This window comes from Rhamphochromis longiceps, linkage group LG7 (genome assembly GCF_057381845.1).
Source record: "Rhamphochromis longiceps isolate RC_006_pf linkage group LG7, R_longiceps_female_GT1.1, whole genome shotgun sequence".
Lineage (NCBI taxonomy): Eukaryota > Metazoa > Chordata > Actinopteri > Cichliformes > Cichlidae > Rhamphochromis > Rhamphochromis longiceps.
Genome location: NC_140563.1, coordinates 54,370,911 through 54,636,921, shown reverse-complemented (window position 1 = coordinate 54,636,921; position 266,011 = coordinate 54,370,911). Strand labels below are relative to the sequence as shown.

The 266,011-nt window shown below is 39.7% G+C and overlaps 11 protein-coding genes across 20 annotated transcripts; 5 read left to right on the top strand and 6 right to left on the bottom strand.

The window, feature by feature from the left end:
- Positions 1-4,423: 4,423 nt before the first annotated feature.
- Positions 4,424-6,550, bottom strand: gas1b (growth arrest-specific 1b). The gene has a single exon (XM_085414355.1). It carries the CDS (start codon positions 6,111-6,113, stop codon positions 5,334-5,336), a length of 780 nt encoding a protein of 259 aa, XP_085270481.1. The 5' UTR covers positions 6,114-6,550; the 3' UTR covers positions 4,424-5,333.
- Positions 6,551-20,726: 14,176 nt separating this feature from the next.
- fbp1b (fructose-1,6-bisphosphatase 1b) lies at positions 20,727-23,591 on the bottom strand. 2 transcript variants are annotated; one of them, XM_085414352.1, is made up of 8 exons: positions 23,358-23,591; positions 22,813-22,975; positions 22,622-22,714; positions 21,824-21,964; positions 21,602-21,739; positions 21,350-21,469; positions 21,053-21,242; positions 20,727-20,959 (listed from the first exon to the last, which is right to left on the bottom strand). In XM_085414352.1, exons 1-7 carry the CDS (start codon positions 23,525-23,527, stop codon positions 21,054-21,056), a joined length of 1,014 nt encoding a protein of 337 aa, XP_085270478.1. In that variant the 5' UTR covers positions 23,528-23,591; the 3' UTR covers positions 20,727-20,959; position 21,053. The 2 variants fall into 2 exon arrangements, with proteins under 2 accessions (XP_085270478.1, XP_085270479.1); XM_085414353.1 differs by having other exon boundaries at positions 20,729-20,962; positions 23,358-23,589.
- A 7,842-nt stretch (positions 23,592-31,433) lies between these two features.
- LOC146666364 (KN motif and ankyrin repeat domain-containing protein 1-like) lies at positions 31,434-41,824 on the top strand. Its single transcript, XM_085414350.1, has 11 exons — positions 31,434-31,541; positions 31,781-34,335; positions 34,623-34,775; positions 35,297-35,405; positions 35,498-35,647; positions 35,771-35,858; positions 36,451-36,670; positions 37,635-37,777; positions 38,755-38,955; positions 39,222-39,320; positions 39,419-41,824. Exons 2-11 carry the CDS (start codon positions 32,061-32,063, stop codon positions 39,479-39,481), a joined length of 3,501 nt encoding a protein of 1,166 aa, XP_085270476.1. The 5' UTR covers positions 31,434-31,541; positions 31,781-32,060; the 3' UTR covers positions 39,482-41,824.
- Positions 41,825-45,455: 3,631 nt separating this feature from the next.
- On the top strand, positions 45,456-52,200 carry LOC146666363 (SWI/SNF-related matrix-associated actin-dependent regulator of chromatin subfamily A member 2). The gene is made up of 6 exons (XM_085411348.1): positions 45,456-45,698; positions 47,368-47,597; positions 49,898-50,003; positions 51,568-51,669; positions 51,804-51,948; positions 52,067-52,200. The coding sequence occupies exons 1-6, from the start codon at positions 45,603-45,605 to the stop codon at positions 52,198-52,200; spliced, it is 813 nt and encodes a 270-aa protein (XP_085267474.1). The 5' UTR covers positions 45,456-45,602.
- Positions 52,201-59,399: 7,199 nt separating this feature from the next.
- LOC146666362 (neuropeptide FF receptor 2-like) lies at positions 59,400-61,162 on the bottom strand. Its single transcript, XM_085414348.1, has 3 exons — positions 60,832-61,162; positions 60,400-60,499; positions 59,400-60,294 (listed from the first exon to the last, which is right to left on the bottom strand). Exons 1-3 carry the CDS (start codon positions 61,160-61,162, stop codon positions 59,400-59,402), a joined length of 1,326 nt encoding a protein of 441 aa, XP_085270474.1.
- A 5,312-nt stretch (positions 61,163-66,474) lies between these two features.
- LOC146666361 (electrogenic sodium bicarbonate cotransporter 1-like) lies at positions 66,475-100,091 on the bottom strand. 2 transcript variants are annotated; one of them, XM_085414347.1, is made up of 26 exons: positions 99,771-100,091; positions 94,554-94,627; positions 93,516-93,683; positions 86,078-86,210; positions 84,190-84,350; positions 83,920-84,099; positions 83,588-83,683; positions 82,918-82,994; positions 81,933-82,090; positions 81,747-81,834; positions 80,720-80,874; positions 79,693-79,809; positions 79,401-79,575; positions 77,797-77,930; positions 76,630-76,892; positions 75,880-75,932; positions 75,535-75,720; positions 74,970-75,083; positions 74,367-74,528; positions 73,526-73,704; positions 72,559-72,631; positions 71,765-71,833; positions 69,575-69,748; positions 69,330-69,494; positions 68,740-68,813; positions 66,475-68,621 (listed from the first exon to the last, which is right to left on the bottom strand). In XM_085414347.1, the coding sequence occupies exons 1-26, from the start codon at positions 99,788-99,790 to the stop codon at positions 68,516-68,518; spliced, it is 3,354 nt and encodes a 1,117-aa protein (XP_085270473.1). In that variant the 5' UTR covers positions 99,791-100,091; the 3' UTR covers positions 66,475-68,515. The 2 variants fall into 2 exon arrangements, with proteins under 2 accessions (XP_085270473.1, XP_085270472.1); XM_085414346.1 differs by lacking the exon at positions 83,588-83,683 and adding an exon at positions 69,107-69,203.
- A 171-nt stretch (positions 100,092-100,262) lies between these two features.
- On the bottom strand, positions 100,263-105,460 carry dck (deoxycytidine kinase). The gene is made up of 7 exons (XM_085414349.1): positions 105,246-105,460; positions 104,838-104,953; positions 102,610-102,803; positions 102,217-102,364; positions 101,946-102,061; positions 101,513-101,612; positions 100,263-100,916 (listed from the first exon to the last, which is right to left on the bottom strand). The coding sequence occupies exons 1-7, from the start codon at positions 105,334-105,336 to the stop codon at positions 100,890-100,892; spliced, it is 792 nt and encodes a 263-aa protein (XP_085270475.1). The 5' UTR covers positions 105,337-105,460; the 3' UTR covers positions 100,263-100,889.
- A 3,555-nt stretch (positions 105,461-109,015) lies between these two features.
- Positions 109,016-116,056, bottom strand: LOC146666359 (MOB kinase activator 1B). The gene is made up of 6 exons (XM_085414345.1): positions 115,750-116,056; positions 114,548-114,714; positions 111,288-111,381; positions 110,393-110,526; positions 109,265-109,428; positions 109,016-109,159 (listed from the first exon to the last, which is right to left on the bottom strand). Exons 1-6 carry the CDS (start codon positions 115,761-115,763, stop codon positions 109,082-109,084), a joined length of 651 nt encoding a protein of 216 aa, XP_085270471.1. The 5' UTR covers positions 115,764-116,056; the 3' UTR covers positions 109,016-109,081.
- A 619-nt stretch (positions 116,057-116,675) lies between these two features.
- Positions 116,676-140,030, top strand: tnpo1 (transportin 1). 2 transcript variants are annotated; one of them, XM_085414344.1, is made up of 25 exons: positions 116,677-116,926; positions 117,039-117,150; positions 118,340-118,415; positions 118,967-119,116; positions 120,159-120,265; positions 125,506-125,639; positions 126,267-126,348; positions 127,120-127,242; positions 129,027-129,145; positions 129,526-129,586; positions 129,808-129,976; positions 130,301-130,453; positions 130,564-130,789; positions 130,982-131,153; positions 131,337-131,423; positions 131,513-131,620; positions 131,963-132,121; positions 132,223-132,310; positions 132,395-132,493; positions 132,576-132,671; positions 134,561-134,636; positions 136,223-136,322; positions 136,415-136,489; positions 136,723-136,861; positions 136,940-140,030. In XM_085414344.1, exons 2-24 carry the CDS (start codon positions 117,046-117,048, stop codon positions 136,828-136,830), a joined length of 2,673 nt encoding a protein of 890 aa, XP_085270470.1. In that variant the 5' UTR covers positions 116,677-116,926; positions 117,039-117,045; the 3' UTR covers positions 136,831-136,861; positions 136,940-140,030. The 2 variants fall into 2 exon arrangements, 1 of the variants encoding a protein (XP_085270470.1); XR_014912766.1 differs by lacking the exons at positions 134,561-134,636; positions 136,723-136,861; positions 136,940-140,030 and having other exon boundaries at positions 116,676-116,926.
- A 953-nt stretch (positions 140,031-140,983) lies between these two features.
- fcho2 (FCH and mu domain containing endocytic adaptor 2) lies at positions 140,984-191,835 on the top strand. Of its 7 annotated transcripts, XM_085414343.1 has the most exons (31): positions 140,984-141,200; positions 152,239-152,330; positions 155,113-155,187; positions 158,636-158,777; positions 160,281-160,433; positions 160,669-160,773; positions 162,066-162,164; positions 167,268-167,364; positions 170,513-170,557; positions 170,680-170,746; positions 170,846-170,870; positions 171,105-171,155; positions 171,800-171,859; positions 172,015-172,188; positions 174,423-174,447; positions 175,073-175,117; positions 175,810-175,849; positions 176,556-176,641; positions 177,876-177,965; positions 181,909-182,418; positions 182,847-182,962; positions 183,055-183,178; positions 183,355-183,438; positions 183,671-183,730; positions 184,246-184,357; positions 186,820-186,975; positions 187,695-187,827; positions 188,171-188,370; positions 188,961-189,025; positions 189,149-189,313; positions 189,392-191,835. In XM_085414343.1, exons 1-31 carry the CDS (start codon positions 141,168-141,170, stop codon positions 189,412-189,414), a joined length of 3,252 nt encoding a protein of 1,083 aa, XP_085270469.1. In that variant the 5' UTR covers positions 140,984-141,167; the 3' UTR covers positions 189,415-191,835. The 7 variants fall into 7 exon arrangements, with proteins under 7 accessions (XP_085270469.1, XP_085270462.1, XP_085270464.1 ...); XM_085414336.1 differs by lacking the exons at positions 177,876-177,965; positions 181,909-182,418 and having other exon boundaries at positions 140,996-141,200; positions 183,295-183,438; XM_085414338.1 differs by lacking the exons at positions 177,876-177,965; positions 181,909-182,418 and having other exon boundaries at positions 140,997-141,200.
- Positions 191,836-198,506: 6,671 nt separating this feature from the next.
- LOC146666356 (uncharacterized) lies at positions 198,507-202,688 on the top strand. Its single transcript, XM_085411347.1, has 2 exons — positions 198,507-199,020; positions 201,839-202,688. Exons 1-2 carry the CDS (start codon positions 198,545-198,547, stop codon positions 201,951-201,953), a joined length of 591 nt encoding a protein of 196 aa, XP_085267473.1. The 5' UTR covers positions 198,507-198,544; the 3' UTR covers positions 201,954-202,688.
- Positions 202,689-266,011: the final 63,323 nt, after the last annotated feature.

Sequence of the window (266,011 nt, the reverse complement as noted above, 5' to 3'; positions counted from 1 at the left end):
CTGGCACTGGAGTGGGAGGTTTTTCCAATATTGTGCTGCAGAAGGCCTCATCTTTGACATACTGTGGCGAAGTATTTTGTATGTATTACATTTTCCAATATCAGATTTCTGGGAGTATCACTTGCTGTCATTGCTTAAAGAGTAAGTCCAAAAGATTGTGTGTTTGTGTGAGCGTGCATATGTGTACATTTCTGTGTGAGTAAATGGGTGTGTGTCTACTTGAAGGTTGTGTGTGGGGGAATGAATGCATACTTGAGAAATAACCATGGGGGGTGGTGGCCCCTGGCCTTTAGGATGTCAGCATAATGGAGTAAAACTTTGGGACCGTATTGAGCTCCAGGGAAACTCCATTCACTGCAGTCAGCAACCCAGCCTCAAGCCATTATCTTAGTGGAAAACGTTTTGTTCTTAACTCCGTCCTTAGCAGCACCATTTGCAGAAAATAATGAACTCCTCTTCATCAATAGACTGCCCAGTTCTCTCTTTCTTTTTTCTTTTCTTTTTAAGAAATATTAAACACATACTACATGCTGAATCACACGGGACCGTGTGAAAATTTGCACTCTAAGAACTCGTTTGGATAACTTAATAGTTTAAATTCTACAATGTTGTAGTCATTTTTTTGTAGAGGGACAATATTTATGCATATTTAAACTGCATACTGCATATTTTTATATACATCTGTATTTGATGTGCTATGAAGGAACTGTGATAAATACTAAATAATAATATGCTTTTCCTTTATCAAATAGTGTATGATAGTGGTCCTCAACCTTTTTTGCGCCACAAACCGGTTTATGTCTGACAATATTTTCACGGACCAGCCTTTAAGGTGTTGCGGATAAATACAGCAACCGGTCCGGTCCGTGCCCCGGGGGTTGGGGACCGCTGGTCTGTGAAGTATCTGGTTATGCACAATGGGGGAAAATAAGATTTGGCGTCACTTAAATAAAATACACTTCACTGTGATATAGTTATAACATGCAAGTTATTCTACTTGATAAAGATTCAACTTAAATCAGAAAGTTCTTCACTTTGCTTGTTTCTCCAAAGCTGCAGAACAAATGCTCAGTTTCCATTTCTGTGGCATTGTTTTTGAATCTCGCAAACATTTGCTTTCTGTGAGGAACAGGTAACAAAAAGCCCGAAGAATAGTGTGAAACTACCCCGCCTCACACTCTTAAATGACTAACACAGTTGGAGTCGCCCCCACCCCTCTTCCCTGGGTCACTAAATGCATTGAAATTTTAGAGGGCTGCTACGGCAGATTACTTCACACAGCTGTCCCAGCACCGTGGAAATGAAGTTATACCCCTTGTCAGCGATGTTTTGTGTTCCCTCTCTAACTCCTTGAGAACTTGCTCTTCAGCAGGACTGCAGGAGGGAACCGGGGGGAGGGAACCAAAAGATAATTCCTCTCCAGCTATCCACGAGAACCTGATCTGATTGGTTGAATAAATATTCCCTCTTTGCATCATAATTCAGAGAGGCTAGAAAACCCCTGACATTCAACGCCCTCTCCCAGTCCAATCCCTTCCCCCATTAACCCTGAATCATAAATCAACCCCCTCCTCCACCTTCCCAACCTCTCTAAAGCTCCGGGTACTCCCTTCCTCAGGCTCATCTCATAACCTCTTCTTGTTGTGGGTCACTGGGGTTTATTCACTTTACATTGCTGTTGCAGTAAGTTTGTTTACTTTTGATCACAGCTAAAGGGTTGCCCATATCTAAAGAAGCATTTAGAAACTTTAATGCTTGTAGCTTTTTGGGAATGAAATCAAACAATCATCCTCCCACAAAATATAAATCAATAAATTCAAGTCATTTCATTTGAGTTTTATTGTCACTTTTTGTGCAATTCACAAAAAATGAAACTATCCTTTTGCTACAATAGATTCTCCCAAATCTTTTGCTGCTATGTGATCTATAGTTTAGGGTTATGCTACATTAATACTCAAACTGAACATGTTGATATTTTGCAGGTGCAAGCTTTGATCTTACAGAGCTACAACAAATAGTTCTAGTTATTATTATCCTTTTTCAGATTAATCATTTACATGTGTTTAATGAGACTGAAGGGATGTCTAATGTCTAACCAAGTAAGATGCCTCACTCACTGTTTGAGAGTCTGCATGGGTTTCAAAATAAAAGGGAGAACAGTGGTAGTTTCTGCTGCTTTTGCTTACCTTTTCCTTTTTGTTTACCTCTGTTTATTCCAGCTTTGGCTTTCTTAAACATAACAACTTGTTGCCCTTGAAACTTCTTTTTCTTTCTTTACTTTCTTACTTTCTTTGTTTCGTCCCTTTTAACTTCATTTCTGTGGGTTCACCTCAGGCAAACTAGAGCATAATTGAATTAAAGCAGTTCTCCAAGACTGCGAGTATCCAAATAAGCTCAGCAGAAAAAAGTCAGGCTGGCGACTGAGCTGCTTTAGAAGTCCAGTGGCACTGTCACAGGAAATGACTTATTTTATTGCCACTGAGCTAAGAAACAGGTTGGGACATCAAAATAAACCACGGGATTGGGCCAAATACGTTGAATTCAAATAACATATTTCATAGTTTAGATGTTCTTTTTTTATTTTTAGCCAATAACATTTGAAGCATAAAAATAACAAAATGATAAGAAGTTGCATATGAACGACCGTGGACTGCCTGAATATTGTCTGCAAAGTAAACAATAAAAGTAATAAAAATGTGCCTGTCTGCTTTGACACGGCATATTCTAGAGGTCGAATGATTTGAGGTGGGCCAGAGGGGAGGATGGCCGAGCAACAGTTTGAGTTATGATGAGGCAATTTTAATGAGGTTGTGCTCCGTGCACGAAAAAAGCCCCTGTTGACTCTTTTCTGTTTCAGCACAGGGAATGAAACACTACTTTCCCATTTTTCTTTGGTACCAAAAGTTAATTGAAAACATTTCAGGGCAATGTATTGACGGGGCCCCCGTATGACTCTCATCCCTTCATTATCCCAAACAATAATAAAAAGGCATTACAATTATTAATGGTTGGATTGGAGGCCTGCTCTCTTAAAGTGCCAGTACCAGCCTTTTTCTTTTCATAACAAAGACCCAGAAAGGCCCCTTCTGCATAACTTTTTTTTTAACAGTTACGACCTTTCTAGGATTTATTATTTGGGTTATTCTGTTTACAGCTGTCAATTAACAGCTGATGTTTTCCACAGTGTAGTCAGTGTACAAAACTGAAGGAATTTATCCTCCTAGCCTCTGATAGAAGTTGGAGACAATGACTATATACTTCTATATACTTATTTATAAGTAAACCAAAACAGATGAAGAACTGTTAACAGAGCGTCAGCAGGAATTAGACTGAGCCATTAAGCTAAACTCTCTCACATAACTCCTCTCTCTTCTTCTGAGGTAGCTGCCTCTTCATGCCCCCCCCCCCCCCCCACTCCCAAACACTAGGACAGAGTGAATGAAGTGCAACTCGTATTGTGCCAGAGCACCATTGTGTGTGTGTGTGTGTTGGGGGGGTGGGGTGGGGGGGGGGGGGGGGTTGTCTCTGCATAATAGAGGTGCCACTTGACTTTTCCTTCAACAATGGGCCCATCTCTTTTTATTTAAAAGCAAAATGGCTGCCATTATTGGTTTCAAAACACCAGAAGGATGGGACACTGGCTGTTTCGGTATACTGAGCTGACTGACTCATTGCATGAGTCACAGGCATGTAGACAGACAGCATGTGTCACTGCTATCACTGATTAAACATAGTTGTCACAAACAATTCAATGACTCTGGGCAACATCTTTGCAACACAGTACAGGATATGGATTTTTACAGGTTATTATGATACCACTGACCTTTTAATCTGGGTTAAGTTAGCTCTAGATTTTGCTGAGTGGTACTGACACTTAATATTGCAACTCAGGTATGGTTTAAATAGCAAAAAAATACCAGTGGTGTAAATGCAGACCAACGAATGAATGAAATGATTACTTGCGACATTGAAGAATGAAAACCATAAATTGTGTTATTTTATGTTATAAAATAAAACAGAATACTGTGAATAAACCACTTCAGCATTCTCCTCTGATGAATACACACAACGCCAAAACTATGCTTATATGCAAACAGAACTACTCCCAACATAGATGTTTACATCAGCGCTGTAACTTGCACTATTATATCAACCGATTCGCACTATAACCAGGGTTTGCCTCTTATCTGTATTTAATTTTATTCAATTTAATAACGGTACGGTACTCTGTTTGTGGTAACCATTGTCCTTGATGTAAATATGTAAAAATTGTGTATGTTTCTGATCTGTGTCTTGTGTACTGTTTGTTTGTACATGTGTCTTTCTTGCTGCTGTTACACCCAAATTTCCTCTTGTGGGACAATTTAAGGATTATTCTATTCTATATACTAGAGAAATACACACGGAAGTCCAAGGACAAAAATAGTTTTAAAAATGCTATTTATTTAATGTGCATATACATTCAAAGGTCTGTGTTCATAATGGGCACTTAATATCTTCATTCACCCAAACACAGACATGTTGTCTTATAATCAGTGTGCCTTTGTTAAGACTTTGGACAAACACACGGGGTGAAAATAAACAAACCGACTGAATACTTCTCCACAAATCCCAAGGAGGAGGGTTTTGGCCTTCTGCAGTCTGTTTGAGTTTGGAATTAACACTTTATACCTTAAGCAAACACCATGTTTTCAAGGTCATGAGATTCTTTACACAGATTCATTATCCGCCTTGGGATTTAAACACATTTTAGTGGTTTTAATCAACTTTTGGGGTTACTTTTTTAAGTGAAAGTGTTGTAGAGCTTTCACAGTCTTGCTTGTGAATAAAAACGACCTTGAGGCATTTTTGCTTTCTTTTTTTTGTTTTGGATTTTAATGAAGCACATTTCCTTCCTCTGTGGTGATAATGCAGTACAGGACTTTCTTTTAGATACAGTGCAAAATCTCATGTTCTCTCTCTCTATATATAACACCCAAACAAATATTTAGACAAAATTATTATTATTATTTTTACAATATACTATACAATTTATGTATACCAACATACAAAAATAGCTTCCTTTAAAAGTATAAGATGTTTTTTTAAATGTGTAATTGAAATATAACTACTATCTGATCCACAACAGTGACTGACAAACGTCATAAGCCCTGTTGTTAAATACATTGTTGTAGACATGAAGTAGAAGGTTTTGGTTGAGTTATAAAATAGAATGTTCTGATTAGAAGAACACACATTTTTAGTTTGGTCTCTGTTTCTGGTGTCCAGTCCCACGGGTTAGGCTCCTGTCTGGTCTAACTGTCCCCGATAGTAGGCACCTTTTCCCACTCTTTTCAGATAATTTTGGCTAAAACCAGAATGGTAGTCAGAGTATTGAACACAGCAGTCTGAAAATGTGCCGTGTCACTTGAGTTTTCCACATATGGCTCATCCTCCAGATCCATATAATCATTCTCAGTGTCCTCCTCGGAGTCTGAGAAGCCGCTTCCCGCGTACCTGTCACTGGAGTCGGAGCAGAAAGTTTTCATGCTGACTTTGATGTACTCACATATGTTCCTTTCGGTGCCGTCGCACACACAGGTGTCCAGCTGCTGCGCTTTAGGTATGGAACGCATGTTGGCTATCACTTTGCGACACGCATCTGAGCACCTTTCTCCACCGAAAAGTTTGCGGCAGTGATATAAATAATCCCCCATGGCAGAGCTGCAGTGCGGGTCCATTTCACACTGCAGCCGGGCCTCGGTGCAGCCCATGGTGCTAGTCCGCGGCAGGCACGGCTCGATGGTCCGTTTGGTGTTTCTGCAGTTCGGGTCCTGGGCGCAGTCGCAGTCCTCCAGAGCCGGGCCGCTCCGGGTTAAATTGAGCTGAATCAAAGAGGACACGCAGTGACTGGGGCACTTTTTGCGTTCCCCGCTCAAAACAGACGCGCAGGCATAGATGTACTGATTGTAGGCGTATTGGCACTCTGGCTCTGCATGACACTTCAGGATGGCTTTCCAGCAGACCAGTCGGTGGCTGTGGTTGGGAGATCCGACACAGAGACCGAGGATTAGGATCAACACGCCGTATATAAAAACCGTTGTTCGCTCCATCAATGTGGCACGACTTCCCATTTCCTCCGAGAATGAATCTTAGAAAAGCGTTACTCCATCCTGTCGCATCAACAGTTCAGAGAGCTACTCCCTGATGATTTTAGATCACGTCACAAGTCGGTGACTTGAAGTTAGCGGTGCGCCACAAAGTAGGCACAACAAGCGCATCACGTTAAGATCCTAAAAGTTCCGAAATCCATAACAAAGTTCCACTTTCCCCCCTTCCGTCCGTGCGGTTCCTCTCTAGTGGCCTCACTTTTGCATCTGTCGTCCACAAAAAAAAAGTTTTGGTGAAGTTTACAAGGGAAAAAAAGAAAAGAAAAAAGAAAGACCCACAGCTTGTTTATTCCACATGCAACTGGGAACACTCGATCCTAAAGTCACTCTTTTCACTATTAATCCACATCCACTCCAGCTGCAACCGCTTTGAAATGCGGGTTGTGTAGTTGTGGGGTGACTAGGTTCCGCAGGGACCGCGTCCCATTGGTCCGATAAACTGTTTTGATTCGCTCGTCACACGCGGTCGTGACGCAGACCGCTGAAGACCGTAATTGATGTATGTGTAGAAATCTTTTACACGTTTGTCATCTCATTGTGATGAAATGAGTACTGTGCAATACTGCAAATTTTGGAATGATACAAAGTAAATACGTTCTGAGTTTTAAACTATAAAGGCAGCCTTCTTAGGGAAGATCAGCCTGTCGTGATTTAAATCTTCAACATTTTAATGATACTTTGTATAATAACAAATCAACACAACAAAAGCTAGTGCATATTTGGGGTACATTTTTTCATATCCCCCCCCCCCCCCCCCCCCCCCCCCCCCCCACACACACACACACACAATTTAAGACAATTCAGTGGGCTACTTACTGAACTTAGACAATAGAAGCAAAGTATCGATACTGTCGCGCTAGTATCTCCCTGATACCAGCGTTGGTTATCGATACTATTGATGTTTGGATCCACCTCTAGTGAAAACTCTTATAAAGGTAAATATTTGCCCATTTGTGTTTTAGGACACCACACGCTGCAGTCATTATGGAAATTATGTTCTTTCTGTACCAATGTCTTGCTTTGCAGCTTTAAATTACCCTAGATTAAAATTAGAATTTAAAACATGCATAATAGACAGTCATTCAAAACTGCTCATCCCTGCGATGAGACTTGGGTACAATGAAGCAGAATGTCTTTGGAAAACATCGGAGTTCTGCAGCCTCCCTGCAGGCAGAAACAACAGCTGCTAAAACACATGCAGCGCTCCTGTCTTACACTTTCCATCATAAAACTAGCATGGAGTCCATATGATACACCATACCCAAGAGTTCTGTACTAACACATTCACACGCATTAGTAATAACATTACAGCTCAGAGATTTTAGAGCTATGGTTTCCACATATGAAGCTGGGAAAGTACCAGATGCCTCCACAGCAAAAAAAAAAAAGTAAAAGAAAAAAAATTAGATATGGCTCTTTTTGTTTCAACAGTCCATCCTGTGCAAGTGTAAGCAAGTAGCTGTGCAAAATCCAGTTCTTTACCATTTGGTAAAGGGTATTTCCTATTTCCTAACAATAACACTTAGCAAGGAAAAAGAGGGATTAAAAACTGCAGGCACATGCAATGTAAACAAACATTAAGCGTGCAGGCTCCACAAATAAGAAGAGAATAGATCTGTTGGGGGCCAGGAGAACAAAGTGTAGGGAAAGAAGCCACGTCTGACCTCGTCACTTCACCAAACGATGACCACAAAGATCTGGCAGCTCTCGATTCTTGGACCCCCGATTCCAATTAGAGAGATTAGAAAGGAGTCAAGACAAGTGCAGAGTAGTTTCTTAGCCAAACAACCCAAACACCCTCCTTCAGCCTCATCCAGCTGGCATTCCAGAGCAACAGGCTGGCTACAGACTCAATTTAGAGCAACATCAAAGTGGAGGTTAGAGAAAGCTCAAATGGTGAACTGCTCAAGGATTCCCATTAACTACAAAGACACTGACATCATCCAGGACTGCTTAGGCAAAACACGGCCCTTAGCAGAAATCGAAATGCTGCAGACCAACAATACTCTATTTGTTTGTTTGTTTGTTCCTTATGTTCAAAGTTCGGTTAGAATTCTCAGAAATACAAAGCTGCTACAAATGGTTTTTTGAGCGTGAATTAAAGAAAAAAGCCTGGTCACACTTGTGTTTCACTTCTTTAAAAGGAGTTCATAATGCACAGCAGAACCCAACTCCCATCCGTGTTGGATTACAGCCAGTTAGGAACAACAGCCAGATTCAGTGGAGCCAGCCGCTCTTATGATGGACGAGGCAAATGCTCTCCCCCCAAACTGTACCTCCTAAATTACTCCAATAGATCACTTACATTTTCTGCTTTTATACCAAAACTTCTCACGTTGCTCTGATGGAAATACAAGGCCAGCGTCTTGCATGGTCTTGTCCTACTTTTCATTCTGTTCATTTTTATTTCAAACGAGTATCCCCAGATCATGGACATGCAGTAGTTCAGGGGGATTTGTAAGTAATAGTGTTTCCAGAACTGGAATGCGGTTCCCCAGAGTAGATTTGTAAATACACATGCAGAGACAGACATATTCCTCAGTTTGTCTCCACTGCTGTCAGAAGTCATTACACACAAGCTGAACTGCCAGAACAATTAACTGGACTTTGTATTCAAGTGCTTCCAAGTCCTGAGAGAGGCAGCAAAAGAAGTGGGGGGCAGAAAAGGAGTCAGTATTAAGAAGCTGCCAAATGTTTTGCTGTCGACATTTTTTCATCTTTGCTCTGCCTCTGGAAAGTTCTCAGATGTCTGTCTCAAATACGCTGGATTCAGAGGTTCTTACACAAAAGGCAGGAATTATACAGTTTTGTGAAAACAAGAAAACAGCTTAGTCTTGATGGTGGATAGTTTTACATGCATATGCAGTATAAGTGTCATCTCAAATTAGGGTGAAAACACAGCAAGTCATTTGGTTTTCCAGGTCTGCATCTGCAAGATTACACGAGAGGGATCACATCTCAGGGATCTCAGTAATTTTAGCTTTGCTAACAGAATGGCAGCAAGGTCGGCACACAATGAAAAACCCCCCAAAAAAACCAACGACTGTGGCATAGAATCAGAGATGTTATAAGAACTTTGGATCCAGTGCCATGAAAACGATCGTTCCCAGAGGATTAAAGGATTGAAAGTCTTGTTTTTAGGCTAATTTTGTTGAAGAATTCTGGGTTATGTTAAATTAATCTTAACTTTGATTACTTCCTGCCTTTTCTGTCACCCATAGAATGTAAACAGAATATATGGACACAGGTCACCATTATGTCACACACTAGTTTTGGGCTACTGCTTTGAAACTGGACTTGACTGTATGTGTCCAAGAGTCAAGCAAACACCTAACGCTGGTCCCAGAACCTCCCATTATTAACTTTGGTATGAACTGGGATTCATACTGAAAAAGAAGAAGGTTAGGAAAATAATCTACAGTCCTCTCCTTGGAGAAAGAGGTGAAAAAAACCCATTGGGTGTATCTCACTGTGAAGCCACGTACACTACACACCCATATAGCAGCAACTTGTCAATCACAGGGGAACCACACATGTAAGCATACTCTGCTTTATCATTTTTTAAGTTTAAATATGACCACAATGTACAAAACAAAAAATCCTGCTCTAATGAAGAAGACCTGAAAATAGTAACTAGAACCGTGATTTCACTAGGAATATGCTCAGAGAGGCAATAAATCAAGTTAAAAGCAGAGAAATTTGATCATTGACTTTTGTACATTTCAACTTCTTTTCACAAGGAGAGTTACCCCTGCTGGCCATAAGAGAGAACGGAGGTTTAATGGAGGTTTGATTTGACCTCACATTTCAGACCAGGAAGGGCCACCATGAACGTTAAATAAATGAATTTTTTAGAAACTTTTTGTTAATTATTATCAAAGACCTCTTAGTTAGTTAGTTAGTTAGTTGTTGATATTAAGGGAGTTTTTCCTTTCCAGTGCTTGCTCATGGGGGTTTGTCTAATTGCTGGGGTTTTCTCTTCATTATTTTAAGGTCTTTACTGTACAATATAAAGTGCCTTGTGACAACTGTTGATATGATTTTGCACTTTGTACATATATTTGAATTGAAACTAATTTAATTTTTGCTTATCAAAGCTCTCAGTCACATAGGCCTAGAAACTGGTCAGCAACCTCTTGTCAGTCTCCGGTTACTAGAAAAAAATGTCTACTCCCCAACCCTTTTTGCAAGCAGTTGCTGGAGGTTACTGGCTGTCACCGTGTGAAATCATTCACACAAAAGGTATTGCACCAAAAGGCTCCTTGTCATGATTTCTAGCTGACTGCCAAAGTCAACCTTCAAAATTCTCTACCCCTGAGTGAATGGGACTTTAGCAATAGATTTCACAGCAAATTTCCAACCAGTTGGGGAATACACAGAGACGGATGACTGCCTGAGGGACTGGGGGCCCAAGATGATTCTGTTGGTAAACTTGTACTAGATTTCATCCTAACATAATGAATTAGCATTAGAGAAACCCATTGCAATGCCTACTCTGTGTACTCACAGACCTGTCTGCATGGTTGTAGATAGTTTTATATATGTAGGCATGTTGATATATATGCTTGCAGAATATTCTTTCTCTTTTCATATTGTCCAGACTCTAGCACACCCCCTGTTCTTATCACACCACATAGTTTTTAGGATCATACCACATTTCTGTGATTTATTGCACCCCTGTGTGGGAAGCGGTGCACCACAGCAGGAAAAAAGATTTGACTGACTTTGAGCTCAAAGACGGGAACAAAACTATAAGTTCAAACACAGGTCATCCTGGTGTGTGATGTGAGGAATAACAGATTTGTTTTGCTGTTCTGGTTTCCCATCAGCAAGACTTTAAAAATTCCTTTGGCTTGCTTTATGGAACACACTAACACCACAGGGAGTAAGCCAACATTACAAAAGACTTGTGTTCTGTGTTCCTCTTGACAATTTTGGAAGAAATCAAATGGGGCCTCTTAAACTGATTGGAACAGAGAGTTAAGCTTCAGATAGAGCAGTAGACACTCGTTTTGCCATCACAAAGTGGCATCAATGACGGAAATGCACTCAAGAGTCGGTCAAGCGGCGGCTTTCGCCTCCCTCCGATGGTGCATCTAGAAGAAGACACCCTCACCACTCTCATCACCTGTACTGCACACTGGTATTGCCCATTCTTCTCTGTGGATCTGAGACCTGTTTCATTCTCAAGCATGACCTCAACAAGCTCGAGGTCTTCCGAATGTGCTGTTTGCATCAGATTCTCCGAGTGTCCCTCTGTGACCGTCTCAGCAACACCACGATACGTAGTCAATGTCACCAGCAGCCTTCAATGGAGGAGCTGATCCAGAAGCGACGACTCTCACAAATTAAAAAGAGGTCGTGAATTCTGCAGGGCTGTGAGAAGGATGCAGAACAGCCAGTTTTGATTCTGTACACGTAAGCCTTTCCATCTGGCATCTTGCCAGTGACAGGCACGTTTAAACTCAGTCTTTCAGGCATAGCTGCTGTTTCAGGAGACCGAAGACAAGATGTGGCCTATCCTAACATTTGCCTGCGTAATCACAATGATGTTCAGAATTAAAGACACTGTATGAGTAGCATGGGCCATTGTTCCCAGAAGATTCTGGCAGAGTATTTTTGGAAAGCTGGGGCTAGACATAGTAAATATATACTGGCTGGTTTCTGAGATCCTGCTGAGTGTCAGCAGTTTCTGTTGTACAACTCAATTTGACAAAGTTTTATATGGTGTAGACCAAGACATGCACAATAAGTGTTAGGACAGTGAGGCATTCCTCGTACAAAAACATCTACAAATGTACAATTACTTTTGTTACAATACATACTAACCCTACAAGGAGAAGAAATACAGGCTTCAGTTAATGAAGACGTTGTGGTCAGAGCTCAGATGAGGCTATCTTCAGTGACAGTAACCACATGCATGCCTTTAATCCAAACACACCACCCTTTTTAAGGCGCAGCACTGGTGGTGGTCTGGCTCAATTGTCCTCATCCATGACACCACAGAATAAATCAAGAGCATTTGAGGAGACTCTTTTTTCTGCTTCTGTATACAAATGCTGCAAAAGACCTCGGTACTCGATTTGAACCACCTCAAATAAAAATAAGAGACACCAACCTTTCTGCAGAATCATTTCAAGGACACGCAAGCAGGATAATGTTTTGTCCTGATGTACTGATCCATGCCAACTATTTTCCTGCCATTAAGTAGTCATTATGTATATACTCTATATCTCTTATGTGTTTTTGGTCATGCTGTGCTCATGAGCATTAATATTTCCTAGTGAAATAGTGGCCAAAACATTTTCTGGCAGCTTACACAAGAGAAAAGCAATAGTTACAAAAAAAGCTTTGGGTGGATTACCGGAGTGGGTATTTTATTGTACTACAGTCACTCGGATGTCAGACTGAAGCTTTTGGCTTTTAGATGTGGGAACATGAAATGGGGTCTCATGTGTAGTGACCATGGAAACTCCAAGAAAAAAAAGTATTTGATGAATGAAGTACTGGGTACAAATATGGATTCTTACTGGATGGGGAATTAAGTATTTGCAGTGACAGCTCCAGTCAGGGTGGTCTGGGAACACAGAGTTTGTTTAATTTAAACATGGGCTCTCTGGGTCTGTGTGCTGTCACTGTGCAGAGAAAAGCTTTGCCAGTCAGATGGCAGGTCTAATATCTAGCATCATGGAAGAAGTTTTAAAACGCTTTTATGTTTTCTTTCTTTGTGTTGCACAACCAGATGGAAATAATATTTCAAAAACTATTACAAAAGGTCAGTAGTGTGCTGTTTTAGCACGCTAAGATCTAAAGATAAACCCTACTTTATCGATTTCTACTAACGCACCTTGAATGGACTGATAACATCCAACGCAAGTGCTTTATCTTCATTTTTTTCTCATCTGTGGACCAAATTTGATTACAACCAGTCAGTCCTGTGCATTTCTAACTGGATAGAGTAGCTATCATTGCTTCATTCTGGTCATGCTACTCTGCAGGGACATAAACTGGAGAAGCTGCTGTTTTTGTGATTGTCGGCACAAGCAAAACTGATGTGGGATAGAGGGGGAAGGATGTTGATTTTATTGAGTAAGCTGTCAGCACCGCAGATGCACCACAGACAAACAACTATAGCACTCTTCATCAGAGTGTAAGATAAACAGAGCCTGTCTGGACATAGGCTGGATGTCAGTCAGGTAGTGAAGTGACTCCAAAAGCAGACGGCAGCTAGTGGCCCGCTGTGGTTAAGGAGGGGAAAAGGCAAAAACAAAATGTAACAGGAAAAAAAAATTGAAATCAGAAATGTCAGTGATACCTGATTTATTTGAAATTTTCTTTCATGCTGGCTAACATTGCTGTTTCAACCCTCTGTTAATGTGGTATTTTTTGTCTGATAGCTCTTTTTTGGGAAACAAATTTCTTTAAAACACAGTAATTCACACATTTTAAATACTTGTTCCAAACATACTCCAATCATTCAAACTGAATAAGACTGTTATCTTGTCTTATACATGAGCGAACACAAACAGTACGCACGCACACTCACACACACACACACACACACACACACACACACACACACACACACACACACACACACACACACACACACACACACACACACACACACAGTAGCCAGGGGAAAATGAACAGGCTGAGTTTTGCTTTTCCTGCAGAATCTAAATATTGACTCTGTAACCTATAATCATACACAGTCTGAACAAAATTGAAATAAACAAGAGTGCCTGAAATGTGTAAGTGTTAGGCGGTCTCATGGGCACCGAGGCCCTTGAATGCTGACACTGACAAACGCACATTAAAAAGGAAGTGGTTTAGATTTCAGAGAAAAGCAGACAGTATGGATTCCACCCAGCATACTAGGGCTACATAAATTATTCTGCATTCTGTATACAAAAGAGCTCCTTCAAAAGCACCGGGCCTTCAGCTTCTGATCAAACATCTGCTTTACAGTTTTTTACAGACGCTAGGACACATTTCTCAATACTTAGGTCACGTTTGCAAAACTCCTCACACAGTGAGCACAACAGAAGTCTATGTGGGCTAAACTGAGGATCAGTTATCATTGTTTTGGCACAAAATGCATTCAATGACTACATCGCTCAAATTTCATGAATTATCTTCTCACTCAGACACAACAACTGCCAAAAATCTTTGTACGGACAGGACATTTTGCATGTGCTTACATACTGTTTTCAAAACTGTTAAACTTATGGCCAAAACAATAACACAATGCAAAACTTGAAAAGACAGCAAAATTCAACAACAATATTTTATTGAAACATATTTTAAATCTAAAAATGCAGTTTAACCAGCCACAGCTTATTCTCATTGTAGATGAACATCTACACAGGTGTTACTCCTTCAATTTTTCAACTCCTTCAATTCTGGCATGCCAGAAGATTATTTCCTAGGTGTGTTGCCCTAGATGACATGAGATGTGATGTGGATGAGAACCTGTGGCCAAATGGAGAAGACCGAGTAGATTAGCATTACTATTGTATGTGTATCAGTGGATGGTGTGTATACAAATTCTTGTATTTTGGGATTACTTAGTGCAAAAAAATAAAAAAATACATAAACAAATATTAACGAATTCTGCATGATGTCTGATTCATTCCAGTAACATATATTGAAATTATAAACAGAGATGTGTCCTTGTTTTACACAAGAAAACACTGTGTAATGCTACATGTTGTTAGTGTTTTTTAGGTCATTGTTTTGTGGGTGACAAAGTGTGTTTGTCGGCTGTCAACCTTTGCTAGTGTTCTGGAAGAATGAGGTTATTTGAGACCTGAATGAAGTGTTTTGGTAGTTGTAGTGCATTTTGAATGTGAAATGAACTGCTTTGCCAAGCTGACGGTCAGTTAGGAGGATTGTGTGAAGAGTTTTGCAAAAGTGACCTAAGTATTGAGAAATGTGTCCTAGCGTCTGTAAAAAACTGTAAGTTGACAACGGTTAGCTTTTATGAGTCACATACAATTTTCTCACATCTTATTTATTTTTTAATTTAAGTAATAATAATTCCATTATGCTCTCAGGGGAGCTTTAGACTTCACAGTAAATTTCCAAGTGACATCAGCAGCCATCGATGCACGCAACCATGTTATTATTGTGTTGCGACAGTGTTCAATTCATTCGGATGTATTCCAGACATACTTATTTTTATTTTCCGTGATGGAAGCTACTGTAGGCTATAATTCAGCCTGTATATGCTGACTTTGTAGTCGCTGTTGTTCTACACACAGCAGTGACTGCTTTTCTAAATAAACTTGATTGATTGAATGAGGCATTTTCTGCTGGATCTTTTTGTTTTTCTCTGTGAGTCTTTATGGCTCATTAGTGCTGTGGCAAAGCTCAAAGATTTCTGGCACTGCTGAAGCCTGTCAGCATGTTGCTGCTGCCAAAGATCATCAGGAGCTAGCAAAGAACCACAAAGGCTCAAAGAAATGAAATGTGCTCAGCATTATGGATGAATAATAGAAGGGTCTGTACAGACTGCTGTTGCTCTCAAGTGCGCCTCTTCTAGCTGGAGCTAGAAGCTAGTTAGCTTAGCTTAGCATAAAGAGGGGAAACCTGTTCAAATGTGTCATATTCTTCCCCATTCATTGCTAAAGCTCACTTTTTAAAACAGAAGTTTTCATTTGAGATCAGTGCCAGTGGCCAGTTACTTTAGCTCAGCGTAAAAAGGGGAAACCGGGACAAACAGCTAACTTGGGTCTCAACATCGGTTGCCTCAAGGTGCTTTATGTTGTAAGGTATACCCTACAATAATGGACTAACTGAACACCATTTAACCTGGGGGTTAGGGATCCTGGAGATAGTTTGTGCCATTCTGTCTGTTTATTTTCAGGCTATTTTGGTTGTGCTGAATGAATCTGATATTTCCCAGAGGATATTGTTATTTTTTGTTATTTTTTGTGGCATATCTCTAAGCTACGCAAAAACTGCCACATTTTATCCTAAGGCCAAAAATATTTCAAAATACAATTTTTGATCCCACATTTATTTTGACATCAACTAATGCATTTCTTTATGTTAAGATTTTATTTTGGACTACTGGCCTTCAATTTCATTTTTTGGATTTTTCCACCAGGTGGCACTATTTTTTCCATTCAAACATTCCATTCCAAGTGTGTGTGTGTGTGTGTGTGTGTGTGTGTGTGTAACATCCACCTTTGAGTCTTTTCTCTTAAAAGGCCACAGTCTGTGTTATAAACTAATTCAATAATTTAAAAAACAACCTTTCAGAGCTTCAAAGATATCTCAGCAGCAAGAACCAAAACAAAATTGGACTTTGTTTTGGTAATGAGCAGTAGTGCACTCATGCACTCATTTTGGAGATGGCAAGACTACAGCACACAGGAGGCTCTGGAAATGATCGTGTGAAGATGAAGAAAGAGATCAGCTGGAATCCAACTCTGACTCATCTCTATATTTTGGTCATTAGCATATTTTGGTCTCCCACAAAGACTGCAGCGCTACGTCCCAGCAGCCAGAGGTTTGATTCTGGGACCTACACACGTAACCACCAGCTATGCACTGCTGCCGATGGATGAAATCCTGGCCAAGGCAAACCTGCATGGGAAACACTTAGAGGCTCATGTGGATACAGAGGAACTGCAGGCTTATGTAGGGATGCTCATTTTGGACTGTGTCTACAGGTCCAAAAACAAATCAATTCAAATCTGCAGGGTGCTGCTGCAAGCCCCTTTCTTCAGCCAATGTAAGGGCAGTGTGACTTTTGCACTGATGAAAAAGAGAAGACCTGGCAGCACCTTCTGGGACGCTTACTTGCAAAGACCACGGTGTGTCCATTTGCAGCCGCTGCTCCACCTCAGCTGGAGTCCACAAACTATAATTAATATTTAATATTTATATTTCAGGCTGAAGTAGTTTTAAAATGACTGTGTCATTTAAAGTGGAAAAATATTACTGTGTGATATTTTTACACCATTTCTGGGAAGTCGCCATTTTTTGTCCTTTGGCTAAAAAGGGTCAGGACTTTTAAGGATCATCTGAGGTTTAAACACCACAGCCTCCATGAGTATTGTTGCTAAACATACCCGTTCCTTTATGAACAAAGTGCACCCATCTTCTAATGACTTGAGTTCCAGTAAGAGTATACATGTAAGAAAGCTCAAATCATCTGCTTTCTTGAACACGACAGTGAATTCACTCTACTGAAATGGTCTTCAGAGTCTAATATGCTATGTTGGATCTCAATACAATAAATGTATGCCACAAAGAATGAAGACAGTTCTGAAGCTAAAAGGGACTCTAACCTGGTGCCAGCAATAATGAAGTCAGTGTATCCCAAATTAGTCCCAAATTAGTCCAGAAAACCTCATTAATAACTTTCTTCACAAGTAATCCTTTTTTAAAGTGAAAGTTCTTCTGATAACCTTTATCCTAAGATGGAACATTTCTATCGTCACTAGGGTTGCGAATTTTCAAAGATGGAATCTTTCCATGGGAATTAACGGGAATTTATGGGAATAAACGGGAATTAACGGGAATTTATGGGAATTTATGGGAATAAAGTGGGAATAAAGTGGGAATTTATGGGAATAAAGTGGGAATTTTCAAAATTGAAGGTTGGCTCTTCTTAGGGAACTTAAATATAGTTGAGCAAAGTATATTTTAGCATAATATTGACAAAAACAAACAAATGCAATTCAAATACACTTGAATATCCATGCCATTCCTTAATCACATGTACAGAGCACAAGCTTGCTGCATGGCTATTGAGACCACCTACTGGCACTGTGCATGCCTCCATCACATGTACACATGGACCACACTTTTGAGCCTGAAGGACAAAGAGTATTGAAGGCACACATTTGAGCCTGTGGACTTAACAAGTGAGGTAAGTTTTGATGATATTATGGGAAAATATATTCATTAAATGTTTAAATTGTGAATATCACATAAAATGTATTAATCTGGTAGATAGCAATCTGATAAGATGCTAAATAAAATGCTAGCATCTGTTAGATGCTAAATAAGCCATGACATGCATTGTCTACTCATCTACTGGATGAAGAGTTCAGTCGAGTTCAAGCAAAGGTGAAACAGACCATTGACCAAGCTGACTGTATTTCAGTCATCTCTGATGGATGGTCCAATATCAGGGGACAAGGAATTATTAACTACATAATCACCACTCCTCAGCCTGTGTTCTACAAGAGTGTAGACACAAAGGAAAACAGACACACAGGCCAATACATTGCAGATGAGCTAAAAGTGATCATCAATGACCTTGGACCAGATAAGGTTTTTGCACTGGTCACTGACAACGCAGCCAACAGGAAGGTTGCCTGGGCACATGTGGAGGAGACCTACCCTCATATAACTACTATTGGCTGTGCAGCCCATACACTAAATCTTCTCCTAAAAGACATAATGGCACTAAAACCAATGGACACTCTGAATAAGAGAGTGAAGCAAGTTCTGAAATATGTTAAAGGCAAACAAGTAACTTCCGCTACATTTCTGTCAAAGCAAAAGGAAAAGAACAAGAGTACTACACTGAAGCTTCCCAGCATAACGCGATGGGGTGGTGTTGTTATCATGTTTGACAGCCTTCTGGAGGGAAAGGAGTCTCTGCAAGAGATGGCCATATCCCAGTCTGTAGGCATCGACAGTGACATCAAGAAGGTCATCTTGGATGATGTGTTCTGGGAAAGAGTATCTAGCAGTCAGAAAATCCTCAAACCTATTGCAGCAGCAATGGCGAAGATAGAGGGGGATGGTGCCATCTTGTCAGATGTCCAGTGCCTTTTTGCAGAACTCAAAGAAGAAATCCAGACAATTCTGCCCACTTCCCTACTACTGAAAGCAGAGGAAACAGCTGTGGTCAAGTCATTGGAACAGCGGAGGGAGTTCTGCATGAAGCCAGTGCATGCAGCATACATGCTGGACCCCAAATATGACAAGGGCATACTTTCTGGGGAAGAGATCAACGGTGCCTATGCAGTCATTACAGCCATGTCTGACCACCTGGGTCTCGATAAAGGCAAAGTTCTAGGCAGTTTGGCAAAGTATCGAACAAAGCAAGGTCTTTGGAAAGGGGATGGAATATGGCAGTCATGCCAGCACATATCTGCAGCCACCTGGTGGAAGGGACTATGTGAATCTGAGGCCCTTGCACCTGTAGCCTCCATCCTCCTCCAAATCCCACCATCATCAGCCGCCTCCGAGCGCAACTGGTCACTGTTTGGCAACACCCACACAAAGGTTCGCAACAGGCTCACAAATGTGAGAGTGGAAAAGCTGGTCGGCATTCGGGCAAACCTACGGCTCTTTGAGCCTGACACAGAGCCATCCTCAACAAGGCTGGAAAGTGACACTGAAGAGGAAGACTCAGAGTTGGATGCTGAGGAAGTGAACATGTTGTTGGATGATGATGAGGTCCAGGAAGAGTCTATTGACTGAGCAAAAATGAGAAAAGACGATTGCTTGAAGGAAGATTTGCATGTTTAATGGGACGTTTTGGAGGATAAGTGGCATTTTTCTTTTAACCTTTAGAATGGGACTTTGTGGAGATTTTTGGACAGGGGGCATTTTTGAATGAGCGGGGTTAGGGGATGGTAATATTGAACTCAACATTTCTGTTTTTATTCATCCATGAAACAAGTTATTGAAACGTGTTCTATTCTACGGTACTTACAAATAAATCTGTTGAAATAACTGTTGAAAACATTTTGCATGGAGGTTTTCTTATGATTTCTGTTTATATTTATGCTTGGAAATAATATATTCCCAGTTAGTTCTCCTAAATTCCCATTAATTTCCATAATTCCCATTATTTCCATGGACAGTTTCCAATATGGAATATTTCCAAAATTCCCAAGCTTAACTTACCATGGAAATTTACCGGAAACTTTTCGGAAATTTACCGGAAATTTTCCGCCCCTTTGCAACCCTAATCGTCACAGGAGTGGTCTCTTCCGGGATGATTTATCTTAAATTTCTCTTCTGTATTTTTGCTTTGGTTTGTTTAAACATTTGATCAACTCCTCTCCTCGCTGATTTATAGGTATTTAGACAGCTGGGAAGTAATTGGATAATTTTCCTTGTCCTGGAAAGTCTGGACTTCATTTTTAAAGTTCCATTGAGTTAAGATGTAATGAAATGGGTTGATTGCTTAGCATTTTTAGCAGCGGTATCAAAGGAAACCATTGTTTTTATGTATAAATGACACAAGCTGCTCAAATTCAGGAAAGGTCAGAGCTCATAAAGAAGCAGACTGCTTGCATTCCTAGCATGGTTACTCAAACCTGGGCGGAGAGCGTGAAAAAGAGCAGGCTCTGCCCATGCTACCATCACTGAACACATTTTTAAGCAAAAATCTTGATGTACTGGACTTCTTTCTCATGTAAATATGTGTAAGTGTCCACTCCAGAATATTGGGCTTGTTCAGTAAACTGGGATTCAGCAGTTCTTTCTCTTTCAGATCTGAAATGTGACCTTTGTCCTTATAGGAAAAAATATTGTTTTTACACGAAGACATACCTAACAACCCATATGCACATACTGGACTTTGGAACCTCAGTAAGAAGAACGTGGAAAAACATTTTGTTTTTATTTAAAAAATGCAGGGTAACGCTCCACAAATAACACCCTTTAACAGGACAGAATCAGCACAGTATGAGTTCATAGATCCACTGAAGCCCCTGGTTTCGTCATCAGTGCAACAGAGCGACCGAGAAAAATGCAGTGAATGTGCTGACTGAGCCTCTGGATTGTGTTGTCATTGCCGATTTAGGCTGCTCACCACCACATTTGACCTGCTAAATTTGGGGAAATTGAAAAAAAAATGTAGTTATTGTCCTACATGTTACATCCTTTCATGAGTACACAAAGCAAAATCACACAAGTACCTCATTTGTTGTGCTTTTTGTAGATGGCAATGTATTCCTGCACATCATCAGGGGATCCCAGGACCACGGGTACTCTCTGGTGGATACTCGTGGGCTTGATGTCTAAAACGTTCATGGCTCCAGTAGTGGCCATGCCTCCTGCCTGCTCCATGATGAAGGCCATGGGGTTGCATTCATAAAGCAACCTCAGCTGAAAAGCAAAACAAAACAGTAGTGACATGATAAGAATATGAAGTATCAGAAAATCTTTCTCTTTTATTTTTTAAATCACCATTTCTAGACGCTCCACCTCCTCACCTTGCCCTTGGGGCTCTTGACATTAGCAGGATATAAAAAGATTCCTCCGTACACCAAAGTACGATGAACATCTGCCACCATTGATCCAATATATCGACTGCCATATGGGGCAGAGCCATCCTGAAAACAAGTAAATGTAGAATTTATGCTTAGATTAACTTCATATTACTCCTCAATGCAGCATTAGAGATTGACCTTTATGGTGGTCAATTCCACATTAGGATTCTCATTTATTTATTTTATTGGCTTTACCTCTGGGAATTTCTTCTTTTGTAGGTACTCGGTCACATCTGGATAAAAGTGCTGTGCATATCCTTCATTCAGACTGTAGATTTTTCCCTTTTTCTTTATCTTCACATCTTGGTCCACCAAGATGAACTCGCCAATTGCCTGGAAAACAGAGGGGGGGAAAGCAGTATACTGTCTTATATACGCACGGTCAGGTGACAGTTTTGACGACATCTATTAACTTACAGGGTCGAGCATGAAGCAGTTCACTCCCTGACCAGTGGACAAGACCATCATGGTGGCACTGCCGTACAGGGCATAACCAGCTGCTACAATGTTTCTTCCTGGCTGCAGAGCATCCTGCTCAGATGGCTCCCCATCTGTGGTCTATGTGGAAAGATATCAAAAACTTTAAAGTTATTATTGGAACCACAGGCTATCACATATTGTTAGGACAGGTAAGGACAAGGACACCTTACTGGCAGCGGTATAAACATATGCCCTCTTGTTATTTAGTTCTCAGTTAACCCTGGGACAGCAATGTGTGTTGATCTGGTACTGAATTGGCTGTTATGTTTATGGTATGTCAGCATACTGAGTACATTTAATTCTCTGACGACCAATTATTTCTCTGCAAAGATAAATAGTGCAATAACACTAAGTGCAATAATCTTTTCTGGCATCGTTGTATTTTTACTCAGTTGTATATAGCATTCGTATTCTATTTTTATCTTATTGTATATTTTTATTCTATTTTATTCTACTGTATATAGTATATTATTTTATTCTATTCTGTACAGCTGTGTACTGTATTTATTCTTATTGCATTCTAATTTTTGCGTCATAACTTTTGCACTGTCCACTTCCTGCTGTGACAAAACAAATTTCCCACGTGTGGGACTAATAAAGGTTATCTTATCTTATCTTAAATGTCATTCGAATTGTTGTTAGTTCACTCAGGGCTGATCGGGACACCGCTCTACAGTGTTGAACAACAACAAGCCGATGTGCTTGGAATCTGCATGCATTACCAGCATCACTGACCTTTTTGTAGATGGCGAATATTGTTCCTATGGAGACAAGACAGTCGATGTTGGAGGAGCCATCGAGCGGATCAAAGCAAACGATGTATTTTCCCTGTCAGGTGAGAAGAGGATTTTTTTTATTCTCAAAGTAAAAGAACACATAGACCTATTCAGACATTAATATACATCTATAGGTGTGAGTCCACATACGCTGTTGTCCGGTTCCACAATGATGGCCTTCTCATCTTCTTCTGAGACCAGCACACAGGAGGTGAAGGAAGACTTGATCATGTTGATGACTAGGTCATTGGAGAGGACATCCAGCTTCTTTACTTGGTCCCCTGTCACGTTGGTGCTCCCAGCAATGCCATATCTTCAAAGCACAAATACAAACTATTCACTCTGAAGCTATTTAAGAACTCAATAAAATAAATATGATAACAATATTCTATTACAATCTATTATCTGCTTGTCCTCTGCCCCAGGTGGATTTGTGCACACTTGTGCAAGGTTTACCTTTGGCCTGGGGTTAAGTTAAAACTGCTTTATTGGATTGCATGCTGCAGTGCATGTAGCTGCACTAAAGCCAAATATCAAAAGATAATTAAACTGTACAGTATATTCAATAAGAAAAATAAATAACCACTGGTTGCAGGGCTAAATGGTGAAAACTTCCTGAATATTCAGAAGCATCTGGGGGTTTTTTTTTTGCTACCTTTCAGAGTCTGAATAAAAAAAAAGAATGTAGTACTCACAGGTTAGCAATCCCAGCCTTTCTGACAGCAGTGGAAATGGCTTTGACAGCTGTGCAGATGGAGTTGAGCAGGTTTGTCAGTTCGCCTGTTCCTTGGGCCTTTCTGCCTTCCTCCAGAACAAACCTGGTGAGCGTCTGCACATTGGTATCAAAAGCTCCTTTGTCAGACATGTTGCTGTCAGGCGTGGGACTGAGACCTAATGCCCTGAGTGAAACAGGTAAGTGTTTCACCGAAGTTTAAAAAGGGTGGACTGTAGATAGGGGTAGGGACCGGGGTGTGCAACTCTTCTAACCAATCACTAGTGTCCTTTCTGATGCTGGTTGGATCACTTCTGTGACTGTGGGTTTGAAGAGCAAAGTTCAAAGATAGTGAACATTTTAGTTTTTTTTATCAGCATGCACAACTCAATATTTTAAAGTGGATTTCAGTCTCAGTGCAACTTGATTTTGTTTAACTGCATTCATTTCACTGAAGTACGTAACTGCACTCAGATCTTTTAATAGAAACAGCTAAGCTTTTCAGCACCAAGCTCATTTCATTTACAGATGCTCTTTTAAACCGACCATGTATTGTCTGTAGTTTTGCCCCTGTCAGTTTGTGAGATTTAATAAACTTCTGTTACTCAGAAACCTTCAGATCATTATAGAAAATCTGGTGAACACCTTACACCGGACCAACGAACTCAGCACTTTCAAGCATGTAAACATGTTTTCCCTGCGTGATCCTGAAGAGGTGCAAAGTTCAAATGATAGGACTCATTGTACGAGGCAATCTTACCTGACTTCTGTGTTAATTTTCGATGGGTTAATACAACTATGTACGAGAAAATAAACAGTCACATTTATTCACATGAACTGGTGGAGTGTGTCACTGTGTCTCTGCATGCAGATAATTAGGTTATGGTAGTCTCTGTCTGGGAAATCATCAAACTTTTTAAAAAAGTTAAAGGACTCCACACAATCAATGGTGCTGCTTGAGTTAAGCTTACACAAAACGAGTTAGAGAGCTGTTTCACAAACCAAAGTTAAACTTTGGACTTAAAAGATAGCAGGTAGGATAAAAACCTCCAGTGTAATGTAATGTGAGGTGGGTAGTAACATGCTGCAAGCATGCTTTCAAGTCAATAAAGTATTTTAAAAAAGCAAACACAAAAAAACAAGAGGTTTCAGAGAGACTTTTTAAGGCTAGCGTGTGAGAAAACTATGCAGCAGGCGCTAGACACCTTGTCCGTAAGCATCAGTCAGTTAATCCATTTGGGGGATATTTTTCGCATGGGAATACCTCAAAAACTCCGCAGGAACAACTTTGGACTCAAAGTGTATTAGAGTGCAGGATGTATTGCTGCACTATGTCCACATGATGTCGCAGTTCAGCTTGAAAATGTGGAATGTCTGGTAAAAGATATATTCCATAAGAGCTCTCTGGTGCTCCGAATCGATTAAACTTTCAGCACTATTAAAACAGCTCTACAAACAGCACCACCCTGCAGGATGTAAGAGTGACTTATTTTTAGCAGGTGCCATTATCCCAAGCATACAGTTAAATATATGGAAACTACATAAAAATGACTGTTTAACTTTATTTCCCGGTTATGTCACTGGAAAAAAAAAATAACTCAGGTAATTAGTTCGGTAATTACTACCCCTGAAACCAGATTCTGAGACCGAAATGATGTGGTGTTTATGCTGTGTAATCGAGTCAACAGAAGAAAGCGCCTCATCAATATTTTAATGACTGATTCCCGTGAGCATCTGCTGTGCGCGTCGACAGCTCTGCGCGCATGCGCGGTATGCATCTCACAGATGCAGAGGAAAAGTTCGTCTAATATCGAAAAATTATTGAGAAAGGAGAAAAGGGGGGGGGGGGGGGAGCGGTCTTGTTAGCGTCAAAAATACACGTTTAAAAAAAACACGTGCCAACTGATAAGGTAAGCTGTTAATAATACTCATAATATTTAACTTTGCATCACACGAGCATGTTGTATTTGTCCACCTCCTCTCCGAATGCACAGGTGATTTACTTCTTCTCATGTTAAGCAAACAGAGGCTAACTTTTTATAACACGACGGAATAAAACATTCAATTTGAAGTAAGGAAGGAGGAAGGGCTGCAGTTATCTGTCAATTTATAAAAAGTTCAAATATTAATATTAGTTATATTTTTATCATACAAAGTTTTACCCTTTATTAATAATCGCTTGGCACTTTTGTCAGTGAGAAATGTATGGTGGCCCTGAGAGGTCAAACGCACTGTAATTGAAGAAAACACCAGCAAATTAAAAAATGCTGCAAAAAGGCACAAAACCCAACGGAATTTCCATTAAAAAAAACAAAAAAAAAAACACAACAACAAACAAAAAACAGTGAAACAAAACAGACATGTTTTTGGGGAAACAGCTGTGGAAGTGACAGTAGGGGAGACCGGGGATAACTGTAACATTTTTGACATTTCTGTCTGTAAATTGAAGCTCTTTTAAGGTAGTGGATTCAAAATGTAATGCAAAGTATTTACATGTCTCTGCTATTAAATAATGCAGCTATTTTCTCTGCAGCACAATTACCCATTGCATGGTATGGTCTCAAACACAAAGAGTGAAATGTTACAATTAACCCCATAGTCTGGGTTAGTTGTAACACATCCTGGGGTAAAATGTAACACAATGAAATAAGGGTACTAACAAAACATTAACATGTAATCTTTGTTTATTCAACACATGAATGCACTTACATCCATTTATGTAGCTATGTGTGTGTGTGACAGAATGCAGAAATCTAGCTTTTGAACATATTCCAACCCCCCAAAAAAGACATATTATGGAATTTTCTGCAACTGAATATTTCATTAATTTTGGTTGGTCTTCCTTGAGTTTGGCCTCATTGGCTCAGTGGGCATTATAACTTACAACTCTTGCACCAATTTTGAACATAACAATGAAGCTGAAAAAATGTAGTTGTTCACCAGCATCGCAATTCCATTACTTTTTATCATGGCTTACCTTGGTGTGGTTTGCAAAGTGCTTCAGAAAGATGAGGGAATCTGTTTCTTGCACCCATCCTGATTTATTTCCACTACCAGTACTTCCTACTGGTCCATCTCTGACACAGAGGTCTGCATAATGTGGGAACACAAACAGTGGAGGAATTGTGTTGCCAATGGCATTAACCGCATATACAAATGCGACCAGTGAACCTCTCTCTGCTGATGTCGTTGCCCCAACTTGTTTAATATAAGTTAAAGTAATAGTGTGGTAAGTTGTAACATCTGCATTATTGTTACAACTAACCCAGACTGTTGCTGTTACAGCTGACCAAGACTCCTATAGCCATGAACTAGCTAGCATTACAGCCAACGGCTAAAACATTAGCACTAAAGACTTACACAGAATATATCCCCATAGACATACAAATAACATAATTTAAGTTTGATGAGTTTAACTGCAAAGCAGATAATGCTATCACAAATTGAAATAAAGTAGAAAAACTTACTTTTTGGCATACAAATTACTTTTTTTCATGTTAAATTGTCTGTATTTGACAAAATGTGCTGATTTTTCACGTGTGATAGCAGAACTGAATTGGGCATGCACAGGATGAGTCACATCATTTGAAACTTAGCCCTGATTGGAGAAATTGGAAGTGTTACAACTGACCCACGTTACAACTATCCCCGGTCTCCCCTACTATGTCACTCATGCAATTAAAGCACACTTTACTTTGCTCCTTCACATCACTGATAAACCGCTGCTTCTTTGAAGTGTGACGATGCAATCCTTCATGTTCTGTTTTCTGTATTTAGCGTGCGTTTGTAGTAGAGATGGACTGATCCATATTATGTATCGGTATCGGTCCTATACTACCTAAATTACTGGATCGGATATCGGAGAGAAAAAAAAATGTAATCCGATCCGAAGTATCACAAAATCAGAGAAGAATCCCAGAGAAGTAAAGCAAGTGTATAAGTTCATCCCTGAATGTTTGCATAGTATTTCCATGTTAAGCTTAACAACTGATATATGGAGCCACAGCTGGACTGGCCATTGGAGTTCCATATTGAGGCGAAAAGGAAGTGATTTGTCCCGTACTTCAGCTAGAATTAAAAAATAGACACAAAGCTGGAGTTATTCTGTCTTTGCTGCGCAGTTGCATCTACTTCGCTCATTCTCTCCCCCTTGCTCTCCTGTTATTACTTCAAACATGAAACTGATCAATGATCAGCTGATCGGCTTTTCTGCTGCAAGTCCCGTCTTTCTTGTTTGTTTATCGCCCACTTTGCGCTAGCAAGAGGAGACCAGTGGATAAACAACAGCAACACGTTTAAGCGTGATAAGCTGTTGTTAGAATTTATTTAATATTACTTTCTAGTATCAGCTGATGTTTGCTGGAGCCACAGCTGTAAAAGCTGCTGGTCATGATATCCGTATGGATATGTGGTGAGAGGGAAGCATGAAGATGAAACCAGGAGATGCTCTTATTAAATCATCAGAGCTGAACAGGTGATGGAGAAACAGGTTTACCTTCTAGGTGACATGAATGAGTTGAAGGAAAGTTATGAACTGTTTCTGAGAGACAAATAACACCAGGATTCTTTTCTAAGTAGCTGACGGCTGGTAACTGTGCAGGGGCGGGTCTAGCAAAGTTTTGTCGGGAGCCAGGTTGGGCATTAACAGGGAAAGGGGGGCACAAAGAAATATTTTTCTTTGTTATGTCATTTAAAAATTTTGAATAAATAATTATCTGAATCTTACAAAAAAAAGTGGTCATCTGATTACATGTATTCAATTCAATTCAATTTTATCTATAGTGTAAATGTATAGAATCCATTATTGTATATAGTAACTAATAAGTCTAATATACACCCTAGTAAGCTATAGTACTTTTTCCTTTGGGAAGGTACCATCTGTGCAGTCTGCAATTCTGCTGAAGAAAGATATTGAATCTATTTAATTACTGTAGAAAAATAATTGATTTCTGTGCATTTGTTTTACACTTGCATTAAATTAAAGTTGATTACATCGATTAAGGGGGTGGTTCCCTAATATTTTTGCTGGGAGTTGGCAACCCTATTTGTTAGGTAGGTAAGTACTCTTTAAAATACCAGAATAGGGAGGATGGTGTAGGTTTAAATTTATTAGATTGATCAGTGTTGCTGAACTATAAAATGTTTTGGGTGGAGTGTATTTTGTGCATAAAGGTATAACAGAATAGCTTCAGTCTCTTGTTTTTTAAAACTTGAGTATGAACTTATACAAAATGCAGCAAGATATTTATAAAAAAAACTGTTTTATTGATTACAAAATACGTTATATCGGATTCATACCGGTATCGGCAGATATCCAAATTTATGATATTGGAATCAGTATCGGACATTAAAAAGTGGTATCGTGCCATCTCTAGTTTGTAGGGCTTTTCCATTTTGCTGGTGGCTGCAGTCCCCTATCCAAACCTATCTGCTCCTGTGTGAAAAAGTAATTGGCCCTGTTGTTAAATCACGAGTTAACTGTGATTGATAACATTTTGTGGATAGCACTAGCCTCAACCGGTCCTGATTACTGTCGGACCTGTTGAATCAGGAAGTGACTTAATTAGAATCTGTCTGAAAAAATGAAATATGCTAAAGGATCTTAAAAATCAACACATCTCGCTACAATTTAAAGGAACAAGAATAGATGAGAAGCAGAGTCATTGATATCTATCAGTTGGGCAAGGGTTATAAAGCCATTTCTAATGCCTCGGGACTCCAGCAAACCACAATGAGAGCCATTATCCAAAATAGAGAAAAATTTCAACAGTGGTGAATCTTGGCAGGAGTGGCAGGGCTACCAAAATTACTCCAAAAGTGCAATGACAACTCAACCTGGAGGTCACAAAAGAACCGAAAACTGCACGCCTCACTTCCCTTACTTAAGGTAAGCGTTCATGAGTCAACAATAGGAAAGAGTCTGGGTAAAAAGGGTTTCCATGGAAGAGGTCCAAGGAGAAAACCACTGCTGACTAAAAGGAACACAAAGGTTCACATCACATTTCTCAAAATGTTTTTGCAAGACTTTTGAGAAAGTATTCGGTGGACTGACGAGACAAAAGCTGAACTTTTTGGAAGGGTTGTCTCCTGTTACATATTTTGTAAAAATAAGACAGCATTTCATGAAAAGAACATCATACCAGCAGTCAGACATGGTGGTGGTAGTGTGATGATCTGGGGCCATGAATTCTGCTCTCTACCACAAAATCCTGAAGGAGAATGTCCGCCCATCATCTATGTGTGCCATGATGCTGATGCACACTGAGGTTATGCAGCAGGACTAGTCAAAGTCTGGACTTAAATCCAATTAAGATGCTTTAATGGGATGTTCATGTTAAAAAAACCAAACAAAAAAAACCTCTAGTGTGACAGAATTTAAACAACTCTGCAAGGAAGATTAGGCCAAAATCCCTCCACATTCCTCCACAGTGATGTGAAAGAGTCATTGCCACTTATCACAAATGCTTGATTGCAGTTCCTGCTGCCAAGGGTGGCACAACCAGTTATTAAGTTTAGGGCAAGAACTTGTTCTCACTTGTTCACAATAAAAAATAAGAAAAACAAATAAATCCTGAAGGGAGCACCTCGAGTTGTAGAATGACGATCCGTTCATTCTACAACTCGAGGTGGATCTACCACGTGGCTTCTCAGTGGATAACACAAAAAGACTGAGAAGTCCAGCAACCTCAGATTAGCCACAGATGAGTCAAGTCAGATAAACCAGCTGTAGAGATAAAGCCCTGTGATGGAACAGGCTGTTACAGAGACCCACAAACACTTGAATCAGCAGATGATTAGTCAACCTTACCTCCAGCCAGAGAAAACTGTAATTTATTTCATAGTAATACCATTTTCATTGGTTCTGCAAAATAAACAGTATTTTTCAGATTGTTTATGTCTCAGTAGTATGCAAATAGCAACTTGTCTGTGTTTTTGATGTTTAGTTTGGATTGACTTTGTACACACCAATTTACTTACACATTTGCTGGGCTTCACATAGTTTTGACTCTTTTGGGGTATCAAGTTCTAAAAAATGTAGAAAAATGCAGGCAGCTTACAAAAAAGATATCAAGTTGTTAAATCCTCCTTTTCCAACTCCACTTGGCTTGCTCCTCACATAAGTCATTATTTTATGCATGTTAATTATAAATGCTATATCAGATTATATTATATTAGAGTAGATTGTTGTATTATATATATATATTAAATATAGATTTCAGTAATTCTTTAAACTGACTTTCTATGAAGGGAGAAGAAGAGAGGAAGCCTTCTCAAAACACCAGCATGCTGAGAACCGAAAGGTGCTTATCAATGAAAATGTGATAGGGGATAGCATTGCAATGACAGTGTGTTGAGGCTAAGCCCCATCCTCCTGTAGTTGTGCAGAAATAACCATGTCTCAGTATTGCATTTCCTTTATGCAAGCACTGTAATGTTAGCTGTTATCGACTGTCAGACCTGGGATGAGAGAGAGAAGGAGCTCATACGAATGAGACAGCAACACCAAGGTTCAAAGTTAATTTGATGTGTTTTTCTTTTATTTGCAGACTTATTCAAAGTTTAGGCTGAATGAAAAAGGAATTAAATCATTATTGAGATATTCTGAAACACGTTCAAGGTTTTTAAGTCCTGAGGAATATGTCAGGTAATGATAACTGATATAATTACCACTAACCTAAATGCTTTAGAGTCACAAAAATGTTTGTAATTTGTACATGCTTCTGGAAGTAATGCATGAAATGTACTTTTTGATAATAGGGGTTGTATGATGGAATTTATTGCAATTCCAGCTTAATGCATTTAACATTTACTATTTAAATATAGTTATAGGTTAGAATTGTGTTGTCCTAGGTATTTTCTTTGCTTTTATATTCAGTGGCTAAAATACTTGGAATATGTTTGTGGTTGAGAAGTCCTGCCAAGAGAATGGTTGGGCATTTACAGGGAGAGTTGCAGAGTAATTATAGAGTGGGCTCAGTCTATGTAGAGAGAGACATACCATTGGGAGAGAAGTAACTACTGAAAAAAGTGTCTGCAGGATTGGTAGACACTCCTCTCTCCCTCCTCCCCTTGTGGGACAGGCTCAGAGAGATTAGAGTCAGAAACATTTTGAAGTGAAGGAAGGCTTGAGACTCAGAGAAATGGTCACTGATCAACACATACTAAGGTAAGGAAAGAAAAGGGAAGAGTATATAGCCTAAAGCCTTCAAGATTTTACTGTGTATTCATGATGATTCATGATGATTAAATGTTATTTAAAACTTAAATTTACAACAACTTCTTATTTTCTGTAAGATTTATTTATTGTATTTTTTTTAAAAGATTTTCCACCTTTCTGCATAATGTTTGGTCTGGATTTTTGCTGTTTTATTTTTATTCTTTTGCTTCCCTGACTACTCTTTTCAGAGAGGAAGATTAAAGTACAGCTGTCCAACTATTTAACAGGCCAAAGCACTGGTTCCCTAACCACCTTGAAATTGATTACAGTTATCAGTCTGAAGTGGACTGCATCAAGCGTGTGGACAGTTTCTGAGACGCCGCCACCATTAAGCGACTAAGCCTAAAAAGGAGGCCCAGGGTGGCCGGCAGTAATGTGGACAAAACGCAGAGGGGCATTTCATCTAGTCAGTGGTATTCTGCAGAGTCCTTGTCATCATCTAGTGCTGATGATTCAAAACTACTGGGCATGTCCTCTGCAGCTCGAGGTAGACCACCTCTTCCTCCACCACATGGTTCCTTGTTGGATAATAATAATAAAAGAAATGAAAGTCTGGGAACCTCTCAGATACTAACTGAGCCAAAGCCTCAGCCAGCTGCACGATCTCTCTTCCAAAGTCAAAGCCCTGTGATGGAGAGGGCCTTTCTGGAGACCCACAAACCCTTGAATCAGGAGGTGACAAGACTTTCTCCACCCCAGCCCTATCCCCGTCGACGACTGGCCAGCTTCGGAGGTGTGAGCTCCCCTGGGTCACTCTCACCTTTCACTGGCCTAGGTGCATATAATCAGAACAATAATGGCAATAAGCCTACTGGCACTGGACCCGAGGTCCAACTCGGCTCATCCCTGGGCAGTAGAGGCAGCACAGGCTGTCTGAGAGTAAGTCCACAGAGCTCAGGTAGAACAACTCCAGTCCCCATGCACCTGCAACATGTCCGTGACCAAATGGTGGTTGCGCTACAAAGACTGAAAGAGTTAGAGGAGCAAGTGAAAATCATCCCAATCCTCCAGGTAAAGATCTCAGTCCTTCAGGAGGAAAAGAGGCAACTAAGCTGTCAGCTCAAGGACTTGATTGAGAGAGAGAACGTCAATGATGTAACCTGGAACAGCCCGTATACCATTGAAGGGTCTGAAATTGAGATCAACAGAAATACCAAAAAAGATCTTGAAGTTAAAAGTAGCTGCACAGATCTGAAGGAGGTTGGGCGATTGACCAAAGACATGCGAGAACTGGAAAGGTCCATCAAAGTGGGACAGTTGGGAACATTGCATGAAAAATGTAACCCTCTTCATGACAAAACATTTAAGTCAGTCGCTGTGGGAACTGACAACGATATGGATATCATCTTGTCTAAGCCACCAAAAGAAAACAAATATGCATACACTGAGCAGGTAGAGATGAGGTCCATTGCAACAGAAGTATCTGAAGTCAGTCTGGGAATTTACACAGAACAGGAGGCAGAGCGTGATGCCCAAGAATTAATAAACAGTGCCTTAAAGGAGAGAATTTGTCACTTAGAAATAGAGTTGAAAGAATCAGCTCTGGAGACGGAGTTGATTCGTCTGAAACTGGAACTTCAGGCTGCAGGAGCCAGGAACCGGGTTGACAAGGCCTGCTGTGCCAGACCGTCCACTGTAAGCATAGGCTCAGATGCAAGGCCACACACCAAAAGCCAGGGAGTGGGTAATCACACAGAGCTCAGAGATGCTTCCACAGGCGAGGAAAAGGAGGTAAAAACTGTAGGAGTATCCTGTGCACCTATGATGAGGAGTATTTGCACAGGACTGGATGTACCCATGAGCCTCTGGGAGGTCAGGGAGCGAGTGGAGACCAGCGACAAGGCTGTGGAAATGCACGTTTTTACAAACACACAAGGAGTTGGGACAGAGATAAGGGTATGTGATGCAGAAAGCAACACAGAGGCGCCACTGGCAAATCTGAGGTCCAAGAAAGAGTATTGTTCAGTGGCTTGTGGGGATTGTTCTGTCGATGTGACCATTTGCGAGGCAAAGGAAGCAGTTTCACAGTGTATGACTACAGATCGAGTCAGAGGAGTTGAGCTCGGAATCATGGTATCACCCCAAACAGCATCGCAGCGTACCAACACTGTATGTAGTTCAGTGTCTCGCTTTACCAACACCAAGCACGCCTTCAGCACTGACTCCAGCACGAATACGCTCCTCAGCACCCAAGACAAGCACACCAACACCACTCACACTTCAACTAGGACAGTATCTGTAGGCAATAGGGTCCGAGACGTCAGATGCACCACAGAGACCCGAACAATCGGTGTAGGAACTGCAAATGCAGTAGAAAGTATTTCAAAGCAAACACCAGAAGCGGTCACCAGGGTAACTCGAGACACTGGAGTTGGATTCACAGACATTAATGAGAATTTCCTAGTTGGACTGAAAACTCGAAATATGGCATCCGGACCGTCCCATCTACCTGACCCTGTCAAAACAAAGAGTGTTGGTGTAGGGGAAGGGCGGATAAGGGATTTTTCAGTTTCATCCAGGACACCTGGACAAAATTTCCAGAAACCTGCACAGTTACAGTGGGACCATGAGCTGAACCATTACATCGAGAAGTTGCAGAGGCTCCTCAGCATGGAGCATGGGGACCTGCTCACAGAGGACTGTCCTGATCATAACAGTGGCCAAGGAGATCCCAGCTCCTGCAATAGAAAACCTATGGCACAAGGAGGGACAGACATCCACATGTTCAGTTCTCAACCAGCAGGTAACACAGCAAACCAAAAACATTGATTCTTCATAAAACATTTGCAAAGCTGATACCAAATTTCCTGCTAATTTATTACTATACATTCTGAATAGGTTGAACAGTTTGCGCTTGTATTGCTTGCATTATTGCTGTCATTTGTATAGAATGACATAGCTCCAGATTTTTACACATTAAAAAAAACCCTTTATCTACACAAAGTAGGTGATGCAATTAACATTTTTTTTTTCAAATCTGCAATGTTATGTTTATACGTTTCTGTCTACTATTATCTTACTTTCATGCAGCAAACAAAGACTCTCAGTCGCAGTCTCAACTTTCACTTGTCTCCTCTAAGTGTGACAAAGCAAAAGCAGGACTGTGTCAACAGAGCAGTAATGATTCAGAGGTGAAAAGAATGATTAAAATGATAGAACAGCAGACGTCCTCTGGTTTACAAGGTAATATTTTTATTTATTTATGTTTAGTTATAAATCCAAATCCTTTTTTTCATGAGATATTTAGTAAATATCCAGTTAGTAGGAATTTTGTCTCAGTGAAGGAAGTTTAAAAATCTTTTAGTATAAAAATATTTTATTTTGAAGCCACTCCCAGCGCCCAGTTTAAACTTGAACTAGGTTCAGGGGAAGTGGCTGGCTTCAGCTGGGCAAGTTCCCTTTTTGAGGGATGCATTTGCGATGTGTGGAATGATATCTGGTTTTGGAAGACGTTGTGTGCCACATAGCACTTTGTGGCTTAAGATCTAAAATTGAACTGCTTTGTGGGAGGAGCTGGTGTAAAAGAATGCTTTCTCTTTTCCACCGAGGCTTTTAGATGTGAACGAATGCATAAAGAATCGTGTGTTTTCATATACTCTGAACGTGACCTAGCTAGCCTTGTAACTGTTTTGCTATACATGCATTTAATGCAACATACTGTGTGATTTGTGTTAAGAATAAAAGTGCTTTGTGCTCATTTCTAGACAGGTCAGATAATGCTGGTAAGCCAAGGAATGTAATAAAGAAACAGAATGGTAACCAGTGCTGTAGTAGCAACAGGCAGAGCATGAAGTTTCTGGGTGTGACTACAGGGTAGGTGTCTAATGTCTAAACAAATGTTTTATTTCTGAAATTATGGATGTGGTATGTTCATAGATATTAAGCTCTTGTTTTATTGTCCTTAGGCTGGACCCAGTGTCGAATTATGAGCATGATGATGTGGACAGAAAGATAAAAAGAACATTTAGGGAATCTCCTCAAGATGTTGCCCAATCACGAAAGGAAAAAGACAACAAGGGATCAAAAGGAGCTGCGAGAGTGTATACACAGCAGAGGTAATCTGGGAGAAAATAAAACTGCAACAATAAAAAGCTTCGCAACAGCAGTCTGCATTACTGTGGGAGTCCTTTCAAATCTGAACTGACATCTAGTAACCAATAGAATTTGGTTATTTTCAGACGTAGGATGAGCGAACGGATGTTTTTTGCTTGTCAAGCCTTAAAGACGCACCTGAGTGATGACACAGCTTTATCCAACAGGGAAATGGTATGTTTTGTTTTACTATATTCAGTATGAGAGCCACTGAAAGTCACCACGGGCCTTGTTTGTCTGTACGTGTTTTGATTAGCATGGGTGCGGAGAGATGCTGGGCCATGGTGGTTGAAAGTATATCGTTTCTAAAGAAGTATCCTTACCATTGGATATGAAAAGAATTCGTCAGTAGAAGAATTTTTAGCCATATCATTTGCTTCAACTTGAGAATGTTTTTCTTTCTAAGTGAAATAGACTACTCACTTTCACAGTAAAATGCAAAATAGGTAAGAAGAAGTGGAATTCAAGGGAAGTATATCAGCAAGGTAACTCTTGACAGCTTCCATTGTGAAAGCTGAAACACTAAAAAGAATAACAAGAACTCTCGACATGCCTTTTTATGTTTGAAATAATGACAGATTCCTCTTCTTTTATGATGTCTTTTATAGAATTGTTGCTTTATGCTGTTTGTCTGTCTTCTTTCATTCACATCCCTGTAATTATGGGAGGATTGTGTCTATTCAGTCCTGATTGCTCTACTAAACTAATGTTTAAAAAAAGAAGTGCTGTTTTTGCATATATAATGCATCCTTTTTTCCTCTTGCAGCAGGACTGTCTGCACACACTCCAGCAAGAGTGGTTCTCTGTGTCCAGCCACAAGTCAGCATCTCCTGAAACTGTAGAGGACTACTTATCTACGTTTCAGGCCATTTCACCTTCAGTATTGCAGTACATAGTTAATATGGCTGACGGCAATGGAAACACAGCTCTACACTACAGCGTTTCTCACTCGAACTTTGGCATTGTGAAGAAATTGCTTAATCCAGGTACATCACCACACCACCCCAAGTACATATTGTTTTTCTCTGTCCCTCTATGTCACGAGAATTAAGTTTATTTCTTTGCAGTCTGGACATGCTTAAAATAAGATTACAGACAAATTATGCTGCCAGGGCTTTTTTTAACTTCTACAAAATGCCGCAAGAGTTGTCCTTTTAATTTGAATCTCCCAGCAAATCAGAGAAACAAGCAAGCTCACAGTTTTTTAGGGTGGAAACGCCTTGTGTAATTCAGCTGTACTGCTCAGAAGCCCATGTATAATCTGGATTTGTCATATCATATGAACATTTTAGTATTCTTTCTAATAGCCACTAGGTGGCGAAAATACCAGCAGCAAGCGAATTCTGTGTGTGGTAAGATACAAAGTGCTCCTGTCAAAAACGGGAAAATATTGATAAAAAAGAAGACCCTGGTTTCTTAAACCAGCATGGGCAATAGAATACATTTTTGACTGCTGGGTAGCTGATAAACGAGATGGTGTTTTTTGGGGGGAAAATACGATTTTTTTTTAAATAAGAAATTATGTGCTGGAGATTGCCTTTTGAAAATCATAATGGCTCCTTTCAACCATTTTTCCAGCTGTGAATGAGTATGAAAGGGATCGAAAGGCAGAAACACTATTCTGGACAGTCACTTAATTATTTAGTTTGTCAGGACAGTTTGATATTTGCACTGGGTGCCCGACTGAACAGCTTCTGTGTATGTATATCACTCAGAATATATATCTCTAAGCGCCAGCCTTTTTCTGTGAATCTATATTGCATAACAGTTTTGTCATTTTTAGTCACTCACCACAAAAGCTTATCTGGAACAGGTCTTCCTTACAAAATAAAACTTGGCATTTGTATGATTAAAACAAGTGTGAATTGTTATCAGTACAAAATAATATACATTCTTCTTCCTCTTGCTTGTTTTTTCCACTGCCATCCATTTGACCGCCAATCACTACAGAGGTGTGCAACGTGAATCAGCAGAATTCAGCAGGTTACACGCCCATCATGCTGGCTGCACTTGCTGCTGTGGATAATCCAGACAACATGAAAGTAGTCGAGCAGCTCTTCACTAAAGGAGATGTCAACGCCAAGGCCAGCCAGGTCAGTATGTTCTCAGGTTGTGGGTGAGGAGTGGTTAGCTGGCTCTCACATTACACTATAGTTTAAGTTTTTTACAAACTAGTTTTACAATTTTTTAAAAATTGCTGCAGCTCTCATGGCTTTCAGTCAATGTGGGTATTGTCAAAATGATTTAATGCATCACTCAACCTACTCTCCTATGTGATGTCAGAAGATGAAACATAGGAGGAACTGTGTGCAACTATTTTATTTTAAAGCAACTTTCCTTATAAGATGATTGACTGATTTTAATCTTAATAATTTTTGGAGTTTATTTTATGTAGACAGATAAATGTAACTGCTTGCATAAATATAAATACAATGAAAACAGTCTTTCCTTTGTCTTTAGCTGCTTAAAAAAAATCCTGCAGATATCACAGCACTGCCAAACAAACGCCTGATTATGTGCGTCAGAATTCCTCACAAAGTTGAGATCTGCAACTTGTCACTTTTACTGGATATGCACCTCTGAGGAAATGCTACGTCCGAGGCTTGTTGGCTTAGCAACCGATGGCGCAGCTGCTGTGATATGCTGATACAGAGGAGCGGCCACACTCCTACGCGAAAAGATCAGTCCTAAGCCGACTTCCATTCACTGCATGAATCACAAGCTAGAATCTGCAATGCACGTTTAACCTTTTATGTTTGATTACATTTCCTGTGTCCAAAAGAAGAGAGAACAAACCACGAGACTGAGAACATTTTGCAAATAATTCAATTAAATGTAAACTTTCAAAAAGATGAAAATATTCATCCAGTGGCTACATTTGTGTTGTGTAGTTGAAATTCAGTGAATCAATATAAGAAAGAATAAATAACTGAACTAGCTTCACTGTCCCGCTCATTTTTTTTCCTTTCCCCAGTCGTCTACTGACTGTATCTTTATATTTGGAGATGTGTGACTCAGTATTACTTGCCCTGTTTCTTCCTGTGTTTGACTCCTGCCTTCTGCTGCCCAGGCCGGTCAGACGGCTCTGATGCTCGCTGTGAGCCATGGCAGGATGGACATGGTGCAGGCACTCCTGGCACAAGGGGCGGAGGTCAATCTCCAGGATGATGAGGGCTCCACAGCGCTGATGTGTGCAAGCGAGCATGGCCACGCTGACATTGTTAAACTACTGCTGGCACAGCCGGAGTGCGATGCCACCCTGACTGACAGTGTATGTGAGTCATTGCCTCTACTTTGCAGCTTCTGTGAGCCCGGTGGCCTCAAGCTGTGAAGCAGAAGCGCTCTTACTTTGTTTTAGATATTATATTACAAAAGCAGAGAGTAACCATTTGTTACAGAAGACACATTCAGTGTGTCAGGAGAAAACAAAAGGGATAGAAATGGTATGTAATTAAATATACTGAGGCTGTTTATTTTCTGTCTGTTATTGTGCGATAAACAACAGAAGCTCTTGTGGTGTATTTTGTGCGTAAACAGGATGAAAGCACAGCCATGTCCATCGCATTAGAGGCAGGACACAATGACATTGCAGTGCTTCTTTATGCTCATGCCAACTTCTTCAAAGGACACGCAGGGGTATGTGAGTCAATTTTTACATTAACACACAATATAAATGTGTTTCTGCATCTTTTTTTACATTGTATGCATTTTGGTGTTTGTGTGTTTCTTATCAGGCAACTGGTCGTCACAGTGGCAGGTCTCTTTCTTCTTCCAGTGATAGACACGTCTTTGAATGATGGGATCCCCCCAAACTCTGATTTGATGCTACATGAAACTTATTTTCAGATGATTCAATATCAAAGCCGACATTGTGTATAACTTTGTCAGTTTCAATCTTATCAAGAGAATTCAGTTGAATATTTATCTGTCATAATTCAGCAGTTGACAAAATGCTTTTCATTATCTAGTAGCACGGTATGCATACATGTGTATATGATAAGACTGGTAATTTCATATTTCATACAAAGAAATGTGTATTACAGTAAATTTAATATAGTGCATGTGTGTATATTTAAGGAGAGCATGCAAAATTATCCAAAGTCCCCAAGTTAAGATGCACTTCAGCTGGGATGCTGTGTTAAATGGAAATAAAAGTAGATTGCAATGATTTGCAAATCATTTCAACCCATTTTTTTTTATTGAAGGTGGAACATAGAACACATGTCAAACCTTTTATTCTTATTTTTAAATCAGGTTATTTTGAATTTGATGGCCAGAACATATCTAAAAACTTTGGCACAGGCCATGTTTAACACTGCGGGGCATCCCCTCTTCTTTTAGCAACACTCTGTAACGTCTCTTTGTAACATCTGGGAACTGAGGAGACCAGCTGCTAGACCCTCTGGTAGAGGAGAATTGCCTCATTCCTATCTGATAGGCGATTCTAACTGCTCAACAGTTGTGTGTTGTCTTTGTTGTACTTTTTGTTTCAGCATCCAAACTCTTCTATGAAGCCATGCTGCTGCAATAGATGCAGTAGCATGGTCTCAGCATATGAAGTATGCTAAGATTATATCAGCAGCAAAGACATTACATATTTTCCTCTAAAACCTGTACATACTTTTCAGCACTGATGGTGCCTTTTCAGAAGTGCCAGCTGCTGTTTCATAGATACTAATGTCAAAAAAACATCAGAGATTCAGGCTTTTGAGCTGCGTGCTGATAATAAACCAGACGATCCTTCTGATCTTTAGTCTGGAGGATGCAGCATTTATGTTTTCCAAAAAAATCTGACCACAGAACAGCTTTCTACTTTGCCTCAGTTCTCTTAAAATGAGCTTTGACCAGAGAAGACAGCTGCAATTCTGGATCATGTTCACATAGGGGTTCTTTTTTTGCATGATAGAGCTTTAACCTGCGTTTGTGGATGGGACGGTGAATTGTGTTCACACACAGTGATTTCTGGAAGTGTTCCTGAGCCCATTCAGTGATTTCCATAACAGTGATTTCCGAACAAATCCAAATAGTGGCTGTTTTCAATGCCCGAGGGCCTGAAAATCACAGGCATCCACTATTGGATTTTCAGACTTGTTCCTTTCTGCACAGAGATTTCTACAGATTGCAGGAATCCTTTTATATACTGTAGATGATGAGTAAGTCTTCACAGTGATAAATATCATTCTGAAATTGTTCCATAATTTGTATCTTCTAGATACTTCCCATCTTCACTTCTGAGAAACTCTGCGTCTTTAAGCTGCACTTTTTTACCCAATCGTGTTACTGACAAATTCTCAGTTAACCTTTTGTTCTTCCAGCGGTTTCTTTTTAGTATCTCTAAATTTCTGACCTCTTGTTGCCCATTCCCAACTTTTTTGAGTTATGTTGCTCCATTAAATTAAAATTTAAATAGTACATTTTATTTAAACATTTGATTTATTTTTTATGTACTATTGTGAAAAGTTATTGGTTTAAGAGATTTGCAAATCATAGCTTTTTTATTTATTTGTTTATTTTTTATACGGCATCCCAGCAGTTTTGGAATTGGGTTTTACTTGGTGCTAAGGTGAAATTTTGTACTATTTTTAAATCTCATATTATTTGTAAAGTCACAGGGCTCAAATGTGCTGGGGTAAAAGTAACAAAAATTACAAAGTGCAAAATCTTGACCCAGCCCTTTCGTACTTAAAGGATCTGTACCTCAGAAAATATCCATGATACCATAGTAAAGGTTTGCATGACTTCATTAAATATACTAAAGTTATTGACACCATACTGTGTACATTACTATAACTTACAGGAATATAGATGCATGGCAACATAGTTTACTATTTTAAATTCATAAGGATTATAGATTATGTTGAAATGCATGATTACTTGTTGTTTACTGTAAATGTCAAAATACCCTTTTTGTTCATGATTCCAACAAAAGTTCAATTCAACCCAAGTGGCCTTTTTATTTATATGTTTTGTAATCTTTAAAAACTGTTTATTTTTTGGCAAAGCTTTTACTTTATACTATGTAAACAGGGTAAGAAGATGCAGCATAAACTACTACATATCTGTAGCACATCTTTTTCTACCAATCATGGACAAAATGTACAAATAAATATCAGCAATGTAATAAATAAATACAGTCTGACAGATGACAAGATTAGTCCCATGTTTGTTTAATAGTAAGGAATTTTAAGGTAGCACGTTATTGTGTTATATGTGTTACACATTTGCTGGAGGAAAGGAAAAATGGAGCCTCTGATAATGTTTTTAGTCACACACAAAGGAAGGGTCACGTGAGCTCTGTCATTGTGTAAGAGATTTTTCAACCAGCTGGTGGATTCAAACCCAGTACCTTCTTTGCTGTGAGACAGCAGTGCTTACCACTGTTCCACCTGAAGTATCTCAACCAGGCTCGTGCCTGGCTGAAGCACGAACACTTCTTTCCTTTTTTGGTTTGGCAGGCACCAATTTTTCTTCATCCTGACACCCAGCTCTTTTACCCTGTTTCTTCCTGTGTTTGACTCCTGCCTTCTGCTGCCCAGGCCGGTCAGATGGCTCTGATGCTCGCTGTGAGCTCTCTTACACAGAAACTACCCACCATTCTCACCTCGTTTCTACCACCTCACCAGGCATTGCCCCCAGTGTTCATCCTGTCCCTTCTCTGTTGACTATGATGTCTATCAGTAAAGTACCATTGCCTTTTTTCCCCTATAAGCAAGATTATGTAGACCTTTTTCAAAAAATGACTATTAATGACTGAATTATTAGGTGAGTTTGTGACCTTAGACTGCAAAACCTGGCCTTGATAACTCATCAGAGTAGTCTTGCCTCTCTTGGCGTTTGTACTACTGGAAATTAAAAGCGAATTTCAGCTTTGAATGAGCTGTAAATCATTTATCAACCATTCAGAATAACCTGTGCCCTACAGTTCTCACCATTTTAATTAATATTCCCCACGAGCTTCATTGGTGTGAGAAGAGAGAGCGTGTGGTGATAATTCAATTCTACAGCAGTCCTGCAGCTCAGAGATTATCATTGTTTAATTTTACGCTACAGCACTGTTGGTGAGTGAACATGTGACAAGTTATAAAATAAAAGAAAGAACAGATTAAGGGGTATTTCGTTTTTTTTCAACCTTTTTTTTTAACCGTTTACGAAGTACGATGTTTTCATCAGTGAAACATGCGATCTCACAGTCAGTTTGTTGTATTTCCTCTTCCTTTTGTTTTCTTCATCTACTCATGTGATTTATATTTTGCCCATTTCCAGAGCTTTTTTTTTTAAAGCAGTGCTTGGGTGCACAAGACAGAAAGCTTCCATGAAAAGACAGATTATAAAATTATGTTGTTCGGCTTCCCGCTGCACTCGTTTCCCCAGTGTACCACTTTGTCTCCAATTCCTGAGAGCTTGTGTGACTGAGAGCACTCTGAATCATTTCCCAGCAACAGCAATAAAACACAATGATATACATGGTCCACCATCAAAATTTGCTGTTGCCATGGTAACAGTCAGCAGTTTTCAGCAAGTGATTCTTGGGAACATTAGTCTGGAAAGATATCTCTATTTCACCGAGGTTAGCTAATCCGTTCATTTAATTTCCCCGTTTGTTTAAGCGTCACCGCTACCATGTTATTTAGTAGAATAGATGCCGATGTAAGCAATCTTGAAAGCAAAACAAAACTGTTTTGTAAAACCCTAATGAATGTCATATGAAGCTGGCATGCAAGGACATTCAGCAGTCACAGTTTCATGCCAGTGAAGCCCTTTGTACACTGACACATGCCATCAAAAGATATGGATGTTCCTGTCAGAAGGGTACATGTGTCTTCAGTACAATATGTTGCATGTGACATGTATGGACTTCTACATCAGATGGTTCGTTATTTCATGGTGCAGACCATCCTTGTGTATATGTTTGGGTTACTGTGCAGCTCAATATGTCATAATAAGGCTCACATTTAAATCAGGTTACATATTGGGCGATAAAAATACTGTAAGAGTTAGTAATTATTAGTTTTGTGCCATATCATAAAACTGAGACTTGAAAGGTTTTGAAAAACAGTCGTTGCAACAATGTCTGTGAAACATTCTTGATGTTTTGGGCCATTTGTCAATTTGGGACCAAGATCCAACAAACCACAAACACTAAATTAACTAATAAATGCATTTGTTGGATTCGGAAAAGACAGTGCAGAAACTTTGATTTGCTGTGGACAAGTCAAATCGAATAAGTTAAATCAAATGTGGCACCACGTACTGGGTTTTATGCTGACCGCACATTCAGAGCCATTGGTCATGTGCTTCTCTTACTGGTTTATTGAAGTGGGTGGGAGTTGTTTGGCAAAGGTGATGTCACATATTTCCCTGAATCAGTTTGATATAAAACAGCTATAATCAATATTTTCGCGATAAACCAATCAAACTCAGATATATGTATATATATGTTGTGTGTGTGTGTGTGTGTGTGTGTGTGTGGGTCCTTCATTGTTGAATGATTGTGTCCATTGTGGTCTTCTGCTGCTGCTGTCCATTTACTTCTAGGATCAATGTGATGTGCCTTCAGAGATGCTCTTCTGCCATCTCTGCAGTGATTATTCGAGTTGGTATTGCTTTCCTGTCAGTTCAAATCAGTCTGGCCATTCTCCTCTGAACTCTGGCATCAACAAATCCCTTTCACCCAGAACTATTTCCCCCCTCTCTCTCTTTTTTTTTCTTTTTTTTTTTGGACCATTTGCTAATCCCTAGAGAATCAGCAGTTTCTGAAATACTCCTACCAGCCCATCAGACACCAACAACCATACCACATTATAAGACACTTAAATCACGCTTTCTCATTCTGATGCTCAGTTTGAACCTCAGCAGATCGCCTGGAGCCCAAATGCACTGAGTTGCTGTCATATGATTGGCTCACCATATATTCGTGTTAGGGCGCATAAGAGTAGGCGTACCTAATAAAGTGGACGAATATAGGAGTGTATGTATACTGTAGTAGGGTAGCATGGCATGACAAATAGTCTGTAACTCGTGCATTATGATTTTCTCTCACTGAATTCCATTCAGCTGAGATCCTCCACTTCACAAGTATTTCCACTGGACAAAACGATGTTGCTCTGACATCAGACATTTTTTTAAATTTTTTTTGCATGTGTTTTTCTGTGCTGTTACATGTGCTGTTATCCAGCAGCAGCCTTTTTGGTTTGTTTTTTTGTGCACATGTTAGGAAGAAAACTAATTGCTTTACAGAAACCACATGGCTTTGAATACTTGCCTAAAGTAGAAAAACTCCCTTTTTTTTTTTTTCTGCAATTGCTGCAGCTCAGCGGCTCGGACTTTGCAGAGAACTTTTTTTCTTCTTTCCTTGCTGTCTCGGCTGAGGAATTAAGTGTAATCTGAGTCAATATTTATGCATTAATCACCCTGCTGGAATTCCGAGGCGGCTGCACATTCAAACGTGCTCTCGAGTGAACTCATGAATGTCCGTGCTGCTTTCAGGCTTGGACTCCTGGTTCCAGCAGGAGTTTCTTGCTTGCCTTAGTTGATAACGAACAGTACGATCCCTCCAAAATACAGTGCAGATTTTTTTTTAAAGAAATAATAAAAATAAAAAAGGACCCGACAACTTTAACAGAGGGGTAGGAAGAGAGAAAGAGAGAGAGGGAGAGAGAGAGAGAGAGAGAGAGAGAGAGAGAGAGAGAGAGAGAGAGAGGAAAGAAAAAAATAATAACGTCTGGCAACAGTCGATATTAAAAACATGCAGAGGGAGACAAGCTCGGGGCCTTCCAGAGTCAGGAAAAAGACTTCGGAGAGCTGCAGACGGGAGATGGGTATGGCATTTGTATTTTCCCCCTGCCCAATGATTTGTATATGAAAACATAGCGCTTTTATTCTCCCCCCTTCTGGGCTCTGCTTCTGAGTGATCAGCTGATGAAGAGACTAGCAGCTCGCCGCTATGCTGGCTTGCTAATTCTCTCCCCCACAGCTGCAGCCGATCCCGATAACCAGCCTGCAGATTGCAGTCAGGTAAATATCCTCCTCCATGTCTTTTCTTCACAGGCTCAGGATTCAGCCAGGGTACATCGCATGGGAAGAGAGGAAGAGATGGATAAAATGTGTGTGTATGTGTGTGTGTGTGTGTGTGTGTGTGTGCGCGCGCACGCCAAGGAAAGAGAGAGAGTGTATGCGTGTGTGCGCAAGAGGCAGGGAGAGAGAGTGTGTAGGTGTGTGTTGTAACAGATGAGAGGGAATCTTTGCCAGATTAGTCAGGGAAGAGGCAAGCTTGTTAGGAGATAGCACAGGCATGGAGCATCACATGCACACTCTGACACCCTTCCACTCCACATGCACAGTCAATCAGGCAGCTCTCAGCTGTGTTATACATCTTTGAGGATTACCCTCTATCCCTCCAGTATTCCGCTGGAACGATTGCTTCCCCTTAGAGGGAGTAGCGGGGCTTTTCAAAGCCTACATTTGAGCCCCGAACAATGATGAGCAGGATTTCTATTGTTGTCTCTAGTGCTGTTGTCTCCTCTAAGTCAGCTTCTGCTATGTCTTTTTTATGGTTGGAAGTGCAGGCATGTATCTTCAGTCCTGTTTTTTTTTTTTGGTTTTTTTGAGGTGGGGGGAAGGGGGGGGGGGTTATTGTTATTGTTTTTCCATTTTTTCTAATTCTGCATGGCACCGTTCGCTGCTCCTCGGATCAGTGTGTGTTAAATATCTCAAGTTTGCGTCCTTGAGAGATCAGCAGGCGTGCTGTATTATATGATGTGAAGGCTGATGTGTGTACTGTATGATCCTGTATTATTGATGCATCAATATTCTGTTCAGATTGGACAGCATGCCCTCTCTACCCCCCCCTCCAGCTGCTGCTGCTGCTGCAAGAGCTGCTTGTGCTGCATGCACACTCACTCTTGTTTCTGGCCTCTAATTGCCTTTGTGGAAAACACAGTGGTCGCTGCATAATCGAAAAGGAGCGGATGAAACGGTTGAACATAACTCGGGATGCAGCACGCACCCTTGTCAAACACCACACACCTAAAATAATGATTCCGGCTCTCTTTTTTCTCTCTGTCTTGCATGCACAAGGCTGAGTGCAAAGCAGCAAAATATAGATTCATATTTATGGCACAATGGCATACTCTGTGCTTTGACAGAAAAGGGCTTCCTCGAATCCATTCCGACTCGTCGTGCATTAAAAAATAAGCATCCCCTCGATAATCATCTCACATCAAAGCCCACAGATCAAATAATCTGTCCTAAATTTGCAGAGACGGCACTGGGTTGCTTCAGTCCATATAAATTCAGATGCTATTGTAATAAATAAATGAGTCCTAATTCATTTGAATACAAAACCATGCTCTGTAATTCCAAATGCCTGAATTCCAGCTGCTAATTAGATGGAGACTTAGAGTGCTTTAATTTGGAGGTTTTAAATTTAGAATCTGCAGTTTGTCGTCTTAAGCGCTTCAGGTTTGCGTCTGGGAAAAACACGTACTATGCGTTTTCCCGAGAGCTTTGACATGAAAATCAAAGAGGCCAAGTTAGAATAAACAGAAAATAGAAGTTTTGAAATGAACTCTTTCCTCCCATTCTCTAGCAAATATTCTCTCTCCTCCTCAGTCTTTGTGTTGCTGAAGTAGGAACTAAACAAAAAGAAAATACATGTGCATTTACAAGATTTCCCCACCCACAGCTCGAGGCAAGAGAGAACGGTTTTCTAGAGGACATGGAGGAGGACATCAGTCTGAAGAAGCGTAAAGGTGATCATCAAGCAGTGAAAGACCTGAAGGCTGGGCAAGAAACTGGCGAGAAAGTCAAAAGGAAGCGAGGGCGCCCACCAGCTGAGAAACTCCCTCCAAATCCACCTGAACTCACCAGAACACTGAACACACTGGTGGATATGGTCATGAACTACAAAGATGGGTGAGGGATGTGAAAGACGTTTGGGCTGTGTCAAAAAAGTCACTATTTTTAGATCTCTTTTTAATTACAAAAATGAATATAATGTTTTATTTGATAATATTAACCTTTTGATGAGCATGATCTCATTCATACTGATTGATTTTAGTTTTTTTCCATGTAATCTATATTCATTATGCATAAATTTAAATATTTCAAGCTTTTTTGATTTTATTTTGACTATTATGGCTTGTACCGCATCAGTGTGGTACGACATGGAGGTGATCAGCTTGGGGCACTGCTGAGGTGCGACTGAAGCCCGGGTAGCTTTGACAGCAGGGCTTAGCCTGTATTAGGTGGTTCTCATCTTCGGTTTGACGAAACCTCATGTATTCTACGAGCAATTGGGAAATAGATTTGGGCCTGTGCTGCCAAGTCCTCCTGGAAAAGGAAAACCAGATCCCCTTCAAGCTTATGAGTAGATGGAAACATGAAGTGGTGTAAAAATCTCCTGGTAGACACCTGTGTTGACTTTAGCCTTGATAAAATACAGCAGACAGACTGCAAACTTTGCACTAGACACCTTGGATTCAGTGGCTTTTCACGCTTTCTCCAGACTCTAGGGCCTCAATTTCCAAATGAAATGCGGCATTTTCTTTTCATCTGAAAAGATGACCGTGGGCCACTGAGCAACAGTCCGGTTCTTTTTCTCCTTAGCCCAGGTAAGACGTTTGTGATGCTGTATCTGGTTCAGCAGTTGGCCGATGTCAAGAATGCAACAGTTGTAGCCCCTTTCCTGAAGAAAGTCTTTGCATAGTGGCTCTGACTCTCTTTGTGAAGCTCTCCCAAGTTCTTGTATAAACTTTTCCATTAATATACTTTAGTACAGCACTTTGTATATAGCAACCCCTTTTCACTAATCACCTTCTGTGGCTTACCTACCTTGTGGAGGGTGTTGATGATTGCCCTCTGACAACTGTGAAGTCAGCAATCCTTCCTGTGACTGTGGCATTATGTACTGAACTCAAATGAGACATACACACTATTTAAACTCTAAGAAAAAGATTCTGTTAATCTAAGGTACTGGACTTCCGATTTCCGTGAGCTATAAGCCATGATCATCAAAATGAGAACAAAAAAGGCTTGAAATATTTCACTTGTGACAAATAGAGAACACATGTAGATTCTAAAATTACATTTGTTGAGATGGTCTTATAGCAATTCCTACAAAACTGTACACCTGATTACAGCTTAAAGGGGACCTGTTATACCCTATTAGACAATTTTTTGTATAATGAAGTCAGCATATGTGTAAGTAATCCCAAAGGCTAAAGCTCAGGGTTCAGTATAAACACACTCAGAGTTTTCAGCTCTTTGTGTTTGTATGGTGTCAAAGCGAGGGGATATCCCTGATGCAGTCATTTCAGGCACTCAGCTCCGAACGTAGGCCCAGTGGCCCCCGCCCACCTGCTGTTCAAACCTTCTGTTTGCGAGGAACAGCCAGCCAGAACAAAGCTGGTTCAAAGGAAGCGGCCAAAATAGTTTAGTTCATACAGTGAATAAACTGTGGTACTGCACCAGGGTCTAGGATGAAGCTACTGTAGCTGAATTGAAGACTAGAAATACGGAATTAGAAATGACCGTAGTAGGTCCCCTTTAAAACTGATTGATTAAGGGATTCTTTTGATATTATCATTATTATTAAAAGTATTATATTTAAGTAAATTGGTCTATCCAGGGACAACAGCACTGTAGTGCAATGGTTAGTTCTGTTGCCTCAGCAAGAAGCTAGCCGGACCTTTCTGTATGATGCATGATCTTTGCATTGCAGAAAATGGATGGATGGATGGATGGATGGATGGATGGATGGATGGATGGATGGATGGACGGATTGTGCAGTGGGATATTTTAACAAGAGAGTTATAACAAGAGAGTTTTTTAGCCTAGCGACTCAGTGAGGAACCAGAACACTTATTTCTCTCACCCCCTGCTGCTGGATTGAAGCAGAAGTAAAAAATTTCAGCTTTAAACATTTTGCGAGTCTAACCTAATACCTCACAGGGATTTCAGGGAAACCTGCCTTAAAAATCCCAGTGCAGCTACTCACTTTGTCAAGTTTTGAATGCTGAACATTGAATCAATCAGCAGTTTATTTTGGGATTGTGCCTCCTTCATAATTTAGTCATGAAAAGACATTGTATGTAAGTGTGGACTGCAAGAAAACATTATCAGGAATAAGAAAACAAAATGTCTTACAGATATTGACAGAATAATTAAACATTTTTCCTATTGTCACGAGATTAAAAGAAACATTGTGTTTCTAGGTTGGGACGGCAGATCAGTAAAGGCTTTGTGCAGCTTCCCTCTAAGAAGGAGGTACCTGAGTACTACGAACTGATCCGAAAGCCTGTGGACTTCAGAAGGATCAGGGTTTGTGTCACTGAATACCCTCACAACTCCGACACAATACAGATTTCACAGTTACCTTTTCTACGAAGATAAAATTGAATGAAAAGGGGGTGAACCATAATACATCAATGGCAAGTGGGAGTCTATTCAGTATTCAAAACCTTCATTCAGTAAACAGTGATTAAGAGGACTTAACTAGAGCTTAGGTATACTATATAATACAAATATGTCAATGTATGTTAAATACACATGGGTTGAGCAGAAAGAGCCTTAATATTTTTATGCTTAACAGACTCCACAAAACTAGAACTTTTCTATTTATCGCCATTGTAAGAGCTAAACGCTAGCATGTTTCTATTAAGCTGATGGTTTAGCACGTAGGTTTACCATGTTCCCCCCATCATCCTTACAGTCAGACTGTAGAAAAGACAGCATGTGGTGTAAAATTGTTGTTGTTGTTTTTAATTAATGTAATACACACATAAAAACAACCAACAAAGGCCAACTACACACTAAAGTTAAAGTCAGTTGATTTTTGAGGATTAGAAAAAACAAATGTTGTACATATAAACAGGCTCATTTATACCCAATGTTGTTGCAATTACTTATTATCAACAGATTAGTGCCTCCAATAAGCTGACAATAAGTTGACTTAACAACAACAGCTGGTTATAAGCTAACCTTATGCCAGCTAATGTTAGGCTCGAATGTCCCAAAAATCAAACGTTGCCTCTGACAAACAGTTTGATTTCGTTCTCGCAGCGTAGGAGAATTTATTCACTAAGTGTCCAAGTCCACTTCAAAGAAACTCGTACTTACAATGGCTAACAGCAGCTAACAGAGGCTAACAACAGCAAAAATGGCAGCACTTAGCGACAGAAAAGTTCAGGATATTCTCAACAACTCACCTCAGTATCGCCGTCATTGGACAGAAGTTAGCTTAACTGAGTCATATTGGACTCCTTTTGTAAAGCTTTACACCCTCCTCCAAATTTAACAGACATGGACACATACTGACAGCTGAGGTCAGTGAGTGTAGGTGGCGACCAGACTTGTTTGTCCTACAACAGCCACCATAGCTAGATTTATGCACTTGGGAGAGGTAAGAAAACATAATTCAGTTGACTGCAATGTGCAATCTACTGACATCTAGTGGTGAGATTTTATACACTGCACTAACTCCAGAATATCACTTTGCCAGCCAAAATGTAGTTTCAGCACCAAACTTCCCATAAAGTCACAACCTGTTGTGACTACATTCTGGCTTTGCTGCAAAAAGATTAACAGTAGTCATGTGACATGTGACGGTGCTGGTAGCTATTTTGTTACCTTCTCTGTTTGAGGTCTTAATGCTAAGATGACTGACAAGTCTAATTTCTTATTTAGTGTACAGACTTGAAGTGAGTGAGTTTTTTCTCATTTAATTCTCAGCAAAAAACTGAATAAGTGTGTTTTAGAAAAGTTCAGGAGACAATCAAGTATCTTTGTATTTTTGTCCTTTTTTAAAAAATTAAATAATGAACCAAATCAGTTTATAGTTTTATTGTTGTTGTTATTTGTCTGTTTTTATTACTGTATTTCATAGGAACGTGTTCGCAATCACAAGTACAGAAGTGTGGGAGATCTGGAGAAGGACATTTTCCTTCTGTGTCACAATGCTCAGACTTATAATCTGGAGGGATCACAGGTGAAGGGATTTCAGGAGGAATTCTTTCATTCACAAGCAGCAAAATAGTTTTTCTCCACGGTTCCTGTTATAAAAACTCTGATCGCGCGTGTGTGTGTGTGTGTGTGTGTGTCTGTGTGTGTAAATCACTGCAGATCTATGAGGATTCTATTGTCATTAAGTCTGTTTTTGAGAGTGCGAGACAGAGAATCGTCACAGATGAAGAACAGAAAGAGACGGTTAGCGCCAGTCACAGCAATAATGGCGGTGGAGCTGAAGACCAGTTTGTTCCATCAGCAGGTGAGGGCTGTGTTTTAATAACTAGGGTGAATGGAGAAAAAGGAGTAACATTTTTGTTTGTCTGCAGTAGTGTTTTGTATTAGACTTATCATATATTTCTTTCCCTTTTTATAACCAGTGAAACCATTACCAGTTCAGATCAAGAAGGGGGCTAAGGAGCAGAGAAGCAGAAATACTATGGCCAAGAGGGTTCACAGTGATTTAGACAGCGATGAGGATCTAGAGGATAACACCACAAAAGATGAAGGTTGAACTAAAAGACCCTGCTCTTTTTGTATCCTTGTCCATGTCTATTCTCTGCCACATCCCTTTTCATTGGTTTCTTTATGTTGTTGTGTTTTTTTAATTAAAAGAAAGCTCTTTGAAAATAACCGTGAAAGGACTCCTCAGTGTGAAGCACTTATAAAACAGTGCTTGTTTTTTAGATGACTCACATCACTCAAACACATCTTGCTGCACAGTGCTGTTCTTCTCATTTAGCTGGTCTTTTATAAGAATTATGATTTACGTTTTATCTGCTTTAGTCCCCGTGATAGCTTCTGCAGATATAATGTAAAGCACCAGTTTCATTGACTGTTTTTAATCAATATATTTGATTGTATGAAATGCCTTCATATGTCTTTGGAGCATGATATGTATCTCTGTCCTGAAGCTGGCTCCTCCAGAGGAAAACCTGCTGATGATGATGTGTTCAGGGCCAGGGCATCGAAGCACACAGGAAGGTCCGTTTAATGAATCGGAGATGAGCAAATTAGATTTGTTTAAAGTCTCTGAATGTGATTTTTAGAGTGGATACAAGTAAAAAGACATGTGACAAATACTGGTAGTATGCCTTTTGTTTGTTTCTGATACTTGATGGAATAAGTTTGGATCTAACCAGGGGTACTTAAGTCAAACATTTGTATCCCTTGTGCTACAGTATATTCACATATTGTACAGTTTGTGTGAAAAATAACAAAATTTCTTTTCATTTACTCTCCTACTATTTGGGGAGGATGAAAGACATCATTGTTAAGACAATCCCTCAAAAATCTGTATCACTTAAACACTTGCAAAATAAATTTTACCAAAAAGTCCCACTGGTTGGTATCAATTATTTTTAACCCGGTGAGCAGAACGAGATGTTAAAATGTTTATGTATTTGAACTGTATATAAAGAATCTGCCAATAGATGGTGCAAGAGAACCGTTTGTCTGGATCTTTGTCTATACAGAGACAGAATTCATTGAAATATACATTGTACAATATCATGTAGCAATTTAAACAGTATAAGAAATAAATGCAAAGAAATGTGATATATGCTAAGTTTATATTTACATGTAGTGCAATTTAATGTTATTATTATAGCGCCAAAGGTGCTTTATATTATTAGGTAAAGAGCTTACAATAGCGTACAGTAATATAGAGAAAACCCTAAAAACCAAATTTTGCACTTTTTCATCAATAGTTTCTTTAAAATTGTGAGATGGACAGTGGATTTATGACTGGCATGCACAAATTGCACAAGCTCTTAGCTCTCTTGCCATATGTGCTCATGGAACCAGGTATAGCTGACGGTAAATTGTGATCAACAGCTCTAGCATATGCTTCAGTCATGTTCTCCAGTGTTACAGCAGTTACATATGGGCCCATCTGTGGCAGTGTCACAGCCTATCTGTGTCCACCCAGTCGCTCATCTTGAAGACGTTCAATTCGTGTTATTTAGAAAAGATAAACAGCAAACAAACATAAATAGCATAGAAGCCTTCACTGATTTATATGTTGAAATTTACCCTAGAAAGAATTTCAAGGCTTTAGACGCAAAGCTGGGAGCTCTCATGCAGAAAGTTAGACTGATGCAGGCTCATATCTGTTGAATAAACCAAAGAAAATTGAAGTTAAACAGCTACTCACTGCTCACTAAGCTCAATGATCAACTCCATATGTTTTCATGTAACCCATAAACAAACAGAAAACAAAAAGTAGTGCTTTTCTGTGTCATATTACATTCATCTGTTTCTTCATCTTCTGCCTGTAGTTTCATTAATACAAATAATTTTTTTTTCTAATTCTTTCATATTGATTTAGGCAGATTAAGGTTCTTTAAAGAGCAGGCTGCATCTCTTTAGCTTGTATGTTCTGCTTCCTTTGCCAACCACCACTTTATATTACCTATGCTGTTTTGCACTGTGAAGCAAAAAGGAAAGTTTTAAGTTTATATGAACCACTTTAATTCAATCATACGCCCTTAAAATGAACAAAACAGCCAACATGGAAGTACCAAAAGTTTAGTTCCACTAATTACCACTTCATGCTGTTTAGTAAAGTAAGTCAGTCCTCATTTCTATAGCTTATTTCTTTTACCCCCAGCCATTTGTCTGGTGTTAGTTGACAAGTTAGCGCTCCAACAAATCACTGAAGGCTTCACGTCAGCAGTCCCCAAACCAACGGGTTACATCACACAAATATATCTGCATATTTAGTGTGTAGTGTCCATCGAGCTCGTTCGGTAAAAGCTACAAAAAGTTAATGTTTGCTATGTGAAATCATTTGCTCTTCAACATTTAATAAATTGGAAGGTGTCAGAAGTACAAAGCTTTTTGCAGGTACTTACAGATTAACAACATCCTCAGAGCAGCTAAAAGGTGTAGGCTCTTACAATAAATAGCTCTGGGAACAAAATGGCACATAGGACTATATCTTTGTGATGAAAACCTCACAGAAAATTACACATAAACCTAATGGAAGTGTAAGGATAGAGATATTGCTGAAGGTAGCTGCGCTAATGGTTTTATCAAATTAGCGCAGCTCCAGAAGGTGACTTTAATCTGTTGAGAAGACAATCTGGTTTTTTTTTTTTTCCTTTACCCACAGGACACCGATTTAACAGATAGAGTGATCCACATTTATCATAGCTTTCACTAATCGCCTGTTGTATAAGGTAACTGCATTTAATATCATTGTGCTCACTGTAAAAAAATGTTCTGTCAACATCAGCGCCTTTAAAATGAAGTTGGATCATTTTGAAATTCTCGTCATTTGCGTGACACATTTTGTTTGGTTTTTTTTCTGCCTCATAAACTTTGAACGCTGTCAGAATGCTGACAGGTGGATTTTAAACATACCATATAAAAATATCTGCTGCCAACTTTCCCAGTATATAGAAAATGATTTCATTCATCTAACACCGCTGCTGTTTCAAGGAAAAATGTGATATTACTGCACACAGCAGCGTGAACAGTAACGATCTGAATGTAAACGTTAGTAGCACCTTTATTGTTTTTCCTTTGCTGATGGTGCAGTTCTCTGGTTCACAGAGTACAAATAGTAACTTTAAATTTGTGATCTCAGAAAGCTTAACTTGGTATTGTTTTAGCATTAACTTGTGCAAAAACATTTCAGCCATTAACAGCAATCCCACCCAGTGTAGCATATTGTTCTTAAATAACATAACAAATGAAAATGACAGACTGAAAATTTTTGAGACTCTAGACCAAATTGTTACTTGACCCCTTTTTAAGGAAAGCAGTGCAATCGGGAACTTTTTGTAGCTTTAGAAGAGACTTCCTCACTGCTGAGCTGATCCACTCACCTTAAGTAAACTGCTCCAGTTTTTTCTTTCATTCACTTTTGACGAGTGTTTGATCCTGCTGATAGTTTTCTTCTGTGTCAGTCTTGTTTTGAGTCATTACCGTTCTACAGGAGCAATGACCTTAGACAGGAATGAACTCTCCAACACTACCAGAATTTTTCATCCCTGAATGCCTTGATAATTTTCTAATATAATTGTGCTTTTCAGCAATTCAAGGCACACAATGCAACCCCAGTACACCATTAAATGTTTCCTTTTGCAGCTTTATTAAAATGATCTAAATTTAAAGTAGGTATGACTAAAACTAGACTAAAATGAAAATATAGTTTTTATTGAACTTAATAAGAGGACATTCTGCAAGAAGCATTGTGACTTGACAACATGCATTTTAGCAAACTTTAGTTATTCTTACCATTAAATAGAACATCTGAAGTACAGTATAATATTATAAGAATTGCACATCTCCTTCACAAACCTGAATGATAGTAATTATTATATAATGATTTAACTCGAAAGACCTTTTCCAAGGTCCACTTGTTATTGAACACTGCAATTTAGTATACCTGTGGTATTCATCAACCTGCTGGCTCTTCACCTGTGGTCTAAAAAGATGACTCACTGGCTTTTTATTAGACTTTTCAAGGTAAGACTTTATCTGTTAATCTAGTCATGTGTGCCTGGCTGTAAAGCAGGTATTTATTCGCATCTGTCATTTCAAATTCCACATATACAATATTTGTGGTATGAGAAACTTGTTAAAAAAAAGGTTAAGGTTAAGTTCACCTTAAGTCTGCCAGCTGGTGCATATGTGCAGTTGGTGGATTCTAATGTAAAGTATCTTTGGACAAATCCCGGTCACAAAAATTAGCAGGTAAACAATTGTAGGGACCCACGCAGTTACATTTGATCATATAACTGGTCTTTGATTTATTATAAATGTTACTAGGGACACATATCATATCACAACATCACTGCAAAACAAGCACCAAAACCTGCTCAGGAAACCACCCACTCTCTTAGCCTCTATAGAGTATTGAATTCATATGTAAAATGTGAATTTTGATATTAAATTGCAGCAACATTGCGTGTGCACAAAAGGAATTCAAGGAAACTCCAAACTGTAAACAGGGTCTATAAAATCAAGGCAAATCAGAGGACCAGTCAGGGTTCCAGACAATGTCACCTGCAGTGTTAAAGATTTTCCATTAATCCCTTACTCACAGTAGTTCTTATTGGCAGAAGAAGAAATACAATAGTTATTCAGCCACTTCCACATAATGCTCATTCAAGCCATTATACTCTTACTGTTTATTGACTGGTATGGAGTTCATTATTATTTACTGCCTAGCGGTTGGAATGAAATTCATGTAAGGTAAATGTGTAGGTGGCACCTTATGATTTTTGCCATTACCAAAATGAAAGCAGAGATGAACAGTCTTAGTCTGTCCTTTCCGTCTCTCACTTATTTTAAGATCCCTACCATAAACATTATCTATATGGAGAGAAAGCAGAAAGTAGCTAATTGTTGTGGCGATGTTATTTTCTTCTTCTTTATTGAATCATTTTTGAACCCTTTTTTAAATAAGACGCAACAGTGGATGATATAAATAATATATTGAGTTTAAACTTATGAAGCCATTAAAATATACTGAAAGATAAATATTTTATAACAAGGGGCAACATTGTAAACCAGCAAGCAACAAGCTGATCTAAATTATAGTGACATGAGTGTGCCTGTGCAGTATAACATATTTTACAAACTGGCAGGTATAATCCAAAATGAAAACAAAAATCAGTTTTATTTATATCGTATGTTTGAATGCATTTGTTTCTTTCTTTCTTTCTTTCTTTATAATGAAAACACTAAACACGTTTGGTTATATGTAAGTTCCACTTTCAGACTCTAACAATATGCAGAGCAATATTTCGCATTTCATTACATTCACTTTGAGGTTATAGAGGAACATAAGCTCAGCATTCATCAAAAAAAAGGATTAGACAGACAAGCCTGCCCATGATGAGTTATGTTTTACACACAGCATATCAATGATGTATTTTCCCAGTTTAACCACTGAAAGCAGTTTTATAACCATTACACCTACAAAACACCATTTATCCTTAAAGAACACATTTTTTACATTACGGATGTTATGCACACCAATCAGACAGTGTGCACAGTTACCAGCATACACAGAAGAGACCATAAATAACATGTGTCAAATATGTGCAAATCATTTTTTTAAATATTTGTATAAAGTGTATAGAGTTAGAATGTGAACAAAAACAGAATTGAAGATGCTGCACTTGTACTTCTTTATTAAACTGTAAAACTACAATTTTAAAACTACAATTTTCTGCTGAAATGGGAGCTCTTTGGGGAACTTCTTATGAAAGACGTCTTTGTTTTTTCAGCTAAAAATGCCATGTCTGCCCATGACCCAACATCTGAGAAATATTTGCACAGCACCTGAAGACAGTTTCTTATGCTAGTAGTGTACTGCCATCCAGATGTGATCAAACTATATCCATACCAAATGTTCATGAGGCAAAAAATCTGTGTTAACAATAGCACGAAACAATAGCACGGCCTGCTGTTACTCACTATTGACTGATTTCTTTGTGTGCCTCTGCTGTGAAGGCGCACCATTTGTTTTCCTTTTGTACTTCTGGCAAAGTAACTGTGGGAGCATTTTGCTACAGTGCCTGCTGTAACCATGGCAATTGTAAGGATAGCAGCATTAATTATGGAGACCAATTAAGATTTTTTTCAGTCTTTTTTTTCAATTCATGAATAATATGGGGGATCTATTACAATCTTAGATTCTCATTTCAAGCAAGGTTTGAAATAATGATTTCTGCATATGTATAAAGGAATCCCTGAGAACCAAAGGCTTGGGTCTCATATACCTCTAAACACTCAGCTGCAGTTACTTTCTTTTAAACTCTTGAATCTTTTTAATGTCACAAAGATGTTCTTTAATATAATTATAATAAGCCTCACTTATCCATTTTTCAACTCTTTTGTTTTCAAGTGGCAGCCACTTAGAAAAAAGCTGGTTTAAGGAGATAAAAAAGATTATTCTCTCGCCATTTAACTTCAGCCTATCTTTGTACATGAACAAAGAGGCCAAACCAAGGCCAAGTAAAGGATAAATAAGGATTAATACTCTCTATTCTAAGGATGATTCATGCTCTCCCACCCTCATCTATGGCCAATAACCAAAATAATGAGATTGAAGCAGATATTAGCTTTCAAGTCGCAGTTTTTAGCTTTCCCAGACAAAATGCTGAGCTCTCCTTTAGAGACATGTTGAGGACCTTGGTCATTTGGGAGGGACTCAGAGTAGAGCTGGTACTCCTCCACATTGGAAATAGTCAGCTGAGGTGGTCATGGCAGCTGACTAGGATGCCTCCTGGACAACTGTCCAACTGGGAGAAGCTCCCATGGTAGACCCAGAACCCAGTGGACAGAATATGTCTCTCAGCTGACTTGAGAAAGCCTCAGTGCCCCAGCCCAGGAGGTGGCTGAGGAAATGAACATTTGAGTATCTCTGCTTAGACTGCTACCCCTGCATCCCAGACTATGGATGGATAGATGGATGGACTCTCTACTGCAGTTGTCCGAGAACAAAAATAATGAGCAGGAAGCAGGAATCATAGGTGCTCTTGAGATGTTGTAGAGACGTTTCCAAGTCTTGAGTCATTTTAAAGTCTCTGCTTATATCATACTTTGCCATATACACCCACCATAAAACCATAGACACCATAAGACATATCTAGATTTACAAGGAATTAAAGTAGTCTAAATTCATCTAGAACAAGTTAAAGAAACCTCTTTGTTTGTGAAACGGGGCAGTCACTGCACATTGTCAAAGTCTGCCTAAATCTTGGACACCCTTTTCAGGTCCTCCGTGATCACGTCTTGTTCTTTGATGTCATTTTTACCAGACAAGCACTCTTCCTCCTGACTTGAGCTCTTCTTATTTTCCACTAACCCCGATCCAACTCCAGAGCCTGATCTGCTGGGGGCGACAGGTCGTAGGGGGACCACAGCATTTCCTCTGATCCGATGGGAGTAAGTCCTCTGGCGCAGAATGTCAGCAGAGCACAGCTGGAATTTGAATGCTGCCTGGAAGCCTCTGCGGAAGTTCTCATTGAAGAATCCGTAGATGATGGGGTTGATGCTGCTGTTTGAGAAAGCCAGCCAATGAGCTAAGGGATACATGTAAATATTAATGACACGATACTGATGCTGTGTCAGGCTGATGTAGTCGCTTAGCATCATCAGGGTCCACAGAGGCAGCCAGGATACGATGAAGAGCAGAGCCACAACGAGCAGCATCATAATGACTCGCTTCTTCTTCCTTGTGATTGTCTGACGACCTTCCATGCTTGACTTGTTTTTGCCACTGCCTTCTAGAGACTCACTCCCACTGCCCCTAACAGGTGAGATAGTGGTCTTGAAGAGCGTGTAACCAATGCGAGCGTACATGATTACAATGAGGCTAAGAGGAGCAAGGTAGATGTTAGCAAAGAGGACAGTAGTGTAGATTTTCCGCATTTCCTGATTGGGCCAATTTTCGCGACACCAGTAGAAGGGACGGGTGTCGTTGTTGCTGCCGAGGACTATTCGCACCCTCTGCTCTTTTGTGACCTGGAGCATGATGCCTGAAGGACACATTATAGCCACAGCCAGGACCCAAATGATGACAATTATTAGTTTGGAGGTGGCAATGGTCAGCTTCTGCTTGAAAGGGTAAACAATGCAGCGGAACCTGATAGAAAAGGGGATTAAAGAAGATGTATAAAGGAAGTAAATCTTTCAGAGTAAAACAGACAAGTGAACAGTAATCAGAAATTACAGAAATGACAGCTCTTACCTGTCAATAGCTATTGCCACCAGCGTAAACACAGATGCTGACACAGATATGCCTTGAACCATCCCACTTAGCTTACAAACTACCCGACCAAATGGCCAGCCTGCCCAAAAGAAGACAAAAGAAGATAAAATCATTGATTTATTTCATTTGATTATTCATTTGATTATTTGAACCGTCATTCACACAATGACAATGTCTTGTTTGTTTGTTTTTTTTTTACCTTATAGCAGTTTTTATTATGATTAAATTGCCTTTATTGGTCTTCTTACTGATAAAATTAACAACTTTATTGACCTTTCTCTATTTTAGCATTAAAAAAAAAGGTCACAAGTAAAAACATCCTGTAATGTGCTCCAATAACACTCTAGGGTAAAATTTTGAATTTCCATGTGTTTAAGTGCCTTAAAAATAGGGAAAGAGAGAACATGTCACCTGTTATGACGTTGTCCACCAGTGTGGTCGGCATGCAGAAGATGCCGACAAGCAGGTCACTGATGGCGAGGTTGAGAATAAACAGGTTGGTGACCGTGCGCATGTTTTTGCTGCGCAGCACAATGAAACACACCACCCCGTTGCCCACCATGCACACCAGGAAGATAAGCAGATAGGACACAGTGAAGACTGCAGCCACTGAGGGCTTGTGGAGGTAGAAATCAACATAAGTGATGTTTTGGAAGGTCAAAGGATTTTTGTGCACTCCTGAGGAGTTGGAGATGGAGTTCAGGCCCTCCCATGAGGTCGTGTTTAGAAAATTCAGGGTCATGGTGATATCTGGATGTAAGAGAGAGAGGAATAGAGTCAGGCAGTACTGTAATCTGTTAAGGGATTGGCCATTTCCAACAGCTTTTCTAAACAAAGTCAACTAATCATGAGCCAGATCAACATGGTCCTCCCGATGGGAAGGCAATCCTGATTACCAGGAGAAGAAATCAACTGGTAATAACATAGACCAATAGAACCTCACCGGTAATCAATAAACCAATTCTTGGGTCAGTACAAGTAGCTTGATTCAGTGGATGCTCACACTGACTGATTAAAAGTCATCTGTTCTGGGAGCAGTGGGAATCACTACCTGCTGGCCTGTGGATTGTTAGCGCAGTTACTGTAAGACAGCAGTCTGGGAAGGTTACCTTTATTCTGATCTTTTTTTAAAATTCTCCAAAGCTATGCTCATATTTCTCCCAAGACTTCGATGTTGAACTCAGTTACTCAGCTATTTTTAATAAACTGTTAATTCAAACTGTGTCCTTGTGTCATGGATTAAAAATCTAATGCATAGGTGTTTTAACCTCCTGAGGCCCCCTGAGGCCACCCTCTTATTGGAGCATCACATTTTGGCTTTTCCGCTTTTCCGTATTTTCTATTTTGAAAAAACACTGTTTAAAGGTGATACTTACTTTTCAGACTTGTATTCCAAGCAAGAGCTTGCATCTCAGGAGATTAATCGAACACATCATTACACATTGTAGTTTTTTTTTTCTTTTAATTTTTATAGAATCAGGTCAAGGCCCTGTCATCCAGACTATTTAAACAAAGATGAAGTAAGCACTGTTATTTTTTCTAATAGAGAACAAGACATCGTTATGTTTAGATAAAGATAAATATCTATCACAATAAAAGCTCAGAAGCTGTTAAAAGTAGCTTGTTTGTGCTCATGTACATATTTAAAATGCAAAAATTTATTTTACACATTTTTTTTTAGTTTTTTATATTATATTATATTAAATTAGTTTATGCAGATCCATAATTGAACTACAACTCTGTCCCTGATAAATAAGCCAGAACTGATAAAAACTAATATTCTGGGAAAGACTTACTTTTCTAAAAGCCTACCAAATCACTTTGGTAGACCCTTGCATTCTTACCTTAAACAGCTGATTTTTTTACTCCCCTTTTTCTGCTGCTACAAGTGGTTAAAATCCATTTGACAGAAATTTCACTCAGAGCAACAAGCTGCACACTGAGACCCCTTGCATCCCCTCAGCCTGCACAGGCAGAGACTGCTGTAGCACTTATAAATGACACAGACAAGATTCGCTTGGGAGGGATAGATTGGGTGTTGCAGGGGCTGGGAGCAATACATGTCCCTGGGCGTTGTGTGAACTCATCACAACAGATGTCACACTAATCAAGGACTCCTTGCAAGTGAGGGCCAACGGTGGCCATCAGAGCAGACAGCTGATTTTTGTTTTTTTTCGCACATTAATCTGATAAACAGGTGCTGATTAAAGTGATCGCTTGTCTTGGATCAGCCTTGGATTTAACTAAGTCTGGCATTAGTCAAATCTTACTTTTTGCAACTCACCCTTCACACTCACATTGCATAAGTGGAGAAAATGTGAAATCTAAGTGATGAAAGTCTGTGCAACTGCATTAGATTTAACTGAAGTCAAAGTCAACTTTATTGCCAGTTCGGCAATAGGTGGACATACACAGAAGGAGGGGAAAAACACTGTAAAGAGAATTCATGATTAATGGGAAAATGTGCTTTGAAGGTAACCAATAAGGGAAAATACATCAACTGTAGAGAAACAAGGAAGAGGGATTTAAAAGTCATCAGTATCTGATTAATGCAAGATCGAGAGATGAGGAAGAAAGTGTGTGAGGAGTGATTGTACAAAGCGATACCTGATCAGGATGCAGAAAGTTTTTGTGCTTCGCGAGTGGAATGTTGAGTAGAAATCGAGATAGAAGGGAGGAAGCCAGCTAATGTTTTTACCTCGCAAAATAGTTAATTACTGTGAGTGTTAGAAAAACACTTCAGGCATTACCTGCAGTTGCTTCAGGTTGTATAATTAACATGTTAAAATGATTATATCTCAAATCTCTATGGACTCTGACCACAGAAAGAAGTCAGAGGGGGGAAATTGTTATGGCCGGGCAGACTGGCTTCTTTTTTGCCTTTAGTTTTCGCTTTCTCAAAAGTCCACAGCCATAGTGTTGCTTTACATGAAGTTGTTAAAATGTCATAGTATGTCTAAGAATAGTGGCAAATTGTAAACCTTGTGAAAAATGTGAGAATAATAGAACATATGCTTAATCCAAAACAATACGCCTCTTTGTCCTCAGGTGTAAACCCATGGAAGAAATGAGAGGGCAAGACAAACGTCTGCATAATCTCATCTGAAGCTAATCTCACAGGAAAATATGGGATGATTTGAAAATCTTACTCAACTAAACATAAAGGACTAAAATATTTCCTATGTGCAGTATGTACAGTCAGAAGTCACATACTCTCATCATGGGCATGAATGTCATGGTAATTTTGGGCTTTTGATGATTTCTCTGAACTGTTGTTTTTCCAGGGTGAAATGATTGTACAGCATACATTTTAAGCATAAGTTTGAATTTATTGGGGATTTTATTATAATCCACACAAGTTCAAAAGTCAGAGTATACTTACAGAGTCAAATCTTAGCAAGGTGCATCTCGACCTGATGGTTTTGGTAGCCATCAACAACACTTATGGTAACATATTTGATTTTTGGGGGCAAAACTGATTGGTTTCCTGACAAAGGTTTGCTTTTAAGCATAGTCCAGAGAGTTTCAATAGGGTTTGGGGTTAGAGCATTGGGAACACCATTCTAGATGTTAGCCTGCTTTATCCATTTCAAAACCAGTTTTGATGTGTGTTTGGGATCATTCTCCTGTTGGAACTACTGCCTGTGTCCAAATTTCAACCATCTGGCTGTTTGGAGGTAATGTACCAGTACTACTGGCTGCAAAACAGTCCCAGAGCACCATGTTTGGCAGCTTGTGAAGTGTTCTTAGGTTTAAAAGCGCCACATTTACTCCTCCAAACAAAGCTCTTATCATTGTGGCCAAAGAGTGCAATCTTTGTCTTCGTCTGATCATAAAACCTTTTTTCCAAAAAACATTTGGCTTGTCCACGCAGGCAGCTGCAAGTTTCAGTCAGGGGCTTCTTTGTTGGTCAGCACCCACTTGGTTCATGGCGAGGTAAAACTTGCTTCACTTTAAAGTAATTAAAGATGTATGCGCTACAATCATTGAAATCTCAAAAAAACAAAAAAAAACAAAACAGAAATGACACTCATAACCATGATGAGTGTATGTAAAGAAGCATAAAACATCCATCTATGGACCGTGTATTCACCCTCAACAAAATAATGATGTTATGGCACTGCTATGTGTTCTGGACATGGCTCAAAACACATGTAAGGTGGACCTGAGCTGAGCAGAGCACATTTAGGCCAAACATTCACTTTTGTCTGCGTGCCATAAAAATTCCCGCTCGTGCTTTTACAAGCGTCCTGCGAGCCAAAGCTTTTTTCACATCGTGTTGTGCTTTATGTGATTTTCTGCTGCAAACAATTTGTTTTACTTTTCACACAGCGACGAATGCATAATTACAAAGCACTGTTGTCGTCAACAGATCACATTTGTCATGCCGCTGAACCCACACTGCACAGATAGTGCTACGTGCCAGCATCCTGGTGCGTGCTGCTATAACACATTTAGCATCTTGTTACTTTCATAAGAAACATTCCTCAGCTCACACATAACAGTTATAATTAAATGATAAAGTGACCACAGATCAGCTCTATTAGATGTGACAATTCTAATAACAAATCAATGACTGCATTGCTTGGCAGAGTCAAAGATATTTTATTATGGAAAAAAAATAAATAACCAACAGCATGACCCTGTTGAACAGCCTATAATGCCCCCTGGGGAAAACACACTAATGGCCTCTCTCGACTGGGAAATGAAACAGTGAACAAAGTCTGGACAAGCAATCACAGGACACTGTTATGAACTTCGGAGCCAATGTCAAGGGAGAGATGAACAGCGCGCACTGAGGGCCAGCAGTTTATTATGAGCAATAAAAGCTGCTTGGGCAGTAACTGAGCAGGACATTTGTTTCTAGCTGCGGCACGAACTGTTTGCTTTCCTCAGATCAAGCTTTAACATTTTAATGAGGGAGCCGGCAATAATCTGAACAAACTGTAGATACGACGTGAACGTTCAAGAAATGTGCTGATATTATTTTGGCTAAGAAAACATTCAAACATTACGTTTCCCAAATATGGGATGAATAAGTAATTCCTATCTTCTTTTTCCTTTTTTTTTTGAGGATCATTTACTCATAAATTCTAGTCATAAGGAATAAGAACCACATTTAGATTGCCAAAGCGGATTTTCCTAACCTGGCTGCATACTCTGAATGCTGCTGATCTTAGAAGCAGTATCTTTTACCTGCAGTAACCAAAGCAACTGGTTATAAACTCTTTCCAACACACACAGTTTTCTGACAGATGAGACTTTTCTGTGTATCTTCATGCAGCGCTGAGACAGTCTTCATCACATTTTCTATTTTGAGCTGTTGGTGTTGAACATGCGTGTGGCTTTTACAAGAGTCACTACTGCCCCCTCGTGCAAAATGCAAAAATGTAACGCTGAAATCACACCACATGGTTTTACTGAAGTTATTGTTTTAATGGTCAATGTCAAAGCGCATGCATTACACTGACCAGTTTTTACAATCTAATATTAGGTTGCCCATATTATTAGAAAAAGTCTCCTGTTATGTGAAGCAGAGGTTCAGAACACCTTCTTAGATCAGTCAGGTGATATCTCCATGACCTTTTACAGTCACACCATCATTCATGATTGGTTGCTTGGACAACACCAGTAATATTAAGTATTATGCAACAAAACATGATGTTCTCTCCTGCACCGGTGGAGGAGGAAGTTATTACTCCCCTCCCCCCTTTTGGCAAGTAAAAGAACACAGTGTCTCACAGCAATGAGCCAATTTGTTTCATTTAAGCCAACTCGAGTCCTATGATCATGGAAAATATGCAGCTTTCCTTTTTAACTTTCTTCGCCCTGTGACTGAGCGCTGGCATCTATCAGATTAACACTTGTGAAGCAGACAGTGGTCACTCCAGAGGAAAAGGTAGCAACAGAGCAGAACTCTTGATGAAATATAAGAAATGCTCCTCGAGCTGCCAAAATAGTTGGAGAACAGCCAGGCAAACATAAAGCAGGGCAAAGATACAGAGATTTGGTGGTTAAAGAAAAACACAACAATTTAATTAAGAATCATTTGGACCATTTTATTGCTCTTTTTTCAAATGCTACTTCATTAAAAAAAAAAAAAAAAGGACATTTTTATTCATTCTGAGTAACCTAGGATTATTTGATCACATAAGATGCTTGTATAAAATCGTTAACATCAAAAATATTACAATAATTGCAGATTCAGAACCAGAAAGTCCAAAGAGATCAAGATGTGCAGCTCAAAGCACAAAGTGGAAGACAATGTGGCTTTTGTGTCCAACCTACATGGAAGCGATTGCTCAAAGCAAGGATCAAACCCCTATTTCCACTAAAAATCAGAAGTGACACCAACTGTGCGTGTCAATTCTTCAAGGATCATCTAGATTTCAGTTCATTAGGATTTATTACATTCAGACAGGCAACGACACCTTAAAACCGAATCAGTTAAAGTTACCAGTGTATACTTCAATAAGCAATAAGTAGCAACAAGCATGATCAAGTCATTTGTCTAACGTGTGATTGGCATATTTCACTGCTCATCCAGCTGTTACTAAATTAAATTTGGATAATGCATAGACACCAATGTCTCAGAAAAATATCCTTGCGCACTAATAAGCGGTAGCTCTTCCAGAACCAGAAGTTGCATTATCGTAATAATCTCACAGTGATTGTTGATTTGCATAAAACGAAACAAATACATATAACACACAAAACAATAAAAAGATTGGAACTTGATTAAATTAACATATTTTGAACAAGTTTTACAATTGAACTGAATCAGACTCAGTAACACGTTGATACTTAAGTGTATAGGAATATGAAGCATGGGATGGGCTAAATACTTCTCAGCTCTTCCCAGCTTTCAGCTCTTGGACCATCAGGAGGAAAACAAGACTTTCTTTCTCCTTAATATTTTATTCATCCAAACTAAACTTGTTAAATAAACATATTTAGAAATTTTAAATACTCTTAAAATATTTGCTTTTTGATAAGAAATGTGGGTGATGCTGCCCCTTTAAATCATTGCAGTTTGCACATAGTATTTAAATGTTTTGCCAAAACAAAATGTATCTTAAACGATTCAGAGATCCTAGTGCCAGTTCGTCTGATTTTTAGGGGTTCTTTTTAGTATTTGATCACAAATCAATGCACAGCAGATATATTAATATATCACGCCTGGCACCTAAGGTAAATAAGAGGTAGTGCTACATACAGGTATAGTACATGGATAAATCCCCACAATGGGGACGACACAGCTGAGTGGATACAGATCAAAGAAACTTCAAATTTCCACAAAAGGTTAAATGGCTAAGTTGTATTTAATATTCAACCAGCAACCTTTATGAGTTTAAATATAATAAATAAAGAAAAAAGGGGAGCAACAATCAAGATTAGGAAACAAATATGGTAGTTCCAGTCTGCGTGTTGATGAACCATTTACTTCTTGCCACATTCAAGCATGTTGCATTATTCTTCTGGGTGTGTTTATGAACACGCATCTTTAGATGGATGCTTCACATCAAGTTCCTTGTGTAAGTGTGCATAGATTAGTCTTTTGTTCACTAAAGGAGGACTCTGAATCCTCTGTGCAGTACCTCCACCGTGTTTGAATCTCAAGGTTCAAAGAGCTATGCCTTAATAACCTTAAAAAAATAACTACTAAACACAGTACTTAGGAAGAGAGGCTGGTTATGTGGGATATTATTAAAAAGAATAAGTGAAAGTGGTGTGCGTGTTATGAAGCTCAAAATTGGATCTCTGGGTCTATTTGATGATTACCACAACTCTAGCCTGATTCTTGTTCGGTTATTAACATACAAATTGGGAAGATTAGGAAAAAACTGTGTGACCTTGTGAAGTCCTTTTGTCTCCTGCAGTAAAATGATACAAATGGTCTTGTGTCAGCACTTATTAAAATTCAGTACCACCAAAGTCTTTCAATGACAAATACTTTTCCAGCTAATCGGATTCAAATCCTCGCACGTGGCATATTAAAAAACACTGTTATGAGGCAGTATTACAGTACAAAAAGAAAAAAGAAAAACTAAAAACAAAAGAGAGAATGTGTGGTTTCTGTGTAGTGCTGGTTTTTTCACAGGACACTTTCGGACCCTTTCTTGCAGACGAAACAGCTGTCCACAGAGTCCCGGCCTATTCGAATCTGAGGTGAACCTTTTTTGTATGAACCGCTGTCGAGACTGAAAGAGGCAAAAATGTTACGCCTCAGGAAAAACTTAAAATCACATGGTGTGTAATAGTTGTGCATTTTGCCTTTTGAATGCACAAATATTCAAATGACAGCAGGTTGTCACTTACTTATCCACAGACGGAGAGAAAAAGTAGTGCTCAGCACGGTGTATGGGGGTGAAGGAAAGTCGACGATGGAGGTCCTGGCGGGGGAAAAAAATATGACACAAAAACTTTTTATAACATCAATCAATCATGAATTTCAAGTAGTAGTGGGGGGAAAGAAAAGCAAGCACAGCAAAGCTGCTTTTAGTGTTAAAAGCCCAAATGGGCTGCTCAGAGAAGCATTAGAAACAGACAGAAAGCATGCTGATCTTTAAAGATGTTAAATGTCATATGAGTGAAATGCAAGAGGGCTAGCATGACAAGAAAAGGAAGCCTTTAGTTGGAGCGGCCCTTTGAAGCTAAAGCAAAGCAAATCCTGACTAGTACTCACTATCCAAAGATTTATCTCCCAACATGGGCTCCTGTTCCATCATATCCATAGAGATTTTTATACTGGGGACATTATTTGCATGGTAGGGGAAGTCAGACTGTGGGAGGAGGGAATGAAAACATTAACACTCATGGATTACTTTGATGTGGGGAACTGGACAATAACCGTTTAATGAAACTGTATCATGCCTTTCTTTTTTGAATGCATATGGACATTTACTTACAAATTCAATTTCACTGTCAATGCTTCCCTTCTTCTTGTTTTTCTTTTTCTTCTCATCTTCTTTCTTCTTCTTGTCTTTCTCTGGGATGACATCATCCAGGTAGCTGAGGTCATGCTGGGAGAACACGTAGTCCATTCCTTTGCGAACAGCAACCAATGCCAAAACCTTACAAAGAGAGGAAAAGTTTGAATCAATTAAATTTTTAGGGCAAAATACAGAGCTCTGTCACATCAGCCTTGCCTCACCATGACAGGGAAAATGATGGCAGCGACAGTAGACTTGAGGATCCACAGGAAGGCCAGGCACAGGGCCTGGATGAAAGTAAAGAGGTGGATGCGTCTCTGGGGAACGTGCCGCAGGTAGATCAGGTCCGGCTGGTGCTTGGCAGGCATGAGGAGCAGCTGCAAACGATCCATGAACTGGATCAAGGAAACAGATAAAAAGTTCAGTAGGTTAAGAATCGGACAGTTAGAACCTGGAAAACAATTCAGAGATTTTATACTTCTGTATGACTTTTCCTTTTCCAATTTTGGTTGATACTCTGAGACAGCAGTGCTACGCAGTCAGTTTTTTCCTATTAAAATATCCAATAATGTACCAAAGTATAATGTAATCCAATTATTGATAAATTACCTCCGCCAAGGAGGTTATGTTTTTGGAAACGCTTTCATCCATTCCATCTGTAAACTCAATAGCTCAGAAAATCCTGAATGAATTTCCATCAAACTTTGTAGAGATGTAGATTAGACTCATGTTAAGAATCTGTGAAAGTTTGATTTACATCACCAACGTCTTCAAGGTCAACTTAATAATTTATGGGTTGAAAAATGACAAAAGGCAACTATGATTCTTACAAGCGTGGTGTTTGTTGTCAACATATAAAAAGTATCATAACAATATTTAAAATATCCGGTCACACTTCCCTCTGACCTCTCCTTCATGGTCTATAGATTGAGCTGAAGGTCATAGTGGTAATATTGATGATTGAGAGAGCTATTTAAAACTGTGTTTCTCACTTGTATGGTTTATACTGTAACAGTGAGGACTCTAAATATCACATTACTTTGGGTGTATGACCTCTCCCTCAAGGTCAAATCAAGGAAAACCTTCATAAAATGTATTTTATCTTTGGAACTATGCTTACATCATTTACAACATCGGGGAACATTTGATACTGGTATATGGAGATTCTTAATCTCACATTATATTTTCCCGTATACTCTCATATACTATTTATACTATTACATTACACTGTCAAGAGCTGCCTAGTTAGTCAGAAATATATGCTCTTATAATATTAAGCTCAAGTTATTCATCTCCACTTATTTACAAATCAATATTGATTTTACATTGATTACACATGTAGGAGTAGGTAAAGTAAACATCCGTCACGTTATCCTAAAGTAAATACTACCCAGAGAGTGAGCTACTCCGGCAGAGGTTTGCACTCTCAGAGTTATCCATCCATCCATCCATTCATTCACTTCCGCTTATCCTTTTCAGGGTCGCGGGGGTCACTGGAGCCTATCCCAGCTGTCATAGGGCAAGAGGCAGGGTACACCCTGGACAGGTTGCCAGTCTTGCCAGGGCTAACACACAGAGACAGACAACCATTCACACTCACATTCACTCCCGAATTCATACCTATGGGCAATTTGGATTAATCAATTAACCTATCCCCACAAGCTGCATGTCTTTGGACGGTGGGAGGAAGCCGGAGTACCTGGAGGGAACCCACGCAAACACGGGGAGAACATGCAAACTCCACACAGAAAGACCCCGGCCTGATGGTGGAATTGAACTCAGGACCTTCTTGCTGTGCGGCAACAGTGCTAACCACCGTGCTGGCATCTCTCAGAGTGGTTCTTTTTAAAAATATTATTGGTATTAAGGACAAAATAAAATAAGATAAAATACTTTAATTACCACCTTTTAAGCCTATTAAACAAACTCTTTTTATTAATAAATAATTATATTGTTTCTTTTCAAAGTTGCAAACCTAAAGGAATTATTTATTTTGGATTGAAGAATTCAAATGATATGAAATATTTTGAAAATTAGGATTTCTTTTCTAATGACAAATTAGAAAGATTTTTAATATAAAAAATTACTGCAAAAATAAAATAAAATTGTTTCACATTTTTACAATAAGAATAATAAGTAAATGACACAATTAATACATCAGCAGAATACATTATTTGTATAGTTAGTGTGGACGCTAGCTAGAAAAATAATGTATTAATTTGAGTCTTTTGAGAGTCTGTTCATTGTGTTTTATTTGTTCTTTGTGCTCTGGTTTAAGTGTTATTACTTCTTTTCTTAATAAAACACAAAAAGAAATTCATCATATTTTAATTATTACGTGTGCTATGTGTTGTTCAAAGCAACCCACCCAACACAGGTTAGTAGGTAGTGAACAGGGCAAAGTGACTCACCTGGACACCATTGAGCGATGCCACACCCATGTAGAGGAACACACCATAGAGCACTGGCATGGGAATGAACTGAAGAACACAGAACACAGAAAAAAAAAGATATTAATGTTACACGTGTGACTGTGACTTAAAAAAAAGAGGAAACAGAAACACGCGTGTCAAAGCTACCCTCTCAGAAGAAACATGACTTCTTTTGGCTCACACTGCTTAGTTAAAAATAGTCCACAAGAAGCTTTTCTAAGAATGTTCTTTTTACTGAGCTACCAGTGTGACCGGGCTTTTAGCTTGCACAGGACTGAGAAGTACCTGCTCCTAGATCAGCGTAAAAAAAAGATTAAGTAATATAAAAAATATAAAATATATGAAAAGAAATTACTAAAATGAGGCAACTTAGAGCAAAAATTTAGAAATTTATGAAAAAATTTTATTTTATGCCACTATAATACAGTTCATGCAAAAACAAAATGCTATTTCTGAGAATCAGAAACACAGTATAGAAAATACCCTCAAGGGGGCGTACCAGCTCAAAAAAATCACCTCTCAGAGTCTTCACAACTCATGGGCAGCTCAACAAAGAAATGGAAATTTGAGAAGCCGAGGTGCTGCAACTGGAGCTTAAGCCCTGATGCACATTCTTATTTCACAACATATTACTTCAGCTATAGAAGCTCCTAATCGGATGAATAAAAGACTTGAAATTATTTTACATTTCAGAGGGAAGACAGGAGTTTGTCCTAAAACGGGCGGACAGTAATCCATAATTCCACAGAAGAATTAAGAAGTTGGAGCACTACCTTGAGGATAGGAGCCATGAAGACAGAGAGTCCCGTCAGGATGAACACGAAGATACCAGTGACTCGCTGTTCCCTGAGTTAGAGGGGGAAACGTCACACAAATTAATCAGCAGATTTGATTCAGAGAAGTTAAAACTTTTGTTGTTTTTTTTAGTATGTTTATTATTCCCCTAGGCAAAATTCACAAAAGACAGCATGGCATCTACATCATACACACACCTTTTTGATCATCCATGTGCTGGAATTTCATGTCTAATGGTTGCATATGCAAAAGTTACAGTTCGTAAAAACAATGAGCATGATGAATCTAAACGGCTCACGCTCCAATCAGTTAACCACATGGAGGAAATCCCTGTCATCAACTATACAAATCCACGATGATACAGTCTTTGCAGACTTGGTAACAAAAAAGAAACTTTTTCCTGACCTCCACCTCGCTGACAAGTTTGTTTTGTTTTCATTTTTTTAATGAAGTCATTCTCCCTAAAGAACTGCAGGAGTATTTATATCTGTGTGTACACACAGAGAGCTCTGTGTAGATTTACCCCTTTCTGTCATTTTCCAAGACTGTTTTCTCTCTTTTGTTCCTTCCTGACTGTCTAATTCATGATTAATTGAATCTTTCCATTTCCTCCCCTCCTCCTGTTGTTGCTGGAGAGTAATTGCCTTTTTGGATAAAATGATTTTTCCTTTTCTAAAGAAAAGACTGTGCACGCAGCAGGTATTTTTCACAGTGTGTGCGTATGAGTTACTGCACACAGCATTATGCAAACCACCTGAGTGATTTCTTTTTTCTTCTTTTTTTTAATCACTTCAATCTAAAATGAATGCAATTAACTAGCTAGTACAATCAAATACTGACAGTGCTCTGGGAAAACTGAGACACCTTTGTTCGAGACCACCATGCCAGAATGAATTTAATTGTTAAGTGACGTCAACACAGCGTCCAGCAGCTGCTTTAACTCACCTGACACCCAGGAATTTAGGCTGCTCTCCGGGAGCAGAAGTCTCAGTCTCCATTTTCAGAGAGTCGATGTGGGCGATGGAAATGACAGTGGCAGCCACATACCATGGCAGGCCCATGAAAGAGCAGATCACTATCAGGATGGCCACCCAGAACAGGTCCAAGTGATAACCTGCCCCTTTCTAACAGGAGACAAAAAAAAATTATATAACAAGTGGTTCCCACACTCCAGATATTAAACAAATCATGTGCTGCTGCAATAGTGTGATCAGAGCACACCGAGCGTCACATATTAATAATATATCAGGAAGTCTGGGAATATATGTATACAATTAGACAAACATAATGCAGTGCAAATGACTACAAATGACTGTTAAATCCAGAAACAGATAAGGAATAAAATGTATTTCATTGCATGTCGTTCCTGGTACTGCAGGTAAGATCCATTTCTAGACTCTTTTATCACTGCTGCTCTGTGGCTTTTTGTTCAGTCCAGTCTTAGTTTACTGTTGGAGTCTTCTTATTGTTGTTCAGGAATTGGATTTTCATTCATTGGATTTTCATGGCCAACATTTTTGTCTTATATCCCTTCATCTTCCTGACTTTGTGTATTCTTCTGATCTTTAGAAACTTGTACTGAAAAGAAATTCACTGACAAGTTCTTGTTGTCATTTCATGAAACTTGGCTTTATCTATTGATGCTTTGGCTGTCCTGCACTTTGGTTTTAAATGTGCTACAGAAATAAAAATTTACATACTTAGTTTGGATTCTTTTTGGTTCTTTTTTATTACTGAACGTATTCAATCATTTCACTCTTCTTAAGCCTTCAGATGGTGCACCAACCTTAAGTTTGTGCTCTTTCCTGTTGACAATTACAGCGGTGATCTGTTGGTCCATGAATATCAGAATGGTGACAACCACAGCAGGAAGTGCAGCTGCTAGGTACACCCACCAAGGGTTTCCTCCAAAAGGAGGAACAAACCAGCCCCTCAGTGGACTTGTGGGCTATGGGGAAAAAAAAAAGAAAAGAAAAAAGACTTTTAAAAACACTGGAGACAGACTATCCAAGCCCCGATATCATCTCAAAAAGATTACAGATCTGAAATTACCGGTGCATTGTTACATGACAGAAAAACAGTGAATTAAGACTCCGTGAACAAACAAAGGTAGCTCTGTTCTTGCAATTTAAAGTTGCAACTCGAAGAGCTAGTTTATGTTCTCACATCCCCTATAATCAAGCTCTGTGTCCTCCTGGGTGTGCTACAAAGAAAAGCATTATGCTTGGATTTGGAAGAATTACACAGGCTTTCTTGCCGAAACATCATTCATTATAGATGTAGTCGGAGGAAAGAGCACCACTGAAAGACAATTCAGTTAATGATTTCAAAACGTCACGATGAAATGAGGACTTTCTAGTACACTGGCAAACTTCCGGGAGATGCCTACCTTGAATTCACTTGGCACTAAGAGCTTTGGAGTCTCCACACCAACTAAGGCATCCACACCGCAGAAGAGAAGGATGGCCAAGATGATCGCAAAGTCACTGATGAGCTTCCTCACCTAGAAAGGAGGACACGTTTAAGGAGGGTTTGACAGTGTCTTTGAGTTTGTGGGGCTGGAAGTTTTGAAGAAAAGTGTGCTGACCCTTTTCTTTGTGTGCTGAAAAAAAAAAAAATGCAGGCAAGCTAACACAGCTTGACAGACAATTGCACACTCCCACGTCCAATTAACTTAACAAGCACGGCTTTAGACTTTAGGGAATAAACCGGAGCACCTGGAGAAACCCACACAGGCAGAGGGAGAATGTGCAAACTCCACAAAGAAAGACTTCCATGCAAACCAAGATGCAAAAAAAAAAGACTTCTTCGAATCAATAATTTTAAGTAAAATGCAACTGAAACATATAAAAATGTGGTCACATATTAAGTAATCGGGAAATCTGGGAAAATATGCACCACAACGCTGGCTACAACTCATCTAGATGTGGAAAAACGATGTGACTGTCACTCACTCGGGTGGGGAAGAAGCGGCTCGTCTTGAACTTCTTCAGAGACATGGAGCAGGTGTAGGTCCCAAGGAACAAAATGAAAGACATCAGGGTGATGTCAGGTATGTAGCCACAGCTTTCTCCAACTAACTGTCCTCCATACTTCATACACTGCTTCTTGGTCAGAGATGCCAAGGTAGCATTTACCGGCTGGAATGAAAAAAGGCAGAAACAGAAAAAACAAAACAGTTATCAGTTTCAACCCCCCCAAAAAAATGCCTGAAGAGAAAAAAGAAAAAAAAAAAAAAAAACAGCCTTTGAAGCAGTGAATTCTGACTCATTGTTACTGAACACAAGGGCACTACATACCAGATCAGTACTGTTTGTCAGGGCAGATAGATCAAAGAGTTCTGACGAGTTGCCTAGTGAAGAAACAACATAATATCTTATCACTAAAACAAGAAAACGTCTTCTAATAAATGCATTTGCCATTTTAAATCCGTGTCAAAGAATATTGGCAAGTCACGCGACACAAAAACAGTGTCTCAGCAGTGCTGAGAAAGCGATATCTACACGGTCACACATTCTGCTATCATTTGTCATTTTCACTGAAAAAACAAAAAAATAAATAAATAAACTTAAATCTAAATTAAAAGACAAATTAATCCAACACAAAAACCATATATGACTATTCAACTTTCAGCATCACATGGTATCATCATTCCTGAAACTCTAAGACAACATCAGGCCTGGGGGAGCAAAATTGGCACAGTAAAGACTCAAGTACAGGAGGGGAATAAGTTTTTTTTACTTTTAACTCTAAAGACCTCACCCCTCATTCATTCATATTGCATCAAAGTAATAGGTAAGCAAATAAATAACAGAAACCTTTGTTTTTTTACTACTATATTTAAAAATCCTTTTAGATAAAAGTGGGCTGTATGTGGCCCACGATGTGCAGTGAGTAACCCCTGCTTTAAAAGAAGCCCAAAATTCAGGCAAAAGATGGTTTAGAACAGAGTGGAGGTATACCACTGCTAATGTTGAAGGTAAAACTCTTCCTATTACTCTGGTAGCTTCTCTCTATCTGAAGCAGCAGCAATAGTAAAGACTACGCACCAGGCATGCAGCGGCAGTCGTACTGAGTGACAAGGTTGGGATCATAATCAGTGTTGATCGGGTGGTAGTGGGCCAGCTTTATCATCTTCTTGAAAGCATCGTAGATGAAAATGAAGCTGATGAGCGCCGAAAAGCCTTCCTCTGTGAAACGTGTGAAATACTGCACCAGGAAGCTGGCGTCTGTGGCGACCAGCACCAGACAGAACATGGCCGACCACAGTCCGATCCACAGCCGGAATTCAAGGTAGTCGAAGCCGTTGTCTCTGAGGGAGAGGATACATTTCACACAGAGTGAGCAAGGGAACTCTTACATCTCAATATTTTATTTTACAATCCACCCAAGAATTCACGGCACTTTCAGAAAATACAAGGCGCTCAGAGGTATATAAATATTGCTCTGGGGTCCTCCAAGGGAAAACGGCAGCAGGTTTTTCTCTTTATTGCAGCTGTAGGATAACATGCATCCACAACAGCTGTAGTGAGCAGCTGCCACTGACTCGGCAACAGTTGACTCGAAGCACGAAAACATTGAGAGGGCACAGGCGCCACAACACTCTTCAGTCACAGCGTAAAATTAAATGAGAGTGAATTATTAATAATGGAACATATGCAGCGTGGTGTTTTTGGTAACGCTAGAAGACTCCTTTGGGGGTAAGAGAGGCAGTGTAGTTGGAAGGAAGTGAGAGTAGGCAGTATTTAATTCCCTTGAACTGAGGTGAAATGACATTTTATCCCCACAATAACGTATACCTAAAATTTAGGCACTGCTATCACACCATTATGGCGTGTCCTTGCTGCTCTCGTCTTCCACATAGTCGGGACAGGAAGCAGAAGGCAAAACAGGTGAAAGCTCATAAACACAACCAGGTGACAATCATTTATTACCAGTAAGTGCAAAAAATAAATAAATAAAAAGTTCCAGTGAAGCAACCTTTGACCCAAAGTCACCAGCCTACTACTAAATGTGAGTAATCTCCCTGAATTCTTCGTGCTTATATTTTTAACTTCTCTTGTAGTGGTCACAACGATCTTTATAAAACACACGCATCTGTCCTTTGGGGAGAGACTGTAATCTACAAATATCTGAAACAGTCTACTGCTGCTGTTTTTGACCTCTGTTTAACCCTTGTGTACAGCTGAGTGACTTTTTAGCCATGAAATACTCACTTGCTGAAACTAAAGAGGAGCCTTTCAAAGACTAGCACCGGTCCGGTGCTGCTGAGAATAGTCAGGGGCTGACCAGCCAGCAGACAGAACACTGCTCCCGTCAGTGCTGTTCCGAGGAAGCTTTCCAGCACTCCCTACGACACAGTACATGCAGGGGGGGGGGGAGAATGAAAACTTTACATACAACACTTCTCACAATATTCTGCATCCTTTCTCATTTTATTCCCCATTAATTATTGCGTAATTCCTACTTACTCACGCAGGAATAGTGTTTTCCCCATTCTCAGCTGCAGTTCTGGTCAATCAGGACAGGCCTGTTTAGTTTCCCTTCACGTTGGTTTTTGTGTTTTTCTTAACACTTTATTTTTTTAAAGCAACTTGCACTGGATGAAAAGCTAATAATGACAATGCTGTAGCAGTGAGCATACATGGGGAAAGATCCAGCAAGGGCAGGGAATCCCTCTGTTGAGTGGGAAGGTGTAGCGACGCAGGAGTATTGAGAACCCACTATTGGTAAGGGAGGGGCGGGTGGAGGAGTCATTAGAAACACAGCCGTGACGAGGCTACTGTGGCTGATTAATCTGGATCTGTAGTTATTTACAGCCCGGGCAAATCTCCTGAGGCTGGTGCTCCTCAGGTCTCTGTCACATGAGAGCCCAAAGAAAGCAGCTTCATCACCATTCAGCCTGCCATACTTCTACACCGCGCTGTGAGAGGCATCGGGGTGGATGCGGTTGGCGCTGTACGCCGACATATCACAATCATACGACGCTTCCTGCTAACAGCAGGTGTGACAGATGGATCCAGAGTGAGCCTCTGAGCTCAACATTAACATGGCTTATCTGCTGCAGTGTGTTGTGTTAGTTTAAAGGTTTAAATCGATGATGACGGTGACAGCAGCAAACACTGTGCAAATAAATTCAGTCTGAAACTCATAAATGGACAGTGTTTGCTTACGGCAGACAGAAATATGTGCTATGAGAGTGAGAGGTAGAAGAATGCAAGAGACAAATCCCACACATGTGAGCAGAGGAGAAATTTAGAGTTGGGCAAGGATTTGGGAAATCGAGACAGTTTATCATTGTTTATCAGCTCTTTAACCTTGTCACATTCACACTGTGCATGAGCAACAATAAGGGGCTTTAGTCAGCTGAGAATCTCTTTGAAAATGTTGAAATAATAGACTGCTTCAAAACAGAGGAGTACACTGTGTGACACAATGTATCGGTGTAAACAGTCAAGTAGCAACAAACAACAGTGAGGCAATCACATTGGCAGAAAAGCATAAATATAAAGTCAACAAAAAGCAGAAACACCAGCATTCCAGAGAGCATCGGCGAAGAGCCACGGCTATGAGAAAGAAAAATACACATAAAAAGGAAATCACACAATGCTGCAATGTTTTTGCTGAGATTGTTTGACTGATGAGACATCGGCAGGGAGCAAACACAAGCTTTTGAATCATCAGAGTCTGACTTTCTTCATGTCACCGATAAAACACAAGCATGTCAAGTTAGGCTCTAACAAAAGGTTTTAGCAGTCTTAGAAATGCCAGAGCGGTGTGAATGCTGGGTTTAAACACAAAGGGATGAGGGAGGTATTACCTGCATGTTTTCTGTAGCATCTCCAAGCAGACCTCCAAAGGTGATCGCATTGGTGACTGTGCCCAAATAGATGAACAAGATGGCAGACAGAGACTGGATGTTCAGCGCATCATAGAAGTCGCTGGCGAAAAAGGGCAATTTCCGCTTCACATCCAAGATGAGACCTCCACAAAACCTTCAAGTAGGAGACATTAAAGTTAGCAAGCATAATATAGTTCGCCTCGCGTATTCTTCCTCTGTGTTTTTTTTCCTCTTTTTTATTTTTTTATCTCTACAGTATTTTCACAATTACTTTCCAGTGCGCTGAAGCTCCTCTCCAACTTGGTGTCCTCCACCCCCTCCATGTCCTGTGTCATGGGGAGTGTCGCCATTCATCTGAGGTGCCTCTAATCCGGTGTACATGTTCTTCCTTTAAAAACAGAAAGCAAACAAATAAAAGCCCACAAGCTTTCAGTTAACTCAAGCATGAAGATCGCAGGATCGCTGTCATGTTTCTACCATCAAAAACAGAAAATCACGGCAAATAAACCGTAAATATACATGCAAGTGCATAATGCATATCTAATACAAGCTGCATACATTTTTATTTACAATAGTCTTTAATCACATCGGTGAAATAAGAGATTATCTAAGGTTTGAGAGAAGAAGTAAGATTCTCAGTTTCTGAAAAGGTTGACCTGCACTTGGCCTGCAGCTTATGTTGAAACTTTATGTATAACTGTGTAACAAAGGATCCTAGTTTGTCGTCTTTAAAACACTGCTCAACTTTGAGACAGTAGCAAGAAAAAAAAACTCCCTTTTAACAGGAAGAAACCTCCTACAGAACACAACCATCTGCCATGGTCTGTTGAGAGAAAGGAGAGAGGGCAAAAGGCTGAGTAAAAGAGAAAAAAAAAGATTAATAATAACTGGTGTTGGGTGGCATCTAAATACAGTGACACTTGGTGCATGATGGGATGCACTGAGTGTCCCATGACACTCCAGTGCATTGAGTGCATTTCTCTAAAGCCCAAAAATTTCTCATTTTCTCTAAAGCCCACGTTCTCTTGATTTGCTGCTGCTCGTCCAACTTCCACAAAAACAAAAAAAACAGTGCTTTTGAGTCCCCTGGCGCTGATATACATATGGAAAGCCATACAGACGTCAGCACAGCACCAAAGTAGAAAAAAAATCATGTTGGACAAACATTAATACTGCCCAACCCCCCTTTTATTTTTACGTCTGCATAAATACGTCTATGTTCACATAACATTTTGTAGATTTAACAGATTTATATGCAGCGACATCATTCATTGGGATTAGGTGGATTAGCAGCGGACCTCTTGTCCGAAGAAGGCAGGGACTTTGGTGGCTCTATCCTGATATCAGGGTCCCACTCGCCAGGGGGCAGGACAATGACCTCATCCAGGAACTCCTCGATACCAGCCAGCAGGTCCTGCCTGTCCTTTGCTTTATAAGCAATATCGTGGAATACCTGCCAGCACACAAGCATAAGTGGAGCTTTAGTAACCAACAATTCACTGTGTCCCCTAACTCTAACAAAGTAGCATAACAAAACGTTCATAATATTCTAATTACCATGTACCCAAATAATGAATCAATATCTGTGCGTCTCACGAGCAGTGAAACAGGCATGCAGGATAGTACTACGAGGGGATGACTCAAAAACGGCTGAGAACGGCTCATAAAGTTTTCATGGGAGTAAAGTTTAACTTGAGGAAATCCTGGAAAAACACTTCCTATCTCACCGTGTTTACTCGAAAGATATGTTGGAAAGAGCTGAGGCCTGTGGGAAATTGCCCGCCAGGTGATCTCAGGATTAAGAATGTTATGAGCTATCAGCTAACATTCCTGACAACACTGAGACGTTAAGCCAGGAGTGAAGCTACACAGCAGAGACACAGAGATGTTTAAAGGTGGAGCAGGTTAAAAAACCTGTCATTTTTCTTTGCATATGATCTGCTTATGCCAAAACAAACGTGGGTCAAAAAGTTGTAACACAGAGATTAACAATTAACCTCTCAGTTGGACAGACCATTCACTGAGACATAATGATACAAGAAAAACAAAGACTTGACTCCAACCACAATTGGCAACAGGAAGGGTTAACATTAATTTAATGAATGCAACTGGATAGCCCAAAACCATCATCTTAAGTTCACAACCAGTCAGAGGCTAGTTAAGTTAAATCTAATGTGTTAAAACAGTAAAACTAGTAAAAAAAAAAAAAAAAAAAAAAAAGTACCGGTAGTCAGTCAGTCTCCATTGTGGGTCATATTATTACAATCAGTTCAAAATTTAGTCCACAAGAGAAATTAAACCAACAAATACGAAGTTACTTCATACCTCATCTGACATCAGGGTAGCGATGGCTCTTCCTATCTCATGATATGATTTAGCTTTGCCCTTGGGACCCAAAAGGACGAAGAGAAATCTAAACAAAGATGAGAAAATGAGATGTGACAAAGTGAGAATCTCAAAGACTTTGGCCAGTGTTTCGAATGTTGCAAGTTGGACCTTGGACGATTTTACCTGGTGGGCACAGGGACCTCAGTGAGTGCCCCAAGCATGACAGCCTGCTGCAGACGGACAAAAGCCACAAAGGGGGTTTCCAGGAAATCTACCTCCCCGACCAGCACGTTTGAAGCCTCAGCATCGCGGGGCAATTTTTTCATGAACTTATTCTTCAGCTGTAATCATGGAGGTGGGAGGGGGGTTAGGGTTAGGCTACAAATTTCCTCTTGTAGAAGTGATTAGGGTATCATGTACATGCAAACCTAGTGGTGTGCTTTGTTGATGTCAGTATAAGTGTGTAGGAACAGGCAGTACCTGCCCTTCCTTCAATTATGTGCTGAACAGCAGTTTGATTTTATGCCGTCCAATAAGCATACATCCTCAGTCTGGATTCATAGAGATCTAAACTGAGCCTGTAAAAACTTACATCAACTAAGGGAGATGATTAACAAAGCCCTTGTTAAAATCTTAAAGAAAAACACACCATTTTGACCAATGCACAGTTTTATAAACAGTTGCTTGAGGGTGATTTCAGTTACTGTTTAACTACTTCCGTGATTGCAGAAAAACACAGACAATACAGCCCATTTACAGTTGTCATGAGTCACGGCAGCGAAAGAAACTACAGCGGATGACAGAAACTCACACGACAAAGACAGTAAGCTGTTGTTACTCAGACCAGAGAGAAGAATGGAAGGTGTCTTATTTATTAGCATCTGGGGCTCACATGTGTTACGCCCTCCACCTTGCAGTGCCAGTGCAAGAGAATCGGGTGCTGCCATGGCTTAACTGCCAATTGTCTACACCTGACAAAGTGTGGATAAACACTAATAAAGCTAATGTTTCTACATACTCTGGGGTCAGTCTCCAGTCTACGTTGCAGCATGCTGAAGCACTCATACAGCCCAGTAGATGCCCTTTCTAAGTGCTGCTTTGTGAACATTGACAGCGGTGGTGCAAAACCCATATGACTCTATGCAAATAACACATCGAAACACATTACCTGATCTTTCTCTGGCTTATCAGAGAAGTCACTCAGGCTGTTGGAGGTGAGGTTTCGGTGGGTTGTAGTTGGACTACCTGCAGAGAGGGGAGATTCTGTTAGGATCAAAGAGGATGACGGGCAAGAACGCAGAACTTTTTAAAAAAAAAAAAAAGAAAAAAAGAAGAAGATATTTTTGGCTGAGAAAGAGGCTGAAAAGAGACGGAAACCTGAGAAATAAGCTAAATGTGTCAGGGCTTAAGACTTAGGACAAATGTCAGACAGTCAGAGACAAGAGAGCATGATAGATGACTGCTTTAGGTCTGCTGTTTATACACGTAAATAGTTGTTTGAGCAACGGCTGGCAGACAACTGAGAATGTAAACTCTGGAACTCGGTTAGAAATTCTGCTACTGACAATGGTGGAGAACATTAGTCTATCACTATTTGATTTACGGCAAAATGAATATTTAGCTTTTGTCCACCACATACGTTTCCAGGCTGATTTCATGAATAAACACATTAAGCCTTTTTTTTTTTTTTTTTAACACAGTTGACTTAATGAAACTTCAACACTATTGCATTTTTTTCCTCTCTAATTTACAATTGTCTATCTCCATTCACACAAGCCTTCCATGGGACTACATTCCAACAATGCTGCTTTCAGCTGGAGGGCTATGACCTCACTTACAGAGGTATCCCATGCTGGAGCTCCTCATGACCTCACATGGTTCCTCTGAGTCTTGTGGGTTTAAACAAGGCACAGGGTGCTCGAGGGGGTTGCGGGCTATTGCACCCCAGATGCAGGAAGTCAGAAAGTACAGACCCCCGTGGGAGGAAAGAAAAAAAGAGAGGAAAAGAAGTACAGTAAGATAGGGGGGAGGGGGAGGAGAAACAGAAAGGGAAAGGGGACAGGTTTGTGTTAAAAAAAGAAAAGCCTAAAACAGTAAGAGTTAAAAATGAACAGAAAAATTAGGAGAAGGTGTTTGAGTTGATAAGGAGAAATAAGAGTTTCTGCATTACCAGTCTCCTGGCTAGAAAATATCCTGCTTGCACTGGAAACAGTCTTGCCAATATCTGCAAGAGAGCGCAAGTTGGACTTCTTGGTCTGGTGCCGATGCTTCCTCAGCAAGGTGTATGTAACCTTCTCCTTCAGGTCTGCCTTCAACTGACCACTCTCAATCTGGCTGTCAGTGATCATTTCTGTTAGAGGGGACAGATTGAAAAGCGTAAGTAGCAGTTGGGCTTTTCTAAACCTTCAGGAGCACTTTCGATCTAGTCAACCTCACGCACCGACAATCTGTGGCAGCGAGTTGGCCTCCAGATCCAGCACGATCGTGCCCTTCTCGATAAAGGTTTTCAGCTCCATCAAACTATGCAAGGACAGCGTGGCCACATGAGGTTTGCTCCAGCGTTCACCTCCCTTCTCCACCTTCTCCTCAAACTTGATCCACCTGGTCAGAGTGGGAGAAAATAAAGAAGAGGCAAAATATGCGTGAACCATACCGGAATTGGACAAGTGACTGTGCTCAGAAGCAGAAGAATGTACGATCCATCATCTTTTTTCATCTTCAACCTGAAGGTTGAGGTCAAAATCAAAGGTAACGGAGGTTTAAAAATAAACAAAGGCGGAAAACAAATGGCGACAATATGGATTCTGTCCTCTTTACAAAACAGCAGTGCAATGTTTTGAAGCTGTCACACTTCACAATGCATAAATGTGGGATGCAGAAACGCGTAGAAATAAAAAATAAATCACTAGACTTTAGAAAGCATGCTATTCACTGGAATGGTGACAGCCTTCTCTGGAAACTTTAGACCACACATTGCTCGGAAACGGCGTTCAAACAAGATCCCATTTTAACGTTTCAACTTTGTTGCCACGGATAAGCTCAGCCTCGAAGGTAAGGCTCAGGACAAGGACTCTTTTTAATAATAATGCCTCAGATGTCACCACTACAAAGAACCATTCTCATGAGGCCTGGGGATGGAGTTTCCACTGGGGATAGAGTATCTCTCTGGTTGGCTGCGGTCCACGTGTCTGTGACGGGCCGTCTTGCTGTGGGAAGAGTTTGGCCACGGAGACAATGCGAGTCCTAAGGCATTCACTTACATGTCCTTCCGTGTAATCCCATTGCTCTTTTTACAAAATGAGACAAAGAATCAGAAAAACACAACAGCTCCTTATCGTTGTTTCGATGCTTCTCAAAGAACGCTCCATAGACAAAGCTTGACACAACACTTATCTGTGCAAAAACTGACAAAAGGTGCTGAGATTTTTGAATTCACTGAATTCCTTTACTTGGTTACGTCGGACAAAGGAATAGCAAGTAATGGAAACGTAATGCTAAAGTAACAAGGTAGTCCTCAGCATGAAGCTTCACTTTACTTGAGGGGTCAGAGTAGGTGACATTAATCGTTACTTCAGGATTACCTCAAACACTAAGTAACTGGTCAGTCTTACATTTGATTTAATTGCTGCTCAGTGATCAGATTTAGTCAGAAAAGACAAACAAAGTTGAAGCGTTCATGATGTTGTATATCTGCTGGTTTGTTAGCTTAATAATGATAATAACAACAACCATTGTGTATTATAAAGTACTACCTCCTAATCCATGACAAAAGCCAACACTGTAAGTTATACCAAGGTAACACGCCCCCCCCCCCATGTAATCAGTAGCACTGCAGTGAACAGGGTAAGTAGGTCAAATCAGAGAAGGTCAGGTTTAAGATAAAATTTACTGATAGTCTTCCAGGAACATTTGAAAATAATAATTCTATATGAAAGTCGCACAATGTTAGCTTGATTAGCTGGAATAACTGATGATTTATTGTAATACTGAGCACGCCACAGGTGAATTAAAAGAAATCCATTAACAAGTGTAGTGATTCCACTTATACATGCCAAAAGTTCACATGTCCCTGTATACTTGAGGCCTGTTTTGATCATGTGGGAGTTGCTGCCTTTTCCGGGTCTCACAGATCAGGTACTATAGATCTCGATCAGATAAGAGTAGACTGGGAGTTCACTAGGGCACTGCCTATTTCCCTACACACACAAAACATGATTATTTATAAGGGATTGTGTTCCAGTCACGGGATGGTGAGCCACTTCCCATGGCTCTTAAAGTGAAATGGGGGGGGGGGATAAGCTGTAAGCACATTTGCCTTAGCAGCTCACCTGGCAGTTTCCTTCCACTCCATCTCCTGCCCGTCCACTTCCAGAAGCTCATCCAGCTCAGTGAAGAGTTGGGGAGGTGGTGGGCCATCATCCTCCTCTCCCAGGATAAACCGGATTCTCTCAGCAGGAGAAACTGCAAGCAGAAAGAATTGAGTTAGTGGACAAACAAATCAGCAGTGTAGTTGCTGTCATTGTGTGAAGCTACACAGATGCCTGCTGTGCAGAACTTAAGGTTTCCTGTATAGGAAAGAAATTGCAGCTGCATAATCATGCACAGAATAGAAAGCTCAAACAGCTGACTGGTCTGACAATCTGGCATGCATCTGTCTGACATCAAAACAGTATTTTCTGTAAGCGTGAGACCACAGTATATCTTGCATAGCAGACTTGCTTAAACTGCAACTGCTCGAATATCATCTCTCACTGTTAGAGAAACATCAGAGGTTTTAATTACTATTCAAAACAGCTGCAGCCTGGTTGGGATGTTACATAGTATGTTTTTTAGCATTTCAGGTAGCTTTAAAGATTTTGTGGGGGGCAGATTGCGCTGCGAATAAGGTGAAAGCACATGACCCTGTAAAAAGAACAGTGTTATCTTAGCTGGAAGGAAACAGCCTGACAACACAAGATTTTCAGTAAAACACATTTTACTTCCTTCTGAGAAAGTTAACCAAGATTTTTTTTTAAATCAGCACACTCATGCATTGATAACCTCCCCTGAATGTTTATCTTCTACTTCTATTACTTCAATCAGAAACACGAAGACCATTAAGGAATATGACATCAAGAAAGGTGATGTGACCTCCACAGTAAGACAGCCTAGGCATATAGATTTTTCTTTTTATTATTCATAATAAATTATGTAACCAGTGTTTATTTATGCAAGTTATGATCTTGTTCTGATAACCAAAAATAAAACAGCAATCTCCGGGTTTAACAAGAATCTTGACAAAATGAAATGTGAGAACTGCTTGTTCTTGTTAACTCTTCTGCGAAAGTTGTGCAACGATGAAGTAAGGCAACGAAGTGGAGGTCAAGAGCAAGACACAAGAGGCTATTTATGAAGGTGCCTTGATTTACTGTACCAGTCAGGATTCTGCAGGTTGATAGCTTAAGAACGTAACGGCACCTGTAACCTTTTAATCCTTAAACAGCGCACCAAAGCTTAATTTAGATTGTTTGTTTTTAAAATAGTACAGCTGGAACTGTTCTAATATAGACAGCGCATCTAATAATAGGTCATGTGAAGGTTAAGACCAATGACTCAAAAGGGGCATGAAACACCTTTAGGATCCCATGCATGAACCTTCAGTAAGGATGCAAAACCAAAACATAGGAGATCCTCACACCCACAGCACCTTTCTGCTGTCCTTTTGCAAATATGACTTACTGACACCATATGGTGTACAAAACACTCTTCGCCTCTTACGTTTCACAGCTGGTGTTACCAATGAAAACCAGGCCTTTGTTGTGGTTACACGCAACTTTTGAGTCGTCTGCTCTACAGTTTTTGCCAGAATCAACGGGATTATGTGGGTTTAGATCGGTCAAAGCAGTGGAAAATCTTACAAGTGTAGGGCTACATATATCTGTCAGTATGTGCACTTTCAACTGGGGCTTTAGTTGTCTGGGACAATCTTGTTACACTGTATGCTCATGTTCTGTGACAGCACAACCCCCATAGCCAAAGCTCTGCTTGACATTTGCACACATCAGTTGAAAACTCCTAACAGGGAGAGTAAAGCATCTCAGGTAGAGGCAACATGCACACCTTCATTTAATAGGGTAACAAAAAAATATAAAAGGTGGTTCACTCAAGAGGGAAAAAAATGTTTATGCCAAGAGTAGCTCATCACGCAGTAGAGTCTGCCCTCTTATTCAACCTTCAAACACTGTTTGCAGTTAAGATCTTTTAGAGAGATACAGTAGTATGGGAACGTGGGAGTTTGTTTATGTGTGTGTGTTGTGTGTGAGCTAGAACGGACATTTAAATATGGATGACAGATTCAGTTTGAGCTTCTGTGTTAGGTCTGCTCTCCTGCTGCCCACTGATTTTCCAGTCTGTAATCAACTCTGTGGAACCCCCTATGAGCAAACACTTGGCAACAATGAGAAGGAAAAACTCCAGTTTTTAACACGAAGAAACCTCCAGTAGACCCAGGCTCAGGGAGGGGGAGCGGTTAGGGATGAGGAGAGGGAGACAGGACAAAAGACATGCTGTGGAAGCTTGCCAGAGATTGATAATAACTAATGGTTAAATGCAGAGTGGCATATAATCACATAGATAGTGTAAAAAGGGGAGTGGAGAAGAAATGCTAAATGCATCATTGGAAGCCTAACTATAAGCTTTATCAAAAAGGAAAAGTTTTAAGCCTAATCTTAAAAGTAGAGGGTCGTCTGTCTCCTGAATCTAACGAGGAACTGATTCCACGGAAGAGGCGCCTGAAAGCTGAAGGCTCTGCCTTCCATTCTACTTTTAAATTCAATTCCCTAGGAGCCTAAATCTGAGAGCAAAGTGCTCTTTTGGGGTGATACAGTGCTATTAGGTTTGTAAGTTAAGATGGGGTTATTTGTAAAACCCAAGAGCTAAGATTTTAAGCGTTACTCTCATTTATATAGAAATGCAATCCATTATTATTATTATTATTATTATTATTATTATTATTATTCTCTGACACCCAAATTGAAAAGCCCTTGACAAGTTTATTTCTTGCAATGAATCATGCCCCTGTCATTACTCTTAGTTTTCATCTGAATGCTCAAGGTTTTTAATCACTACAAATTAAATCACTATAGTAGCTGAACAGTTGAGAATGATGGCCTCAACATTGCATTAAATTCATTTTTAGATAGGAAAATACCATCACAGTACATCAAAATGGTGTAACCAAAGAAAGGCATTTTACAAATGACAAATGATGTTGTCCTTCTGGCAAGCAAAGCCAAAGAAAAGAGCTGCTATCACAAATAATGGCTTTAATCAAAGATCACAAATACTAGAAAGGATACAACTGATAATTTTCATCGTATATGCTCTTCTGCACAGCTATAAAACCAGGAGATGTAAATAAGTTGGACTATTTGTTAAAGACATTAGGGCTTGGATGACATGTACTTTTCTCCTAATAAATTCAGAATCGTGAAGCGATCATATTTGGCTGTAAAGATTTAGGAAACATGCCATCCAACCAAATACTTTCTCTGGATGGAAGTACCTTAAACTCCAAGACCACTAGGAAGGAACATCAGGTCCTTTTCGTTCAGAAAAATTCACACAGTAAACAAACCTCTAGGACTGCCTTCTATTATCTTCTTACTCTTACTTAAATTAAAAACATACTTTCTCAGGGTGATGGTGAAAAACTACCTCGCATTTATTACTTCCAGGCTGGACAATTGTAATTCTTGAGATTCCTCCCATTTTGGTTAGTCTTTGTTGGCTCCCCCTGTTAAATCAAGATTTAAATATAAAATTCCTCTACTTGAGTATGTCCTAAATAACCATGCCTCCATTGTGTCTTAAAGACCTCGTAGCACCTTATATTCCCAAAAGAGCACGTGACTCTCAGAGTGCAGCCCTATTTCTGATTCTCAGAGTTTCCAAACGTATGATGGGAGGCACAGCATTCAGCTATCAGGCTCTTCTCCAGTGGAACCAGCTCCTAATTTGGTTTAAGAAACATAGACTCTTTTCACTTTTAAGATTAGGTGTCAAACACTTTTTTTCTGTTCAAGTTTCATTGATAAGTTTTGCTGCATTAGGCCCAGTTGCAGGGAGGCCTCACATGATGCACTTAGCAACTCTCCTATAATATCTGCTTCCCTTGGATTTTATGGTGCTACTGCATATTATTAACTTTTTCTCTTCTCTCTGCACGTAACCTTTCTGCACATATAGTTGCTTCTGGAGCTGCATGTTCCTGATCTGTTGTTACTTGCTGTACTAGTGAATGTTGTCGCTCTGTGCTCATCTTTTCACTTTCTCCTCACCCCAGCCGGTTGTGGTGACAGATGTTCCCTGAGGCTGCTTCTTGCCATTGGCCTCTATCCAGCAAAAAAAAAAAAAAAAAAAAAATCAAAACAGCAATTTCTCTCTGTAAAACCGTAAGGTCATGACTTTAGTTGCTACTCTAGGTGTCCTGAGAGGACAGGTTGTAATTTGGTGCTATATAAGTTTTATCCAAATGTAACAAGTAATAAAGCTCTTACTAACTGAGAAAACAAACTACAGTCTCTGATTGCATTCTCTAGACATATCTGTCTCTATGTCACCTTATGTCACAAGTCTGAGAGTATTTTAAAAAAAAAAAATCAACTAATTGATAAAGAAGTTATTCTTATGTAAGCTGATGTTAGTTTTTTCCGCGTTTACTTAAAGTCGGTGGAGTTTGCATGACTCAGAAAGTAATCAGGCAGGGCCCATGACACCTACTGTAGATAGAGAGAGATTAATGGGAACAAAGCTCCTCTCATATTGTGGCACCTTTGAATGACTAAGCACTCAGGCTGGTTTACATCTGAGCATAAGGTGTAACAGAGGATTACAGCGTCAGAGGAGAGAAGATTACTCAGCTGTGGGGCTGCTGTGAGAGCCTGTGAAAAGACAACTCAATGTTACGCCGGCAAAACCAAGAAAGATGCAATTGTAAATTGTCAACAAAGCCAAAAAGTGGTCAATGGACAATGCCTATCATTGTATCTACTCGTGCTTTATTCACCCATTCATGCAGATCCCTTCAGACTCTCTCCCGTTTCTTGATAATGGAGCCCAACCCCGAGTCGTGCATTTCATTTTTAAATCTCCAACTCGTGTCTACTTTTAGGAACTGGCTGTACTTTAAGGAATGGTAAATGGACTCCTTCTTACATGGTGATTTTCTACTCTGCTTGGGAACTCAGAGCACTCTTAAATCTATAATATCTTGCCCAATTATACTTTGGCATGCAGACTGGAGCAGCCAGTCAACAACCCTCTGATTAGAAGGAAGGTAACAATTCACAAACTAGTCCTTTGGTGACACAGAAAATTTATATTTGTGGTACGTTTCTCAAACTAATAGGTTTCTATTTTCATTCTACAGTTGAAGGAGGAACAATGAATCTACTGGCTGTCTTACAAATAATTCTGGAATGCTTCACAGTTTCCTGGTGGATCGCCTCTTCCAGTATACCTCGTTCAATGGTGTCACTCCAAATCATAGCATCACTCTATTCACCTTCACCTCTATTATTTGTCCACACAAGGTGCCTATTGTTATGAAACTCTGCTCACTGTCTTTGAACTTTTGTTTGATTGTAGTCTTTTGAATGCTTATACAACTTGTGATTGCGGTCTTGTGTAGGAGGTTGGGGGCGATATTTGATGTCAAAACAAGGGGATATCCTTAAGATGGTTACGTAAGCACTGCACCCACCCACCCTCTGTTCAAAAATTACAAGTCAAGAAGAAAGCTGACCTAAGGGTTAATATACAAGCTAAATCAGCTTGTTTTACACAATGTATGAACTCAGGGTCTACACCAAAGCCCAGCATCATCATCATACCACTAGAATAATTGTACGGTGTGTACGATTGGTTTATTCTTGATGAAACTCTATAAACTACCTAGGGCTACCATGATTTGCAACATTTATATGGCGACTGATTAAATATTTGCTTCAAATTAAAAATATTGTTTCTTTTTCTGTGCATTTCCATACAGAAACTGCATGATCGAGGCCAGTTTTTGCACACGTTTGCATGTTCATATGGTTTTAGATTTAGATTTATTTACTGGTCGTTTGAGAAATGCCATTTGTGCTTTGTGGTGACTGTTGGACAAATACGCACCTTACATGTAACGCTCTCTACAGGGTTTACGTTTTAAGAAATGGCAAGTTTTTATTTCCTAACTGCCGCACTTATACTGATCTGAACCATTAACTGAGGGTGAAAGATGTGTCACAACACATGGTTGTTTGCAATGTCCAAGGAATCATTATCAAGTAGTCGCTGTGAATCGCAGGTGGGGCCGTTCATTCCTTTGATGTAAAGTGCTGCCTTGCCTTTCAATTCTTTTCCTTTTAAATGTATATGTTTCCAATAAAAGCCCCTATGATTGATATTAATGTGAGTTAAAGTGCCTGACCCATAAAAACATGTTGAAAGTCGTACCCTTTCCTTTTTTACTGGCTGTGTAAACTTCTACTGATATACATGTACTGATGCAAGCCTGGCAAAAAACTAGCTTTTGATAGTGAGCTAAATAAGGGTTATTCTGAACTTCGGATCACCTAAAGAAACTATTTGGAGTCTCAGGTTTAAATATGAAACTGAACAGGTACCCTTTAAGGATTCATCTGAACTTTAAATATCAGTGGAAATACCAGTTTACCTTGATCCTATTGGCCTTTGTGGCCCTGTTGTCATTGTTCACACATGCCCTGATGAGTCAAGCGGCAAATCCCTTGCTCAAATATATCCGACACCACCACACACAACAAATTCACCAGCTTATTGTACCAGTTTCCAGCATCATTTTATGGTGAATTCCAGTAATGATAATTGTGAATCTTGCTCATACCAGATGTAACGTTTTGGGACTCTTAAAAACAAAAACGATGATTTACCCAAGAGGAGGTACAACTTTGGGGCTCTCTATTACAATTACACGCATTTACTATACACTGAAGCCAAATCATAGTGTTGCCATTGAAGACTGTGAGGTTCAGATTTTCCCACCTGTTTTACCTAATTAAAAAAATGTCCCTTCTTCCTCATTAAATGCAATTTCTGTCTGTTTTAATTCCTCAGGCTGTAGAAAACAATCAGGGGATTAATGGTTCAACCATGTCAGCTTTCTAAGCCTCTCTATAGGGACAGACCGGGTGTATTTGCCCTATAGCAACAGTAAGATTAGAATACTGTTGACAATCTTGCAGTCTTTTTTCATCCACACAGACACCGTATGAGTACTACTTTGTCATTTGGTCTTAAGGATCTCGTTTAACATCTCTATATCTTGCCATTTGTGCTAAATCTTCCGTTTTACCACTTAGCTTCTGAGAATCCTTTCCCACAAATCTCAGAGTGCCGTGTTTAATCATCAGGTGACAGGTAACACCCCCCCCCTTTTGTTTACTTTACACACATTAAGCTATTCCAGCGTCATTTTCAGATTAGTGCTCAGCATGTTCCCATTCCCCTGCTGCATTTATTCACTTGAGTGCAGGCTGCTGCTTAAAGAAAGAGAGCCCCTCGCACCCCACCCACCCCTCATTGCTCTGCCTCCTTACTAGGGAAAACTGATATCTTGTAGGCTGTAATTTGCACTGGACTTAATCCAGATGACTTAAAGCTCATCTCAGGAGCGATTTATCCATCACCAACGTGGCTCTCATAGATGATTTCATGCACACTGTTTTTACTAAACGTCATGTTAGTGTCACCACGACTCACTGAGAGGTTTGAGGACGCTGATGTCTACATTCTCCCCGTCGGACTTGGACCCTTCTGCGCTCTGTTCAGGTCGTTCCCGCTTCTCCTTGTGGCTAGGCCTGCGTCTGTGGCGCCTCCTCCTGTGGTAGCTCTTGGGAACGTGGACACCGATGTACACAGTGTGATGACCTGTCACAACATAAAGCAGAGAGCAAGCAGATCAGATGACAAACACGGGAGAGAAAATAAATCACTTTAATCCCAAAAACTGGGTAATCTGCGTCGTCCACCGACAGGAGAAAAACTGCCGCTGTAGTGTGATGTAGTGTGAAATGTTAAAACATTTCTATTTCCTCTCACAGTATGCCATCAAATTGCAAAATTAAAGAAATGCCAGTGACTTCCTACACAGAGACTCGTACAGGAAATGATGATTTAATGTCTCCAGGAAGTAATTAGAAAGAATAGTGGGTGTGAGAAGACTGAGATTAACTGACCCAGTTAGTGATGCAGCTCTCTTCACCCATGCATTTCACAAACATTTCTTTTAGGGTTAAATAATCTTTCATACTTGATGGTTAGCCTTGTTTTCTTGCAGAAAACAAAAGGCCAACACAAAACCACGCTCTTCTTTCAGACTCCTGTGCAGGCGAGCACAGGAGGCTCTTGCAGCTACTGCTTACACACAAGCAGCTCGACATAATCCCCAAGTATTTTTGCTTTGTGTTCATCTAAAAGAAGTGGTTTCGTGAAGTATGTGGATGCCTCAGTAAATTCATATGGGTGTCTCCAGATGCATTCTTTTGCGGGTTTAGCTGACAGCCAGAACTGGAAAGGATTAGACAACTTGAAGAGACATCTTCCTGTACAGAAACGTTAGAGGAAGTGGATAATGTTTATCCTATATGTCTAATTCTGCACTGATACTCTGGAGGGTGAAAGAAATGACTGGTTTCACATTTGCTTGCACAGGACTGCATATAGTATGTGTGGAAAAAATGGGAATACATTACACTTATCACGTAAAGCTAAAGATAGTGGGCTGCAATGTGTCTTTACCTTCCACTTCCTCTTCATCACAGATATGTTTGACAAACGAGGCTCCTCTGTCCAAGACTGCCTCATCCTCCATTCTAAAAGGAACAAAAAAAGAATTAAAAATGTTACATAAAGATCATGACATGGGTTAGGATGACTTATGGCCCCATATTCAACATCCTCTGACCACTGTATCCACTATCACACCTCTACACAGCTGCTCCAAAGTAGAAAAAAAAAGTACTGTAATGTAATGTCACTTTTATGACCATCGGAGTGAAATTCAACTTACTGTGAAACACAATCCTGAAAAAAGATTCTTATTCAGTGTGAAATGTTGTTGGATATTAAAGTAACATCTACATTCCAAGATCTATCTATCTAACGTTAGCACAAATTTTATTCAGGCTTGTAAGTGACGTTTTATTGAAGGATGCAGTACTGTGCAAAAACTCTCAAGTCACCCCTCATTCTTGCTTCCAAGAAGCCAGACTCTTGAACAATCATTCGCCAGGATTTCTGAATGCCTTTCAAATGTGTTCTTTGGACTTTGGTTGCTTTTTCACTGATTTTCAGTCTAGTAATTGACCATTTTTATAGGAAGGGCTTCTTTGGCAAGCCACTTAACACTGACCTATGAATCGTTCAAACATAAAAAAAAAAGCACCTAACTGAAAAAAAAGATGAAACAGTATTGTGTGTAAACATAACAGACAACTTGGCAAAGAATCAATTTTAAAATGTATCTTTAGGGCATTTTGTTGCTAACAGTCTGTTGCAAAAAACACACAATTTGTCCCCATATCCCAAAAGATAAGGCAGTTACAGGCATAAAACACTGTTTTTGCACCAACAAGGTGAGTCCCAAAGAGCTATCACCTAAATCTTTGCATATCTCATCATGGTCTGCAGTGTGTCCTTAAAGAATTTGAGGAAACAGGACAAATGCAGGGCAAAAGAAAAAGTGGCATACCCAATCTTTTTTCCGTAGCAGATGAACAGTATCTCAAAGTCATGTCATTAAGAAACAATGAAAAAAGTCTCAGTAGAAGGGTGGCTCCCCAGAGGGCGTTCTTAAGGAAGGAAAACGTGGAGAAAAGGCCAGCATATGCCAAATCAAATGAGAACTGGAATGCAAAAATCCGGTTTTATGGAATAACGAATCTAAATTTGAAATTTTTGCTTCAAATCATCATCAACATGTACATCAGAGGTCAGGTGAGAGGTACAGCAGTGAGAGTCTACAGCCATCCGTAAAACACCGTTGGGGATTTTGTCAAGAGTGATGGAATGATGAATGCAGAAAAGTACCAATTTTTTCAAAATGTTGATCCACTGTGCAAAATGTCTGATTGGCACTTGCTTTATATTTAAACTTTTACTGCCTATTGGATCACTCCAAAACTACACAGGAAGAGCTTGTTAATTAACACCATCAGTAACAAACTTCAATATAATGCATCAAGGTCTTGCAGTGCCCGCAGGTTTCCCCTGCTCAACAAGGTAAATGTACTTCTACCCTCACCAGCATCAACTCAACTTGTCATGTTTGGAGGAAGAGAAATCCTAAGTACGTCCCAAAGAACACCGTCAACACAGTCACGCATAGAGGTGGAAGCATTATGCTTTGGGCTATTGTTCTACAAAGGGTACAGGACCACTTCACCACTTTGAGGAGCCAATGGGTGGGGTCATGTGCCAACCTACTTCCCTCAGCTAGAACACTGAAGATGGGTCATGGATAGGTCACATTAAGGTCATGGAGTGGCCTAGTCAGTCTCCAAACCTGGTGGCCAACTACAAAAAACGTCTCACTGCTTTGCTTGCTCCACCAGGTAGACAGTCATGTTTTGCTTGGAGATAAAAAGTCTCAAGCCACCCCTCACTCTTGCTTCCAACTTGCTACTTAGCTCACCTGGTAATGTGGATAATTATTTTCAACACTGAATACAGAAAACAATACACCATAAAAAGATGAAAAAAAAAAAACAAAACAAAAAAAGAGGCTGCCTTTATATTCCACTGTGTTGAGCTATAAAGGGTAAGTAAAGACTTACCCTGTGCCTGTGTGTCAATTTACTGCGTCAAACTGCAGTAAAACTAAATATGCGTGTCACAATCAAATTTGTGTTTTTCCTTTGGCAGCATTTTTTTCCCCAATAAACCAAAAATAAATATTTGCTTCGGGATGCATACAAAGAATGCAAAATAAACACGTGAGCAGTTTAAATTTGCTACTGAACAATGTGAGACCAACGATGAGACAGCACAGAAGGAATGGGAGCAGTGCGCAAAACCGCTAAATAAACAAAGTCAGGAAGGATACAACGTGTTCCTTTGATTGCACTCCGAGCTCATCTGGATCTCCCTAGTGGATACGATCTCTGGCCCTAAGAACATAGGAGCACAACACTGATGATAACAGATGCAACCAGCTCCCAGATCAAATGGGTGTCGAGGAGTGGTTGGGTTAAGTGCCAAGTTTATATGCAATCCTTAACCTCTGTACCTTCTTTTTGTTGCTCTTTTTTTCTTAAATATGAAAAAAATAAATAAATAAAAGTGACCGAGGTTTCCGCACTGTTCCGTGCACATAGAGTCAACACTATCATTTAGGCCTTGATTGCTTTGAGTGTTCTGTTCCACTTGTCCTCATCGTCTTCCATCCCAGGACAGAGCATCCAGAAAATAGCACCAACTTTAGAAGAGCTGGGTTCTGCCATGCTGTATTCTTTGTACCTTGTACCTAAGCAGACATGTTAACAACGATCAGAAGTGACACGCTATAAAAACATGAGATTGGCCCTTTTAATTCAATCTTGCACAATGGCTGTACAGACAGGAGCTACGATTCAGGATCTCTCTAAGAACCCAGCTTGGGTATTTACTTCTGCAGCAGGTACCAAAGAACTGGTGATGCAGCAGTATGCATGAAGGCAGCTCATGTAGCACAGAGAGAGGGTCATCAGGGAAACCGGTGAGCACACAGAAGAGCAAAGAAAGCTCATGTTTCAGGTTTTACTGCTGGCTAAGGCAAGTTCACAGAGCCGTGTTAATCACTGCACACTGTGGCCTCAGACAGGGCTCGACTAACCATGAGAAACAGGCCACAGGTGGTTTACAGACATCCTGGATGCAGGAGGGGAACGCATCATTCCTGTTTTGAATTGGGTGTCAAATGGAAAAAGAAATATGGTAAGTGCTTCAAAGAGAGTAGAAACTTTAAATCTGCTTTTTGGTATAACTCAGAAAAGTCAAAATGACTCGCCGAGTTTAAAATCAGGTCAACATAGTCGATTGGATCCTACATCTCCTCATTCAAGTCATTTTAAATGCAGGAAATCGACTTGATCTTGCCCCCCCCCATTTCCTTCTATGACTCTATCTTCTTGATTAATCAATAATAATAAGAATAGTAATAATAAGAATAATAATCTGGGTGAAGATCTGAGCGACCAGTTGCATCTATTTCTCACTCCTGAACTTTCGATTCTGCTTCAGTTCTCAGTGACCTCAGGCGTCTGGATAAACCTGTCAGTGCGTGAGGAGCCGGGATCAGCTGTTTGGGATCAAGGATCATCCCCATCTCTTTACAGAATGACACATCCAGTCCAACCAGCCTGGTTGGCCATGAGGGTAGATGCCCTCAGCGCCATCAGGGCAAAAAACAGAAAGAAAGAAAGAAAGAAAGAAAGAAAAAAGGTGTACAGCAGTGAGTTTCAAGCCTTAAAGTGATACTCGAGCTAAAGCTGATCTTCTGGGCGGTAATACCCACATGAAAGTTTAACAGGCAAGCATAAAAAAGCGGATTTGGCTGGTTGCAGTTAACTTCTGCACCATTACTTGAAGGACAGAGGAAGACATATAGGTGATCAGCATTAGGTATATAACTTGATAATTGGCCATTTGGCAATTTCTCAGGCTGAGAGTAGGCCATAATATGAAGCATATACCTATATATATTTTTAATCAAAGTGTTGCAATAATACAACCATTATATTGGTATTGTTATCACAACATACTTTTCAGCTTAATATTCCTCAGATATAGCCACCCAATTAACACTCAAGTGGGGCTATTGTGACTTCCACTACCACACCGCTGCGGAGCCTGAATGCGAAGTGAAATGGGTAAACAAATAAATGGCCATATCACCAGTACAATCAAAGAGATTATTTGACTTGTGTAATAACCAAACAGAAGTTAGCTCGGTGCCCTTCAGCTCTGCCTTAACTTTTGGAATTTCCTTCAATGGCACATTGGTCAAAGCATCAACGGGAAGAACACAAAAGAGCATTTTAAGTTTCAGCAGGCGCTCACACAGGTGCAGGTGAAACAGAACAAAAAGAATAGAGAAAACGTTTCCCTGTTACAAAACCAGACGTCTGTCTCCGGGAAAGACACAAGAACGAGGAATCGGCTGTCACTTTTATTTCTGCTGCTCACATGGCACGGCACAATAGGTCATTTCAGGTTTCGTTCGTTGTTACTTGGAGAGGGCGTCACGCTCGCTCTGAGGAACTGTGCCTCGCCTATTCCGATGCAATTACATTTTCAAGCCAAAAACCATCCATCTAAAATAACTTGTTACCGTGAATGAGATGCTTGTAAGGAAAGAGCAGACTCCGTGAATCTTCCCTGTTTGACATTACTGTGAAGTCTATACAACTGGGCCCAGTGGATGGGATGGGGGAGGGGGGGGAGGGTTCCCCCTCATACCCGTCCGCCACGGGGATAGTGCAGTCTAGCGCACTACGCATTACGCACGGCTTTATTCAGAAAGATACAATGCAAGACATCTCCGACACTTGCCTTGCGCTCTCCTCCTCTCTAATTAATAGCGACAGCTTCTTGGAAAATAGATTAGCCCGTTCATAGCCACGGTGTGTGTCTTATCTATCCAAGGTTGTCGCTGGAATGAATGAACGCTTTTCAGAAAGATCAGTACTCTTATAAATAGCTTGCACGTGGCGTTACTATGGCATGCCATCAGCGATCCACTAAACTCAGAAACCACAGAAGTTCCAGCTTTACGCACACTGGCACAATGCTTTGAACGTGACTACTTCGTTTTCTAGTGAGCGACATTCCTGACGCCTCGTTCACCGACTCAACACTTGACAGGAAACAACAAAACAAATCTCCCCAAAAACCCGAGGACCGAAAGCTACGAGGTAAAACTTCAAACGTGCATAGCTTTTAGTTTCACAAGTTAACACTTGACGATCAGACACTTACTTGCTCTTGTCGGAACTCATGGTGACAAGTTTCCCCTTCGCGGCTGATCAGCGTGGCGTCCACCTGTCCTCCTCGTCAGTTTCGAGTCGTGCGTGTTTGAGAACGGTTGCCTAATCTAACTGCTTTGGGAGCCAAAGTGCCTAAAACTAAAGTACGTGAGCTGCGGCTATCTCGCTGGGATGATTTCTGCGACCCTACAAATCAAACCTAACGCGAAACGCACAATCCACATATCTAAATGGAAACGCACACGCAAGGCCAAGGTAACATCTTGTCCAAAGCGCCTGTTTGGAAGTGCCACGGGAGTCTTTGTGTGTAGCGTTTCTTTCCCCATATTTAAAGTACCATCCCTCCTCCTGCGTGACGCCACAGGGGCGGAGGTCAGACCATTAGCGCTGGGAGGCGCGCAGAAGACTAAAACTTGACAAATTGGCTCCCCATTACTTCATCAAAACAACTTTGACCATAGACAGAAACATGCAAAATCAGTTTTTTATTGCTTAACAGGAAATATATAAACAAATCCTGCTAACAACATTCTAAAAGTTACACTTAAATAATTCATTTGAACACTTGCTGAGGATGGGTATTTATTTTGGACCCGGAACTGCCAAAAAGAGCAAAAGCAAACAAAAAGTCATGAGATGTTTCCACCTTGGTGATCCATTCTACTCTGTGCTTTTTAAAAAGGCATTAAAAGTAAAAATGAAAGAAGCTAATGTCAGATAGCTTTAGTCAAATCCTATTGGAGCTACCAGGTCAAGGCAGGCTGAGCGCTCAGAAATAGCCGGGCAGCTTTAATGGAGACTGGCGACATCTTCTGGAAGAGCTGCACAGACTGCCAAGAAACATTTGGAGCGGAGAAAGAACACGTGTGACACTTGATTTTGTGCAATCGGTGGGGAAAAAAAAAAAACAAGTTTACTGTCATTGTTATCAGTGGACATACATTACAATCTCATTTGTGCACATTAATGCTGATAAATACACAACACTTAAAAAAAACAACAACCAAAAACCCCCAATTTCTTTTCTTTTCAGTTATTGAACAGACAAGTAACTGTCATTGTCTATGCTTTAAAAGCCATCCAGTCTTCACTCTTTTCTTTGTGGTGGTGCTCATAGCGTGCTCAAGAACTCTTTGACCTACAAAAAAGCAAAAAACAAAAACAAAAAAGGCGTCAAATTAGCATTAAAATCTAAACCAACAAAGGCACAGATCATTACTTTGGATTTCTTTTCCCCTCCCCTCCTTGGATAACAGTTGGGTTTATGTAACAGCACCAAGCTGTGTGTGGAACAGGGTTTTTTGTGTCTGATGTGAAAATAAGTGCCTGAGTTAACCACAGCTGATAGCATCAACATGAAACTGGTTCATGAACAAGCGCAGTGTGTGTTTACTCGAGTAAAAGTACCAATGCCAGTGCTCAAGCATTTTATTGCATCACTGAGCCCTGAATCACAAGAAACTCAGTCTCATGCAGCATTTTGCCCAAACTGTCTTCTTTTATAACAGCAAGCGAGTAAATTTGAAACATCTTTTTACAGCACTGTGTTTTGACACAGTGCTGCTCAAACCTGTTGAGCCACTCGTTGCTTATTTCCATTTTGCTAGGAAAATGAGGCAGATGCAGCGATTTATTGAAACGTGCAAAAACATACATGGAAATACAGTATATGAAAAGTAATGAAAGCATTAATTGATGATTTCTGATCTTTACGCAGGCTGAAACGGTACCAACCTTCTCGATCATGTTAGCACATTTGATTTTATCTCCCTTAAAATCTTCATTCACGTCAAGCGTCATGACCGGCACGTCATTGAGATACTCAAACTCCATGCTGTGGGAAGACATGATATAGAACATGCAGTTAGAGATGTTATAGTTTCCCACTGTGGGAAACTGCATACTGTTTTTAATGAAATGAAGACATTAAACTTTGTAAGGAAATGTACACATGATGGAGCAAAGAAACAGCCCGTCACACAAAGCCAATGACGCAGATGAAGATCACATGTATCGCTGTTCGAGCCTTCGCTTCCCCCCCTCCAGCTGTTGCATGAATGGGGGAGTAGGGGGTTTCCAATGCTTATTCAAAGCCTCTCCTATCATACAAGTACATCTGTTTTCCTCATATAAATGCACACAGTTTCTGACTGAACAGTCTGCTTACGTCAGGGTCTTGTGCTGCAGCCAGCTCTCGTGCTTGAAGTGAAGTTTCTCCAAGTACTCCGGAGGGATGTCTTGCTCTTCCTCTCTACCTCTCAGGTGTAACCGCTCTAAACATCTCTGTACACCAAAGAAGAAGAACACTGTGAACTTTTTGCTTATTGTGAGCTTTATTATAATTTTTTAAAATCATGAATGATGAAAATTGCAGAACTTTCTATTAAAGGACACTGTCATTTAGGTATAAACGTGTGCAGTACAAAGGAGGAGGTTACCTCTGGTGAGGCTCTGAGGTAGATAATGCCATCCAGCTCAATGTGCTTGCCAAACTGGTTGTGCAGCCACCCATGCCAGTCCTGGTAGACGGACCATTCGGTCTCATTCATGCATTCACTCTCATATAGGTTGGTTGCAAAGATGTACCTAAGATATAATGAATCCAAAAAAAAAGGATGAGCAATTCTGTTTCATTTATCACAGGATGTTTTAAATTGTAATTGTTTTGAGGGGTTAAATAAATCAGAGGCTGGTTTCTGTGGTGGGAAAGAAGTGAATTCTTACAAAGGTTTCTAAAGCCTGGTAAAAATTCCTACACTGTGTTCACAGTGAAAATTTCTATGAGAAAAATATTTTTATCAAGCGTACATATTCATCAATAGGTCCGATACCTGTCACTGTAGATGGACCGCTCAAAGAACTGCACAGGATTCTCAGCCTCTCTGAGCTTCCCGTTGGCTGATCTGATCTGGGCACGCACCCGGCTGATACAGGCGTAGCTCTGGAAAGTGTAAGCCCACCGCCCTGGCTTCTCGTACATCATTTGCAGGACGTTCCCGCCACTCCTCTGAGATGCGGTCAGCTCCTAGAACATAAAAATCCCATTGTTTCATTTTACACACCTTCATGACTTAGAGATAATAAATGCAGCCTTTTGTCATCATGTGTAACAAAAAGGTGAATCACTGTAAGCTGTGACATAGCCCCATTGTTAAAAAAAAAGGCATGTGATGAATACATGGCTAAAGCAGCAGCTATTTGATTTTTTACCAACCAAGCTCTACTGATGGAAACTCTTTGCACACGTTTCTTTACCTTTCCCCAAAATAACATTTTTTAGATCTTGCAAATATCAGAATACAACTTTATGCCACATATGCTGTCTTTTTAAAGCACTGAACTCAGGTCCTTTAAGACAATCCGAGGCATCTTACTTTATACAGTTTAATGTGTCATATACGAGTGATAGTTATTATTATTTACCGATGTATTGTAAATCATTTAAGCTTTGTCTTTTGCTGAACAAAGCTGGCTTTTCCATAAACATCTTAGCCCACATTTAGTAAGTGAGTAAATAAGAAAAGCACTAAACCATTTTTCTAAATTTGATTTGTTCCTCACTGGCATTGCTCTCCAAAAATACTTGGTCCAGTGACTGGCAGAGGGCGCTTTGACCACTGCCTTTAAAAGTTGTGGCAGTAGTGGAGACTTGTTGAGGACCCTTGAATGGTTCAGCAGAAGCAGTGTATTCTGATAGTGCCTGCATACTATCATTTTACAGCGTGCCGACACCATTTTGCACTATTTATTGGATTACCAACAAAAAGTGTACATGTGAGCTGATATGATATATTTTTATTTGAAGTGTTTACCTTCTTTAAACTGGCCACTAGCAGTAGGTTTTTTCCCCCCCACATTCTGCAACAAATTGCAACTAGTGGTAACTAAATGGCCACCCTGAGCTTGAGGGTGTTGCACACTAACAACTAATTTTAATTGACTGCAGGGCAACTGCACCAGTTGCCTGATAGGAAGCAACCTTTCTGCAAATGTAAAAAAGATAAATGTGACTTCCTGTCTACGCAGACGGCAACAAATGTGTGGCTTTCAACCATTTCCACAGTTAATTCCTGAATGATCACAAACAGTTTGCATGTAATTGCAACCATGACCCTAGTCTGTCCGTCTTATGGCAACATTCCTGGCAGGTTTTACTGACAGCGTTGGTATACTCGATAATCTGGTGTTGCAGCACAAAGTGAAAATACTGGACAAGACAGATACTGACAATCTTATGAACAAATCTAGCAAATCTAACAAAGGTAGATTTGCCTGCTGCTGAACGCAAAAGAAGCACAAATTAAAGTTCACTTGTCTGAGGACATCACTTTTGAAAAAAGGTGATAAATTGCAGTATATGTTACTGCAATACAATCAAAATAATAATTAAAAAAAAAAATCACAATAACATCATATTGTGGTAATATATCGTGGGTTGTCTGATGATTCCCACCTCTGCTGGGCTGAATGAAAACTGGTAACAATGAAGGATCTACCTAACTTATTATGAATGACTGGTAACTTGTATCCAGTCATCCATAATATAACAACAGTGCAAATGCAACACACCAGTCACTTGTTTAAGCATTTTTGGTTGATATGGAGAAGAGTATCTCAATATCCCTCTCACTGCTTGGTAGCTGGGGGTAGGGTGGGGGGATCCTTATGGCATGTAGAGACCATGAATATTAGGCTGAAAGTGAGGTTACAGGTCGCCAGTTGTGTGTGTGTGTGTGTGTGTGTGGGGGGGGGGGGGGGGGGGGGGGGTGTCAGATGTTTGGCCTGATGATGATGATACATTCATCCGCCCACAGTGGGACTATCTGTCCCTCTGGGTGTGTGGCCACGCAGATACTGTATAAGGGCAGACAGCAGCTGCACTCTAAATACAGATGGGGAGTCTCCCCAGTTATTACGTCTTCCTGAATGCACGATAATGTGCTGGTTATTAAATTACTCACAAATTTGTCATAAACTGACAAGAAAGCAGATTTTATGTAAACATCAGAAAAGTTTTTTTTAAACGACTCTAATATAGAATCTTATTTTATTTTAATACCTCAAAGTCGCTGCCAGTTGTTTGAACATTGCACCACCTGGCGATCGGCTCTGGTACCACCTCCCAGTCCGCGCTCTCCTGCTCCAAGAGGCGAACAAAGGTAGATTTGCCTGCCGCTGAACGCAAAAGAAGCACAAATTAAAGTTCACTCGTGTCATATAGCGTACTGCATAGACCTAGCTATGCGTCACACAAGTGCAATGTCGTTTAATATTTTCTTAGAAGAAGAATAGTCTAGTAGCAAATTGGCGGCAAAAGTAGTACATTAGGAGTACATCGTCTGAAGCTGTATACTGTTACACACAGGTACCCCGAGCAGCACCTGACATCCATCTGCGGACATTAAACCTTTACACTGAACTTTTTGTTTTGTCAAATGTGACTTTTGCAATAAGCTGCAGCACTCACCGATGTTCCCCTCGATAGAAATCCGCTTTATTCTCTTCTCCATCGAGTCGTTCATTGGGTCTGGACATGGCCTTTTTGGAGTAAAAGACATCTTCGCAAAAATTATTAAATATTTTTAAAATGATCTTTAAAATATTCCTTAGGATGTTGCGGCAGCTGCTAGGATGTCAGCTTGTTGTTTTAGATTTCGCGCTCAACGTTAGGAAGCGGAAGTTAGCACAGCCGTGTATCCGCCCCGGAAGCAGCTGTTGCTTACGTCAGTAATTAAAAGAAGAAGAAGAAACAAATGTAACTCCCAATTCATTCAGAAATGTTTAACAAATGAGCTGTCACGACTTTCAAGTACTAAATTATGAAGTCTGTCACGTATGGATGCGTAAACACGAGTTCAATGTTGTAACTGGTGAGCCGTGCAACTGTTTTTATGCTGATATCTACAATAATGTAGTCCAACAGTATTTTCAAATATCTAATTTCATTGTATTTTATATGTAAAATTTGTTTAGTATAAAAAAATACACACATGTTTTTAGTAAAAAGGTTCAAAATATTTCTCTGAACTGCATTAAAGACTCAATGTGAGGTAGAAGTGGGTGGAACCAGAGTCCATGAATAAGTCATTCAGGGGATCGATCTAAAAACCAATAATATCGATAAGAACGCTGGTATTGGTATCAGACTGATGGTTTGTTTCTGTGCTCCAAGTTCAATATTTAGCCCATTGAACTGTATTATATATTTTTTTATTCTTTTGGCAGTGAAAAAACCCCATCAAACACGCTATGAAAATTGTCTGAACCCTTTCGTGTTGATTGCCACATCTATTTTATTAAATCATGACACATTGCTCTCCTCTACATAAACTGCCTTTATAGACGGCAAGACTGTCCCTGTATGTACTTCGCATGAGATTGATAACAAACTTGCAGCATCGCACAGCATTTACGTGAGCAGTGCAGGTCAATTTAGAGACTTGGGGCTATTTAAGTTTTATTAGATGTCTTCTTTCATTGAGAACATTGTACTATAGTTTAAATGCAGTTATTCCATGTTACACACCTTGACTGACTAGCTTGTATAACCACTCTTAGCAGCAATAACTTGAAGCAATCTTTTTCTTATGACTTTATCATTCGCTCATGTTGTTGTGGAGGCATTTTGGCCCACTCTTCTTTACGACCTTGCTTCCGTTCAGCGAGATTTGTAGACATTTACTTACATTTATTCACAGTTCTCTTAACGCCTCTCAACAGCATCGCAGTCAGGTTGAGGTCTGGACTTTGACTGGGCCATTGCAGCACCTTGATTCTTTCCTGTTTCAATAATTGTACTGCTGAGCTTGGGATCATCATCTGGCTGCACAGCCTCACATATTACTCCAGAATACTTCAGTATTCAGGGATGTTCTTGGTCAACTCAATGACTGGAAGGTGCCCAGGTCCTGTGCTGAAAAACAGCCACAAGACCAGGGCACCTTGATAAAGAGTAAAGTGTGTCTTATTGGATAAAACACATATTGGCAAAGGAAGTGATAAATTGCAGTACACTTTACTGCAATACTATTATTGCTATTGCACAATAATGGTGCCATGTGATTTAAACATTTCAGAAACTCAAAATACCTAACCGGGAAAGTTTCATTTTGATAATAGTTGGGTTTCTTTTATTTTCTTAAAGACAGACACACACAGACACGAAAAGCAGCATAAAGCAGTTTAAAAAAAAAGGAAAAAAAGAAAAAAGGTTACAACTGTACTTGAGTACAGTACTTTATTAAATGCTTTACTCTGATCACCAGTAGCGCTGAGCTCACAGTACATAATGAACATACAAGTTTTTCAAAGAGTCAAGCCCACCTTTATTTGCCTTATAAACAGCATAAATCAATTCAGTAGCATTGAAAACCCCTACCAAGCCTTTATTTACAGACAATTCACCAATTACTTCAGTCGAGGAGGAAAAACCGTAGGCAACAGGCTATGTTTCGGGCATTTCATAAGGATGAGATGCTTGCAGGATGACCGATATTCTATTACATTTTCAGATATCTGGTGAGCAGTAACATTCATCATAATAAGCTAAGTAAGTTGGAAATGAGAAGATACTGAACAATCAAAACAAACAAGATTTTAATATCCAAAGAAAGGGAGAAGGAAGCAGCCTCTAAAAGGTATAAATGCACTCGTTTAACCAAAAACTATCACTCCATGCTTACTGAATCTTCCAAGACGTGTCTAACTCTCAGTATTTACACATGTGCGTTTATAAGTGTTATACCTCTGACAAATTTCAGATATAAAATATTCATGTCACCGTTCATTTTTTTTTTGTTTGTTTGTTTTTTTTAACTTAACCTGACAGAGAAGCACTTCTGTATGCATCCTTCACCCAAACAGAAGACCTATAAAGAAATCTCAATATTGGATATAAAGTATGAATGAGCCAACTGGCATCCCCTTTTAGTGTCGTGTCAATTATTGCATAGTCAAAAACTACACTTTGCGATTGGAGAAAGGTACATGAATCTCCTCTTCGAATCACCACAACAACAAACCAGTCAAGAAAGAAAGCAATAAGAAGTCTCACTTGTGCCTTTCAGCTGATTTAAGAGGGAGTTAAATGAAATAAACTATGGTCAGTCACATGGTACAGCTTCTCCCAAAGCACAGCCAATCCATGTGGGGGTGGGGCATGGGGCAAGGAGGAAGAAAACATTCAAAAAATAGAGATCAGAAACACTGTTCAAAGTGCTTTACAGCCAGTATGATAACAAGGGATTCTGCTGTATCCAATTCATAATGCTAGCATGTCTCAAACAGTGGAGTCTAAACACAGATTTCTACATCTATTTCCCTACAATTTTGGGTTTTTCATCCCTTCAAAGTTCTTCTAAAACCTGTTACTATTTCAAAGTTTTTGAAGGGGAAAAACTAGTACACAGGGACATGTTACTAGACCATGCTACAAGATTCGTCATTTCTTAGTCCCTGCTACAGCATAACATCATTCTAGCTTCACTTCTATGTCCTTCACAACACATTCATGTATCATAGCCTGCACATTATAAAACTTGGCCAAAAGACTTTATAACTAAATAAAGTCGACAAGGAGCAGAAGAAATAAAGAAATAATTCTGAGCCAAGTTACAGGACACATAGGAAAAAAAAAATAGGGGTGGGGGTGTAAGAAGCACAAACTTAAAAGGGACGTGGTGAGGAAAATTGAATGAATCAATCACATCAGTGTTATATGGCCTTTGATATACTAGGGCAATTATGAGCCATGCTAGGCACTTAGGATTCTTTTGTGACTGATGTTATGATATTACAGATGTGGACAGTAGCAAACCTAGATCAAATCAAATCAAGATCCTTCTATGTTAAAATAAACCAATAATATTCAGTTATTTATCACACCACCCTATGATACAGCATCTCTGCTTAATCGCTGCTCTCTTCTATGATGGAGCTGGAACCTAATAGTATGTTATCTTAAATTCAAGTGGGACAAAAACAAAACATCTGTGCAGTCAGGTAGAAAATTAATAAACATATATCCATCTTATCTTAAAGTAAGCCGTGATAGAATATAAGGGAAATTTCTTTTTTTCCCCCCATACAGCTAATGTTAATCTGTGGTTTGCTCAATTAACTTAATCCCTGATAGCATTAGTCCTGGTGCCTTTAACCTAACAACACCCTTCCTTCTTCCTGGCCTTATTAAAAACATTTCCCCAAATGGAAATAGTACATACTGCATACATATAGCCAGGGTGGGGGTGGGTGGGTATCTGTGCAAAAACTAGAAGAGCAATAAAATAAGGATTACAGGGCTGTTTATCTATCCTTGGTTGTCAGTTTTTCAATCAGCTCCTGTAGTGGGACCAGCTCTTTCCTGTCAATGAGGTTGAACTCCTGTGAAAGACAAAAGAAAAAGGAGCAAGCATTACCCCATGACTCGACACGCTACAGCCCTTGTTAGCAACGTGCCGCATTAGTCAGATATCAGGGATTCTTTACCTGAACAAAAAAGATGAAGTGTTTGAATGATGTGTTGAGGTGGGCCTCCTCTTGCAGCTGCATGACGGAGTCAAAGTGCTGGTGGTAGATGTGGGCGTAGACCCTGAACAGACGCTTCAGAATGGTCTTCGCCACAGACATAAAATTACGCTTAAAGGGCACGCCTTGGGAACAAAAGAAAGAGAAGGAAAGTGTTTTGAAAAAACACCAGAGAGCTCGACATGCAGCTACATTACAGTCTGCCTGTGAAAATGCTGCAGTCTGCACAGGCAGGCCACAGCATGATCTTAGGGAAGCACAAAGAGTGATGAAAGCAACACAGCAACACCTCATGTTCACTGTGCCGAGGATTCATCTGCAGGAAAGAAAGTTTTAGTTTCAACAATAAACACTAAACTAAACTGCTGCAGAGCACAGAGGCTTCTACAGAGAGCCACCTACCGTACAAGTCAATATAGACACTAGGACGAGTAAATTAAAGCTTCAGATGCTGAACAAATGAATGCACGCTTATTGAGCCCCGAATTGATTTTAACATGTGTGCAATGGGTACTTCATCACAACACACACCTCCAAGGAACCTTGAAGATGCTGGCAGGTTTTGAGGTTATTTCTGGCCAAGTGAACAACAGATCATAGGCAATGGAGTGAATTGTGTACCTCCAGGGCAGCACACTCACCACTTCTACTAATATGTACTGGGTCTATCAGACTGCAGTTTATGCTGGCTGCCATTCAATAGCAATAAAACTCCACCTTAGACTGCACACGCCACAACTAGTTATGAGGCTGATAACTGTAGGTATGCAAATACTACCACTTAACAATCCTGTACACTGTCATCCAGGAAGATCTCTAAATGTGTTAGGTTATTACATAAAATTAAAAAAAGACAAATGCACCGCTACATTTAAATAAGGAAAACTTGAAAAGTTCACATTTCTGCTAAGTTCATCATTTCTATTACTTGCATGCATTCATTTTGCGTGGGAGCTGGATTTCTCTGGTAATAAAAAAGGCTGTGCATGTATTCTGAATCTCCACACACCTTATTGTTTGATGTACGACATGTGCATTAAAACGATAACTGAAGGTGAAGGCTGGTAGAAACTACAAAGTGAATCATACCGATCTTTGAAGGGAAAAGCGTCTCATCGTCGAGCTGGTCTTGCACCCAAGTCATGAGGTAATCAATATACTTGGGAGCAGAGCATTTGATGGGCTTCTTGATGTTGGTTCCATCAGCCCAGTGGTACTCATACCTACAGGAAATAACAATGAAAAACACACTGAGCACATTTATACCAAGAGGAATTTTTGGCTGACTCAAAAGAGAAGGAAGAAAATCCCGAGTGTTATAACAAAAGCTTAATTGAGCATAATGAATATTCATGTTAATCAAATTCTCAGAAACAGGAGAAAAATGATTTCTGCACATCTAATGCACACATAATCGTGTGTTTTGTTTGTTAATAGGTGGATCTTTAAACGTAAACTTCTGTATATTAAATGAAAGGTATGTTATCATGCGATTGTTTTATTAGTATGGCCCAGCTGAGATCAAACTGGCCTGTGTGGCTCAGTAACTACAAGCACTAATCACGCTTATGCGAGCAGTCCCTAGCCAGAGGCCCATTCTGAGCAAGGAAAAACCCCGTTATGGTCTCCATCTGGACTTATTCAACACTGATGTAATCAACTGTAGCAAAGTGGTCTTTCTCAATAAGCAGATAATATACAAGTGGTCCTGGTTCGAGTAAGAGTTGATGCTAGTCACCAAACATTTTCTAATAGGCGTTTTTTCCTTTGTAGAATTAAATCTAAATTTTTATCAGCACATAAAAGACATCTGCTGCAAATCTACCGTGACAGCGGGAGTCCAAAACAAAAAGATCTATGTCACAGGGTGTATACGATTATGAAGACAAGTGCATTTTCCAAATCCTGACCCTGCTCAGTCTCGTCACACAACAAAGACTGAAGAATAGCCCATGGGCTAGTTTTATGAGTTTTAATCACTTACTTAGGACCAGCAGACATGACTGGACAGCTTTCCTCAGTGCAAAAATCTGTGATGGTGCCATACAGCATGTTGATCTGGTTGAAGAAGTCCACAGCTGGAAAAATGTGAAATAAAGAAAAACATTAAAATTGTGTTTAGGCAGCTTGTTTTCATTTCTAGTGCATCACACACTCCTGTGTTAGTGATTTGCAGAAGGCCTCCTTTCACCTCTACTCTGTAGTTATAATAGTGAACCAACCACTCACATGTGCACACTTGCTAAACAAACTTGATACCCCCAAATATAATTTTCAGAGTCTAAACTTAACCAGCATGTGAAAGTGGGAGGCAAAAAACTGAAAACAGAACAGAACACAAAACTCCCATTTGGACACAAACCATGGTCAAACAGTGTGGGGACTACCTCCTTGGTGTTAAGGCACAGACACGAAAGGACACTTTCACACCTCCTTCAGCAGTATACTGCTTGTACTACTCCCTTTCATTACTTTTAACTTTTGGCAATATATTTTTCTGTTCCCACAATGGTTCCAGCTTTTTGGTAATGGCACTATTATGATTATGATGATTATTATTATTATTGTGGGTGGAAAAATTTGCAGGACAAGTTATAAATTGGGCACCAATAGTGCGTCAGTGAAAAGGGTTACTTGAGGACATTTCTGCAAGGACAATATTTGCTAACAGAAAGGCAGTTTCTGGCCCTGGGGATGAAAAAGTGTTGCTATATGACACCAACTGTAGTGTTTGCCAGCACCGATTGCTGGCATCAGATTACCCCACAGCACTGTGCCTATCCCTATTTCACCACCCAGGCCAAAACTGTAGACCAGTGCACAGTCCAGTTATCTGGCACAAACTGTGCTACAACTCATTCCCAGTGGCATACAGCCAACTTTGGCTTCCCATCAGTTGGGGAGATCCATTTTAAGCACTGGCAGCATTTGGGTTGAGAGTGTAACTTAAAAATCCCATTGAAAAAACAAAACGCACACAAAAAAAAAAAAAAAACCCATACTGACCAGTTGTCATGGCATGTGGTTTGTCAGGTTCACTTTGAGATCCCTTTAAAAACAAAAAACTGTCCAATCATAGTTGACAGAATATTTTTGTATGCTGCTGTACAAAGCCAATAGTCCAAATTCCTGTTTATGCCACCAAACATACTGATGTGATTACAGCCTAGAAATGAATATTCCAGCGTAGAGCAGGGCGATATGACCATGCCCCGACAATCCATCAAGCGGTGCAGGTTTGTAGCTTAGCAAAGTCGTACTAAAACACCTGACAGATTTACGAGTGCCGTGTACCACATAAAATCTTTTCCAGGTCAGTAAACACAACCAGAATTCATACATAAGGCACACGGGATTATAAGGGGCATTGTTGATTTTCAGAAAAATCAAAGGATTGATTTTAAGTGTGCCATATTTTCCAAAAAACACGTTAATAACGACGGCCCGCTAGCATGCTCTACCAAAAATAGTGCTTTGTTGTTTATTGAACGGACGAAAGCTAAACCAGTTCAACACCACTGAAGTTGCAGCATTTTTACAAACCAATTCTGGTTCATCCGTTTCATTCGACGATCCGCTTTCGCCCTCCTCATTCTCCGTCGCAGCAATGCTTTTTCCGCCATGTACATATGAAAATAAAGGCACTGCGCATGCGCATTTTACCCATATTCTATCATGATATTTCATTCTCTTATCGTTGCCCAACATTATACTGGTATTACCGTGAACGATATGATATGATCCAGCCCTATACCAGTGAGAGAAAGCAGAATTATCTTAATGATATAAAATAGACTAAAAATTCAGGAGCCAAAATCCGTCTGGGGAATACCTGATGCTAAGCTCTAACAGATGAACCTCAAACCTTTTTTCTGTTTTCATTCATAAAGCTAATAAGAACCCTAAAATGATGTAACAGTCAGTGATAAAACGCTATCTCTTCCTGTGGTCCTTTATTTTCCTGTAATCTTGCTTCAGCCTCTTTATTTTCACCCACATTGCTTCACTGTGTCACGCATACCCAACAGCAATTTGAGGGGGAAATCCTAGCAAAGATTTCAATGTAATGCTTGGGCGAGGCAAAACTGCATTGCATTTCCTTGTCCCACTCAAAGACTCAAAGACACGACTTCACTGTCAACTCATTTCTCCATGCATGGTTCCACTTTCAGGGCTAATGTTAAGAGTTGCTGTAGCCAATGTTTGACCAACATTAGCGCTTTTCTGTCGACTGTGTTACTCACTGTTCCTCTTATGTTTGGAAAAGGTCTCAAAAGGATCACAATAACGCATTTCTAAGTGAAGACACTGGAGAAGAGAGGGTACTACCTCCAACAGTTACTATGAAATAGTTCCTAAAGGGAACAGATGGGTATCCAGCTAGGCAATTGGTTAAGATACTGGTCAGATTATTTCCCCATGTTCAATTGTACCTGGAGACCTTTTACTGCATGCCAGTAACTTCTCCTTCTACTGTCACTATCCATCCATTCATCCATCCATCCATCTGGGGTTGAACAGCTGCCACAGGACTGTGTTGCTATCCAGTACATGCAAAACAATCTTAAAAACATGAAGTGGACGGCTTCTCGTGAACACAGATCATGTGAAAAGTCATTTGTGCTTGGTGGTGGGAGAAGTTATTGCTCACAGCACTTTTATTCTGACTTCACTCATTGTGCAAGCTGCAACAGCTTGTGCAATACTAGCCAACCTTGCTTCTACCCCTCTGTGAATCTGGAGAGCACAAATATTAGGAGTGCAGCAGCGGTGGCGGCAGCAATTCAGAGGTGCAGTTAACAAAGCTAGAAATTGGGCACGCCTAAAATTTTTTCTTAAGAAAGCATCTGACAGACAATCACGTGTTAAAAGGCTGGGCTCGTGATTGTCTCCAACCCTGAAGGCTTTTTGACGCATGAGGATTTAAGCATCCACTGACCATTTGTCTCCTTTTAGAGGAAAGTAAACAAGGCGCTCACAGCACAGACAATAAAGTCTATTTAACATTCACGGTGGCTGCTCTGGCATGAATGCACATGGTCTTTGGAAGCAATGCCAAGATCTTACAGCTTGATAGTTCGCTCGCAACTGACTCATGATTTGGACTAATTAAGAGTCAGGAACAAGACTTGAAGATATTAAATGTTTTTCAGAAGTGTGCTGAGCCCCTTTAGCCAGGAATCTAAACCTAAAATAAAAGGGTGTATCAAGAGAGAAGAAAAATAAATAAAACTCAGTGCTTACTGTTGACTGCGACCCACTCATTTAAGTCTTCACCCTCAGGCAACATGACTGCCATGCGCAGGTTTCCACTCCCCAGAGTAGCCTCTGCATGTTTCAGCAGCTCATACTGATGAGAACCCTCCGGGATGTTCTTCTTGGGCTTGAATGTTTTGGATGAACGATTTCCACTGTGTGAGTCACACATAAAACCGGAAGACAAAAGGTAGAATAAACAAAAAGACAGAAAGATATGATAAGAAATCATGAGGTCCCCGAACACTAATGTGAGGTGACCTTTCAAAAAAAAGTTGTGACTTTCTTAAAAAGATGTCAAAGGGAGCTTAAGCTCGTTTGAGTTTAGCAGAATGTAAGTGGGTGTGTGTGAACAGTGTGGCCCCTCTCTGTATAATGAGGCTATTTGTAGAGGTACTGTATTCAGTTGATCTCACTGCCCCATTAAACAAGAATTTGTGAGTCCTCACAGCATGGGTTGGACACACAAAATAAATGTTTAATTAGAGCATCCTCTAATGGCAAGATCCGACCCAAAATATCCTGTAGCATTTCTGTAATTCAAAATAAGTATGTGCCATTATCAGGATACTGTTGTTCTTCATTAGCCATTTCCTTCGAGCCTCCCCATATATACCAAGTACACAAAAATTAAGATGACAACAACAATAGTAAATCTAGACCTCATCTTCTTCAATCTAACTACAAACTATCAGAGTAGGTGTGTCTGACGTTTCTCAGCTTACCTCAAACAGACATTATTTTAATAGCTGGCTAAATATCGACGACATACTGTGGTGTTACTTTGCTGCGTTTAGCGGTAGCAGTGCTGTGTTAGATTAGCCGGTGGCATCAAAGTGTTTACACCAGCAAATATCCAAGTCACAATCAAAACCCTCCATCTCTCTCGAGGCAATTTGTCAGTGGACCTGTTCTAAGTAGGTGAAATTTCTCTTTTGGTCAACTGTAACCACTAGCCTTAAAGTACCGATGAATATGCGATTAGTATTGATTACAATTTGAAAGTGTAGTGAAAGCTACAGAAAATAAGGCGAATCAGTAGCAGTCCGAGGTACGTCCAGGAAATAGTCTAAGCCCTTGAAACGCTACGGCTAGCTAACTTTCTAGCTGTTGCAGCAAAGCTGGCATTTCCCAAACACGAAGCTAAATGGCGAGACAAAATAAGCGTGTATCGAAAGGTTGTAACTCACAAAAGAAAGCTCATGTTTCCTCGGGTCGCCGAAAAAAAATCCCTTCTTGGAAAACAGCCGATAATAAAAGCAGAGTAAAGGCAGCCCAAAAGGATTGCCAAAAACTCTAAAGCCTCGCACTTCCTCGGTTCTTCTCGGGCTTAGTCGTGTGGTCCTTGTTAAACATCCGAAAAAATATAAATATTAACAGAAATAACTACCCACTAGTTTTTAAAAAGGGGGGAAACAGATGTATTTTAAAGACAGACCAATCTACTAGCTGCTGTACGCTGGGAGGCAGCAGCGCACTGACTGCAATACTCACTTCTTCATCTAACCTTGAAGGCAGAGAAGACGCAGTTCTACTGTGTGCTGCCATCTAGTGGAACAAATGGTTCAGAACTACTGTTCTTTCCTTTGAATAGGAACATTTTAAGCAAACATGTAGGCTACTTTCTATATATTATATTGAAGAATAAAGTAATATATTTTACGAAACTGGCGTATGCTTCAGTATTTATGTTTTTTATGTTTTCTTCATTAATTATTAATTCACTGATATTTATAACGGCCTAGGCTACATGTCTTTGTTTTGTTTTTTAATTTAACTGTGATTCAAAAATTATTATAACTGATGCTGCTAGCTAAGTTAAAATTACAGGGTAAATGCTGTTGAATTTGTTCGATAAAAAATATAGCCTGAAGATGGAGCTGTTTTCTTGAAATATAAAATGGAAATTTCATAGCCAGTGTCACAATCTGTGCTGCCTTCATGTCCGTTGGAAATCTAGGAAAAGCGTCGGCATTTCCCAGATTTTTCAGTATAGTTTCCCTCTTACAGCGTCTCTTTACCTTCTCTGAACAAAGGGCAACCTCGTATTGTCTTTAATGATAAGACTAAATAGATATATGTAAACATGTTTGGTCCTTCTAGTTATCTTCCTCCTGTAAAAAAGCATCTTTAGTTAGACTATTTAGGCTTAAAAAAAACTTGTGGCGCACTAGGACCCTCCAGCTCCGTGTCAGCTGACTATGTAGCCAGTTATATGCGACGCCAGACCGTAGCCCGAAGGTTTTTTTCAGCTTGGGTTGGGAGAAAACGGGTCGACTCGCCGTGTAAGGCCCATGTCTGAAAACCCAAACAGACGTTCACATTTCAGCAGAAAGTCGACTGCACAGCACGGCAAAGCCAGAACAGGTAAAAGCCTTTTTTCCCTATCCAAAATCACTCCGCCTCGTAGGGAGCAGCATTAGTGAGGCGTACGATGACAAGTCCTCTGTCTGAGCTTATGTTATTTCTTTATCCGCAGCAGCAAGATGGAGTGTGAGTGGAAACCAGACGAGCAAGGACTTCAACAAATTTTACAGCTGCTGAAGGAGTCTCAGTCGCCTGATACGTCCACACAGAGATCCGTCCAGCAAGTATCCTTTTTGAGCCAGATATGGATGATATAATCTGTTAGTGATTTAATAACAAAACAGACTCAACAGGCTAACGATAGCTAATACTAGCCTGGGTGGTTACAGTTACAAGCAGGTACGCTCGTGCCTTTTTTTGTCTCGCTTGCACGCGCTACAAACGGAGCAGGTCGTGCTAACATCATTTGACATTAAAAATGCTATAAATTGTCTTGCTTGGTTAATACAATAACCAACGGTAGCTTCTAATTGCTCCTCCTGTACACCTTTACCTTGCATATTGCTTCGGCAGAACATCATAATAAAACATGTCTAAAGCCCCGGTATATCATCTGCAACTTAATCCTCAATTAAAGCTAAGCTTACCGGAAACATGCTACTAATTTAAGTTAACATTCGAATTAGAAATTCTGTGCATAATATAATGATGTAATGGTGATTGTGTTAATTGTGACAGTAGTGTATGCAATGCACGAAATTGCTGGATTTTACTAGTGCAACAGAATCTGAAATCTCCTGTTCTAAAACAGGAGTTAATGGAGTTAATGGAGTGGAATAAGAAGCCATCATTATTCAAGCATTTTCGCTGTGACATTTTACTCTATGTCACTTTTCCAAAGGGTGCCAGGGATTATCAAACAAAACCGTATTAAGGTGACCTCTTCCGGCTAGATTAAATGGCAAGCACTAAAGGGTAGGTTTAACATGTAAGTGCTTTATTAGCTTTACTCTGTAGCTTGGGCACTGTATTGTCACACAACACTGTGCTAGTGTTGTGTGACAATGCAGTTGAGGAGCAATCATCTGCTGCTCAGAGCTGCTGGTCCTTATGTTTTTGTCTGGTTTCATGCAGGTCCTTAATAAATTTCTTATGTAACCCTTCATACAGACTGTCTCATTAACATAGACTAGCTGCTGTTATAGCCCTAAAGATGCCATCTGCCAGTACAGTCATGCCAAATGACACATTTATGACCCCCTTACAAGCATACATCCAGTCCACTCACACACACTGACATACGCTCCCATCATTATGCTGTTAGATTAGACCACTCCTCCTCTTTATATGGGGAGGAGGAAAAAAAACTCTTTTTGGCTTTATTGTTGTTATCAGATTACAGAATGCAGTGATGTTCTTTCAGCCTTTTAACATGCTCTTCGTACATTTGTAACCCTTAACCATTTCTCCCAGAGACTCGAGCAGCTGAATCAGTATCCAGACTTTAACAACTATTTGATATTTGTTTTGACAAAGTTGAAATCAGAAGGTAAGCTGTCCGCCCTTCTCCTTCGCTCTGTCATTTTGTGTCTGTGGTGTGTTCCTAGATCGTCTAATAGCACCTGGGCAGCTGTCGTTTTTATGTAACTGCTTATTGACAGGTCAGCCCGGCTGAGACTTGGGTGACCTGATGGCATCTTTGTTGCAAATGATGTGCCACACAGAATATGGGCCACTCTAATTTTAAAGCTAAATCCTGGCACTGCTCAACTTTTGGCTTGACTGTCTGCACAGCAGATGACCCAAATGTTAAGTGGTGTTAAGACCTTTTCGGTTGCATGACGACCTTAGCTCAGATGCAACAAGCCACAAGTGTTTAAACAAAAAAAATGACCGAATTTATTACTTACCCATTTTAAGCAAACAGTAAAATAGTTTCTGTCCACAATGTTAGTATAAATGTCTGAACATAATTTCTGTAATACTCTGCTTGTGAAAAATGAAAGGAAAGCAATTTAATGTCTGAGTCACCAGCCTTCATTTTGATCACAGCTAGAGTGGAATTTTCACATTTCCTTCCTTGGCCTTTTCTCTCCCAAGATGAACCGACCCGATCCTTGAGCGGGCTGATACTGAAGAACAATGTGAAAGCTCACTATCAGAACTTCCCTAATGGCGTGTCTGATTTCATCAAGAGTGAGTGCCTCCAAAACATCGGAGACTCATCTCCTCTGATTCGGGCCACTGTTGGTAAGTCCCCTCTCTGTCTTCTGATTGTAATGTTGTCCTTAGCATCCATGCATACCTTTTTATGTTTAAATGTTTTCTGTTGTTATGTACGTTGCTTTGTTGTTCCTGTAAATAACTTCCTTATTTGTTTAAACTACATGCTGAAATATAAAACCTACAGCTCACTATATTGGGAACATAATCAGCATTTGCAGACAAAGCAGGGAAATAAATGACAATGAATATTTACACAACACCTTATTATTGGTTGTGATGGTTGTATATTATTTACACTAATTAAACCGATGAAAGGGATTTTTAGGGATATGGTTATGTTTTTAGTAGAAAATGAGTCTGCTTTTCTGTGTTGTTTATATTTCTTTATTTATCTAGTGGGCAGAAATCTATGAAAAAACCCTTAGAAATAAAACTCCTGCAGTTCTCCTCTCTCCATTCTTAACCCCTCCCACCAGATTAGCGTGGACACATAGACTTGCTGTCAAAAGCGTGCTATTGCTGACTTTTGACTTCAGGCACTCAAAGTTTGCTCTCTCAGGTTTTCACCGCTGCTTGGCTAATCTGGCCTAACAGACCTGTAACTGGCTCAAGATTGTGAAGCCTGAAAACAGAGCTTAGAGGCGGTGCAGTTATCTCTCAGACCTTGTCAGTTACAGTATGATTGAAGGCTACTGTGAATTTCTTTTTAATCTATTTCTTTTTAATCCAGTGAGAGCAAAGCCCTACACTGGCTTTAAATGCCTCTAAATAGTCTTCCTTAACTCAATAGGCTACTGTATCAGAATGTTAAAGGCCAGCTTTTAAATGCTGGTTTGGTCTCCCAAGCATTCCCTGCTATTATTGCAGAATCTTGATATTAACATTTGCATAATTAGGGGTCATCCTGCTGTTTAAGCTAACTTGAAGCTATTTATGTGCTGCATTTCTGTTATTTCTATTCACATGGATTATAAACAGAAGCGCTTTATAATATTAAATGTCTGTTTCATTATATCCTGTGCATGATTTTGGTTTAATCAACTAACTCAACCCACTCTGACAACAGGCATCCTCATCACTACAATTGCCTCCAAGGGAGAACTACAAAACTGGCCGGAGCTGTTACCCAAACTCTGCCTGCTGCTGGATTCTGAGGATTATAACACATGTGAAGTGAGGACAAACAAATCAGAAGCTTATAAATTAATTTCTTTTAGGCACTAAGCTGATGTTTGCTGGTGGTGTCACAAATGTGTTGATACGGGTGAAAGATGTGAAAACTATTTCTTAAGGGTTCTACAGATGATGTTTCCTGTAATAATCCACTAACACCGTGTTTCCACAGAAATGTATGTACTAACCCAATTACAAATGAGCAAACTATATATGAACAGGAAATCACTTAGATCATTTCAAAAGTTCTTAAAAATTTAAAATTATCTTGTAACACACTGAACTGAAAATGCATCATACAAATACAATGTGGCTCTAAAATCTTCTGCAGTAATCAAAAATATGAGATTGATTTTAATAAAATGTCTTCTGACGAAACTGACTTGGTTAAGATGGACTCAAATGTTGCAGCTGAGTAGCCATGATGTATTCATGTTTCAGTCACTCTGTAGCACATGAATAGTGCTCCGCAGGAAAGTGTCAAAATTCGACATTTCATTACTAAAAAAAATCACACAAAGAGTCCCGAACCAGCTTAAAGAATCCAACCTGAAATGCAGTGGGCTCAGCGTTAATATGGCAGCAGCCATTACTTTGCTTGATATGGACATGACGCTAATGTCATTTTGTAATATTATCATCTGCCAATGACTCAGATTTCTTCCTCTTTAATTACCGTGCTTTCAACTCATCAGAAGTTTAACAAAAGCGTGTGTGTGAGTATGAGAATGAGAGGCCGCTTTTTGCCATAGCTGTGTTGGAGATGGGTGGGGAGTGCTGAGATTAAGCGTGCACATATTTCTGACTGTATATTACAGCCCATGTGTGCTGTAATTAAGCATGTTTCCCTGTCTGGGCACACAGACAGTTGTGCGTGTACTGTTTATTTGTTTATTAATTAATTTATTGTGGAAAGAAAAGCTGGCTCAGCTATAAAGCAGCATCTGGATGGTATCCTGCTGGCCAGATGAGCTAAAGACATTCTCACAGCTGGAGCAGCCGCTGCAGACTGCAGATTATTCAGCTCTGACTCAATTATTCTCTCTCTTTTTTTTTTTTTTTTGATCATCGTCCAAATATGCTTTACTTTTCAAAACGCCGATAACTACATGCTGTCGGGTCATATTTCATCTTTACAGGCCACCATGATCCACTCTGTTTTTTTGGTTTTTTTTTTAATATCTTTAATTTTTCTGAATGTTCTGCAGAATAAAACTCAAGTGCTTGTTCTTCTAAATGCTCCATTGCAGCAGCCACGAAAATGACAGTACAGTTGTTTGTTGTGACTGTTAGATCATCTGATTTGTGTAACCATATTCAAGCTCATATAAACTCCCAGGTCATTAGTATTCTGTCAGCTGGATTTGCCCATGACATCAGAATTAATAAATTAAACGGCATGTTAAAGTGTCGTGGTAAATTCAGCTGTGTCTTAGGGCAATAAAAATACATGCTGACAGGATTATTACTTGTCGATGTGATTTAAAGTAATTTAAGGAATAGGTGTGACATAAAAAAATAAATCTTTGTGTAGCACCGCTGCTAGCCTCCTTTGTAAAGCTTGTTCAGAAGCTGAGATTTAGGTCAGGTAGTTACTGCAGACCATCTTGAAGTGTGTGTGTGTGCGTGTGTGTGTGTGTGTGTGTGTGTGTGTGTGTGTGTGCGTGCGTGTGTGCAAGAGGCTTAACACTCAAGCAACCAAATGTAGAAACTCCTTATAAGACCAGCTATGTTTTTTGAAAAGAAGCTTGAGGGTTGGAAAGCTTCTTAATGTTTCTTGTTGAAGATGGTCAAGTTGCTGCACTGTGAATAACTAGGAAGCAAACAAATAATCATTACTATATCTCTTTCCTCCCAAAGCACAACATTTGATGACCTCCCTTCTAACCTTGATGAGTTTTGACACCTCAGTATATATCAATGAAGATGTGGTTTGACAACCATTAGAATAGTTTCCAGGTTTTTCCAAGGTTAGCTGCATCAGAAGAGACCATCCCCACCAACTTCTAGTGCACACCCAGTTATTTTATGTTTATATAAGCAGGCCAAAGTTTGAAATAAAAACCTCAGTGTAGCCAGTCAGAAGAGATGCTGTCATACATATGTCAGGATGTCAGTGGGTAGTTTGAGCTCTCGTTGGCAGAGTTGAGGCCAATTTGAGGATAACTTCAGAGAACCGTGACCCAGAGCAGCATCTAGCTGTGTGTCTGAGGTAAAATACGATTATTTTACTATTTCAACGTCATTGTATATTTAGCTTAGTGCATTTTTTGAGCTACGAACGCAGTTGTTTCCAAATTAAGTGCTCTGAATGGTCAGATCTGTTTATTTCCATGCAAAATATCAGAAAAATCAAGCTTGATTCAGGGGGGGGGGGAATGAAGGTTTAAAATTTGTCCTGTGATATTACGCAGTTGGTTTGAAGGGCTGCATGTAAAAATAGGCAAGTTCAAAAAATATTAACACTAAATATTTGCCCGAATTGTATACATCTGGTGTGTAAAGAGTTTAAGTGTGAGATAGATGGGGGCTATTGGGAAAAGTGAATCAGCTAGTCTAGAGTCCAAGATTTAAATATTGAGCTGAAAATGAGTAAATAAGTACACTTTAAAGGGTCAGTATTTCTTCTTGTTGCTGATGTTGATGTTATTTTTTGTTGCTGTAGTATCTGGCACCTTCTTCACTTTAGGATAGAGCTGTTGGTAGTCTTGATTAGCCATATAGTACTCTTTAAGAACTGAGCATCCACTGCCTCCCCAAAATAATCCACTATTTCTATCAGCATGACTTTGATATCTATTTTGGGAGTATATTTAGTGACTGCCAGTGTACAGTTTCCGATCTGTAATCTACGCTTTGAGAAACGTGTAAATGCATGTTGGCCTTGGGCCATTTGATCAATATATGTTGTGCATTTACAGTATCTGTGCAAGATGATCCTCGTGACTCTCCCAGTGAATCATCCTCCCTCTGATTGCTCAACAGTCCCACGCTGAGACCTAATGTCTGCTGACGCTGTGTATAAAGACAAGCTTCTGTATATGGTGAAACTGCAGCATGCTGTTTTTAGCTTTAAATCATCTGTTCTCAAGTAATGATGTCATAGATTTTTTTTAAGCTTAGTATGAACATAACAAAACGCAGAAAAATCAAAACACATTTGTTTTTGTAACATAAGGAGCTGCTGCCCTACCAGTGAGTCCTGCCTTTTTTGTGGTTTAAGACTAGTGGTTGCTGGAAGAGCTCCTCGTGTCACCACGCTGTGCTCTTCTCTGCATGCTCTATATAAAGAAACAAGCAGGTGTGTCAGATGCCAAGTTTAATGCTGGTGGACGGCTTAATATAGGTTATGGCTATGTTTTGATTAATGGAGGTTGACAAGTGGCTATAACGGTGTTGATACCACTCGAAGGGGAAAACGATCACCTATGATAATGCTCTGCCACCTCAGTGCTCATTTGTAGCATTATTCACATTTCAAGGGCAGGATTCTGAAGGAGCCGTTTAGTCGACTACATGTGTATTATTATTTTTCTTCTTTGCCGTGGCTCACAGCCATCTGCGTGAATTGCATTCTCACAGTGAACGACCTTCAGTAGCAGGACTTGAAAGGAAGATTACACTTTAGATACTTGCATATCATTGAAACACTTGCAGGCCACTCCCATTACTTTGCACTTCTCTCTTGACACACACAAATGCCTGTATTATGTTTTGACGTCACTGTGTGCAGCGCTGGAGCACAGTTGTGCGTAATATGAAATATTTGTTTGGGTTCCCACGCAGGTTCGCAACCAACAATTGCATTATCAGTTAGTCTGGTCATTATTCTTGATTAGTCGTGATGTGTGTTAACATATCATGCCATGCCAGCATTTAAACCCCAGTGATCTTGAATACATATGGATAGGAGGGGGGAAAAGGAAGTCTTTCTTCTAAATAGCTCATTAGTAACCCAGTCATGTTTTTCAACATTAAGATAAATCTGACATTTTGGGGGTTGTCATGAGATTTTTATATCATGGCTTATGTATATGACATCTGTTTACTTTTTTTTTTTTTTGTTTGTTTGGATTTCCAATTCTTAGCTTAAACAGCAGCATGTCTTATACAATTAAAGGAACTGTCTCCTTTCGTCTGTTTCTAGGTGCCATTAGCAGTTCTCTCAATGTCATCTCCAAATTCCAAAAGGAAATTTCCACTGCTGTCTCTGATTACCTGCTGGCATCAAGATTCAGTCTGATGAAAGAAATGCCTTTTTCCCCCTTCATAAATTTCCTTTGTCCCTTCTTGTTTGTGACCTTGATTTAACCTTAGCCTCCTCGTCTTGTGTCACCCCTGTGGTTCTGAGCATATTTTTCCCCTCTTTTTTTTTTTTTTTTTTTCTCTTGTGGAGATGGCTCTGTATCTGTCCTCTAAAAGGAATGCCGACATGGGAGTGGTTTCCATAGAAACACATTTCAGACAGCGTTGGTGTCAGTGCTGTGCCGTTTCTTGTATCTGCCTCTCAGGCTGCAATGTTTTTATTTATTTATTTATTTTTGTGAGAGAGACTGAAGTCTGCAGCATATCGTGAGCATGCATACTAACCATCTGTCAAGCAGCTTGTGTGTGTGTGCGTGTGTGTGCGTGTGTATGTGTGCGCCAACTGTTTGAAGGTTATTAGAGCAGAAGTGGATGAATCCTATTGAACATCATGGATGAGAAGGTGGAATGTATTATTTAGTGCTTTCACTGTGCAAATACTAGCACTATGATCCTCCATGTCTCATATGTTACAGAGCTTATACATAGTATGTGGATTTATAGAACCAGGGTGATTTTGTTTTGGGCTTGGGTTTAAATATGCGTGATTGTAATATGACTATAGTGTACCATACGGGCAATTTATTTATTTCACTGTGTGGCCTCTTACATTGTACCTGTCATATTTGGCTCTTAAGCATGTAAAGCCTTTGGCTCTTATGCGTGCTTCCGATTGCAGACTTTATTCTTACTATGCAATGAAGCAAATTATGTTATTATACAGTAAATTTTGCCTCAATGTTAGATGAGAATCAGGCAAATAAGACCAGTTCCAAATACGTTTTATTCCTACTGTCTACTTCAGTGTCTCAGTATTTTGGGGTTAACTTCCTGATAAATTAGCAGAAAAATTAAATCTTCCATCATGTCTCTTTCTTTCTCATTGTTTACTTTGCTGTCTTTTCCTTATGCCATTTTTTTTTCTTTGTTTTCAGGGAGCTTTCGGAGCTCTTCAGAAGATCTGCGAGGACTCTGCTGAGATCCTGGACAGTGACATGCTGGACCGTCCTCTGAACATCATGATCCCCAAGTTCTTGCAGTTTTTCAAACACAGCAGTCCTAAGATTAGGTATCATAATACTTCTTTTTTTCCAATTTTGCTGACTGAAGTTGATTTTAAGTTACACTGTCCTTTGAACCTTTCACTTACACATGGATGTTTTATTATTTGAAATGACCTAGTCTGTTACACTCTTTTAGAATGTGCATGGCATTGCATTTAAATTGTCTGTGAATGCTGTTTATTATACCTGTTTAGTGACGGTGCATACTTTTCAGTTAAAACTACTTTAAGCAAATGAAGATGGTTCCTTTCCTCCTCAGTAATTTAAAATTGATGAAAAACTTCTACTGGGACTTACTTGACATTCCAGCTGATATCAGCTGGTGTACCAAAACTGTGACTTTGTGTCTTGCCTGAACTATTCTCCATTTGTTGGATACAATAAAATGTCTAGTCTAAATCTGAATACACAGCCAGTATGTACATTTTCAGTCTGTCTTATGTTTCTTAGAGACGACACACAACGAGTGTCTGTTGCAGTGTAAAACTCCTGTAGAGAGAGAGCTTTCTCATATTTGGAGGTTAGATTGGAGGAGATGGGGCAAATAATAATACAGAGGCTACATTCACAGTGTGCAACATGTGAGGAAAACATGTCGGTGTGACTCTAATGTGGTTGTTACTCTGTTGCAGGTCTCATGCCATCGCCTGCGTCAATCAGTTCATCATCAGCAGGACTCAGGCTCTTATGCTTCACATCGATCCTTTCATTGAGGCAAGTCAGACTCTAATGCTCCTTTATATTATCTATTATGCTTTGTTTTTTTTTTTTAAGTGTATCTATATGCAAAACAAATCATTGGCCCCAAAAGAAAGAAACAGAAGCTACTAAAGGGTCACTTCAATAAGGCGAGCTATTCCTCTGACAGTTTGGGATTTACCTCTCCAGTTTGTGGCTTTCTGCAATCAGTCGCCGCATATGCCAAGCCTCATGCAAATTATTGCAAATTATATTATGTTTAGGGCTTGGGAGAAGAGATTAATAATAAGAAAATTGAAGTCAGATATTTGGCAGAGGCTGAAGCACAAAAAAACTGAATAGTTAGTAGCAATTAATAGTTTAAAAGTGTAATAAATGAACTAAAGCCGTCATAAATCGAACAGCTATGACTTTATGTCCGAAACATTTGTGTACTGTGCTAAAGACAACTCAACTGAAGTCAAGCTGGGGCCTTTCTGTAATGCCAGTTTGTACCGTAAGATGGTGCAGCACCTCAATGTATGTCTTTCTTTGTTATGTCTTTTAAAGATATGGGGTATATATTTAACATTTTGATATAGTAAACTGGACATTTAAAGCAAATGGCTACAGATTATACATACAGCAAATCGCAGAACTGTGTACATTCACAAACATCTAAAACACTGGTACATGATCTGTAATGTTCTGCATTACTGTATTGACTATTCCCCTCTCAATCATATTTATTCTTATGTTATTGCCAACAGTGGTATTAACTTTAAGCTGTCGCCCTGCCCTCTGTAGAATCTCTTTGCACTGGCAACAGATGATGAGCCAGAAGTGAGGAAGAATGTTTGTAGAGCTCTTGTTATGTTGCTTGAGGTTCGCCTCGATCGTCTCCTGCCACACATGCATAACATCATAGAGGTGAGTGTATTGTAAAGATGAAGAATGACTATATTAACTAAAAGGGAGGCGCCTAAAAGCTGATAATCGGGGAATCGGTGCAGTATTGAAATGGGTTTTCAAGGTTTAGAGAGGTGGTATAGTTCTAGATTCTCCCTGTGTTCTGCAGTGTTTTTTCAATAGCATTTGGGGAAGGCAGGCACCTCAGACAAAATACTACTATGTGAGAGAGCAGGCCAACCTTAGCCTGCACCCGAATGCACACTCCTCCACACAGCTCCCTCTACAGTCTTTGAATTATATTAAGTCAGCATTTCAGATGGTCAAATGTCAAGCTTGACAGAACATTTTTGGATTATATAGTAACATAAATGGACTATCATTTATTTGGCACGTACTATAGTCCATTTAACCATTGAATGGGCATTGCAGCACAAGCCATGTTTACACACACACACACACACACACACAGTACCTTTTATACATATACTTAAAACACTTTACCCAAAGCCCTTTTGGCATGCATACCTGAAGAGCCAGGATTGAATCACTTACATTAGTGAGTCAGCTAGTGGAGAAGCCACGACCACCCTAATGTATTCATGTAAAAAGGAAATGGGGGGGGAAATAACAGTGTGCTCTTCAAAATGAAACTTGCATGTTAGATACCTAAAAATCATGTAGCTTGTTGTTAAATTCAGGGTGTTTTCTTTTTTTTTCTTTTTTCTTTTTTTTTTTTTTTCTCAATAAACCTCAGGAGTGTGGATAAATATGACATTTTGAAATGGAAAATGTGGATGAACCCTGAGTAAATATGACATATGACATAAACCTCTATTAATAACACAGCAGTAAGCAACTCTGTTGTACTGGAGGTCGTTTTATGTCATTCTGATGAACATGGCCGAATAAAGTAGGGCTGTGTTTTGTTTTTTGTTTGTTTGTTTTAATTTATTTTTCCCCCCAATTTTGCAAACATGACTTTGCTGAATAATTATTTGTTTGCCCACTAAATCTATAAAATGATAGTTTCTCATAAAGAGTTATTGCTTACTCTTTATCAGCCCATTTGCTTTTCTCTGATGGGTTTGGTTTAAACAATAGACATGCACGGGTAGCTTTTAGTTGTGTTACTGGCTTCACTTTCTTTACTCATGTATTAAAATACAAACACTTTTTGTGAATTTATCATTTTATTATTTTTATATTCATTATATCATAGTAGTCAGATGTTCAAAAGCACCAAACAAACAAATTAGAAATACTTTTTCTTTCTTCTTCTTCCTTGTGAGTTATTCATTATAGAAGACAAAGTAACCAGTTACAGTTACTCACATCACTGCTTGATTTAGACTCTTGCAAATCTTTGGCCCTTATAAAACATATATGCAACGTGTACTGAACTCATGAACGTTAAAGATGAGGACAATTCACAGGCACGCACTGATGTACTATAATGTTGTGGTTCGTTTTTAGATCAGCTTATACACTTATATTATCTGTGAGGTAAAAATTATTTCCAAAAGCTGTATAGATGTTGATGATCCTGGTACTATAAGAATTTATGTAGTAAGTTTGATATAGATTGTCTGTTCCCCAACTCCTCTTAGAGGCATTGATCAAACATACACCATGGTCATTATAATAAGACAAAAATGAAATGAACTATTCTCTGAACAGAATCATAGTAGTGCGTCGCAGGTTTTAGATTTGGTTGCATTCCTTCCTTTGGGATGAAATATTCAGATTTGTACGTGAAAATGTCTTTGTTTATTTGTATGTTTTGTTTTGTTTTTTAAATTCAGTACATGCTACAGAGGACTCAGGACCATGACGAGAATGTTGCCTTAGAGGCCTGTGAGTTCTGGCTGACACTGGCCGAGCAGCCGGTGTGTAAGGAAGTGCTGTGTGGCCACCTCTCCCAGTAAGAAAATACACACACACACACACACACACACACACACACACACACACACACACACACACACACACACACACACACACACACACACACACACACACACACACACACACAGAGCCAGATGTAATGTACAGACTTATGCTGGTTTTGAAAGTAGCTGATTCATAGCAGCCTTGGCAGCAAGTCAGCGAAGACCTTGTACTAGGGTGTTATTTTTCCTCACCTCACGGTGGCTGATTAAGAGTTGACCTCAGGTTTAACATCTGTCACCAAATTGTCACATTAAACTGTGTCCACAGCAGGGACCAAATGTGAGTAATTGCCTGTGAGTTCTGCCCTAACCTTGCCCTTTGTTCTCATCATTTTTCCCGCCGCTGCTCCAGGCTCACTCCGGTGCTTGTCAACGGGATGAAGTACTCTGAGATTGACATCATTCTGCTCAAGGTCAGTTTGTACTGCCTAATATGTTTACGTGACGGTACAATGATAAACTGCTCCAGGAGTCAAGCTGACATGCAGTTAAGTTGTTTGTGATGTACAAACAAATTAGAGTTGTATACATTTTACAACACAAAATGCATAGCTAATTTCTGGTTTCAGCTGACTGAACTCTCATGCTAATGCCTACACGCTGAAGAATTTTTATACCATACGTTCATTTTCAGGGAGACATTGAAGAGGATGAGGCCATTCCAGACAACGAGCAAGACATCAGACCACGCTTCCATCGCTCCCGCACTGTTGCCCAACAGCATGAGGGTGATGGAATTGAGGATGAGGAGGATGAAGATGACGAACTAGATGATGATGATACTATCTCTGACTGGAACCTGCGTGAGTTCAGTGCATATCTAAATTGAACTGTCTAGATTGCTCTGTGATGGTTGTTTCAAAATAATTCATAGTGGCTCTTTATCCATGAACTCCACTGAAAGGAGCCCTGCATTGTCTTGTAGTCCAAACGGCTAATAGAGAAGAGGAAGATCTCATTTTTCTTAGGTTTTATGTAACTTTATAATCAGTAGAACAAACATGCCACATCGTGCACCTTTTTAACAGTCCCAAAAAGCAGATGGTGTACTAATTGTCTTCTGCTTGTTTGTATTATGCTTGTTACATCTGTATGATCTTTGTTTCTGTGTATGTGTGTGCTGTTAGGCAAGTGTTCAGCAGCAGCGCTCGACGTGTTGGCCAACGTGTTCAGGGAAGATCTGTTGATGCACATCCTGCCTCTTCTCAAAGAGCTGCTTTTCCATCCAGAGTGGGTAGTTAAAGAGTCTGGAATCCTAGTGCTGGGGGCTATAGCTGAAGGTAAGAAGGGGGAAATGAAGAGAAATTGAAGAGAGGGAGGTCCCTCTTTGAATATAAAATCAGAAGAAGTACCACTTTGAAACAATACTTTTGTTATCCTTTTTCTCCAGGCTGCATGCAAGGAATGATCCCATACCTGCCTGAGCTCATCCCTCATCTCATCCAGTGTTTGTCTGACACAAAAGCCCTGGTGCGTTCTATCACCTGTTGGACACTGAGCCGCTATGCACACTGGGTTGTCAGCCAGCCTCCGGATGTTTACCTGAAGCCTTTAATGACAGAGCTGCTCAAACGCATTTTGGATAGCAACAAGCGTGTGCAGGAGGCTGCTTGCAGGTGAGTGAGATGATAAAGCCATGTCTCTCATTTTACAGCACATTAACTCCGACTTTTTTTCTTTTTTCTTTTTTTTTTTTTTGCATCTGTGTTTCCCACATATTCCCCTGAAGGATTCAGGTGCATCCAAATTTCAGAGTAGTTACTTTCACACATTGCTTTAACCCCCCATTTTTAATCTTTCCCTGCCAGTGCCTTTGCCACTTTGGAGGAGGAGGCTTGTACAGAGCTGGTGCCCTACCTGGCATTCATCCTGGACACACTGGTGTTTGCTTTCAGCAAGTACCAACATAAAAATCTGCTAATTCTTTATGATGCAATAGGAACACTTGCAGATTCAGTGGGCCACCATCTCAATAAACCGGTATGCAAAACAGAAGCATTTGCTGGATTTCACTTCACATTTCTATGCAAATCTAACATTAATACTGCTGTTGTCATGTACTTATTTTTGTAAAATATCAAAAAAGCTGTATTTGTTTGAATGTAAAATAGAATACATTGGCAGCCATTGTTATCGGTGCATTCAATGTGTGATATGTATTAGGAGTACATCCAGATGTTGATGCCACCCTTGATCCAGAAATGGAACCAACTAAAAGATGAAGACAAAGATCTTTTCCCTTTGTTAGAAGTGAGTTTCTCATGCACACTTAAAGGTGTCAAATTTTTGCATAATATCCATGATTTTTGTATCTAACCCACAATTCCTACCTTCCTCAGTGTCTGTCATCTGTAGCCACAGCACTGCAGAGTGGCTTCCTGCCCTACTGTGAGCCCGTGTACCAACGCTGTGTCAACCTCGTTCAAAAGACCCTTGCTCAGTCCATGGTGAGAATGTCTAGAATGGACAACTTAAAGACTTTCTGTGCATTTTCTATTATCTATTTATTCAAAATGAAAACATTTAAACCTGCTGGAGACTCTGCGTAGTCAAGTGGAACTCGATGTAAAGCAAAACAACAACAAAAATGGTGATTTTTATTGTGTTTTTTTTAAAGTTAACAATCTGTTAGTATTGTTTACAATTTGCTGCACTGGCCCCAAGTGGTAAACAAGGTATTTAGTGGACGTTTAACCACTACCACAGTGGGGTGGATCCATAGATGGAAGCCATATAACTTATTATTTAATATTTATTACTGTTAAATTAAGTCATGTTATATTTTCTAGCTTCATCAGTCCCAACCAGAACAGTATGAGGCCCCTGACAAAGACTTCATGATTGTGGCTTTGGATCTTCTTAGTGGACTGGCAGAAGGATTGGGAGGCACCATTGAGCAGTTGGTGGCTCGTAGCAATATCCTCACCCTCATGTACCAGTGCATGCAGGTAAGGCCCTGTAAAAGTATTTAACATGAAAAAAACAAACAAACGTAAACTGACTTGCATGTCTCACCTTGTGCTCTCTTTTTTTTTCTCTAACTGTTCAGGACAAAATGCCAGAAGTTCGTCAGAGTTCATTTGCTCTGCTAGGGGATCTCACCAAGGCTTGTTTCCAGCATGTCAAACCATGCATCGGTACGTTCGGTGTACTTGACTCTGAAGCACCAGTGACAATAAATTCCAAGTAATTTTCTAAGATATTAATTTTCCTCCTTTCAGCTGATTTCATGCCCATACTGGGTACAAATTTAAACCCAGAGTTAATATCAGTGTGCAACAATGCAACATGGGCAATTGGAGAGATATCTATACAAATGGGTGAGTGCCTTTCTTTTAAGACGATGTACAGTGACACATTTAAAATCTGAATTAACTTAAGTTCTTATACCTACACTCTTAGGGCCTGAAATGCAACCATACATTGCGATGGTGCTGCACCAACTGGTGGAGATCATTAACAGGCCCAATACCCCAAAGACACTACTGGAGAACACAGGTACCACTCGGTGGTAGTGCTGAGCCCGTCAGCCAGCCAGGTTGCCACACACACACACACACACAAACACAGAGAGAGGGAGGTGTATACACTTATACACACACTCACTCACTCAGGTCCACTTAGCCAGGATTAACTATACTTATTAGACTGCGTGTCTTTCCCTTTTAATTTCAGCCTTTCCCAAGGTATGAGCCTTACTAGTTTTGCTTGTTTCACCAAAGTATGCTGAATATTTCAGGTATTGATTTGCAGCCTGGCACAGTGGCCTGTAAGTTGAAATAAAATTAAAATGAAGCCTTGAGCAAGCCCTGGTGTGAAATTCTTAACACTCTTCAACTGAGCAAACCGTGTAAGAGCCCTGCCTTGGAATGAACTAATGTCGACTGACTTTGCTCTATGAGGTGAAGTACAATATTGTAATGAAACCAAATGCAAAGCTTACACAGAATTATAGATAGATGACTGCATAGCCTCACATAGTTACTGATCAGCTAAACAACTAATCCCAAATGACACCTAAACTGACTAAAAGTAGGGCACCTAGCTGAGATTATTTTTAGGTTGCACACTCTACTCTTGTTTGAACCAAATGCATTGGAGATTTGAATTGGATGAGTCAAGTGAACATTGCATCAAAATTATGCATGCAAGGGTGAAGTGTGACCTGCCAAAATAAAAGGAAATAAAACTAGGGACTCTATAGATGTGTTCCTGTTTGTTTGCTGTCAGTTTATTTGTTGCTTTTATTTACTGTTCTTTAAATGTGGATGCATATCTGCCAATAGATGTTAAATGTTGTTAAGAATGGCCAATGTTTGATGCAGGATACATGATAATCAATAACCATGTCTTAACAATTGGGCATCATACAACTTCAATTTTTGAAGTATCAGATCATTAACCTTTCCACTAACAGTTTCTTGCATGTTATCGATCTATAAATTGACAACGCCACAGTGAATCAAACCTTAGCAAACATAGCCATGTGTAAATTCCGTTAACATGGATGTTTCCACGAGAGCCAGCGTACCACTGGAACTATTTTTAAACTAGGTCACATAATACCACAGTTTAAGGTGGCTGTAAATTCTCGGCTCGCACAGCGGCACTCTTCAGTTTGCCTCTAATCAGCTGATCCTGCACTGAACTCTACTCTAATGAGCATACCATCTGCTTTCTGCATGTGTCATTGGACTGTTCATAAATGCCTGTTTGTTAATGAGAATGTTGCATAGTTTTGTGTCTTCTTAAACTTAGGTCCTCCCTCCTCTCTGCCTCATAAGAACCTGCTGTGCTGGATACTAGTCTCCCTCCATGTAGTTGGCTTGGAGTAATCTGTCATTTCTTTTCCAAAAGAAAAACAAAACAAAAAACATTTCTGTTTCTTATGAAAATTAACATTTGTGAGTTTAAGGGAGAAATCGCTAAGAGGGGAAAAAAAAATCCCACTGAACTGCTCTTGTTTTACGCCATACATGATACACCTTTTATTAGCATGTGTCTTGGCACGTACAGTTTCATCAAATTGATCAATTTAAATAGCTTTTTTTTTTTTTTTTTTTTTTTAAATCCATGTAATTCCTGGAAGCAGATGCCATTGTTTGCCTTTTCTATGAATGTCCTGTCAGAGTTGTCAATGTGTTCTCCCTTAAACGTGTTGTATGTCTTTTTTTAGAGTGTCATATTTTTACATTCCTCCCTTTTGACTTGAAGGGGCAGTAATAATCAACGCTAGTGAAATCTTCTGTTTATTATCATACACAGATTCTGTTGATTTCTGTCTCTGAGTTGTTTGTTTTTTCTTTATTTTTTTCTCCTCCCCCCTCCTCATTGCTCATGTCTTGGTTGGCGTTTGGTGGTGTGTAACCGTGATTGCGTTACCTTAGCAATAACAATTGGTCGTCTTGGTTACGTTTGTCCTCAAGAGGTGGCACCCATGCTACAGCAGTTTATAAGACCCTGGTGTGTATTATTCAATCTTTTATTTAATTCATCTTCTCTCTGCTTTCCTCTGATCTTCTCGTCTGTCGCCTGTTCTTCCCTTTTTCTCCCCTGTAGCTCTCCTCCTCTTCCCCTTCTCACTCTCCTTTCTCAAAAGCGTTTTGGGTTTTTTTTTTTTTTTCTTTTCAGTTTTTTTGGTTTTTTGTTTGTTTTTTTTCCTATCAGTTTGTAATCATTGCCAACCGTGTGACTAACCCTGTCCTCTTTTAGGTCCTACTTGTGATTTGTTTTTGCCTCAGTAGCACCTTCATGTGTTTTTTATACATTAATTTGTTTAATTTCTAGTTTTTTTTGTCATTGTAAACTGTCGCTAACAACCTAAAAGATGCATGGGATCAGATTTTTCTTATTTTTGTCACATGCCTGCTGGTTCAACAACAGAGAAAGGATGCAGTCTTTTAATGAGAAAGAGCATTCTTAAATTCCTTTCTCATTTAGTAGTCACCCAGCTGCATGTGCCTGTCCCAAAACGACCCCAAACCTTCTTTAGTAGATCTTCGAAAACAAAACAAAAAAGTAATGTTATATTCAAGGTGCTATAGATGAGGTTTTGCTGAACACACTGCTCAAAGACATCAGTGAAGATATTAGAAGAGTTTCTGAGTTTTAAATATTTTAAAATGCTTGATTTGTTTTACTTGAATCTCTTTTGTGTGCATGCTTCATGTGTTGTAAATCGGGAAACAATTTCATATTTAGATAAATGTGCAAAGTGATCAAAAAGTTCTGTGGCTTTAAAAAAAACCAAACAAATCATGGCAAACTTGACCAATCGCCTCTTTAGCATTGCTTCCTAGTGCACCTCTAGAAAGCTTTCAAGAGCTGCTGATCCTTTAAATCATTCCGTTTATGCTCTTTTTTCTTTTCTTTTTTCACTTGCACACGTGCAATGACTCACAGATCTCCTTGGTGAAATGAAAAAAGTAGGGAAAGTTATTTTTTTTTAAAGAGATATATTTCAGTCATTATCAATTTCTTTTTAAACTCTTCCTGATCAGTCTGAGTGGAGAACCAACAAGCTTACAAAGGTTTTAAGCATCATTGCAACAGTTCCCAGGGACTTATGTGTATGGCAGCTGCACCGCGCTTCACTTTACCATACATTACTGTGCAAATGTCAGGAAAATATGCTAGCATTGATTAAAAGTGCAGGTTTGGAGGTGTCAGCAGTGTTACTGGAAGCAGTTCAGAGGCATACGAGGAAAAAACACTGAAGTTGAACCTTGATCAGATGCAAATTGGGAGTGGCTCTTCATTTTTGTGGGTTAGTTGTTGCAGGACATTTTGATCACATTTGAAAAATGTAATTTGTCTTTAGAGTATATGAAGAAAAGGATTGATAATGAAAACACATTTGTGTCAAAGGAGGTAATTGGCTTCATTCAAAGTTGGTATTATAAACATGCATGTCAGTTTAGTAACATGTACTGAATGCATCCGAGTTTCTGTACTAGTTATTCATAGTTGCAGATTTATGCTGGTTTCTGTTGTTGCTCAAGTATTCTTAAGATAAGCGTGGTGTTAAATGTGGCCGTCCCTGTTGTCAGGTGCACCTGTCTGCGAAATATAAGGGACAACGAGGAGAAGGATTCCGCATTCAGAGGAATTTGCACTATGATTAGTGTAAATCCAGGAGGTGTAGTGCAGGTGAGATGCAGTAGAGAGATGACTGTGTGGCCACTTTGTTTTTAATAACTCTGGAAGCTGAAGCATCGCCTTATTTATTTTCTCTGGAACAGGATTTTATATTCTTCTGTGATGCAGTGGCTTCCTGGGTCAATCCAAAGGATGACCTCAGAGACATGTTCTACAAGGTAAAAGCTGAAAAACACTAACAATAAAAATCGCTGAATAAATTCTGTCAGTTTTGCCTGGTTTCAGAGTTTGCACTCAGGCTTTAACCCATTTATTGCTTATCAACAGTTATTGCTGCTCCCTAGTGACCAAATTCAGGAATGGCAGCTTTTGCAGTTGACCCTTTAAAATGCACAGGATTTATTTTGAAAAGCACTCCTCAGTATAAACATCTCGTGGTGTTTAATTTCAGATCCTTCATGGGTTTAAGAACCAGGTGGGAGACGACAACTGGAGACGCTTCGCAGATCAGTTTCCAATGCCACTGAAGGAACGGTTGGCAACCTTTTATGGGGTGTAACTGTTTCCACAGCACGTGCCTCATCGTTGGGGTTGGTACCACTCTGAAAATAATTTTTATTATTTAACCCAAAATGTTGTATTCTAATCAGGGTTTTCTCTATATACAGGTCATTCACTATGGGAGACAATATCGGGAACCATCCCAGGGAGCATGTTACCCTTTACTGGGGGGAAGGATCTGCCTGCTGAGGGAAGGGGAAGGGGTGCTGACCCCCCTCCTTGACCTGGTGGATGGGGTGGGAGGGAGATGATAGCTACAGTTCTCAGTGCCCCTATGCACAGACAAAGGGGCAAAAGGGACTGGCAGGACAACCTTATCACTGGAGGAAAATTCATCTAATATCTGAATCAGAAGTTGTAGTTTGTTGGGGGGGTTTTTTTGTTGTTGTTTTTTTGTTTTTTGGTTTTTTTTTTTGCTTTTTCCTCTCCATTTATTCTCCAAACATCTTGTTTTCTGGACTACTGAGAAGAAATGAATGTGGAAAAAATTGAGAAATCTTTACAAAACCCTGTACTTTTTGTTAGACAAGGAGAAATGTAGGTCTTCTGCTCAGATATGCGTTTATAAGAGTAAACGAGAAGTATTATGAAGTAAAGCTGAAGGTTCTTTGAGACACATTTCCTGTAAGTACAGAGATGGTTTAAAGTTCCTACAGAAAAAGCTGTTTTGTCACAAGGGAGCACATAGTTTTTGTTTTTTAAATGAGCAGCTTTTCTGAAAATGGGTAGCATGTGTATATCATTGTGGAAAAGCTGTAGTGAAATGTGTTGACAGCTGTTGTTGAGCTTTGATAAGGTTCTTTTTTTTGGGTCTTGTATTTACAGTACTCATGTTTTCTTCTACTGGAGATTTACGGCAATCAGCTGTAATGTAGCATGACGGGCTTTACACACACTGACTTAGAAAAATGTGTAAAATCTTGGCTGTGGCGTGATGTCCGAGTGAATCATTGTTTGGTCTTGTGGCGTGAATGTGACATGGACATCTATCTGCAGGCATATCAAAGCTTTAGATGCTTACTTTATCCTTTTATATTGTCTGAGCCTCGGAAAGGACAAATGAAGGAGAAGCATGCAGGATAACAAGATCCTGTTTGCTGATTATTGTGTCATTGTGTTTTGGACGTAAATGTCACAATGGCACAAATACTGTCTCAGTGATTTGTTTTTTTTTGCTTTTTTGCTTTTGCTTTTTTTTGTGACTTTGGTTGTCAGAACCATATAAACCATCAAATCAATGTTAACTATGTTAATTTCTCAATGTACTGATGTTTTTGTTATTGGTTGTTGGAATTTTTGTGCTAAAAGCATGATCTTGAGGATGACTTTCTAATGTTTTGGGTGGTTGTCACTGTGGGGTACTTTCATCTTTTGCATGTTGGTGGCCCCTTACACCCCAACTTAAAGTGGGAAGGTTGCAGGAGCTTCAATCAAGTTTTGGTTTTATTTATTTTTTTTATATAGCAACCATTTATGTTCAGCATCACTGTGACTTTTAAAGACTTCACAGTAATCTTGCTAGAGTGTTCTCTTCTTCACCTTTCACCTATAGTTGGATATGTAGATTTTAAATACTGTGAAATTACATGTTGTCTTCTTGTGTTGCAGTGTTATTATTATTATTATTATTTTTAAATCTATATGTTTAAGTTGCAGATGGCCTGAATGTATTCCATGATGGATTTTTATTTTATTTTTTTTTATATTATTGTTTTGTTTAATTTTAATTTTTTACGCCCATCCATTCTTCCTCTGCTGGCCAGAGTAATAATTGCAGTATTTAAATCCTTTGTGATGCACCTAAAATGTACTTACTTACTTACCTACTTACTTAGCAAGTGCTTAAAATGAATGATGTAGCCAAACACTTTAGAATATGACCTGACAGGTCATTGAGCATTGCTGCTAAAATGTGTGGACCTTAATGCATTAAGCATCTTGATCCAATTGGGATATTAGAGTGTAGAAGTAGTTTAATGTGTTAGCTCAACTGCCACATTAAGAAATGTATTACTAATCTTAGATTAAACATTTTTTGAGGACATACACGGTGAATGCAGGTTATAATGCATCATGGAATACAGAGGCAAATACTCGTATGTGTCACATCATTATGTGTTTAGAAGTGATTTTTGTCTTGTCACATTCCAGCTTGCGGCTTGCAAAAATATGAAGTAATCGCAGCTTGACGGGGTGGATGTGCACACACTTCTGTTCTTTCTTCAAAAGATAGTAGTTCTACAAAACACACAACAATCCCAATTACTACTGTGCTATAATTTTGACGTAACTGCTGCTATACATTGTACTTGTTTCACTATATGAATATGTTTTTGTGTTTACCTCAGGTTGTGTGTGTGTGTGTGTGTGTGTGTGTGTTTCTGTGTTTGTGTTTCTATTTGTTTTGGGGGGGGTTTTTTGGGTTTTTTTGTTTGTTTGTTTTTTTTAATCGATTTCCTCATGTCTCCACCTTTCCACATCTCTTCAAACAAGAAAGATTGGTTTAAAAAGCCACCCATCATCAGTGGGTGTTACTTCACATTAGCATTAATACATACAACACTGCTAGCTGAACAGTGGGATTACAGTTGGAAACCAGGAAGTAGGAACGATTCCTACTTCTACATCCTTATTGTCAAACGTGATTGTTATCAGGCTTAGGTAAATGGTGTAATCTCTGCACAATGCCTTTAATGCAAATACTTTGAGGATTTTTGCTGGGGTTTTGCAATAGAAGTACAGTACACTGTATGTAGAGATGCAGGTGAAAGCTGATTTAAAAGCAATTGCATATGTTGACAACTCTGCAAATATAGGTTTGACTTTATGAAGCTTTATTGAAAAATTTGTATTTTATAAAGCACCCATCAATATTAAGGAATGTCTAGTCAAGGAGCTCTAGTAGTCTAGTTTAATTAGCCTTTAAACTTGATTAGATTATCTGCCTTCATCCTTTTGCTAATGAAAGTGAAAACATCATTCTCATAGACATGTTTTGATTTTTCTTTTTTTTTTTATAAGCTGCTGAATTTTAAAAATAAGTAATACTTTTGGGGCCACCAAATATTTTGGATCATGCAAAGACTCTATATTGTACTGTAGTAATTTTGTAATATTTGTAAGATGATATAGTGGGTGTGACTGGTTACCATAGCTTGAATCTGTACATTGTTCCAATAAATTGTTTACATTATTGTGGGCCTTTATCATGTATTTTCTCCAAGTCTTTTTTTTTTTTTTTTTTTTTTTTTGGCAATGTCACTGGTACTTTATCAGGCTTTGTGAAATTGGAATTACACAAATAGCAGACTCTGTCCACTGTGCCGACTGTAAATGGGCCTTTAAATACAATGTTTATTTATTTATAAAGCACTTTAAAACAGCCACAGCAGATGTAAAGTGGTTGTACACAAAAGTGAATAAGTAGAGTGAAAGCAATCATTTACAAAAACAACTATCGTACAACAAAAACAAGTAAGATCAATGTCTCACACTGGGTCGAAGGCCAGGCAGCATACAGGTGTTTAAGACAAGATTTAAAAATGAACAATGTAACTGTCTAACGTGGAAAGACGATTTATTCCAAAACCTAGATGCTTGTTGCCCAACAGATGATTAGTTGCAAAACCTTGAAAAGTGGCATACTGCTAAATCTATAAATCAGTTTAAATAAATGTAAAGGCTTATTCATAGACTTGGTGTTGGAAGACCTTTTCTTATGCTTTAAATAAACCACAACCGTAACAAGAGTATTTGCTTTTGCAATATTGGTAGAACGTGTGTTGACTAAACAATCCCACTGGGAAAGGACGTTTAAACGGGTATGAATAATCTTTACCCACTAGTGCACAACAAATCGGCACATAGATTTATTAAACAGGGAGACATATCTGTAGATGCTGAATTCATAAGTAATGCTAACTAAAACAAACAGTGATATAGCTAATAATATCTTACTATTTATTTTTATATACTATTATTTTCACATAGCTGCGTTATGGTTTATCTGTATTTTAGTAAATCTCGGCCTTCTATGTGGGGAATTTTCGTAAAGCATGTGAAGGCAGCATTTCATCCGGCGACTGTAGTGTCTCTCTTCGCCATTGATAGCGCTGTTTCACCCACTGAACGTCTACATTTCTACGGGAATAAACCATAGGGGAGAGACGCCGGGTGGAGGTGGAGTCTGTAGGTGGGGAGGGAGAAGAAAGGGGAGAGGAGGAAAACGGGGAAAGGCAGATACAAGAGAAACGGGGGGAGGACGGTGGATGATATACGCTTCAAAAGTTGCATTACAACAAACTGAAGAGTTGTGGCGAAGAGTAATAAAGCAAGATGATAACGCCGTACTTCCTAGAGAATTTCTGGGTAGGTGGTGCTTTTTTATTCACGGTGTTTACACCGGTGCTATTATCATGCTATGTTCCCTCCTTATCATGTTCATGCCAATCAGGAATCAAGTGTTATTCGTTTTGCAGAGGAAGTCGTCTAGCTCACAAGCTTAGTTCCCTCTGAAGTCGCAGTGTCCTGGTCAGCAACCCCGCGGCCACCGCTAATTTCCTTCGGCAAATATTTTGCTACCCCGGGGTTTGGGCCTCTGTGAACCAATCTAACTTGAAACGTCGAAGCGTCCACCCCTGTTTTCTGTCAATTGGCTCGGTCAGGATCGCTTGGAACGTATATGGTCAGTTCCCTGAATGCTATTGGACGCCTCGGCTGTCAGTCATAGCCGTTGGTCGTACGCGTCATTTTCTTCCGTGACAAAGTTTCAGTGAGATACCAGATGTTAGTAAGTTAGAATAGATTTTAAAGCCTCAATACCAACCTAAATAGCGATACTTTATTTCGTACAGCGGGTGCCGCAGAGCACTGGCTGTGTTAAGCTGAGCTCAGCGCTTTCTGCGTACTGCCTAAAGGTCATTTTTCTCCCGATAATAATTTGACGTGGCTGTGTCAAAGCAGGTGGGAAAGTAGAAGTCTACCGTTACTACTTGTTGCACTACACTGAAGTCACAAAGATAGTGCCATTAGAAGTGAAACTCGAACAGTATTGGCCTTATTAGGGCTACTCCTCCATGTCAAGACGGTGTATGTATTGCACTATAACACTACGGCAAGTATTGGTTATGCGTCATAGCTAAAATGTTACAAATTCTTACAGCGACATAGTTTTGAATAAAACCCATGGGTAAATTTGTACCTAACTGTTGTAACTTCCCCCTTTCTTTTTCTGTTCTTTAAAAAAAAAAAATCTGTTACTCATTTATATATAATACAACAGGACTCTCAGCTTGAAACAACCAATCAGAATCTGTTCTTGTCTTCTTTAAGGTGGACAAACACATCCTTAAGTTTTAGCCTTAGTTGAACTCTGGAGGTGATCCAGGGCTTATAAAGGGGCTGTAATGAATATTTGTGGAAAACTACATTAAGCTAAGTGCTTGAAGTAATTACCAATAACACTGCTGTTACCCACTAACGCCTTTTTTGTTCCTAAATGAGAGTTCATCAATATCTAAAAGGCAAAAAGAGGAGCAATCAGAGACACTCCTGACTCTTCAATCTGCCCTTTGTGCCCTGCTGTGAGCCACAAGAGAATCCAGTGATGGTCGCGATCAGCTGTGTGTTTAACATGCAGGACACACATGAGCGCACATACTTGGCACTGGGAGGAGATGCATCCATTTCCCTTTTGACTTGACTACAAATCATCATCATCTTTATCAGACGTATTGAGTTTTTCAGTTTGTTATATTGCTAAGCAGAGAGGCTTTCCCCATTCACATCCCATGCTCTTTCACTTTTTTTCGATGTTTTCATTGGGGGTTTTTTTTCTCCCTTTTTTGTCATCTATACAAAATGGATCTCCTCAGCTGAATATACAAGTTCTTTAGGAATTCAGGCAGTGCTGTTTATCTGTCATAGTTGCAGCACTGGACTGGTCACCAGCTGTAACATTTCTACTCCTTGGATTTATTTTCAGGCTTTGTTTCATTTCCTTTTTCTCTCTCTGTACGAAATCTAAGCAAGAGTTTGGTTTCTCGATGGAAGTTCTGGCGCAAAAGTGCAAGATGTGGCCTATGTGCTGAAATGCCTGAGTCATTGGATTGTTGTAGCAAAACTATGATGACCTTATGTTTAACATGGAGTCTCAACAGAGCACTAGCACTGACTAGGCAGTATAGAGACAGCTAATATGTTGTCTTATATATTGTCCCACACTTCACACGCAGTGTCCCACTGACACGGCAAAGAGTGACACTATTAAAGAGGTGGACAGGAGTGGCACACATCCTTTTGGCTACCTAATTTTCTTCAGCTGTCTCTGAAATCAAACCAGCATGGCTCTGCCTTCAGAGGAAGGGCTTGTTGAGGTTTTGTAACTGGATTGAATGGTGGTTCAACCCAACAGCCTTGAGAATCAGTAGCAATTTTCTAAGATTACCAGAGAGTGAAAACATTACACTAATTATGGTTTTTTTGTGAAACAAACATCCTGCCTCTTGCTGTTTGTTGTTCATTCTTCCCTTTATATTTAAACGAGTCGGTTTTAGTTGCATTAGACCAACCCGTTTTGGCGTTATCATCCCTAACAAGTTAAGTAATGGTCAAGTTTTCGTTTGTATCTACCACAAACAAAGCCCAGCCTCTGTGTGCATACCGCATACTAAAGCTGTGTGTGTTGTCTGTGATGAGCTGTGATAGCTCAGTGCACCGCTCCCAGACCTCTCTGGTCACATGACTGAGGCCAGACACTCTGATGTCAAGGCGCCGAGTGCGCAGCTCATGGCTGTGTGCTCTATAGGCTGTACCGGGCCACCGTTTACAGTCTGCGTTGGAGAGACACTGTGTTGTTTGGCTCTGTCTAAATTCCTCAGGGACAGCGTGCAATTCTTTCCACTGCTCTCACCTGAGCACACACCGGAACAGGAGAAGAAGTCATGTCAGCTGAGACACTTCTAATCCTGTGTATTGTTTCCCCCTTCCTAAAGCACAACATCAGTGCTGTAATAACAAGCATGGGAAACCTATGAAGTTTTTTCATAGGTTTCCCCTAGAGCTTAGGTAAACTGCTACACTGTACCACTTTCCTGCTTGCATACCATAGATTTACACACTTGGCACCTATGTGCTATAATTCTTTTGCCCATACTCCCATTTTCACACATTCAGCACATTAGAAATTTTTAAATTGTAATTTTTTACTCAAGCACATTTATTATATGTCCTACATATATGTTGTTTAACTGAAAAAGCATTGCACACAAACATCAGTGTTTACTGAGGCAGACAAACTTACAAATAAAAATAGTCTGAAATAATGTAAGCATTCATTTGCTCCCAGGCTTAGTTTTTTTTTAGCGTTCTTTTGCAGTTTGGAAGGTATAGTATAACAATATGCAGCATGATAAACAACAATAGGCAACAACCACTTGATTCCCTACATAAACGATATTGAACCTTGCATTGTAGTCTGACTGCAGGAGAATGAATTCCTGTCCATCTCTGTGCAGCAGATGTTGCATGATAAACCATAGCACTGCGGTTTGGTTTATCTTTCCTTTTTAAGGTGGTAGTTAAGATTAAAGATGTCAGTTTCTTTTTGTGTTCAGTGCTCAGTATTGAATTGCTGTAAATATAAAGCATGGTTTTCAAAGATATGTTCTTACTGACTTAACAAATAGATTGTTTTTCTGGTGAGAAAGCCATGTACTCTGTCTAGTACATAAACTGTTATAATATGCAAAGAGTTTCTTTCACTCTATGTAATGACAGTTTTTTTTTCTTTATTGACCATTCGTCTTTACTTTCATAATTTACATCACTTTAAATTGCAAAAGTCTTGTGCCACCTCTTATTTCTTTATATTTTGCTAGAACGGTGGAAATATGTGCAGTGATTTTTTTGAAATATCTGCAAACATAAATGCGATTATAGTTTATAAAGCAAAAAAAATAAATAGTTTGTGCAGTTCTAAGACAATATTTGGTATGAACACCTTTATTTTTAAACACAGTGTGCACTCATGCTTTCTGGTACTTTCTTTAAGTGATCTTCAGGAATTGTTTTCTGGACTTCTTGAAGCTCTTCTTTGAATGTTGGGTGCTTTTTATTTTGTTCTCTGTTAAGATCCTACACTGCTTCAACAATGTTATGGTCCGGGCTTTGGGGAGGCCAGTCCATGACTGATTGTGTTCCATTGTGTATTTTTCTATCCAGGTATACTTTTACTCCATTGATATTGTGTTTGGGATCATTCCCATGTTGAAAAATGAAGCTGTCGCCAATCAGACACTTTCCAGGTAGTATTGCTTGGTGGGACAAAAGCTGATGGTGCTTTTCTGTATTCACAATACCACTCCAACACTGGGACACTGGGAAAACTGGACAAACTCTTAAGAACAGGACTTTGACATATTGTTCATCTGCCTGCCACTTCTTCTGCTGTTCTTAGCTAAAGCCTCTTTGGGAATTAGCTTATTGATACAAAATGCTTTTTTCTGTCTGTCAAACTGTGAGCTTTGGCATTTTTCATAGATTCAATTAAATAAATAGAATATCTGTTTTTGGGACAGGCTGCTAGAGCCAAAGTGCCTAAAGATTAAATTAAAATGGGTTATTTGCTAAGTTGTTACATGTGTATATACAACATTAGTTCATCCCTTTGAGTTTGGTGCCTTTTTATCATTGAACAATTCATAGGTCAGTGTAAAGTGACTTACCAAGCAAACAGAAAATTTCTCTGAAAGGTGTCAGTTACAAAACCTGAAGTGAAAATGAATGAAAACGGACACTGTCTAAAGAAAAACGTTCAAACTGTTGAGCAACAGTTTGAACCACTGAAGACCAAAAAATGACAAAGTCTGGTTGACTGGAATCAGAATATAAAGATATAAGTGGTGGCTAAAACAAAAACTGAATTTTATAAGCAATTAATGATAAATATGAAAATCAATTTGGCTGTTTGCTCTATGAGAAGTCAAAAATATTTAAAGCAGCCCACTTCTGAGTGAGATAAAATTTTATATGATTTCACAGACAGTAACCCCAAATAAAGATAAACTGGTGTTTCAAAATAAAAGCTTAAAATGTTGTGCAGGAAAGGTGTCACAGAACCATTAGTCACCAATGTTTGTATAATTATTCTCTTCTTGGGCAGTTGTTCCATCAGCCATCTGGCTCATTTCCACTGACTTTAGATTTAATTCCAGCTTTAATAGTTCTCTTTTCTTTCCCCTCATGGGTGAAACTAGTATTACCTATTTTTTTTGGCCTAAAGCAGGGGTGCTCACACTTTTTCCGCATGTGAGCTACTTATAAAATGACCAAGTCAAAATGATCTACCCACTACAAAAATCCAAAACATATACTTATTTATAAATATATTGAGGATTCTTTATATCTACAATGTATATACATGCATAACCGCAATATCCAATATTTCACAACACAATTAACTATGTAAATTTTTTGTCATTACCTGAGTTTACTCTGATGACTTGCACTGAATTGAATCAGCCAGGGATGCATAGTCCGGACAGTAGCTGCTGACGGCCAGGTTTAAGAGAAAAAACCGAGAGCTAAAAATTGGAGTTAACTCGCTGACTAGCTTGTCAGTTTTACTACACTTCGCGCCGCTGTTTGCGCATGCGCAGCGACCTAAGCGTCAGAAAAAAATCTGATGTCATCTGACTGGCTTCCCTGTATCAATCAAGTGACGGGATGGATGATAGGCTGGCATCTATTTTTTTAATGCCATGCGATCTACCAATACTACCTTTGCGATCGACTGGTCGATCGCGATCGACGTATTGAGCACCCCTGGCCTAAAGCATACAACTTTTTCTTTAGTTCCCCCTAGTCTGTGCAGTGTAGTGTATCACAATTTTCTCATTCTAGCACCTGTTTCTGTAATTATGGTACAACCAGCTGACACAGCTTGTTCTCTTCCCTTTTTTAATGAATTTGGTCAGTTCATAGGAAGCTGTCTCAGCTCGTCTGTACTGTTTGTCAAACAAACCACAGTTGACGTATGCTAAATTCTCAGTAGGTTATCGTCCAGTTGGGGTGGGCACATTTAATGTGTGGTTGGAATATTAAACAAACAGTGTTTTCATTGATTACATCACAGACATGAGTGTAAAAAAAAAACTGCGTCACTCTGGTATCACTTATATTATATATTTATCTAAAATGTACATATTATTTAGAAATTGATTCCAGCCTTAGCAATTGTGAGGAAAAAAAAACGCCCTTAGCTGTTTCCCGTGTTTCTTTTTCTTTTGTATTCATTGATATCAGGTACCAGTCGAACACAGGAGCTGAACAGAATGGGCTCTCTTCCTGTTGCCTTTCTGCTCTGTTTTCACTTACTTTCGTCACTTCCCTGTTTTGTAGTACGATTGGCCAGTTGTTAAATCTCTCACTTAGTTTGTGTTTTAAAGTGTTGCGTAACATGTGGTCTCATAAACTGTGCTTCTTATAGCTTTGACATCTAATGCATGCAGTAGTTTGCATGTCATGATTGCTGTTAAGTGGGGTAACAGCTAAACTTTTTTTTTAAGCTGTTTTCTTGTTACAGTAGGAAGCACACTTCAGTGGTCTGCTCACTGGGGTAAATGTTGGCCAGTGAGCCGTGACCTGGAGAACAACGCTTTCCTTTTAGTGTGTATTTTATTTGTATATAGTTATTTTTGGAGCTTCTTGACATAAACTTCCTGAAAATATGTGGAAAAAGAAAACTAAAGCCATTAGTTAATGCTTTAGCCTTTAGGCTAAACTGCTGACAGTGGATTGCTTCAGGAACTAGGAAATATCTGCGATGGCCTCGGCTCGAGGGGAAACTAAGCTGGACTGCAGATTAATACAAGACTGATGGTGAACTCTGGTGAACTGGAGTCTTCCCATATTGTGACATGCATTTTAGTTAAACTTTTCCTATTTGTATGTGACATCAGACAGCATTTTCATCACCAACTGCGGGTTTATCAGCATTTATCGCTTTTACATTTCATTTCCCAAAATATCACAACAAATGTGCTAATAAAGTGTTCTTAGTCATGTTACCGTTATTGATTTTCCTTTGACATCTTTTGAGGCTTCTAGTAAGGCATGTGTCCTCCTGAGCTGAAGCAATCAAGAAGGCCAATGAGGAAGTAAAGCTGGAAAAAGAGGATATTTTTAAATCGAAAATAAATTTGATGACATTCTCTAGTCTGGATCTTTATCTTCTTTGTCTATGTGGCTAGGGGGGGGGGGGGGGGGGGGGTGGGGTGGGGTGAAATTATTCAACTTTGTCCTAAAGTGTGTGAATGTGTGTGTGAATGGGTGAATGACTGAATGTAGTGTGAAGCGCTTTGGGGTCCTTAGGGACTAGAAAAGTGCTATACAAATGCTGGCCATTTACCATTTAAAGATCTATCTTTACGCTGTTTTCACATTTGTATGCCCAAGTTTAGCTTAAATATGTTAAAGAAGGTTATTACCAGTGTTGGACAGCTATTGCTTTAGAGTAGGGGTCAAAAGACTCACTTTTAATAGAAATTTTTGACCAAAGAACTGCTTGTGACACCCTAAAACAAATTTAAGCATCATACAGAATGACATGTCCTATTAAGTATAAATTAGCATGGCAACATTGCTAATAGGAGTGAAAAACTAAAATCTTTTGGCACGTGGACCAAATGTGAAGTCGAGGAAAAATCTGTCCTCCGCATGTTTTAATCAAATAAAAAGTAGACTCATTTGATAATAAATAAAAGCGGCCTAATAGCTTTTAAATTGGGAAAGATAAAAGAAATAAAGACATTGGCTAGTTTGAATTTCATTTTGATTGAAGTCCAAGTCAGTAGGAGCAGGTCTTCATTTTTTTTCTTTAGCTGCATATAGCAGTAAGTACTCAGACCTGCAAACCACAATAACAACAACCAAAACAAATTAAAATGCTAGAAATAGTTTATTTTCATATCATATTCTTGTTTATGCATCTGTAGCCATAGATTTGCAACCCCTGCACAGGGTTAGAAATCGGGACCAGATCTATTTTCCAAAGACCAGTCATGCAAACACAAACCCATCATAATCGGTTTTATTCCGCCACATCTGATGGCATCAGATGGATTATTGATTGATTGATTATGCTGCCTTTGCAGTGGTCTAAACAAGCCAACTTTTCTATCAGTTCAAGTGTTTAATATTTCATTTCTCGGTTTGCTCAAGCATATGTAAGACATTGGCCATGGCTGTCCCGTGCAGCTTTCTTTTGCTGTGAAGCTGCAAAAACACGTCATTGTCGTTTCCTATAAACTAGTTAACACAAGCCAATGTGAAATAAGTCATGTCAGACAACAGCAGTTTTATAAACATATAAAATCTACACTCCTAATGCAGATATCATGAGCTATATGAACTGTGTGCAGTAGCTCAGTTCAGTCCTCTTTGTCCCTGTTGCCACAAAGGGTTGTAAGGTTGTAATGCTCTCTACTGGAATCGCTCTCAGGCTGTCCAATTCACTTCAATCTCCCCCTCTTTAGTCGTTGGCTAATTGTATTAGCTTCAAAGAGCCACACATTTTCTTGTACAATCAAAGCTAGGTTTTGTAGTCAGTGTTGTGTTTCAAATGGTTTTGTAATGTGTAACAAGCCTTGGCTGATCTGGTGTTAACCTCTAACTGTCCCAGTTGCTCGTAAATTTCACACATTCCAGTTACCCTAAAGTGCCACTGCACTAAAATTTAGCAAACTATATTTACAAACAGAAATGTACAAGTATTGTCGACAACACTGTACATGTAGTGTACATTTAATGTCGTTGTTTGTTTTGAGATCAGCTACTGCACATAATATATGTAATTTGTAAGGATTTTAGGGTTATAAAAATAATTACCAAAAGATATATATATATGTTGATAATACTGCTACCTGGGTAGTTGATATATCAGTTTTTATCCAGATTGATTAACGTGTCTTGGAGGGGATAGGAAACAGACATACATGCACTACAGCCATTATAGTACAAGTTCAATCTTTTTATTTTACCCCAGTCACTCACAGCTGCTCTGGCCAAAGGCATTATGTTTCCAGGTTGTTCATCCTATTCTCATGAATGTAATATCTCAGCATCACCTGGAGGGGCCTCATGTGCCACAATCATTCATTTTAACTCAGGGATGAACTGGCTCGACTTTGTTGGTCAAAGATCAAGTTCAGCTATAGAGTCTAGCTTGTCCCAGGCCCCATTTTTAAAATATCCTCTAGCAGCTGCGTGAACAAATCCATGTAAGATTTGCAGCCAGTAAGCTACAAAATGCAGCTTTCTCATGTGCTTCACACTGTATAAGGTGGTATTTTAATGCATGTTTTCCTGATCCTATTTCAGAAGGCATTTGTATTTGTACACTAAAGTGGAAACAGTACAAACAGTAATTTCAGAGACACTGAAGGTGTGACCAAAAGTTAGTGAAATTAATAACTAGGACAAGTCCCATGTTTAAACTTTATTCAACTTTAGTGTGAGCAATTGACGCAAGTCCCAGACAATTGACATTTGATAGGGTGGAGGTTGTCCAGACAGTCGGAGCCTGGAAGGTCAGCTAGTGACCAGCCATGAGCCGCAAAATAATATGCAATGAGCGCATCACTTCCTGTGTGGATGCCCTTTTAGACGAGTTATTTCAGACAACAAAAACTTAAGACTCATGAAGATAAAGAATTGTAGTGTGACCTCACTAAACATTTTTATGTCGTGAATTCTTATTTATTTGTTTACTTTTTATGCTTTTGGGAGAATTAGACACAGTAAGTTAGGTTCATCTTCTCTGTGACATCCTAATGTTTTACAGAACCTTTTTTCCGGGCATATTTTAATTCCATAAGTCTGCAATAGAAGTGGCAATGCGAACATAGTTTACATTTGATCAAAGACTGAACTTTTCTATTCCTGCAAAATGTTCTATAAGTATAACCGCCCGTACACATGCGGTGTGATGTGTGTTGACAGTTGTTATCTGTAATTTCAGTGGTTTAGGAATTATACAGAAAATAGAGGTAGGAATAAACAGACACCTGGCGATCCAATATTGTGAACATATGTTGTGATTTTTCCTCAACTGCAAATTATTCAAGATGTGTTGTGATGTGTGTTATGTCTTCAAAGTTAAACTCTGTCAGTATCTGTTTTATACAATAAGTTAAAGTTATCTCACTTTAGTTATTTTTTTGTTGCAAAATGAGATTGTCAATAAAACCTCCTGTTGGCATTAGATGAACCCTGATGAAGTCTTATATCATTTCAATGTCAATTAAATGAGTCAATTTGGTAATTAAATGCAATTGGTTTTTGATAATACAGCATTTAGCTGTGATAAATAGTTAAAAAAAGATATTTGTTGCTGTCTGCATAGACAGAAAATCTACTATTAAGGTTGCACTCAGCAACCTTCCTGTTCTGTAGGAATGTAACCAGAATACAACCAGCTGGCAGCCACTTGAGTCAAGTTGTGCTCATTGACAAAGACTTATTCAGACCAATGGCAACATGTTGGCAATCTTGACTACATTTATAAAGTAGATAACAATTATTTGCAGACATTTGGCAATCTCTTTGAGAGTGATTGCATCCAGTCTAAGTCAGACTGTGAAAGGTTGCCTCTTATTAAGCAACCTTTGCAATCATTTAGCAATCAGAAGTGGTAATGATTGTGCAACACCCTCAAGTTTTGGACAACCATCCTATTCTTACTCGTGTAACTGAGCCAGTTATGAGGTAGCTTTGTCAAGCTAAGTGTGTCCAGTGTTGGACGGTTCTTCGTTTGAGCTAATTTAATGTAAGTTTGCTGACTAATGTTGTCTCAGGATGGTGTTGTATGAGAGGGGCCCTCTTGTTCATAAGATTTAATTTTATTCAGTAAAATGTAGATATTTGGTGTGTTCCTGTATTGATACAAAATATCACAACGTTATGGGTTATCGATTGTTCCGCTACCCCTAGAAGACAATAATTCTGGTTAAAACAAAACTGCTGTTTTTCATCTAGATGAATTATTTAGAATGTCTTTGCATTTTTAAAGTGCAACTGGACACTGTTGCCCAGTGGCATGGTTACAGCAGCGCAGAAAGCTGTTCAGGTGTGTCTTTCATTGTAGGTTTTAGCCTTCGACCAGTCTTCTGTTGATTTGCTAATTTCTAAGTGTTGTTTCTCTTAAACATGGCCAAGATGAATATGGTCGACCAGAGTTTACTGCAGATGCAGATAGAAGCTATGCAAAAAATGAGAACGCTGCTGCTAGAAAAAGCCTTAACGGTAATGTGTAATCAATAACAGACTTTGCGTTGCTACACTTAATGGTTTTTGCAGTGACTGAGCATCAACTTCCACGTTTTTTTTTTTGTTTCTGTCTGCCAAACAGGGGGAAAAAAATAATGGCTTTGATGTGCTCTACCATAACATGAAGCATGGCCAAATTTCCACTAAGGAGCTGACAGACTTCATCAGAGAAAGGTAAGACACAGTGTTCTGGTACGCATCAAGGGCACAATATGGTTAATCTAACACATTGAACACATTACTAATTAACTGGTTGCACTCTGTCTAGCTCTTCAATACATGTCTTTCCTGTCCATGTGGTTTTTTGGTATTTAAAAGTCTTTCTAAGGCTATAACCTGCACGTCCAGTTCCTCATACTGTGCGTATAATAACACCCAGATTCTTTGCTGACACTTCCATGAATATCCACGTTGAATTTGCAAGTTTTTTACACACTGTAACCTTGAACCACACTGGGGTGTTAAAGGGCTTCGACTAATCATACAGAAATATCTATTAGGTCTTCATATGTCATAATCGATTGAGTGATTAAGTTCAGTGAGTTTTTTGGTTGGCGAAAGCAAATAAGAAAAATAAACCAGTGAAGGTGAAACCTCACAAAAAGCCATCTATATGACTATCATTTGAAAATGATTTAATTCTTGCCAACTGTTTCATTTGCCCATATTGCTGTAAACTTACACATCCTTTACCACCTCCACGATGACTCAGTTCTTTGTGGGAAGAGGTGTGAGTCTGTAACCTGCCACATGACGGATGAGCTGGCTCTGGAATTCAGCTGTGGATTCCACTGTCTGCTCCTCCTGTTGTTGAGGAATGCACTCAACTCGCTTTGAGTTGATCAGATTACTTTATTGAAGGATAAAAATAGAATTTGCGCCGTCGTGGTCAGATTCCCACTTCATGATTATTTTAATCAAAAAGTTTCACAGTAGAAACATTTCCAAATATCTCTAAAACAATCATGCTACCAGTCATATTCAACAACAATTAAGTAATTATTCACTTAGCCCAGTCATTTAACATGTTTATTTTTCCAATAATTCCACATCTTTTTATTATTCTTATTTCTTTGGTGGCAGGTTTACTGATAGGAAAACCACCACCTTCATATTTCTTGCCACAAGCTGTTCCAACAATTGTGACGCTCACCTGCACTTTTTAAAGCATCCAGTCACACTTTGATGTTTTTATTTATTTAACCTTTATTTATACAGCTAGTCCCATTGAGACTCAATGTCTCATTTACAACAAAGACCTGTAATAAACATAATAAATAATCTTTCAGATTTTTGACTTTGCTTAAATATTAACACTCCTCCTACTCTGCAGCTGTGCTATTCTTTAGTACACTAAAATTAATCAATGCATTATTCATGGAGGAGACAGAAGGTCAGTTAGTGTTTTACTTACTGTGTGGTTATGCTGCTTTGTGCCAGCTTCATAGTCAGCTTGGTCTTTTACATTTCACAGAGTGTTTCAAAATCTGCACTATGGCTTCCTCTGCTGGGGAAAGCAGCTATGTGCACTGTGTGTCTGTCAGTTAATGAAATCTTAAAGGGACACACACACACCACACACACACAACAGTGTCTGCTAATTAAACTTCACGTGGAGTAATGAGAGTGAGCCACACTTTGGCTTTCAAAAATACTACCAGTCCATTACTAGCAGCTGTTAGGTCCCAGTGCTTGAATATGGTGCCTATTTTCACGTTTGTTTGAGCTTAAAAAACTGAACGAGGGAAAGGAGAAAGAGGCGGCGTGGAGTCCGTTTCTCATTTTCAGCAGAAGAGGAAGTAAAGCGAGAAACAAAAAGCACCCTTGTTAACGTAAAAATGATCAATTATTAATCTTATAGTTATTCACCATGAGAGAATGGATATCAAATATGGAAAAGAAAGTGTCTTTAAATTTAAATTCACTTCCCTGTCATGTGTGTCACACAATAAGCGTCAAACACTGTAGACTTATTCACAAATGTATGACACATTGTTTTAACAATTTATGCTCTACAGTTTCATTTGAAGGACTTAAAAGCAACCAACAGTCACTTTTAAAAATCCATTGACGTTGACGTTGTATGTCGTTGAATAAGAAGTTAAAAGGTGTTCTGAGGTCTAATCTGGTGGAGGAGCTGTCCAGTAATAGCAATGGTTGTCAAACTTGTATGCGTCCACAATGTGTAAGCACAGAATTTAAATATTCAGAAGTACAACACGAACTTCCTTAGGGTTAATGTAAGGGCTGTAGTTATGCTTGGGAGCATTTATGACATGATAAAGTTTAAAAAACGAATTCCCAACCCAGGCTATCGAAAGATGCAGAAGAAGAAGTGCAGGCATCTCCACCGTGCTGCAGACAGTGTCACAATATCCTGTGCGTGATTATGTGTGTGCGCGTGTGCCTAGGCTGGGTGTGTGCATTTGCCTATGTGCACATTTGACCTGCTTCCCCCTGGCTGACCTCGTTCGGGAGACACAAATGCAAAATTCACGCTTTCACTACAACACCGCTGCAGTTTTTTCTCCCCACTACTGTCACTTTGTTACAGAATACAGGAATAAAAAGGGAAATTGAGAGAAGCATGCAGTTCAAACACTAGCTTTCATACTCTGTCATCTTCCGCATGAGGTTTATGACCAAATCCCAGGCCAAACCACATTTATTTGCCCACACACGGTGCATGTGGTCAAACATTTATGCTGCGAGTTCTAAGTGGGTGTTTCTGGCAGATTCTTAGCGACGTGTCCCGTTTGAGCTGCAGCCTAGTTGCAAGTGAATTGGAAAAACTTTATCATACTCTAACACTATCCTCTAGTTTTGAGAAGAATAATTGTTATTTTGACATTGTTGACATAACAGTATAAACTCATGGTTATTTGAACAGTTTATTTAAAGTCATGCTTATATATTGTGGTGTTGTGTTTAATTTCTTGTTCTTGCTCTCTTCTAGGAGTACTATTGAGGAGGCCTATGCCAGGTCAATGACCAAACTTGCCAAGTCAGCTGGCAACTTTTCTCAGCTTGGGTTAGTACTAGAGATGGCACATACCACTTTTTTATGTCCGATACCGATATCATAAATCTGGATATCTGCCGATACCGAAATGAATCCGATATAGTGTGTTTTTTAATCAATAAAACTGTTTTTTTTAAATATCTTGCTGCTTTTTGTATAAGTTCATACTCAAGTTAAAAAAACAAACAACAACAAACACTAAAGCTATTCTGTTATACCTGTATGCAAAAAATACACTGCACCCAAAATATTTCATAGTTCAGCAACACTGATCAATCTAATAAACTTAAACCTACTCCATCCTCCCTATTCTGGTATTTTAAAGAGTAAGCAACCTAACCAACAGGGTTCTAAAACTCCCAGCAAAAAAAAAAAAAAAAAAAAAAATAGGGAACCACCCACCCTCCACCTCGTGATGCTTAATCGACGTAATCAACTTTAATTTGATGCAGTGTGAAAAAAAATGCGCAGAAATAAATTATTTTTCAAGAATAATTAAATAGATTCAACATCTTTCTTCAACAGAATTGCAGACTGCACAGATGGTACCTTCCCAAAGGAAAAAGTAGCATAGCTTACTAGGGTATATTAGACTTAATAGTTACTATATACAGGGAGTGCAGAATTATTAGGCAAATGAGTATTTTGTCCACATCATCCTCTTCATGCATGTTGTCTTACTCCAAGCTGTATAGGCTCGAAAGCCTACTACCAATTAAGCATATTAGGTGATGTGCATCTCTGTAATGAGAAGGGGTGTGGTCTAATGACATCAACACCCTATATCAGGTGTGCATAATTATTAGGCAACGTCCTTTCCTTTGGCAAAATGGGTCAAAAGAAGGACTTGACAGGCTCAGAAAAGTCAAAAATAGTGAGATATCTTGCAGAGGGATGCAGCAGTCTCAAAATTGCAAAGCTTCTGAAGCGTGATCATCGAACAATCAAGCGTTTTATTAAAAATAGTCAACAGGGTCGCAAGAAGCGTGTGGAAAAACCAAGGCGCCAAATAACTGCCCATGAACTGAGGAAAGTCAAGCGTGCAGCTGCCAAGATGCCACTTGCCACCAGTTTGGCCATATTTCAGAGCTGCAACATCACTGGAGTGCCCAAAAGCACAAGGTGTGCAATACTCAGAGACATGGCCAAGGTAAGAAAGGCTGAAAGACGACCACCACTGAACAAGACACACAAGCTGAAACGTCAAGACTGGGCCAAGAAATATCTCAAGACTGATTTTTCTAAGGTTTTATGGACTGGTGAAATGAGAGTGAGTCTTGATGGGCCAGATGGATGGGCCCGTGGCTGGATTGGTAAAGGGCAGAGAGCTCCAGTCCGACTCAGCAAGGTGGAGGTGGAGTACTGGTTTGGGCTGGTATCATCAAAGATGAGCTTGTGGGGCCTTTTCGGGTTGAGGATGGAGTCAAGCTCAACTCCCAGTCCTACTGCCAGTTTCTGGAAGACACCTTCTTCAAGCAGTGGTACAGGAAGAAGTCTGCATCCTTCAAGAAAAACATGATTTTCATGCAGGACAATGCTCCATCACACGCGTCCAAGTACTCCACAGCGTGGCTGGCAAGAAAGGGTATAAAAGAAGAAAAACTAATGACATGGCCACCTTGTTCACCTGATCTGAACCCCATTGAGAACCTGTGGTCCATCATCAAATGTGAGATTTACAAGGAGGGAAAACAGTACACCTCTCTGAACAGTGTCTGGGAGGCTGTGGTTGCTGCTGCACGCAATGTTGATGGTGAACAGATCAAAACACTGACAGAATCCATGGATGGCAGGCTTTTGAGTGTCCTTGCAAAGAAAGGTGGCTATATTGGTCGCTGATTTGTTTTTGTTTTGTTTTTGAATGTCAGAAATGTATATTTGTGAAAGTGGAGATGTTATATTGGTTTCACTGGTAAAAATAAATAATTGAAATGGGTATATATTTGTTTTTTGTTAAGTTGCCTAATAATTATGCACAGTAATAGTCACCTGCACACACAGATATCCCCCTAAAATAGCTAAAACTAAAAACAAACTAAAAACTACTTCCAAAAACATTCAGCTTTGATATTAATGAGTTTTTTGGGTTCATTGAGAACATGGTTGTTGTTCAATAATAAAATTATTCCTCAAAAATACAACTTGCCTAATAATTCTGCACTCCCTGTACAGTAATGGACTTCTATACATTTTACATCAGATTAAAACTTTGGGTGTAAGATTCAGATAATTATTTATTAAAAGCTAGACATTTTAAATGAGAATAAGAAAGAAACGTATGTCTTTGTGCCCCCTTTTCCCTGTTAATGCCCTATCGGCCCCCCTGGCTAAACTTTGCTAGATCCGCCCCTGCACAGTTACCAGCCGTCAGCTGCATAGAAAAGGATCCTGGTGTAGAAAGTTATATTAAATAAATTCTAACAACACCTTATCAAGCTTAAACGTGCTGCTGTTGTTCAGCCGCTGGTTTCCTCTTTCTGGCGCGAAGTTGGCGATAAACAAAAGAGAGACGGACTCGCGACAGAAAAGCCGATCAGCTGATCATTGATCAGTTTCATGATTGAAGTAGAAACAGGAGAGGGAGGGAGAGAGAAGAGTCAGTTGCTCCATATATCAGTTGTTAAGCTTAACGCAGGAATGCTTTGCAAACATTCAAAATGAACTTACACATTTGCTTTACTTCTCCCTGGGATCACTTCCTCTGATCACACAGCCGCTCTATCACGTGAGCACACTGCTCCGACTACGGTTATGAGCCGAGTTATGTCACGTCGCAAGTTTTTTGAGGTGCTTTTTTGATATTTAATGGATCGGATTACATTTTTTATTTCCCTCCGATATCCGATCCAGTAATTTAGGTCAGTATCGGACCGATTCCGATACGTAATATCGGATTGGTCCATCTCTAGTTAGTACCAGAGTTATTATCATTGTTTTGTGTTTTCTAGTTAGATTTCGTTTTTAATTTTTGTTTATTAATGAGTTTAGTTTCAGTTCGTTTGCAAAGTAGCTTTGTTAGTTTCAGTTTAGTTTTTATTGTTTAAAAATGTTTTGTTTTTATTCATTTCAGTGTTAGTTTTATTCTGTTTTAATTATTATTGTATTTATGGCAAATGCCAGAGCCAGGATTTAGGAAATTCAGCAAAAAAATCAATCAGCTTTTTAAAAGCAGCTGACTCACATTCTTCTAGACAAAGCCTCAATAAATATGTCTATCAAAGCCTCATCAGGTAGTTTGTAAAAATAAATGTTACCAAATGATCCATTCTCAAAACTATATGTAGGATATTTTCTAGATTATTTTATTTTATTTAGTTTTACAATTTCTTTTCAATTAGTTTACTTTTTAATTTTTTTGGTTAAATATAATAAGCGCGATGCATATGACTTTCTAAAGAAGATGCTTGAATGAATTCATATGAATTTAATTATGTAAATATTCTTTTCTTTATCACAGGACATTTGCTCCGATGTGGGACGTGTTTAAAGGTTCAACAGAGAAGCTGGCCAGTTGTCACATGGAACTTGTGAGGAAACTACAGGAACTTATAAAAGAGGTTCAGAAATATGTGGAAGAGCAGTCCAAAGCACACAAAAAGGTAAGGACATTTGGTGTTGGAGAAACTGTGAACACAAAATACTGATACAGTGCAATATGATGAAGTCTGTCTTCTGATTTTCTATTTGCGTGCTTTTAAAGTTGAACATTAAAAATGACAAGTACAAAAAAAGTGTTTTTCTTCCTCAGATCACTTGTAGAAAACCTTTATAGTTGTTTCCAGTATTGCTTCAGATCCATTGTTGTCAGAATTCCTTATAATAATAACAACTTTTCACTTTCTGATTAATCTACACACCTCTGTACAGACAGCAAACAGAGACTGGAACCTGATGTGATATTAACTAATTCATTAACTAAAGATAGCTGAAAGTGACACACATTAAGCAGTTACAGTGAACTGTTAGCTAAAGTTTCTTAGCATCAACCCAATGATTACTTTTATGTGGCATTTTTTCTGTGTTTTTGTGTCACATTCAGCCAACTCTTGCATCAAAATATTCTCAAACTTTCCAAGTTGTTCTAAGCGTATTTTCCTATTACTCTGACACCGCATGAATGCCCAGTAAGAGAACATTTTGAACCATGCATTTTTGATACTTACATTCCTGTAAATACTAATTGAGGTTTGATTGCACCAATGCTGTTTTTCTTTCAGTTAGATTACAGTGGTTTTCTGCTCCACTTTTGACACAAACTCGTCTTCACTGAACAAAATGAACTATTTAAATTTAAACCCATTCTAACCTTCCACCATTACAAATTGTTTCACACTCTAGTGATTGTCCTCAGAGTCAAAGAAGCTGAAAGTAAGCCATGTACAAGAGAGGGGATATAGTTTTGGCGGATTCCATCTTGACAAAACCACAGTGATGTGCTCGTGGTGTCGTTCTGCGAGGCATTTCTTTACACCTCACTCTGCCACCTCGTTTTGTTGAGACGCAGGATGAACTCATATTTGATGCATGAAGCCATGGAGCACAATGTAAAATAGGAGCTCGGCATTAGGGGAGTTGTGTTTGTGCTTAGAGCATGACAAAAAGGCGGTCACAGTTTCTCTTGATCACTTCCCCACAACTCCCTGCTCCTCTCAGCTGTTTATGTTTCTTGGCTCTCTTGCTAAAACAATATAAGACTGTATTTAGATAAATGTGTTCATAACATAATATGATAAAATACTTAACATTTTTTCTTTTTTATCCATTGATGTGCGCATTACAACATAATGGTGTCATAATGAGTACATGAGAGGGTTTAGGGATGATGCTAATTAGTAAAACAGATGATCAAGCAAGGTTTTTTATGTGGTTTTAGTGTTCATAAGCATTTACCCTCCATTAAAGACCTCTTTTTATATCCATGAGAATGACGAAAGGCTTTAAGAATGGATCAGATGCTTTGAGTTTATTAATTGCTAGTTGCTATACTGTGCCAAAGGCACATGCAGCCAGTTTGCACAGACACATTCAGACACATTCAAACTCGCATCTTAAACAAGGCGTGTTGTTATTAGGCTTACCCTATACGACATGTGTGTTTTCAGACAAAAGAAGAGGTGGCGTCTACCCTTGAGGCCGTCCAGAACATCCAGAGCATCTTCCAGGCTCTGCAGAAGTCCAAGGAGAACTATAATGCCAAAATTGTGGAGCAGGAACGCCTCCGCAAGGAGGGGGCCACCCAGAGAGATGTAGACAAGGTGGGAGGCCACACTCGCACGTACACACTCCCACATAATCATGGTCTGGTAATAAGGCATGATGAAGTGCTTTAATAGAGGAGTCTATACTGAAAGTTCAACCCCAAAGGCTTCAGATGTTAAGTGGAGATCGGTTTTCTTGCCATTTTGTCAGAGGAGCCTGAAAGACTGACAGTCATTGTCTCCAATATACAAACACTTGATAGTCATTTATCTGTTTGTTTATGCTCTGCAGGCTGGAGTGAAAGCCAAAAAAGCCACAGAGACCTACAAATCATACGTGGAGAAATATGCCACAGCTAAGTCTGAGTTTGAACAGAAGATGACAGAAACTGCACAGGTATTTATTAGCTGGTTCTCCCTCCTTCTTTGTGCATGTGCTTTAATCAAATGCATGCTCACAAACTCTGTTTGTTGTCTATCTCTGTGGTATGCAGCACTTTTGTTGGTAAATCTGTTAGTTCTGTGTGTGTGCGCACATGTGTGTGTCTGTTCCACGCTTTGAGCCCTGTATCATCTCCAGATTGTGTTTTTTCCCCCTTAACGGAATCATTGTGTAATTGAATCCATCTGAAGCGCTGATTAGATAAACTCCAAATTAAAATCAGATCAACAGAATTTGGTCTCAGTGTCCTCCTGAACCGCAGCAGCGCTGCCACCAGAGCTGGTTCCAGTTAGCCCAGTGGTTTTGTTTTCCCCTATAGAAGGCAGCATTGCCGCTTCCCCCGAATTACAGTCTACGGCTCATCTCCAGCGCAACACATGTAGACGTGTATTATAAATACTGAACACATGTGCTCTCTGACATCACCGTGTCGCCGACATGTGTGTTCCCTTTGACTGTCTGTGTGTGAGCCTGTGCGAGCTGTCATCATGGCAGAAGACAAAAGCGCAGTTTTATTTTGCATGCAAGTCTCTGAAGTGTAGATGCAGAGGCCGGATGCTCTTTATCCGGTGTTTTCGTGGTCAGAAAGGCTCAATCCCCCCGGTCCCCCTGCGATTTTCCAGTTTATGATTATTTATACTCATTCTCCTCGGTTTACCCTCAAAGCCCCGAGTCACACACAAATGGAAGTAAGTACCAGCATTTAAGTTTGTGGTCCACACCATACTTGAAATGAATCCTCATCACTATATGTCACGTCCAGAATTGAGTCTTGGTGGGAGGAGCTATATGTGCTCCTGAGCCAGAGACCACCCAGACATACACACACACACACACACCAAAAGAAAGTCACAGGAACCAAATACAGAAGCAAAGTCTCACATTTGGCCTTTGACTTGTACGTTTTTTTTATAAAGATTTTTTGGCATGCAATTAATTTGTTTTCAAGTTTGAAGCTTTTTTATTCGTTTTTCCTTTTTTTTTGCTGCATAGAGACAGATTGCACAAACAGGTTCCTGTAAGAGACAAAAATATATATATATATTTTGGTTCAACAGCTGGTTAGAAAGAACTAAATGTCCACAGATTTTTGTTAAATGACGTAGCACAAACCTATTTCCTTTAATGTATGCTGACCACATATTTGTATATACATAGTTACCCCCCCCAAATACTAATTCTTAACCAGGTGAAGCCTTCTTAAAGTGACATCGCTGTGCCATTAATATTATAACCCTGTCTTACAGAAATTCCAAGACATCGAAGAAAACCACATTCTCCACATGAAGGAGATCATTCAGTCGTACTCGTTGTATGTGGATGAAACACACATTCAGATAGGAGAGGTGAGTATGTACACACACACGCACAGACATTCCTGTGGGTGGAGTAGGTGTCTCGCTGACCTGAGGCTGTGCTCACTGGGTTCACTGTGCGTCATATCAATTAGTGTCGTCTTTGATCTCGCTAATAATTTAACCGAGGAGCAGGAAATGGTCCATTCATCCTTTTATGCCAAGCAATTAGAAACTGATCAAAACTCCCTCTCAGATCAAAACTCCCTCTCAGTCTATCGAAAGCACCTCCACAAGGGCAGAGACTTTGCCAAATACTGTGTATGGTAGTAAAAAGTGCTGCACGGGCCTCTTTTTCCTCTCTGGAGCAGTGTGTTTGGGTTTGGCATCAAGCACAATTGTGAAGGCTTTCAAACATCATTCAGAACTACATCAATCAGTATTCAGCGTGAACCAGAGATTGCTTTTCATTTAGTTATTTAGCACTCATACTTAGCAGTGCCACACAGAATACCTAACTACAATCTGCTGCTCTGTTTCATTAATCTGTAGCTGATTTGTGCTAAATATGTTTTCCCACATAAAAGCATTTCGGTTATTTGGAGCATTTTTTCTTAAAAGGCAATAATATTACTAATGACAGTGAAAAAAATTATATTTGTGGTTGAAAGTCAGCAGCTAAAGAACTGTTTCACATTTTCATTTAAATGATGACAAAAATCTGCGAGATGTGAACTCTCTGATTTTAAACAAGTGTTTCTTAGTTAGAAGTTCTAAAAATGTATTCTAAAGGGGGTGTAGCATTGAACCAAGACTCAAACATTTGTGAAAACCACAAAACTAAAGTCAAACGTTAGAAACTGTTTCCTCTTTAGGGTTCATCACGATGTAGATACAGAGGTGATGGGCAGAACCGCAGCATAGCACCTCCACTAATCTAACCCCTACCATGAGGCAACCTTTATGTTTATCAGTTCATCGGTTAGCCAGACACCTGCTTATGAATATAAACAGGTGTTTATAAATCTTTCATAAAGGATTTGATCAGTTGTTTATGTTAGTACACCACCAGTCATACTGCCATCAGGGGCCTGTTAAAGTCATCACCAGGTATACAATCCCACATACATGCTCACAAATATCTACAAGGCTTCTGCTAGTAGAAGAAGAGTGTGTAAAACTATTCAACATATGTACATATGACGTAAAAACTACTGCTTCTCAGGTTTTTTTGTTTTTGCACATTTTTTAGAATTAAATGTTTAAGATCACCAAACTAATTTTATTATTGGTCTAAGATAACCTGAGTAAATACAAAATATTAATTTAGTTATTAAATGGAAAAGGTTATCTAAATATACATGTGTGCAAAAGTAATTGACCCAACTGTTAAATCATGAAATAACTGTAATTACCGTAACCACATGTTTTAAAAAAAAAAAAAAGCTGAGTTCAACTTCACTAAACCTCTAGGGTCAAGAAATGACTTAACTAGAACCTGTCTGACAAAGCGTGAAGTAAGATAAAAGCTCACAGAGAGCAACTCATTATGCCACTATCAAAAGAAACAGCCGAGAAACACTGTCAGCTGGGAAAGCCTTACAAAGCAATAGCGGTGAACCTTCCGAGGAGTGCCTGTTCTACCGAAATTACTCCAAGGGCACATCAGCGACTCAACGAGGAGGTCACAAAAGAGCCGAGAACCATATCTAAATAACTGCTGGCTTCACTTGTCTCAGTTAGGGTCAGAGTTCATGATTTAACAATAGGAAAGATAATGGGCAAAAATGGCATCCATGGGAGAGTTCAATTTGACACTGCTGACCAAAAGAACACAAAGGCCTCATATTTGCCAAAAAACATCTTGACGATCCCCAAGACTTTTGGGAAAATATTCTGTAGCCTGACGAGACAACAGCTGAACTTTTTGGAAGGTTCAAGTCCCGTTAGATCTGGTCTAAAGCTAACACAGCATTTCATAAAAAGTACATCATACCAGCAGTCAAGCATGGTGGTGGTAGTGCGATGGTCTGGGATGTTCTGGGGCTGCTTTGCTGCTTCGGGACTTTGATGGTTTTCCATAAGGGTTAGGGGTTAGGCTTGCCCTTTATGGAACCATGAATTCTGCTCTCTGCCAGGAAGTCATGAAGGAGTATTTCCACCCATCAGTTTGTGTCCTGAAGCTCAAGAGCACTTAAAAAAGACAGCAGCAAGTCCACCTCAAGTCCACTTTTTGAATGGTTCAAAAAGTGGCCTAATCAAGGTCTTTGACTCAAATCCAGTTCAGATTTTTTGGCATGACCTTAAACAGGCCATTCACACTTAAACCTTCCCAATGTGGCTGAATTAAAACAATTCTGCAAAGAAGAGTGAGCTAAAATTCCACAGCAGTATGAAAGACTCATTGCCAGGTATTGCAAACATATTATTCAAGTTCCTGCTGCCTAGGGTGAAACAAGGGTTCACAGGGGCTAATTTTCACATAGGGACAGGTAGGTTTGAATAGATTTTTTTCCCCTTAATAACTGAAATCATCATTCAAATACTGCATTTTGTGTTTACCCTGGTTATCTTTGACTAATATTGAAATTTGTTTGGTCAAAGGGCCCGGTGGCGCCAGTGTCCGGCAGTCTCACCTCTGTCAATGCACCCCAGGGCAGCTGTGGCTACAATGTAGCTTGCCATCACCAGTGTGTGAATGTGTGTGTGAATGTAGTGTAAAGCGCTTTGGGGTCCTTAGGGACTAAGTAAAAGCGCTATACAAATGCAGGCCATTTACCATTTACCATTTGTTTGAGCTAAAAACAAAACAAAACAACAAAATCAGGCAAATACTTTTTCCACAACACTCCGTGTGTCTGTGTTTAACATACTTACTACAGTTGTTAGTGTTGTTGCCATTTTCTTTAAAATACAATTTTTATTGTTTGAGCTTTTTGTTTTTTACTTCTTTTTTTTTTACCTGTCCTACATAAAAAAAGAAAAGAAGAAGAAGAAGAAAAAAAACAGTTGCCACCTGTTCATCATTGGACGCAGATGGTACAAGCCTGGTGAAGGGACCATTTTCTTTACCGGCACTACTATTGTATCATGCCAGCAAAGAGGCTAGCACACACAAACACACAAAAACCGCAGTGATAATATTAGACATACAAGTTTCTTCAGACAAGCTGGGTAGGCATGGGAGATTTGAAAGGTATGTTTGGTCCATATTTGAGTGTGGTTTGCTGTTCAGAGAGCTTTGAACTCACATAAGGGTAGTTGCGTCTGTCTGTGTGCGTGCTGTGTTTGTTTTGGTAAGTGAGCGTTTGTGTGCGAGCGAGGATACCTTTAAGGCAGATACATGTTTCGAGCATGTGGGCGAAAGACTCTCTGGGAGTTTTGTTGTTTGTCTGTGTGTGAGAGCGAGAGAGAGAGAGGGGGAGAGAGATAGAGATAGGGGGAGTGAGGGTTGATGACATTAGTAGCCTCCATCATGGCAGCAGCACCTGACAGATTGCGTGTACTGTACTGAGCACACTTCCTCACCACTGCAACCTCCCTGCCCCCACCTCCTCAACCCGACCCCCACCAACATCCTCTCCTGCCAGGGCACAGAAGGCTAATGCACTCCACCTCGCCACAGGGGCCCGGGGGGCAAACACATATGTGTGCGTATGCGTGTTTTCGATAGTGGAGCCACTCTGCGCTTACAGTATCACGCAAATCTAAATGGTTTTGTTGAGATGGCTCAGTCAGTCAGTTTCACTTCCCCCTCACTAAACACACAAGCACATACGCACATCCAAAACACACAAGCAAACACTATCCTTCCTCTCACACTACCCAAAGGGTATCTCAGTGCCAGCAACAATGATGCAACCTGACACAAGAGAATGCCAGTAAAGTACAGTATTTCTCCGCATGCAATATAAACAAAACAAATGGTTTTAAATGCCGACCAAAGGCAACACAGCTCATATTACTGAGGAACAGCAGGAAGCTCTCCGTTCCTGTATATCATAAAGCAAGTGGCAGCACTAACCTATTGCTAACCATTCCTATCATCTGGGGGGGGCAACGGTCAGTATTTTGGGGCTTTCAGTCGAGGCTTCTTGGTGTGTTCATACAGTACTTGTCAGTAGAAGTCGGACCACAAACAGACTACTGCTGAAACCCAGAAAATCTCCAGTCTCACAAATTTTGTTACTTGTGTCAGATATGTGCTCATAAAGATTATTAAGCGAATGACACTGGTTTCTGTCATGTTATAATCAAACATATTGACATTAAAAGCAGTCATTAAGTTTAATGTGCCTCATTATAAATGACCTATCAAACAGAGCAGTTTCTCCTTGTTTAATTGATTCAGTTATGCAGAGAAAATGTTTAACAAGAGGAGTCCAAAATTGCATACGTCTGCCAAGGCAGTAAATTAACCTTCATGGCATGCATCAGTTGAGCCTCTGGATCCAAAAGGATGTCCCCTCTGTGATATTTACTTGTCTCTCCCATTTTTTTTTCTCTATTAAATATATTTGTCTGCAAAGTTATGATTTGAAAAGCAACAAATGCTTTCTGGATTCCTGCATTCTGATGGGCTCCAAAAGTCACTTCTGACTTGGGCCAAGCCCCGGGTCAAAACTTTTTGAATAATTGTGCCCACAAACAAACAGACAAAGCAAACTGCTCACACCCCCCTCATTTTGCATGGAGGTAATAACGTGAATCACTGAGTTGAGGGGGGGTTCTAACAGCGCTGTAGCTACACTAAAGATCAATGCTTGGCTTGTGATACTGAGGTTTTTTTCATTTGTGTAGGTATTTGCTTGCAGAGGGTAAAGACCTTTTTTTTCAACTTTTAAGTACATTGTAACTGAGCTGTATAGCTACTGCACAGTGAAAAAACAGGCCAGATTTTAGAGGAAAATATAATCTGGCTTTGCAGGCAGCACTTAAATATGCACATCTTCTTCTTATCACACTTTAAGAGAAATGTTACCTGGCAAGTGGTCCCAAATGACCTCTTTTATACAAGTAACAAACAAACTCTACCATTAGTTGACCAACTCGCTCTAAGCACTACATCAGTTAAAAATCACCACAACCTCATTTAAAGAAGACTATAAATTTTAAGATCATGGGTAAATCTGATTTCTTTTTGAACCTTTCCAGGTCCACCATGAATTTGTGAGGAACATCGAGAACACATCAGTTGAGAGCTTAATCCAGAAACTGGCTGAAAGCAAAGGAACGGGCAAAGAGAGACCAGGTAAGCCGCCGGGGTCCTGTATGTTTTATTTAGAGTAATTTATATTTTTCAGTGTCTGTACTGTGTGTTAAGAAATTGTTGCCAGGGGGTATGGGGGGCTTCTTTCTGACCCAGGCTTGTGGAGAGGGGAGGGGTATATAGAGAGGGGCAATTAGTGGTAGGAGAGAGGGCCATCAGAGTCAATCACAGTAATCTGCTGTAAAGGTAGGCAGGCTTGGCATTCCAGTAAGCATGTGACACACCGGGGGCTTTGCTGTGTTCACAGGCTAAGCAGGCATAACCAACTTCTTCAGGAGGTCAGGGCTCAACAATAACTCTTGTGTAAACTTTGCCATGCCACAATAATCAAGGGAAAACTCCACAGACACTTTTGGCTCCACTCCCTTACCTCCCTCTCATTCACGCACACGCACTCATTCCCTTATCTCCTTGGTCGATATTTTCCTTCTTTTACAGCGTCTCTGACGTATTGTTTTTTTTTCTGGCATTAGCCTCTGTAGTCTCATCATGCAACATAGCTCAAAACCCAGTCTGCAATATTACAAGCTGCCCTTGTGCACTTGTACTACATCACGTCAGGTCACGGGCGCAGAGGGGTCACCTCTGCTGTGTTTGTGTGTACACAAACGGTGACCCCCTGTGTCCAGACGCTGCATCTAAGAAGTGGTGGCCTTCATTTGTTTGGACAGCAGTATTAATTGACGCTTAAAAAAAACGGTCAGAAAATTCCTTCCCCGTATCAAACGCGTTCATTAGGAATTGCTCACCAGCCCTGGCCCTGTCAGAAAAATAACCCGTCTGTCCCCGTGATGAAATAGCTGAACGGATGGCCGGTCTGGAGCCTTTAGAGAGAGAGAGAGAGGTTGAATAAACTTTCTATTGCGGAAACAATCTCAAAGTGACACGCTGCGAGGCAGGGGGGGTCGGCGTGTTCAACGATATCCAGCTGAGCTGTCAACTGGCGGCGGGCCAGACACGCAAACCACTCCACCCCTCTCTCTGGCTCCCAGTTGCCATGTGAAGCATATGCAATTTGAAAAAAAAAAAAAATCCATCTTCCTCTCATGCGTGACTGCATGCTTCCCTCACAGAGAGTAGAAAGAAAAGAAACATCTTCCCCTGTATAAACAAAGTCGTCTGTCTGTTTAGGAGATGCTTAAACAGTTCCTAATGTCTGTCCAGATTTAGGTAATATTCATGCATCTGGTGTTTAGACATTTTCGGCTGTTTGTGTGGATAAATATTGTCAGATGGGATCGCAGGATGCCGGTGGCAAAGAATTCCTGCTCTGCTTGGGTCTCATGCAGATTCCTACAGCCTTTTTTTTTTTAAACATCCCGATGGCACAGGGTAATCTTTCAACCCCGTCCACTACTTTTGTTTGACTATTTTTACCACTGATGGGTAAATAAACACTGATGTCATAAGTTAATGATGTGTTTCTTCTTCTTCTCCTTATAAAAAACACCCAAAAAAGCAACACTCGACATATATTCACATGTTCTTAAAGCTGATTGAACAGGGATGATGAAATTATCTCTCGCCTCCTTCTGTGAGTCTTCTTGAATGAGCACGCCAGGGCTGCTTTGATTGGCACGAAGCTCTCATTCACTCAAAACCCACAACAGCCCTCCGTGCCGCCGCTGTGTGTTTGCCAGCAGTGCTGAAGCCCGATATTGCATAGTAGAGTAGATCGGTCATCGGTGAGCTTTATCCACTCCACTTGCTCGCATGCCTCTCGTGACTCGCCGCTTCCCTGCGCTTCAGTCGGCATCGCACACTCAGAACAATGCGTCGATTCTGCTCGTGACTGGCCTCTTCTTGGTGGTGGTGGGGGGCAGGGGACTGCATTGGACTGCTGCTGTGTATATTTTGAGTTAAAATATCATTAGCTTTGTTGTTTTCAGGTCAAGCCCTGTTAGTGTATTGCAGATTTCGCCGGAGGGTCCTGCCCCATCTTTCTTTCTCTGTATATCTTTCTGTGCCTCCTGTTAATCTTGTGTACACTCTTAAGCTTTCTAGGTATGTGCAGTATATCACCCATTTCTTTCATGTCACGCATTTTAAGAGCTAATAGTCATAGTCACATTGCCATTTAAAACCATTAATTAACCACTGTTTGTTTAATTGTGTACCTAAGAAGGCGTGAGTCTTTTAAATGGATTGTAACTACACACGAATACAGAGGCACGCACCGCCTGATCTAGTGGATTTGGCTGATTGACACGTACACGCATTGCATGCCTTACTTCTCATTTGTGTGTGTGTGAGTGCCTACTCGGCGTGACAATCAAAGTGCAGGGCGTTAGAGGCAAATATGCATAATTGACGAGGAGTAAATTAGGCGTAAACGTTGTTGTTTTTTGTTTTCTCATCATTTAAATGACGTGTCCAAATAGCCAAAAACTATTTGGTTTTTTGTTGCTGTTGTTTTTGTCCATATAAATTCATGGCTGGTTTCACTCCAAATGATGCACTGATCAATTGCTGGAACCGATTTAAGGATTTGCCTGTTAGCCAAGGATGTTTCAGCGATTTCAGTCGATCATGTTTGTTTGTTTATGGTTTGTTCTTTCTCTCGCCGTTTTCTACATGTGGGAGTGAAGGAGAAAAGGGCGTTACTTAAAGCTCAAGAGCAGATTTGTCTGAGTGTCTTTAAACACTTCAGCGCATGTAATCTTGCACTCGCTTGTCTTTTTCGTAGTAGGGTTTAGTAACTGTGCGTGTGTCATGCGGCCGGGTTTAGTTTCACCGCAGTTTAGCCTTCACACCTGCCGCTTGCTGAAAATACCCGAGCTCCTGCAAGGATTTGGAATTGGTTCATGGTTGCGGTGAGGTTTTGTGCTTAGAAGCGTCTCTCTGTGAGGAAGATTATGTGACGGTGTAGAGTGGGGCTTCGTGTCAACCAGGAGGGATTGTGCCATCTCTGTAAGGGCCACCAGACACACAGTTGACTCTGCTATTGACCCTGTCTGCCCTCTGGGAGCAGCCTAGCTTTGTTTGTATACACTCGCTGCATTGCACGGCAGACTGCGTGTGTGTGTGTGTGTCTGTGTGATCATTGCGTGATTCACATTCACAACGTTCACAGCAGTGGGTCATTGACCCTTTGTATGTCAAATGAACCTAAATGATTTTTTTTTTTTAGGACCCATTGAGTTTGAGGAGTGCAATGTAGCTATTGCTGCTGAAGGTAAGCCTTTTTGTAAAAGAAGAAACACATTTGAGGGACACAAATATTAAATATGTCTGAAAACTGATGCTTTTTAAATAAATCTGTGGTTAAAGCTCTTCATTTTTTAAATATGTATTAAGGAGCCAAACCCAGAAGAAGAAAACTATTAATCCCAGGTCGGAGGAAAGACAAGGACACAGACTCTACGTGAGTAGAGACTCGTATTTCCAGTCCACAGCACAATTTATGCATCTTCACTCATCTTCACTTCTTAGTCATGATCACGTGACCATTTGTGTCTTCCAGGGAGTCGACAGAAGTCGAGGCTGCTGTGAGTATAACTTTCACCGACGCAGACCGCGACTATAATCTTTGAGTTTCACCCTGTTGTGTTATCTTGATTTCAGACAGCAGGAGGTGGAAAACATCTTCGTTCGTTTATCGCCATGTTCTGTTTTAATGATTTTCCGGTCACTTTCTCCATCTCTCTGTTCCCGTTCGTTTCGGTTTTTTGTGGATGTGCTTGTTCACGTATTCATGTATTCATCCCTCTCTGTGCTTGTAGAACACCGCCAATGGTGCTCCGCCTGGATACTTTGCAGACATCCAGAATGCTGTAAGCAAGCTATTAACGTCACTCTTACACATAGTGTCTCTTTCTAACACATGCGCAGCAAATATTCATACCGACATAGATAATGCATTTCATTAAAAATCTTAATATCCTACAAAACGTGTCCCTAATGGTATAAGGTGTTGTGTGATTCCGCTGAATTTACAGGGCTCTCAAATTTGGTTGTGTAGGATGAGATAGTGAAAAATCACCATAATATCACCCCTTTAACCCGGTCTTTATTTGTTTTAGGTTGTTTTATGTATCTATAAATATGTGTACTGATTTTCAATTGTAGTATATTTTTTATTATTTAAAGCCTCAACATGAATGATTGTACCCATTCATTTACAACAAATTTATATCTAAGCAAAAACACCATTTTAGACTTAATTGGAATTTTTTGCCTTTTGAAGTTAGGTATTAATCAACCTTCTTTTTAAAATGTATCATTTACAATTTAACATGAAGTTTTAGCAATTTTCTGAACAAATTGACAAAATAAAGTTATTTTTATCTAGTTTGAAATGAGCAGCATAAAGAAAAGATGCGTTAACAAAGGATTTCATCCTGTAAAATTAACTTTGTGTTAACTCAAAATAAATTGTGGAAGAAAGGAAAATCGTATCCTGCTTGTGTTTTTGCAGAATGTTCCTCAAGTTGATGAAGAGGGTTTCTGCATCAGACCAGAAGTAAATGAAAACGATATCCTTTTTTGTTTGTCTCAGCGCCAGGCTCGCTTGTTAGGCACGTTGGAGTTGTTGAGGTTTTTTTTAAACAAGGCTAAATGAAACTCAGATTTATGCCCATGTTTCTGATCTGAGGTTGTTGCCATTATCCTCCTTAACTTCTCTGCTCACATGCCAAAGAGAATTCCTTCTACTCGTCCAGCGACTCGGAGGATGAAGACGAACCCAGGAAGTTCCACGTGCAGATCAAGCCCGTTCAGCCAAACAACGGCGTTCATCAGAACCAAGCCAACATCGATGAGCTCAAGGCCTCCATTGGAAACATCATCCTGTCGCCTTCAACCTCGGTACGGCTTGTGACACTCTGATAGCACACCAAATAGTAAAATCCTCAAAGATAAACTTGTTGCTACCTTGCCCTGCTGCAGAAGGAGGCTGCTCTGCTTGTGTAACACTAGAGGGCATCACGAGAATGTAAAAACGTCCCCTCGTAGGGCAGATTAAACTGCCATTTATCAAAGGTGTTTCCCATTGGTTACTCTTTCTTGAAGCTATTATTTTTTACATTGAAAAGCTTTATGTTTATTTTACATGCTATATTGTTTTCTTATTCATTGAGGTTCATGTTTGTGCAATTTTTTCTTTTTCTTTTTTTCTTAGAATTTAGATTAATATCAAGCAACATTAGGATCACTTATTCTTTCATCTTCTTTTTTCAAATATTAAGAACTCAGAAACAATTTTTGAGTTAAGTGTGTGATGTTGCTGTTTCTTACTCTCGCGCGCGCACACACACACACACTCTCAGCTCTTTAGGGAATGTTTTACAGCAATGCTCTGCAGTCTGCACACATACACACGATCTGTGACCTCAGTCATGGAGCTCTCCATTCAAGTCCTTGTCCCTCATCATCTCTCAGTCTCTGAATCACTCTCTGGCGCTCCATGAAAATAGCCACTGTCGTTAAACTTTAAAACCACTACGGCTTGTGTGCAAACGCACAGCCTGTGTGCACTGAGCTGCTGTTGTTAATAGTGTTGTGGAGCGGCCGAGAGGGGCACGCTCAGTGTTGCTAAGGGGGTCTAGTGGGTTTCACCCGCCTCGCTCCCTGGCTGCACCATTAACCGATTGTCACGGCATCCTCTTTCCCAACTTTGGCCGTCTCTCTCAGCCTCAGCTCTCATTGCTTTTCCTCCTCGCCATTTGCGTTGTATCTCACTCTGTTTTTCCCCCCTCTCGTTTCTTTCTTTGGTTTTAGTCTTTGGGTTTTATTGAAGCCCATTTATTCTAGACAGGACTCTGTTGTGGTTATTTATGAATACTTTATGGGGTTCGTTACGTAGTTTTGACAAATGTTCCCCCCCCCCACCGACATTAATTATAAAGATAACTTTCAAGCTTACAGAGATGTTTTTTCTATTAAGTGCAAAAAAATAAATAATTTCGATTGGGAGTTTTAACCTCAAACCTTGTCTGTCACCGATTTGTAGTTAAACCCACCCTTACATTCTCGTCTCTGTCACTACTGATTTGAATTGAAATACCAGCGTAGTCTTTAGATTGTATATGCCCTCCTTTTGTTTATTTTCTGCTCCCTCTGCCTATTTTATATTTACACAAAGCTGAAAACATATACTCCATCCAAGATGATGACAAACATTGCATCATCTGGTGTGAATTATTGATAGATTTTCTTCCCCCATCAGTGCTCATTTTTCTGTCTTTTTTTTTTCATTTCTCCTCCTGTTTCGTTTCCCCTCCACGGTGTTCCCTTTATTGAAATAGCAATGGAAGTCGTGTGTGTGTGTGTGTGTGTGTGGCCAGCAATAGCCATAATTGAACCCATTTGCCGCTTAGCGCCTGTGGGACTAAACCCTGGCCTCGCAGCTCAACGGCAGTTAAATGCTTTTGCTATGTTCCTTAAACCCATTTTGTTTCTTTTTTTTGTCTCCCCCCGTCTCCAACCTGACCTTTATTCTTGTAAGAAATAAATTCTTCGCCGAAAGTGTTGGACCTGAAGAGTGCATCTCACATAGGTTGTGTTAACGCAGTTGGACCCGGGAAGATTTATGTCGCAGGAAAAGGAGAAAAAAAAAGAATCTGTAAAGGAAGCTGGTGAAGAGTTTGAGGCACGCTCTGTGCTGTCTCTGACTGATCGTTATATGGGATTACGTACACGGTTTTGTGCTGCTGAATTTTTCACCCTAGGTTTAATGTCTGGTATGTGTGAGTCGAGAGTAGTCCTGTGATTTACTGTCTTGAACTCTAAGTGGAAAAAATTCCCTTTGCCATTGGGAATAATTAATAATACAATTTTGACCAGTGTTAACACGTATTTTAATAGGTATTTGCTTTTTTTTTTTTAATCCCCAGAGAAAGTTAGGGATCCATTCAGCATCGCATTGCACTTTGTAGATCAATTCTCCCTTCGTGAAGTCCAGTTTGAAGAGCGCGAACACCTCTTTCTTGTCCTTTTTGTCCTTTTGTTAACAAGTAAACAAAGTTCTGACATGTATCGGTTAGTAATTGGCTTTGGGATATATGCATCTTTGATTAATCATTGTCTGTTTTTGCTTTCAGGGACAGATGCGGAGGAACCAGTCCAGTGAGTATTTTTTTTCTTCCAGACCTTTTCTTTATCTGTGTTGCTACATGACTGTGAAGGATGAAGTGGAGGGGGGCTCGACTGCACAACTCCTCGACCACGTTTTTCCTGGCCCGGGTTGTTTTTAAAGGGGTTGTCTTTAAGATGGAAAATCCAGAAATCTAGCCAAAACCAACACATCCCAAGAAAAAGTAAATAACTGTTCCCTTCTATAAATCTGAGCTCGGGGGATATTTCCCTCCAATGGTACAAATAAGATTAATTGCTTAATTAACTGTTTATGTTTGGACATGTCAGAAATTATCTTTTCCCTTCTGCAAGCTGGCACAGTTGTGGGAGTTTTGCTGAATTTGTGTATGTCCCCAAGAGCTTATGAAAACGTGTTTGTTGTAGTCCACGAGGTCTTTGATAAAAGAAGCGTAAAAGCACTGATTATTCACCCAGAAAGTTTTTTTAATCTTCTTTTTATCTTGTTTTTCTTTTTATTACTTTGTTTTTATAGTCAGTGTTTGTATGAGACTTAATGATAATCCCATTCGCTTTCTGCAACCCACACACTGATAGCATTTACATCAATTTGCAAAAATTAGTAGCATTGATAGATGTATACTTTACATGCGCTCAGGGATCACAGGAGTGTCTACAGTAAGGTCTAAGACTAAGGGCTTCGGTGAGTATTTTTTCACTACAGTAGTTGGCCTGCAACCCTTCCTTCCCCTCCACTTTTAAAATGTCTTCCACAGCCCTCATCGCTGTCCCTTCCTGGGAGCCTTTCATACAGCTTCTGAAGCCAGCTGACCCCCCAGCTAACATCACTGACTCACTGAAAACTTTCAGTTTCTGAATTTGAAGGACTTAAATACACGTGTGGTTTTAAATCTGGGTCCTCTCAGCAGTACCTTTTTACTTCTAGTGCTTGAAGTGCTGCTTCAGGTCGCTTATATGGATCTTTTCAATGTAAGGCAGCGCTTTAAAGCAGGGGAACAAAAGAACAGGGCATTTCCTGATTAGTTGCTTCATCCCTTGTTTTAAAGTGGTACCACCATATTGAACATACAGCATAACCTCCTGTGTTAACTCTTTTGCAGTATTTGGATGAAAGTTCAAAAAAACATTTTACAAAGCAGAAATAAGAAAATTAAACACCTGTATCTAACCTTACTGCAAATATATATATTTTCAGTGGTACTGTAGGTGGTGGTTTAATTTTTTTTTTTTAATGGGGAAAAAATCTGGTTTAAGGTTTAATTATCAAATATCTTTTTTTAAATTTGATTTTGAGTAACTTGCTGTGTATTTGCTGTCACCACTCTGTTAAGAACTGCGGGCCTGACTTTTCTGTTTGTTTTTCTCTTGCTTCAGGTGATGAGCTAGGAAAACCCAGAGTGCCAACATCATTCGAGTGAGTACTGGAGTAAAACATCAAACCTTTGCCTGCTCCGTGCCAATGATCATATTTTTCTTTATGTTTGCGCCGTCTGTGAACATTTCAGTTATTATTATTATTATTATTATTATTATTACCTCTGCCAAGGAGGTTATGTTTTTGGTAGCATTTATGTCTGTGTCATTCTGTCTGTAAACACAATAGGTCGAAAAGTGTTAAAGGAACTATTGTAAAACTTTTTAACAGTGTAGAGTGGAGTGATGTTAACCATCCACTGAAAGTTGGCTTGCATACACCAAAAGGTCAACTTGACAAAAAGAAACTATGCTTCTTACAAGTGTAGTGTGCAAATAGAAAGTACCATGCAAAGATTTAAAATATCATGTCACAGTTGACCTCTAACCTCTCCTTCAAGGTCAGTAGATTGTGATCTGAAGATCAAAGTGATAAATAATGCTATATAGACCTATTTAAAATCTGTCATGCTGCCCTTATCTGATTTTTACCGCACTACAAAAGAACAAAGAAAACAAAATGAACATATCCAAAATAAAATACTATTCCCTTAAAAGTAAACACTGCCCAGAGAGAGAGCTGCATTGGTGGAGGTTTCGCGCTCTCTGAGTGCTTCTTGTTTTATACTGAATCCAAATGTGCTGCTTTATATTAGAAAGGTGACGTCCGTTTATTTGACTTTCTCTTTCTCTCGTAACTACGGCAGGCTGACTAACAACGACCTTCTGTCTCTGGATCCTTTAAGTCCAGCTCAGGCCATCAGATCTTCCTCCGCTGTGTCATCATCGGCAGGTAACCCACAGACAGTTTGTGTTTGAAATGATTTGTTACAGCAGAAGCATATAATTAAAGTTGATCACTTCCTGCAAATATTAAATTACAGAAACTGGGTAATAGTGAGTGGCAAACGAGTAGTGATGGAACAGTTGTTCCAGTGGTTGACTGTCCAGCGGGCACCGTGTGGGGTGGGATCTGGCTTCATATGACTATCACTGCCTTATTTCCATAATAAAAAATAAAACATATTATCCATTTATTTATAACAAAGGTAAAAAAGTTGCAGTTGACTGTTATTTCAATTAGAGAAATGCCAATCCTCTTAGTAAAACTGCATGCAATTAACCCAGGGCCTGCTGCAGACTGAGAATGCTTTTCAAATATTACCTCTGGTTACATGAAAATCTGAGTAGTCTAACTTCAACAAGCAGCTATGCTACAACAGTTCAGGTTTTTACTCATTAACTTGTCACTCAGTTTTTTCTTCCGAGCTACTTAATTTGAAGCCTCTCCTTTAGTTTAGTCCGGAAACAGAAGCCTAAAATTACCAAATTATTAGAGTTTGTAGGCTTTTTCCCCACTTTGCATTTTCCCGGTGTAATTTTTCACCATTTTCTACAAATCAAACAGTCACTCCACCCTCCCGCAAGAAATTTGAGTGCATTTAACATCACCACATTCACCAGCATTTAGCTTGTTTCTCATGGATTTACATGTGCAACACCAATGTTTAAAGAGAGTGACATTGTCATTGACCCATTGCCTAGGTTAAGCATAATCCACAGTTAATTGGCACCTAGTTGGGGTCAAAGGGTCAGCTATAAAGCTCGCTGGCACGTATGTTGTCAAACAGAATCTTGTTACTGTCAAAGGTCTTGGCTTTAAAGTCAAAATAGCATCAAAAAGTGCCCTGATTAAGATACACTGACGGGAATTAAATCCCAGCTTTCAGCATGTTAAATCTCAGTTTATACACTGCAGTGGTATTACCAACCCCATATGCACACATCACACATCAAACAAGTGTAATCTGAGAAGTGTTTAAAGGGTTTTATTTTATTTATTTTTTTTATGTAAATATATATGGCACGTGTCTGTTTATTTTGTGGTCATGGATTTTATTGTGTTTTTAGTTTTTGTCCATTTACTTTCTCCTTTTATTGTTTCATTATAATGTTATTCTTTACATTTTTTCTTTTAAATGACTTGCTTTATTGTTGGCTTGATTATTTTCACCTGTTCTTGTCAGACCTTGCCTCTATCTTCTTTTCAAACCCTCCATCTCCACCTTTTCTGGTGAATGACTCAGACTCAGATGTCTTTCTGCCAGAGACATCAGGTAAAGTTTGTTTGCCCTGTTCATCAGAGAGAAGCTGAAATTAATTTTTTTTCAAACAGCACCAGACATCAACCGCTTTTCTTTTTCTTTTTTCTTTTTGCATGGCATATATCTTTATATAAGGGGTTTTTTTTTCCATTTCATCTTAACTAAACCTTGGAGTGCATTCTACTTCACATGTGACTCATGCTGCCTATGATAATCAGGATGTGTTTCCATAAGCTTATCTAAAATCAGGGTCACCACCTGGCACATTTATTGCTAATAAGAGGATATGTTTTAGTTTCAAATATGTGTGGTATTTCTGTAAGAATGCGACAACAGGCTAGGCTACAGACTGTGGATACACAGAGTTTCTGTGTAACTAAAGCTCTTTGATAGCTATAGTGAATATTCACAGTCCTGTTAGTGCTACACTGAAGTGAATGTAACAATAGCCAGTAGATTGTCTTCTCGTAATTGAAATTTACTCAGATTTTAAGCAACTGTAAATAGATGTACAGTGGCTTGCAAAAGTATTCGGCCCTCTTGAACTTTTCCACATTTTGTCACATTACAGCCACAAACATGAATCAATTTTATTGGAATTCCACGTGAAAGACCAATACAGAGTGGTGTACACGTGAGAAGTGGAACGAAAATCAGACATGATTCCAAACATTTTCTACAAATAAATAACTGAAAAGTGGGGTGTGTGTAATTATTCAGCCCCCTTTGGTCTGAGTGCAGTCAGTTGCCCAGTTGACATTGCCTGATGAGTGCTAATGACTAAATAGAGTGCACCTGTGTGTAATCTAATGTCAGTACAAATACAGCTGCTCTGTGACGGCCTCAGAGGTTGTCTAAGAGCAACAGCACCATGAAGTCCAAAGAACACACCAGACAGGTCAGGGATAAAGTTATTGAGAAATTTAAAGCCGGCTTAGGCTACAAAAAGATTTCCCAAGCCTTGAACATCCCACGGAGCACTGTTCAAGCTATCATTCAGAAATGGAAGGAGTATGGCACAACTGTAAACCTACCAAGACAAGGCCGTCCACCTAAACTCACAGGCCGAACAAGGAGAGCGCTGATCAGAAATGCAGCCAAGAGGCCCATGGTGACTCTGGACGAGCTGCAGAGATCTACAGCTCAGGTGGGGGAATCTGTCCGTAGGACAACTATTAGTCGTGCACTGCACAAAGTTGGCCTTTATGGAAGAGTGGCAAGAAGAAAGCCATTGTTAACAGAAAACCTTTAGAAGTCCCGTTTGCAGTTTGCCACAAGCCATGTGGGGGGACACAGCAAACATGTGGAAGACGGTGCTCTGGTCAGATGAAACCAAAATGGAACTTTTTGTCCAAAATGCAAAACGCTGTGTGGCGGAAAACTAACACTGCACATCACTCTGAACACACCATCCTCACTGTCAAATATGGTGGTGGCAGCATCGTGCTCTGGGGGTGCTTCTCTTCAGCAGGGACAGGGAAGCTGGTCAGAGTTGATGGGAAGATGGATGGAGCCAAATACAGGGCGATCTTGGAAGAAAACCTCTTGGAGTCTGCAAAAGACTTGAGACTGGGGCGGAGGTTGCAACTTCCAGCAGGACAATGACCCTAAACATAAAGCCAGGGCAACAATGGAATGATTTAAAACAAAACTTATCCATGTGTTAGTCAAAGTCCAGATCTAAATCCAATCAAGAATCTGTGGCAAGATCTAAAAACTGCTGTTCACAAATGCTGTCCATCTAATCTGACTGAGCTGGAGCTGTTTTGCAAAGAAGAATGGGCAAAGATTTCAGTCTCTAGATGTGCAAAGCTGGTAGAGACATACCCTACAAGACTGGCAGCTGTAACTGCAGCAAAAGGTGGTTCTACAAAGTATTGACTCAGGGGGCTGAATAATTACGCACACCCCACTTTTCAGTTATTTATTTGTAGAAAATGTTTGGAATCATGTCTGATTTTCGTTCCACTTCTCACGTGTACACCACTTTGTGTTGGTCTTTCACGTGGAATTCCAATAAAATTGATTCATGTTTGTGGCTGTAATGTGACAAAATGTGGGAAAGTTCAAGGGGGCCGAATACTTTTGCAAGCCACTGTAATTCTTTTTTTTTTTCTCCAGACTTTCTTTACTTTAATTAAAAGCTGGATGCAAAAAAAAAAAGACATTGGAGTCATAAAAAACAGCTTTCATATATTCTCACATTTACAATTTACAGTCCTCAAAAAATAGACATTTTACTGCCTGCTTGTTCTTCCACTGTAATTCTTAATATCAATTGTAGATGCTTTTCATGTCAACAAAAAGTCATGTATTAACTTGTGAAAGCAGATGAATCACTTCTTTTGTGGAGAAGAAAAGATATGCATTAACTTTCACAAGTTAATACGTTATGTGTCAAAAGATCATTGAATTTAGAGACAGCATAAATTTAAATTGGTTACACTTTAAAATTAGTTTTTCATTTTGGATCATTAAAGTCTTGGTATACCCACCACTTTGTCGGCAGCAGCACATCATGCCAGGCTAGAAAAATCGAGAGTTGTGCAACCAGCTGAAATGGTAGCTTGTGAAAGCCGGAGTAACATTATTTAATGTTAACTTAACTGTTGTATGGTGCAACTCGCCAGGGACCACACAGCAGGCATAAAAGCGTCGTTGTGCTACAGTCACACTATGGAAAACAGTGATAGGAGGCTGTGGCATGACCAAAATTTATGGCAAGATGACACAGGAGCTTTGCAACCTTACTTTTATATAAGAATGTAACCAGAATACAACTAACTATCAGCCGGTTAAGCGGAGTCCCCCATTCCAATGAGACAGGCAACAGCAACAAAAACCTCAATGAAATTGCTGTGCAACCCCCGATTTTTGCTTGTTGCAAGAAAGTTGTTTTTCTTCTTACTCCTGGGTGTCTGAGCCGTTACACAAAATAAGTCTCTCCGTATTCTTTGCTGTATGGTTAAACAATCATATACAGGTACAATGACAGTGCCAAAGTGGTCTCATTAACATGATGCAAAGTTAAGATTTATTTCAGGAACAAGATTGCATCACAAAACAGCCAAATGTTCAGTCAGGGCCTCTATAGTCAAAACAACCTACTTATTTCCACCAGCAGTAATTTATTTGGTGTTTGACTCTGTCCTGAGACCTCCCCACACATCCAGGCACTTACATCTGAAGTTGGAGGTGAAGAGAGCAGCAAGGCTACAGTACAGCACAGAAAAGGAGACAATGACATCAGAGCTTGACACTGATGAAGTCAGACACAGCATGAAAGGAGGAGCTGGGGTCAGGGTGGGTTGCAAAGCAGCTCGGAGTGTGCATCATGGTAAAGCAGCTTATACAGAGTGTCGTAAATGAGATTTGCCAGTTGGATGCTGATTGGTATCAGCTGAGCCATCAGCTGATGTGGGCCGGGATTGTGGTCAGCTAAGCCTGACTTAATGTCCAACGTGAACTAATGATATGCTCAGTGTGTCTGATTAGTCAGTCGACAGAAAAAACAGTTAAAAAAACGTTTAAAATTTGCTCAATTTCAAGTTATTGTTCAGATTGCAATGCATAGATAATGTCCCCATTCTCAGCTGATTGACTTGATGCTACTTTGAACACATACTAAATCATGCTGTTATGTTTTGTGTGTGTGTGTGTGTGTGTGTGTGTGTGTGTGTGTGTGTGTGTGTGTGTGTGTGTGTGTGTGTGTGTGTGTCCTATTCTCACATTTTTTCTAACTATAAGAATAATAATACAAATACCTGTTAACGGTAACATTTTATATTTGATTTTTGTTAAAATATTTATAAAATATAAATAGTAAGTAATAAAATATGCAGTTTATTACTGTTAACTGTGCATTAGAGTATATCTGCTGTCTGTCCGTCTAAACCCAACCACTTTGCATTTGTCATGTTTACCCTCCCACTGTCAATCACGTTGCCCCCTTCAGCTGAGACAGTGCCACAACGGGAGCGCTACCCTCCCTTGGCAGAGAGCCAGCAGTCCAAAGATGTTTACTCTTTCTCGTCATCTACGTCCTCTCCCTGGGATTCACCAGAAAACCCTTTTCAAGCACTTAAGCCCGTACCGGCGAGGGCCCAGAGTGCCCCCATCACCCGGCCAACTGAGCCAGTCGACCCCATCAAAAACTCAGACACACCCAGCCCTCCAAAGAGCGCAGACACCTTCTCCTCTGTTTCCTGGGCCCAGAGCCAGTGGATTGCCTTCAGTGATAATTTTGCTCCACCTCCACCTCGCTGTCAGAGCTCTGGGTCATCTGTGAAGGAGCTTCAAAAAAAACAGTCAGGTTCCAGTAGGTCAGGTCACTTCCTGTCCGATGAGTCTGCTGATGCCTTCTACAAAGCAGCGAGCAGCCGAGATGACAGCAGCCTCTCTTTCACTGATGTCTTCTCTGGGATTACAGATAGGGCTGCAGCTCCAACAAGCAAAATATTCAATGGTAACTGCTGCTAGAAACTGCTGCCTTTTGCCTGAGGTTTGCTAGATTATTTTGATATTTTCTTTTTATTTAAATGTAAGTTCTTATTTATTTTATGATTAAGTGTGGAGGTTACATGTTATTTGCAAATGTTTTCTGTTTTTTTGTGTTATTTTGTGTAACTCATGACTCCGTTTGCTTGTTTGTCTTTGGGTTTATTTTGTGCCATTTATTTTGGAATGTCTTTTACTTGTTTTCTGTTGTTTTTGCTATTTAATTTTAATTTTTTTGCACTTGTGTGTTTAAAAAAAAAAAAAAGAGGTCATGCTGCATGAGTTTGCTGTATCTAACTGTATGAATTTCATGCAGTATAAAGATGTTTTTTCATACCCAGTTTTCATGCAGTTTAAGTAGCACTGACCAGAACAAATATGTGTTTCTGTGTTTAGTGCCAGTACCAAACCGACCTACAACCCCTCTGGCACCTGGAGCCTTGGTGCCTCCTCCACGACCCTCCTCCAGGCCCAAACTCCCGGCTGGAAAACTCACAGGAATCAATGAAATTGTAATGGAAACATATGTGTTGCATACATTTATTGCTGTTCAAATTATATCCATATATTCTAAAAGGCATCTATCTGAATCCCTTTAACGCAGGTAAGGCCATTCAGTCCACCTAAAGCATCTAGCCCTACTCCGACTGCACCCCTCGCCCGGGCAGAGAGCTCTTCCTCTTTGTCCTCCAACGCCTCACTCAGTGCTGGCAACACCCCCACTGTCGGTAGGAACGCTCCCTCAGTATACACGTATTTAAAGGCTCTTTCTTGTAATAATTTTTCTTTTATCCTCCTTTTCTTCAGCTCCTCACCAGTCTGTCACATCCTTTTGTCTTTGCAGTACAGTGTACACTGTCATCCCCCCGCCCTCGCTTTCCTTCATTCACTCCTCTCCTTACAGGAGCTGAGCACACCTTTGCTCTCCCCCTCTCCTCCCCAGAGCCAGAGTTGCTCTCCCTCTCTCCTTTCTTTCCACTAAACCAAAGTGAGTCTTCCTTTTTTTTTCCTGCCTCCTACCACTGTGGGTTTACTCTACATGCATTACACTGACTTTTATCATCTTTATATGCAGTTATATCAGACTGATCAGCTCAGGGCTCACCTGCCATCATCACATATATAGGAACTGTGCTTTGCATCACTTCCTCACATTTCTTCTCTCTGGGTTTTGTGTATCTCCTCTTTTCCCTCTTTTATGCCTTTAATTTGGCATAAAGAGGATGATATGTTCATAGCGAAGCTGCCTACCTTTGAGAAGCGGTGTGAAACTCCAGCAGGTATGGTTGAAGTTCATATTAGCGGGCTCTTAGCTAAAACTAACACCAGTCTGCTGAATGGGCCGGATGGATGGACAGTCCAATCTCTTGCTTTGCCGTGGTTGCAGTTTTCTGTCTTGTTTGTGAGTTTTGTTTTTGACATTTTAAACCTGATTCTCACATTTGTCAGGATCAGCTCCTAACCTGATAAATATTTGTTTGTTAAAGTGATATAGCGAGGAATAACTTGACTGCTGTCTAAGATTGTCCTGACTGCCTAATAGTACTTATTACTTATAGTATTTTAACGTAAGCACCACAAGCATCTAAACAATCTCCCATCCTCTTACTGAAAAATAACTAAATATACTGATTTGCAGTGTATGATGGCTGACCTTATGAAATGCAATAATTATATAGTGCACCTTTGCATGATCAAAAATTCCTAATTCTGATGTGAGCTTTGGGACTCTTGTGTAAGTCTGATCTGCAGCTGAGTCAACAGACCTCTAACTCTGTGCCTTTCTCGTTCTCAGGGACGTCTCGCGGTCCCAGCCCTGTGACCCTGGCATCCCAAGATGCTTTGCCCATTGCTGTGGCCTTCACAGAATCGGTTAATGCTTACTTCAAAGGAGCTGATCCCACTAAGTGAGTCTCACATGACCTCCTGCTGCTCCAAGACCCGGACTTGGACCTGCGGTCATACAGACATTGTTTTTATTTGAAGTTGAACAATAACATGTTCAAGTTGGTGCTGTGAGTTATACAGTACACAGTGGTATACATGGTTGTACCTAGCCAAATGTGCAGTACACACTCCATGAGCCTTTGGACTTGCGTTTTGCTGAGTGTTATCTCCCGTTGGCTCTGCATGTGTGGAATGTTTTGCGTTAGTCTGACACCATTCTTTCAGAGTGGATAACCTCCGTGGAGCAGATTATAGTCTGGGGCAGAGAAAACATACAGCCTTTTATTGGTTAACTGCTGTTAAATTGCTGCTGTGCAGAAGGCTTATTTTTGCAGGGATTAGCAAATGGAACATTTCATAAGCAATGGAGCAGAGATGGAGTACAAGGTTGAGACCTACTGTGGGCCATTACCACCACAACTTAGGCCAGACTTCTGCTAAAAGTATACACCTTTCACCCCTACACTGGCTCTACATTAGAGCCTCAAAGTATATAGAATTTCTGAAACACAAATCTCCAACAGGAATATACATTAAAGAGAAAAATATTCTTTTAACAAGCCGTGACATGGTTTTACACAAAAAAATGTTTGCAAGCTATTCCTGTCTTTGATAGAGCTTTCGTTGTTGTGGTTATTTAAAACATGAATTACTAGTGCTAAAGAAAGACCTGCAACTGGACTAAATTTGTCATTTGTAGATTTTTTTTATATTAAAGAAATGATTAGATAATTGAATACATTTGCTAATTCCAGGTTCTCAAAGGTGTATCTTTAAATTTTATATTATTAGATTAAAATAAATAGAAAATCTTTGGCTGGTGTACAAAACCAGGGGGCTGCTCGTTTTGAAGTTTTCTAGCTTTTTGGTGACTCGTAGAATAATCAAAAAACTAACAGATGAACTCTGTGTTAAAGATGTTCCTCAAGGACTTCTACACAGCTTGTAACTCATTTTGGGCTGTCTGTAATGTTATGTACCAGAAAGTTAAAATGATAATTGTTATGATGGCGTGTTGGTGATGGTTGTATAAATCATAATCTGTTTGCAGTGATGTGCGGTCCATTTTTGTGGATTTATTTGAAGAACTAAGCAAAAACAGTAATAGTAACTAACAGTAATGGATGAGCAATAAATAGTAGTGGCCAAGAAGAATTATTTAGGAGGATGTGATGATGTAGTGGAAAAAATCTGAATGAATGATTTAAATAGTTCACAAAGAATTTAGCCAACCTTTTAATTGTTAGCCAATAGTGTGCTTTCACAGATATAAATACTGACATTTTGACGTGCAATTTCACTGCAAAATGACATGGCTTTTTGGCAGCTTTTCTGTAGGAATAGAGCCAGAATTTAACTATTTGGCAACTAATTGAGTTGAGTCCCTTTATTGAGTTGCAGTCATTACTGCATACTGGCTCCAATGTAACATGTCAGCAGTCTGTAAGCATTTATTAAATTGATAGACTGCAATTATTAGCAAACCTTTGCCAGTTTTTCTGAGAGTGATTGCAGTCGGCCACATTTGTTTGGTGACAGATTTTTGCAGTCAGTCTCTGACAGCAAAAAATTCAGTTCATCTACCAATATATATATTATTTTTATAGTCGCAAGTTGCGGGACTTGCTACTCTAGTGTTAGGCATCAACAGTTAGCCAAAATTATGAGTAAAAAGAATATATTGTTTAAAAAAAAAAGTGTGCGTGTTAGTCCCCATAGGGAAATAGTTCCTCTGCATTTAACCCATTCACCCAGTGAAGCAGTGGGCAGCCACCAGTGCAGCGCCCGGGGAGCGGTGTGTAGGGACGGTACCTTGCTCAGGGGTACCTCAGGGTAGCCGTTCAGTGGAGTCGAAACCCCGACCTTCCGATCATGAGGCCACCACTCTACCTACTGAGCTATCCCTGCCCTAGTTAGTTAAACTTGATGGATAAAAAGCTAATTTTTCAGCTGCTCCACTGTTGCAAAGGGTCACCACAGTGGGTCGCTCCACGTTTTATTTGGTAGACTTAAGTCATTTAATAGCTAGCTTAAATTTTAATATATGAAATTGAGTACATTTGTTTTTTGGAGTTTTTAAACAAAAATTCCCCCCAAAAATTAAATGTGGTTAGCATTTAAATTGTTAGCTAAGTGTACAAATTAAACAGTTTGCTAAACCTAATGGATAAACAATGTAAATTAGCTAGCTGAAATTATGAATAAAATTACTTTTTAATTAAAAGTAAAACTACCATTACAAAACAAGTTGTTAGCTTAAAATAATTAAATATTAAAGACAATAGTAGTATTTGATGAAAAAAGTTAGGAGCCATGTTGGTCCTACTGGTTTTACATGCGACTGTTGTGCACTTTGGGAAAAAGTCTCTATTAAAAAGTTCACTTCAGCTTAACATGCTAAACCATTGGTGGTTTTCTACAGGTGCATTGTGAAGATCACTGGAGACATGACACTGTCGTTTCCAATGGGCATCATCAAGGTGTTCACTACCAACCCCTCCCCAGCCGTCCTCACCTTCAAGCTGAAGAACACCAGCAGGCTGGAGCAGATCCTACCCAACCAACAGCTGTTATACAGGTGAGGTATCGAGAAAAAGCTAAAGTACAACCCGGTTTTGTTTTGCTTTATAATTAACCATCTTAGCTGAGCTGTTGAATCGATAACTTGACAGTGATAGAGTGAAAGAGGACCTTGGACTCGGTGATATGAGCGAGAATCACGGAAATGCAGTCTGCGTCAGTGAGAGGAAATTCAATTAGTAATCTGACATGAACCTAGTATTAAGCTGTCAGGGAAGTATTTTCCACCAGACAGCCAGGTTCTCAGCAGCCTGTGTCTCTTCAGAAAGATGCCTTAAATGGCAAAGGACAAAAAAAAGGTCACAGACAGTGCTCATTCAACACTTTATTTGTTCAACATCTTATTCCACATCTTACTTCTTCAGTCTCAGGCAAAGCTTTTTAATTAAAGCTTCAATAAGGTACCAAATTAGTTGCTTCTATTTTAAAAGTGTATTGTTCCCGAAAATTAATGAAGAACCACATCTTTTTTCTGTTTATTTGAACATTTCCCGCTCTGGTTCCTCTCGGTTATCCTCAGACCACATGGCAGGACTAACTGAATCAAATGGAATTCATGATTTAGTAGCTGGTTGGATATAACAGGGTCATTTTTTCCAAGCTGTTGGAGCTCTACACACAAAGCCAAGAAGCGCAATGAATAATTGAGCCTGTGATTATTATTACTTGTGTGTATGTGTGTGTATTCATCTTTCTGACTGTTTTGCTTTTTTCTAGTGATCCCTCTCAAAGTGACTCAGATTCCAAGGATTTCTGGTTCAACATGCAAGCACTGACGTCCTACCTCAGAAAAGCCTCAGAACAGAGTCCTTCAGCTTCCTACTATAATGTAGACATCCTGAAATACCAGGTCAGTCAGCAAGAACTGCATGAAAAAAATAAACCAGATATGATAATTGTATTTCAGGCTAAGACTTTTCTTTCTGAAAGAGAAGAAAAAGACTTCAGAATCCAACATTTCTCAGCAAAGCATTGCATCATCACGACACGATCAGTGTTAATCCACTGAACCTGTCGGTGGTGGTCACCCTGGTGTGGGTTACTGTGGTCATAGAACATTGCATACCAATACTTAGAGCATTTTTAAAAACACTTCCTTAAAAACTAGCATCATAGCAGTCCAACAAATGGATAACACACAGAGATGTAATATTGTGGAAAAATTGCTACATATTCTTTATTGATGTGTCCAGGTGATGTCTGATGGGATCCATTCCACCCCGCTAAACCTGGCCGTATACTGGAAATGTACAGCAAGTACAACGGACCTGCGGATAGACTACCGCTACAACCCCGAGTCCATGGACTCACCCAGTCCACTCACCAACGTACAGATCTTAGTGCCTGTTGATGGAGGAGTCACCAACATGCAGTCTCTGCCTAACTCCATATGGTGAGACGTAGTGCCTCTTGGCACCGTTAGCAGGAGAGCAACATGTAATTGTTATGGGCCAGCAGTATTGATTGACTTGCACCCCCCTCCTGTTGTTGCTATGATACTGCCGCCGTTGTGGCACTTTAGTCATGCAATGGCACAGAAGTCTTACATGGATTGTCAGATGGGATATTTTGTCAGAATATAAATATGTAATATGAAAAATGAATCAAAATAATGTAAATATTATTGTAAAATTAACGATAAATCATCAATATAGATGATTAGAAGATTAAAAATTTGCATTGTCTGTGAAAATACGATGTGGAAGAAACATAGACCATCCACAAACTAAATCAAGGTAGCACGCACACACTAAAAGTCGACAAACAAACAATGTACAAATATACACAATAGTTTGATTTGTATAAAATATTTGTATATACCATATAGATGATGCCACTTTCAATGCTCCGGGCAGTGTTTATGCAAAGTTTCATCAAGATTGGTCTGCTTATCTAGGAGGAGAAAGACGCACACAAATATACATACGCTACAATCATTAAAGCGTGATGTTATAGGGTGTTATTTCCTTATTCCATTTTTAGGAATTCAGAGCAGAGTAAGTGTCTGTGGAGGCTGACTGACATCTCAGAAAAGTCTGAAAACGATGGTAAGAAATCTTTTTTTGAGTTTATGAATGTTTTGCATCAAAGTTTGTGCAAAATCCTGCAGCAAGCACTAGAACTGGATCAGTCCCTTGTAAGTGAGCCTACTCGTTTGTGTTTGATTCTAGGTGCCGGGTCCCTGAGGGCCAAGTTTGAACTGTCAAATGGCCCATCGCACCCCTCCACTCTGGCAGTGCAGTTTATGAATGAGGGGAGCACCCTGTCAGGAGTGGACATGGAGCTGCAGGGGGCCGGATACAGACTTTCCCTCAGCAAGAAGAGATTTGCCACAGGTGTGTAAAAAGCTTGATGGTCTACATGTACTAGGTGGCACTATTTAATGACTCAAATTTCACATCTTTTGTCCACAGGGCGTTATATGGCAGATTGCTGAGGTGACCCATCATCGCGGTCGCCAAGAAACCCAAGAGCAAAACCTGCCGACTCACTCGCAAAGGCCCCCTGAACCTCTGGATCACCTCCTGTCACACCCAGGAAGCGAGACTCTCACTACAAAACTAAACAGCACTGAGTATTGAACACTGTTAAAAAGAAAAGAAAACTAAGATGAGATTTCAGGAAATGTGTAGATAAGTCTAATAATTCTTTCCGATCAAATCCTTTTTTGTATAGTCAGAAACAGTTTATGGCTCTATGTTGTATTTGAAATCATAAAAAACAGAAAAAAAGTGCACTAACAACCTTTCAGATGCTCTTTTTGCTCTTATATATAATTTCCAAGAACCTGTAAGGAATATAAAAGAAAACAATTTCTCTCTTTCTCTGTCCAAACTGTAAATAATAATGCTGAATATTCTGCTCGACCACCTTTGACTCGGCTCACAAATCAGCTTCTTCACTTTCACTTTTTTTTTTTAAACTGGTGCAATGAAGGTAAAATCTGAACTCGCAGACTTGCAGCACAGGCTTAATCTTTATAAAATATTTTGCTTTCGGAAAATGCAAAAAAAAAAAGAAAGAAGCAAAACCAATAATGATCTGACCTCAGTGCCTCCTCTTATACTGTGGAACAACAGGCAAAAAAATTCTGTTAGTGTTTGGGGTTTGAAGCTGCATTTCTCTGTGGTTGAATATCAGAGTCCTTTTGAACAATCACCCTTACCGCTGTCAGTGTGCTTATTTAAAATTTTTTAACATTTTCCTTTGTAAACCCCCCTTTTAGTCATGCCTTGTGTTTTTAAGCCTTTTAATTGACTGTAAAACATTGTGTCAAAAGTCATATGTTTTATCTATCTATATATAGATAGATATAAAAAAGAATCAAGGGACATTTCTCTAAATTGAAGTTGGCAGCTTTTGTAAGAGCTGCCAGTGATTTATTTTTTAACATACTTCTGTGTTAGTATTGAAATGTGCCTGAATCTAACTTTTATCTGTTCCTTTCATTTCCTGTCATTGAGAATAGCACCAACAACGTGCCATTTATGTCTTTGTTTGTTTTTTTTACTCTTTTATTTGGATATCGAAGGGAAAACGTCTCCGCTTTGTAACGTGTCTTCCAGAAACGAATGATCATTTGGACTGAGTTTAATCATTGTACTCTTTTATCAATTTTTAGCCTTTGAAGCTCATCCGATCTCTTACTCTCACCACACAGCAGACGATGTTGGTGAAAAGTAGCACCTTGAGGCCAAATTAATGATTGAAATGCCTTATCATGATTACTTAATACCAAGTAATCTAGTGATACTGTCACACAGCACTGCCGTTGCCTCTGTCGCACATCACTGGCCTGTCCTGCTTCTTACCCAGAGTGAGCTGGGGGGAAAGTACAGCGTCTTGTAGCTGTGAACAACACGTGGATGTGTGGGGAAATGGCCACAACTGACTCTTGGTGCTTCTTTCTTGTCTTTTACTAATGGAGGAATAGTGCTGTAGAGGCTGTTTTACTTCTTAACTGAATATTTTGCCCTTTGTTCTTCTTGTTTTTCCCCCCTCCCCTGTCGACTTCATCCTTGGCATGGTCCTGAAATTGGTTAATGTGTTGGAATGTGATATGTTTGGAGGAATGAATGATAAATTGCCTGAAAGCTGTGATTGAAAATTATTGAAACCTTTAATGAGAGGAGATTGATACACTGTGCAACACGTGGCCAACTGACCTCTCAGATACGACTGTGTCCTCAGTGCTAATGAACCGGGTTCATTGTAGATTTTGACTGGTTTACAGGTGTTTTAGGCTCATGATGATACTTGATTTAAGTGTCTCGCAACTTGTAGAAATAGAAGGATTATTTTATTTCAGTCATCATATCTGGCCAGGGTGATTCATGTAATCATCTTTTTTTTTAGTTTTGACTCTTAATGCCTTTAAGATTAACTTCCTAAATAGATTAGGAAAACTCATTTAAGTGTTTGTAGAAATAAATTTTGTACCTGACTCTTTAATAAGCCAAATATTTTGAAGGCATTTGAAATGAGTTTACACAAAGTCCTGGAATTGTACTATCGCGTGTCACACTGTGTTCCCTCTGAATTAGTTGTATCATTGGTTTAAAAAAAAAAAAAAAAAGAGTAGGGAGATTCTGCATTCAGTGTCAGCAAGCTGGTTCTTGCTGTCCCTAAAACACTCAAATTGTACCCCCAAAGCTCCTTTTATGGTCACTTTCCACTCTTTTTCTTTATTTGTTGTATCAGACAGAGTTTAAAAAGAGCAAGATTGTGTAAATGATTCTCATATGTTTTTACCAATATTTCTGCCACTTTTTGTCTCTATTTTATGATTTCTTATTGTGCCTGTATTAAATGTATAATATATGAACATATACAAATATATGAAAATGACTACTTTAAATGTGTCCCGTGCGACTTCTTGATTATTGTATTTACTCAAACTGACACGTGTGAATGTAGGGTTTTGCAGTGCATTTAGTTAGCATAGTTAGTTTTAGTTATTTTTACTCTCCTTTTTTAAAATTATTGTCATGCGTTGGTATTTGTGAGGGATAAGATATAAAGGAGTTCAGTCCATCGATGCCTCATGAGACAGATTGTGCTGTTCAATCTGACCAAAGTCTTGACAGAACGTCGTCAGGGAGGAAATGCAGCATTTGGTGATGTTAATAGATTCTATTCAATTCAATTTTATTTATATAGCGCCAAATCACAACAACAGTCTCCTCAAGGCACTTTAAATTGTAAGGTAGAACCTACAATAATACATACAGAGAAAAACCCAACAATCATATAACCCCCTATGAGCAAGCACTTTGGCGACAGTGGGAAGGAAAAACTCTGTTTTAACAGGAAGAAACCTCCGGCAGAACCAGGCTCAGGGAGGGGCGGGGCCATCTGCTGCGACCGGTTGGGTCTTCTCTCTAGGCTTGTGTAGTCATTGACTGCAATGAATGCAGTCAAGTATTAGAAATGTACTGTTATATGAAAATTATTTTTGTTTGTTCATTATAAAAAAATATATATATATATGTATATATATATATATATAGATAGATAGATAGATAGATAGATATAGATATAGATATAAATGTAATTCAGTACTTTTGATAAACTCCTGGAATTAAAACAGAAAATCTTAATAATCTTATGTTTAAATTTGCATGCCTCTATTTGGCAAATGTACTTACTTTAGATAATTACTGCAACTTCACTACCATACAATGTCAAACCATTAAACTATCGAAAAATCCCATTTTAATGCCAAATAGAAACACCTCTTTTGAGACGAGTATGATCTGTTCTCACAGTAATAAGCAAACCTCCTGTGAACATTTTATTCTTTGGTGCTGAGACAGATGGGTGTGCTTCAGTGGAAATTTGAGCTCAGTATGAAGGCTGAAAGATGTGAAAATGACACTGCATTGACTTGAACTGATAAATACAGTGCCCGGGGGGAGGAGGTAGTCTTTGACTGAAATGGCTCTGTAAAGCCTGCAACCCTTACCCCATCTATCTAGCATTGCAAGAGAAAAACCAAAATCCATGTCAAAAAGTTTATATTAAAACTATCAGGATGCAAGATGAGCATGAGATAAAGGACCTGGTTACATGCGTTATTACTTCCTTATGCAGTGCTTAGAAGGATGCAGGCATGACTGTACGCACACACTCGACACTACATCAACACCTTGTGCGTATTTACACACTCAGTCATCCCTTGTGTCTCTCTGCCTGAAGACCTCCTCCTTGCTGTTTGAAATACAGCCTCTGAGCTGCCTGTTTCACAGCCACATGTGCGAGCCATCAGTGTTGACTCTGCCTCCCCCTGTCCGCCTCACTCAGACACAGAGGAAAAGATCTTAGGGTCTCTTGTGTATGATGTTATTTTCTGAAGGGCCAAAGTAAGATATGTGATCTGAAATTATATCCAAAAAGTGTGTTGGTCCATATGTAGACTCTTGTGTGTGGCCAGACGATGTATACAGCAAGAGTGGATCAGCGGATCTCTCTCTGTGTGTGTGTGTGTGTGTGTGTGTGTGTGTGTGTGTGTGTGTGTGTGTGTGTGTGTGTGTGTGTGTGTGTGCGGGCTGTAACAGGTAGGAAGACTAATAATGTGAGAGGGAGAGCACTTTGGAACAGCTTGATGTCTTCAGGGAGAAAGAAAATGTCTATTTGTGGCAACCAAATGAAAAAGGAAGCCAGTCTGTCCCAGAAACTGTAGGTCCCCATCAATGTTTGGGTGACTCAATTGCTTTTTTTTTTTCGGTCTTTTTTTTTTATGATTTATTTAATTTCTATTGAAGTTTAAAATATGCAAAATAAAAGGCACTGCAGCTTTGACTGAAAAGTGGGCACTATCCTGTTCAGCAATTGTTTATGGCAAATCTCCGGAAATAGATATGAATAAGCTATGTTGACATTGTGTTACATGAAACTTTACCTGAAGCTTTCTGGTTTGCCTTTGCAGTGCGCTTGTAGTCCAAATGCTATTGACCGTTGGAGCAGGCTTTGGTTGCATGCAAGAACATAGTCCATGTGGACTGTAATACATGGAAAACATTTGTTGTAATGCAAATTCTCTGATGACATTTTTATGCTTTTAAAAAGATCTTTATTCATAAACATGCTTGCAGGATAAAAATGTAAATCTTAGCCTTGAGATGTCCTGGCTTCACTGAAATCCCAGAAAACAGCCATTCGCAGAAGCCAAGTCATCAGACTATCTGATCAGTTCAAACATGGACACATTAACACATCGCTCACTTATAAAGTGGTTAGCTTATTACACATTACTTTGTGTCTGGTGGTGCCTAGAGGACTTTCCAGGTTGTGATTTATATAAACTTCCTGACCCCAAAAAAATCACCACCTGGATTTAACTAGGCAAATAGTTCATTACTGATTAATATATTTAGGCTGGCAAACATAACTGAAGCTGTGAATAGAAGATTGGGTCAACTGACTGCCTGAGTATATTGACTGACCAAGTTTTTCCATCAGTGGATTTTTTCTTCCCTGATGACATGGGAATATTCCCAGATGTCAATGCTGGGATTCAGCGGGTTCAAACAGTGAAAAAGTGGTTCAGGGAGCAGGAGCTGTTGCATACACTTCTATACACAGATTGAGCACCACAGAGTTGAGATCTTAACCCCGCTGAGAACTGTTGGGAGTTGCTGGGGAAGAGTACGCAATAGTCCGACTCTCCCATCGCTAATGTGGAAAAATGAATGCAACTCTGGATGGAAATAAATGTTGCTACATTGTATAAAATGAGTGTTTGACCAGTTTTTTTGGTAGTGTATTTACCCTGCCCATGTTCATGAACAGTATCTTCAGCCTGATGTAGCGAAATTCGCCAACGAGTCAGGGAGTAGACATATTTCCCTAGTGACCGTACGCTGTATTATGTCCAACATGGTGGGTAACTCGATCAAGTGCGCGTGAAATCACGTGAGAAACTACTCACTTTTCCAGATATGGTCACATCTGGCTTAAAATGCTAACCAAAGTAGCAGCAGTGGAAATGCCAAACTGAAGCCTTTGAAACAATGGTCCAAAAATAAATGGGTAACAGCAGAGTGGAAATATGCTCTCTTACCAAGAGCTGGATGGGAAGATTGATAGTGTTCTCAATTGCATTTGACCAGTGCTACTCAAACACTGTCGGCACCATATTATATCTCGATAGCAAAAATAAGAAGGAAGGAAAAGAAAGAAGACAAGCGTATACAAGGATTTATATTCTGGGCTGCCTCTTGGTCAAAGGAATGGAGAACATTTTTTGCTCTGGACAGTCGAGCTGTCTGCGTCTGGTATCGGTTGTGAGAAACTTAACGTCACAACAGCCCCGTGCAACCATCAGACCAGAGGGAGCATTTAGTTTTTGCTGTCCACCATCACACTTCTGTTTGTCCAAAGGCCCACTGGAGCCATAGAGCTGAGTTATTCTAGTATCCCGAAAAGCAAGAGCCACATCAGTAACATTTATGCACAATTTATAATTGATGTGCCTATTTGATCTCCCTCTTCACCATGAGAAAAGCCATCTGAATAAACAAGGATGGTGTAAGTTTACGGCATCAATATGCATTCCTTTCCTCTTCTTCTCGTGCTCGTACCAAAATCCAGGAGACCTTTAAGAATAACTCAAACCCTGAATGTGTCGTACTCACATTCGAGGCCACCTGTCACATTTTCCACTGAGCAAGCAGAACTCTGTCGACTGCTTCCCCCTCTCAAAGAAAATATTGAATGTAACTTGATAACAGATCTGACAGGAAACTAAAAACAAAGAATTTTCAATTTTTGTCTAGCTAACAGTAACAGACAATTACCTTTTTTTTAGTCTGAGCCTGTAGAGCTACAATAGGAATCTAGTATCTCAATTATGTATCTCGCACGGATGCATTCTTTCACAAACAAAACCTGAATGTGAGATGGAAGTAATATAATTGAGCTTTGTAATTGGTCGATTTCAGAATTCCAATCAACCAATTGTGAGTCCTTTTCCTTTCTGCTTCTTTGCACATTTAGATGTTGAGTCATGCAAACCGGTGGGCCTGGGGGATCAGGAAAACATAATGAAGTGCACTTATTGTGTTTCTGCTACCTGGCGACTGCAAACACTAACAGAAATAAAGGCGTCGTTTCGCATGAGACTTTTCCTTTATTGGTAGTAAAATTTGGATTCAGCAGGGAGATCTGCCCAGGAGCAGACTGCAGTGCCTTATTAGCCCTGGGGAAAGGGAGTGGGCCCTTTCGTGCCATGTTCACAGAGGCACGTCACAGGCTATTTGTCATTTTACGCATGTGTGTCTTAGTGTGTGTATGTGGGGGAGGGGAAAACTGAAAAATAGTCACATCTCTATTCCTATTGCAGTTCTTCTCGTGCTTCTTTAGCGGCCTAGGACAATCACAGTTTCATTGCTTTTTTTTTTTTTTTTATAAGATTTTAAAAATGATATTGGAGCACTTTGTCCCTTTAGATTAAATAAACTCATTTAGTTTACATAGAGAAATATCACAAATTATAAATTTCACTCAATGGCTAGTGGTTAGAAAATTGGTGGATGAATGAATGAGCTCTACAAAATGTCCCTTTTGGTACACCCTTAATTTGGATTAGAAAAACTCTCCCAAAAAGCCCTGTAACTGGGATGAGGATATAAGAGACAACCAACACATTGCAAATATGTATGAAAAATACAGGTCCTGATAAATAACTCAACAAACTTGAAGACTTAAAGGTACAGTCAGCTGTTTTTTTCATTTATTATTAAAAGAAGAAAACAATACTGTACTCATAAATGTACTTTAATTAGTGTAAATAAACTTACGTATTATTCAAGGTATTGTCAAAATGACTTATTGTCAGTAGATTAGGCATACGAACCTCACGTCTTCAAACAGTTTACAGCGAGCTAGCTAAACAACAGCAGCTAGTTATAAGCACATTATGCCAGCTAACATTAGGCTTGAGTGTCATACGTTTCCTCTCATAAACCTCTCTATATTCTCTGCGTTCTCAGATCGTGTCATAGTCCAACAGTGTTAGATCTATTTCAAAGAAGGTTTTGCTAACATTGGCTAACAGCAGCTGACAACATCAAAAAACAGCAGCGCTTTCCAACAGAAAAGTTCAGGATATCCTCAAAATCTCACCTCAGTATCGCTGTCATTGGACATAGGTGACTGTCACTGACTTATTAAAATTTTACACATTGTAACTTTAGGATCATGTATTATTAGGAGTGGTAGGTGTCAACTCATCGTATCCAAGTCACCAAACTGGACCTCTTGACCATGTTTGCCATGTTAGCGCCATTTGGAAGACACAATTAGTACAAAATGAAAGACCCAAGAGGTGAAATGAATCAGTTTTCTACCCTATAAAGTGTTTTAGACTTCAGACAGGAAATGATGGAAGGATGGATGAATTAGGGCTATTTATATCTGTGGGCATATAATCCATTGCATGGGCGTGGCATCATTTCTTACCTCTTTTCTCTGGATAGCCTTTTGGAATATTGCCGCTTTGTGACTATTTCTGATAGAAAGTGACAGTCTAAATGCTGCAAAGATATGCTTTTGAAGGATGATGGCAGAGCTGAAGTGAAATGAAGCATAAGCCCTGGGGATCAATACACCCCAGAGTGAGTCAACAGGAGACAGACACACACACAAAACTTTCCTTCCTTCCAGAGAGGAAATGTTCACTCCATAAATATTTGGAGTTTGCTAATTGAAAGAATCTGCGCAGCTTAAATTCTGGGAGGTTCTTTAAACACTGCGCTCATATGGATCCTTTGTATCTGTGAAATGAGCTGAGGCTATGGTAAACAGACAGACGCACATTCGAGGACACAGATACACACACAGGTTAGATTTAATCAGCTATTGGTATTGTGTGTTTGATAGTCCGTTGTTATCCAACTGAAGACCCTTTGTTTTGCTTTGCCATCAGTGGCGCATTATCCTCGCATTGTGACTGACAGGCTGGTTACACGCAACACAGCGTAGATGCGCTCAGAGTAGGCAAATTCAAGCTGCCCTCTGGGGGAAAGGACTGCTTGAAATTCTAAAAACATGTTTGCATGTGACTGTGTTTGCATTCCGAATGAAAATTTTATGAACAAAGGTGTGTTTTTTTTTTTTTTTTATTACTGTAGTACACACAGACACAGACCTGCTAAAGCTTATGGACACCTAAAGTAGAGTATGGAGGAGCAGCTGGAGCAGTTACTCTCAGTAGTTAGACAACTAGCTCATCTTTGTACTACAGGGTGATGTTGTTGTAAGCCTTTCCACTTAAGATGCAAGACTTCAGCACAAGCCATTGTTGATTATCAGCAATGCATTACAGCAGAGCCAGTTTCACATGAGTCTGTGTGAAATGATATGTGGCGGGGTTGGATGATTTTCTATGCAGGAATCTCTCTTTGTGTTAATAAGTCATGGTCTCTAGAGGCTGGTGTCAGGGTCAGTAGTTAATTTGTAACCTGTCCCCTATAAGAGTCTTCACTGTTATCCAGTTTCCAGCCAGTATACCTCTGCATTCACAGCATGGTCCCGTTTAGAGAACGGTGGTGGGGAAGTGGGCTGCAATGAAAACCAAAAAGGGTGGAAATCCTACACAGGATCCCAGTGGGAAATCTAATGACCCAACTCAGATGACTGCAAGCCAGTTGCGGTGCAACAAGGCTGGAGAATGCCTGATGAACACTGGAAGCATAATGCTAATAGTGGCTATCCTGTACACTTGCATTGATTGGTGGATTCACTTCAAAGATCCCCAAGAAGAGCTGAAACAACTGATTGGCCCTTTCCTGGCCATAGTCGCACTTGGTTTCCTATTCCTAGGTTTCTTCTTGCATGTGAAGGCTCACGACGATGGAACACCTATGGTGCACACCTTCCGAGTTTTACCATTTTTGCCAATTACATCACCGACGCCAGTACTAGTTAAGTCAACTGGTAAAACTCAAGAAGCACGCCAGGCCAATGGGTCCCAGACTGACAACTCCGTGAACGACATTGATGGAGCACTGCCTCCATATGATGCGGTGTATCGTGCAAACAGGTAGGAAACCATGCTTATTGTGAGGAATATAACCCGAAGAAGAACAGCTGTAGTCCCGCTGGGGTTCACCATTATTTAAACATGCTGTTATTTTAGAGGTCTGGCTTTGGAAGATGGGTACATATGCAACATGTCGAGGCTAGAGTGGATAAAACCAACAAAAGGCAGAGCGAATCTTATGTCAGAATTTCAGTGCGTTACAACTTGCAGCTCCTCGCTGAGCTCATTAAAGCAGACACTGTGTGCCAGGGTTCATTTCATACTAGCCACAAGATCACTTTTCTCTCAGCCCAAAGTGGTTCTTGGCCGTCACTGCACTCCCAAGTCAATTATGGCGTAATTAAGGTCTCTCTGATAGTCGACACCTCAGTGTTGATTACCGCTGAAATTACTAAGCAATGTGGCACATGAGTGCTGGTTTTTGTAACTCTGAAAAAGTGACTAAATGATGGATTTTTTTCAGCTTGTTTCCACAAAGTAAACTTAGTACTGTCTTAGTGAAATTGGAATGATTAATTCAATTCAATTCAATTCAATTCAATTCAATTCAATTTTATTTATATAGCGCCAAATCACAACAAAAGTCGCCTCAAGGTGCTTCATAGATACAGAGAAAAACCCAACAATCATATGACCCCCTATGAGCAAGCACTTTGGTGACAGTGGGAAGGAAAAACTCCCTTTTAACAGGAAGAAACCTCCAGCAGAACCAGGCTCAGGGAGGGGCGGGGCCATCTGCTGCGACCGGTTGGGATGAGAGAAGGAAAACAGGATAAAAGACATGCTGTGGAAGAGAGACAGAAGTTAATAACAGACATGATTCGATGCAGAGAGGTCTGTTAATACATAGTGAGTGAGGAAGGTGACTGGAAAGGAAAAACTCAATGTATCATGGGAATCCGTGGCAGCCTACATCTACTGCAGCATAACTAAGGGAGGATTCAGGGTCACCTGGTCCAGCCCTAACTATATGCTTTAGCAAAAAGGAAAGTTTTAAGCCTAATCTTAAAAGTAGAGATAGTTTCTGTCTCCCGAATCCAAACTAGAAGCTGGTTCCACAGAAGAGGGGCCTGAAAACTGAAGGCTCTCCCTCCCATTCTACTTTTAAATACTCTAGGAACAACAAGTAGGCCTGCAGAGCAAAGTGCTCTAATAGGGTGATATGGTACTACAAGATCATTACGATAAGATGGGGCCTGATTATTTAAGACCTTGTATGTGAGGAGCAGGATTTTGAATTCAATTCTGGATTTAACAGGAAGCCAATGAAGGGAAGCCAAAACAGGAGAAATATGCTCTCTCTTTCTAGTCCCTGTCAGCACTCTTGCTGCAGCATTTTGGATCAACTGAAGGCTTTTTAGCGAGTTTTTTGGACATCCTGATAATAATGAATTACAGTAGTCCAGCCTGGAAGTAATAAATGCATGAACTAGTTTTTCAGCGTCACTCTGAGACAGGATATTTCTAATTTTAGAGATGTTGTGCAAATGGAAGAACGCAGTCTTACATATTTGTTTAATATGTGCGTTGAAGGACATGTCCTGGTCGAGGATATGTCCTCACAGCAACATATCCTCGACCAGCGTTCCTCACAGCGTTACTGGAGGCCAAGGTAATGCCATCCAGAGTAACAATCTGGTTAGATACCATATTTCTAAGATTTTCAGGGCCGAGTACAATAACCTCAGTTTGATCTGAATTAAGAAGCAGAAAGTTAGCGGCCATCCAGGTCTTTATGTCTTTAAGACATTCCTGCAGTTTAACTAATTGGTGTGTGTTATCTGGCTTCATGGACAGATAGAGCTGGGTGTCATCTGCATAGCAGTGAAAATGTATGCTATGTCTTCTAATGATGCTGCCTAAGGGAAGCATGTATAATGTAAACAGAATTGGTCCTAGCACTGAACCCTGTGGAACTCCATAATTAACCTCAGTGTGTGAAGAGGACTCTCCATTTACATGCACAAATTGGAGTCTATTAGATAGATATGATACAAACCACTGCAGCGCAGTACCTGTAATACCTACAGCATGTTCTAATCGCTCTAATAGGATATTATGGTCAACAGTATCTAACGCTGCACTAAGGTCTAGCAGGACAAGCACAGAGATGAGTCCACTGTCAGAGGCCAGAAGAAGATCATTTGTAACCTTCACTAAAGCTGTTTCTGTGCTGTGATGAGCTCTGAAACCTGACTGAAACTCTTCAAATACAACTAAACCCCCAAATAACTACTCATCCTTTAATATAACCGTCCTGCTGCCCCATCCGATTAAAAGACACTTTTACAGCATGCATGGGTAATTTTGTCATGTGAAAATTTTTAGGTCAGCATATTTGCCCAGTTTAAAAATACATATGTCATACATTTTTTTTTTAAGAAAAAGAAAACTAACTGCAGGATCCCAGCAGCATGCAGTAACCACCAGGTGACCTTCCATTCCCGAAAGGTCGCCTGAAGGTTAAGGCTTGCGGGGAAGTTACAAGTTTTCACTTTCTTTCATTGTTTTAGAACAATTACTCCCAGCAGGCTTCCAGAAAAGCAATTTAGTCAAATAAAAAAAAAGACAGCAGGCAAAATACATTTAACCTAGGAAAACCATAAAGTGTTGCCTTGCTCATATGAACCCCCAACTTTAATGTCAAACAGAGGAACGATCAAGGGACAAGCTAAAGAAAGCGCTGAGGTTTTTCTTTGAGCGTCATCATTTGGGCCTGTAAACATTTGTAAACTACTGCTTCACTTCCTTTCAATCTGCCTATAATGTTCTGTGTGATATTTTACCCCCACACACACACTTTCCCCCTCTCTCATAGCCCACAGAAAACAAGAGACGAAAAGGGGAGCAGTGATGAGACCTGCTCCACCTGTTCATATCCACCTGCGTACCAAGACGTCAACCCTTCCTCTGGCAAACGCAGCCGAGTATAAACCTCTCCAGAAACTCATCTGTCTTTGATTTTTCTTTTCCTCACTGATCCATTAGATGATTCGTTAAAGCGATTGATTTGATCATGTCCTGTGAAATAACCCCCACACCCCTGCCACCCCCAGTATCTGTGGCGCTTCATTCCTCAGCAAAATAAGTACAGCTGGGCTTATGGCACATGTGTTATCGTGGAGCTTTCACATAATGATTATGTTTGAAATCACAAGCTCCACTAAGACGAGGCTCCCTGGAAGAAAACCTCATTCAGATTGAGATTTATGGACAGCCCTCCGTCTGAGGGCTCGAAGGTTTTGGAAACACACATTTATATTCGGCACAGAACACACACATACCACTCATCGTGTGCTTGGTTCTCACTGTACATGCCCTGTAAATGTTAGCAGAGGAAATGCAAACTATTGCCTGAAACAAACACGGGGATAGTTTATCAGAGTATACTTTATAAGAGTTCTGTTTCTTCAGGCTCTTTGCTGGGGTAAATTAACATCAAAAGAAGAAGAAGAAGAAGAAAAACAGGACTTTACAAGTATGTTCCGAATTCTGCACAAATCCCATATCTGTGTGGCGTTCACCAACACAGTTACCTCAGCAGCAATTACCTCAGAAACAGTTACCTCAGAACCCAGACTGTAGATTTGACACATCTGTGGCAAAATGTGACTGGCGCAAAATAAATTGATCCAAACAAATTGTGTCCCCTCCTCTTCTACTGCTAAATAAAAGAATCATAAAATATTCGACTTTGACGTCTTTCGTGTTTTCCTGTGTGCACTGAAGTTGTCCAAGAGTTTATGTCTGTTGTTTGCAGCATAAACACAAGAGTCACTGCACCACACGGGGGCAGAAAGGGTGAGGAAATCAAATACACCTTCACCGGGTCAGGTCACTCAATTTATTTATTTTAACCGCAGATAGCCTATTGTGTCTACTACTGCTATTATTTTAGGCTGTATTACATTAATATTTATATTTATTTATATATGTTGCCACTTAAATTTATTTAGTGTGATATGCAGCACTTACCTTTATTTTTAAATCATTTTTCCCACTTCTATGTTTTTTAATATGTTAAATATTATTTAAATATCTAATTTCTTGTGCCATATTGCAGTAAACTATATGCAACACTTTCGGTTCTCTTATCATGAAAGTATATAAGGTCCCCCACGAAGAAAGCGTAACGATCTCCGGGTGTTCATCTTATTCGGACAAGTTAATGATATAATAAATAAATAAATACGTGCATAAAAGAGGAAACACCGCTCAGTAAAGTTTCTGTAAAGATGAGGCAGATTCTCTAAAGATGAGGCAGTACCGTCTCCCACACAGGGAGTTCAGCGAATGATTGCATTAAAGATCTTTATTTGTACAAGCCTTCATTTAATTGTTTACTTAATTTAGAAGACTTATTTAGAAGGAGTTTTTAAAAACTTTAAAAACAAATAGAAAGTTGAGATCATTTATTAGTGTATCCCTATGAACACTGTATTTGTCTCTCACGGCTTTTAGTTATTTCGGCTTCAGGAATCACAAACTGAATCTCGGCAGCGGTGATAACTGAACTGAATTACCTACTTCTTCTGTTTTTTCCTCCCCATTGGAGGCTCAGCTCGGGAAATATGGAGTTGATAAGTACAAATATAATTATTCCAACTCTTGCTAAACATCTCCTTACGTTTACACTCGGCTTTGCTCCAAAAAAGCGCGCACACAGCAAAGCAGCTCTCCAAAAACTGTCTCAAAAATGAAAATTCATAGCAATTTAGAAAAAAAAGAAAAGGAAAAAATCTCGGGACCTCCTTCAAACTTGTGCCGTTTGCCTGTGCAGATCTGTAACCGCAGCGCAATATGACTTTCATTATTTTTACAGCACAGTAAAATGCGGGTGGCCGACAAGAGCCATTATTTCACCATTCTGGAGAATTGGAGACGATTTATGAAAGTATTACGGAACATGCTGAACGATAACAAGTCCGCAATAAAAAAAAAATTAAAACCAAAAAAAAAGAAGAGGCGAAAAAAAGGGACTATATTTGCCAACAAAATCCCCCAGGATGACTTCTGATATGAGTTTTGAAGGTTATGAATGGGTTATTAGCAGTGATTTTGTGGTTAATAATAAGGAGGACCGCTTTATTAATTCCAGCTGGAGGTCTTTAAAAAGGAAAGCAGCAACAATCAATTATTTACAATCACGAGTTTGAAAAAATGAAATTGTTTGGCAGCCTGCAAAATCTCATAATACGTGATGATTTCTGTAACTTTTCTCCAAATGAAACAGCTGATTGTCTCAGTCTGGAATATGCAGAGCTCTCTCTGAAGGCAACAGGTGCTTTTCCTTTCTGTTTCTTTTCTTTCTTTCTTTTTTAAAAAAAACTATCTCCTCTGGACTGGACAAACTCCTACTCAGTCGGATTGTTTTTACATTTGAATTTGTGTGTGTGTGTGTGTGTGTGTGTGTGTGTGTGTGTGTGTGTGTGTGTGTGTGTGTGTGTGTCACGTGATGTTTTCGGCCCCCTAAAGTGCTCTGATAATGCTTGAGGAGGCCTGAGCTGGAGGCCTTCTCTCTTAAACCACATGCGCTCCCAGCTAAACATTTGTGGACAGATTTGGAAACTACAGCTATCTGAGATAGATTTTTTTTTTAACCTTTTGAAATAAAAAAAATACCAAAGGCTCAGATAATCCCTGGAAATCATCATTAGACTAGTGTAATTAGCACTGACCTGGCTTTGGACGCTGGCAGTGAGTGGACGGAGATATTGTCTTTGCATTGTTACAACACCATGCTCCCATATGGGGCGCGCTAATAAGAGTAAAGAAGGCTTGCTCTGTGCTGCTCACACACAGCTGAAGCTGGTGCTCAAGCTGTAACTGGAGATCAGTTCCTTATACAAACTCTCTTATGTCACTGAATTATTTAAAACTATAGCGCACATGACAGACTGTAGAAAAATATACATAACATATTTATAGTCTGTTTTTATAGCCTGAATGTGGCCTTTTATATATATATATATATGTATGTATATATATATATATATGATTATTATTATGTATATAATAAAAAAAGTAAATAAATAAATAAGATTTGACATAATAAATTATGTCAAATCTTGAGAAGGGAGGAAGACCCCCCACTTTCTATCTATACAAACTTATTTTCTATGTTTTTGTAAAAAACAAACAGAAAAAAACCCCTGATACCTTAATTTGTAATTTTTTTGACATTTCAATTATTTTACTTGCAACACATACAAAAATGATTTTGACTGTGTTTTAAAAACATGGATGGATAATTTCAAATTCATGGATCCAGGTAAAAACCCAGGATAATGGCATTAAGTAAGTAAATGATTAAATCATTAAATTACATTGGTGCTGAGCTGTGGGGGCTTTTAATAGCACGTGGGAGATTCTTCTACTTTTTTTGTTTTTGTTTTTTGTTCAGTTCTTTCCTTAATTTATTTATTTATTTATTATTATTTTTTTTTTTTACCTCCAATTCTCTTCTCAACAGAATACAACAACGTTTTGGGTAAAAATAAAACATCAACATCTATCAAAAATACTTTTTTTTCTTTATAATTTCCCGCCCACCACCAAAATGGTTTTTCTCAGCTCTGTGCAGAAAAACAGCTGAAATGGAAATTGTCTCAGTGCAGGACACACAAGGAACTCGTTTGTAGAGTGGAGGCTTTTTACCCCAGCAGGAGCTGTGTGTCTTACCCCCAGTCATTTTAACACTTTCCCTTTTTTGTTCCATCTTGTGGCTAACAGTAGGGCAGTGATATAGCTTTGTTAGAGATCATATTTTCAAACAGTTTAAAAAATCCCCAACATTCATGCCTTTTTTTTACCTGCACGGTCAGCAAAAAATATCTTGATATCATGTGCAAGATTTTACGTACATACTCCCAAACAACATCCTGATGCACTATAATCGTTACAAATGAAAGTAATGTTTGAATTACATGCTCCAGCAGTAACAAGTTTTTAACTTCTATATCCTAATTCACTCATTAACTATATTCAGATTGTTTTGGTGGTTTTTATTTATGTGTTGACATCTTTGCAATCTTATACAAGTCTTAGTTTCTATTACAGCAGGCGTGTGAAACATAAGCATCGGCCCGGCAAAGACTTTGATTCAGCCCATTGCAATGGCTTTAGAACTTATGAATGAACGAAGAAATGTTGGAGATTTAACTGTATTTTCACAAGTTTTACAGCAAGTTTGACTTTTCCCACTAATAAAGACGTAGCAATTCATACTACACAGAGGCCATTAAGTAACTGATTAACAATTCAGTGACATAAAAGTTCCTGTTTTTCACTATGTAGTATAGATTTTTCAGTTTTTTACAATGGGACTACAGTAGAAAAAAAACAGGAGGTTTTCTGTGATTTAACAAAAACTTCCTGTTTTATAATTACAGGACCGTCTGGGCAATGAGCTGGCAGAACTCTTCCTGTAATTTTACACATTTATTTCTATTTCAGTCCAAAGAGTTGTCCTTTCTTTACTACAGCAGCATTTCTTTATCATGTAGAAAAGCTGAGACGTACTTTTGAAATCGCACTTTTTACACACTTTTTTTTTTTTAAATATCAGCATATCTCATGGATTAAATGTTTACTTATTACTTACACTGAAACAAAGAGGAGTTTTGCTAGTTTGGCCTATTTAAGATCAAAGTGATCACTACAATGTAAAATGAGTTTTACACCCCTGTATTACAGATGTATTTCCCCTATTTTTCATATTATAGCTGAACATGGCTACTGACACTTTTCAGCATATTTTTTATGTGTATGAGAGCTCCAAAAGCAAATCTCGCAATTTGATTCAATTTTAAAGAAATCCAAACCCCTCTGTAACGGTTTTACTCCTGAAGTAAATTAAAAGTATGTTTCCTTGTATTTTAGTGGACGTTCCCTTTAAAATGTCACTCACAAAGAAGTGCAGAAACTGGATGCATTCAAGCAAGCTTTTTCACTAACATGGCACTAAAGTACACAAGCGTCCGACAGATCATTTCTTATTATTTTGACTGGAGAGCAAGAGCTGGCAAACCTCATTCACATTTTCATCTAAGAGTCCCCCGTGATTATTTTTAGCAGTTGAAAGTGGCTGTTTTCAAAATAAGTTCCTGACAGTATATCAAAAGATTCCAGTGCCACAGTGGTGGGCTGACTCTGTGCCTGCTTTCATTTCACTCTGAGCATGTTTCATGTGTGTGTGTGTGTCTGTGTGTATGTTTGTGCGCGTGTGTGCGTAAGAGCCTGGGCAACTACAGGGCATGGAGACGGAGGGACAAATGGATTCCATGTTTGCAGGAAAAAAACACGCTGGAGGCGCAGGAAAAAACTTTTGTTGTTTATGAAGAACACGTGAAACCAATCAAATCTGAATTATCTTCCTGTTGTTCCAGCTCTTGTCGTTTGCAGTTTTTAGTTCGCTCGCCAGCAGTGTCACCACCCGGCGAGCAGATCTGTGTCTGTGCATGAAGTTTACAGACACACATGCAGTGAACTCACATGCACCCACAGAGACAGAAGGACTGCACAGGTCTGACTGTTTCATCAGTTTCAGCTACATTTTCTTGGTGATGGAGATGAAAAATGCAAAGCTACAGCTAATTGTATCTCTTACTCGTATTCATTCACACACACACACACACACACACACACACACACACACACACACACACACACACACACACACACACACACACACACACACACACACGCACACATATGCACACACAAGTTTACATGGGGATGAGCCTCAAGGAGATCCGATAAACAGTCTGCCCACAGGAAATCATCTGCAGATCTCCTCAGCATAATAACCCATTTTTACTTACTCATCCTTGTGTGGAGCTGGGCTCAGAAACACACAGTCCACTTTTAAGCTGCACCATATGAACACACAAACGAGCTGTACAGGTATCTCCAGTTATACTGGAGGTATGAAAAAAACCAGCTAAATTGCTAACACCGCACCGAGAACACACATACACACATACTTCTTTAGATCCACTTTGATATTCAAGCTATTTTTTATTGACTGTAAGCCACATACTGCCATCCTCCCCCCCTGTGTGTTTAACCTTCTACCCCTGTTCTCTCTTTTGCTCTCTCATGAATCCCATCTCCCTCTTTGACTTACCTCAGAGAGCAGGTGTTCAGCTCATTGGGGGAGAGCACGGCGAGGTCATTTGCTGCCTTATTGAAAATTGCCGTATATGTTATGAGGCCAACCGCACTGGATGTGACTCTGTTCTGAGTGCAATCACATGTGCCGTCTTCGAGAGCAGGAGGACATCACATCATGTGGTGAAGGAAAAGAGTCCCGAGATTACACTTATGGACACTGTTTAATTTTGCATTTGATCAAATTTTGGCTTTAGCAGTCCTTATAAGATTTTTATATTTTATATTGCTTCCACAAGTCAGAGGTTTTAAAATGACACGATTGCATTAGTAATTGTGATGCCAGATGTGGGATATTTTATAGTGGCTATCATAGATAAATGGAGGCAGACAAGTCCTGTGTGTTAAAATGTGGTTGTATCACAAAATGAACTCCCAGGGATTTGTGTGAGAAGGAAAGGTCCATTGCAGAAGCCAGAGAAACTTCTTTTCTTTTTCCTTTATTTTCAAATCCCCATATCCCTTTACAAGATAATAACGACTTTAGTTAAATCTTGAGTTAGTTGACATCATGAAGTCCTTTTAAAAAATATATTTGGAAGATCTTTATCATGTGTTTACTCATTTACAGTGGAATGTTAACAGTTTATTATCCTATATTTTTGGGGATAATATGTAGAATGTAAATGTTTTAGTGTTAAAAAATGACTTCCATTTTTTTTGACTTCCAAACTTTGTAATTCTTTTTTTTAATGTTATTTTTGTTTTCTTTCCCTTCATGCTATTAATACTCTTTGTTTTTGTTTGCTTGGATACAGATAGGGATTGATTGATTACAATGCTATGCTTCATTGCTATAGAAATGTAAATATTTAGACAGTTGTCTCGGGGTAGATGTTTCAGTGATTTAAATACTGACCAGTAAATAAAATATAACAGAACTTGTCGTTCGTAAGGTTAAAAATAAAAGTAATATTTTCTCCCAGTGGCTCCAACACTTCACATTATTATTCTCAAATACAAAAATGGAGAAACCAGATTGAATCTGCACTTTGTATTCACTGATTCACTTTTACTTTAAAAGTAGACATTTAGACAAGAGCTACAATAATCCAGCTACACCTTTTCTCTGAATATATAGTGATAGAACTGGGAGTTGTAATGTAGAAAATAAGCTAGTATTTACTAGGTCTAGCTCAGGCTCCTTCCCCACCAGAGAGGTGACGTTCCATGTCCCAATCGCTAGTTTCAGTAACCAGTGCATCCAGGGGTCCGCCAGGGTCTCCACCTCTGCAGTCACCCAGTAAATGTTGGGCCTACAGGAGGATGCCCATGTCCCTTTTTTGGGCTGTGCCCTGCCGGGACCCAAGGACTAAGACACGGCCACCAGGTGCTCGTCCTCGGGCTCCCTCTCCTGGCCTGGCTCCAGGGTGGGGCACCGGTAACCCTTTCCCAGGCAGGGTGAACTTTTCATTCATAGGGGTGTTTGAATCACTCTTTGTCTGTCTCACCAGGACCAGTTTGCTATGGGAGACCCTAACAGCAACATAGGTGCTGAGACCCATAAGCCCCTCCACCATGATAAGGTCGCAGTTGGTATACAAATATAAAAAAAAAAAAAAAACATTACATAAAGGATTACATAATTCCCCCTTACAGAATAACTGGACTTCTGTATTAAATGCAATTTTTTTTAAATTAACTTCTGTTGAAACAAGAGTGCTGACAGCATGTAAATGCTAAGCTAGCCAAAAACCTAGAGTGATGCTAAAGCTGAGTAAATGCCAATTACACTGTCAAGTGAGCATTTGTGAGCTGTGGTGAAGCTCGCCGCTGCTGAACTTCATCAGGTAACAAAAAAATAAGCAGTCAGGCTGTATCCTTCGTTTCTACCTGTTGAGGTTTGTGTTTGTGATCGCCCTGAAGTGTTTGACTGCTGGTTTTCTCCTTGGGCTAATTAATTACCGTACTTAAAGGTTTTCTGTGTGATATGTGTAATAGATTACTTTGAGAAATGACCCAACACTGATCACAACAGAGAGAGGAAATACATCCAACATGCACAAACATTTGAGCACACAGTGCGCAAGTAATTTGCACCAATGTAATGCTTTGATATGCTACTTAGTGATGGTGATAACTCTCAAAGCGGAGCTAGTGAGAACCCAATGAGAATGAATAAAAGAACTAATAAGGAATCAAATCGACAAGTAATATCGATAATGGAATTTAATCGCTAAATTCTTATCAATTCCCGTTCCTAGTGGTGATCCTCAACATTGTTCTTAAATGAAAATGTTTTGGCCCTTTTCCCTCATGAATTGCAGCACTTTTAGACACTCAACAGAATGCACAAGTTCTTTTTTTTGTAACGTAATACTTTAGGGAAGCTGGAAGACGGGCTCAAACTTTCTATATGAAGTGAAAATGAAAGCACAGAGAGTCACTTATTTGGCCAAGCAATCTGAGCCATAAAGATCACATTCCCAGGTCCTGGGTTTCTGTCCCTCCCCTGTCAGTAAATACAACAGTAAGTATAACATTTCACACTAACAGAAATTAGGACCAAGGAGAAAAGTAAACATAGGAGAATTTGGGAGCTGGGTATTTTGGAAAAGAAATCCTGTGTTTGTATTAATATTTCACCTCTGGGAAAACTTCTGTCACTGACAATTTAAAGGGCATACAGCCAACATTATGTCAATTTGCCGTTACGCTGGTATTTATGACTTTATTGAATTAGGGCAGAAAGTCTGCGGTGGGTCGAGATGTTTGGGGCAGGAGGGGAGAAGAGGGGGAGGAGAAAAATAACAGAAAGAAAGCAAGTGACCAGTTATGAGTGAAGATGGAAATTCATGACTTATTTTTGTTTCAAATGTGTTTCCATCCACATATGGTCCTTGTTTTGGCCTATATACCCAGAATATCAGAGGTGACCCATGACCCGGCTTCTCAGACTGACATGATTTTGCCTGTCTCGCTCTGAGGTCTCTGTGACCCCCGTGTCCCTGAAGTTCAGGGGTCACCTCCAGGGAGCAGCAAATTAACCCAATGTGTCAGACCTGGTATGACACCATGTTCACCCGAGCCCTGTTGTTTTAATATTCTATTCTGTAACACTTGTATTTGATGTTAACTCGTCCTACTCTGGGACCATTTCCCCTCTTTTAATCTTGCTCATCCCACCCCACCACACAGCAATCAGTTTCTTCTAATTCTTTTCTCTCTTTCTTTTTGCCCTTCTCTGACATCTTCCTTTCTGCTGAAAAGGATCTCTCTGTCTGATCTCCCTCTCCCACCATTACTTTCTCAAACCAAATCCTTCTCTCCCTCTCTGTCTCTCTCTCTGTCTCTCTCTCTGTCTCCCTGCGGTTAAAGACGTTTCAGTTCAGCTGTCACAAATTATGTTCGCCTGCCCAGCTGTCAAAACAGGGGGGTGTCCCTTTCATTCCACCTCACATACTACGAAAGGAGATGGGAGGGAGGAGGGCTTTAATGCTTGTGTTTGGACACAAGCAATTATCTCTAATTATTGTTTTTCTTTTCAGTTTCCCTGTCCCAATGGAGGTCCGACGAGACGAACACGCAATAATCCACTCCAGTCGTCCGGGATCAGTGGGCCTTCGGAGTCCGGGCTCGGTCCTGGGACTCTGTGGCTTTCATCTCAATGTGAGTCAGGAATTGATTCAAACATGGAGTGAAGGGAGAATTAACCCCTGGGACCCAGCTTTCAATGGGCTCAGCTAAGAGATTATATGTGTTGATGGCAGGCTTTTATATGCACTGGCCTTTCAAAACTTCAGCTGTTAAATCAAGGCACCACAGTCAGGATCTTCACCTTTACATCTTCAGTGTATCCATGCCCGCCCCCCTTTCCAACCTGGCACCTTGTACTTCATCTACAAACTGTGTGTGTGTGTGTGTGTGTGTGTGTGTGTGTGTGTGTGTGTGTGTGTGTGTGTGTGTGTGTGTGTGTGTAAGAGAGAGAAAGAGGGGATAACGCCTCCAATGACAGCACCTGCAACTTTCGCAAACTATACTGTACATGTTCTCAGCCAAAGGGCTCTCGTCAGACTGCCACTGGGAGTTTATATTCAATGTGCAGCTTCAGATTCCCATGACCATGGAGCCTTTGGGAGTCGAGCTCTTTTTCAGTGTATGTGAAGTTATGCAGAGTACCGCTTAAAAGTAAATGCACACAAACATGACGAGAGGCTCAGAAACACGCATCATCATCCCTGAGATTGTAATTCCTTTGCGTTTGGAGCTGACATCTTTGGTGGTCCACGCAAGCTTCTAAAGGACGGCGAAGGGGGGGGGGGGGTTGAAAAACAAGGAAAATCCTGTCCTTCTTCACAGACTCTTGCAACATGTTGCATGCATCCTTTCATTTCAACATGCATGCCAAACCCCAAAGGATGTTTTTGGCAAAACAGAAAACTGCAGGTCTCGAATATGACTGACATATAGGAACGTCAAGCTGAGGAAGAAAACAAATGGTGAGAAAACAAATGAGTTAAAGCAACAGATCGCTGTAAATAACACAAGGTCAAAAATAGCAAGTCTGGACTTATTACCCTTATTTTGCGCATGACCTTTGTCACGTGGTATTGCTCACAATCCGCCAAACACTCCCTGCTGAGACTGTTTGTATGCATACAAAGTGACAAATTAAAGGAAAAACAACTGGTGGAAGTCTTGGAAGTCTGCTGGTGGAATGGAATGATAAATGTGAAAAGATGTTCCCTATCTGGTGCTAACTTGTTCGTCCAAATATCTCCCTTTGGTACTCAGACTTGTTGAAATCTGGTGATTTCAAAGGCCAAAACACAGGAGTTACATCATTTTCAGCCTCATCAAACCCGTTAATAACCCTTTGGGAATTTTCATCCAGGAGAAGCAATCACTCCCATCAGGACCAAAGTTATTCATCACAGGAAAAAGATGATTGTTCAGGACTTTGTATTGATCTGAAGTTACTATTCCCTCTTAAGGGAACAAGTGGATGTAACTCATGGCAGTAAATTGCCCTGAAGTGGGTAACAGAGACATCACACTGTACACAATCACACCAGCATCTAAGAGTTTCAGTTGTGTGCCATTTCAGAGCAATGACATGCAGTGTCAAAGTAAAGCCATTCCCATTTCTTTTACACTGAGATAAACATTGCACTTCATTATAGATAATGTTGACCAGAAGACATAAAGCTAGACACTCTAAAGAGCAATTGTTTGAGTTGTTTGTGGCTTTTGATACTGCATTAGGTAGCTACTGCAGTTCACCAACGACACTTATGAGTTGGCCCTGAATCACAAAGCCACTGGCACAGATTTCTATATGAAAAAATTGTAAAAGCTAAATTAAATATGAAATTCTGGCTTAATTCTACACTGGTTGCAATCCATGTTTCTGTACACATAGATTAGGGCTCCACAGTGTGGCGTTAACAGTGATTATGTTATGATATGGTTAATAACAATAATAATGTTTTCTCATATCATTGGATTTCTATATGCCAGTATAAAAACCATATCATTTTCTGCCATGGTTACTGGTGCAGTGTCAAGTACTAGAGTTTTGGTTCTTGCTTTGATTGATAAGAATTGATATCATTTATCATGTTTCTAAGTGTTCACATTGCCTCCGTGTCTCCTCTGTTTTGTTTCTGCATTAGCTTCCATGTCTTCTCTCGTCCTTTCTTATCTATCCCTCACTTGAGGTCTCTCTCCTATTTAACGATAACATTTCATCATTAATTTGTTCCACTTTTATGCACACAATTAATATCTTTACATGTAGTATTTGCTAGTATTGCTAGTATTTGAAACACGACTTGCTTGAAATTTCTGAATTGACAGAAGTATGGGTTTCTATCTCAGATTACTCTATAAAGACAGAAGGTTATGCTGTATCTAAAAACTATGATGACAAACCCAAACCTCTGGATTTGGCCACAGTATTATGTAAATGTCCAAATGTAATGTATATTAACAGACCACCAACGTAAGTATATACTGTGTATTTGCACATGTAGGAGTGAACGCTGCTTTTAGTGTGGAATAATTTTGCCTGTGAAAGTCATCTGTATTACTGGAAACCACTAAAGTGAGCTCGACCTCATCAAGATATGAGCTTTCCATGTGTTTGATAGACTGAGACCCAAATCCATCCGTTGGGTTTTTCCTTGCTGAGCAAAATTGACATTCATGGAGCGAATGGCTGATAGACACTTATGAGGCAACAAATTTTTTGATGAAATTCTCTCCTTTTTTATGTAGATCCTGATAAATCATGCTTTTTTTTAGTGGCTACTTTGGGGAAGTAGGAAAAAAGTGACAAAAGAAAATGCAGTCTGTGATCGCCTTATTAAGGTTATATGCTAAACATGCTCACAAACACAGCCTATTGACACATTCCACACACAGAGCAATATTAACTTTGACTTTAAGTCATATTTGTCGCAACCCCATTAGCTTAAGCAATAACTCTGCATTTCGAGGCCAAAAGCAAGACAAGTGTTACAGACATTTATGTTAAAATTCCAAATTTTATACCAGGAAGTAAAGTGCTATTAATTTTTTTTTCTTTCTAAAGCTTAGCATTTGCATTATTAGGAATATATCCTCACAGTAGGACACCTATGCAGGCTGCCCTATTTGGTAGCTTTAAGCTAAGCTTCACCCTTTTTCTGCTGTCATTTATTCTACTCATTCAAGACATTTGCACTCTATTTTTGAGAGTGAAATTTAAATATTTTATTTGTATGTTAGGTAACACTACTTAGCAGGTATCCATATCTAGGAGATGCACCTATAATATGAATCTACTTTGCAAGCGAGGCCTGTTAGCATTAGCCGATAAGTTAGCACTCCACCTTCTTATAACAGTTCTAAGATTACCCTTGGCTTTGAAAAAACAAAGAAAGAAACCACCAGTATGTTCAGTTTCAAGGCTTCTTAATGCGATATGACGTTCCAATTGGTTATGCCACAGAGACAATGTTCATCTTTTATATACAGTCTATAGAGAACATTTGACTTTATCAAATTTTAGTGTAGCTACTGCTCTTTGATGTTGCTAAGATAGAGGCAGTGGGTTTGTCTTTTTTCTTTTGCTGAGAAAAAAAAGATGTAAAACTGTGTAGAGCTGAAGGAATCTGCACTGCTTGAAAGGGGAACAACTGAGGATTCTTTTTTTCATGTTTGCCAATCAAGATGCCTCACACATATGGCCGTTCCTTAAGGTCATAATTGACCCATGTGATTCTGAGGTTGGTGCTGTTATGTCCCCCCCACCCCACCCTCCACCCACGTCATCACATTGTTCCAAAGGTGGCACCTCTTGGCCAGTGTCACATCCACCCCCCTTGCCTCTCCCTCCTCTAATTCTTCTCTCCTATGGTCTGATCCACTCTTTTTTTGTGTCCCCTGTCTATAGCACAGACATTACATGGCAAATCTCTATTGTCCGGCCTCGGGCTCTGTGTAATCTCTCTTGTCAAAGGGAATATTCAGCGATTAGTCCCCTGCGAATTACAAGGGGCGATCAGCATGTCTGTTTAGCCCTCATTAACTGCAAACAGGGCTTCATCAGAACCACCCACATTACAAGGACCTTCAACCTCTCACCCCTGACACCTGGAACTTTCACATCTTAGCTCCCAGACCGTAGATTTCTTTCTGACACTCTTCTTTTTTTGTGTCTTCTTGAGGCATCAGTGTGAGACGGTGCAATTGGCAGTTTGAAAGGAGATAAAAGTTCCTTCTGCCAAAGACCTGCATCCTTCCAGAAACTGGCATCTAAGTGGCATCATGAAGAAATGAGCAGGTTGTGCCCGTAGTTGCAACACTAGCAGCCGTTTCCCCCCCTTTTAGAACTGCTTTGACAGTGTTATGAGAACACTAGGTAAAGTGTCATTCAGCAACTTGACATAAGGGCTCCGTGTCGTGTTATCTCAGGACCACCCATCCTTGACATAAGTTGGACAAACAGAAGAGTTTTATAGGAGTAATATCTAGCAGATGGGGGTCAGCCACTGAGGAGGGCACATCAGAATGGGGTCACCTATGATGCTGGTCAACTGGTCATTTCTCCCATCCCATTAACCACCTGCGATCGGTATGTTTTGTCAGCTTTTCCCAAGTTTTAGGTTTCAATTGCTGTGCTTTGAAATCAAACACGCCCACCCCACACACACCCAGAAACAAAGCTTTCTCTGACAAACACATATAAACATTGTGCATGTGTATGTACAATGAAGCCCACGCTCATACATACGCACACACACTTATACACACAGACTGCAAAAAATATTTTTCATGCATTAAACACATCATTAATGCAAAATTTGCAGCCTAGTAGTAAACTAGTATAAAACCTACTGATAAGACAGTCATTGATAAGTACTTTGTAGTCATGATAGTAGAATGAGTGCAAGTAGTACAGATTATACACAACATATATAAACAGGAGATAAAGGATATAAAAAGGTCCAAAGGAGGACTCTAACTTTAATTAATATTTCACCTTCCAGTAAAACCTTTCTAAGAGATGACGTAGCATGCAGTTTGGATCCCTTGACTTTTAATTTGTAGCACCATAAGTTAAGCAACAGTTGATAGCATCAGCAATTAGATTACCATAAAATATTGATACAGACATTAATTTCTTCCTCAAAGAGCACAGGCAGGACGTTTGTACTTTTCTTACTACTGAGAAACTGTGATTTAGTTGAGTCTATGGCCTGATCAGAGTCTATGCAGGCCGCACACATGAAAGCTACAGTACTCGCTTGCAGTGAATTCACAAGACAATTACCTGCAGTATTCTCCCACAGGTGCAATTGAACATTTTAAAGTATTTTCACTAGTATAATTAACAGTAAAGCAGGTTATCACTACCATCAGGAAGTATCTTAAACAGTCTCGTGCTCCCGTGCTTGTGTAGCTACAGTGTTTTGGTTGCAATTTAAATAATGTCCTGACATTAGCATTTAGTGCAAAGCCCCATTGTGTCTAAGCACAGCTTTAGTGAGAGCTTCTAGCATAGCTGTACACTCTTGTGACATTCTTATCTTAGAAACATTATCTTTCAAAAGCATCTCTTTTTGATGGAACTAAAAAGTTTGTAATTTCTTTCTGAAACAATCTTTTCTGGTGGAAAAGATTTCTTTTACTGAAAGCCTGTAAAAAGACTGTAACACAATGCAGAACAATGTATTTCTGGTCAATGTATAAAACGATACCCTTCACTTGTCAGGTTTTATACAGTGCTGGCATTTTGTTTTCAAATTTTGAGTGAAGACAAGAGAAATGTAGCTAGAAATTAAAAATTTACAAGGTTAACATTAAGATCATTCTATATAAACCTACTCTAAACCTCAATGTGATGATCTCCTTTGCGCAAGCACTTGGTGATAGTGGGAAGGAAAAACTCCCTTTTAACAGGAAGACATTTCTGGCAGAACCAGGCTCAGCGATGGAGTCAGTCTTAAATGTTCTAACATTCTAGTCTCAGTTTTAGCTACATTCAGTTGTGTTTTTTCTTAAATACGTACAGATATTACTTCAACAAAATGATTCACTAAGACTTTTGTTAGAATTAACTGAACTGCTTTTCATTATGCTTTCACTGATGAGTTTAAGTGGAGGGCGTAAAATTTATTCCAAGTTTGTTCTTGTAAATGCCACTAACAATGCCAACATTTAATCTTTCATGCTGAAGATATTAATTTGCTGTCAGCAAGCATGGGGCCATCTTCCCCTGCTGCTTCATTATGTAATACTCTTTAAAAAGAAAAAGCCATTTTCAGCATGTTCCTTTAATTATGGGTTTCTTTGTTGCGATGTCCTCAGCGGAGATGAAACCGTATCAGGGAACAACCAATCAATAAAAATCCCTTGGTTACTATTAAAGTGACTAGTAGTGCTTAATCCATATGCACATGTCAGTAGGTCTTTTACTCTTATTTTTGCGGTCTTAACCAAACTTAAAGGTTAGAGCTTTTAAACAATTGGAGGCTTTGCTGTAACAAATTGAAACAGAGGCTACTGAGCAACTTATATTTCTCTGGTGCCAAACACAACAGTTAACATTCATCAGATTACGTTTGATTAATTGCATATAGTTTGTATTTATTTTGTATGGCTATGATTATTGCTGCTCTAACCTTCTGTGCGTATGACGAGCAGAATTAATGTGCGAGCAAGATGATGCTTTTGCTGCACTCATTGAGCATGTCAGCACATTTGGCTTGTTTGTGTTGGTTTACTAACTTTTGACTGGTCCAACTGGAGTTTTTTTGCATACTAGTAGCTGATACAATGGCTGGAAAAAAGGGTATCCAGGTCTTAAACTCTCTCCATGACACTGCTGCAATTTTCCAAAATGTTTTTATCCCTTCCATCTGTCCATAATTGTAGCTTTTGTACATGTATACCGAACAAACTAGTAAGCCCTGGATTTATTCTGATGACAATAACCAATAAAGTTATCTTGAGTTTTTCCATGTCCTTGTTCAAATGACTCACAGCAAAGTTGTTGATGCCTTTAGTAGATAGATAAGGTTGTGAAATATTCGAAGCCCCAATCAGTGTCATCTCTTGGCTCGGAAACATCTTCATCTGCATCACAGTTGCAGTACTGTGTGATGAATGATATCACCTTTGGCTTGGTTAATCTTCTGGAGCTCATTTTTTGAGAATGTCTCTCAGAAACATGTTGCACATAAAAAATTTGAAAAACAGCTTCTGAAGTAGAAGAATTTATAACCGCCCATCTGCTTTACACACACATATGTGCTCGAAAACACTTGGCCGTGTTACAACTGCATCTGGGGGTTTTTCACAGTTGTTGTATTTACAGAGCATCACTTTTTCGCCATAGCTATAGATCATGTTCTTCGCAACCTGCTCTCCCAATTCATCACATACTGATGTTTTGTTAGGACTTGTAGACATCCCATTGTAGCTCACTGGTTATCCTTTTTTACAAGAGATTTTCAATATGTTGAGCAGTCTGATAGAGTCAATTTGAGGCTAAAAGAAATAGCATGAGACCATGGGCAGGTTTACTGTCACTGTAATTAAAGGGGCATAGGTAAAGTTTACCTTTTCATGTATGCTAAATGTGTAAAGATTGTGTACTTAAACCTAAAACTTAATTTTCCCTTCAAACCTAACTAATCAAAGAGCTGGAAAAAAGGCAAAGTCAACATTGAAAACAATGTGCTGTTAGGTAGGGTTTTCTGAACAAGCAGCCATGAAAGAATTTGAGTCTAGGTTTTCAGGACAGACTGTATATAAAAGGTGTATGAAGCCCCTATGTTGTCTTTGAATGATTTAAGGAGCCTGGTTCTGAAGCCTCAAGTTGAGCAGTTTGAGTGTCATCATCTTGTTGAAACTTGACGAGACGAGCAAGACGAAGCCAACAACTTCTCGCTCTTATTGTGATTTCTCAGTCATAACCCTAAAGCATACTCTGATTTACTGTCTGTTTTACAATAAACTGGGCCATAATTTACTAAATGAATGCCATGCTGTGTTAAACAGGACTTGAAACTAAAGATTCAGAAAATAAATTCACCAGGATTGAGTTTACTGGAGTCATAAATCAAGTTTATAGTAGGCTTATTTTCTCATAGACAGCTATACAATCTAACTTCTTCTACAACCACAGGAGTCGACCCCTGCTGGACACTAGATAAAATACAGATTTAAGGCACTTGCACAGTGGCCTGAATTTTCACAACTGAAGGTTCACACACACACACACACACACACACACACACACACACACACACACACACACACACACACACACACACACACACACACACACACACATAGTTACAATAACAGTATATATGTATCTATATATTTTTTTCAAAATTGTGATGTAATAAATGTAGCACATCTGTCATGAAACATGCAACAGATTGTATCAGCACTGTACACACAATTCAGATTAAAATGTTTACATTTATGATACACAAAAATTTAAAATGCTGAATTTTCTCAAAGCAATCTGCAGCATGAGTGATTAGCAGGCAACATAATGAAAGCAAAGAGTCACCTATTCTGATACGCAACAGTATGAAGCGTATACGATTTTTTTCATCAGAGAAAACAAAAATCTGTGTCAGTATTTATCTACGTGTGTGGCTGGGTTAAAAGCCGATTGCAACAATTTGGGTGCTCTGCTCATGAGAACTTAGTTGAGAACCATAGCCTCACTGCGTGCATCGCATGTAAGACCACACTTGAAGCCCTTGCCCCAGCCCAAATCTCTGCTCTGCTCTATATCGATTATTCCCATAAAATGTTATTATGACGCTAATTGTCCTCCTGTACTTCACATCAGGTTTCCAGCATATGAAAGTCAATAAAATGTGGTATTTGTGGGCTTGAGGATAAATCCACTTCAATATAAATGATCTAACATCCCCTTCATTTATTACCTAGATTGTACGGTGTTCACTACTGAAATATCAGCATGATTTGTGTGAACATTTTAAAGCCTTCTGGCTTAAAAAATGATCGATTTTACCCCCATAGCAAGGGCGTGTGAGAGTCTCTTTAAGCCAAATGCGCGCAAAGTAATGGTTGTGGTGCAGCATAAGTAGTTAATGCTCACTTATCTGAGCACGATAAAAGTAGATAAAAGTGTCGATTATTATGTCGAAGTATTATTTAAAAGGCAGCATGCAGGCGTATGGTGAGTGGCTAAAAAGATAAAAGTAATAATCACTAAGAACTATCATCTGTTTGATTAACGGTGAAAGTACTACACTAACTTATTGAAGAATTTTGCAACATCCTTTGTTGAAAAAACTGAACGTTTTAGTATTTAGGAAGCCAGATCTGCTGTGTGCCTCCCTGATCAAGACATTGGATGGTAAACAGTTCCAGCCTCGTCCCGGAGCTCAAGATTGTTGCAGTAAAAATGGCACGGAGAATGTGAGCTGTGAGCGCCCCAGCTGAGAGCCACTGTAGATGAGAGATGTCAGATGTAGGGCGCAAACCGCAGAGTGTGGGACCATGTGGGGCAGACCACCCATGAGCTTGCCTCCCCCATTTTCCCCTGGCTGCATCTGGAAGAGACACAATGCCGGAGCATGGGAATCCAGCTCCTGCCATTAGCCGTGGAACTGGTCCTTAAACTGTGGGGATATATTTGGTTTAGCACATGAGGAGAGGCTGCCTCGACTTTCGGCGTGCACACTGGGTTTTAGGTTGTACTTGTGTTTAATGCCGCTCTGAGCCTTTATTTGTTGAAGGAAAGTCCCCTGAGAGTTGGTGGCATGTGATATTGAGACTGATGCAACCTTGAAGACAGATAGGAGGTAAAATATTACTGGTTTTAGGACAAAAATGCCCGAGTTAAATGAGAGAGCTTTAATTCTAAATGTGATTGGCACTACTGCTTACTACTCTAACCCTTGCACGTTAGACCTCAGCACCGAGTTACACATTTGAATCAAATGTTTTAAACGTGAGCTTTATCGAGTAACCAGATGACATAAATAGATAGCAAATGATTTGTTGCAACCGAACCTTTATCATCCTCACCTAGCACCACTTTCAGCTGTGTTTAAGAAAAAAAAGAAGACTTTTGTTAAACACTTTGGAACACAAACCTGACGCATTCGGCTGGGATGTTTAGGTTAAGTAACCCCCTGGGTTAATAAACTAAACAAAGGTAAACCGTGCAAAATGGCTGCAATGAAAGCCAGGCTAAGTAAACGAAGCAGAGTTTACAAGATACAAGAGGCTGGGACTGCATGCGTGAAACGTTAACGCGAAACACGTGATGAATGTGTTTTTACTCTAATAAAGAGACTCCGAGGGAGAATCCGGGTGAAGAAAAGATTATTGGGGGAAAAAAATCACATCATAAACCCACGTGTAGGGATGTTTTTATGCACTTGTAGCATATCCACATGTCCTGCCCTGGACTAATATTTCAATAATAGATGTTATCTGTGCCATATCATTTCATCAAATACTAAAGCTTTTGGTGTAAGTCTGGGTTCAGTTTTGCGGATTACTTTATGTCCGATCGCTAAATTGCTCACTAAGTCTCAGATGGGCATTTGGAGCATGAAGTGTCCAGGCACAACTTCTGGGAGCCGCTCTCAGTAAAAAGCTTGCAGCTGGTAGTTTTTTCCTTGATTTATATCTTATCTGAGAGATTATCTGTCAAGTCTTTGGAGAGTTTGTCTTCACTTTAGTTGAGTTATTGCGTTCAGGTTTTATCCTTTTTCAGTTTCGGTTGCCGAGGGGGGTGGGGGCAAATACAGAGCGTGGAGCAACTCCAGAAAAAATATGAACCCCAAGAACAACAAAAGGGTTCTTTTTAACTTCTTCAAACCACATCTCCCAATAAAAGCTGAACAAACATACCCTGCCACTTGCGAGCGGCTGCTGTCCAGCGAGTTTCACAGGAGAAAAAAAAAAAGGGGGGGGGGGGGGGGGGGGGGGCTCGCTTTCCAAAGGAGGGGGCTTATGGGTCTAATGAAAACTTCACCTTAACTGAAATAATAAAAAGCACACCACCCAAACACTGATGATTTGTTCTTTTTTTTCTGTAGTGTTTTCTCTGGGCCTCCGCTCATCACTCTCAAAGCAAGTTTAAACATTTTCGTTTTAGCCCGTGTTTTGTGGTCTGTTGATTCTTTGAGGGGAATACCGTGATGTCCATTTAGAAGATGTCGATTGCGCCACGAGCTACAGTAAACCGCATTTGTTGTCGGATGACTGATGGCTGCGAGAGGGGCTCAAAGCCTTGGAACAAACCGGGGACAGCTATCCCCCGAGCGCCTCCTTGGGAAGACAAAGCGGGTTTAGCGGAGGTATGAAACGGAGTGGCCTGTGAATGGTTACTGTTCAATTTGTATTTGGTTCCCCGCTGGTCACAGAGCTGAGATCAGAGCCGAAAGTGAAAACACATGGCGAGGGTCAGGGATCAGAGGACCGCCACACACAAGGCAGAAAAGAAGGGAAAAGGCAATGGGAACTTGTGTGAAGAAATGGATTGAATAAACAGAGTCTACAATCGCCTGCACCATATTATCCTATAATTTACACTGCATGGGAGCTTGGAAAACGTGGGCTGTTAAAGACGACCGTTGGTTTTCCACTGAAAAGTGGCATTCTGCGCCTCACGCCAATCAAAAAGCCAGGCATTATAGTCCCAGACAGGTTTTGAGTTCTTTTAGGCCTAATGTGTTTGTTTTCAATATCCCAGGGAAATGATTGCATCAGCAGAAAGCAATGCCTTCAGAAGTATCCGGCCTTTTGAAGTATCCAGCAGCAAAGCATACATTTAATTACATAATAACTCTGGAAATTGTATTTGTGCAATAAATAGTGCAGATTAAATATGGAAATAGAGATTTGGCTACAAAAAAAAGACCATACCATGACAAAACAAACTTCGGAGAGTGGCAAGGCCAAGAAAATAAGTAGAGATGAAGAATTAGACTGTTACTTTGGCCCAGGACTCAGCATCAGCTTTCCTCCCTCGACCCTGATGAATGTCAGCTCACTTCTTCCACCTCGCTTTAATTACTCTCCCCGCACCCTCCGTCCCCCCCCCCCCCCCCCCCCCAACATAGCACAGAACGAGCTCAGCAGGCAGTGAAAACAGTTCTCGAGTCTCTTGAAAGATGTCCTATTTTTTTCTTTTTTTCTGGAAGAACGCTGTTGCCAATTATTGCACATCAAAGCGCTTTTGCTCTGAATGCAATCATTCATCTTTCGGCCAACAGCTGGCCAAGAAGAACACATTATCACAGTTCAAAATCCTCTATATGGCAAAAAAGGCTGAGCAGAACGAAACGTGACGTCAGTGTTTGCAAAGAAACAGCTCGTCTGCTTTTATTAATTGTTGTGATTTAATTGCGCGGACAGAAAGAGGGAAACTCGCATTAGATGGCCAAACATTGGGCTTGCGCTGAGGCCTGGATGAAAAGGGAGTGTTGAGAAATGTTAGCAAAATATCATTAAACAATAGAAGAAAATCAGTTATTCTGCCACGCATTTTTGCATTCTGTGCTATTTAAGGCAGATCAACAATGTCCCCTTTATATTTCCTTTTCCCAAATTTCCACCCTCTCCACTGTGGAACTAGTTCAAAATGCTAATTGGAGACAGTGATGTCCTGTTTGAGGATGGAGCAGATTATTATGGCCTCTCATCTGTTTGGTTTGATGGGCATTGGTGGAGGTTATCCAGCCTTTGAATCTCACTGCTTATTTATCCAACAGCTGGGCAAATACCCACAGCCCTTCTGCATTAGGGCTCATTTTTAAACATTTATAGAAGACAGGGTCCAGTGTTTATGCCTCCATCTTCCTTCACATCTGCACTTAATATTATTTTGCAGACTTTGCGCAGAACAAGGGCTCAATCCTTTGTTATGACAGGAAGATATTTTGAACTTTTTGAGGATTAATACTGTTTGCTTTCCTGTTCACTCCCCTCAAAACAGCTCCAGGGTTCCAATAGGTTAGAGCCGAAATCCGTAACTGAATTTGGCAAGCCCAGCCGATGGGATATTGTTTTCAATTCATCTGCCACTTGCATTACTCAGCTGGGATACATTGCCTCTTTTTATCAGTCCCTTTTCTTCATTTTCCCTCCATCATGCTTATATTTTCCAGTTCACGTTCAGTGGAAATATGCATAGTTCCAGCTACGAGCAAATTTAGTGTCCATTTATAACTATAATGAAATCTACTTGGTCTCTTTCATAATCCGATCAATTTGTCATTATTGAAATTTATACTCCAGATGTTAACCTTTTCTTAGAAACAACTCTAGTTCCTGTTTTATTTTATAATGCACACAATCCATAGAAGGAGTTCAGTGAACACATAACCTTTGCACTGGGATAACTTGATAGTTTTAAATTATTTCTCACATGGAAACAGGAAGCAAATACAGCCCTACCATATCGTCACTCTGAGGTCATCATCAGTGACAGCATCAAGCCTAGCCCTGAACCCTAACCCTAAGCGTATGTTTTAAAGACAAGCAACAACTTTTTTTTTTTAAAGAAACACTGTAAATAGATTTTGATGTGTGTCATTTAGAAAGAATATTTTCTGTGCCCCATTTTTGTTTATTGCCAAGACCTGAAAGAGCATTTTATTTTTAACCCTCCTGCCATCCTTTAAAAAACTCACACCCATCACCCTAGGGACCATTCTCAGCCACGCCATAAAAAGACCATATATCCATATCTTATTCCACTTTAAATTAGCCAACCTTGTAAAACTACTTCTCCCTGAAATATTCATGTAAAGTTTTAATTATATTTTCGTTGTTTTAACCCTTCAAATCCCAGTGTTATTACATGAGCGCCCTGTGTTATAAGCCCCAAAAACCAAAAAACGAAACTAAATATTTCCACAAAAAACCAGTTGAAGTAATATGTGATTGTCATTATAAGTAGGCCTTTAGATGGACCAAAGATTGGCACCAACATACATTTTGACCTGCCATTATTTTTTTGCATTTTTTTTGCAATTTAAAAATTAAAACTTCAAGGCCCTGAGTCTTCATTGACATCCAAGAAAAGAAGAAAAAATAAAATCATATGATGATAATTTGGGGTTGAAAAATAGCGTTTATAATGGAAGTCAATGGGCAGAAAATGGTCCCCAGGGTGATGGGTGTGGGGATTTCTGCTGCTCAGCCATTTTAGGCTGATTTAAGGAATTCACACTGGAATATTAACATTGACAGGTAAAAACTATCCTGTGGCAAGTTTGGTTATATTCCAGTGAACACAGTGGAAATGGCAGCCATTTAACACATAGCAGTGGCACAAAAAGGTCCCGAGAAGGCAGGAAGGTTAAAGAAAAAAAAAGACATATACTCTGATAGGATTTATCACTGATGATGACTTGAACCCGAGAGATTAAAAATTGTATGTTTGGCTGACCTGCTCATCTACCCCGACCTCCTCCCTGAGCAGACGGTCACCTTGTAAAAACTTTGACACTTCAGACACTTGCTAAAATGACTAAGCATAATTAACATTTCACAAAAACATAAATTAATATGAAAGTAGAAATACTTGGACGACCTAAAGAGCTGATCAGAGCTTGATTGATTAAACTGAACTTCAGCTGTGAGCTAATAACTGCAGTTTTCTTGGCGTCTAATGTGCCACTGGGCGCGCCACTGAAATAGCTACACTGATACAGTGTAGCAGTAGTAAGAGAGAGAGAGGCTGACTGAAAACACTGGAAAATATTAAATATTAAGCCTTGACTCTTTCGAAACAGAAAAATACATTGAGAAACCTGAGGACTGGATATTTATATATTTTACTCAAAATGGGGCCATGAATTACATAATGAATATAAATCTCTACTGAAGAACTGAACCCATAGATGTCATAATCACAGGACAGACTGGCACAAAAGCAGTGAGCGAAGTTGAGAGAGAGAGAGAAAGAGAGGAAGCACAAGACAGCAGGCCTGTGAGGACTATGACAATAAATAGGTATAAATAAATCAAGTAAGTAGGATCCTTTTTCATGAACTTCTATGTAAAGAAATCATCCTCTGCTGGCCATAAGAAAAAAAGCGCTTTCATATCACTTTCTCAAGTCTGTACTTTAAGTCCAACTGCCAGTGTTACATGTTTTTGGATGTTACTCCCACATTGATGGGTGCATCATACATCCAGCTTGCTTACCTGCTTCTCATGCAATTCATTTTTTGCAAAACTTTTTCTTAAGTATGAAATGCATTTTCTTTGTAAGAAAGCAGTAGAAACACAACCGGTAAATAAACAATCAGCAAGTGCAAAATGGATGTAAAATATGAAATAAGGTCACTGGCAGTGGCAATCCAGTTTCACCCCGCTTGTTTGAGTGTTTGTTTTAGTCCACTGTCATTGCTCTGATGAGAGTCCTTTCTAGCAGAAAGCTAAATGTTTTCATTTAGCAGCCCACTGTACGCCACTTTCCGAGTATCACCTGGTGGATATCAAATTGAAGCTAACAGCAGTGTCAGCACTGGCTTTACACTTGTTAAGAGGAACATGACTCAAAATGAATGCTGCTGTTTAAAAAGACCTATTAGGTTCATGATGATCTTATGGAAATGCTGATATGTTGCTGTTTCGATATATTACAGTAACGTGTGGCACTGGATGCTCTTTTTTTTAACATTATGGATGACAGGCCTACATTTAGTTGGCATCTATCATAGCAGAGCACCTTGCACAAACACCAACCAGAGGCCAAAATAACTGGCAACAGATATAACTGCATCAGAGGGAGAGGTACAAACTTTGATGACCCACTTGGTTGTTTTTTTTTCTGGGTCAGTATTCACGATGGAGTGTTTCAGCACATGGCAACAGTGATTTAAAACCCATGTGGTAGCGGTGGGCTCTGACTCTTTCAGCAGGGACCAATCACAAAGATGCCGTACTCATTTTGATATGGTTAATTCAAAACGTTGTTTAGCTGTAAAACTGAACTGACGATTTATCAGTTTTATTGAACTTTAATTCTTTTTTCTTTAATGAGTGGGGCTGGCTCTCATTTTGAGGTTGCACACACTTAACATGAAAATTTGGAATAATTCTGTGGAGAAAGAGAGAATTTGGGGAGGAAGAACTGAGAAACCAGTTTAAACTCTTGGCTGGAGGAACCATGGAAGCTGCAACTGTAGCTCAACTGTACATCTTTTTATAGTCCAGGGCTGGAGGAGTGCACTCCATGGTGATGTGTTAATTTTCCTTCATTCAAAGCAACACAACAATTATACATATAAAGTTGATTTGCTTTGTGCACCTGAGGACTAACAAAAACACCTTTGTTAATTCTGGCCTTTAACCTTTTCAAGACCAAACTTATTACTCCAGACCTGAAACGCTTTTTCCAGTCGTCCCAGTTGTCCAACACTTGGAATGTGAGTAAAATAACGGGGCTTGCTAGATGAAAACCTTTTTCTGATTTAGAGATAGCAAATGAAAATTTGTTAAAGTACAGGTGAAAGAATTCTGTGACAAAATACCCGATCGGAGTAATTATTTCGGAAATTTGGGTGAGATAGCTCATAAAATATGGAAGCATGCAAGGAAATATGATGCCTAGAAGGATGAGGCTCATTTAGCAGTCTTTGTAAAGCTAGCGTATTTAACATGCCAAAATCCAAAGGAGCAGTTGAGTTCAAAATGCCCTTCTTGTATTTAGAAGAGCAATTGTCCTAAAGCTAAGGCATATTTAAAGCCCACACCACTACAGCATCTCAGCTAAGGCTAACTGCTAACCTACTGGAGCAGTCAATACATGCAAAAGAGGGGAAGTGTGGCTAACCAGAAAGCTAACGGGTAAAGCTACAGACCAAAGCTGGAGTAGTAACATTAGGCCTGGTTTTCTTGAGTCAGAATAACTTTTAAGAATAACTTGACAAACTTTTTTCTGTCTGTTTTGTGCCACTAAAGCTAAAACCCATTACCTGCCACTTAGGATTTATATATTTAAAGTAAAATAACAGATATATACTGTATTCTCTATAAAAACTTGATCATCGCTATAGTTTTTTAGCAAATGTTACTTAAACCAGAGTAACCACTGGGGCTACTTTCAGCCTCGGGATTTGATTTCAGCATACCTCTGAGATCCACAAAAAGAGAACTCCAGGCCTGTGATTGTAGAAATTAAGATCTATGTAACCGTGACTGGTAGTGTGCCTAATATAAGTTTTTATTCTTTTTTTTGGCACAGAGCAAAAGGTAAAGCTTTCGACACAGGGATTCAGTGCATTGAAGGGATACACTGATATATCCTTTAACTTCAGGACATGAATATTTCTTAAACCACTGTGAACATTTTATCCTTTTATTTTGTTTTAACACAATGTAAAGCACATATTATACAATAATGTTGCTTTTTTCACCGCTGACAGATGTAATCCTTTTATGTGATGTAAAACGCTGTCCCATTACAGCACGTTCTTCTTTTTGCGGTTTCATATGTGTGTTTATGTGCATGTTTTTATAAGAGCAGACACAAAGAGCGCAGGACAGACATGCAGTGAATGAAGTGTACTGTAAACTTGCCACAAGTGTTTTAGAAAGTCATATTTCTCTTGCCATTGACCAGCAGCATGTGGTGTTCATAGACAACACATGAGGCGGGACGTAATGGATGCTTTAAGGATAGCTTTTGTCAAGATTGGCTTTTTCGTTCCTTTTAAAAGTTAAAAACACACACACGCACAAAACATTTCCTAAACCATAATTCAAACGGACCACCAGCTAAGTCGAATGAGAGCGTGGGCTACACTCAGTATTTAACTCGCACCAATGTTCCCCTCACATTTTGAATTATAGCATCTGTCAAAAAGTGAAGGAAAGGAATCGAGAAAGCATCTCCACCCATCGTAATGAGCGTCATCCCCACTTTGTTTAACCATAATTGGACGAGACCGATGTCAGATGACCATGTGCAGATTGATCGCATTTAAAACCTTGCTAGGGCATCTTGCTATTTTCAAGTAAGGAGGAGTGTAAATGATTAATTTCCATTTCCAGCAACAAAACAGCATCTGATGATGGTTTGTGTACATGCTGTAGGACTTAACAGCCACTCTGTGAAGTTTTGATTCAATAGTTGTTTGTCACCACTGTTCCAACTAAAAATGTCCTGTTCCTTTTCTTGTGCGCTGCGCTTCCATACGCTGATGCAAAGCTGCAGTCGATTACTTTTTGATGGCCCTTTATACTATCAACTCCTTGTGCTGGATGTTTGATGATTTTTTTATTTGTACCAACCTGTGAGGCAAACACCAGGCAGCTGAAAACAATTACTGCTGGTGAACATTAGATTCCACAACATTCATTTCCTAGTTGTTTTCATTTTCCCAAGTCATGACCATTAAACCATTAAACATCATAAAATATAGATCTCGAAACAATTCCAACACCAGCAATAACTTCACATGTAATTGTGTCAGAACCTTACCTACCTTAGAGGGCAATACGCTGTCAGAGAATATAACTTAACTAGACCTTGCAGGATATAAAAGCTGATCCATGTCTTCACTGTTTCTCTTTTACATCTGCCCAGCATCAGCCTTCTGTTGTGTTTGCAACTTTAACAAGTCTACAGTACACTTGACACAAAGGTTGTACAGAAAGCTGTGCTCTCTTTGACTGAGGCACCACTGTGACTGCACTAATTTGAAAAGTTAGACAAATAGCATTCAGATGTTTCTTATTTTTGCATACTATAGGCATACCTCCGTGGGACAAAGAAAAAAATATTGCATCTAAACTTGGCGTGCTTGATGTTGTGTGAGTCAACTGGTTGACTAGTTCTAAAGTTGTCAAAATGAACAACAAACAGTTTGACCAATTAGATTCCCCGTGAATAGAAATCTCCAGATATGCTTCCAAAGTAATTTTTGCCACATGTTCTCAATATAAACTACAGAGACAGAAAGAGGCCAGTGTGGCAGAGATGTATAGTGCAACTTGCAGCTTGATTGAGACTACAAGCAGCCAGCAGGTGAAGTATCATGATCAAGAAAAATACCTATTTAGGAACATTGTACATGAATTCAAATACTTATGTATTCAAATAGTTATAACCTCTCACTGTAATATGCCAACCAATGATGAACTTGGTGATCATCATGAGGTGCATCACACAGGTACATGGAGGGTGGAAACAAGGAGATATATATATATATATATATATATATATATATATATATATATATATATATATATATATATATATATATATATATATATATATATATATAGAGAGAGAGAGAGAGAGAGTTATATTTGCAGTTGGATTTAAAAAACAAAGTGAAAGTCACTCAAAGAGTTGTTCTTGCATAACACACCCACTCAAATTCGCATTTGCATTGCCATTATTGCAGACTGCCACAGTCATTGCTCCAGTAAAATACTTTTTAAAAAACATTTTGAAAGTTTTGGCCTTCTTTGAAACATTTAGTGTCAGTCTGTGTTTTTACTACCAAACAATCACAATGGTTTGAAACTGAGGGTAGCAAAAATAGCTGCTACATATGATTGAGAGATTCATTGCAGTGTATTTTTTTTTACTATATTCCCCTTGCTCATATAGCATGAATTATAAGTAAGTAAAAAGTATAGTAGTTAAGTTTGCTTGAGTCATCTCTCTCTAATTTAGTTTCCTTCATGTTCAAATGGTAGGGGTGGTCTCCTCCCCCCCCTGCTCTCCCAGCACACCTGTGGTTATTGACTAGTATTAGAAAAAAGAGCTTGATTTCATAAGTATACAAAATCGCATCAGATGTCGATGTTATGTGTACAATGGTGTTTGTAAATAGATTTTGCATGTGTTTTTGCTAATGCTTCAAAACAGGAATAACTATGCAGGCTGTTATAGTGAATGGCTGAATGTAATTTGACTATCCAAATTCTGATTCACAGGAAGGCCCACATATTTTACATGTACACTTAGATACAAGATGAGGGCTCTACTTTAATTTATGAGCCAGAAACTTGTATTTTAAAATCAAACTGCTCGTGTATGTATTTTCAAAAGTATTTTGAAATTTTAAAAATTACATTTATTAATGTTTTAATTTTAGATTGCCTTTATTGGTGTCGATGAATTTCCACATGTAGTTTTATTTAGTCAAAGAATCATCATTCGTTCATAGTTTTTTGGAGTTTTATTAAGTATCAACCCTTTTTTTAAAATACCAAAAACTGGTAAGCATGTTGTTGAACTGTTGTTATGAAAAATTTCACAGCCCTTAATAACTGAACAGTTCTGAGCACTACAGATTACAACTCTAACGATTATTGCTAATGTGGTATCTCCAAAAAATCACAAATTGTGAAGCTTTGTGCTTTCAAATGATTAGATGTTTTTCTGATTTGATGGGCTGATGCTGTTCAGAATCTGGCTGTGGCATTAAAGGGTTAATCCAAAAATAGAGTAAAAGCTGTTGAGAGGAAATGACTGAGGCTATGGGTGACTTATGAAGCATGGGAAAACTGCATTGCTGTTAGTGAGGTCTGTGAAGTAGCCACCTCCCTGCCAAATTTGCTGCTGTGCATACTATTAATATCATGCAGGTTTATGCTGTTACATACTCTTGCCTTGCACATGCTCTGTGTAATGGGGAAAACCACAACTTAAGAGCACTATCACCGGGGTATAATTTTTCTAAATTGTTTTAAAAGCCACATAATGTTAAATGCTTGTATAAATCCAACCAGAACCAGACTCTGAGGGTATTTTAGCACAGCCCTGAGCCTAATTATTATCTTTGAGCCAGTGCAACATAGTGAGTGGGAAACCCCTGTGCCCACCACCCGCATAGAATACCCCAAGAGTCATTTGCACAGGTCGTCTTGTCCTAATGAGAGGTGGGTGGGTGGAAGGTGACACACTTTATTATTCCGTGTGTACGTGGACCACTGCACCCAAACTAAAGAGGGGATGGTGGTCTCTGCCATCAGCAGACATTTGGCTCCAGTGGAGAATAAGCTGGCCGCGTTAGGTGTCAGTGGATGCTAAGTGACTGTGGAGGTCAGTAAACAGACAGCCAGTGTTGGTTAGATCCCTGCTTATCAGAGAATAGAGCCTCCATGGTCACTGATTCCGCCCAAAGAGTCGCCGTGATCCAATTAGAGATGGTTTGTTTGCATGTGTGTTCGTGTGTGTGTGTCTGTCTGTGTGTGTGCGCATGTTGTTTCTTTATTTTTGCAAGCTATAAATCCCTTGTAAAGCAATGGCTGCACTTTGATTTCATTTTAAAATAATCAGACGCTGTAAACTGTTCTCATTGTTTCAGCTCGTGCTACGAGATGCAGTGGAGGCAGTTTTCACAGTTAAACAGGAAAATAACAAAAGCACTTGTGTATACCAACCCGACTGAGCTCCGTTGGATCCAAAACACATTTATTTCTCAAACCATCTCTCTGTCAACATTGAGCCGGTCACACAGTAAGCAAAAAAGGCCTGCCAGATTTCTTTGTGTGTTCCTCTCGTCAGATAACCACCTCAGTACCCCGAATGTTCGTGAATGAAGGCCCAGATGTGCGCCACATGCAGATTTCTAGCCGCGGAGGGTGGGAAACATGTTTAAGTGAATGGCTGGTGAGGGAAACTCACATACGACGAAATACATCTCTTCTGGCAGGGTGAAATTGAAAATGGCTAATTAGGCTACAGCAGCTGGCAAAGGAGAAACTTGACAGCCGGGGTGGCCGTACGTAGTCAAACACATCAGTTAGTCCCAGGGATCAGTTTGGCTTCAGTTTCATTGGGTTCTTGTTGCGCTTGAATGGAGAAAAACCCCCAAAACGATTCTTTGGGTTTTAGAGTGGCGAAAATCAACAATGTTTTAGATGAAAATCAACAATGTTTTAGATGAAAATCAACAATGTTTTAGATGAACTGAATCTGGCTGAAAAACTGGAGCTTGAGTGACAGCAGTGGTTGAAAAGTAACTAACATTTAACTAAAGAATAAACTGTTTATCATTGTTTCTATAACACCATCTTTTTCCATGAGTAATTACTTGATAGCGATGGCTCAAAATAACCTTGAGCTGTCTTCCATTTACAGTCTGAAAGAAAAGTTACTCTTTAACAGGTGTAGATGCAACATGGGGGGCATGAGACCGACCTCAAAGAGCAGCCCACAGGCCAGTGGCAGCTCTTGACAATGTTTTATTCAACCTGCTGATGCAACAAGCAAAAAATGTTCTTAACAGCTCAGCGTGAGACAAAGGGAGCATTTCTTCAATATCAACTCTTCTTTTCTAACTATCATACCAGACTTAACCTTCTTAATAATGACAAACCATAAAAAGCTACCAAAAATAAGCTCAGATGGGTAAAACACCTCAAACTTGTTGTTGTGCTCCTCAAACCATCTCATTTTGCTTTGTGGCAGGGTGCATTATCTTGCTGAAAGAGGCAACACCCATCAGGGAGTACCATTTCTATGAAAGGGTATATATGGTCTGCAACAGTGCTTAGGTAAGTAACATCCACATGCATGGCAGGGCCCAAGGTTTCCCAGGAGAACATTGCCCAAAGCATCACACTGCCTCCACCAGCTTGCGCCATCCTTGTGTGTGTTTTCCTGGGTAAGCGATGCACACTCACCTGACCATCCACGTCCTGTAAAAAAAGAAAAAAAAAAATCCTGATTCGTTGACCACTTCAGACCAAGAACACCCCACAAGAGATTCAATTTTGGAAGATCCTCTGAAGAGTCCTGTAGGCATCAAAATGTGGCCCTTGTCAGATTTGCTGAAAACCTTACACTTGACTATTTTTCCTGCTTCTAACACATCAACTCTGAGAACAAAATGTTCCACACACTAACAGGTGCTATGATGAAGAGATAATCACCTATTGTTGACACCCTAGCTTGGCACTCAGTCATCAAACCTTTGTGAAACTCACAGTAACCTCAATAGTGTTTATTTAGTGAAAAGTTTTAGTTTGCAGCTCACCTCTGTGAGTTTTTCTCTGATTTAATCCCTCAAAGCATCAATTTCTATCAGTAGAGTTAAAGTGGGGTAAATTTTAGCCAAATGAAATAGTCACAGACAGGATGTAGGTAGGAGTGCGTGGTGTGTGTCTAGCTCTATGGAGACGTCTGCATGTCAACGGCCACTAGAAGTAATACAGCAACATTAATCCTGTAACACAAAATAAATACTGCTGTTTTTTTCTCGTATTGATAGCATCAGTTCATTTTTGTGATTCTGTGCAATCAGAAGAAGCTTTCGATTCAAACCTGTCATTTCGTGTCCTATGTTCTTCTTCTAAATAGGTACCTCACCAAAGCCTGCACCTTCTCATCCTGTTCAAGACAACAAAGCCTCACAACAGAGCCAAGCACATTTTCTATGGAAGAATTGTAATTCGAAACACACTTGAAAGCACCCCCCCCCCCCCGCCCCCCCCCCAAGCCCAAGGCCTCCCTCCACACCCATTGTCAAATGCTGTGAGACAATTAAGACCACATTAGATCTTTTCGAGTGCTTGTAATTTCATAAGAGAAGCCTTTTTTCACCCCTTTTTGAAAATAAAATGGGGAAACTCGCAGTTCCTCAAGAGCCACTTGGAAAAGACGGGAAACAGATATTAACCCTGCGAGTGATGGTTCTCCAAGAGGCCTCCTCACTCAAAGACTCTCCCTAATATGGCCAGCACCTCCACTACGGGACCACACACACAGAGACACCTGCGGCATCTCACAAAAAACACACATGCAACACACACACACACATGCACTCAGATCAAGGACCCTACATTCAAACATTCAAAGCACTTCCAATGCAGTTGTCTATTTAAAGAAGAAACTGAAATAGATCGCGAATGATTTTACGGTCTTGTATTACTTGAGATGTAAACAAAGACTACAATTACAGCAATTAACTAAAAAATGTTCGTGTTTTCTGTTAAAATAATTAGACACAATCTGTATATTTCATACATTTGCTTCATTTTCCTTGGCTGCTCACACGTTTTAACTTACCTCATGTTGAGCAACCTGTGCCTCTGTGTTTGGCCCCATTCCACCGTGTGAAATGTAAATGATGTATTGTCCTAATTAGATGAAAAAATATGAGTAATCCTCCCAGCATGCACCACTTCTCAGGGGGGTTTATTATTCTAGCTGAAGGTGCTACTCTGTTTTATTTACTTTGATCCTGCATGTTTCGGAGCCTTTGGTAATCAGAGGTAGAAAGTCATTATGTTGTTATCACAACTGCAGCCGCACGGACCGAAGCTTGACACAAGACGTTAACCCGTCTGTAATGGAGAGGCCTTCGCTTGCTCAGCAGCTCGGCCCACACGGCCCGCAGCCTCAGAGGAACATACATCAGAGGGTGAGGACTTCATTACAACCCGCCCCTGAAATGAGATCGGGATCAGTGGAGGTGTGGAGAGTGGCTGCAGGCGGCCCGAGGGGAAAGTGGGAGTCAAAGGAACTCGCTCGCTGGCCTTTGAGGATTGAGCCCCGAAAAATCAAACGGGAATGAGTGATGGTTGTGATTTAGAGCCATTCCTCCTCCCTCAGCCTTTTGCTGTAATCACTACTTTAAATCAACGTGTTTAAAAAGAAATATGCCCAGGGATTTTTTTTTTTCATTAGGAGCCCTCCTACAAAAACGGAAAGTCACTCAGCTTTCTTTGTTTTCTCAGTGCATTCTGTCAGTCCACTCTCCCCTTCCCTCCCTCCCTCCCTTTAAGAGTGGCATTGCGTGAGTGCCAGCCATTTCACCTTGACCTGCTTGATTGACCCTGAAGGTGGCAAATGAAAAAATCTCATCAGTGTGAAACGTTGCCATGGTTTCGGCTGAGCTGAGACCCCTGGCTGTGGATAACGGCGACCACGGAGGTTTTCTTTTTATTATTACACCCCTCCCCTCTGCACTGCTTCTCTTTTCTGTTGCTCCATGCACAGCCATGTGGGGCTGCATCACGTCTGCCGGCCTTCTCACACGATCCTAGCACTGTTGCGTGCAGAAGCTGCGCCGAGAGCATAGCATTTTCACCCCACTGCCTTACGCATGAGTAGTCTTGGGAGGGGCTGACTGACAGAGGGAGGAGAGCACGGGGGAGTGAGAGAAGGCGATGATGTAGATTGATGGCAGAGGATGAGACACGAGAACATGGGTCATGTAACTATAGGTGAATATTAGAAAAACAAGCGCATGATTGAAAGATTGGGGATTAAGGCGAGTGACGGAGATGAGGATAGGAAACGAGAGAAGAGCGAAAGGAAAAGAATCTCCGGATGCATTATTCATTTCATACACAGAGAGTGTGTAGAGCACTCTCTAGGGTATCGCTCGCTCTCTCTCACTCTCTGTCTCGCTCTCACACACACGCACACACACACAGATTGGAAGAATAGCCTGGGCACTCAAACCCCAGACAAAACATTGAAAGTGTACACAAATGCCTCCCCTCATCCTTTTCAAACACACCGACCCACACAAAGTCCAACACACAGTTGTGTCCACTTAGTGAAACAATGAGCAGGAACTAATAGCAAATACTTGTGCAGACGAATCTTTTTTTTTTCCATTATGAAATCTGTCATACATCTTTATTTATTTTTTGTCAGATGGGTCAGGTGACATGGAGGATGCCTAATGAGTCATTTGTACCTTTATTTGTCAGTCTTACATGTATTATTCTCATTGTCTTATCAGTCTTGTTGGTGTGTCATCTGTAATTAGCCAGTTTATTAAAAAGATTATGCATTATATTACCTGCCATAGACAAGAATTTGCTACGCTTCTCATTACTCTTTTGCACTTTTGCATTACTCAATAGCACAGCTTTGAAATACATTATCACAAACTACCAATTTACAATACAAACCATGGGTGACAGTCACACACTGAAATAAATCTCTATTCTGATGAGGACATACATACAATTTTATTTTATGGTTTGAGTATAAACACATAGCTGACAACACAAAGCAAAGATGGAAGCCAGCCCGAAGAGACTTCAAAGTGATCGTCACAGTGATTCTGCAGTAGAAACATGAACAGGTGGAAATGGACAATGCTACACTGACTGCTAATCACTGCCTTTGTTACCTGTTGAAGGTGCAGCTCTGGCTGCTGGTTGGTGTCAGCATGCACTCACTCTGGGTTCTTTGTTAGTCTTGCATTAGCATGCTGTCTGTGCAGGTGTTTGCAAAGGCACAATGTTGTGTTTGCAGTTTAAAGCACTTGTTTCTAAACTGGATACAGTTTGTACTTTACCATTACCCCTTTGTCCTTTTATGCAATAAAAATAAAAGCAATATCCCTATGTCCACTCCTCACAATATGTACACTACCCTTTTACTCCTCTCTGCACACAAACTGAAATCAGCAGTTTGTAATGCAAGAGCAGGAAGAGAAGGGCATGTTTTTTTTTGTTTTCTGTCTACCCATAATTTAAGAATCTTTGTAGTACAAGTAACAATGTAATTGTAGCTGTAACATGATTACTAAGTATCACAAAGTCTAAACAACATTCAGACATAAAGACCAGTGAAGAACAATAGACAAAGAAATACAGCTCAGACTTTTCAGTTTTCTGTCTGTTTCAGGTCACCAGTATTTAGATCATCTCTCAGAAGAAGAAAAACAAAGATATGTGAACAAACTGCAAGTTTTGGATGCAGTGCCAGTTATTTAAGCTACTGCAAAGTGTCCTTGTCCTAGCTAGAAATTCATTATGAAGCTGTTGTACATGTACATGAAGGTATTATTTTGCATGGCTTTAATGAATATACTAAACTTACTGTACAAATAAATACCAGCTAATTCTGAGAGGTCAGCTGATTTTTCATGGAATGACCCTCTACGTATTGCTATAGGCTGCAAACTCATGGAGTGGCTCTGTGTTGTACTGATAGACAGCATAAAGTTTGTCTTTCTTACTATGACTGCCCCCACTGGTTTGTGAAGTCCCATTCTGAAGTCTGAAGGTGAACACCTTAACCACTGTCATCTTGGTGTTTTGAAACTGGAGGTGATGAGCAAAGGAGTGGGCCGACTGTTAAACCACGCAGTCATTGGCTGCCAGTCTGCCAGTCACATGTTGTTAGCCATTGAACACACACCTGATAATGATCTTTTCTGAAACTCAAAATTAGCAAAGTTTACAAAATTGCCTTAAAGTGTCAGTCAGTATGTCGTGAAATGAGTGACTGACCCATGAACTTCATCCAAAAAAATGTTTACAGTCACACAGTCGTTTTCCCACAGCTGCAAGCCACAGGTATCGCCCCCTGCTGACTACTGAAAATAATGCAGGTTATGAGGACCCTGCCTCTTTTGGCAGCTGGGCTGGCAGGTTGTTTTTGAATGTTTTGTGTTGCAGGTACTCAGTAGCTGTGGTATTATAGTGATCAGTGATTAGGCCCAGTGTTCCCCAGCAGAAAAGCTCACTCCACTTGCTCCCTCGGAGAGGAGAACAGCTCTGCTACTGATTGCCATGTGCTGTAGAACTATTTTGGTTTTTCTTTTTACCCAAACAACACCTCACTCACCACACTAGAACACATGCAAACATACCAGCACTACTGACTGACCTATTTTCTCTGGCAACTTTGTTTAGTTCTGCTAATTTCAAATAAAAGCTTTTGTTCTTCGGCTTGATTTATGGTTTCACCTCACGTTAAGCCAGATGTGACAAGGTTTAAGCCATTTCTGTGTTGGTTTTACATTTCAGGCTCGGACGCTACGTCTGTGTGTGATACTATCTGTGAACAACTTTCCAGCATTTTGGCTAAACAGCCCTGGTGAAAAATAGCTGGCAGGTGGCAGAACAAACTAGAAAAATACACACACATCCAGATCACAATGGGGTCGGGTGTTTGGCCGAAAACAAGGCAACTATAAATGGAAAAAGTCAAGAGGTTGCAGGTGTCCATGAAAACATAGAAATTGATTGTTTTTTGTCGTGACCATCTGACTTACAGCTACGCCTAGTGATCAATCACCCCCCCCCCCCCCCCCCCAAAATAAAACCCCAAAACAAACTAGTTTATAGAAAACAAGCAACCAGCTAGCATTTTAAAGTGAACCCAAGTTAAGAAGCATTAAGAAGCCACTTTTAGACAAATAATTAGCTCTTCTCTATGACAGTGTTTCGGTGTCTGGGTTTCAATGACCCAATTTATCAGAAAGGTGGGGGCTCAACAAATAAATAAGTAAAAAAATACCAGAGTTTATCAGCGTTCCTCAACACATGGTCGATGTCTTTGAGAAGGAGTGTGGTGTTACCAAAGTCCCTCCATCGCTCTAATTGTCGGAGTAAATGAAACACCACGATAAAGGAGTAATTTGGCAGCAAGTTGGAATGTGTGGTTTCTTACATATCCTATTTTCTCCCTTTTTTCTCCTCTTAAGCATTTATTTTCCACCATTCGTACCACTTTCACCCCTTTAGAATAACATTATTATCACAAGCATGAAGAGAGCCACAATTATTCACAGCCCGCTCTTTCTCAAGTTAGGAAATCGCCTTGAAAATTGGGCAGGCCTGCAGAGTGTTTGCCACTTAAGTCCCCAGTCCTGTGCTTTTGAGATGTGTGTGTGTGTGTGTGTGTGTGTGTGTGTGTGTGTGTGTGTGTGTGTGTGTGTGTGTGTGTGTGTGTGTGTGTGTGTGTTTATACGTGGAAACTCCACTCCATGCACCCTGTCAGATCTCAGACCGTAACATAAACCAATTTTTCAACCTTTCATCGTGTTAAGTAACAATAACAGCAATCTAAGGAAAATAAGGGTATTAATAATATCAGAACCAAATGTGGTAAAAATCCAACTTGTGTTTTTTTTTTAGGGATTCCTAAACTTATGAACATTACTTTATACCAACGTGCACCTTTTTAGAGGTAAATGAGATATAGAGTTACTAAAATCCTATTTTGATATTATTGAACTGGTAATTACCCAAATTGCTAGCTGTAGCATTAGAAGAGCACACTCTTAAAGTTCAGTTAGAGCTGGAGTCCAGCTCCAGCTCTGTTTTTTGGGTTGTGCCCCCCCCCCCTTTTTTTTTTTTTTTGCACTGCTAGGGTAAGGCCTGAGTCCTACTGGCTGCCCTGGCATCCAGATCAATTAATGGTCCGTATAGATGATTTGATCTTTATTTTTAGGGACCTTAGGTTTTAAAACTCTGCTAAGGAGTCAAAGGCCAGAAGGTCTAACAATCTTAGTTTATAAACTGTAGCATTTTATAGTTTTTTGATTGCATTCAGAACCACATTTCTTGATATTTTGAGTATTATCTTAAACTCTTGCTCTCTTCCACAGCATTTCTTTTGTTTTGTCTCTCTCCCTCCTTTTCCATTAGGGCAGATGGCTCCCCCTCCCTGATCCTGGTTCTGCTGCAGGTTTCTTCCTGTTTAAAGGGAGTTTTTCTTTCCCCCTGTTGCCAAGTGCTTGCTCATATAGACATTTCGTTGTTGAGGTTTTGTGTACTGTCTTTACCATACAAATAAAGCTATGATGTGACTGTTGTCATTTTGATTTTGCACTAAATAAATAAATACAACTAATTTAAAATATTATGAGGCAGCACATACAGACAAAAAGCAGAGGTATTAATGGAGACATCACTTAGACCAGGGACAGTGTTCAGATGTTTAATCACACATCAAATCTCTCAGTTATCCTTATATAAAAACGTCAACATTAATTCACAGTGGTTAGTTTTTTGGCTTTAGTTTTTTTTACTCTTGACCATTAAAAAAATACACTTAAGACATTTCTATTGTAGATGCTGTAAAACAGGAATTATTCTGTAATTTAATTGATTATCTATTACTTTGTTACTTTGGGCAATATGATGCCATTGAAGAGGTCTCTGTCATCACCTTTTCACCAGTTTAGAGTTAAAAGTTCAAAATCTAGGCTCCTTGTCACATCTTTCAAAGCTGTCCTGTTGGCCAGATTGAATCTTTGGTCCCTGGGCCTTATGTTTGACACCCCTGACTTAGTCTTTGACATTTTAGAATTTTAAGTAATGTTTTTTGTTGGTTTTTTTTTATTATTCTTTCCATTTTTGTCTTTGAAAAGGTTCTTCCACTTCACCGCAGTTTACTAATATTTTTCTGCTCTACTTCCCTTCAGTCATTGGAGTATTGAATGGTGACATATTGACTCTTTGAATTGTATGGTTTTTGAAGCTTGTGATCTCCTTTTATTGTGTACTGTTTGTTTTAAGGTTTGTGTGCTATCTTCAATTAAAAACTGTAATACACAACTTTCAGACTCATTTTTACAAAGCCACTTGCATCGATGAAGCCAGCAGATATTTAACTTGCTGATCAAGTAAAAACAGAGAAGCGGGTGCCTGTGAGAGACTTGGGTCTTCTTGTTTTATTTTCAGTTTTTAGGCTTTCTCTTCACTTGTTTCTAAACTGACATCACATGAAATAAAAGAACAAAGGTATAAAGGCAACTTCCTCAAAAATGCAACACATTTGACATGGTGTGACCTTAATCTGTTGCACCAGCTCTCCCGACCCACAGTCCTGTTTGTTTAAGGTAGTTCTGACACTACAGGACTTCAGATGCACTTTAAGTGCTGTGGTTTAAAAGCAATTCAGTACATGACTTGTGTTAGCCTGAGTAATGCATTACTACAACCTACGTCACTCACCCATGCAGTAAACACATTCAGGACTTTTTCATTGAGAACAATTTGACAATTTTAGTATCCTCAACAAATCTCCATTTGTTGAGCAACTTTCTCTATTTTACAAGTCCAAAGACTCTGCTTATACAAAGCTGGCCTCTCGTTGTTTAGAAAAGCGAATTATATTGTATCCCTTAACTTCTGGCACAGTGTCACTTTACCTTGCCTAACAGAAATTGCCTAACAATAAGGAAATGATGTCATAATATACAGAGTGGGGTCAGCTCAGAAACAGTGGACACTGAACAGACTGTTTGTTGACAAATCATAAAACTGAAGTAAGAAAGCAGGACTGGGCTATCACACACACACACACACACACACACACACACACACACACACACACACACACACACACACACACACACACACACACACACACACACACACACACACGCAGCTAATGGACTGCAGCGCTGTGTGGGCATACAGAACCCAGATGACTCTGTTTCTCTTCCACGTCTGTACTTTATTGCTCTGTATTTACTTATCAATAGCATCTGGTGCTGCAAAGTTTAATCAAAAGTGTTTATTCAGCGTACCAGCACGCAAGTCATTATTATTCGTTAGAGATCATTTTTCATTTTTTACTATAACTTTAACCCTATAATTAAAGAACATTTACAGATTTGCTATTTCATTGTATCCATTTTTACTCTCTTTCAAACACCAAAGCAACAAATAATCCCACATGCTAAAAGAATGCATGCATCATTCAAAACACTCATTTTTGTGCTGTGTGACACTGCCAACATGCTTAGCTCATAGCAGCAGAGGTGTTGCCAGATCATTAAACAAAATTTAATGTTAGACAAATATAATACAAGTAAAAACTATTTGCAGTTACTTATTAAGTTTGTTATTAAGGGGGAAAATATCGAAATCTACATGGTCCTCTGTAAAAAGGTGATTGCCCCCTAAATCTAATTACTGGTTGGGCAACCCTTAGCAGCAACAACTGCAGTCATTTGCAATGACTGGCAATGAGTCTTTTACAGCACTTTGGAGGAATTTTGGCCCAATCATCTTTGCGCGATTGTTTTAATGCAGCCACAATAGAGGGTTCTCAAGCATGAACCACCTTTTTACTTCACCCATTGCATACTGGTGGTGGTCAGAGGGCCCGGTGGCGTCAGTGTTCGGCAGCCTCGCCTCTGTCGGTGGCTGTGGCTACAACGTAGCTTGCCATCACCAGTGTATGAATGGGTGGATGACTGAATGTGTAAAGCGCTTTGGGGTCCTTAGGGACTAGTAAAGCGCTATACAAATACAGGCCATTTACCATCTCAATCGGATTCGGGTCAGGACTTCAGGATGTTTTGGTAGACAGCAGAAGGCATGGTTCCATTTACCACAGCAAGTCCTCCAGGTCCTGAGACAGCAAAACAGCCCAAGACCATCACACTACCACCACCATATTTTACTGTTGGTATGATGTTCATTTTCTTAAATGGTGTGGTGCCTTTATGCCAAATGTAATAGGACACACATTCCAAAAAGTTCAATTTTTGTTTTATCAGTCCACAGAGTATTTTCTCAAAAGTCTTGGGGCTCATCAAGGTGTTTCCTAGTAAAACTGAGGTGAGTCTTTATGTTCCTTTTGCTCTGCAGTGGTTTTTGTCTCGGAACTCTGCCATGCAAGTCATTTTTGCCCCATCTTTTTCTTATGGTGGAGTGATGAAGAGGCAAGTGAGGCCTGCAGTTCTTTGACTTTTGTTTTGGGGTCTTTTGTGACCTTTGAATTGTTGCTGTTTTCTTGAGGTAATTTTGGTCTGCCAGCCACTCCAGGGAAGGTTCACCAATCTTCCGTGTTTTTGCCATGTGTGGATAGTGGCTCTCGCTTAAAACATTTAACTGTGACAAACATACAGAAAACAGAAAACCAGGAAGGGAGAAACGAGAAACAACACAACCTAAGTAATACCTTAATCACACTCACACTCACACACACACACACACTTGAACACACATTGTTCCTTTGGGATCAGAGCTCATTCATGAGTCTTATTATGCCAAGGTTTTCAGGTTTTCCCTTTTGATGTGTCATTGTGTTTCTCAAGCCTTTTAGGTGGTTTTCTTCTTTTCTGAGTAATGTTTCATGATCACCCCACCACCAACATCCCCAGCATACACACAATCACACACATACACACTGACAAGCACGTGCACTCACACACACAGCAGCTCCTCAGTCCCCACACTCCTGCACCGGCCCCAAACACCCACTTCACCTCTAGTATCCCTTATGGCACTAATGATGCCATGTTGTGCATTTGTCTTATTTTCTGAGGCATTCCTCTACCTCTGGACTCACTTGGGCAGGTTCTTTAAGCTATTCAGAGCTGACTGATTCCAGATTTGTGGAGATGAATCACGGTTAGTTGTGCGTGAGAAGAGCCAGCCATTTGTTAATTACTTTCAAGGTTTGTTTGTCTTACTCATCTGTGCTCATGTATGAGGGAGCAGCAGAAACTGAACAGCATGGATACTGGATAAATAGATGTTTCATTTCATTGTTTTCAGCTGGTGAATTTCAGCTTTTAGATTGATTTTACATCAATTTGGTTCTACTATTTGATGTGTTCGTTCACTATATAATCCTTTAAACTGTTAATTAATTTGTGACCTGTCTAACTCAGTTACCTTCCGCTTGTTCTTGCCTTAAACATGAATCTATAGCCCACAACAGTAAACTAGTTTAATTAAACCCAAACTTCACCTGATCCCCACATGTCACAGCTAAACATCTCAGCCGAATCCCACATCGGCTTCCTCCTGATTCCCCATGCAAGATGCATATGCACATTGCAACATGAGCTCTTGTGAAAATAAAGGCACTTGTGGTGAGGGGTCTGAAAAGTCTCCTGAAGTGGTATACTCTGCGGCCTAATTAACATGCCATAGGTGTTAATTGGCAGCTGGCAGCAGTCAAGGCAGTAGCAGGTGAGCAGCAGTGCTTGTTGAACTTAGATGCACTGAATAGCATAGGGAGCGACTGAAGGTCTACATGGCAGTGATTTGCAAATCAATGCCCATGGCTGGAGGTTAATTTGGATGTGGAGAAGTCTGACATCATGTTCCCAACCCCATTCAAGAGGTTAAAGCAGCATTTTCCCTTCTCCTTCTCCTTCTTTTCCTTCTTCTTCTTTGTTTCACAACTGCAGAATTTCATTAACATTATAATCTGATCATTTTCTGAACACAGTAATAAGAGTTTTCATAATCACCTTTCATTATGTAGTTCACATTTTAATGTTGAGCAGTGCCACATGTTCACTTTTAATTAAAAAAAGCAGTGATTTAGAAACAAATGTATCACATAAACTTAATTTTCTTCTGTGATGTAATCTACCTGCTAAAAATGTAAAGGAATAGCTGCAAAAGGTCAATAAAGGCCTTCATGCTACACCATTCTGGCACTGCAGTGAAGCAGGGTGTGATTAGACTTCCATTATTAATGGGAGGCAATAATAAATACATGCGGATTATCGGAAATTTACTTTAGGTAAATACGGAGCCATCTGTTAGGTGTTAAACCCATTAATTGCAGGTTCCCACATTACTGCAATTAGCCAGCACAAACAAAAGTGTAGCCTGTTTTTGCTCTCAAAAATGGCCTTTCATTCATTTTCTTGCATCAGCAGTCTTATGGCCCGATTTAATGAGATTTAGCTAATTTTGGGGAACTGTGCAAATCAATATGAAAAATCTCTCAAAAAATAATGTCAGTCAAAAATATACAGAGTTGATAGAAGATAGAAGAGATTTTAATCATAATGCACCCGCTGGTTTAAGGGTGTCGATCTAAGAAGCTTCAGAGACTCAGCTTTTCCCCACGAGGAGCAGGAAAAGTGGCTCTGCCTCTCGGTATCCTCCTCTCGGCCCTCGGGGCAGCTGTGGCCCACATTCATGGTCTCCACATCATAGTTCACACCGAGCTACAAGAACACGACCAGTCAGTGAGGAGGCAGAGCAAAAAACGACCTGCAACCATACACAAATATTGCGTGCAGCGACAGCTCTGAGCCAATAGGCATGCGCGAGATAAAGCCTGCAACCAGACTGAGCCCACCTATGTCGTGACTGTCTTATTAGTCCGTGACTATTAACTTTATTGTCACATTTTAATTTTAAATTATTATTATTATTATTATTATTTAAATGATATATCTAAATATCTACATATTTTTGATTTTATTGCACGCGCAACCCCAAAATGAAAATAACATATTTGGAAGAATATCATTACGTAATAATGTTTAAAAAGGTTTAGCAGAAAAGTAAAAAAAAGAAAGAAAAAGTTTCTCCGCTGGACACAAGACCTGCAGTTTATTTTTAGTACAAATACAAGTCCAAGTAGCAAGTGTACACTTGATTATTGGATTAAATCCCAAATAAATCCAAAATCTCACCTCGTGCACAATAATAAAAAACATCAATCAGTCAATAATTTTTCCAACGTTACCAAAAGCAACAACAATAAAACTCCACTGGAAAAAAAAAAGTTCCTCTGTCGAAAATCTCATTTCTGCTCCTTCAGTCTGGCAGACTTGGAGCCGTACTTTTCTGTTTGTTTTCGAACCTTTTGCAAGTCTTTGATCTGATGAGAGAGAGAAAATGTGAGTCGCATGTAGTGTGTTTGGCAGTGAAGGAAAGGAGAACTGCTTCCTTCGCTTTGGGGCAAAACACACTCGTCCCTTTCATCAATTAGCCTACCTCCCACCACGACTCAGCCCCACATGAAGCCCTCCACCCAACACACACCTCCACCCAACCACCACCCCCAAAACATATTCACTTCAGACTACGGCAAAACAAAACATCCATTTTTAAACAGATTTTTCATCAGCTTGACTGTTCGGCATTAATATTTTACTGGTGACGGTATAAAGCCAAGCAACACAGTTTAGACCCATGAGTCACATATGGCTGCTTCTGGGCGCGTGAGCCTGAATGGAGGGGGAAGAAAAAAATGAATTTCGTCGATTTATTAAATTACAAAGGTGTGTTTGTTTTTTTGTTTTTTTTGTTTTTTGTTTTTTGCCAATCCCTTTGCCCTAAAAGCATTGCTTCTTTTTTTTTCTTTTTCGTTTTTTCTTTTTTGTTTTTTCCTCCCTCACGGGCCATTATGAATAATTAGGGCACAAACACACAATCCTGATTAAGGGACACAGGAAAGGTCTTCTGTATGCTAAGGAGCTGGTGCCCATGCCAAACTGTAAACCGTAAGCAGCTGTAAGCGATTAATAATTAATATACAGGTCGCGCATGGGCGATGCTGGCTGCATTTCCGGGGTGAGTGTTTGCCCGGGAAAGCCAATGACTTAAAAAAAAAAAAGGAAAAACAAAAAACAAACAAAAAACCCAGTGTCAATCAAATAATAGCGATAGCCTGTTGTATTATTTTGTTGTTTCACGTAAAAAGGCAAAAGAAAGAAGTGCTTAAAATAGCTGTGTACTGTTATTCTACAGTTTCTCATTATCAATATATCAAAATATTCTATTCAGCTACATTCATTGTGCCCCAGAATCAAATGAGTGAAGTTACAAGTAGGGCCTAAACTCAAAGCTACTTTCTCCGCTTTGAAAAGTAGCAGAGACATGTATGATGTCGTGTGGTCAAATCAAGGAAAATATGTTCACTTGTTTTAAAATAATGTAAAATAAAGTATTACTGCTAAATTTTTGGACGATTTAAAACTTTATTTAAACAGTTTTTGTTTGAAGAACACAACAAATCAAACATTTCCCGAGCAGGGTACAGCTGCTCTTTTCACCTTTCCATATACTGTCCACAGGGAGGATATGAATTTTCACAATAAAATCTTTTTTTTTTTTTAATAGCAATTGTGATGCTAAAAGTACACACAGCCTTTCTTAAAGCGACCCTTTGGATATAAAACATTGCAGCCCTGCAAGGACAGGCAACACCCTACGTTTACGATTAATTCCACGAAAATAATCCATGAAAAGGCATCACAGCTTGGCTCCAGTCCGGCAAGAGCTGCTAAACTCCTTCTAATCAGGCCAGTTTGCAGAGTTTGAACTGGAAGAGCTCCACTCAGCAGGTTTACCCCAGTTGAACTAAAAGAGCACTGTGACCGCTTCACCTCTGTAAATTCAGCAAATTAAGAAAAACATCACTGAATTACGTAGAAAACTTACACACTTTTAATAGTAGGATTTGGATTTATAGAAATTAAATTATGTAAATACTGAATTTTTTTTGAAATAACTCTAATCAAGGCATTGAATCGTTACATTAAAACTAAGAGTGTGTCATTTGAAAAAAAAAATCATCCTTAGAATTAAATGCTTTCATTTCAGAGTACAGTCTTAAAATTGTTCCGTAATTATACGGTTTGTAATGCGGAGAAGGAAAAAAACGAAAAAAGAAAAACTTTTATCACCAGTGTCACCAGGTGTCTCTTGACAGAAGGCAGTGATGTGCCGTGATTTTCAGTGATTTGTCAAACACTTGTTTCCAATTTCTGAAACACATAAAGTGACAGCGACAGCCTTCGCTCGGTGTATTTGCCCTCTTCGTCTTAAATAAAGTTTTAGAGGTGGGTGAGAGGTTAAAATAACTCGTAAAGTGAACGTTTTCGATGCGCGCACACCCACAGAAGTCCAGAGAGGAGGATTTTTTTCCCCTTTTTGCTCTTTCCCTCGGTGGATGCATGCTGATTTTAAGTTTTAAAGCCTGTGACAAAGCATGAAGGAAATTCCATTTTCCCTGTGGGAGTCCACGGGTGCCCGCTCACAGAGAAGCGATCTGCTGGAGGGTTTTTTTTGCGAGTAGAAATGTTCCCAAGATTGTTATCGGTGAAATGATCCCATCGATGCGGTCCTGGTTAACAGATGACTTCAGCAGTGATCTGATAGGCCGAGCCGGGCCACTCCGCTGAAAAAGATAAGGTGCGTTTGGGACGTGTTTGTTTCTGTGTTTAGTCAGATTTAATGGCAACATAAACGTATCTTGAAACCCCATAATGAATGGCCATTAGGACTACAAAGGTTTTCCAAATGGTGCGCTTTCAAGGGCATATTTTAGTGTCATATCAAAATTACAACTCGAGTAAACCAATTTTCTCCACACGGGAATAAACACAGACTCAAGTGAACCACAAAGATCAAGCTGGAGAAATATCACAAAGTGTTTCCCAAACTGCAGCAGACTTCTCGAGCAATTAAGGGCGTTTGGCTTTGAATGGTAAAGGAAATAGCTTTCCTTGCTGTTAAATGTCACCAGAAACGCGCCTGAGGCATAAAGTGACCACTTTGTTTTTGTTTTGTGTGCTCAAATCCCTCCTCGAAGCTTCCTGCGCTGGCTGATGGGACTCAGAGCGCGCTCAAAGTAGCTCATTTCATTAATAAATAACTGGCTGACTTAAGGTGGGAATTGCTATTAGAAGTTTGGCACAGTTTTGGCAGTTTTTTTTTCATGTTATTTTTAGGTTATAGCGTCAAGATGCATTTCAGTTCTTTGAACTTTGACCCAAAAGGGCCAAACGGGTCACCCTTTTCCTTTCCTCTCAGCCCTGATTAAAACCACACAAATTCAGCTTAAAATCACTTCACTGCCTCATCAGAGACATACTGTAATAATGCAACAAGCTGACAGCTCAGATAGGTGGAAAGCAATGAGATAGACCCATATGCATAAACACAACAGTGTTATTATCATTATTATTTCTTGTTAGGCATTCAGAAACCTCTTTAGGCCGTTTTAGATCAGCTTTATTGACCAAAGCATGTGCACACATACAGGGAACTGGGCTCAGGCTATTTCTTTGCTCTAATGTTTTGGTATAAAATATGGAATAACTACAGGATGGGTAGCTAGTTGTTATATACAAGGTGAGGATTGAGGAATGAGGATTAAATATATTGGAACAAACTTGGATTTAAAGATTGGTGTCTGCAGGAATCCCCTCAGGTTAGAGAGATAGCTGTGTTTGGAGGACCTTCTTAGCAGTCTTTGCCTCACTGCCCTTTGACCCACAAACAACCCTCTTTAGTGAAGGAGCGTAATCCACCTAAGATGGATTTGAGCAAACAGTGTAATCCACAACACTTAGCCGTTTGTATGCCGTCTCACTGGCGTTATGCTCCCCCCTGCCCTTGCTGTTATGACTGCGTTGCTGTAAGTGAGAGGGCTTTCTCTCTTCACAGAGGAGCCAGTGAACTGTATCTGTGCTGCTCTGGTGATCCCGTGCATTGTAATTTTACTGCGCAAACTGCGACCGTGCTGTCTTCTGGCTCTGTTTTGCTTCAGTACAGCTGTGTTTGTGGCCCTCGCACCTCTGCCCTCGCCCGCCTCCCCACCGTCCTCCTCCTCCTTTTCCTTAAAAAAGTTCATCAATATTTTGCTAGACCTTTGACTTGACCCGCACAATTAAACAATGGGATTTTGGGTACACTAAATGGCCTGGCTTTGCTACAGAGGGCAGACTAATGAGAGGATGTCGTCTTTAGTTTATGGTTCAGTCCAGAAAGCAGCGGAGCGGAAAAACAACCCGACGTTCCATTGAGCTGCCTCACGCAAACTTCTCAGAGCGGGGGCACTTTGACTCAGGCTGGGTTTTCCAGTGTCGTTTACCTTCATTCATTCATGCAGCCCGGCACCCTCCACCTTCATCTTTTCTCCACCAGCTTAAGCATACTCTGCTCTCTGATGTTTCCTTTTTTTTAAAACCTAAGAGATGTAGGAGAGTACAGGCACTATTGCTGAGAGAGAGAGAGAGAGAGAGAGAGAGAGAGAGAGAGAGAGAGAGAGAAAAGGAAGGTGAGTTAGAGCAGGGCTGTTTCTTGTATGTTTAGCTGTGTTATTGATGTAATTTTCCCTCGGTCTTGCCAGTGTTGCTTTTTTCAGTCTCTCAGCTGGAGTAACAACTAACTGCAGAGCCACTTTTTATTAAAAGCTCTGACTGTGGCTCTTTTCTCGACCAGCAGTCGCACAGGTATTAAAAAACACTGCATGTGAGTACGTTTACTGTAAAATTGCCCTGTGTTTAAACCCAGTTCACCCAGTTTCAAAACTATTGCACCACCGATCACATTCCTCCATGTTTCAGACGTGAACATGGCAGCTTTTCACTACTCCATATTATTTAACATCTATAGTTTCTAATGCGTTTTAAAGATTAGGGTTGTATATATTAAACACAATATGAGCTCATAAAATATGATGTAACGTTGTGAATTATAGCCCTTGCTTTTTCTCTGGTGAGATCGCTATTTTTGAAGGATTTTTAGAGTGCTAAAGCGCAATAGTATTTTTTTTTTCTTGACTACTCAGTAATCTGTAGAAGATTCCCATTGGGGTTTTTTTTACAACTCATTTAAGAGTTCTGACCCCCAGGTTGGAAACCATTACCTTTTTATGAAGTAGTTAAAATTAACACCAAATGGTCATCAAAGTTAACACTTATATGTATGATCATTTTAGATTATACAACACTGACTTGAACAACCTAGGAAACAAGGACTCTGAAGTGAAAGCTTAAGTTACTCTCTGTCGCAACATGTGGGGAAGGGGAAGGTTTTATATACTACAAATGTTGAAAAATCTACGAATATATTTGTTAAAAACATTCAAAATATAAATACCAGATAAAAGTTGCACTTGCTCAGTGAAAGGTACTTAAGTACCACTTAAATGGCTTTCAGGCTAGTTGACGTCACAAAGTGCTCTTGTAGAGATTAAATCTGAGCTCTCACGTACAGCATCCATTTGTAAACAACACTAAGTTATATTTTTGTCTGTATTTGTATAAAACTGTTTCAAAGTGCATAGGCCTTCTTGTTTCCCGGTAATGTGCTTATTGTTTAGTATAATGTTAAAGTTTGGAATCGAGCGACGCAGCTGCAATACTGTGCTCTGATGGTTTTCAAGGATGAAGCTGAGCAGGCACCGCTCTGCACCCAAATGATTTATTAGTGCATCATCTGTATATTTATGTAGCCTAATGTCACTGAATCTATCACTGCCACACTAATGTCACAATAGAGCGGTGTGTGTTACTGTTATACATCTAAATGTCAGTCATATTTTTTCTAAAGCCCCCTCCCCCAAAACACTTCCGCCCTATGGTTTGCATGCATGCTCTCCATCTCCATCCTCTGGTTCAATCTTTCGAGGAACCTCCTCCCAGAGAAACAGACTCGATATCTTTCGCTCTAATAATCTCTCACAAATGCTCTGTGTGGCTTCAGTGTCCCTGTGTGCTCAATGCACGAGATGTCTCATATGAGACTCACTATATAACCACACAGTCAAATAAACATAACACGCACACACACACACACACACACACACACACACACACACACACACACACACACACACACACACACACACACACACACACACACGTCTACACAGCACCTTAGCTGCGCTCCTTCGCCAGAAACGTTATCTTTACATTATCATCTTGACATCTCAGTATTAGCTCTGCCACGTCTTTCATGATATCCAGATACATTTGCACATCTTCCTAATGGGCCTGAAGGTACCGTGCTTTATTCATGTCATGATAAAAGCCCTGGAATTACTCACCTGGTGTGTTAGCTGAGGGCACACACACTGCATGAGAAACAGTGGCGACAAAAGACTGAGATGAATGGGTTTTGGAGAGGAGGAGCCGCTATCTCAAAAAGAGTAGGGTGGTGTCACAGAGATGGGGTGTGTGTGTGTATGGGTGTTTGAGATGAAAATAGACAAAACACATTATGGGTATTATGTGATTTTGTGCTAATGGGAGCTTGGAAGACCTGTCTGTCTTGGAGTGAGAAGGGGTGGGGGCACGGTGCTGACTCGTGAGCTCTCTCAAAGCAAGCGTCCTAGAGGAGTTGCACACTTTTCGGCAACAAAGCTCAGAGGACAGCATGTACACCAACATAACTGATGGAGTCCCGATGAGAGGAATAACAAGAGCATTAAGCATGTATTAGGGGGAAAAAAGCTGTCAAAAATAAGGAAACACATCATTTGGCAAACCTCAAGAGTTCAGAGTGGATCATTTGCCGGTGGCTCAGTGTGCTCAGTAGCATTTTTCCCAAGCCGCGGGTTCATTACCGCTGAATCAGTTACAGCAGACTGACACCCAGACCTCAATTCATACACCTCCCCTTTTTGTGTGCCAAGATGGCTGGAAATCTCGCTTAAATGAATCAGGCAGCTTACAGTCCTGTGACTCCAGATGCAGGAAAAACACACCTAAATGCTTAACCCGCTTTTGCTCTTGTCAGTCACTTTTATTAAACAGTCATTTGAGAAGTTCACATTCACCCACCTTAAAAAAAGGGACATCAACATATCACTGTTATGTCAGATGCTGAAAAAAATATATCAAAGTGTATGTTTTGGGTTATAGGTTACTGCACTTTTTGTACAGGACCTAAATCTGTGGACACTCCAAGAAATAACACAGCACACACTGGGTTTTTCTCTTTCCCTCTTTTTCTCCAGTCTTGTGGTGAGATAATGATGTACTAACCAAAGCTGCAGGTGTTCGCTTCTACTACTGTCTACTGTTGATGAAACATGATGTTTTATTCAGTTCTCAGCAAGAAACCAAATATTCATGTTTCCCAGTTAGTACATTTTAATACATTAAAGTGAATGCTTGCTGGAAGCACCAATGCAATGTACAAAATTAACCGGACTGCGAAGCAACAGCAAAATCTGCGTCATAATAATGTCTCATAGATGAAAACATATGCCGCTGTGGCCCTTTGGAGGCAAAATGATTGAGAGCTACAATTGAAAGAGGAAGTGAAGAAGGTCAAAATGTGATCTTTTTTTTTTTTTTTTAAGCGTCCTCACCTCTGCTATTAGCCAGTGGTAGTTTCTTAACCGTTTTGGTCTCAAATCAAAAGCCTGTTCAGTTGAGTTCCCCTAGTCCAAATTGAATTAGACTAAAATTACAGCATGAGGTCATGGCTCCTTGGCAATGGACTCAACAACTGAGGAAAAAAAGGGGGTTAGCAAAAAAAAAAAAAAGATTTAAAAAACCTTTGAAGAGCATGGTTTGGTATAGAACTAATCATAAAAAATAAAGAAAATTATATTTACTGAAGTATGTCAAAGCATGTTAAAGCCAGAAACCTCAAAGTGGGAGGACTATAGCAGGAATTTTATGGAAGCAGCCAGTTTAGGCATTCTTGTGATATTCCCAAGGAACTAAAGATAGCAGGGCCATAAAGTACACATAAAAGCTTGCGCGCAACAAAGGCATACGTGCAGAGGGCCTTATGAGTTAAAGTTTGTACAGATAGGTGCCTAAAATATCAGATGTGTTACATTGTTTTTACAGTGATGGCCACGGGCCCTTAAATTATGTGATCTTCAAAATGATTGTGGTTTTGCATAAACAGTATATTGTGAGGATGGCAGCAGGCAGGAAAGAGGAGAAGAAAATTCATCACTGTTCTCACATTGGTGTAAAAGCAGCGTACGATGGTGGAAGGCTTGTGTTTTTTCATTGTGCTGTGCCTGAGTTTTAAAAGCATTTAAGTGCAGGTTCCTTTACTTTGCTTGTGGTTTGCCTTTGTCCAACAGCCTCACTTATGGGGATTTTAAAATAAACATCCTGGGGCATCACTCACCACAACACCTTCATATGCAGGAGGCTCTCTGGAGGATGATGTAGTCCTTCACTGGCTTTTAAGAGCCAGTGTTGGATGTTGAAGTGTGGCGCTGCTCCTGCTTTCTTTCAGGCAGTCCAGGGCTACATTCAACTCAAATTTAAAACAGCAACAACAGGTAGGCCTTTTGTTACCTGAACATTGCAATGTTAACAGATTTATTAATTACATCGAACAAGTATACATAAAAGCCTATAGTCCATTGTTGCAAATTAATTCATGAACAGGTTCTTTGGCATTTAAAAAAAATGTTTTTAAATGTTTTTAAAACATTTTTATTGATCACTTTAATAACAGTATGGGGTGGGGAAAAGAACAAGAAAAACAACAACAACAAAACCAACAAAAAAAGCCCTTACTTTTTTTAACTTTCTTTTTTTTTTTTGCAGCATGACAGTGAAAGTGTCAATCACAAAAAACAAACAAGAAATGGCGTGCCCACCATACCGATCTACTCCACCCACTCTAGCCCAGCCCAGAGGTACCCTATTCCTGTCCATTTGGGTTGAAAGAAAAAAAGAACATCAATGAAATACAAAATAATTAAACAAATAGAAAAAAATAAGTAAATAAATAAACAAACAAACTCCAGGCCTCGATGGCCGGTGTCTTGCAGGTTTTAGATGTGCCCATGATCCAAAACAGCTGATTTAAATGGCCAAATTACCTCCTTAACATGTCTTAAGGTTCTCCACAGGCCTGGTAATGAACTAATCATTTGATTCAGGTGTGTTGACCCAGGGTGATATGTAAAACCTGGCGGACCTCGAGAGCTGGAGTTTGACGGGTCTGGTATATAGTCTACTGGTTGGCCTTTGCAGCAAGGGCATGAAGAGCCCATCTAAAGAAAGATTTTTGCCAGACCTGCATTGGTTAAATGTGGTCTCATTACAATTTTAAGTTGTATCAACCTGGCGCACAGGGATGATGAGCGTACTAACTTTATTACTGTCTCCCAAATATCATCTGTTATTTCTCTTCCAACGTTGATCTCCCACAATCTCCTAACATCCTGTAAGGAATCATGAGTGATAGTGCATATACTGTTATAAAGAATGGAAATCAAACCCTTGTGATATGAGGGTGTGAGGGTGTGGTCGATAATATTAATAATATCAGAGTTGGGATGCTTTGAAATAAATAAATGAATTTTGGTAACACTATCATTTCGATTAGATCAATTCGGCCTTGGATTGAGGAAGCTTGGCCCATCTACTCATATCTTTTTTACATTTTTCAAATAAGATGCCAAATTGTTTTGTGAAGAGGGAAGCGAAGCCAGGTGTGATCTCAACTCCAAGATATCTGAAGCCCTTCCTAACAGTTCTAAAGCGGAAATAGTAATTTGAGACATGCTTTGATTGAGGGGGAACATTTCACTTTTCTCAAAATTTATTTTGTCTCCAGAGAGTTTCCTTAATTGGGCTAATGTGTTGAGAATTGCTGGGTATGACTTCAATGGGTCTGCAACATCTAAGATGATTTTATCTGCCTAAGGAGATAATTTATGCAAGAGGCCCCCACATTCTATACCCAGGTAGTCCTTTGATTGTCGAAAGGCAGTGGCAAAAGGTTCGATGGCATTTTCAAAAAGTAAAGGAGATAGGCTAAACCCCTGACATGCACCTCTTGTAAAGAGAAATATTTAGATTGTTGCCCATTGATAATTACTGTGGCGACAGGCTGGGTATAGAGCAGCTTTATCCAGGAGTTAAAAGAATCTTTAAAGCCCAACACTTTCAGGGTAAAAATTAAATATTACCACTTGACATGATGAAACACATTTTCAGCATCTAGTAATATAACTATTTCTGGGGAATAGGATGGAGATGAGTAAACAATATTAAAAAGATTTCTAAGATTTGAACTAGATTTGAAAATAAAACCTGTTTCAAAATCTTGAATAAGATTTTATAATCTATGTTCAGTAGTGAAACTGGCTGATAGGAAGCACACTGGACTGGTTTTATACCTGCTTTTGGTAGGAGTGTAATAGCAGCCTGTTGTAAGGTAGGTGAGAAGATGTCCTTATGACAGAAATTCATTGAACATGGCTTGTAACAGTGGGCATAATTCTCATCCAAATTTCTTGAAGAAATCTGATGTATAACTGTCTGGACCAGGAGTTTTGCTTCATTTTAGGGATTTAATAGTCTCTGAGTTAGAAATCTCACCTCCCAATGGATTATTATATTCAGATGGAAGACGAGGAAGGCTAAAGTTATCAAAGGAATGGTGCAGCTGAGAGAGAGTCATCAGATTCAGAGCTGCATAACGTGTTGTAATATTGTTTGAAAGTTTTGTTAATTTCCACTGGGTTTATGAGAGGAACGCCTGTTTGGCTATAAATTTTAGGAATAAATGAGAAGACTGGACTTTTTGTACAATTATGTGCAATGAAAATATTTATAATTCTAGCATATTGGATAAGGGCTTCAAGTTTACACCATGATCCTTCTAGCATGATGTTAAGCACACAGTTAAAGTCACCACCTATTATCAAGTTTTAACTATTATCGATGGGAGTCAAACAGCTTGTTGAAAAAGTTACAGTCATCAGTTTTGGTGTACACATTGACAAATCTCCTGTTTGTATCAGCAACCACCACTTTTACTTGGATTGAGATGTATTTAAATGAGGATAGCTGTTCCACTGGCTTTAGCATTGAACTGTGAATGAAATATCTATTTCTGTTTCTCACAGGAAAGCTATGTTTGAATTTACTTGTTGTAAATATGTGATTCTGTCTTTTTACCCAACTTCAGCATTTTCAAGTTGAACATGCACTTTGATTACACGTGCTAAGATGATAACAGCAAATTCAACTTACCTGGTTATTCCAGTCTATAAAACCTGCCCATTGTGTTTAGCTGGTCTCTTTCTTCAGTCCCCTTAATTTCTAATCTGTCTAACTTCATGTATTGAGCAGAATTCTAATTGTGAAATTGTGACAACTGGGGGCTCATCCAGGATGCTCAAATTCATTAGACAGCTTGTAGGAGCTGAGCTGAACTTTTGCTACCTAAGGACTGCAATCTTAACAGATAAACAGAATTTTGTTCTGACACACCTAGTCAGTAGGAAAAAAAACATATATCAAAGCATGGTGTCCACTGTTCCAAATTAATTGACTGAAAAGTTCTTCAGAATTTTTAGATTGAACATACACCTTGACAATATTTGCTGAGAGGGTAGCAGAGGGTAGCTTGCCTGGGTCTCCCAGTGTATACGAGCTGGCCAGTGTGTTTACTTTGTGTCTTACTTCAGCCACCTCACTTCTCTTTTACCTAAGTTAATATATTCATCGAAATTCTATTTGTGACAAATGGGGGCACATCCGGAATAATTAAGTTCCTGAGACAACTCTGAGTTAAACTAAGCCCAACATTCATGGCAACAACTTGATGCAACCTACTCTTTGCTACAAAGCAATGGACAATGGGTTAATTGCTTTATTTATTGTAGGAACTTCTGCTATGTGATTAGCAGAGCTTTGTTGTTGGGTGGTCAGATTGTTTTATTGCTCTGACAACCTGGCAATAAGCCTACAACACAGCAACATGCACAAATGCACCTAGTGTGTAAAATGTTAGCATATATGCATACAGCAGGTGAAATAAATACAGTACTGTGCAATAAAGTACGTGGGAAAAGGCCACGAATAAGCAGATGGAAAGTTTAAAGAGGCAACTGCAAAATCTGTCTTCTTTAACTTCAAGTTTAGTTGGAGAAACAGCCAGTAGACCACAGACAAAATGTCCTTGGGGGCTTTGCCGGGTAATTGTAAGTAAGATAATTTAAAAATTGACTTTAAACCAAAGTGGAAGCCAATGAGGCTGACTAATGTGAGCGTGCTCTTTTGGTAGTTTTTAGAAGACTTCTCTTCAGTGGCAGCTACACTCTTCAGTACACACCGGACAAGCAACCTCCCCCAGAGATCACCCCCAAAATCCATTACAGCATGTCCTTTACACTTACACTGTACTGGACCTATGACCAATACCTGATATGAGCTTGACACTAAATGGAAAAACACAGTTTTTCAGTTTTACTTTTTTTTTTTTTCAGCCATTACAGCTGAAGTAGATATGTTTTAATTAGTGTGTGTTTACTCTGTGTGGGCAGAAGTGTTCTTGTCAAAGTGAAGTTAAATCAGTCAGTGCAGCACAGTGAGGTGCAGCACTGGAGAAAAAAAAGTAAGATGTTACCATTCACGACAGGCTTTTCTGTTTCTACCCACAGCTTTTGCACTTTGTCCATCTGTGCTGCTCTTGCAAATGATATTATAGTCATCAGTGAACTACCGACATAACTAGACATCCTACTTTATAAGTAGTAGCCCTTAAATTTTCATGACGTCAAATCCTATTTTTTTTTATACCATTAGTGATCATAATCTTTTTTTTTACTCTGTTTATTTACATTAGTAATATAATTACCTCTCCATAGATTAGCGTTTCTTGGTAGGAGAAGTCTGGGTCTTGTGCTCTAGATTTAGAAGGAGCAGATACACTGAGCTGTAAAATGAAGAACTACAGGCAACACATTACCCACCAGCAACTCCTCAGTAATACCCACTTCCTTTTACTATGTCTGCTACTGTGAGAAAAAACTACACAAGCTTTGTGATCACTTTTGACTAGCTTTTTTCTTAAAGGAGCGTGAGCATGTTGACCTGTAAACAGGTACACCCTCCATTCCCCCAGTGATGCTGGGTATTTGTGCTAGTATTAAACTGCACTCTGGGTCACCAAAGTCCCGCTGAATCAAGACTAAAACACTAAAGTTTTCAAAAGCATTTGGTCTTCAGGACCTCAGTTTATACAATAAAGTCTGTTTTACAATAAAGCTGTAAAATTATGAGATCCCTACACTTTTTGTCTCATTGTGTTCCATGGGTGGGACTCATTACTCTTTGGAAATATGTTGAAATGTCAAATGGAGCATTGTAACATGTGCTTAATGTTGTGAAAGGATCTATTTTAACTCAAACCATGTTCTTCCCCTCAATCTAACAATCTTGCTGCCTAAAAGCATCCACGTTAAAAAGGAACTGAAACAACTTACAGTAAATGTTTGTACCTCTCATACCATTTATATGCTGCTATTATTTACTCATGGACGTGCCCCTTCTCACATCTTTCTTACACAAAGTATTTCTATTAATTATGCAAAACTCTAGTCAACATTATATTGAAGAACCAAGAAACAAACACAGTGCAAATTGTGGACAGAAGCTCACAGGCTAAAAAAAGAGGTGGGTCAGAAGAGGGGGATGATCCGATTGTTTATTGCAATATTTCCACATTTTCAGCCTAAAGACCATCATGAATTTGAAGATTCTTTCCCTTAAGACATCACCAACCTTGTTCCTCTCTTTGTCTAATCCTGCACGTACAACTTTAATGATCTCAGCTGTAAAAACAGAACACGTACGCATCTCCTCCTCCTTGCCCTGTCCTACAGCGGGTCCCTGGAGGCCAGTTTTGGTGAGGGGGAGTTTGCAGGGATTTTAGGGTGGGGGGGGATCCAGATGCGTGGTTCCAAGGAAGCTAAATAACTTCAAGGTTCACTTGGTTAAGCGCCGTAAGACATACTTCAGCACTTCCTCGCTTTCTCCCTCTTGCTCTCTGTGGGTGCGCCTCAACTGTATGTTTCTCTAAGGCAGTGTGAGAGAGTGAAAGTTTGTGTTATTCTTCAGTGCATATCAATCCTTCTGCATTTATGCGGCCAAAAGGTTTCTCGTTGAAGGAAAGAAAACCCAGAATCAGGTGCATGGTAACACCATTTTAGGGAAAGAAGAAGAAAAACAAACACATAGAGAAGAGTTGAATAGAAATGCTATTGTGTATGAGTGTGAGCGGAGCAGTTAAACGCTTCCATTGCTCTCGCTTTCTCGCTCCTCCTGCCCCTCAGGCTCCATAAAATGGCAGTGGATAGCAGTCTGTCCCTGCGGAGCATCACTAGGATAAACACACACTCATGAATGGCCTGCATTGAGCCAGGGCTGGAAGGAGATGCAGGGGAATATAGAGGTCACAAGAGGACCCCTCCTACTGGGGAGAGGTCACCACACTGACCGCCCTCATAGCACCACCACGCAGAAAGCCAAAAACCAGGAGGATAAATTCTTTGGTGAACACCTCCAATGCCATCAAGCCTGGTTCCCTCCAGCCCTCCCTCCTGCATCCCTAAAGAGAGAATTGATAGCCATACGAATCCCCCAGCTCTGCTACTGAGAGACTGATTATTTGTTTAGACTGGGAAAGTCATTAAGTATTAACGACAGAGTATCAATCTGTCAGGCTGTTTAACAGCCAGCTTGTGCTACACTGAAAGAGAACTGAGCTAAAAACAATGAAGATTCTCCTATGTGTCGCTAAATAAAGTGGATTGTGATTAAATGATGAATTGCTTTCTTCAGCGAGATCAAGAACAAACGTGCAGTTTATAGTCAGCTGCTAACATGGAGGTAATGTGGCAGGAGAAGATGAATGTGTTTGACAACTGAAACTTCAGGCTTATTTTGTTTGCGTTCCCATACTTCCTGTTTTAGCCTGGGCAGAACTGCCGCTCAAGTTTTTGTGCTGCTTGACTGATACCGTGCACTCTCAAATCTGTATGGACACGGGAGTGTAAAGAATTATATTAGCTCCAGAGGTGCTGACAGGATTTCTCTTTTTAGGCTAGCTGTTTCCCCCGCTTCTCATAGAGTTTCTGTCTCATGTGAATTAAGTTAAATTCAGTTAAAGCTTCAAACAGCCAGACACTATATAATAATTTGAGATGTTCTAAAAGTCTATATAACACTGTTTTATAGGCCACTGAATGCAACATCACAACTTGGGTAATGACTAAAAAGCCCAAATGTTTTATTAGAATTTTTAGTATGGTGCCATGAAAAACTATTTGCCCTCTTCCTGATGCTGATTTTGCATATTCAAATCATTATAACATTATTCAAAGATAACCTGTTTGGATGGAAAATGTGTTTAGAAAGGCATTTCTCTAGGCTTTGAGAGCCCGGTGGACAGCAAAATGTCTTTTTTGCAGACATTATCTGCAAATAGAGGGAACAGTGGTGAAACTTCACAGGAGTGGCTGACCTACCAAAACTCCTCCCAGAGCACATTAGTGATTCATTCAGGAGGTCACAAAAGAACCCAAAACAACATCTAAAGAGCTTCAGGCTTCTCTTGTCTCAGTTATGGTCAGTGTTCATGATTCAACGATAGGAAAGAGACTGAGCAAAAATGGCATCCATCAGGAGAGTTCAAGGAAATAAAACTCTGCTGACCAAAAAGAACACAAAGGCTCGTCTCACATTTGCCAAAAAACATCTTGATGATCCCCAAGACTTTAAGGAAAGTATTCTATGGACTGATGAGACAAAAGTTGAACTTTTGGGAAGGTTTGTGTCCTGTTATATCTGAAATAAAACTATAAAAAGAACATCATACCAACAGTTAAACACAGTGGTGATAGTGGTGTTTCAGGACCTGGACGATTTGCAGTAATTGATGGAACCATGAATTGTGCTCTCTAAAAAAAATCCTGAAAGAGAATGTCTGGTATAGGTTTGTGCCTTCAAGCTCAAAGCCGCTTGGCTTATGCAGCAGGATAATGATCCAGACACACCAACAAATCCACCTCTGAATGGATTCAAAAAACAAAATTAAGGTTTTGGAGTGACCTGCTCAAGTCCAAACTTCAATTAGGTTAAGATGCTTTGTCATAACCTTAAACAGGCCATTCAAAACCATTTGAAACCCTCCAATGCAACTGAATTGAGTTCTGCAAAGAACAGTGGAACAAAATTCCTCGCCAGTGATGTGAAAGCCTCATTACCAGTTATCGCAAATGTTCAATTGCAGTTCTTGCTGCCAAGGGTGACACAACCAGTTATTAAGTTTAGCAAGCAATTACTTTTTCACATTTGCCCAGATCGGTTGGGAAAACTTCTTTCCATTAATAAATAAAATTGCCTTTTAAATACAGCATTTTGTATTTACTCTGGTAATCTTTGCCTAATGTTGAAATTTGCTTGACGGTCTTAAACATTTAAGTGTGACAAATATAAAAAAGACTAAAAAAATCAAGAAGAGGGCAAATACTTTTTTCGTGGCACTGTAGGTCATAGATGCACAAAGTTTGCTGCAGCTGCTTAACACGTGACGATGAGCATGATGTCACATTTTGACAACAAGTAGACTGCCCAAAATTTCACTAACTTAACAGAGAAATGGCCTTTTCTATATTTTAAAGAACCAGTTCCAGCTCTATCTTTACCTCATGGCTGATTGTTAATACAACTTTCTGATTTCTGCATAAGAAAGCCATTTATGCATTTTAATAGCCTGAAATGTAAACTCCAGTCTAAAACTACCCAGTTTAAGGGTGGCCAAAGACGGTGTGAGAGAACTGATGAAGTATGTTGAGGAGAAGGAGCCCCACGGCTGAATAATGACCAGCGTTTAGATGCAAAGATTTATATATGCTTGTTATGTGACGTCCTACTGCCATCCAACCAGCGCTGTATTTCACCCCCTCTCATCAGTACACAGTAACTCTATCCCTTCTGGTGACGGGCAGAGAAATGGAAGCATGCTGATCTGTGTAACATATGTGCTCGTGCTGGGTGGAGACCCCGTCCTGGACCCCCTACTGCCTTGTTCCACCTGAGTGCAGAGTGACGAGAGAGGATGGAGAGATCAAAAAGAGGAGACCGGAGCAGCCAATGAATCAATTAGGCTACTGTGAAAACGGCAAGAGAGGCCACAGCTGTTAGAGCTGCTGCTACTGCTGAATCTCGCCTCCATGCCGTATGCTTCAGTGTCATTCTGGGCTCTTTGATACCTTTAAAACTAGAATAAAGCTGCACTTTTTATTACTTAATGCATCATGGGTTCCTTCAGATGACCTTCAGGACATGAAATAAGATGCTTTTATTCTTTTTAAAGCCATTTTTCTGTCTCACTTCTAATCACATTTCCAAACTATTTTTATCTGTCACCTGGTTTCTTTGCTTTTACAGCAAGAGCTCACCATGTAATCCAGTTTTGTTTAAAGTTTCCACATATATTATTGTTAGATGTTTGAGTTGGCTACACGAGCTGCAGAGCTGTACATGAATCAGTAAAAAATAAACAGTCACTGAAGACCATCCAGGGCATCGTTTGAGGAACTGCCTCAGGCCAAAGAAACAAATACAGACGTCAGATGTTGTTTTCTTAGGCTTCACATACAATAGACCATAATTAGTGAAACGTTGCATATGTTCAGCAAAGCCCACCCGAAATATTATTAGAGGAAGATGAGGACATGTCACAGTGTTTATATTATGCATAGATATAGATCATAGGTGTCAAACTCTGGCCCGCGGGCCAAATTTGGCCCGCAGCCTACTTAGATTTGGCCCGCGAAGCCATACCAAATTACTATCAGAGCTGGCCTACTGGTATTATACAGCTAATATATATATTGTTTAGTATTAAGCTTTGCTTGTTCCATATTCAGTTTTTCAGCAAAACGTGTTTGAGTCCATAAGAAAAGATTCATTCTCATATCTGGAGGAATAAATATATTTCAATAAATATTAACGTTAGCCCGCGACTTTGTTCCAGTTTTGAATTTTGGCCCACTGTGTATTTGAGTTTGACACCCCTGATATAGATTGTAGTAATTCTTTTTTTTAATAGAAAAGAAATGAGGCATATGCAGAGAGCTGCATATAATACGAGTATGTAAGAATACCTGACCAAATACACAAAAATCTTTCACTGAACTTATACATTCCATGTGTTAATTAAAAGTGTATTTTTTCATATGTAGTTTTCATATATTTGACAAGCAATAATATCACAAGTGAAGTCCACAGTTCAGATGAGAAATATTCTAGAAATATTCATATATGCACCTGCATGTGTCTCTTTGTGAGACAGATGGCTTGTCCGGTGTTCACCCCGCCTCCTACTCCATAATATCAGCGTCGGGCTCCGAGTGTATGTGGTCCAGGTTGGACAAGCTGTTAAAACAATGCATGGATGGATATCCATTCTTCCATTTCCCTCAAAATACATTTTGAGTTCAAATATTAATTTGTAAACTCTTTCAGGGTGTTAAATCAACCAAATTCCAAAACACGATAAGAGCATGACCTCTGTGTCTTCAGTGCTCTGAATGCCACTAGAATACACTACTCAGCCACATTTAAAACACTGACACCTTCTTGAAGTGCTTATGATTAATTCTAATGGAAGGTCTTTTGGTAATACTGTGCACATGGATGTTACTATATAACAAACTGAATGTTGTTGGAAATCACCACATAACTCCCAGACCAGGCAAAATGTTAGCAATGATTTCTCCAGCAGGACAATGTGTCCAACTACACTCACAAACAGTTCAAGGAGCACAAGGACGCACACAAGCCCTTTAAAAGCCCTCCAAACTCCTTGGATTCAAATCCAATTATCTATCCATGGGATGTACCCGAACAAGCTAGTTACAGGGAGGGACCTACAGAACCCAGAGGATCGGCTCCAAATATCACGATGCCAAACAATACCTCAGTGACCCAATTTCCATGTCCCAAAAGGTCAGAACCGGTGACCAACACAACATGAGGTGGTTTTAATATTGTGTATGATTACTGTATATCCTCTGTGTCATTGTTTATAACCTGTTGTGTGTACAGCTTAGAAATACAAATTCATACAAATGAAAGTAATTAGTAGCTGGTAATTAGTGCCTTTGACCAGTGGCCATGCCATCAGCATGTTACTGACAGAGTAACTTAAGTGATTCCTGGTAAAAGAGATATTTTGCTGTTTGGAGAAGACCGCTTGTATAATGATCGCACTGAATTACCATTATTTGATGGTGGTAATTAGTCTTGGTTTTCGCATTTAGGAGTGCGTGTGCACAGAGGGTATGTGGGAGTGTAAAAGCCACTTTTCCAGCTTAGCCATGTACGAGAGGGCAAAATGGAATCATAAGTGAGGC

Excerpts from the sequence above, each read along its gene's own strand:
- gas1b (XM_085414355.1), bottom strand. The coding sequence starts at position 6,113 with ATGGGAAGTCGTGCCACATTGATGGAGCGAACAACGGTTTTTATATAC.
- fbp1b (XM_085414352.1), bottom strand. The coding sequence starts at position 23,527 with ATGTCTGACAAAGGAGCTTTTGATACCAATGTGCAGACGCTCACCAGG. Across the intron at positions 22,715-22,812 it reads TTGTGGAACCGGACAACAGC|GGAAAATACATCGTTTGCTT; the intron begins GTATGTGGACTC and ends CTCACCTGACAG. Across the intron at positions 21,470-21,601 it reads AAAAGAAGAAATTCCCAGAG|GATGGCTCTGCCCCATATGG; the intron begins GTAAAGCCAATA and ends ACTTGTTTTCAG.
- LOC146666364 (XM_085414350.1), top strand. The coding sequence starts at position 32,061 with ATGTCCTCTGCAGCTCGAGGTAGACCACCTCTTCCTCCACCACATGGT. Across the intron at positions 35,859-36,450 it reads CTTTATCCAACAGGGAAATG|CAGGACTGTCTGCACACACT; the intron begins GTATGTTTTGTT and ends TTCCTCTTGCAG. Across the intron at positions 37,778-38,754 it reads TCAACGCCAAGGCCAGCCAG|GCCGGTCAGACGGCTCTGAT; the intron begins GTCAGTATGTTC and ends TCTGCTGCCCAG.
- LOC146666363 (XM_085411348.1), top strand. The coding sequence starts at position 45,603 with ATGAAGAGACTAGCAGCTCGCCGCTATGCTGGCTTGCTAATTCTCTCC. Across the intron at positions 47,598-49,897 it reads GTCATGAACTACAAAGATGG|GTTGGGACGGCAGATCAGTA; the intron begins GTGAGGGATGTG and ends TTGTGTTTCTAG. Across the intron at positions 51,949-52,066 it reads CCAGTTTGTTCCATCAGCAG|TGAAACCATTACCAGTTCAG; the intron begins GTGAGGGCTGTG and ends TTTTATAACCAG.
- LOC146666362 (XM_085414348.1), bottom strand. The coding sequence starts at position 61,162 with ATGACCCTGAATTTTCTAAACACGACCTCATGGGAGGGCCTGAACTCC. Across the intron at positions 60,500-60,831 it reads GGTGGACAACGTCATAACAG|GCTGGCCATTTGGTCGGGTA; the intron begins GTGACATGTTCT and ends TCTTTTGGGCAG. Across the intron at positions 60,295-60,399 it reads GTGGCAATAGCTATTGACAG|GTTCCGCTGCATTGTTTACC; the intron begins GTAAGAGCTGTC and ends CTTTTCTATCAG.
- LOC146666361 (XM_085414347.1), bottom strand. The coding sequence starts at position 99,790 with ATGAGTTCCGACAAGAGCAA. Across the intron at positions 82,091-82,917 it reads ATAAGCCAGAGAAAGATCAG|CTGAAGAATAAGTTCATGAA; the intron begins GTAATGTGTTTC and ends CCATGATTACAG. Across the intron at positions 73,705-74,366 it reads GGAAAGAGCACAAACTTAAG|AAAGGGGCAGGTTATCACTT; the intron begins GTTGGTGCACCA and ends GTCTCCTGTTAG.
- dck (XM_085414349.1), bottom strand. The coding sequence starts at position 105,336 with ATGTCTTTTACTCCAAAAAGGCCATGTCCAGACCCAATGAACGACTCG. Across the intron at positions 102,804-104,837 it reads CAACTGGCAGCGACTTTGAG|GAGCTGACCGCATCTCAGAG; the intron begins GTATTAAAATAA and ends TTTATGTTCTAG. Across the intron at positions 100,917-101,512 it reads GTGCTAACATGATCGAGAAG|GTCAAAGAGTTCTTGAGCAC; the intron begins GTTGGTACCGTT and ends GCTTTTTTGTAG.
- LOC146666359 (XM_085414345.1), bottom strand. Across the intron at positions 110,527-111,287 it reads GTCATGTCTGCTGGTCCTAA|GTATGAGTACCACTGGGCTG; the intron begins GTAAGTGATTAA and ends TATTTCCTGTAG. Across the intron at positions 109,429-110,392 it reads GCTTTTCCCTTCAAAGATCG|GCGTGCCCTTTAAGCGTAAT; the intron begins GTATGATTCACT and ends TTTGTTCCCAAG.
- tnpo1 (XM_085414344.1), top strand. The coding sequence starts at position 117,046 with ATGGAGTGTGAGTGGAAACCAGACGAGCAAGGACTTCAACAAATTTTA. Across the intron at positions 126,349-127,119 it reads ACATCGATCCTTTCATTGAG|AATCTCTTTGCACTGGCAAC; the intron begins GCAAGTCAGACT and ends TGCCCTCTGTAG. Across the intron at positions 131,154-131,336 it reads GCCACCATCTCAATAAACCG|GAGTACATCCAGATGTTGAT; the intron begins GTATGCAAAACA and ends GATATGTATTAG.
- fcho2 (XM_085414343.1), top strand. The coding sequence starts at position 141,168 with ATGATAACGCCGTACTTCCTAGAGAATTTCTGG. Across the intron at positions 141,201-152,238 it reads ACTTCCTAGAGAATTTCTGG|GGGGAAAAAAATAATGGCTT; the intron begins GTAGGTGGTGCT and ends TCTGCCAAACAG. Across the intron at positions 183,179-183,354 it reads TGGCAACACCCCCACTGTCG|GAGCTGAGCACACCTTTGCT; the intron begins GTAGGAACGCTC and ends CTCTCCTTACAG.
- LOC146666356 (XM_085411347.1), top strand. The coding sequence starts at position 198,545 with ATGAAAACCAAAAAGGGTGGAAATCCTACACAGGATCCCAGTGGGAAA. Across the intron at positions 199,021-201,838 it reads GCGGTGTATCGTGCAAACAG|CCCACAGAAAACAAGAGACG; the intron begins GTAGGAAACCAT and ends CCTCTCTCATAG.